We start from the raw sequence: 249955 nt of genomic DNA, 5'->3' as shown, positions 1-249955 counted from the left end.
GTGCTTCTGGAGCATTTGTGGGAAGTGTAGATACCCAGCTGGCATGTCTGTCTAGACACAACATGTAGGCATTTCAGTCCTATTGCGTTTTCACCCATCGGGGTTCTCCATGAAGCTTGTGGCTTTCATTCTACACCCAGAAATTAAGGCTTTGGTTCCCTCTGCTTTCACGTTCCCTGACCTCATGAAGTGTATCATCCTTTATCCCTCTGGCAGGGCCAGTGTGAGGAAAAGGATCTGTGATGCCTTCCTAATGACATACCGAAAGCTCAGCTCTCCAGTTTGCCTTTTAGCTTGTTTTCTCTTTTGTTTGTTAGGTTAGGAGTGTTTTGTTTGTTAGGTTTTGGGTTTTTTCCAGAGGCAGGAAAAACAGATTCTAACTGATCTTATAATCTTCTAAAACTCTGATTTATGACAAAAATTATGTGAACTGAGTTATTTAGACCTCAGAATTTTTTATACTCAAAATTTGAAAATTAAAGTTTTTCTCTTAGAATATTATCTTTGCCATGAGTTCAAAAACCTTATTTGGGAATCATAAGCCAAGATTAACTGTCTTCTTTCTCTCTGATTCTGCTATGACAATCATCCCTTTGCAATGGGTATAGAATTTCAATAAGAGGATATTGAGATAAAGATAAATGATTGAAAATAAAAACTATTGAAAAATTACTGAGACTATTTTGATTAATATATCAAAATAGTATCCAGTTACCTGTATATAAAAGATATATAAGTATTAGTTGGTCATAATATCTTTATTTAGCATTGTTTCACCAAAAGCTTTAAAATCAATGCTCTTAACCTTTAATCTGCACATGGTATAAATATTTAAAAGTCTCTCTTTGTTTCCTTGTTTTTAAAAAACGCTTATTCTCTATTTTTAGCAAGATCATTGCTTCTGTTTGCTTTGCTTTGACTGCGATGTCTGCGTCGGATATTAAGCTCCGCTGGAGCAGAAATCGTCTTCTTCCTAGCGTTGTGCCCACATCCTGCTAGATCAGTTCTAATAGTTCTTCTCACTCATGCAAGATATGTGGCTCACTTTCCCCACTATCCTCAAATACAGTCCTACACCCCCGCCAAAATAGTCTATTTGAAATTCACTTATTCCCTACTGTGTACTGAGAATCAGTGATACAACATGTGCTGAGGGGCAGAAAAATACGTAATAATACCAAATGTTTGTTGAGTACTACATACCTCCCACTTCTCTTAATATTTTGTGTTTTGTTGGAGTCCCAGCTCTTTGAGGTACATAGTACATATTGGTATTATCTCCATTTTACAGCTGAGGAATCCCAGTCTTTGGGGGATTGAGCATCTCTCCAAAGTTTTCCCAGCTAGAGCCAGGACGCCGATCACGTAGTTCAGCTCCAAGTTGCACACTCGTAGCCTCCCCCCTGTCTCAGAACCCAGGAAGTTTGCCACATTTCTACCCAAGCCCAGGGATCCTTAGAAATAGGTCAAATATGATTGACGTTAAGAAACCATAGTCCACTTAAGTGTGAGTGCCTTCCCTGTCATAAGGTAATGCTTTGAGCTAGTGAATCAGATAGTGACATCGTTTTTAAGTGGTCTTTCGACTTTACCATAGAAATGCCCTGCCTGGGGGCCAACGTGTCCCCTCCCCGTGGTGGTAACTTTGCAGGGGAGGTGAGTAGAATAAAGCCATAAGAGTTTAAAAGTACTTCTACACAATATTCCACAACTTTTTCTCTGATCTCTGTTATTTCCACCAAGTAACCAACTTGTTATCCCATGTATGGCACTTTACAGTGTACAAACCTTAGGGGTTTGCCCTTTGTTTTCATATGGGAAGCTACTGGACTTTTAGGTCCTTCTGTTATGGGAGTCTTAGTTCTTGCTGACACATTTGTTCTTGCCGACGCAGTGAAGAATCAAAGATCAGCAAGCTGAGTAATATGCAGGCAGGGTTTATTAGTGATACATTCTCAGGGAAGAGAACGGGCCTAGCCAAGGTGGAGAGAGAGAGAAAGAGAGAGAGAGAGAGAAAGAGAGAGAGAGAGAGAGAGAGAGAGAGAGAGAGAGAGAGAATAAGACCTAGGTCCCTGGTATTAGTGATAGGTTGTTCTCAGGGAAGAGAATGGGCCTAGCTGAGGTGGGGGGAGGGCCAAGAAAGCCAGAGGGCAAGAGAGAGAGAATCCTTGTCCTGAGGATTTATAGTTTGCTGGGTGGGGTAAGGGAGTTACATGTTGATTTGGCGGAAAAGTGGTGCATGCTCTTCCAAGGGAGGGCGTGACCTCCTAAGATGGGTGGAGGTCTGTCGACTGAGATCCTTATCTTGCTCCAGACCACCTCTCCTCATCGGTTGTAAAAACAGTTACATGGCTGGAGGCAGTTAATCAAAGCTAGTTATGAACTTTCTCTGTAGTCTCTGTGGATCCTCTCCCACGCCTCCGCCTCCTCCTACATTTTCTAACTTCTTCCTAACACATCCAAGTACATCCCATCGATTTTCTGTCTAAGAGAGTATTGAGTGGCGAGAATCAGGACATCGTGGAGCCATGGCTTCTGCTGTGGTCAGGGAGAGGAAGCAGGGAGTCCAACCAAGGGAAGTCAATGGCCCATCAGACTTGGTGGTTAGAGTGAAAACAAGAGGGAGGTGAAGCTTAACAGACTGAAAAGGTCAAGCTATGGGAAGAAAACTGCATTCAAGAATGAAAAGAGCAAAACCAATGAAGAGTCAAGGCCAGAATCCAATAGAAACAGGCTGAGAGCAGAAAAATGCCAACATCCAGACAGAGGTGACTAGAGTATCCAACTACACGAGGGCATGAGCTTAATCGTTTCAGAAGGCAGGTGGCTCAGCCCAGTCTTAACATTCTCAACTCCTTCTGAACCCCTATCTTTTCTGAAAGTCAGGGTATCATGATGTCATAAGGGTAGAGGGGTGTCTTATGGAACCCAAGGGCAGGATTGAAGCTGGGTCTCAGGCACAGGCAGTCAGGAGCCGTCTGTGTCTGCACTTCTGTCTTATTCTTCACTCTTCATCTTTTGCTTTTTCTAAGACTATAACAGCTTCTTAACTTCTGGGTTAGGGACCCATCCAGACTCTTTCTTTGGCTTCCAATTCCATATTCCGGGAGGAAAAGATTCTGATTGGCCCAACCTGGTCAGTTGCCCACTGTTGGAAAAATCAATTGTACCTACTTTGGGGACCAAGTTGTATTAGCATGGCTGGTGAGAACCCACCTTAGGGGTCAAGGCCCATCCTTGAGTCTCACCATCTCCCAGGCCAGTCGGTGTTGCAGGAAGGATCAAATTAGGGGACATATACGAAAGGGTGCCATGCAATATAAAGTACATATGACTCTTGAACAAGGTGGAGGTTAGGAGTGCCGACCTCTCATACAGTCGAAAATCCACGTGACTACAGTTACTATTACAATTCTCATGGCTGAAATTTGTAACCATGAGAAAGTGTTTGAAACCCAAGTTGCTTTTGTGGTAATAATATTAATTGTCATGCATTACAAAGATACCCTGGGTATAGGAAGAGTCCTGTAAACTGGAATTGATTTGCTTCATTTGACGTTTGATTCTAAACCCTTTTGCCCACAAAGGATGCAGTGAGGGAAGGGCAGGTTTTCAAGACCAGGTCTCCTGGTCTATAAAGAAGAGTCTCAGAATTAGAAAGGGCGAGTCATTATTTGGTATTCAAAAAGTTAAAACGGAAAATTGGTAAGCACCAATCAAGGATGTCTGACGGGGAAAGTGGCTGGATTTTAAGATTCTTCTACAGAATATGCCTTCTGGGAAAGAAGCCAGTTGCACACCCTGGAGAGGATGCTTTGTGTTTCTAGTGATAATTGTTCCTAATTAACTTTTCCACAAAGGAGCCTTGCTGTGCTGCGCATAGAGGTGGATGGGGCCACTGTCTTCTAATAAAATTCAAACTACTTCAGACCCTATGGTTCCTATGTTGTACATTTTATTAAATTTACTGGATCCTCCTCCACTGTAAAAACAAACAAAAGTAACTTAAGAGAAAAATATGATAAGCTTTCATTTAAAAATTTGTTTCAGAGATTCTTATGCTTCAGATTACAGCATTATTTTTAGATGATAAAGCCTGAAATGCCATTCTATGTCACACCCGAAATTCAAAAGGCAAAGCAGATTGATTGTTTTACTTGTAACTTATTGTGTTAGTTGGAGTAAATAATTTAACTTATTTGTGCTTTTTGGTTTTTTGTTGTTGTTGTTGTTTTTTTTGAGGAGGATGAGGAGAGGTAATATTATTCTGCCTCTTAAGCGTTTCGGAGACACGTAAGCATAAAAACTCTCCTGGAGCACAAAGGAACTCACGGCAGAGTGTTTTTCTCTGCCTTGATAAGAATGCATTGTGGAGTTTTAATTACTAGTGTATTGTTCAGATGTGTCCAAATGCTTCTATGTTTTTAAACGAGGGGTCATGAAAAACGGAGTAACTGGGATAACATTAGAGGGACAGAAATTAAATATTTAAATATTTAAGTTAATATTGAATTTAAATTAAATATTGGGTCATCTTACTGAGATCCATAAGTAGTTTAGAATAGAGATGGTGAGGACTAAGGGAGAGAGAACCAAGTAGAAATAATAAAGTTAAACACTAAGAAGATCAAGAGTAAGTAAAGTGTGTTGAGAGAACACACACACACACACACACACACACACACACACACCAAAGAACAAAGACAAAATAACCTATTTGAACCTAAGAATTAAAAGGAGATTTCCATGTGGACCTATTGATACTTTCTACAGAAAAGAAAAAAATTCTTTGCACCAGAGCTGTGCTTTTCAGGGAAGGTTATGGGAGTGGGTATTCTTGAGCTTACAGCTGGTCAGTTGGTCGACAAACATGGATAACTGAGTAGGAGGCAGGCAGTGGCAGAGGAAACACAACATGGGGAACAAGAAAACATGATCCCAATCCTTGAGGGGCTTCCTGTCTGGAGGGGAGAGATACATAAATAAAAATTCCCGGTGCCAGTCGCACTACAGACAGCTAATCCAGGGAGCTTCCAGGAACATTCTAGAAATGCTCCTAGCTTGGAGGGTGAGGGAAGCCTGGGAAGGCAGAGAAAATCGCAAGTCCAACAGCCCTGGGTGAGGACAGAAAGCATGGCACATCTGCGTTCCTGAGCTCCCCTACTGTCCACTCAGAGCTGAGATGGAAGTCCCCATCTTAAAGAAAAATGCTTTGAACTTAAATTCAGACCAGTTCTAGGTCCACCATTGCAAGTTGAGTTTCCTCATCTCAGTTTCCTTGTCTGTAAGATGGAAATAATAAAATATTTCCATGATTTTCAGTGATTGTAAGATGCACCACCTATTTAATAAGAAATTTTCAAGGTAGGGATGGGGGGAAGGAGAAGTATGTGTCAATCACTGTATGTGTAACGTACATACTTTCACTTTTTAATGTTAGTTCCTGACTTCAGTGACACTAAAAAGTGAAAACATGTACATTATAAAGCTGCGGAAATGTGGTGATGTGCACTTTCCAGGGTTAAATGTAGTTAGGATTATATGAGAACGTAATTTTACAGTGCGCTGTGGACTGAATGTTGTGTCCCCCAAAAGTCACGTATTAAAACTCTAACTCTCAATGTGGCAGTATTAGGAGGGGGCCTTTGGGACATATTTGGGTAATGAGGATGGAGACCTCCCGAGTGGAATCAGTGCCCTTACAAGCAGCCACATGCTGACCCCCTAAGGATTCAGTGAGAAGGCGTGAGAAGGTGGCTGACCACAAACGGGGACGGACATTCTCACCAACCACAGGATCTACCTTGCCTTGACATCACGTTTCCCAGCCTCTAGAACTGTGAGAAGTAAGTGCTGTTGTTAAGCCACCCAGTCTATTATATGTTTGTTACAGCAGCCTGAACAGACCAGGACACACTGTCAAGTGCTGCAGCGCAAATATTACTTGCCTCGCTCTCTGCGCGGCCCAGCTTTTAATAATACACTAGGGACTTGAAACAAATGGATGTCATTCAATCTTGACATCAATTTTTTTGATTAAGTGGGATATTCTCAGATCATTCTTAAAAACTATTATAACATACAGAGACTTTTAGAGTGAAAACGAAATTTAAAGTTCAATGAATTCTATCCTTAAATTTTGTGATAGAAAAAAACCAAGGATCAGAGAAATAAAATGACTGTGCTGTATACATAGTTCACAGTGGCGGCAGAAGGAGGCCTTTTCCTGACGACGTTGACAATTGTTATTGATGGCTATGTACAGCTCAGTACTGGACGGGCTGTGAAACCTCAGCTCGCACAAAGCAGTAGGAGGCCAATCCCCCAAGGGAGCAACATCTTAGCAGCAGTGCAGTCCAAAGCTAAGCTGCTGCTGGTCATGGAATTGGGAGGTGGGGATGGAGCGCCTGTGAGAACTGCAAAGGTGGAGAGCTGTGCGGTATCAGATGTGCTGCATCTGCACAGGAAACAGTCATGCTCAGCCTGAGCCTCACAGTTGCTGGAATTGTAGGTCGTCCTGTGCAGGGAAAGATTTATTCTTCTCGGAGGTCTCCCCACCCCCACCCCCAAGCAGTTTCCCTTGGTCTGAAAATGACAAAGCAGAGTGGGTCTCAGGCACGTGACTAGTCCGGGCAGGCCCGTGCACAGTAGAACCGGAAGCGGTAGTTACTTCCTTGTAGTCCCCAGGTGGCTGGGCTGGGCTGGGGTGAGGGATGATACTGTCAGAATCACAAGATGCCCAGCATCTCTGATAGGACACGGTAGCAAAACAGCCGCCACTTTCCTGAAGGCTTCTCACAGCGTTGCAAGCAGGGTCCTGCTCCTGCTCCTGATCCTGCCTTTATCTATAGAAGGCCAGTTAGGACAAGATTGTCACCATCTCCCACCTGGAGATATTGACCCCTGGTGGAAGTATTGCTCTAAGCTCCCTGCAGCTGAAGGGGACTCTGAACTCTTGGGGCTCTGTTGGTCTGCTCTCCAACTTTAAGACAAACTGCTCATCAGTGGGCAAATTGAACTGAAGAGATAGGATTATAAAGCAGGAAGTCTGATATGCAATCTGTGTTTGCTTCATTTACTTCTCACACTTGAATATCATAATACTCCTTTAACAGATGCACGATGGGGAGTAGGGAAGCTTAAGGAAGCTCCTGGGATGGGGCGAGATTCCCACCCGGAGTCCTGACTCCCACCTTTCTGGGCCATTCTGGCTGCAGTCTGGAGCGCAGCCCACGCCCCTCCCCCGGGGGTCTACCTGCGGGAGGTCCCTGTCCCCGGGGCTGCGGCTTTCCCCCGCAGAGACCCATCAGCCGGCGCGGCTCCCTCCCTCCGCGCCCGGCAGACGCTGAGCGCGCTCGCCGTGCGGGTCGTGCCTTTGTTCGGAGCAGTGGGGAGCCGGAGAGCGGGCTGGGGTGGGGGAGGCGCGACTTCAGTGTTCATTTCGTGTTTAAACAAACAGTTTCCTGATGTGTGTCTGTTTCACGCCCGCCTGATACTCCGCCTTCTGCCGGTCTCTCCCGCGACGCCCTCGTCTCGCCCACGCGTGCTCGTGGCGGCGGCGGAGGGAGAAGGGCGGCGCAGACAAGGCAGCCGGGGCCGCGCGCGGGCGGGACGCTGTTCCCTGGCGCCCGGCTGGCGTCGCGCAGCGTGGAGATTTCCCCCACTCAGAAAACGAACCTCTCGGCTCTCCGACTTCCCACCGGGCGGGGAGGGCTGGTGCCGGGCGCGCGGGGCCGAGGGCCAAGGGGCCTAGCGTGGCGCGTCCTCGCGTTCCGCCGGGGACTCGCGTTTTGAATGTCCCTCCCGGGGTCCTCGCTCAGTCTGTACAGACGAGTGACACCGGCCGCGGATGGGCACTCCTGTGACACGAAGAGACAAAATGGCTTGTGGCTCAATCCGTAGTAAAACCTCACCCTTTGACTCTGGGTGTCCGACATTTTGTGACTTGCGTTTTCTGCTCTCTCACAGATTTAGGAAGCGACTCTGAACGCGTGCTCCCTACCCATGTGGAAACAACTGGCTTTTCAAGTCCCTGTTTTTTCCCGTTCGTGGCGGTCGGCGGGGGCCCGGGAGTGGGCCGGGGAGGTGATGGCACACGTGGGCGGGGCAGGGCGGGGTACTACCTCAACGTGCACTCCATCCCAGTAATGGGTCGTGGTCAACGGCGGTCCTGTCCGCGAAATCCTTAAGCTTGCCCCTGGATTTCCCCGGCAGCAAGAGGCGAGCCCGCATTTGCTGAGCTGACGCCTCCTCCCGCCGCCCCGCCCCCCGCCCCCCCCCCCCTCTGCTCTGGAAATGACAACTCGGCGCCGGCGGCGGGAGGAGGGCGGGGAGGGGACCCCACAGCCAGCCCGGCGCCCGCCCTCCGCCCGCCGGCGGCAGCGTCGCGCGGCCAAGGTCAGAGGCGCCGCAGGAGCAGCGGCAGCGAACTAGAGAAGCGGGGCGATCCTGGGCGCGCGGAGAAAGCCCGGGGCGCGTTCGGCGCCTCCGCAGCCGCCGCCGGGGAGGCGAAGGTCTCCCGGCCGCCGGCCGCGCCCAGCCGAGACCGTGACGGGGCCGCGACCCGGCAGGTGGCCGCCCCCGGGGCCGCGGGCCAGGAGCTCGCGCTCCGCCTCCCGCTCCCGGGCGCTGTCCGCCGCCCCCCGGTGCTGAACCCAGCCCCCCCGCCACGCGGCCGGCTCGCCCGCCTTCTCACCTACAGGCCGCCCCGACTGGGGCGGGGCAGCGGTCAAAGGGGGCTCCTGGGCGACGGCTCACTGGAGCCGAGAGGCTGAAGCAGGAGAGCCCGCGATCGGGTCCTGATGTGCAGACGGCGTGCGCGCTGCAGCCGCGGGCGGCGCTAGTGCTGATTCATCACCGGCAGCGCCTCTCCGGCCACCACCAGGGCAGCCGACGGTTCGGGACTGGCCGCAGGTGGCAGCCGCCGGTGCAGGAGCCTGGCGGGCAGGAGGTGAGCAGCCCCCCCTTTCCTGCCCCGGTTGTCTTAGGGCGGTGGCCCCAGGACACAGAAGAGGGGCGTGCCCCTGGGCTGTGCGGCAGTCATGCCTGAGTGCTGTCCCCGCCTCCAGTTTCACCGGTGCTAACCACGCTTGTTCCCCGCCGCCCGTCTCCGGAGCTTGGGCCATTCCACCCCGGGACCTGAGCAGCTTGCCCTGCCGGCGCAGCCATGGAGGAGGAGCTGAAGTGCCCTGTGTGCGGCTCCCTGTTTCGGGAGCCCATCATCTTGCCCTGTTCCCACAACGTTTGCCTGCCTTGCGCTCGTACCATCGCAGTGCAGACCCCGGACGGTGAGCAGCACCTGCCCCAGCCGCTCCTGCACCCCCGGGGCTCCGGGCTGCCCGCCGGCGCCGCCACCGCGCCCCCTCCGGACCACGACGCAGCAGCTGGCCCGGCCTGCAGCGGCGGGAGCGCAGCTGGCGGCCTGGGCGGCGGTGCGGGAGGTGGCGGGGACCACGCGGACAAGCTGAGCTTGTACAGTGAGACAGACAGCGGTTATGGCTCCTACACCCCGAGCCTCAAGTCCCCCAACGGGGTTCGCGTGCTGCCCATGGTGCCCGCGCCGCCCGGCTCCTCGGCTGCCGCGGCCCGGGGTGCCGCCTGCTCTCCGCTGTCCTCTTCTTCCAGCTCCATCACGTGCCCGCAGTGCCACCGCAGCGCCTCCCTTGACCACCGCGGCTTGCGCGGCTTCCAGCGCAACCGGCTGCTGGAGGCCATCGTGCAGCGGTACCAGCTTGGCCGCGGAGCGGTGCAGGGGGCGTCCGCAGCCCCTGCCGTGGCCATCTGCCAGTTGTGCGACCGCACCCCGCCGGAGCCGGCCGCCACGCTCTGCGAGCAGTGCGATGTGCTCTACTGCACTGCCTGCCAGCTCAAGTGCCATCCATCCCGGGGACCCTTCGCTAAGCATCGCCTGGTGCAGCCGCCCCCGCCGCCGGCTCCCGCCGAGGCCACCTCTGCGTCTCCAGGTGCGGCCCAGGGCGCCCCCAGTGGAGGAGGCGGCTGCAAGAGTCCTGGGGGCGCCGCAGCCGCAGCGCCAGGGGGCGGCGCCGCCCGCAAGTTCCCCACGTGCCCCGAGCACGAAATGGAGAACTACAGTATGTACTGCGTGAGCTGCCGGACCCCGGTGTGCTACCTGTGCCTGGAGGAGGGCCGGCACGGCAAGCACGAGGTGAAGCCGCTGGGAGCCGTGTGGAAACAGCACAAGGTGAGCGCGCGCGGGGAGCTTGGGTGTGAGGGGAAGTGTTCTTGGTCTCTTCAGGGAGAGTTGGCACAGGGCGGGCCACAGGGTCAAGCAGCAATCACTTCATTCATTCATTCATTCATTCATTCATTCATTCACCAGTCACTCACTCATTCCCTCATCAGTCATTCGACAAACACTGAAATGAACTCCAGGTACTCTGAACAGGATATTGGGGTTGGGAAGGGCATGGAAAGATGACATACTAGGTCCCCTCGCTGCAGAGCTTTTATGACTCCATCGCCTGGTGCGACCCCCACCCAGAACGCAGGAGCAGGGCTCTTGCACTCCTAAAGTTGGCTAACTTACCTTGATGGCCCCCTCCAGATTTTTCTCTGTAAAAAGATTTTTTTAAGTTCAAGTGTTACCGTCTGCCTGCCGGGAAGTGTCGCCGGGAAGTGTCGGGTGCCTTTGGCCTTTGGTTGGTCCTCTGACTGCAAAAGGATTAGGTCTCAGCCCTCAGTGAAGGGACGCCTATTGCCTCCTCCGGAGCAGGACTCCTAGCAGCTTCCAGAGCAGACATTTTCCTCCTCTTTCAACTAGTCTCCCGCACTTTCTACCCCCAGAATGCCTCCCAGCCTCAGGGAAGATACAATTCCTCAGGCACCCTGTTTGACAATTTGGATGTGTGCCCTTTGAAAACGGGAGCCTCGTTTTCCCTAGAGACCTTCTCTTACCGGGACTCTGCCACAGCAGCTGTGGGAGTGTGGTAGAGTCGCAGAGTTAGCTCTCAGGGAGCCAGACAGCACGCTTTCATCTGCAGGCTGCCACAGACTTGCCTGGGGTGCCACCTCCCAAATGGGAGTGGAACAGCTTCTAAAGGCAACTCGCTATAACTCTGGCTGCCAATCAAGTCAGGCCCTTGATATGGCCCCAAAGCAAGAGTGGGGGCAGTTCTAACGAATATTCACCTTAACTGCCCATCCAAACGTTAAGCTGAGCAACTGGACTCATGGCGCCTGAGGTCGGCAGGTCAGGCCTGACAGAGTTAGACTCCCTTTTCCTAGTTCCCCAGTTAGCATCGGCAAGTTTGGACATTTATCATTCAGTGTCCTCTTTCCAGTAAATTTCTCACACATCAAAGAAATAGGAAGTCTCCAAATCACCCAACAGGAAATATGTATTCTAGTTGAGGAGGGAAAACACAGGAAATTAAAGCGATTTGCCGTGACTGTCTCATATTATCCAATTGGAAATAGACAAGGAGCTGGGGCATAGATGAGAGGAGAAGGGACTAACTATTCCTATTGTAGATTTATTATGTACTGTTACTATATAATTTCATCTGGTACAATGTGCACATTATTATTATTATTTAACATTTTTCAAATGAAGAAACAGAAAACAGAAGAGGAACCCTTTAGTAATCCCCCTTGGAGAGGGAAATGTGCATAGTAGGTCAGAAGGGCAATCTGGAGTTAAATCTCTAACTCTTGAGCAGTGGTTCTCATTTGGGGACAATTTCACTGCCCTTCCGGCATATATGGCAATGTCTGGAAACATTCTGGGCTGTCATACCTAGGGGGTATTACTAGTATTTAGTGGGTAGAGGCCCGAGAGGCTGCTAAACATCCTAGCACTAACATTCCTGTGCACTAGGAGGTTTTCTAGTGCACAGGAAACCTCCCCCAAAACAATTATCTTCTGCTGAGGAAGGCTGCTGTGCAGTCACCAGACCTGGACCAAATCTCAGCACTTGTCAATCACTCACTGTAAGCCTTAGGCACAATTTGAAACCCTCTGAATAATAATATCTAACTCAGATAACTGTTGTAAGGAGTGAATATAATACTGTATGTTTCTCCTCCAGCACAGTAACCAATAGATGTTATTATCATTTTTAGAGTTCTTATACTTAAAACCACTAGACCTGAAGAAAGCTACAGGGCAAAGTGCTTATTTGACTTCAGTGACTTGGTTCCCTAGAGAAAACACGAGCTGGTAACTTCTGGTATTGTTTATATTGAGTCCTAATATAGCTTTGAAAAAATAGGAAAGCCTGCCTTGAGTTAGTTATCATTCATATGACGTTTTGTTGCATATTGCTTCACAGTAATTGTAGTTGCCTTGCTTATTTCGTCTTTCAAGTGAAAAGACCTCATTTTACAAATAAAGACATCTTTTGCAAAGAGGCTGTGATCAATTAGCAAAACAAGAAGTATAGGTTCACATTCAGATTTCATCAGCTGCTAAATTTGCACAGCCTAGGAGGCTAGAACTAATTCTGGATGTTGTCACCTAAATCTTTAGACTTCGTGAAGAGTGACAACCAAAATAAGTTGAGTTTGCAATCTCCAAAGAGATCAAGCCTCTTACAAGGAAAAGTGAGTTGGATAACGAGTTATCACGCAGGGAAAATCATTGCTCATCCTTGACTTGGTGTTAACAGCTGTTTTATAAAATATCTATCCTCGACCAACAATGTAAAGTTATGAGGAAATATGAAAAGCACATGTGATATTTGCTCAATAGAATGGGACAGTAATCTGGGAAACATGAACACAGAAGTCCCCCTTATCCGTGGTTTCACTTTCCACAGTTTCAGTGACCCACAGTCAACTGCGGTCTGAAAACATTAAATGGAAAATTCCAGAAATAAACAATTCATAAGTTTGGCATTTCTCGCCATTCTGAGTAGCGTCCTACCCAGGGCGTGGGTCACCCCTTCGTCCAGCGTCTCCACACTGTACATGCTGCCCAGCCATTAATCACTTAGTAGCCGTCTCGGTGATCAGATCCACTGAGGGGTGTCACAGTGCTTGTGTTCCAGTCACTCTGATTTTTCTTACTAATGCCACATTCACATAACTTTTATTACAGCACATTGTTATAATTGTGCTATTTTACTGTTAGTTATTGTCTTAGTCTCTTGCTGTGCTTAATTTATAAATCAAACTTTACTATAGGTGTGCGTATGTACAGGGGAAAACAGTCTATCCAGGGTTCGGTAATGTGTGCGGTTTCAGGCATCCACTGGGGGTCTTGGAACGTATCCACGGGGGGCGACTGCATACAGAGTCTAGTGTCTTAATTTTATATTTTGTGCCACTGCTTCAGAAAACTAAGACATCTTCCTAAATCCAGAAGGAATGCTTTGAGAGAATTTTTGAAAACCAGTTTTCAAGAATGAATAGAAGTTCTGCTGTTCTCTTTCAGCAGGTGCTGTTTTTCTACAGAAAGGGAAATTATTGAGTGCTTGTTCTGAGGCCAGCGATCAAAGGAGCTAAAGCAGGGAGCCCTCCCTGGTGGGTGTTTGGTGTTGCTTGGTGGGCAGGCCTGTAGGCTGGCACTGTGAGCTGGGAGGGGCTACTTTTCACAGATGAGCTACAATACTCAATTACACACTCTCATCCCACCGTGGCAGCATCTGGTTAGTAAAACTTAAAGTCTCTGGACTGTTGTTGTTGCCTAAACATCCTAGGAGCCATGGCAAAGCATGTCACACAACCAGAACTAGAACATTCCCCAGCATCCCTTCCCCCAGAAATCTTTATCACAGCCCTGCTTTACTTCCTTTCTAGCCTGACTGGACCTTGCCATCTAATTAGTGACTCTTAGGTAAAGAGACACACAAGTCACACTGAGATCTATTTTAAAACAAGATTCATTACCACCTATTTAAAAGAGCATAAAAACTTTAGGTCTTGGCTAAACACATTTTTAGGTGATTCTCCTGGGAGAGGACTGATTGTTTCACAGAGCTGATGTGAAGAAACTATGCTGTGGAAGGGGTAGGACAGGGAAGAGACGCTTTCTGTGAGAGCCTTTCCTTCCTGCCTATTGATTATGGAATTCTAATTTTTTTTTTTTCATAAATTTATTTATTTATTAGTTTCAGGTGTACAAAACAAGGTAATACTTAGACGTTCATCATCCATATCCCTCACACTGTGAACCCCCCTCCCCCCTGGAATTCTAATTTTCCTGAAACCAGAGGGAAAGGGTCGCTGTGGGCCATATCTCTTCCCTAGTGTGACATGTCACAGAATGTCGACAAAGTCCGTGACTCCTGCTGGGTGCAGAGAGCTGACCCTGAATTAAAATCGGCAGAACCTGATTCCAGCACTGAGGTGTACAGTGCTTCTTCAGAAGTCTTTGAGCACCTTAAAGCGTAGATGAGTATTAACGCCAAACCTCACTGATACACCAGAATTACTGTTCCCAATGAGTCAGCATGTCACAGAGCAAAGGAGATGGCGGGCCTAGAGATCTGGGGTCACCGGGACTGCAGGTTACTCCCATGTGGTGAGCCACTGCCAGGGGCCCCTGGTGCTACCTTATTTCATAACAGAGATAAGGAAAGGTTTTAAGCCTGTAAAGCCTCCAACGAAAGACTTCCTTCATTAAGAGAGATGACACATAAATGACAAAGATTAAACATGTAATCATAGCTGAGCCATGTCATAGTACACTTATTTGAAAATGTATACTACTTTACAACACAATTAACAGATGTTCATTGTTAAGAATCAGATTTATATGTGTAGGAATGTAGAAAAGAAATATCATCCCCAAATTCCAATTTGCAGAGAAACACATTTCTAACATTTTAGAGTTTTTTTCCCTCTAGAATTCTATTGTATATTTATTTGCAGCTATCTTTTTTGCTTTTTTTTATTTTTAACTTTTACTTATTTTAAGTGTGTTTTTCCAGGACCCATCAGCTCCAAGTGAAGTAGTTGTTTCAATCTAGTTGTGGAGGGCGCAGCTCACACTGGCCCATGTGGGGATCGAACCGGCCACCTTGTTAGGAGCACTGCGCTCTAACCAACTGAGCTAACCGGCCGCCCCTTTGCTTTAATAATACAGTATGTCTTTCCTGTCAATTAATGTACATCATTTTTGATGGCTGCATGCCATTCCATTATAAGGATTTATTATTTTATTTGATCAACACCCTCGTGCTGGACTTTAGGGTGTTTTCAGTCTTTTGCTCTTATAACCATTTTTTTCTAGTTAAATCTAAACCTGTACTCTTAATTCTTTCCTTACCTTAAATTTCTGAATATGGATTTGCTATATCAAAGGATATCTGGCTTTAGGACCTTTGATTAATGTTGCCAAATTGCCTTCCATAATGTTTATACCAATTTTTTCTCCCAACAGCAAAATTATGTAAATAATAAAAAATTCATGTAGACAGGGACTGTGGGGGAAACACTATGTATATTGTCCTGTTTTTAGTAATTGTTGTTTGCTGTTTTCCTTACATTATTATTAGAACTACTTTTTAGAGGATGACCACAAGTATCTAAGTTTTATATTATGTTGGCGCAAAAGTGATTGTGGTTTTTGCATTTATTTAACCTTTTAAACTGCAGTTACTTTTGCACCAACCTAATATTTTTAACTACTAGGGATCTGCCTTCCCTCAAAACTTGGTTTGATGTGCACAGCTCTTGACCAAGTAGCCCCTCTATATTTTAAAGCCAATGAGGAGACTGAGCCTTCAGGGCCCACCTAAGGCGCTTTGGGGTGGGGTGAGGTGGGGAAAGAGAGAGTTATGTAGAAAGAAGGGCTTGGCACACATCTCCCAGGGCTCTGAGGTCTGCAGCTTCCGACTGACTGCTGCTCACCAGCTGCTGATTCAAAGCCCCGTGGTACTGAGTGGAAACCCAAGGGCCCTCAGACTATGTGGCTGGAACTATGCACAACCCTAGTGAAAGCCTGGAGGTTTGAAAGTGGAATCTTTCAACCTTTTGCTTTTATCTTCTTTTTGAAGACTATTGATAGATAGATATTGGGGTTTTGAATCGGGCAGGACTTTACAAATTGTGAAATGACACTCACTCCTTCCAACCACGTATTCATACTGTACAGTGTGGTGGCCTCTCCTTGGCTGAGGTGTTCTATTATTAGCCTGCAGGGTATGGTCCTTTGTGGGTAGACATTCACGGTGATGGGACCTTCCCTGTGGCTGTCAACAGCATGGAGTGTTCCAGCAGGGATCCATCTCTTAATCTCTGAGACAGACTAGGGAGAGGATGGACAAACTGTCGCCCACTGCCTGTTTTGTCAATAAAGTTTTACTGGGAGACAGCCATGCTAGTCTGCTTACAAGTTACCTATTGCTACTTGTGGCTACAGTTGCTTTTGGAAGAGTTCAGTAGTGGCAACAGAGATCTGTGGCCTGCAAAACCGAAAACTTTTACTATCTGGTCCTTTACAGAAAATGAAATGTGCTGACCTCTAGACTAGGACCTTGTGACTCAACGTGTCGTCTGCTGAGCGGCAGCAGCGTCACCCAGGAGCTTGCTGGAAATGCAAACTCTTGAGACCTGCCAGTCCTGTTCACGCAGGATTTGAATTTTAGCAAGCTCTCTAGTTGATCTATATGCACAATCGTCCTGTTACCTGTGGGGGATACTGCTTATCATCATCTGCCTGGTTAGGAATTTATGTCCACATTTGAAATTGTCCCTTAGTTCTTAGCTGCTCTGTTCTTTTTTCTTTATTCTTTTTCTCTGTGTGTTGCAGTTTCCATAATTTCTATTGACCCTCTTCAAGTTCACTGATTCTTTCCTTGGTTGCATCAAATCAACTGATTAGCCCCTCTCCAGCTTTCCGCTGCATCTTCTCAGCTGTCCTGCCCCTTCCCCAGTAGGAAGCTTCAAATGGTCTGGGCCCTTGACTGTTTTCTGCAACTCCCCCAGAAAGACAGGGTATCTTTCTCTTTTTTACTCCCTCTAGCCACAGGCAGTCTTCACCTTGTTTGGGATGGTGATAAGGAAGGACAGGATTTGCTGTTTGTCCCAGTGGTTTAAGGTTTTTGTTCTGGAGGGGAGAAGGGTCCTGGTGGGACTTTGTACTCTCCTGTGGTGGCTATCACTGCCCTCCTTCACCCCAACTTCTGTGGTGCAAATGTTTCCATCTTTTAATCTAATGGACACCTTAAATTATTGTGTAAAAACTGATCAGGTTTTACTTTTCTCTTTGGCTGCAAAAATGCTTAGAGACAAATATTTGGTGCAAACATAATAGATGTAATTATGTCATAGATTTTGAGCCTTATTTCTGTTTCCATTTTATGTCCCCACTCTTGTTTTTCTTTTTAAGTTATGCACTGTTGAATTTTATAGACCCTTACAAGCTGCTTTAAATCCGTTTTGAAATAAATAGATTAATCAATAAACAAACAAGTAGCCTACTTAAATTTGAAAAGAATAAAAAAATCTCTGGAAAATCTTATTAAAATAGTCTCCTCCTCTTGAGCATGCTCAATCACTATTACACTATGGCATGAAAATGTTCAGATCAAGGAATGAGGACCTTCCCTGTCACTGGAATGTAGGACGGCTCCCTTTCCATGCCATACAATAAAGAGACTCAAAATTGACCATGCCTAGTCTAGACAGCTGAATCATATTAATCCTATTTCACATCCTTCATGGAAACATCACCACAGACCACCAGCTTTGGAGGGTGATGATTGCCTTTCAAAGTGGTTTCCTTTCCAAGTCTTTGCAGCTTCTCACTGATGATTGTTCATCCCGACACAGCCCTGCCTACCCACAGGGCGCCACACCTGCAGCTTGTGGGGAGTAAGAAGATGCACAGGGGCGAAGTCAGGTTACACTAAAAGCACGGAGACCCTGATGGGATGTGTCAGGAACCAGGAGGCTGGAGATTTTAGCCTATATACATGCTAACAAATTCACCTGCCACAGCTTCCTGGATGTGGGAGAAGATGTGAAACTCCTGGGTCAGAGATGAAGAGCAGTTTATTACTCACAGCAATAGCCATAGTCAGAGTATCAGCAGGTTTGTGCCAGTTCCCTGAGCCTCAGTCCCACAGGGCAACATGATGAGGGCCAGATGACAACAGCACACACAGTGGGTTACATTCCAGAAGAGGAATCCTAACCTTGGGGCGCCTGAAGCTTTTATGGAGGGCAGTAAGCATGGGCACTTGGCCCACAGGAAGGCAGCATCTCTGGTTTCCCGGGTCGCTGTCTACACAAACATCTGTGAAAGGTAATCCAGAAAAAGAGCAGTCGGTGCCTCATTGGCAAGACTTGCAGCAATTTGAGAGACCCAGAAAATTATCTTCCAACAGGAGGATTAAATCAAAGTTCAAATAGTTCCTCGAGTGATTTCTGCCTCGTGTACGTCACGGCTAACCTCCTCAAGACTTCTGGTTTCCATCAGGGTACACAGGCCTCAGGGCCACCTGCGTAAAACAGGCGGGATCCGTGCTGCCTGTCTGTCAGGACTCTTGCTCTTCTGAGGATTCCTGGGTGTCGTAGTGATGATGGTGGTGGTGGAATGTCTGTGGTGGGGCCCACGGAGAGTATGAATTAAAGCCATGAGGTTCAGGTGGTTTTCATTCCTGAGTCCATTTGTGTGCCCTCTAGTACATGAAGGATACACCTCCCATAGCTCGCTATAGTATTTGTTAAAACATTCTACTGGATTAGAATTTGTTGGGTTCCTACTGTAACCACAGGCTGTGGGTACATATAAAACAAACCACAGGTGACTGGAGGAAAGAGACAATTTTATAACCAGCCTAATGTATGTTCACCTCATATAAAAAAGTGGAATAAGTACTATGTTTTACTATAAATAAATTGATGAGGGAATAGAAAGGCAAAGACTGTTAATTCTGCCTTGGGATTTGGAAGGGGAAATGGGAAAAGAGAATAGAGGAGCAGAATGGGGAAAAGATGATGTTTGAGCTGGGGTCATGAGTGATGAATAGGAGTTTCATTAGTAAGGAAAGAAAGAAGAAACAAATGTACAGCATTATTTGAGGTGTTAAAAAAACTTATTTAAAATCTAGTTCCTGCTTTCAAAGGGCTTATTATTTGCTGGCAAAATGCCAGGGATTAGCATATTCACATGAAGCACAGGGACATTGAGAAAAATGATGCTATTTCTGATAAAAGTGAGGGAACTTGAATTATACATCCTTTAGCATCTGAAACTTACAGAAAACATATTGGATCTGGAGACAGTGGTGAAAGAATGATGATAAAAGAGATTCCAGAAGCCACATTTAAGGAGACATCTAGCTTGAGAGACTAAGGAAGATTAAATGTTAGCTTCATTTAAATTTCAATGCAGAACAGGAATAGCCTGGCTATAATCCTTTTGAAGATTCTTGTAAATTTTCATCATTTTCCCACATTGTTATATTTACCCAGTCTTCCAGTAAAACCTGGCAGCAGAAACCTTTTAAACATCTCAGTTTGCTTGGCTAAGTTGAAAGGGGGTGGAGCAAAAAAGAAATCAGGAAACTGGATGAGAAAAAAGACTCAGAGGCCACAGATGGCAGTGAAAGGGACTTGAAAAAAGATTAAGAAGTCAGTTGGAAGATCCAAGATGGCGGAGTAGATTAATTCTCTGCTTGCCTCCTCTCATGACCACATTAAATTTACAACTAAATTATAGAACAATCAACCTGGAGAACCATCTGAAGTCTAGCTGAACAGAAGTCCTATAACTAAGGATATAAACATGAGGCCACATCAAGACTGGTAGGAGGGATGGAGACGTGAAACAGGCTGGCCCCACAGCTCTGTGTGGTGGTTGAGAATCGCGAGGGTTATCTTGCCATGGAGGTCCTCCTGAGGAGTGAGGGGTCCCAGCCCCACACCAGGCTCCCCAGTCTGGAGCACCAGTACCAGGAAGAGGAACCCCCACCACATCTGGCTGTGAAAATCAGCTAGGATTCTGACTGTCCAGGTGAGACAGAAGGTGGCGGGAAACCCTGACATCCTCTTAAAGGGCCTGCACACAGACTCACTCACTCGCAGACACTCACCCTGGGCTCCGGCGGAGGGATGGTGACTCAGGAGAAATAAGAAACATACAGGGAGAGGCTGAGTTGTGTGGCTTCAGGGCAAGGACTGGAGGGACAGTCACCATTTTCCCTGTGTAGAATCCTTCTCCTGTGTAGCTGGCGGGTGGGCACTATCTTTCCTGTGTTGAACCCTCCCCCATAGGCCAAATCTGAATCTGATTGGCCTGGTGACCTCCACTTACTCTACCCTGTTGACTCAGCTGGGATCCCACCCCACCCAACTTGTACACTGCTGGAAGCACTTTCTCAGAGACCAGCAAGCACCCCTATGTTGCACTCTTTCTTGAAAAACTGTCAGGGTCCATGGGCCCCAAGCAAACAGTGTCTGGCCTCGGTATGCTCTGAGACTTTTGCTGAATAGCTCCAGGCTCAGCAGTGGCAACAAACCAGAATCTACATTAACTTGGTACCACCACTTGTCCCACGCCGGTGACTCCATGAAACCCTGCATCATCCAATCGTGTACCGCCCAAGGCTCTATCAGTGTCTGAGTCTTGCAGGAGCCAGCAAGTAGCATCAGGCCTTGGGGTGTGCTGGGCTTTTTATGGAGTTACCCCAGGCCCGGTCATAGTGGCAGCCAACCTTGGTTTGCAGTGTGGCATCTTCCACACACCTCCAGGTCCAGCACAGGCAAGACTATCGTTTAAAATCGAAGGAAAGATAAAGTGCTTCCCAGACAAGAAAAAGCTAAAGGAGTTCATCACTACCAAAGCAGTGTTACAAAGAATGTTAGAGGGACTTCTTTAAGAAAAACAGAAGGGGAAAAAAGATAAAAAATATGAATAATAAAATGGCAATAACTACATATCTATCAACAATTACTTTAAATGTAAATGGATTAAATGCTCTAATCAAAAGACATAGATTGGCTGAATAGATAAGAAAACAAGACCCTTACATATGCTGCCTATAAGAGACTCACTTCAGGTGGAAATACACACACAGACTCAAAGTAAAGGAATGGAAAAAGATATTTCATGAAAATGGGAAAAAAAAATCTGGGGTAGCAATACTTATGCCAGACAAGATAGACTTTAAAACAAAGGCTATAACAAGAGACAAAAAAGGACCCAGTAATCCCACTTCTGAGCATTTAGCCAAAGAAACCCAAAACACTACTTCAAAGGAACATGTGCACCCATATGTTCATTGCAGCATTATTTACAATAGCCAAGATATGGAGGCAGCCTTGGTGTCCATCAATGGATGAGTAGATAAAGAGGAGGTGGTGGTACATGTATACAAATGGAATATTGCTTGGCCAGGGAAGGGAATGGGCTCTTGCCGTCTGTGGCAGCATGGATGGACCTGGAGGGTGTTGTGCTGAGTAGAGTATATAGATAGATGCAGTGTGATTTCACTTATATGTGGAGTCTAAAAAGCAAAATAAACAAACAATTGAAATAGAAACAAACTCATAGATACAGAGAACATTTTGATGGTTACCAGATGGCACAGGGGTTGGGAGGGTGAGTGGAAAAGGGTAAGGTATTAAGAAGTACAAATTGGTAGTTACAAAATAGTCACAGGATTGTGAAGTACAACATGGTGAATACAGTCAGTAATACGGTAATAACTGTGTATAATGCCAGGTGGGAACTAGACTAATAGGGGGATCACTTCTCAAATTATGTAAATGTCTAACCACTATGCTGTATACCTGAAATTAATATAAAATAATATTGAATGTCAACTGTAATTGGAAAATTAAAATGGAGGGGGAAAGAAGTCAGTTTTGGATTGGTCATCAGCTCTAGCTATTTTTAGATGGACAAGAGGGCTCATCTACTTATGCAAAAGGAATGAGGAACAAAACTAGATGCAAATGGCTGGTGCTAATGGTGTCTGAAACCAACCTGGAGTGTAAATGAGGAGAACAGAGGCCATACCCACCACACGCAGGAGGGAAAGCAGCAGAGGAGATGGGAGCTGAGTTGGGTCTCAAAGGATTGGAAGGATTTGGAGAGTGCAAAGGAAGGAGTCCAAACATAAAAGGCAAATGGTCTTCTTTGTAATGTGACCATGGAGAGAAAACTCTAACAGCAAGTCTCATGAAACATGAATGTCACAAAAACATTCTATTATGGTTAGCAATGGCTGGAGGTGGCCTGATCTTCATGAAGAAGCAGCTGTAGTTGCCGGGTGATAGAGAATGAACAGCTATTGTGCATTGGAAAAGTCAGGGTTCATGCAGCTGAGATCCAACCCCAAGCTGCCAATCGGAGCACCATCTGAGTTACTCTGTGATCTCTGGCTGTTTCTCAGGCCAGCCTGATCTTGCTGTGCTCAGTTTTACTTTTCTGCCAATTGAGTCTTCTCAGAGTCTCCATGGATATTCACTCTAATACTCCAGGCAGCCTTAAACATAAAATCCCACTTTACTACACTCTTCTTATTTATACCTACCAATGGTGTCTTGTAGCTAACAGATTTACAGTGTCTGGTTTCTTAATTCAAGCAACTGTATGCATCACATGCATAAATAAGACTGTACTTTGGATGTCTTGACAGCAAAGACTGTGTCTTTTTTTTTATCTTTGCACTCCTGGTATCCAGCAGAGCAGCTGGCACCCAGTAGGCCACAAGGAACATTTATTTGATAAATGAATGGTGTGTTAACACAAAAATGTATTCTGATAACAATGCCACAAGTAACTATTCCAGTGCAGTCCCTCTTAACTTCATGGGGAACTGGGAGCCAGCGATTCACGCAGGAAGGGATAGCCCAGGGAACTATAGAAAATGAGGGGAGAAGGAGTTATGGATTGTTCTGGGCCCCTTACTGAAGAGCTATCCACACTCACTAGCATGGCACTTCCTTTCTCCTTATATGCGATAGTGAATCAAACACATCGCGGACTTCATGGGATGACAGAAGCTAGCTGCACATATTGGCGTGAGTGTTCCCAGATGTTAGCGCTGCTCTGTCTTGTCCAATAGACTGACTGTAAGTTTACCAGACTGCCATCACTGAAATCTTTAGTGCTACCGAGGCAATAGAATATAGGGAAAAGGGAAATTTAGTTTAGAGGTGAAATCCTAAAACTCTACCATTCGTCATGGATTGACCTGCTATTAAATGAGATAATGCATTCTAAGCGCTTAAGGCGGTGCCTATCACATAATAAGTGCTCAGTAAAGGAAAGCCGCTTTCATCATCATCAATCATCGTGAGTGTCCAGGCCAAGCATGTGTCAAAAAAGAGACTGTTTCAGGGGCTGAAGTTGTGTGGAGCCCTCTTGTAGGATGGCTGAGAAGCAGCGTCTGCCCTACTAATGTACCTGTCACTCGGGGGGACACTTTATCATGTCGCATTGAGTGGGTGCTGGAGACCTTTATCCCAGCATTGCCTGGCCCAACCTTCTGATCGGCCATTGGCTGATATAATAGAAGGATCTGAACTGAAATCAAAAGGTCTAGGTTTGGTTCAGAGCTATATTTTTGGATAAGTTTCTTCAAAGTCCTCACACTTGAAAGGGGAGGGTGCCTGTTGTACCCACGACGTGCTCAGGTTACTGTGGTCCCCGAGGAACTCTCCCACTTCCCCTGTCCTCCAGAGAACCCAATGCTATATGAGTGACATGGACAAACAGCACTTGTAATGCGATTCCATTTAGTGAGTACATATGAAAGAACGTATGAGAATAGGGAAAAAAATTAAAAACTACACATAATGTATTAGTTTGCTAGGGCTGCTGCCACAAATTAACACAAACTGGGTGGCTTAAAATCACCAAAATGTAATGTTTCACGGCTCTGGAAGTCAGAAGTCAGAGATCAAGGTGGTGTCAGGGCCATGGCCCCCCTGCTTCATGGTTCCTTGGGAGGCCTTCTCCTGGTGTGTGTGTCTCTGTGTCCAAATTCCTCCCTGTTTATAGGGACCCCAGTTGTACTGGATAAGGGACCATGCTACTCCATCATGACCACCTCTTAACTAATTACATCTGAAAGGACCTTACCTCCTAATAGGTCACATTCTGAAGAATTGAGGATTAGGATGCCGGCATATGGATTTTTGTGGGACACAATTCAACCCACAGCATGTGACAACATTAATAACTAACCTAGGTGGGGAAATGAAACTAGGAAAGAGCTAACAATTGAAGGAAAATTAAATTACTAACCCACGCAAGTTAAGCCAGTTGTTTCTTTGAACCCTGAGAAAATACTTAGCCAGATCGAATTGCCTTCCCCCTGGCACTAGCAGACCCCAGACATACTAGGGTGTGGGGTTCAGATTCCGGTCATGGGTCGGGGAGAATGAAGACTTTGAGGTGGGGGGTTATGGGGTGTCAGGTGGGCAGCTCTGGACCACTGCGGGCACTGAAAACTCTGGGCAAACAGCAGGAGGACGGAGGGAGGAGAGACAGGTGGCTTCAAAGGGAGGCTCTTCATCCTTGTCACATCCCCTGAGGCCTGGTGACAATCACCAAAAATAATTATGTTAAAATATTTGCCATCCAGTGTTACAATAAGTAAGATTGGTGCTGCATTCGGGATGATTCTGATGGTTGAAAGTTCCGAATCAGAGGGAGTTTGGGGAAAGAGCAATGTGGCTGTTAGTTTTCAGTTGTAAAATTTCTTAGGTGCTCAAGGATGGAAATATGAAATGAGAGCTCAGTAACATATGAATTTTTTAAATGAAAATAGCTTCATTGTTTTTTCTGGTTGTAAAAGAATAATACTCATTGTTTAAAAATTCAGACAATACGGACAATATTTTGCAAAGAAAAATATGAAAAATCATCTGTACTCTTATAACATATATAATTACATTAATGGTATATATATATCAGGGGTGCCAAAAAATGTATATACATGACTTGTATTCATGTTTTATTATCAGTATATATTATTACAATTTTTTCCTTTCTTAAAATGTGTATACATTCTTTGGCACTCCCTGTGTATGCCATTTATTTATATATATAATTTTTAAATAAAAAATTTTAATGGGGCATTCTTATATGTGTTTGGTATAATATTTTTCTTTCCACTGAACAATCTATAGTGGAGATTGTCCTGTGTCAATAAATATAGAAATACATTGCCATTTGAATGCATGTGTGTTTTCAGTTATGTGAATAAAGCATAATTTGTTTAATCACTATTCCTGAACATTTAGACAGCTTACAAAGGTTTACCATTTTTAAAACTGCAATGACTATTCTTGCATATACATCTTTGCATGCTTATCCTATTATTCCCTTTAGGATAAAGTCCAATACAAACATTAAAATACGTTAGAGTCTACGGCCATACCACCCTGCACGCGCCCGATCTCGTCTAAAATACGTTAGAGATTTCTTTCTTACCTCTCCCTGAGTATATGAAGCCAGGATCTTGTCTCTAAGAAGCAAGTCTGAGGGTGCCCGTCTTCCCTCTCTGCCCGCCCCCACTGAAGCTGCACTGGGGGCTCTGGTCAAGGGTATTACATTGAAGTTCACAGCATGGAAGGTGGTGGAAGACGCAGTGAGAGACTGAGGGGTTGGATGACGCAGGGGGAGGAGGAAAAAAGTCACATGCTGTAATATAGTTAATTTTAGTTGTCACAGTGAAGAAGCCGGCACTATATCCCTCAACATAGATCCTGTAGGGGAGGAAGAGATCACCCAGGAGCATGTGGCTAGTAAAGGAAAGCCAAGTTGGCTGACTCGGGAGAACATCTCACCACATACTATTTGCTCACAATATTTTCTGCTCCCCTCGTGGAAGAGTTGCACTTCTTGCCCCATCTATACAAGGCTGGGCCATGTGACTTGCTTGGGTCACTGCAATGAGAGTGGAAGTGATATTGCCACCAGCCAGGAGAAGCTTGAAGGGCCAGTGTGTTTCTGCTGTAGGTCCTTGTCCTCTGCTATGAGGCTAGGACATCTCACATGTGTGGGATCCTTCAGCCTGGATCCTGAAATGCAGACGGCATGAAGTGAGGCACAGAGCACAGGTCACCTGCAATACGCATTCAGCTGAGCAAGGAGTAAATCTTTGTTGTTGGGAGCTTCTGAGTTGTGAGGGTGTGTTGCTGCAGCATAACTACTGTGTTTCCCAGAAAATAAGACCTAACTGGAAAATAAGCCCTAGTTAGGACCATCAGCCAGACGGACACATTTAGAACGTTATGACAATGTTCCAGAAAAAGATGACATGACTGTATTTGAATAAATGTAGATTGTTGTACATGAAAAAATAAGACACCCCCTGAACATAAGCCTTAATCCATCTTTTGGAGCAAAACTTAGTATAAGACCCACTCTTATTTTGGGGGAAACATGATAGTGTAAGCTGTGGGATATAGGTGCACTCTTTCCATCTCACTAACTTGCCTGTCTTCTCTAAGCCTTGCCCTGGTTGTTGGTCAGAATAGTTCTGTCTTTTCCTTTGGCTGCAGAAGAATGCAGACACACTTTTTCAACTTATAAGTGTCTTAGACCCATAGTTAGATTGCTCTTTAACTTGACTTTTAAAAATCTTGGGGGCTTTTTTCCATGATCTCCTGAGCTATAGAGAGATAAATGTTCCCTGTCACTCATACAACTTCTGGAGTGCCTATCCTGCAATGTGCAGTCAGCTGAGCAAGGAGTAAATCTTTGATTTACAAGGAGTAAATAAAAAAAAAACCAGACTGTCTTTTTGATTCCTTGGGTTTCCTTTGAACTTTTCTCTGTTCTGAATCTTTTCCTGGTAGTTTCATTTTGCTTAAAATCTATTTATTCTGCTATGGTAGAAATAAATTCAGCACTTTCTGAGCAAGTTTAAAAGTGATAGTTTGAGATATTTAGTATACACACAAGCATATTCTCCTTATAATATCTCTATGTGGCTAGTGACAAATGAGATCCATATAATCCTATTTTATAATAAGTTACCCCAAAGTGTAGAAGTGAAATTGCATGACCATTCTGATGTTGTATTGCATGCCAGAGGCAAAGAGAAAATAGGGCCCTGGTCCTTGCTTCTGATCCTTGGTTCATTTTATAAACTTTCCTATCATATCGTCCAAGAAAAAAAAATAATTTATTTATTCAACCAATACTTATTGGCTCTGCACTAGAAGCTCATACAAAAATGAAGCAAACGGGGTCTCCAGCCTCTAACAACGCACAATTTAGCAGAAGAAAGAGTAAACACACGATGACAGCGATGAGGTGTGGGGTGACGGGGGAGGGAGGCGCATAAAAGAAGCATCTCCTCTGGACTCGGGAGAGGCGGGCAGGCCAGACAGCGTGAGGGAACGACACTACAGCTGAGTTTTGAATGGTGACTATGGGCACTGGCAAAACCAGGGAAGGGCACATCTGGCAGCTGAACGGCCATGTAAAGGTGTAGAGGTGTGGCACAGCCTGACAGGTAGCACAAAGGTGATTTGTGTCAGAAGAATGGTACCTGCTGGCCCCCCTGCCTGTTAACTTCAAGAGGAACTGACAAGTCCATGTCCCAGGGGGGCAGGAATTTTCCAATTATTCTCAGTCTGGCTCCTGCACTTAGGAGCTCTTGAGAGTCATTTGGCAGTAACTGGCCCCCTTGGAATGAGAAGCAGCCATGCACCTGCAGGCATAATGGAGACTTGAGCCAATGCCTGGCGATATCACCCATCAGCTGTGCCTCTTCTTGTTTTGACCTCAGCACCAAGTCCCAGCCAAAGAAGTTGGGTTGGTGGCTCTGACATATCAATCTTGGCAGCTTGAGGATCCCTGTTGACAAGCTGGATGGCTCCCCCTGCATGCCCGGGGGCAGGAGTCACTCAGAACTCCTGAACTGTCAGAATCTGGGGAGTCGGAGTCTGAAGCCGAGTCGTGGTTGAGAAGACGCCTCTCACCACCAGCATCTCCACAGAGACTGTGTTTATCCATGTGCAGCGCGAATCACTAATTATAACGGCTGTCCTTGTGTCTTTTTAGCCTTCTAACCACTACACGTTAGACTTCTTTGTTGGGAGCAAAAAGACCCCAACTCTGGCTAACTTGAATAAAAGAGTGTTTATTGGAAAAATAACATTTTTTCCTCGTACTCACAGAATTAGAGGGTGCTTTGAGAGTTCAGGTTTGAACACACAGCGTCGTGTGTGTGGGTACCATCCAGAGCACTTCACACATATTAACTCACTTAACTCCACAATGACACTCTAAGTTTCCTCCTGCCATTATTCCCTCTCATATGGTTGAGGAAAACAGGGGAAAGGGGAGATTAAATATTTGCCCGAGGTCACAGAGAGTGTGAGCCGGATTTGGACCAGGCATTCTGGTCCCAAAGACTTTCACACATGCTACAGTTTGACAATTAAGTTCATGAACTCATCCTAGAAAAAGTGCTACATGCCTCACTGCTGAACATCATTATGGTCACCGTCAAAGTACTCCCCTTGGGAAGTTATGCACTGACGCCAGTGCCTAGTCCACCCTTCAAAGCAATTTTGGAACTCTTTCTGGAATGGCCATCAGAGCTGTAGTCGCATTACGCTTGATGTCCTGAATGTCATCAAAATGTCTTCCTTTCAACATTTCCTTTATCTTCAGGTAAAGAAAGAAGTCATTGGGGGCCGGATCAGGTGAGTAAGGAGGGTGTTCCAATACAGTTATTTGTTTCCTGGCTAAAAACTCCCTCACAGACAGTGCCGTGTGAGCTGGTGCATGGTCGTGATACAAGAGCTATGAATTGTTGGCGAAAAGTTCAGGTCATCTAACTTTTTCACGCAGCCTTTCCAGCACTTCCAAATAGTAAACTTGGTTAACTGTTTGTCCAGTTGGTACAAATTCATAATGAACAATCCCTCTGATACCAAAAAAGGTTAGCAGCATCGTTGCAACAAGTTCGCGAACTTATTTGTCCAACCTTGTAGAGCAGGATCAGCGAGGATGGTCTAGCGGCATGAGTCCTGTCAGGGCTTGTTAGGAACAAATGCCCGTCTCCCTAGATCCCTTGGTCCCTTGGTTCAATTTTGAATTCCAGGGAACTGGCATCCTACGTAGATCAGGGCCTGCCCCTGGTTGGGGTGAAGGCAGTGGTATTAGGGCCCTGATTCCAGTTCCACTAGACTGTACCCAGTGGGGAAAGACAATCTCTCAAAGCAAAACTGGGGTACTGTTACGAAGCATAACTCGGAAGCCAGCAGCAGGAGAGCAGTGGTTCCTTGCCTGGAGAAGCCCTCTCTGGGGTCTTGTTAACTCAGACGCACCATCAGTAAGTACAGTGCCAGCTCCAGACCCAGGGCTTTCCATGCACATGCTCACTGAAACCTAGAACCCCTTTGGGGCATGTGTCATGACCCCATTTCACAGGTGAGGACACAAAGCTTCAGAGAGAGTAGCAACTTGGTCACATAAAATTAGGGTTTGAATTCAGGCCCTGACTCCAAAGCCCAGTGCCAGGGATCATTGGATAGTCACCTGGCAAGGCATCCAAGCATGGGGCGGTCAGGTCAGGGAGGGTCAGCTTACTCTGCTCTTGGGGCCTGAGCTCGGGCAGCCGAGCTGTGGCCTGGGCTTCCAGGGAGCAGACTACGTCACTCACCATCTCCCTGAGTGGCTGGCTCAGAGGACAATGTTCATCTGCAAGAAGCTCTGAGTCAAGCCAGCCAAAGTGTGGTTATACTGCAGCTATTCCTGCCACCTGTCCCTGTTGACAGGATCACATGGCCTTTACCTGAACCTCTCTGTGAGCAAGGAGCCTCCCCTTCCCATGGGCCACCCTGCACCCCACCCACCTACATTGGAAGGGTCAGAGGAAAGAAGAGGGTCTGTCTCTGTTTTCTCTCTTCTGAGGTGGGAGGGAATCTAAAATTGCCCAAAGGGGTGGAGCTCAGGAGCTCCCTCCAGGTGGGACCCGTAGAGGCCACTGAGTGAGCTGGGAGAGCCAGACAGGGCAGGCGGGAGGTAAGGCCAGACAGGAGCCAGGTTCAGAGCCCTTGGAAATAGAACTAGAGGCCAACCACAGCTACACCGGGGACCTCCACCCAAGGGAGCCAAGCCTCTTCCCTGCCTTTCTGCTGCACCAGAGCCCATGGCATTGTATTCAGTGAGCTGAGAAAACACTGCTAAGTCTGTTCCATGAGGACAGTGCTGGGACACAAGGATGGGTTAACCTCACTACCAGTCCCGGTCCAGGGAGAGATGCAGGGAAGTGGACAAGTAACTACATCACAGGACCACGGTGATCAGGGCTGTAACTGCGGGTGAGCAAGTGCCTGGGAGAACAGAGAACGGGTCCCACACACTCATGGAGTCTGGGAAGACTTCTTGGAGAGGGACTGTAGCTGCTTACATGTCCCCCACTTCAGTTCTCGCCTCGCATACCCTTCCAGTGTAATAGTGTGAAGTGGTGACTTCTACTCAGAAATATATATTTGGTCTTTGTCCAGGTTCCTGGGACGGAATCCATGGACTATCCTTAGTGATGAGAGTAGTAAAGCTGTCATGTTATGTTAATGAGGTGACTTTGGGACAGCCCCCATGTCACCTAAAGATAGGGGTTGGTTACCTGGAGCACCAACCTTGTGATCAGAGCATTAGACCTTTCAGACCCACCCCCCAACCTCTGGAGAGGGGAGAAGGGTGGGAAGTTGAATCAATCACCAATGGCCAATGACTTCATCACTCCTGCCTCTGTAATGAGGTCTCCATAAAACCCCAAAGGCATGGGTTGGGAGAGCTTCCGGGTCAGTGGACACGTGGACATTCAGGGAGAGTGACCTGCCCAGAGAGGTCATGGGAGCTCTGCACCCCTTCCCACACCTTGCTCTGTGCATCTCGCCCATCTGCTATTCCTGAGTTCTGTCCTCTTACAATAAACCCGGGACCTGGTTGGTAAATAAACTGTTCCGAGTTCTGTGAGCCACTGTAGGAAATCAATCCAGCACAAGGAGGAGGTCGTGGGAACCTCCAATCTATAGCCATCGATAGCTGGTAGGTCAGAGGCACAGGTGACAACCTGGATTGTGATTGGCGTCTGAAGGGATGCAGCTAATCTCGTAGGACTGAGCCCTTACCCTGTGGGGTCTGACACTATCTCCAGGTAGTGTCAGAGTTGAGCTGAATCGTAGGACACCCAGGTGGTATTGGAGAATTGCTTGGAGTGGGGAAAACCTCACAATTAGAATTGGAGTCAGAATCATGAACAGAAAGGTCTTTTTGAGAGCTGAGTTCTGTGACTGTGTCACTAATCCCTTGCACTCCTCACTTGCATTAGGACTAGGTTCAATGGGGGTGGAGTTGACATACAGCCTCTATCTTATTCCCGTTGGATGCACTCTCAGCTCTCCCGTGGGGCCGTTAGGCCTCACTGCTGTGCAGGCAGAGAGCCCAGGCTGAAGGGAATGTCACTTTGACACATACTGGAAGTTGCTATGGCAGTTCCCTAGGCAGCTGCACATTTGAAACTTTAATGGAGTGGAGAATGAAGCTCAGGTCTGACAGCATCACTACTGGTAAACATTCAGCTGCCGGGGACAGAGAGCTGCTGGACAGCAAGATGTGGCCAGGAGCTGAGGGACTGTCCCCGCCCACCAGCTCTGCCTGTGAGGGATTTGGGTGGAAAATCAGGTTTTCTCCTTCCTCCATCTAGGGTGAGTATCTGAAAGGCAGCACAATGCTAAGAGCATGGCTTTGAGTTGAGTCCTGGCTCCACCTCTTGTAGCTATGTGATCTGGATCAAACTGCTTCAACTCTCTGAGCCGCAGTCTTGTATTCTGTATAATGGGGATAATAATAGCACTTCCCTAATAGGTTGTGAGGAATCAACTAAATTGCGTGTGTAAAGGCTCAGCGCTTAGTGAACACTGTCTGTTATTACAGCTCTGGCTAGCCCTCCGATGTCCCCTGAGTCAGACAGCTGTGCCACTGCAGAACAGGGCAGGCAGCTGGTTTTCCTCTGTAGCGCCAGAACTACACCTTTCTCAGCAAGACCTGCCCTTCTGGCCTCAGGGGTGGATCTCTGTGGAGTAGATGTCAGTTCCATGGGCGGGTCTTGTCCTGATCCCTGCCTCGTGCCCTCAGAAAGCAGAAGAGGATCCAGGTGAGAACTTCCATCAGACATAGTTTCTGGTCACTGCTGTGTGCCAGGCACCCGGCTCCGGGCTGGGAACGTGACACTGAACACACCCACCAGGACCTCATCAAGCACATTAGGTGTCTAAGGTAGCAGATGTTGACACTTCAGTGACCACATGTGAAATGAGGTTACAAAGGATGAATTCAATCGCCAGGTGTGGCAACCTGACTAGTGACCTCCAAGGATGTCCATGTCCCAACCCCTGGATCTGGGACTAGGTCACAGTGCATGGCCCAAGGGACTTTGCAGATGTGATTAAATTAAGGATCTTGAGAGGAGGAGATAATCCTGGATTATTACTCAGTTGAATCCAATGTCATCTCAAGGGGCCTTCTAAGAGGGAGTCAGGAAGGCCAAGGTCAGTAGTAGGAGATGAAAAGACAGAAACAAGAGGTTGAGTGATGCAAGGAGCCAAGGAATGTGGCGCCTTTCGAAGCTGGAAGAGACAGGACACGGATTCTGCCTCAGATCCCCCGGAAGGAATCAGCCCTGCTGACACCTGGCTTTTAGCCAGTAGGCTCCTTTGGGACTTCTGGCCTCCAGATCGCTAGGAAAATAAGCCCGCGTTGTTTTAGGTCACTAAGTTCGCGGTAACTTGTTAGAGCAGCCACTGGACAAATACACCATAGAACTCACAGCAGGGGGACTCAATGAGTGTGAGGGACCAAGGAAAGGTACATCCTCTCAGTATTCTCTTGTTTTGCACCAGCCCTGGGTGGCGGCAGTAAAGGTGGGGGGTCCTCACAGATAACAGTTCTGCAGGGTCCACAGAATGATGGCCACAGCCTCCATCTGGAGGTTCTGGGGTCGGAGGCAGCGTCCATGCACTGCACGGGCGTCTGGGAGCCCCATTCAAGTCCCCCATCTCCTCCTTACTGGCTCAGGTTGCAGATCCTCTGAGCTGTTTTGCCTCAGGACCCCCCCAAATCTGGGCCACATCCACTGGACAAAGAAGCTGCCACCATCATAGTTCTTCCACCAAAGGCCCTTTCTCCTTCTGGGAGGTGGTCCCCTCAACCTAGGACCACAGTCTAATGTGGAAGAGACTTGCCACCCAAAAATGTCCCCCTCACAGCAAATACTGACCTGCTCTTTGCCCAAGTGACTTCTACCCAAGGGGCCGCCCCATCCTTCATACCCAGGGTGCAATCTCCATGACCTGGCTCCTTGGGGGTGGGGGCTAGATTCTGGGAACTGAACTGGGAGGGGGGATTTTGTGGGACTGTGGGATCCAGAAGGTCTGGCTGCTGCTCCCTCTGGGAGGGTCTGTCCCAGTCCCCATTTCAGGACCCTGTGTGGACCCAATCCCCTCCCCATCCAGGGCCTCCCTGTGCCCCTCGCCCTGCTCCCATCCCGTGGGTTGTCCCAGGGAGGGGACTGCTTCTGTGTTCTCCATTCTCCAGCTCTATCATGGCACATGCTTCCTTAGTAAGAACAACCGAGGCCCACCACCACATCTCTGCTGACGAGGGCAGATCTACTCAGTATGGTTACTGGGCTCTAGGAGCCTGTGGCTGGCAGTTCAGAGACTGGAACACAAAGCCGGCTGCTCTGGGGCGGGGTTTCCCAGCGCTGGGCAGGTTGCTCAGGAAGGGAGAGGGCAGGACCAGATGGAGGATCCTTCTGGATTTCAAGCAGAGGCAGTGAGTGGAAGCACATCAGAAATCCCGTCGAGGATGAACAAATTGGGCTGGATCAGTGGAGGCAGTTAACTAGAAATAGTTAATGCCCAGAAGTCGTGAAAAGCATCTCAATCAACAAGGTAGGGCCAGACTGCCAGAGCCTGGGACCATGTAGGGCTCTGTGCCCCCGAAGCGGTGGGTTCAGAGTGGCCACATGGCCATTTTAATTATGCCCAGCATGCGAGAGGATTGAGACCTGAGTCGCTTGGGGGAGTGAGTCAGACAAAATCGGGAACAAAATGGCTGCACCAGCTCAGACATCTGTGGAGTACTTTCCACATATAAGGCCCTGTTGCCGTCCCAGACGCACCACACAGGCTTGCAGGGCACTGGGGGTGTGAAACTGGCCAACAGGACCGGAGAGCTGAGGCACCTCCCCAGGCAGTGTGGTATGTCCTAGGAGGGTTCAAAGTACACGCTCCATTCGGTGAGGGGAGCAAACGCGTCAGGAGGAGGTGGAGTTTGGAAGGGTCTTTGTAGATGGATTGAAAGTTCACAGGCGACAGTCAGAGCAGGAGAGGGAGAGCATATGAGGTCGAGGGGACTGCAGGGGCCAAGGCAGGGGGGAGGAAAGCCAGGGATGGCCGCGTCCAGTTTGACCAAAGGGTAGAAACCACAAGGACAGCACTGGGAGGTAAGGCTGGCGAGGGCCTTGGACACTGAGCTAAGGGGAACGGTGCACATTGGTGAGTGGGGAGACGACATGGTCGGAGCCGTCTCTGGGAGACAGTGGTCAGGGGGTTATTTGGCTGTGCAGGACTCAATTTTCTGGAGTGACTTTTAGTGGTGATCTTCATTAAGTAATAGGACATTTCCTCTGCCAATGCACGTGGACAGCACTGAACCCCAAATTCTGCCAGTTGATGGAGCTGATAGTTCTACTGGGGGCTTTGCCTGTTTTTCACTTGGCAGTGTGTTCCCCAAACATTAGTAGATGGTGTTAGCTGCATTCAGACAGACATTAGAATTACCTGGTCTCATTCCTCCACATCCTACAAGCCTATGGATAGTAGTTTCCTTGAGAGGGGCCCCTAGTTTCTAGGCTTTTTATAGTCAAATAAGAATGGCCTCTAATTAGCTCTATGATCTTAGGTAACATCACAGAAAGAAGCATCTAACGAATGTCTACTCTGCATCAGGCATGGTGCCCATACTTGGTCACAGACCATTTAATAGGAAAATACTAATATATTTGTGTATTCCTTTATAGTTAAATTTTACTAGAATCTCAGTTTTTTCGTGTGTAAAGGGAGAGGTTGGGCTGAACCATGTCTAGTCCCTTCGTGTCTCTCTGTATGCATGTCTGTTGGGTAATCCTGATGTTAGAGGACAAGGACCAAGGTTAGAAGGAGGCAACTTAGGGGCTTCTCCACAAAGACCATGGAAAACATAAGAATTCTCTCTGAAGCTGTGTGAACTGAAAATATAAGTAGGCCCTAGTTAGGTAACTTAGAAAAGTTCATGTCTCAGTTTATTTGGGCTGCTGTAGCAAAATACCGTAGACTGAGTGGCTTAAAACACAGAGATTTATTTCTCACAGTTCTGGAGGCTGGAAGACCAAGATCAAGGTGCCAGCCAACTCTGCTCCTCATGAGGGCTCTTTTCCTGCCTTGCAGACGGCCGCCTTCTCTCTGTACCCTCACATGGCCTTTCCTCCTTGTGTGACCACTCTGTGCCTCTCGTAAGGGCACCTAGGGGGCTCCACGCTCATGACCAAATTACCTCCCAAAGGGCCAACCTCCAACTATCATTGAATTGGGAGTTAAGGCTTCAACATACAGATTTGGGGGGACACAAACATTGTCTATAACATTTCACATATGATGGACCCAGATTGAGCAATTACAGAGGATTTGAGAAATGCCTGACTTATCTTACTAAGCATAATTGTAAGAACTCTTATGAGGTAGGGACTATTATTGCCATTCCCATCTTACAGGTGAGGACACTACAGAACAGAGATGAAGTATTTTCCTAAGACACACAGCTCACAAGTGACAGAGCCAGGACTCGCACCCTAGTAGCCCAGGGCCCTCGTGGTTAATGTATCGTAACACATTGTCAGGCCACCTGGAATGGACGGAGAAGGCAGGAAACTGCCCTGTGCCACTAAAGCTACTCCTTGGGGCTGCGGGTGAAGACGTGACACTGGGCAGGCGGGGAGACGGTTTGACCCAGTATGGACATACTTGTATTTTTCAGCTGTCCATCTAAACTCAGAAAACATAGGAATGTAATTCTAACCTTAAAGAAACAGGAAGACTAAAATGCAACTTTTTGATTCAGGTTAAAGTCCACTCAATCATAATTTTTTTTTCATGTTCTGCCTGAATATTTCCTTTCTTTCCAAAAGTTTGGTGTAAACAACATCCACAGAAACGAAACAATCCATTCACATTTCTCAGACTGCAGGCTCTTCTCTCAGACTAGAGCAGGATGATTTTCAGTGTCCTCTGCTAGCATTCTATTAGTCCCTGTGAGAAAGAAGTGCATGTCTCAAAAAACTGAAGCCAAATAAGCATGCCATACTTGCCGATGAGTACCACTGGGTCCTGGGCGTGGGGGCGGGGTATGCTGGATGGGGGGGCGGGAGCCTCTCTAGACAGCATTCAGAAGCAGACGGAAAGGTCCGACAGCAAATCTGGTGAGCCTGGGAGCAGTGTCTACTGAGCTGTGAAATAATTCCCCTTTCAGCCGGCATTTGCCTGAGGTCTCTGATCTCCTTCAAAATCACTCTGTTCTGGGCTCCTTGCCAAGCTCCTCGGTCTACTTACCAAGCAGGAAGCAGGTCAGCAAACCTGGGATGGGTTGGGCGCTGGGAGGCTGGTGCTGGCTCCCAGGACCAGCAGAGGGGATAGGACCCTTCCTAATGTGACCTCTCGGGGCTTCTGGCCAGCAAAGGCCACTAATAGTGGTGGTGGGTGTGCTGGGGTCTGTCCCACTTCAGCACGCATCTCACATAAGCAACCACTCTGCTTTCTAGTTAGCCAGCGAGCAGTGTTGGAGCCCCGGTTTACGCCAGCACCACTGGCTAGAAATGAAAATAGAAGACCAAGTCCCCACCATCGAGGACTGAACAGGTCCTCAGGGAGGGAACTGGTGCAGCCTCAGCGGGAAGTGTGCTGGGGAGGGAGATGCAACTCTTTTCTGGACGCTGACAAACTTCTATTGATGACCCCCGTTGTTAATGACTCACTTGGGGCCTGTGAACGGAGCGAACATGTCAGTCTCCTTCCGAGGCAGGTATCTGGGGACAGATGAGTTGTCCTAGGAGGTGCAGCCCTGGAAGGACAGGTGCAAAGATCTGGGCTGTGGTGGTTGAAACTTAACCTATTAAATGAAATAAAACTCCCAGCCCCCCAGGCTGCATTAGTCACCCTTCAAGTGTTCAGTCGCCTCCTATGGCTGGTGGCTGCCACGCTGGACAGAGCAGACATAGAACATTTGTCATTCCCATAAGTCCTACTGGGTATTTTTTCCGTATCGATAATGGCAGTAGAGAGTGTGACACGCTGGGTGAGCTCTGGAGGGATGTGCCCACGTCAGTTGAGGTGGGGGTAGGGATGGTGACGCCAGTGGAGAAAGGAAAACTTCTCCAAGGAGCTACATGTAAGCTGAACCCATCTGACGTTCACAGCTTTCTCCCAGCAGGACAGACCCCAAACCTCACCTGGTCTCGCCTTGAATGTAAGTGTTCCCCGAGCCTGAGGCCCCTTCCTGCTCGTTGCACGTGTCTCCCTGTGTCTCACCCTTCCCATGGCTTCACGTGCCTTCTTCTTCAGAGATGTTCAGCTGAGGCTGTTTGTACGAAACCCTCCAGCAGGTCTCGAGCTGCGTCGGAGCTTGCCGGAGGGCTTGTTAAAAGGCAGATCCCTGGCTGTCACCCTGTGTCTGAGCAGTAGGCCAGAGAACTTGCATTTAATACAAGGTCCAGGGACCACACTTTGAGAACCACCGATATGGTTCACAGAGTCACACTCGCTGATTCACTCATTCACCAAGCACTCGTTTAATGCACGGTTACCCAATGCCCTTCCTGCAGTCCAGGCAAGGTCCCGGTTCTGGGGAGTCTACATTTCAGGGAGGGGAGACAGACTGAAAAAGAACCTATGTGGGGTGGTGATGGAAGTTATGAAAATGGATAAAGCAGGGCGAGAGGAGAGGTGTCACGACAACGTGACATTTGAGCAGAGACCTAAAGAAAATGAGGGGCAGGAGAGGGCAGGATATGACCTTGGCCTTTCTGGCCCTGTTTTTCTCCTTCCTCAGCGTTTTAATGTGAAAAATGAGGTCATGTTAAAAAGCAAGGTCATCAGTCTATAAATAGCTAAGTTTTGAAGACAGATTTGATCGTGTGTGTATGTGTTTTGTTAAAAAGAAACATGATGCTGAAAGTCATAGATTTGGCCCCAGCTCGCAGTTCCACCTTTGGGTCCCAGCTGCCTTTGTCTGAACCCCACTCTGAAGGGTGGAGAGTCCCTAGGGCTAAGGAGCCTATATCTCCTTCTAGATGATGCCTCAGGATTCCCAGCCTTTTCCAGGGCCCGTGAGCCTCTCTCCCAGCCACGTCCCTCAGGCCAAAAGGCTATGAGCAGGGATGTGGTGGGTGGACTTGGAATAAGACCTGGGCTGTATAGGCAAAAGGGTCTGCAAATCCTGCTGATGACGGATAGAGCTGCTGGGGGGAGGGGCTCGGACCAGGCCGAGGGCTCTGATGCCTTCTTGTCCTGGGTTCTTCCAACATCACCAGCAGCCTGTGGGCTCGAACCAATCAGCTGAGCGCTCCGTATTCTCGCAGTTTGGGGGTCCAGACAGCAGACTGGGGGTCAGTCAACATTATCAACCATTGCTGGGAAGATGAGCATGTGCTGTGGGTGCCATGAGTCTGTCCATCAGGGTCCCTTCATAAAGGACAGCTTGTGGGCGGGGTTAGCTCTCCCCCCTCTTAGAAGCACAAGTCTTTATGATGACGTGCAAACTGTGTGCCTTTAACATCTTGTTTTCCTTTTCAACCTGTGCGTTTCAGGCCCAACTGTCTCAGGCCTTAAATGGAGTTTCCGATAAGGCAAAAGAAGCGAAAGAGTTCCTGGTTCAGCTGAAGAACATTCTGCAGCAGGTCCAGGTGAGTGAAGCCTGGCGGTGGGAGGGCAGTGGGTGCAGAACGCTCACCAGACATTCCCAGAAGAAAGGAAGGTGTGCTCAGCATGGTAGGTCTGCTTGTCCTACCGCACAGCCTCAGGCAGCAACACACTCAGGCCACCGACACCCAGGTGACGCTGACACGGGCTCAGTTAGAGGGGGTTGCAGAAAGAGCTGGAAAGAAGCCATGCGGCACGCTGCATAGGTAGGTCATCCTATGTGGTATCTGTCTACGGTGCTTTTGTACCCATGTCATCAGTGCATCAGAATATAAATGCGTCATTTACTACGTGTGTGTACTTATGAAAACCCATGCTGTCCACATCCTGAGCCTGACATGCATCAATAAGGCACCATCTGTGGCCTCGGGAGCTCTGTCTGTAGGGGAGAATGCATACGCGTGTGCTCCATACGAACGTGTACGTGGAGGAACTGTTCACACATGTGATGACCAGGTAAAGCGTCCCAGTGTCAGGATGGAGGAAAGGAACTGAGGGCACCGAATCCTTAACCAGCCAATAGAACCGTCCTTCCTAACGAGCTCAAGTGCAGACTCAGCCACAAGGCATTTTCAGTCATGTTTCTCATGTTTCAGAGACACGAGATATATGAGTTTGGTGGGGCTGCTGCAACAAAGTACCACAGACAGAGTGTTTTAAACAACAGGAATGTATTGTCTCACAGTTCTGGAAGCTAGAAGTTCAAGTTCAAGGTGTGGGCAGGGTTGGTGTCTCTTGAGGCCTCTCTCCTGGGTGTGCAGACGGCCGCCTTCTCTGTGTCTTCACATGGTCGTCCTGTGTGTGTCTGTGTCCTAATCGCCTCTTGTTATATGGACCTCAGTCCTAATGGATGGGGGGGCCACCTTAGTTACCTCTTTAAGGGCCTGTCTCCAAAGACAGTCATTTTCTGGGGTACTGGGCTTAGGGCTTCAACACAGCAAATTGGGCGGGGGAGGCAGGCACAATTCAGTCCATAACATGAGGCCAAATTCATGCTGATCTTAGAGACCTAGAAGGATTTTTTTTTTAACTGAGAAAGACAGACCCTACAGCATGAGCACGGGATTTTTTGAGGTTGTTTTACTGGTTTTTTATTATTAAAAGCAAAAGAATGTGTTACACAAATTTTGGAAAGTAGAGAATAATAGCTAGAACTAAGAAAAATTTCACCAATATCTGACCACCTGACGTGACCACCTCCCCATTTTGACACCATGTTCCATTATTTCAGACACATGCATGCACGTACACACACGCTCGTGTACACACATATGGGATTTTGCTATACACAACTTGTAACCTGCTTTTTTCCTTCTTAATAGTCTCTCTTGAGCATTTCCCATGGCATTAAAAACTCTCTCTGAACAGGCTTTGTATGACTACAGAATACATCACCACAGAGATGAGCCAAGATCCATGGTACCCCTCTCCTAACTCATAGCTACATGTTTCCAATTGAATCGCATCACAGATGCTTCCAGGACGAGCTACTCTAAACTACGTTTGTCTAGCACTCACCAGATTTCAGCATGCCTTCTCCCTAAAGTTCTCTGCTTCCCCCAGGAAAATGGACTGGACTACGAAGCCTGCCTAGTCGCTCAGTGTGACGCACTGGTCGATGCTTTAACTCGGCAAAAAGCCAAGCTGCTCACCAAGGTCACGAAAGAGAGGGAGCACAAGTTGAAGGTAGGTCCCTGGGGTACTGGCGCCCTCAGTCCCATCACAGCCTCTGCACCCAGCATGCGGTGTTGGAGGGAGGGAGCGGGGAGAGAGGGACAGAGAAAGGGAGGGAGGAAAGAGGAAATGGACAGATGAGCAGGCTGCCCCTGGGCCTACATACACTCATGTGACTTTCCCTAAAGCCAGTCAACACCCATGTTCTCCCTCCAAAGCCAGAGTCAGACACCAGAATCCTGCTGATTTCAAGCCAGAGGTCCATCCTCTCCCCTCTTCTCTAGTTTCCTGTTTTCTGCCAAAGGGATCCCTCCTGCTCTCATCTTACAGAGCATAAGTAGCCCGACAGTGACGAGGCCTCCAGCTCTGCCCCCTCCTCAGGCTCTCTGATGTCCCACACACTCAGTAAAGAGCAATACTAACACGCACTACCCACCAATGGGAGGGCAGGGTCTCCCCTCGCAGGTGTGGGGCTCCTGGCCCAGGCAGGCACCCCGTGAGCATGCTGCATGGACAGAGGGCTGCTTCACTGTCCAGGGGCTCCATCTATTGTATACACATTTCCCACCAAATCAGAAAATATTACTTTCCAGGAAAGAAGGAATGAGTGTTGGGCATGGTCCATGGTTTACAAGCAACCTAAGACCACCCAACAAGTGAGAAGGGAGACAAGGAGTTGGGGAGTTTCAGATTATGTGCTTTCTCTGCTTTCTGTCCAGAGTTTAGAACATAGGTGTTGTGGCTGCACTTACTGGAAAGTGGGTCCGTTTATTACCCGTAAAGAGGATGCCTGGAACTCAGCCGCAGAGCGCATCAGGAGGGGGTGCGAGACGCGAGAGCAGAGCCGCCCTTCCGGCCTTTCTCTGCGCTATTTCTGAGACTCTCACTGCAGCCTGGCTGCACTTCCTCTGATGAGATAGATGGTCACTAGGGATTCTTTCACTGCAGATGGTTTGGGACCAGATCAATCACTGCGCACTGAAGCTGCGCCAGTCGACGGGGCTGATGGAGTACTGCCTGGAGGCGATCAAGGAGAACGACCCCGCTGGGTTCCTGCAGGTGAGCGGCTCCCGAAGACACCAGGCGGGCTCAGCTTTGTCCCTCCACCTCCACTGCCACCCTCCAAACTAGCTGAAGTTTTAAGGAGGTGCCCTCCACTGGACTGGAGTTGAGTAAATTCTGCTTTGCTCAGTGATTCCAGGAGACGCAGGTTCTCAACTGGGCTCTGCCTCTCCCTAGCTGTGACCCTGGTTCTGGGCAGGGTCAGATGTCATAATTTCTAGGGCCAAAATGCCATGCATTTACACTTTGACTTCCAGACACCCAATTCAACATTTTCCTCACGAATAGAAAAGGACAGTCTTTGCCCAACAAGCTGGAAAGATTTCACAGGAAGCAGTCAGCTAGCAGGAGCGACACGGCCCATGACCTCCCTGTGGAGAGCCCTGCGGCCCTGGACAGATGACCACTGCTGGCAGGGCACACCCCAGCAGCCAGACTGGCTCAGGGTCACGGTCATCTCTCGGGAACATGGCCATGATTCAAACTGGAGCTCAGTCCTCGGTCTGTGGGGAAAATGGTGAAGCCCCTGGGTACACGGGGTGGCGGCTCTGCAGGACATGTGCAAGGCTCTGCATGGGCAGGACTTTCCAGCAGAGGAAGCAGAGCTGTGGGTGAGAAGCCCTGGACAGTTTGGAGCAGAAGAAGCTGTACAATTCGGAGGACATACCAGGGGGAGAGAGCTTCCAAATTCTGGGGATATGGGAAAGGGGTTCTTCAGACCTTGCAACAAACTACCAGTTTGTTTCACTTTGCAAAGTACTAGGTCTAGCAATGGAGGTTTTATGAAGAATGCTTTTGTATACTTAGAAAAGCATCATGTTTCACAGAAGGACTTTCTAATTTCTTTAAAACAGGCGCTCCTTTACATTTAACACAAGGCGCTTTCACAGTATGACTTGAACAACTCCCTGCATTTTCACTTGCCCAGTGTCACGCTGGTGGGTCATTGCCTCCCTGCCACGGCTTGAGCTCGCACCCACTGAGCACAGCCCCTCCCATCCCTGAGCACTGAGAGGGAGCCCCCACCCCCACGCCTCTCCCACCATGTGCTGCATGATTAGTATTCCTTTGCAAACCGACACCCTAAACTCTGTGCTCCCTTTAAGATCTCAGATGCTCTGATCAAGCGTGTCCAGGTGTCTCAGGAGCAGTGGGTGAAAGGTGCCCTGGAACCGAAAGTGTCTGCAGAGTTTGACCTGACTTTGGACAGTGAGCCGCTGCTGCAAGCCATCCACCAGCTGGACTTCATTCAGATGAAATGTAGGGGTGAGCTGGGACTGGCCCAGTTCAGTCAATGCTTCTTTCAGAAGAGGCGTCCTCCCTGAGGGAGCAACTTAGTGCCCCTGGAAGACCTGTGATACGTGGAGGGCGGCAAAGTAGGAGGGGAGGGACGCCCATGCCATGTACCTGGCTCAAGTCCCAGCTCAGCCGCCCACTAGCCAGGTGACCTAGGCCAAGTAGCAGCCTGAGCCTGAGCTTTTTCATTTGAAAAAGAGGATCATTTGTTGATTCAGAGACAATTACAGGGCAGGCACTATGCCACGTAGGTGCCCAAGACACAGCCCAGAGCAAGTCTATAAATTCCCTCATAAAACTCAGCTGGTATTCTAGGGAAAACAGTAAACGAGACACAAACAAATCTAATAGAGTGTCTGATAATGGCAGGTGCCACAAGAAGGTGCTTTTTGGGCAGGGGGCTTAAAGGGTCTGTTGAGGTGAGGAGGAGGACACAGAGGCCACATAAGGGAAGGACATTCCAAGTGGCAGAGGGCTGGCAAGTGCAAAGGTCCTGAGGCAGAAATAAGTGTTCTGCTCTGAGAAGAGCAAGGTCAGAGGTGAGAACAGAGTGAATCTGGGGGAGGGTGGTAAGAGGGGAATTCAGAGAGCCATGGCAGACACAGGCAAAGGGTTAAGTAAACTTTGCAAAACTTGCCCAAGTTACAAAATTAGCCAGACCCAGAGTCCTGTTCTAAAGTCTGCCTCCCCAGTGGCGTCAGGGTACATTCAGGAGAGAGAATAAGGCCATTTGGTTTTTTTTTAAAACAAACTATCAAAGGACTGAGCAGCATACCTACAGAATCTATGAATTCAAGAAAATCCTGACCTGTAAAATATATGGCCATTTTTAAACTAAAGAAAAACACACATCTCTTGCACACCCCCTCACACAGCTTGCACCTGGGGGGAGGTTTAGAAGCGCCACCTGCCCCAGGTGTAGATGGGACACAATGCCGAGGGAGGAGCCTGGTGGAGGAGGAAGGAGGGGTGCCTCTGGAAAGTGGGGGTGTGCAAGGAGGGGGCTTGGAACAGTTCCAGATGGGGGATGAGGCAGTGGGATGGGCCCACAGAGGAAGGGGGAGAGCGAGCGCAGGGCCGGGGGTGAAGAGAGGGCTCCTCCTCGCTCCTAACCCGGCTGGGCGACAGCCTGGGGACCAAGTGTGTGATCAGCCGGGGCTGCACCAGCCAAACCATCAGTTGAAACTCGGAAGACAGTGAATGCCCTAGTATTTGGCGCCAAATAGAAATCTGTAGCCTTTACAAAAGTCAGGTTGCGATTTTCCCTTTAAAAATGTCAGTGTGGACTACACTGATTTCTGAGATGTCCTGAGCCTGAACACAGCTGAGAACAACCCCCCATCTCACCTCCGTGGGACGCATGGCCCCCTGGTTCAAAGCCCTGTTCCACGGGCTCGCTGCTCCACGCTCCAGGATTGCCCCTCCTTCCCGGACTTGACGACGCTCCTGGCCAAGGGTTAAGCGTGTCTTTGCCTTTCAACCCGCCCCCGCCCGCCCCGTGTAAGCTGCTCGACCAGCCAGCCCGCCTGGGGACTGGACTCCCCATCGGGGTGCGCTGGGCAGGCCGGAATGACCACAGGGTGGCCAGTGAGGGAACTCAGCCAGTTTCCCTCTGGGGCCGGGCCCTGGGGAGGCGGAGGGCCCCCTCCCGCGCGGGGGTCTGCGCTCTAAATCTCGGGTCTGTGTCACAGTGCCACCCGCCCCGCTGCTGCAGCTGGAGAAGTGCTGCACCCGCAACAACAGTGCCACGCTGGCCTGGAGGACGCCGCCCCTCGCCCACAGCCCCGCGGACGGCTACATCCTGGAGCTGGACGACGGCGACGGGGGGCAGTTCCGGGTGAGCCTGCGGCCGCGGGGCCAGCAGAGGGGTTACTGGCCGCACGGGTACAGGGCGGGAAGGCGCTGGGCTGTGGGAGAAGGGCTAGGTGGGGGCGGCAGAGGTGGCGGTCACAGAGGAAAGCAGGATGATTTCTCTGTGAAGACACACAGGGGAGCTGAGGCAAAGCTCAGAAAAAGTGTCGCCTTGCACCACGGCACTCCACCCACATTTATTCTTCAACACCCTCCCACAGGCCACCCCCCCACACTTCCCAGCTCCCCAACGCTGGCTCACAGCTTGCCTGCCTGGTTCACTAATTATTTCACCTGGCAAGGCGCTCCACATGTGGAAGACCCTTGATAAATGGCTCTTGGAATGGGGTGACCTTCTACATTCCTGACCCCAGTGATGAGATATCAGGGGGACAGTAAGGGCTCTGACTGATCCAGAAATGTGTCTTCTACTCCCGCATCTGGTGGAAACCTTGGGACAGCCCCCCCCCCCCCCCCCCCCCCGCCCCCAAAGCAGAACCCCTAAGAGAACTTACCTTGAGATTTCACACAGAGAACTTCAGGTTAGTGTCAGTTTGTTTCGTTGACATGAACACCAGGAAGCACACACTCTATGAGTCTTCTTAAGAACACCTCCTTTCTGTCCCCAAAAAAGACAAAATAAAGGTTCATTCTAACAAACCACTTCAACTATAACAATTCTTCTATTTCTTCTCCTGGGGAGTTAACCCACTGAACAAATCTTGCCGAAGGTCAATATTCCTTTTGTTTCTCTCAAAGGAACTTAGGAACTGTCCTTTCATTTGGGTTGTACGAATCCCTCCAAGAACGTGAAACTTTGGGAACTAGGGCAGCACTCCCTTGCGAGATGTGAGTGTGGGCAACCTAGGGAAGTGAGATGAGGCAGCTTGAGACAGGAATGGTGGTCATTCACTGGGTCTAGAACCTCAGTCATGCTGGTTGTGCAAATGAGCTAAGAATTGACATAGTTCCTCCACCAGGAACAGGAAGAGAGTCCATGTTTTTGAAGTGGGAAGGAAGAGAAGACTGTTTGGAGATGTCAAGAGAAGCAGCCACAGAGCTCAAATAAAGATAAGGCGTGACCACTAACAAAAACTCAATCCGATGGCTAGGATTTATGAGGACTAGGATTTATGAGCCCAGTGTGTGATATTGGGCTCTAAATGCAGACAGACCTGCATTTGAACGCTGGCTTCTAAGTGGGTTAGCTGTGATCTCAGCCTAAATCCACTGTCTTTTCCAAGTCTCCTTATGAGTAAAATACAGAAAATAACAACGATATTGCAGGGTTGTGTGAGGACTAAAATAGCTATTATTGTTAATAACTTAGAAAAACGAATGAAGAGTAAGCCCCCTACACAACCAGGCAGGAAAAGTGTTTTAGAAAAACTAAGAGAGTGTAGTGACATAGGATAAGTGTAAGGCTAAGCATTGAGGGAAGTGAATAGGACAGGGTAAGTTGAGGTGAATGGGGAACATATATATACATATATATATATATATATATTATTTTGTTTATTTAGATGCTTAGCTCACTTTTCTATCTTGAATTCCCATTGAAAACCAACAGTCCTTTCTTGCTCCAAAGGCGGAGGAAGTGGGGATTTCTCCACCCTGTCCCCCTGGAGGTGTGGGTGCCCCTGGGCTCCCGAGTCCTGCCTGACAGGGCTGACAGAAGCAGAGGCAGGGCGTTGTCAGGCTGTTTCCTGACTAGCTGCAGACCTGCGGTCCCTCCCTGTCTCCTGGGACCCGTCACGCCTCACAGCCTCCATGAGCCAATAGTGAGGGTTCGTGCCCAACCTGGATGTGGCCTACGCCCCTGCCACCTCTCATCCAAATTTCCTTACTCCGTGACTCTTGCACTTTTAACGGCAGCATGTTGCTAAGAGAAATTTTCCACATAACAGGAGTCTAATGAGCAGTTCTGGCTGTCTTTTAGGAGGTGTACGTCGGCAAGGAGACCCTGTGCACCATCGACGGTCTCCATTTCAACAGCACGTACAACGCCAGGGTCAAGGCTTTCAACTCCTCTGGTGTCGGCCCTTACAGTAAAACTGTGGTCCTGCAGACGTCTGATGGTGAGCACTGGCATCTCTCAGGGGCAGAGGCAGATTCAGGCACTATGGGTGAGCTTCTAAAGGAGGAGCCCACATTTTATCCCAGGGCCCGGGGGGGAAAACTACCCGCTGCTTAAGATGGAGCAGTGGGGGAGTAGGGGAAATGAGGCGGCGGGGAAGTTGCCCACCCCCGCCTGCTCTGTCCCTGCTCTGCTCACCTGGGCTCCTTGCCTGTACCTCCCTCGCCACAAACCAAAAAAAGACAGACATTCTTCACGCCATTTGCTGGACCTGGGAAAGGACACTCGTAGATGAGAGGCTTAGGAAAACTAAACTCCCACTTTGAGGGCCGAGAGCGTACAGGACAGTTCCAGAGAAGAGAAGGCCACACTGACGCCTGGGTGCGACTCCTCGCAGCGGGAACCTGTCCCCCGGATACGCAGCACAGTAGCTCAGGGCTGATGGCTTCCACACCTAGCTGTGTCCCAGGCTACGCCATCACATCAATGTTCCATTGGATTTTGACCCTCTGAGTCAAAATAAAGAACAGTCCCCAAGAGAGTCTGTCCTGCTGCACGGAGCCCCCCCCGCCCGGGCCCCAGGGGTCTGTGTGTTGTCGTCATGTATCCCAGCATGTTCTCGGATTGCCCTGAGGGAAACATGAGCCACTTCTGGATCATCTCCCAGGGATGACAGGAGCATTTGCTGTTCTCAAGGGCGCAGCTGCAATGCTTTCCTAAAAATGCTGTGACCTGAGGGGTCATTTTATATACCATGAAGTTCACTCGCTTTCTGCCCCTAGGAGCCCACGGCCTGGAGCCAGGCATCCTTGCCCTGTGCTCAGTGGACACAATTTTAGAGAAAGGGCCTCACGTCCCACACCAGAGGGCTTGGGACAGCAGACAGGGGCATCACCCAATGGGCTGTGAACCAGGAGAATGGAGCTTTGTGACTTTAGTCACATCACTTCCCCGGTGTCACAAACCTCCCACCCACAAGGGGGTGTGAGTACCTACTTCCTCTTTAACTCACAGCGGTACGTGAAGCCAAGACTCCCTGAAATGCATTTAGATGTGGGGGTCTGAGGCCAGGACGTCTGTGTTTCTTGGCAAGCTGGGTTCATGAGATTGGGAAAGTGGATGAATTCAGATAAGGGAGTGCGTGTGCATGTGCGTGAATCACACACACAAGAACACGTGATGCTGGGTGCCAACTTCCTGGCGGAGAAGAGTGAGCCTGTGTCTCAGCCCAGGTTGGAGACTGCCGGCAAATGCCATCCCCTGACCTGTTCTTCCTCCCTCCTTCCTTTCCAGTGGCCTGGTTCACCTTTGACCCCAACTCGGGGCACCGGGATATCATTTTATCCAATGACAACCAGACGGCCACCTGCAGCAGTTATGACGACCGGGTGGTGCTGGGCACGGCGGCATTCTCCAAGGGCGTGCACTACTGGGAGCTGCATGTGGACCGCTATGACAACCACCCGGACCCCGCCTTCGGGGTGGCCAGGGCCAGCGTGGTCAAGGACATGATGCTGGGGAAGGATGACAAGGCCTGGGCCATGTACGTGGATAACAACCGCAGCTGGTTCATGCACTGCAACTCCCACACCAACAGGTGCGCTGCGGGCCCTGCCCACCCTCCTCACACCTGGGCTGTTTGGGGACGAGGGTCCCACGGGACCAGTGTCCCTTCTGCCATTAACAAGTTCGGGCATCAGGCATGCAGGGGAGGTGTGTTTGGCTACCTTGGTGTCGTGTCCGGGTAGGAGCGATCGGTGCCTGCAGCCCCAGTGACAGTGAGCAGCAGAGACTAGAATGGCAGCAAATAGGTTTCCAGGTCACTCAGCACGCCGAGGTTCCACTGGGTCCTCGGCTGTGCTTCCTGGTTCTTCTCCACTTTCCTTCACATACCATCAGCCTGAGCTTCAGTCACTGCACAGCCGGTGGCCTCATGGCCATGACCAGGTCCCACAGAGGGAGTGGGTGCCATTGCCATGGCCAGTCATTTGCCTGGAGTGACCCCCTCCCACGGCCCTGCCTGGCATGGCCTTCACACCTGGGCAGCATCCTCCCGCAGGGCAGACCTAGGGGCGCTCACAGAGGATGGCTCTGTAAGGGCACCCCCGACGCTAGCCCTGGGCCTGGTGTTACCAGCGTGGGAACAGGAAATTCAGATCCCAGGGAGATGGGCCCCCTGGGGTTGCCCTGGGAAGGTGTCCCAATGTCTGGGCTCCTCCAGGGACTTCAGCCATGTGGACGGGGTCTTCATGCAGCCCTCGGCCTCAACTGCAATGTGCAGGGACAGGGCGCCTGGGTCTCTCTCCTGGGACACAGAGAAGGCAGGGGCCCCACCCCCACCACAGCTCTCATTCTCTTTCTCCTTTCCTCCCACCCCAGGGGTTCTGTGCTTACATCTGGCATGTGGGAAGAGGTGGGGGGATGGAAAATCCTCTAAGCCAGCACTGGCCAAGGAATCCAGAAATGAAGAGCTATGGCCACCTGTAGCCACATCCTTGCCACGTCTCCCTCCTGGTCTGCTAAGGGCTGTCACCCCAGCCAGGAGAGCCCAGGAGCCTCAAACAGCCAACCTCTGGGCAGAGTGGGCCCTGGAAGCTCTCTGTGCTCTGAGTCTACCTGCAGCACAGAGGCAGTGACCCCAGTCTCCAGAGGCCTGGGGGGAGGAGAGGCAGCTCTCCCTCTGCATTGTCTGCCTGGCCCTGCAGGCTGAGCGGGAGCTGGGCTTACCCCGCCCCTGTTCATAGACCCAAAGAGGCTGAGTCCAGACCCACCAGCTCCATGTCTGCTTAAGCCAACCAGCACCCAAACTGAGGTCTGCTGGTGGGAGTAACAGCCCAGTGCATTCATTGAGCGCTTACTTTGTGCCCTTGTGCCCGTAGGTGTAGGAAGTACCTGACCTACATGTTCTATTGCTAAATCCATTTGCAGATGATGAGACCTAGGCTTTGAAAGGTTTAACAGGCCTAATTAGTGGTGCTGCAGGGTTTCACTGGGAATCCCGGGCGGGCGGCATGTGTGAGCCGGGAGGCAAAAGGCATGTGCTGGGTAGCAGAAGGCCTGGGGCGGAGCCTGCGCCGAGGTGGGAATCCCATTGTGCGCCTCAGACTGGTCACTACCGCCCCCCGGTGGTCAGCGTCCAAATAGCCAAGGCCCCTGGAGAGCGCTGTTCAAGATCGCTCCGCTCAGGGGATGTAAATTCCCGCCACCACGAAATGCAGTGTCACCACCATTTATCAAGAGCCTCACAATTTCATTCCCACCGTGGATGGCGACCCAGCAGGGGACTTGATTCCAGATTCAGCGCCCACCCCCTGCCATGTGCTGCCTTTCCAGATTCCAGAGATCCTTCTGGGAAGACGCCAAGCTGAAGTGGGTGGGTCTTTGCAAAGTCTCCCAATGGCCTGCTGTCGGCCTCTTCCACGGACTCAATAGTCGCTTGGCTAAAGCTGCAAAGGGCACCAAGTTAGTTCTTGTCCTTGACAGGAAGGAGCCTTCCCCTGCCCACGTTTCCCATTGGGACCCGCTCATCAAAACCCCAACCCTGGTTGGTATCCAGGTCCCAGATACTGTCGGGAAAGAAGGGGCTGAATAACCTGGTCCCGCTAGGGTAAGGCACCTCCCCCGTGTGCCCCTGACCAGGTGAGGGCACTTTGAGAGAAGGCTCGTAGGCCCCAAAGAGCTGCCTGCACCCCCCAGGGGCTGCGTCTTCCAGGTGAGGCTGTTCCTAGCCCCCTACGCCATTCTCCTCACCCATCACCTACCTCCCCGCCCTGGTGTGGTAAGGGGCTCACGCGGGCTTCTCCCCCCAGGACGGAAGGCGGCGTGTGCAAGGGGGCCACGGTCGGCGTGCTGCTGGACCTGAATAAACACACTCTCACCTTCTTCATCAACGGGCAGCAGCAGGGCCCCACCGCCTTCAGCCACGTGGACGGCGTCTTCATGCCCGCGCTCAGCCTCAACCGCAACGTGCAGGTACCCTGCGGGCGCCCCTGCAGGCCGGAGCCCGTCTGGCTGCTCCCGCCTGATGCCCCCAGAGGGCCGCCGTATTGAGGCAGCCTGAAATGCAGGGTATTATTGCGCAGGGTTAATAGAATCGATGTAGGAAAGGAGAGAGGGCCTGGGAAGAAAGCAGAAGCAAATCTCCGCCCAGGAGGACCTGAGGCTGGGGCCCCAGGCTGCAGGGGGGTCGGGGGTTCTGATTCTGAGGAGAGGTGCAGACCCGCTGCGGGGGCAAACTCCTCAGGCTAGTGATGTGAGCAGCATCATAAACAGCAGGCCCCACAACACAGACAAGCTGCTGCCCTGGTGACCCCCAGCGAGCAGCGGGTCACGTGTGGCCGCCGTGTTGTCTGGCACTCAGGGCATGGTGGCAGCCTCTCTGCCTTCACTCATCTTGTCTTCTTTTCCAGGTCACCCTGCACACAGGACTGGAAGTGCCAACAAACCTGGGGCAGCCGAAGCTGTCAGTCAACTAGCGCCCCGCTCAGTTCTGCACGGCCTCTGGGAGAAGCCCACCACCCCTGATGACGCTCAGTAAGCACGAGGGCAAGACGACCACTTCACGGTGAGACCCAGGAGCCACTGAGTATCTTAAAGACATGTTTTCTTTGGGGGACAGACAATGGGTCCACCAGCCAGGCCTGCTGAGGCCACTGTCGGCAGTGAACATGGGTGTGTGTTTTCCTTTTTTCCCACCAGACGGCTCACATACTCGCGAAGAAAGACCTTTCTCAAGGGAGTGAGAAAGCTTCGGGGTTTGTGGTGTTGTTTCCTGCCATCTGTTTTCAAAGCTTGTCTTTCGGGGAGGAGGGTGAGAGGAGGGCAGACTCTGTGACTGGCATCCCGAGAACAGAAGGCAGGAGACTCTTAGAACCCCATGTCCCGAGGGTCCACCCTTGCAGGTTCCCATTTTTATCAGAAGTTCTCCTTTAGCTCTTTGGTCCTGGAGGCTTCAGTGTGGTCTGCTGCTTGCAGCCCTAACCCAGGATCCACAAAAGGGGTGCTAATCATTCATCTTTGCTTCTCTCTGAACTGTCGAAAACCTTTTAAATGGTTTCTTCAGGTCATTTCTCTCTCTCTCTCTCTCTCTCTCTCTCTCTCTCTCTCTCTCTCTCTCTCTGTCTCTCCCTCTCTCTCTGTCTCTCTCTCTCTCTCTCAATTGTCTGCTAAAATTAATTCACTCAGTTCTCAGTTCTTAAACACAAAAGAAAGCCCTGGAATTGGAATTGGAATGATTATATGAGAAGGCCCCACCTGCTGGTGGCTTTTTTTTCTGGAACTCGCTCCCCAAAAGGTCACCTGCAGACCTGTCTGAGTTGTTCTTCTGAGCTGTGCCATGCTCAGACTCAGAGCATACAAGACGGGGGACCCTGGGAGTCTCTTAGGGACAGTGCACCTTTGCTTTGAGACCCACCCTACTGTCATCATGAGAGCATCATGAAAGCAAGTCGGACCCCGAAGGCGGCAGGACGTCTGAAGGGACAGGAAGTAGATAGCAATATTATGTTCCTTGTCACCCAGCTTCCCAGCTCAGGCCTGGGGTGAGCCCTCGCCTCCTTGCTGGGAATGCTAACCTTCTCCTCTGAGATCCACGCTGAGTCATGTCCATCTCTTGGAAAGACAGCTCGTCCGCAGGTCTGAGCCTGGAGCCGGCTGTGGTCCTGTCCCCAGAGCACCTTTCTCCTCCTGCGCCCCCTTTCTTCCTTGTTACCTGCCACTTCCATCTGCATCTGGTAGCAAACGTTTCTCTCCTTTTTACAAGAATATATTTTATCAAGCATTTTATTTGTGAGGTTGAGGAGTACCTTATAAAACTGAGCCCGTAAACCGGCACCAACTGTGTTTACTTGCTTCTAGCTGCTTGTTCAGACACTGCACTTGCTTTCTGAGCGACCCTCCAGTGCTGTGCAGGTCCTACCCTCTATTCAGCAGATCCGACAATCCTACCTCGAAGCCTGGGCCGCAAGGCTGCCTTGTCTGGCTGTGTCCACAGGAGTGGCCAGCTGGGCCAGCTGCCCGGTGGCTTCAGGAGCTGTCTGGTGCTGTGTTTAAGCCTTGCCCACTGAGGTCCTGGCACCCAGGGCCGCCCTGGGCTGCCACATGTCCTCATTTGTGCGGCTGCCTCTCTCTTCTCTGTTTCCACGTCCCTTAGTTTCACGCCCTAGCCAACGCTCTGGGTGGACTCAGCTTGGAGGGTGGGGGAGATTCCTGACAATCGGAGGACACAGAGGAACGATGGCTTTCTGGGGCCGAGGAAGCCGTGACTGGCAGGTCCAGGTGCATCAGCTTTGGGAAATATCTTGTCTTTTGGAAAAGATGAGGCCACAACCCAGGCAGTCACATAGCTGCTGGGAAGGCGGGCTAGACAGGGCTGCCTGGCAGAAGAGACTTCTCAGAGTAGGATCCGGATGAAAGTGTGGGGAGCTCCCAGAATCCTCGCAGCCAGGGTCACCAGGCCTGCGCCTTTGGACAGGAGCTGCTTGAGCTCAGCCTGAACTTGGTGTCACCCTCAGGATCTAGGTCAGATGGAGAAGTGGAAAAGGGAGAAGGGAAATTCCCACAATTTCAGGTGGCCTCTTTAGGGAGAAAATTACCTAGAGATAGAGAGAAGCCACCAAAACTCCCTGTTGTCCCCCCACCAAGCGATAGGCAGTCCCAGGAGGTCCTGTGGGTGCCAGAGTGGGCATGATTCTACCTTCTCTGAAGCCTCCAGGAGCCCAGAAGCAATACGGCTGATGCCAGGGACCATGGCAGGCCGTCCTACAGCCATCTCTCCTGTCTTCAGCACAAACACTTTTCAGGTACAAGAATGGACCTAAGAGAGAAGGCAGGTCCATCCACACACTTGTGTTTTGAAGGATCAGTGACACAGAGCAGGAATGCACGTTGTGGCCTTATGTCACCCTCCCAGGAAGCCCCGGGCCATGGTGTCTCATCTGCCATCGAATTTCCTGTTCCTTTATAACATGGTGACATTTTCGTACATGAAAGTTATATCAAGGTGATGCTTTTGTTGGGCTGACTGAGGAATAACTTGGTGTTCACCTATTAAGCAGTTTCAGTGAGAAGGGAATTCAGTGACTGGAAATGTCCGTTTCCACTGCCTTGTAAATAACGCCTCTGTGACGTGGTTCTGCAGTTTGTTCTTTGCTGGTGAGCAAGTTTGGTCAGTCTGGCTTTCCTTTTAGAATTAATCTCTTAAAATTTTCCTAAAGCATCTCATTGCATAGCCTCCTAGCACCCAATTCAAAGCAAGGCATTCCACACAGTCCTGCTTTCCCCCTTTCTGCCCAGCTTAATGATCCCAATTCAAGCGACATCAGTAGTTGTGTCCCACAAAGGAACTGACCTATACAACTGCATGTAGTTGGAGGCTGACTCCTTCGCCCTGTGTGAGGTTTGTAGTTGTGACAGTGCCCCCCAGCGCCCATGGCACACCACGGTGGGGAGGGCCATCTTTCCAGAGTGAGCCTGGGCCAAAACGGTGCTTACTAAGGCCCTGGGCACAGGCCGTGTGTTCTCCTTGTTCTTTGTGGCCCTGCCGTCTACCGTTACAATGCAGGACCTAGGTGTACTTTCTCCAGGTGTATTTGCATTTCAGCCTTAATTCTAATTGCAAGTGAAAGGCTTGGACCCCTGTGAAGGCCTGTTTCAGGCTCCTAGATGAAGCTGCTGCTGGTACCGTGGCCACCAGCTGGCTGTGAGCTGTTGAGGGCGGGGCAAGTCCTTGGGGGACTCTACGTGTGTTTACAAGGACCGTGGAGGACGCCAGGCTTTGTCACCCTCTGCACTATTGATATTTTGGGGTTGGTGATTCTCTGCGGTGGGGGCCGTCCTGTGCACTCTAGGATGTTTGGCAGATCTCTGGCTCCACCCACTAGTTGCCGGTATCAACCCCCAAGTTCCCAGGCGAGAGGTGATGGGGGGGCCAGGCACACCAGCCAACCTGTCAGGCCTCACTTTGTATTCACTGGAGGTGCCCCCAGCCCCCACCCCATTCCTAGAAACAAGACTCCATCTTCCTTTGGCACTTTTGACTGAAAGCAGCAGAAATTTCTTAATGGGCCTGTGGTCTTTCACTGGTTAAAATCTAATCAGACGTCGTTAGTAGATATTTAAGGTCTGTGCTGGCCCTGGGAAATCTCAGGACTCCTGCAAGTGGACTAAGCCTGTGGCTCTTTTCATTAGTCACATTCCTGGGCAGTTCCTCCTTGAGGAGAAAGGGATCCTGGCAGCTTTAATGTTAAATGGGCAGGAAAATAGATAAGAGTAGGGTTGGCAGGATACATGGATTAGACTCCACATTCAGCCCTCGGAAACTCACCTTTAACCTGCTTTGATACTGGTTTGGGTACGGGTGGGGGCAGATCTCTCAAATCTTTCTGTGCCTCAGTATCCCCGCTTGAAAATGGGCCTACTCATATGAACCTACCTCCTCTGCTGTAGTGTGAGGATTATAGAATAACACTTTTTAAAGAAAATCGTGTAGTCTTTCATCGCTGGAGTCTAGGCTAACGGTTCACTTTCAATGGACCAAGCCTGTGTGGTGACTTTCCAGCATGTTCTCTGACCACAGTGTCTTCCATCCAAGCCTGTTATGACCATATTGATTACACAGCTGCCTGGCCTAGAGGGGGCACAATTGGCTTTCTATGGCCATAGAAAGCAACCCCAAAAGTCCCCATTCCCATGAGGCCTGTTCAAATGGCCTCTTTGCACAAAGTGCTGCACGCAGGCCACGTGTCAGAATTCCTGTTATTAGTCCCAAAGGTGTCTGTGTTTTAAATATGGAAAGAGATGGACCCCACTTTCTGACTCCTTGGTTACCTTAAGTTCCAGAATCTAAGGGGCCCCGCCACCCATAGTGTCTCCTTTGTTTCCAACAATCTCGGCAGAGGGAGCGGCTTTGAAAACCAGTGCCTGACAGTAGGTGATGAGAGACTGAACCGCAGTTAAGGAGGCTCGCTGGGCAAGAAGGGGCTGATGGCTGTCTGCGCAAGTAGGTCCCGGCTTCTCCCCGGATGGTGGGGACTCCAGTCAGAAACAGGAGTCGGGGGTTGAGCACTACATGGGGGGCTCGTCTGGAGCACTGGCTTCTCTCGGAGGGTGTCGCTCTCTGTGGGCCAGTCCTGGGCAAGACCCGGGGCCCCTGGGTGCACGAGGTGGGTCCCGCTCACCAGGCCAGGAGCTCAGGATGGCTCTGAGGATCCCAAACCAGCTCTGGGTTAGGAACAGTGATGGCTGTGGCCATGGAAGCAGGAACACGGCAGGTGCTTCCTGGGTGAGACTCCAACCTGGGGAAGACCTTCCAAGCTGCCACTGCTGGGGGTGGGGAGGGGGGGGCGGTACTGGACACCCCAGCCCCAGACTTCCTGCACCAAAAGCAAGTGCAGAGTGAGCAAAGCAGAAAATGTTAGATGCATGGTGTAGAATTTCTGATTTCGCACTGAACTGTTGTATTAAGCATGAGAGGTATTTGTTTAACGTTGGCAAAGGAATTTAAAAAGTAACAAAAAGCTTCGTGTCCTTGTTTTGGCTGTCGACAGAGCTTCCATTTACCTGCCTTTCTTTACCTGTTTTCTCCCTCCCCCAACCCCTCCTCCATCACATCCACTTTCTGTCACTCATTGTTGGTATTTGGTGGCAGCTCTTGGTCCTGTTGGTGTTCATGTTCCACTGGAAACACGGAGGGGGTATAGGGGCAGGCAAGAAGTTTTTTCTAATTTTTGTATTGGTATCCACAAGCCTTTGTATTTTTTGGATTGCAAACACTGTGTTTTCTGGTCTATGGGGTTGGTTGAACTTTGTGTATTGCCTTTTGGAAAACCTGAGTTTTACCAGTCTTAAGCAGATTTGAAATAAATTCTTTTGACACTGCCAACAACTGAAAGACAAGGCATGGTCTGTAATCACTGCTCAGCGGCCAGGTCTGCCTTTTCCAAACCGGCCGCAACTCCAACTGGACGGGGCACAGGCTGCTTGAGTGGGAGGCCACCCTGCCTCTCGCCCAGAGGGCCTGCGTGTGGTCAGGTGCCAGGGTGTGTGGTTGTGTGACGTGTGCCAGGAAACCTTGAGGGGATTACACGACTCTAAATTATAAAGTGCCATCTCAGACAGTGGGAGCTCATGGATTCCTTTTTGCAAGAGATGGTAAGGCTGGAAATTGACAACAGTGGACATATGGTTATGATAAACTCAGGAATAGAAATGGATCATGGGTTATAAGAGGAAGCTGAGATTTGGGGAAAACGTCTTAACTAACCCAGGAGCATCAGGGAGCCTCAGCCGCTCCTCCAGCCAGACTGAGCCTGCGTGTCTGACCTGAAAACCGTCCTGGTTGCAGTCCTCAAACTGTGACCCACAGGAGCAGCCATCTCTGAGTCCCAGCAGTCCGGGGACTGGCCTCACGGCAGTTCCCTGCATTCACTGAGTGGGTTACTGATGGTGGGGTGGGACACGTCGCAGGCCTGAGGTTAGAGCACAGGCGTCTGAGGTTAGCAGGTGCGCTTGGGGGCCACACAGAAGGAAGCAGAATTGGGCCGAAGGAGAGGTGATGCAGCCCCAGTGTCACCACCTCAGCGCTGGAGTTGTCCCAAACTGGCATGTACGCACTGGACTTTCATGTCCCCATGTCATTCACCCATCTTCGGTGGGCTACCCTGAGCAGGGGGCGGCAGTCTCTGAAGGGGGCTAATGGCTGAAGGCTGTGTCCTCAGCACTCTCAGCACTGACAGAGGAAGTCCTTATTCCTGAATGGGGAACCTGAGGGGGACATCACAGTCCACCACAGGCCACCCGGGTGGCAGATCAGCTTTGCAGAGCAGCTGTTCCAGAATTCCCATGGGCACACACTGCATTCCTTCTGCTGTAGCTGGTGTGGAGTTGTCACTGACAGGACACTCACTGCCTCCTCTCCTAGTCCCTCTGGCTGGACCCCTTATCCTCACCTTGCGCCTCTGCTAATCGTGACCCAGACCTCCAGGTGGGGGTCTGAGCCTCAGCTCCCCAGGCCCTGCTCATTCCCAGGCTGCTGCATGTCTGTTTACCATCAAAACCGGGCAAAGGGAGTATCAGGTGCCTGTGTGGCTGCCTGGCGCAGGTTCCTCCCTGCCCCCCGGCACGACAGCAGCCCTACCTTGTCCTGAGGTCAGGGTCCATCACACCAGCAAGGTGGTGGCTCTTCGTGCCCAGATGACGTCTTTGGTTCAGTGGGACACATGCTGGGTTCTCTGCTTCTCACTTCGGGAAGCAGGGTCTCTGGGGCCACAAGGCCAAACTGTGGGGACAGCATCACAAGCTCCCTAAGAGGTTCATAGGGTAATGGTAGGTGGCCGTGTTGTGTGGGATGAGGACTGATCCACACGGGTGACCAAGCCCGGGAAGAAAGCCCTGCAAAGGGGTTTGACCAGTACATGGAAGTCCCTGCTCCTCCCTTGGTGGCTTGTGCAGGAATCTTAGTCAAAACACCCTCCTTTGGTGACTGTTTTTCACTGTGGCTTCTCGCTGCTGCTAACCTTGCTGGAGGAAACTATCAATGGGGAAATTAAAAGCATGGTCTTAAGCCTGCTCTTCAGTCCTGAGAGTACAGCTCGCTTTGTGAGCACCCAGTGCTCTTTCAACATTCCTCAGCAACTACAGGTGAAACAGAATTTTCCAAGCATTTGTGCTGGGAATGTGCATGCTCTTCCAGAATTGAGTAGCCTGGGGCTCTGGTCCAGTTTGGCCCACGTGCTCAGCTGACTGAGCTGTGATGACTCCCAGCAGGCGGGGTGAGGCAGGGCACCTGTCTCCCGGCCTCTGTTGAAAAAAGGGAGTTCACCGTACCCATCCTAACCCACTCTAACGGCAGAGGCCCTCCTAGCTCCTGAGAATTTTCCCAGTGCTTTGTCATGTTTGCGATCTTCTACACCGTTTTAAAAAATTATGCTTAAAAACTGCCAAAATACATATCCGAATGAATATTGCCTTCCAAGATAAACCTCAGAAGTTAAACACCAATCCCAGTTTTGCTTCAATTCAAAAACAGTTTTTGAGCTCCTCATTTGGCAGTCTGCTGAGTCAACTTATGTCCTAACAAAGTCAAAAGTAGCCATGGGGATGTAGGGTACAACATAAAGAATATAGTCAATAATATTGTAATAACTATATAGTATCAGATGCGTGATAGATGGGAGGGGGTTGGGGGCAGGGTGGAAAAGGTGAAGGGATTAAGAAGTACAAATTGGTAATCACAAAATAGTCATGGGGATTAAAGCATAGGGAACACAGTCAATGACATGGTAATAACTATGTATGGTGCCAGGTGGGCACTAGTCAGGGAATCACTTGTTAAATTATATCAATGTCTAACCACTATGCTGTACACCTGCAATTAATATAAAATAATGTTGAATGTCAACTGTAATTGAAAAATTTTAAAAGGGGGAAAAAGTTGAAGGGGAGTAAGAGGTCCAAATTTCCAGGTATAAAACAAGTCATGGGGATGTACCACACAGCACAGGGAATATAGTCAATAATACTGTGATAGCTGGTACGGTGTCAGATGGTGGCTGGACTTATCATGGTGATCTCTTCTTTAGGTACATAAATGTTGAATAACTATTATGCATACCTGAAACTAATATAACATTGTATGTTAGCTTTATTTTAATAAAAATCTTTAAAAAAAAAAAAAAAAGTCAACCATTTACACTCGTTTTGACCAAAATTTTATCAGTTACTAGTTTGGATCTGAATTTTTTGGCAATAAAAAAAAAAAAAGCAAAAATGGATTGCTGTTATTGAAGACTTTTTTTAATGTGGCACAAGCTTTGAGAAGTTCCAAACACTTTCAGCAAAGGTGTTATCATTAAAAATTTTGTTTAGCTGCCCAAGGTAATTACTTTGAAGGAGGTAACATTTGCTTAAATGTAGGCACCAGAGTATGAGCTGAAGTGATCTGTTGTGTTAGTTAACAGTCACACATATCACAAAAGTTGTATTTCATTTACATAATTTCTTATGAAGTAGATTTTATACACTGGGTACGCTGAAAATTGAAACTGCTTTCCCACAAAATAACTGACAAATTATCACATTCTTAGTTCTTTCATGATATAGAAACATTAAATCATTTTTAGAAAATTAAATGGCAATTTAAAGCTAATTATTACTTACAAATCAGTAAATCTATGAAAAATCGTAGTACGAGCAAATGCACAAAACACCAGTGAAAGTGAAACTAGAAGTAAACCCTGCTGGAGGATATTAAACATACTTTTCTGTAGGTTTACTTGTCATACTGCAGTTGACCCAACACGGTTATCACCATTAAACAGATGCTTCAGCAACCAGAAATTTTATCATTTCTATTTGATTTTTCCCCTAAAATAAAAAAGCAGTCTATAAAATATGAAATAAGTTAAGAATAATCTGGATGTCATGCAGGGGTCCAGCTTCGGTAATGGCACTTTCCCATTCCTCTCTTTACTTTACAAAGCACTTCATTTAGCCACTCGGGAAGAATTTATTTTCTTGATATCAACTTGGCTCAGAATCAATGTACCATTTTTGAATTTTCCAACCTGTCCAACCCGTCCACTTGACAAAATACTCGGAGCCGATTTCTTCTTTTTGGATTTCCTACATTTAAAGTGAGAGAAAGGTACTAGAGTTAAGATGATGAGGATCGCAGTACCACCAGCCAGGCCACCAAGGTCTGCTTCTGCAAACCCCGCCTCCTCCCAGGCACAGCCTTGCAAACCCTGCCCCTCCCATGCATAGCCCCTGCCCAAACTGCAGTACCACTGGCCTTCCCATGCTCCCTGAAGCATGCCGAATGCCTTCCTGCCTTTACTGGTTTCTTTCACATGGAATGTCCTGCTACCGAATCTTTTCAGGCTGTCCCCTCTTCTTCACTCAGTTCTCATCTCAGATATCACCTCCTTAGAATGACTTCCCAGCCTACCCCCAGTGATTTTCCTTCACAATACTTTATTTCAACTCCTTCACAGAATTTGCCAGTACCTGACTTATGTGTTTGTATGTTTTGGTGTGTTTCCCTCACTACAATGTGAGGTCCTTGAGGGCAGGGGTACCCTCAGTGTGGTCATGGCTGTACCCCCAAACCCTAAGACCCCTATGTGCCTGGCATACAGGGGGCTCCCAATAGATTTGACACATATGGCCAGAACAAACGACCACTTGACAGCATGTGCAAGCTGGAGTCCAAGAAAGAGGTTAAAACAAAAGGAGTCAATTCTGAAATAGTAACTGGGAGAGAAACAAGGTACTTGAACAAAAGCTAAGAAACAAGCATAAAGCAAAAAAATCAACATTCCATTACTCAAATTATGGTGCTCGATGTCATGTGACGTGTCAGAGGACAGGCCACACAGACCCAGACCGTGCCATCACATCAGCAGGCTCTCTGGGGAGCGACAGAAGTCTTTTGTTGGAAATGTCCATCTCAGCTTTCCCACTGGTCACTTGTGGGGTCTGGTCTTCGAGAACGGGAGACTGGAGCAGTTTCCTAATTCAGTTCTGAGGTCGTTGCTAGGCAACTTACTAAATCCTGTCTTCTCTCAAAGGGTCCGATCAGGACACACGAGAGAGTGGGGCAGTCTAACTGGCCAGAGACACCACATAAATTCAAGGCATTACGTTCAGAAGTAACCAGGTTTATCCAGATCATTCCACCCTAGTAACTCATGGTACCCCTCACCTGTCTTCCTGCCCCTTCCTCTTCTTTTTCTTGAAAATATCTGTGTCCTGGGCCTGATTTCAGAATTTAAGACAACATATAAGTCAGTAATGGATAACCAAGATGAAATTCGAAACAAGGCAAAAGGTTTGTAATAAAAAGCCACTGAGATACTATTCATTTTTAATATTTTTGCCTAGTAGGCATATTAAAATAACACTCAAAGTTTCATCCTAAAACCCTTCCAAGAGAAGACTAATAATAGAATCATCCACTCTTTCATTTTAGCTGAAAAGAAGGGAGTCTAACACCTCCTCCCCTGTGGTTTTCCATAAGCCACTGTGTACCATACAACGTAAAATACACAGAGGACTGAGGATAGGAAGACAACCAAAGTACCTGACGTTATCTGAACAGGCGTTTGCTACTTCAAGCAAACCTTTCACATAAACATGCCAGATCCCTCAGCTTGCATTACAAAATGTAGCTGACCTGAATAAATGGAGAGAATTTGGTCATTGAACTCTAGACCTTGTTGTCCAGACTGCTTTCTAAGCAGCCGACTCTACTGTGACAAACTGCAACCATCTTTCTGTTCAGTTTAATAAAGAAAAGGCCATTACACCTACCATTCTCTTTTCTTCTTCCTTCGCTGCCTTTCTTTCTTTAATTTGTTCCTGCAAAACCTTGTAATTCACATAACTCTTTTTGGGAGGCTGAAATGAAAGGAAAATGATACATGATGTCATTTTTTTATTCCACACAAACTTCCCAGTGCCTTGCGCTCTCACTCGCCCTGGGCCCTTCCTGATTTCTGTGTCCCATCTGCTGATGGGAGGCTGCGCAGCCCCTCACCTGAGCACCCAGCATGATGGCGCGCTCCCTTTCCAGGACTCGCTCCTTTCCTTTTCCATAACCCGTGATCCCAAACCGGTGGACTTCCAGCCGAGCCTGCGGACACAGACACAATGAAACCCCAGTGCGTTTCCAACCCCACGGAAGAACATGTACTTGGGAGAGACACTGAGGTATGGCATGCTGGGCACCAAATCCTGTGTAGCTGTCACCTGCAGTGACTGCGGCCAGTCCAAGCTCCGGGCCGGTGAGCTTCCAGGAGTAGTGGGGCCTCTTACGTGTTAACGTGACCTCACCACACCGCGGCGCCCCGTGTTTAATGTGGACAGTTGAAGCAAAGCGCTCTTGGCACAAATTAGTGACAGGACTCTCTGCAGCATTTGGGATATTCGCTAAGACAAGCGACAACCCACAAAGGCAGTGATTTCAACTAAAACGTCCTCTCCAAACATACCTACTCATATTTAGATACCGTTTATCATAGCTTTAAATACAGATCCGTTTTTTCTTTAAAAAGATATTGTGGAAAGAAGAGACAAAGTCAAAACCAATACCTATTCTTAGCAGTTGAATTTTTTCTCGTGCCTTTTAAAAACCTAGTTACAATCACACCTCTGCTTTTCCTACTTACCATTATATCACTGGGGTTGTAGTCATGAAGCCATCATGTTTTAAATGATTCATAATATTCAACCAAGTGAATGTAGCGTGATATGCTTAGCCATGTTCCAAACCACTGGACACGGAAACATATTCATTTTTTTGATATTATAAAGCTGAAAAAATTAAGAATTTCAAAACACATACCTTTTCTAAGTTAAATTCTTGCGTATCCACATCTTTCTCAAGGATACTACTTTTGGTCTGAAAAGAAAAACAATTCTTATTAAGATCACCTGTTACTATATTATTACATTGTCACCAACAGAGTGGCCATGTTTACAAAAGCCTTGAAACTGGCCCAGATGCCTAAATGCCAAACGATAATACCAGCCTGCTGCACAAAATCCCAGTTAATAGCTAATGGAAGGCAAATGGAGAAAAATATTTTAAGGTCTCAAGGCTTAAGAAGGGACAGATAGAAACTAAGAAATAAGATGATGATGAGAGACCAATGTTTTTATCTCACGTACCACATGTAAGAATTGTCTAGTGGGGGTGGGGGATTCAGAAAAGGGCAACTGTGAGAACAGGGATGTCAGAGGGTAAAGACACGACAGTAAAATTATTCTCTCTCTTCCCTCCCATCCAACCATTAGCATATGGCTAACAAAACTCAATCTTGAGTTGAACATTTCTCTTAGAAACATCATATTTCTAGAAATGGTGGGTGGAAATTTGGTTTATAATTCCCAATAGAAAATAAAGATACTACAAAAGCCTTTAACATATGGGACTCTACATCAGTCTATCCTCTGACTGTGGTTACCAACCACAGAATTGACCCAGAAACTGTATTGTCAAATCTGGCCGCCGACAGAGGCCCTGACTCCACCCCAGCCCCCAAACCTGGATGGACAGGAAGTAGGCTGTAAAGGCTGCGCAGCAACTAGAACAGGCTGTCCGGTCGGTCGGCCCTGCCCAGTGCCCTGCCCTCCACCACGTGGAGGTGGCCTGCACTCTGCAGTCCACGTGTCTCCTGGTTTCTCCTCTCCAAAGGGAGCTGTGCCTCAGCTGGTCCTGTTGGTTCCCCACCATGGATGTGGGTGTGTGGGCCAGTCACCGAATGTTTCCACAGACGCTGGCTTCTGCCTCCACGAGGACCCCTGTACTAACTTCACGGGGTAGGGAGATGCATTACAATGGAACAGGATAAAGTATGGTTAGTGTGCAGCACAGGTCCATGAACAGGAAGGTGTGACCAGCGTTCTCATCACAAACTAACCCTCCGACGAGGAATCAACAGGCTGCCATCGGCTCTGAGCAAGCGCTGCCCACTGCCGTCACGTGGACACTGGCTCTGGATGGGCCTGGGTGCTGGGGTGACAGGATCACACTGCAGAGGACGCCTGTCATGCTCTAGGCACATGGCCTCTCTGTGTGCTGTTAGTCCCAATAAATGCATCTTCCACATTATTACAGCGAGATTCCTGGCTTTTATTATGCTTATGATTTTCTTCACTCACATTTCCCAGAATCAAGTGCCTTAATTGAGACCATGGCTGAAAGAACAGAAGATGCTGTGTGCCACTTTCATTTATCTACCTCAGGAAGTCTTACTTCCACTTCCATGACTGAAAACATTCTATATTTACTCGGAAGTTAGGATATCTTTTCCACTGGCATGCTTATACAGTCAACTTAGTATGATAAACAGTACTTCTGAAAAACAAATGGATTAAATCTTAATGATCTCAGGATCTTATCTAAATCCTCAAAAACAAATTTTATATGTTAAAAACAAAAGCATACTATTCACAGATCTCCAAAATCCCATGAAACATTTATCTCCTTTGTACATGTTCAAAAACTTCTTTCTCTCTTTTCTTCCCTCCTACCCATTCAACGAAACAATGGCTAACTAAACTCTTCGGAGGTGAGAGTTCCTTTTCGGAACATCAGATTTCTCGCAATACTTGGAGCTGTCACAGATGCCCCCGGCTGACTGTCATTAGATCAGCATGAAAACACCCCATCTAACTCTGAGGACCTAAGGAAGTGCTGTAACACAATTCTTGGCCAACTGTGCGCTAGTTACTGTGAGGCCGAACCGCTGGGGGCTGGGGAGAAGCAGGCCCGCAGAGGAGAGGGGCTGAGCCTGCGAAGCCGTGCTCTCCTCTCCGCCGGCCCATGGCACACCCTGTCCTCATACTGCAGGCCTCAGTCTCCTGGGCTGCTGGGCTGTGGAGCCCACGGGTGGACCTGCGTGGCAGGGCTGGCCAGACATGGCTAGACATCTGGGTGTTGCCAAGCCTGCTGTCAACATTTCACCAGAAACATCTTAGCTCTGTGGCTATGGATGTGTTTCTGAGGAAGAGTCTGGATCCTCGTTTGTAATAAAAGCAAACATTTGGGGAAAAGATATTGGCTAATTATTTCATGATGCTGAATTGGCATGATCCCAACACCAGCGAACGCCCGTTTTCATCCATAGCTTTAAAATCACTCCAGTATAGTATTCCCAGTGCATTCCCTGATTTGAACAGTCGGTGGTTTCCTGGTTTTCTCCCCCTATCCCCACGGTGGGACGAGGCGCCACTCACTGCCTACTTCCAGGCACACAGAAGGCCTGGCATTGTGCCCGCGCGGTAGCAGGACTGTGTGGCTTTCTTTGGCCAAAGGAATGAGAGCAGAGGGCAAGAATGCCCCTTCCACATGGGGCATTTTAAGAGCCATTCATCAACTCCCCTTGTTCACTATAGCAACCACTAAGAACCTTCCAGACGACAGCACCCCTGTTGTCCTGGTCCCCAGATAAGGATGGTGTGGAGCAGAGCATATGCCCCTGCCAGTCCGGATGGACATGTGACATGAGAAAAAAAACGAACTTTTGCCTTTCACCACTGAGATGTAGGGACTGTATGTTTTTGCACCAACGCCTAACCCATCCTGCCGCACACAGCCTCCTGTCCTACACACGGGAGACACACACCTTTGGAGATTTTGAGAGCTTGAACGTTAGGTAGTGAAGAAGGAAGAAAGCTATAAAAAGAAGGAAGAGTTTGGGAGAAGTGTGTGGTGGTGAGGGGTGAAGGCAGGCAGCACACCAGGTTCGAGAGCTGGTGGAAGGGACTACCTGCTACCCAGAGTGTCTTCTCCTGCACTGGTTACATTGTTTATTCCATTAGTTATACATTCAACCTTTGTCCAATTAGAGGAACTGGGTGGGTGAACACTCTTTTTAGAACACAAGTAGTTCTAGGAATACATTCGTATCTGTTCAAATGCAACACATACCAGTCGGACTTGACTCCCTGAGCAAACAAAACCAGTTCAGTCACACAAGCAAAGCTTCACTTAGCTTATTTTGTAAGACAAGCAAGGCTAATGTGACCTGGATCACTTCTTGCTTTTGCCTCTGAAAATTATTAAGTGAAACTTAAAATGTCCCCCCCCCCCCCAATTGATATGAAATTGTCTCATCCAGTGCAACATAGCAGTGAGAGAACGGGAAGGGGCGGTGAAGGGTTAAGAAAGAAACAGAAATCAAGAAAGTTTTGGAACAGGGCCAAGGGTGTCACAGCCTCAAATGACTGAGAGCCCCGAATCGGGCCACCTGTGGCTTTTATTGGTGCACATACAAGAAAGTAGCATTGTTTTCTCCAAGGTCTGTGAGTCTCATACACCACACCAGAAAACTGGTGCAAACCAATCACCCTTGCCTGCCGGAAGTCCCATGATGTATAAATAATTATTGTTTGTACCTCCCCAGGGGACAAAACCTTTATGCTGAGACTTGCTGAGGTGGAGAACTGATGTTATCACATCTAGAATCACTTCCCAAGCAGGTTGTGGGAAGGAACACAGCCACATAGGCAGACACTCTCCTTTACTAGGGGAAGGTGAGGGGCTGTGCCCACCTCTATCGACCCCGTGAATTCTTCTGGTGATCCTTATATGGCTGCACCTGGCTTGGGTTGTTCCTTCCATGGGGAATCTTACCCGTCATTGACTGACCAGCCATTTTTGGGGGGCCAAACAGAGAGACATGAGGTGTAAGCACAAAGGTGAAGCAAAGTCCCTAAAAGGATCAGTCTCACAGACTCTTCTTTCTTTTTAGGGGTAGGCACGAGGGGACAGATGGGTAGGCTGCTGCGTGACAACATGAAATAACCACTAACCAATTCCGTTTTATGTAAGAAAATTCTAAGAATGTAAGCAATCACTGCCTCCACACTCCATGAGTGGCTTTAGAACAATGAGACAGAGTCTCATTCTATGTTTTAGCTTGAGTGCTCCCAGTTTGCAAACTGCCATTTTGGTGAATGCACAATAAACTTTTCCTACTTACCACTTCAGAGAGTCATTGGTTCTACTTCTGTTTTGATAAACTTTTGACGTATCTTATTGAGTGTAAATTACTTCGACTCCATGACTTTCTTCCTAACATGCATATAACACTGGGTCCACTGAAGAACAGGTGTGGAACAGAGTTAACAGGTGACAGTGGAGCAAGGAGTCTCCCAGGGAGAGTCCTGGAGGGATCGAGGTGACGCAGAGATTAAGAGGCAGTGAGACCCTGGGGAGATCATTTGGGGAAATGTCTTCATGCCAATGAGTTCTGGGTCAGTGCCCCTGGGTTACTCACAGGGCAGAGCCCAGCCTAACCCGTGTTGTGTCTCCAGTGCAGTCGTGAGGGGCACAGCTTTTAAGGTGGGGCCTGAACCTGAGCTCTGGCACGCACCTCACATCCACACCCTTCACCTAGAAACCCCAGGCAATTCAGAAGTTTTTATGTTTTCTAAAGGTAATACTGTGAATAGTCTGAATGTTATATACCACTTCCAGTGGGGTCCAAGACAACAACCTATAATTAAGCACACTCATATTTCTGCAACAACATCTATGCATATTCATGCCAAGTGGAACAAACAAAATAATTCTTAAGCCTCATATCAGTTCAAGTCAGGTTTTACTGCCAAGTAAATTTGCACCAAACTTAAAAAAAAACACAAACTAACTTGTGATTTCCAAAGCTCTGAGCTTTTGGAACTATAGATGTGGGACTGTAGGGTAGTTACTGTTTAAATGCAGGCAGACAACTGAACATGAAGACAGGTCACATGGATTGTGAGATAATGAATTAGTTAATGAATCCACAGTAAGCACAGTAAATAGCTAGGATTTGCAATCTGTTATATGCTCAGAAGTAGCCTACGTGTCGAGTCCCTTCTGACCTACTGCGCACAGTTCTATCATTTGTTACATCCTTCTTATCCTGTTTCTATGTGGGCCACCAAAGAGGCTAAGGTTCATGAACAGGGGAGTGAAAGACTTGTGTCAAGAAGGACCAAGTTAGTTCCAACTCTCTAAGCACTTGGTTGGTTCCCCAGGCAATCAACCTCAATTCTTTCCAAAAGTCATTTCATTCATATAATAAGATGCCTTTTCCTCTCTCATCACTTAGGAAATTAAGAGGGTTTTAGGAGCTCATGCCAGAATGGGGACAAAAACCAAATATACCATATAACTTACTATAAGCCACATCACACCCATGCAAACCTGTCCCCACACACAGCACAGTCTACGAGCCGAGCCTTGAGACAAGGTCATTTCCTGGGTTCAGGCAGGGCCAGTTCCAAAGTTGACCAGCTGATGCCACTACTGATCCATGAGGCTATCACTTTTTCATTATATTCTTTTGCTGATCCCTTGTCTGTTTGGACTGTCCTATGGTAACTCGTAAGCTTTTAGAGAGCCGGGGCACAACTCAGTTTTACCATGTTTGACAAACACTTCGCGGAACATTATGTATCACAATTAGCCCAACTGATTATTCTTTACCTGGCATTCCCTGTGCCCGGGAGGCGACATAATGACTAGCACTGTACTCATCTGTATTCAGTTACATGTTGTAATGTCAACATTCTGAAGATTTCATGAGTGTGGATGTTTTTACTGTGTCCACATTCTATCTCCTTAGACACAGTCACATTTTCAAAGTTTAAATTTTAAAAACCAGGAAAGGGCTGCGCGCTGAGGACAACTGAAAAATTCCATTATGGTCAGGAAGTCCAAAATGTGGAAGGAGCTGAGGTTCCTGAGAAAAGCCAACCACAGTGGAAAAGGACTGGCTCCCCTGGGGCAGGAAGAAGACAACTGGAAGCTCCTGCAGATGTTGTGTTGCTAAGAGGCCCAGAAAAGCAGACTCATTCGATGCCAACGTTTTTGTCCTTTGTATCAGAAAGGAAACTCCATTCCAGAAAGAGCAACACAAGCGAATGTAAGGACCTGAAGACCTGGACTTTGAGAACCCAGAGGGTGCCGAGATGCTTCACGTGAGTGAAATTCCCCAAACGCAGAATTACTTTGCAAAGCAGTGCTTTCCACCCTTTTCACATCACGGCACACAGGACTTCCTAATATTCGTGCGGTACACTGGGGTGATGTTAATCATTGGGAGCGCCCCTGGCGGCCAGCTGGGGGCTCTGGCTGCTCCAGGGACCGAGGGAATTGTTTCTGGGCCTGCCTGTAATAGTTCCCAGCGCCTCAGTATTTGGAGTCTAAGAGTTGGAAAGTTGACCTGGAATCCTAAAATAAAGGTAGATATGACTACAGAACACACTAATAAATCTTTGAGGAGATGCTGGTGAGCTTGACAGGAAGTGCTACCTGAACTGTGGAGAAGGTCACACAGATGGTTCTTTAAACTGTAAAAAAGACATGGTAAACACGGGCACCAACACGTGTTTATACATTCATAAAGAACAATGGAGCCTAATTATTTTTGTAGTGGGTTGAACTGTGGTACCCAAAAAGGTAAGTCCACGTTCTAACCCCCGGAACCTATGAATGTGACCTTATTTGGAAAAAGGATATTTGTGGGCGGATGGGTGGTTCAGTTGTTTAGAGCGTGAGCTCTGGGCAACAGGGTTACTGGTTCGATTCCCACATGGGCCAGCAAGCTGTGCCCTCCACAACTAGAATGAAGACAACGAGCTGCCAGATGGCTCAGTTGGTTGGAGTACGTCCTCTCAACCACAAGGTTGCTGGTTCAACTCCCACAAGGGATGGTGGGCTGCGCCCCCTGCAACTAAGATTGAAAATGGCAACTGGACTTGGAGCTGAGCTGCACCCTCCACAACTAAGATTGAAAGGACAACGACTTGACTCGGAGCTGATGGGTCCTGGGAAAAACACACTGTTCCCCAATAAAGTCCTTTTCCCTTCCCCAATAAAAATCTTTAAAAAAAAAGAGACTACTTTTTTTTTTTTTTAAAGGGTATTTGTAGTTTAATTAAGGATCTCATGATGAAAGCCATCCTAGATTTAGGATGGGCCCTGAATCCAATGGCAGGTGTCTTTTTGGGAGAAAGGCAGAGGGAGATCTGAGGCCCAGACACACAGGGGAGAAGGCCTGGTGAAGACAGAGGCGGAGTTTAGAGTTATGCAGCCACAAGCCAAGAATGCCTGGAGCCACCAGAAGCTGGAAGAAAAGAAGGGTTCTTCCTTTTAGAGGATTATGGCCCAGCCAACACCTTCATTTGGAACTTATGGCGTCCAGAACTATGAGAGAATAAGTGTCTGCTTTTGCTTTTGTGATAGACAACAGTGTCCAGCACGTGGGATTGCCACAGAAATGGAGTATCTGGATTTTAGCAATGAACTTGACAAAACCATGATATCCTTATGGGAAAAGTTTGGATGAGCAACCACATCTCTCTCATGGACTGAATTTTGAGTCTGACTTACAAATTCAGTCTGAGAGACACTGCTGCTCAGTAAAATCAAAGTGCTTTTCCATCAGAATGTAAGCTCCTGGAGAGCAAGGAGTTTTGTCTGTTTTGTTCCAGGCTATATCCCGGTGACGGGAACAGTGGCCAAAAGTACTGATGAATGGCTGTATTCTCTGAGCACGATCAAGCAGGAAGCTAATGAGCAGGAAAGGGTTGACCCAACAGCCTTGCACATTCCCAACAAAGCCCTGTTTTCATGATCGGCCCTTGCTGGCTCCTGGGAACTGAGCAATTAGAATATTCTGTCTGATGAGAGTGTTTTTACACACCTGAGGCCTGGACCCATGCTGTGCCAAGTCAGCCCAGACAGGTTATACACTAGTCCCCACCTATCCATGGGGGGCAGGTGTTCCAAGTCCCCCAGTGGATGCCTGAAACCAAGGATAGCATTGAACTCTATACTGTTTTTTCCTACACATACATACCTATGATGAAGTTTAACTGATAAATTAGGCACAGTAAGAGATTAACAACCAATAATAAAGCAGAACAATTATAACAATGTACTGTAATAAAAGTTATGTGGCCTCTCTCTCTCTCTGATCACCGCGACGGCTACTGAGTGACTAACGTGCAGGGAGCGTGGGCAGCGCAGAGACTCTGGACAGAGGGGTGATTCATGTCCTGGGCAGGACAGAGCGGGACAGTGTGAGATTTCCTCACGCTACTCAGAACGGTGCGCAATGTAAACTTATGAACCGTTTATTTCTGGAAGTTTCCATTTAGTATTTTCACATGGACCGTGGGTGACTGAAACCGTGAAAAGTGAAACCACAGACAAGGAGGGAAGACCGCACTACCCATGTGACCTGCGGTGAAGACCTGCTTTTTCTCTGGGGGGTCTAGAGCTTGGATAACTAAGTCAGTCTGCATGTCTGCAGGACTGAGCCCCTCAAAAACCCTGGACATCCAGGTGGGGGTGAGCTCTCCTGATTGGCAACACTTCACACACGCTGTCAGACATCACATCAGGGGAAAGGAAGCCGCGCCACTGGGAGAGGACGCCTGGACACTGCACCTGGTTTCCTCCAGACTTCGCCCAGGCACCTTTCCCTTTTGCTGTAATAAATCGTAACCATGCTCATGACTGTAGGCCGAGTCCTGAGTCCTGAATGTTTGCAGCAAATCCTGAGCCTGAGGGTGGTCTTGGGGACCTGTGACACAGCCCCTAATGATATTCACCTACAATATCAGGGTCTTCACCCCATCCACATAAACCAACTCATTACCTCTGTGTTCTCGTTTTCACCTGGCTTCTGTTTCCGGTTCTTATTTCTGCTGTGGAATTCCACCACTTCTACTGGCTCCCTGTTGGGAGATGCTGCAGCACGAGGGACCTGTGGTCCTGGAGGGGCACTGGTGGGGGTCACAGCAGCGGCACACCGCAACTCTTTGCTGAGCTCCATGAAGAAGCTCAAAGCGCCCTTCCTCTGGCCTCTTATGAGAGAACCAGGCGGGGATGCTGGCTCTGCTCCCAGGGCCGCTGGAGGCCCCACGTCTCTCTTCTTGCTTTCCGTCTTCTTTCTGTTCCTTTTCTGTTCTGCTTCATCTTCTGTCTCTCCTGTTTGCGCAAACACAGTAAGGAATAGAACTGTTTTTGGTTTCAGCTACCACCAATGTAACATCATGTCATGCACGAGTACATGTGTCACAGTTATGAGCACCACCCAGGTATACACACAAAGAAAAAACGATTTGTTTTTCTTCAAATAGGGCTGTATTTGCACAATTTATGGAATCCAAAATGCACAGTATGTTTTCCTCGGTAACAGTACTTAATGCCTTTACTCTTCCTGCCACTTAGTCCTTACTAAGTGTGCTCATGGCAATAGTCCCACAGGCTGGTAATCCCAGTTGGCTCACACTTTGTACTACAAATGTCTGCCCCCGGAGCCAGTGTTTCTTTTTAACCCTTTCTAAGGTTACAGTTAGGTTATTAGTTTTCCTGTTTTCTTTCACAGTTATAAATTAAGATGAAGCTAAAACAATGGCTTAATTTGAATGCCTTTATTTTCTACTAAATCCCCATAGCTGCTCTGGTCACCTGTTCCAACTCTGACAGTCACCTGAAGGTTCTGGCAACAATTCTACGCCTCATTAATCACCTAACAGTACAAATACCAGAATTCTGTAAATATCAGCTGATCGTTTGTTTGCTTCTATTTGCTTACTTATTCAATAAACACATATTAAAAGTCAACTGAACTTCAATGTTAGCGATATAAAAATGAGTAGCTGCAGTCCATGCCTTCGGAGCTCTTAGCATAATTTCCAGCCTGTGTTGACATAAACTATACTTAGGATTTTGCAGGTTAGTCTTTTCCTCAGATTTTTAACTCTGCAACGTGAGACACTTAAGTCTTCTCTGTCCTCCAATATTCCCAAGGACACAGAAATGGTTTGTCCACGGTAAAAGTCTAAGTGCGGGGACTGGAACCCAGGCTCTGCAAATTATTAGCTATGTAAACTTCAGCACGTTTTTTAACCTTCAGTGCTGGTTTCTACGTTTGTAATAATGGCATTAATGACAGCATCTACTTCATTGGGTTGTTGTGAGAATTAAATTAGTAAATACATGAAAAGCATTGAGTAGTACACGGTAAAGTGTCAATACTTTTTAGCTATTATTCTTACTGTTTAACTGAGCTCGGGATTTTGAGAAATGGCTCCAAAATAAAATAGCTTTTGCAACATCATGCTACGAATTTAAGAAATATGTTTGGTCTTACAGGCACTATTGCCTGATGATTACGTTTGTTGCACGAACAGGGATGTCACCTTCCCTGCAGCAAGTTCTTCAGTGTGTGTGGAACTGTCTTTGCAATGAAGCGTCAGGGAGTTGCCATTCTAAGCTTTATTTTCCTTCTCCCCCATCAGGACACGGAAGAGCACAGGTCGGCCGGCTTCTGTAATAGGTTGTGCAAAGCTCTCTGTGAGAACGTCCTAAAGTCCTTGGCGGGGATGCACTGAGGATGAGGCCCCACGATTAGGTGGTAGCACCGCGCGGGGGTCAGCAGGGGCGCGGCGCGGGGCGAGGGGCGCGGGGCTCCCAGGGACACGCAAAAAGGGAAGCGTTGAGCTGCTCGGCGAGCTCAGGTCCTGCGTGCAGCTCCCGTTAAGTCTGGAAGCCTTGGCACTTCTGGCAAAGCCACCAGGTTGGTCCCCACACTCAGAGACGACTTGGGAGGGCTGATTCACGAAGAATAAAGAACTCGACAGCGTCCGACCGTGGGAGTGGGAGAAAGGTGACAGCGGTGTGCGCGACCCGACCCAGGACGGAACCGGGCGGACGAAGCGAGGGTGCTGGACTCGCAAGAACTCCGAGCCTGGAAGCGCCGGCAGGCCCGGCTGGGAGCGCTCGGGGCTCCCTGGGCGCCCCACGTCCGCTCCCCACGGGGCGCAGAGGCCCGCACTCACCCAAGTCGTAGAGGTTCTGGAGCACAGCGTCCAGAAGCGTGTGAGGCCGCGACGAGCAGCAGCGCGGCGCCGGCTCCCGCGCCATCGCGGGGTCAGCCCTGCCGCGCGCCCCGAGCCGCCCGCCGCGGGCCGGCGTGAGCCGCTCACTTCCGGGTTCCGACGGGCTGCGCGCGCGCGGCAGGTCCCCGCGCGGCCTCCGTCCGGGTTAAGATGGCGGCGCCCGGGGTCCCGCGGAGCGGTCGCAGAGGGTGCCGCCGCCTTAGGCGAGGTCGGGCCGCCCTGCGCGGAAGAACCGCCCCCAGCTGCCACACCACCACCGCCTAGCGAGGCGTCCCAGGCCCCGCCCGGGACTGCGGCCGCGCCATGGCGTCTTCCGGGTCATCTAAGTCTTGTTTCTCCGTCGGCTCCAGCAGCCCCGGCGCCGCGGTGCTCCTGTACTCGGTAGGCGCCGGGGGACGAGGCCCGGGGCGAGCCCGAGCGAGGACCCCTTCTCCCATCCTGGTTTTCTCCGGGGCGCGGCCGCTGGCCCGAAAGAGGGGGTCGCGACCTCCCCTGGAGGGCTTGGGCGAGTGACTTGGTTTCCAAGGCAACGGTGCCCCGCCGAGTGGAAACGGCGTCCGCTCGCACAGGTTTCTGCGCGGTGGTTCCCCGCTTCCTTCCCACGCGATGCCCCCCGTCCTCCACCTGGCGCCGGGCCTGCGGAAGCGCGCGGTACCAGCCGGAGCGTGGGAGCGCGGGGCCGGGGCGTCGGGCGAGCGCCGGCGGCGAAGCCGAGGAACCTGCGGGGCTTCCCGCCCGAGCGGCCGCCCGGCGGTCCCGGCGGGGAGGTGTTCGGCCTGCGTGTGCACCTAGAGATTTTACAACCGACATCTTTTTTTATTCTGGGAACAATTGGAACGTCTGGACGTTTTTACTGGCTGTTTTGTCTTCCGCGTGTCACTGTGCTTCTCCCACGAGTCGTTTCGGAAGACACTGAATGGCGCAGCCTGCCCCCTCTGGCCTCTGCACCCCCAGCTGCCTCTCTCCCTCTGTCCTTCACTCTGTCTCCTTCCTGCTTGTAGCCGGGCTAAGTCTTTGCCAACAAAATGTTTGTCGGTCACTCAGAATTTTCATGAAGAGATTGTGAGGTGAAAGCATTGTAGCGCTCAGGATTCCTTTCTAAAACCACTAGATTACTTTTTATCTACTTTAGCAGGAAAGAGAAGACCTCGTAAAGGTATGTGACGTGTCCTAGCGGTTAGTGTCGGTGTCTGACTCTAATGTTAACTTGTGGAGGAAGGTCAAAACAAGGAGGACAGAAAAAGCAAGATAAAACCAAAACATCCAGTTTCAAAAGAGAAAATGCGTATCTATACATATGTGGCTGGGCACATGACTGCCAGTAGCTGTCCGCCCAGGTCCGGCCCAGCTCGGGTGCAAACACTGGCCTCCACCTGGACTCCAGAGGCAGCCGAGTGTAGGGAACGGGTTGCTGGGAGTGGTGCCTCACCGGAGGGAGCTTTTTCAGTCCTAAACTGCTTTGTGAATTGACTGCAATGTTCTGCGTGTGTATTAAAAGAAACAATTGATTTGTTACTTCCCCCATCGACCAATCATAAGTCTTTTGTCAGCTTTTCACGTGAAAGACGAAGGTAATTTTACACATCAGCTTTTTCTGCTTCTGAAGCTGGACAGCAACCCTCTTGTGACTGCACAGTTTTTACTCTCATAGCAACCGGAGTTGCTTACGATTTCAGGCTGCCCTTATTAATTTCCTCAGCCACACTGTGATTGTGCAACACTCTAGCTAATCTGAGAGTGGTATTTGAGATATTTAAGATACTGCTGATTGTAGCAAACATTGCAGCAATGGGTACCTTACTCATTATCCTCAGTGTCCAAGATACAGAAGTTAAACATCCAGCCCGTGCTTGTAAGGACTTCAAAGGAGGCCACACAAGTCACCAGCTGAGTACAGTGGAGTGGAGTAAGGGCAGTGGTGGGAGCACACTCAGTAGGTGGTGCGAGTTCCCAGTTCCTGGCTGGGGGACTCTAAGAAGGCTTCCAAGAGAAGGTGACACCTGAGCTGAGTGTGTGAGGTGCGAATGGGACATGAGGGAGAGGAAGACGTCCTAGGAGAAAACCATCCCCTTGCAGGTGTGGGAGAACCAAGTGGGGGAAATGAGAAACGAAACTGAGAAAGTTGGCAGAGATTATTTCCTAAAGGAATTTTCTATATCACATTTACCCACTCTTAATGATAGAATCTTAACTTTATGGGAAACCATTTACTGGTGACGGCATTTGTATGTTTGAAAGTCTAAGAGGACTGCTAGCTTTCTGCATGTCCGTTGTGTGTGTGACCTCTCTTACTTCACTTAGGTAGAGACTGTAGAAAGAGAATGCAGTTGGGGAAGGAAGCTGATGCCGTGATCATGGAGCTCAGTTAGGACGCAGTGGCAGTCATCCAGAGAAGGGAGGAGAGCCTGAGGTCAGGCAGTGGCAGTGTCTGGGGAGGAGGGAGCTCTGGGAGTCTCTGTGATATTTGGGACAGTTGAATGTGGTGGCTAAGGAAAAGGAATCTGAAGTTGACCCCTGGCGTCTGATTTAGCAGCTGGGTGGGTTCTGATGCCTTTTGCTGACAAACAGTGGGAGACAAGCAGGTTTCGTCAGGGTGATAAAATAATAATTTCAATTTGGGATGTGTTCAGTTGGAGATGTGAGAGGCAGAATTCATGATTTTTAATTTGTGGATTAGCATTGATGGACCATATACATCACAAGGGGCTCGGGAAACATCCACACAGTTAGAAATATGCTGACAGAGCAAAGGAGGAAGGTCTGGTCTAAATATACAGATTTAGCAACCCTAGCAAGGAACGTGTCTCTGAAGCCATAGGTCTGCTTGACATCTTTCGGAAGACCACAGGATAAAAAGGAGACGGGATGGGTCATCACCAGCATATCCGTAACCCAAACTGTGGCTTCCTGTTAGAGTCCAAATGAAAAGTCTGGACTCCTTACAGTGTGCTACAAGAATACATAATCGGGCGACTGCTGCCTCTGATTTTGTGGTCTTGCTCCCTGGGCCTCAGCCACACTGGCCTGTGTTTCTCCGACAGCGAGCACACTCTTGCCTTACCTGCTTGTGGTCCCCTCTGTGTGGCACACTGCGTTACCCCAGCTTTGCCGGCTTTTCTTATTGAGGTCCCCACACAAATACCTCCTCAGGGAGGCCTTACCCAGCCGCTGGATCTGAAGCAGCGCTCCACTCACTCACTCTTGTCAGTTGCTGTTTTATTTTTCTTACAGTCTCTTTCCAGTGTTGTGCTGCAGTGTCTGGTACTGGCTCTCAAAGCTGATTGTTAAATTTTCATGAAATTTGAGAGCCCTTGTTAAAACACAGCCATGATTAAAAATTAAAGATTAAGTTATAAATTTACAATTAAATAAAATTCTGTTAAAATCAAAACTCAGCACTTCCTAAGTATTTTACTAAATTCCACTATTGTCTATGCTTTTGAGGTTATTTATGTCTGTTTATCATACTGGAAGGTAGAAATCCTCCACGATGGTGTCCTCTGTCCCCAACTCCATGTTCAGTGAGGTTGTACTTGTGCTTGACGTCTGCCCTGGAGGGACTGCGTGTCCCACAGGAAGCGGCAAGTGCTGTGAATCGGGCTCTGCCAAGGTACACGCTTGCCAGCACGCCACCACTGGTGGTGGCACCCCAGGGGAACCTCCCTGTGTACTTGTCTGTCTTTCTTTGGGGCATCTGAGCTCCCGTGGGGCATGTTTCTTGTCTGCCTGCTCCTGCTGTGTTCTCAGCCCGTGTACAGAGCCTGGCACGTTGTGGACTCTCAGCCACTATCTGCTGAATGAGTGGAACCTCGGGGGCACTGGAACGGGAGGGCCAAGGAGAGGCCTGCTGTGCAGATCAGGAGAGAAAGCAAAGGGTGGGGAAGACGTTACCTAAATCTTCTCACGTGTGCTCCATTGTATTGTGCCCCTGGGTGCGAAGCCATGTAAATATATTTATTTTATGATGGTAACTGCATCTCCAGCACGATGTAGGGAAGGACGATTAATAATGAACCCTGGCTGCATGTAGGAACCACTTGGAATACTTTCAAAAATAATTCTGATGCCCAGGTACCCCTCACAGGCCAAATTAATCAAGAATCTCTAGGGAGCCTGAACATCAGTGTTTTTTAAGTGGCGCAGGTCCTTTTAATGTGCAACCTGAGTTAAAAGCTGCTGGAGTAGACATGGGGCGAGGGCCCGATTGGGAAACGTGTGAGCGTTAGCCTGTGAGTATTGGAGAGTCGTCATCAACAGGGCTGAAGAAGTGGCTTCGCTCAGGAATTTTTCTTTCATTGTGCAGTGATTGAGTTCTTGCTGAGAACTAGGAATACAAAATGTGTAAGACATTTTCTCCCCAGACAAGGTCACAATCTTGTAGGGGAGACACCAAGTACAAGCTTAAAGAAGTATTTTAGGTGCCATCATGAAAGTATTGAAGGTTCGGTAAAAACTCAAAGAGGAAGGTGACTGGTTGAGTCCAGGTTTAGGGGAGAACTGGGAAATGGTACAAGTGGAGGTGAACGGGGCCATGGTGGGTGATGGCCGAGTGCTTTCCAGAGGGACAGCAGGCAGGGCCATTTGTAAGGGCCCTGTCTCATAACAGGTGCCACCATGAATGAGGGACAGAGTCTGTCTGCGTCACCACTGTATCCCCAGCGCTTAGCACAAGGCCAAGCATGTAACCGGTGCTCAAACACTTGACAATGAGTGTTACTCTGAGAGGTAGCAACTTGAACAAAGATGTGCGGAGCCAGGAGATAGCATAGCTGGTTTGGGGAAGTCCAGGTCTTTGTGTGGTCGGAACGAACGGATGGTGAGGGAAGGGCTGGCGTCAGATGCTGAGAAGTGTGGACTTGATCCTACAGGGAACAGAGATGCATGGAAAGATGGTAGATGGTCGTATTTGGCAAGCTTTTCAAAGTAGACGTGCCATCTGCTCTCCCTTCCAGGTCCTCGTCCTCAGGAGTCTCTCCTTCCCTCCCTCTCCTGTCTTTCTCTCTCTACATAGAAATAGGTAGCTAGGTGGGTGGGTGGGTGGGTGGAGATGGATAGGTAGATAGATAATACATGATGGATAGGTGGATGGATAGATTTCCCCAGCTGATTCTGATTCTTTTCCCACCCCCAGAATCACTAAATGGGAAGTCTCTAAGATCCCTTTTATCCCTAAAATTATACACCGTGTTTCCCCGAAAATAAGACCTAGCTGGACCATCAGCTCTAATGCGTCTTTTGGAGCAAAAATTAATATTAGACCTGGACTTAATTTACTACAAGACCGGGCATAATATAATATAATATAATATAATACCGGGTTTAATATTATTTTTTGCTCCAAAAGATGCATTAGAGCTGATGGTCCAGCTAGGTCTTATTTTCGGGGAAACATGGTAATTTATAATGGTAGTTGCATTCTACCAAGTCAGAGCCTACATAACTGTATATTACTTTATTAATGAGAAATGTGAAATTTGAGAAGGTTCTCCAGACCTATAAGCCAGAGTATGTGACATGTGACGACAGCAGTTTTACACCCAAACCCCAACAGGTAGGTTTTTCTCTCATATATTCTCTATACTCTGCATATGTGGGCATTAAGATGTTCATGTTTGCATATTGCACATGTTCTACATGCTGCTCTTTTATAAACAGTCGTAAGTGCTCTTTGTTTCTGTTTATACTCATTACGCCTACTCCTATTCTCAGTTTAACATTCTGTAGTTTTTTTCTATTACCTCAACATTTAGTCACTCAATTATTGGTCAGTTATACATATTCCAAACATGGCTCGACGTGGGAAATGCAAAGAGGACACGCACTGTCCTGTCCTCGAGGGATGTGTAGCAGAGTAGATACGTTGGGTAGTAGTATGTGCTCCGTGTAGTGCGTGAGTAAAGATGTCCTAGTGAGGAAGACAGAGGAATTCCCTCGGGCAACTCAGGAAGGGTGGTGCCTATTCAAGGCCAGCAGAGGAACAGAAGGGCCTTCCAGGCAGGGGGGCCATGTGCAAAGGCCCTGAGGGTGGGGATGATGAACTGTGTCAGTCACTCGCTGCTGAGAGGACCTGAGCATGGGGGGCATGAGTCTGGAGAGCAAAGGAAAGGCCAGGCCACAGAGGTTCTCGGATGACACCACAAGTGGTTAGCTCTTATTCTGAAGGAGATGGGGGTGGGGTCATTTAAGTATTTTACACAGGAACAATTTGGTCAGAATTGTGTGTTCAGAAGAGTACCTGGCAGCATGGAGGATTGATTCCAAGGGGGCGAAACAGTCAAGGAGACGAGTGCGGAGCTGCCGTGGTAAAGAGCACAGGCTAGACGCGTGATCCAGGAGTGGCCATGCCCGTCGCAGGAGGCGTGCACTGCGTTTGTAAAGGTAAAGGGGGGACGGCTAGACCGATGCAGAGGAATTACGTGGCCTGGCGGTTGTTGGTTAGGATGTCAAGGAGATAATCGTGTTGCAGGATTGTGCAAAAGAGGAATGAGTTCCATTTTAGAAAGGCCAAGTGTGAAGTGTTGGGGACTAAGTACGTGCATGTACAATGCACACTTTTTGGCCTGAATTTGTGAGGGAAAAATAAGGATGTGCATTATATTATACAGGGGTAGTACTAATTCCATATCTTTGTAAACGTTTTTAATTATTTTATTTATGCATGTGAGTTAAAAGGGTAACTCTAGAAATCAATAGTGATATCCGTATGCAAAACAACACTCTGGAATACGATAAGTGGTTTTGCTGAACTTTCGAAGAGTTCTTGGCCTTCTGTGATGTAAATACCGTAAATCTGTTACCGGTACATGACATTTCTTGTACCTTGTATCTGTTCTTGTGTTTTGTAATTATTTGTTACATAAACTTTCTTGTACCGTAATCTGTTAAAAAATAAATGCTAAAATTCCTTTATAATACAAAAAACAAGTAACTAAATGGAAACAAATACAAAATTTGAATTAAAAAATTAAAACGAAAGATTTTTTCCCCCAGAAAGTTTGGGCCAAAAACATGGGTGTGCATTATACAGGAAAGCACGTTATACCTGACAAAAGAACGGTAGTTAATTATAGTAGGTGAGAACACTCACCCCAGGTGTGGAGTGAAGAAAGGGGTTGGAGATGCCGACGCATTAAAGGAAGTGGGAGGAAAGAAGACATATTTGCAGTCTGGGGAGGAAAATTTCCTGCGGGTTGAGAATCACTGGATTAGAGAAACGAGATGGATTTCTTGCTGCGACAAGAGAGTCATGCACAAAAACCCAAAGTAGGAAAATTTCAGGATGGTTGGAGGTAGGAAAAGGACGGTATCACGCCCTGGAGAGGTCTGGGAGGATAAAAACTAAAAGAGGCTAGGGTTTAATGACTACATTCAAGAGCAATAATGTTATTATAGCAATGAATGAACAATAATCCAAATGTCTGACGTTACAATAATGTTGTGGAGGAAACTTACATGACATGGAGGAGTGTTTATGACAGTCAGTGAAAAACCCAGGTGGCAAATCAAAATGTGTGTGTGGTGGGGAGAGAACACGTCCACATGCATAGAAAACGCACCGAAGCGGTCCCTGGGTCACAGGAGGACACGTGATGGTAATTTGCTTCTTTGTGTCTTACTCTGTTCTCCACATTTTTACAATGAACATGTCACTTTGGTAATTAGAAAAAATTAGGGAGCATAAGGTGATTATGCAGCCACTGCAATGTTTTAAAACAATATTTAATATAGGGAAATACTAATAATATAACTGAAAAGCCAAGATAAACTATGGTGTGGTCCATGTTTTAAATTTTAAAAATAAGTATTTCTATAGCTATGAATGAAAGAAAACAAGAAAACTAATAAATGTTAAGCGTAGTTATTCCTGGGGTATAAAATTGTGGACAGTTTTTATTTGCTTATGTTTCCATGTTTCCAAATTTTCCATAATTAAACGTGATGGGTGGTGTAGAGTAGAGGGTTGGAGCGAGGTCTGTGAAGCCATAAGGCTGGATGGAGTTTGAATCGTGTCTCTGCCCTTGTGAGTTGTGGGACCTCACCTGGGTGAGTTATTTCACTTCTCTGTGCCTTGGTTTCCCCATTGTAAAACGGGCCATGACAAAAACTACTTCATACTTGTCAGAGGTTTGCTCCAAGGATTGTTCCTTTTATATACACAGGGTGCCAAAAAAAATGTATCACATTTTAATAAAGGAAAAAACTATTAAAATTGTAATACTTAATATATACCAATAATAAAAGATAAGTACAAGTCATGTGCATACATGTTTTGGGCATCCCCGGTATATAAGCATTAAAAACAGGATTGTTCCTTAATGTATATAAAGTTCTTAGATAGTGCCTGATACTTAGTAAACAACTGTGCACGTTGGCTGTAATTATTATTATTACTACTCTGACTTTTATAATCAGAAAACAAACTTCAGAGTTAGCATTGCCTGATGAACAAATGTGGGACAAGTTGGGTTGCAGCTGGTGGAGAGCAGAGAGTAGGCACAATAAACAGACCGCTTGATTGTAGCTTATGTGGGAGCACGCTTTTTTTTAAATATTTTATTGGGGAAGGAGAAAACGACTTTATTGGGGAACAGTGTGTTTCTCCAGGACCCATCAGCTCCAAGTCAAGTTGTTGTCCTTTCAATCTTAGTTGTGGAGGGCACAGCTCAGCTCCGAGTCCAGTTGCCGTTGTTCAATCTTAGTTGCAGGGGGCGCAGCCCACCATCCCTTGCGGGAGTCGAACCGGCAACCTTGTAGTTGAGAGTATGCGCTCCAACCAACTGAGCCATTCGGCTGCCCAGGAGCTCAACGGCAGCTCAGCCACAGCTCGTTGTCTTCATTCTAGTTGCGGAGGGCACAACTCCCTGGCCCATGTGGGAATTGAACCTGCAACTCTGCTACCCAGAGCTCACACTGTAACCAACTGAGCTACCCATATGCTCAGAGCACACTTTTCTTGAGTGAATTTTCCTTTTGTTTGCACCCATGTACTTTGATTTGATTTAACGTTATTTTGAATTTCTTATAGATGCTTTGATTTAATTTTTAAAGCTAAGTAGAAGAAACAGCAAACTTATCAATGTGATTGATGAAACCTTATACAATTGGTCAGATTACAGCTTAACGTCTCATCTTTGCTCTTTGTTACCTCTCCCAAAGGGGTACTGGCTTTACAACGATAGCAGTCAGAAATATAAAAATAAAATATTATAATTCAATATCAATGTGTTGATCCTAATTATCATTAAATTTTTTTTTCTTGGTGAGTGAAAATCTAACATTAGAACAGTCTGCCCTTGTTCATATGTCACATAATAAAAATGTTGGCAAAAAGCGAACCTTCCCAGGTAGTCCCTGATCTGTCCTAACTTATGTTACAGTATGTGCATTACTTTCTTTCATTTGCCTTATCCACAGAAGGAGCTCAAAAAGTGGGATGAGTTTGAAGATATTTTAGAGGAGAGGAGGCATGTCAGTGACTTGAAATTTGCAATGAAATGTTACACACCTCTTGTCTATAAGGGAATTACTCCGTGCAAGCCGAGTGACATTAAAAACAGTGTTCTCAGTTCTGAAGAGGTTCACTATGTCATTAAACAGGTAAGTGGTTCCCTCTTCAACCACAGCCAGGTTTGCTCATTGTCACCAAGTTCTTTCTCTTTTTGAATCTGAATTCATTTTGCTGTCTTTCATGTGTCTTTTTAGGTTTAGCTGTATTCACATGTTCATCAAATGTTGTAGCCACAATGTGTGGTAACCTCTCCACGAGAGGCTGGGGGTCTGGCAGAGCGAGTTGCACAGGGTTCCCGGCCACTAAGTGTATAGTCTGGTGGGGAATGATAACAGCCATGCTGTCAATTGGGATACGTACAAGACACGTGAGTGTGAGCCCACCGTGCCTGGGCTCTAACTAGTTAGAGGGGCAGCTGAGTGTGTGTCAGGACTTAGAGGCCTGAAACACAGATGAGGGGTTTTTCCAGGTGAAGTGGGTGAAAAACAGTGTTCCTGGCAGAGCTAATAACTTTTCCTCGTGGTTTTCAAACCTCACTACACATTAAAATTAGTTGGGGAGCTTTTAAAAAATCCCTGTGCATTGATCTCACCCCATGCCAATTAAATCCCAAAGTCGGGGGAGGAGCCAGCGTCCAGGAGAAACCCAGTGAGTTCCAAAGAACAACTAACTCTGAGGACCGCCGGCTTATGTTAAGGACCAGAGAATAAGCGTGTTCACAGACTGACAGTCGTCCAGCACGACCAGACCAAAGAAGCAAAGAAGGGGTAATAGTAAGAAGTGAGGCCTGTGTAATCACATGGAGGAATTAGATCTCACCCTGAATCAGTGCAAAGCCGCCAAGCGCTCTCAACTTGGAGTGTGGTGTGAGCCGTTTTAGAAACAATGTTTGGTGAAAATGCAGGCAGGAAGTCTGCTAATGCTGCTTCTGCAATAATCCCTCTGTGGGGTCATAGTTCCAGGACTGGTGAATGGTGTAGAAACAGAGAAAGGAACAGAGTTGAGAAATGCGAGGAGTGGATAGTCCTTATTGACGACCAGCTGGATGAATGAAGTGGAGGAAAGGAAAGAAGCGAGATGATACTGCCATTCCCTGAAATAGGCAGCTTGGGAGCGGGAGGGGAGGGCTCGGGGGAGGCGCCGAGCTCATGTAGGACAGACCTCTGGCAGGCGCCCTCTCCCTTTCCTCTGTCTCCAGCTTGTTTTTCTCAGTTGACTTCTTCCCTTTAGTCTGTAAATAGATCCAAGGCCACTGAAGTGTACATTTTAAAGTGATTAAAAAGGCAAACTTTATGTTATGTGTATTTAATCATAATTTTTTTTTATTATTGGGGAAGGGTACAGGAATTTATTGGGGAACAGTGTGTACTTCCAGGACTTTTTTCCAAGTCAAGTTGTCCTTTCAGTCTTAGTTGTGGAGTGCGCCGTTCAGCTTCAAGTTGTTGTCCTTTCAGTCTTAATTGTGGAGGGCGCAGCTCAGCTCCAGGTCCAGTTGCCGTTGCTAGTTCCAGGGGGCGCAGCCCACCATCCCTTGTGGGAGTCGAACTGGCAACCTTGTGGTTGAGAGGATGCGCTCCAGCCAACTGAGCCATCCGTGAGCTCAAGGTGCCGTGTTCAATCTTAGTTGCAGGGGGTGGAGCCCACCATCCCTTGCGGGATTCGAGGAATTGAACTGGCAGCCTTGTGGTTGAGAGCCCACTGGCCCATGTGGGAATCGAACACGGCAGCCTTCGGAGTTAGGAGCATGGAGTTCCAACCGCCTGAGCCACCGGGTCGGCCCCTGATCATAATTTTTCAAAACTAGAGACGCAGGTCCAAGTTGGGAAAACAGTTTTGCTTCAACTGTGATCCTCCCTCTTCTCCTTCTCACTCAGACTTTCAACTCTTCATTCTCTGGCCACTATCTTTGCTCCCCAAGCTGCTGTTCGTTCAGTCTGCAGGCCATCGATACTCAGTGTGGTTTCTTTTTGACTGTGAGACCAAACCTTTCTTGCTGCATCAATCTTTCAGAAAACCTCTGAGTGAAATAAAGGAACACAGGTTAAGAGGAAACAGTTTATCCTGGTCTCACAGTCTTGGGCCTGTTGAATTGAGCCCTCAGAAAGATAAGCTGTGAAGCGAGACCACATTTGTGAATGTGCTAAATGCCACTGGACCGCTGACTTCAAAATGGCTATTTTCTGTTCTGCTAATTGCACTCCAATACTGAAAAACAAAATACTTCCTCACTGTGTATAATGGGCAGTTGGGAATCCAGTGTGCCATCCTCTGACCTTCTGTGCCTCATCCTAAAGCAGAGCATTCTGGTTAAGTGCTCTGTCACACATAGTTTGCTCCTCCTTAGATGCTTGTTTAGTGGAAGTTAAAGGGATTAAATTCGGCTCCCTTGAGAACAGAAACTGTGACTTGTTCATGTCCAGGCCCTGGGCAGCCCAGCACATGCCAACATTTTGTTCTTTACCCAAAGATGTGCTAGGCCATATGGACAAAGAAAGTTCCATTGTGAGATCGCTGATGTCACTCATTCTCCTTGGATAGTTTGGGGACATTTGCACCAGTGTCCTATCTATCTGATGCATTCTGAGTGGTATTTTCATGTTTTTCCTTTGTATATCCCTTGTAGTAGCATTGAACAAACATATTAATCTCCTGAAAGGACACTGGCTTATGGGGGATAAGCTTATTAACAAACCAAAGGGGAAGGTGAGATGTTCTCCTCCTCTAAAATGCTGTCCTAGAAAGCCGCCTCTCTGAACTTCTAGTCTTTAAACGTGTCTATTTTTGTGATGTTGGGAAATAAACTATGTCTCTTTAAATTAAGGAGAAGACATGCCACTTTCGAGTTCTACCATTGTGGCCCATTTGGAACTTGTCGTGCTGGTTTGAGGGAAAGAGCGCGAGCTTCTTTCCGCAGACCATGGCCCTGCTTTCTCTCCCCTAGCTCTCCAAGGACTCCCCGCAGTCCGCAGCTGCCCTCCAAGAGGAAGCCTGTGAGATCCTGGATGAAATGAGCCACAATCTGCGCCTGGGAGCCATCCGGTTTTTTGCCTTCGCCCTGAGCAAAATATTTAAACAAATTTTCTCGAAAGTGTGTGTAAATGAAGAAGGTATTCAGAAAGTGAGTATTGCTTGTTGAAAACAGTCTCTTCTTCAACCCCTGACTCTTTAGTGAGCTCCAAGACTTCTCAGCCTGCCCTCAGTAGGCAGGCCCAGTCATCAGGCATCCGTCTGGCAGAAGAGTCTCTGCCTGTCTGATGGGTGCTGTTTGCTCCTTGACCTTCAGACCTACAGACTTCAGACTGACTTAGGTGGTCAGGTGGGCTTTACAGACCACCTGATGTCAGATGTTCACGTAGCCATGCAGAAGTCACGCACACCATTTCAGTAGATGCTTCACCTACACGCCCCTGCAGTCCTTTAGCCTTTCCTGCATACTCTGGTGTGTCTCCTGTCAATAAGTCCTTCTGGGGTGCAGTTATCAAAATACGCAAACGGACTGATACAGTGCTGATAGACATACCTTCCTCATATCTCACCAGCTGTCCCAGTTAAGTCTTGGCTAGCAAAAGGAAATCCTGCATCCTGTGTTCATGTCTTCGTAGACTCTTACTCTGGAACATTCCTTAGTCTTTGTGTTTCATGATATTTCTGAAGAGAGCAGAAATAATGTCTTATGTCCCACGTTTGGGTTTGAGTGATGTCTTCTCATCGTTAGACGCAGGCTGTGTCCTTTGGGCAGGTACACCTCAGAAACCACATGTATCCCTCTCAGTGCATCCAGTCAGGAGACCTGGGGTCAGTAGTGGCCAGATTTCTGCACGGGAGGTTGTTACCATGCTGAGGTCCGGTGCTTGCTGCCTGAAAAACTTAAAAATCGAGAGACGAGGTTGGTGGGAAGAAAAGCAGGTTTACTCCGAATGTCGGCATTCTGGGAGGATGGCGGACCCCTGTCCAAAGGCCATCTCCCCGTTCCCAGACCTGGCAGAATGTTTTATAGGTACAGAAGAAGAAGAACAAAGGGAAGGGGGACTCGGTGAGGCAGGGACATCCTTCCTGGGGTCTGGTCTGTTTTAAAATAATGTTATCTCCGGACTCGGACTCGGCCATCGCAGCCTGGGGCTTTATGCGCCACCAGTAAAAACTGCAAGGGAGCTGCAAATGGATTCCGGTGTCCAGGCACCTGAGGAAGAAGAAATTGCCCTTTGCAGGTTAGGATTCTGCTGATTAAATAGATTAACAAGGTATGTGTAGACTTAGGAAAGGGAACAAAACAGAGTTTTTAAGTTATGAGAGAGGGGAGAAACAAAACAGCTGAATATCAGGGTTGATCAAACTGCAAACTAGCTAAGTCTAACTACGTTATTGAGTCCCCGAGTTTCACCCTTACTAAGTTACTGTTCCTCCCTTTGTAATTAACAATGGTCTCGTGGAGAAATACTTGGAGGATGGTTGAGTGTCCTGCTTTTCATCATACTTTCCTTCAGTACTTTTTACATCCACTGATGATTTTTGCACAAATCAGTTATTGCTCTAATGATTGTCAAATGGTGATTTTTGTAATTCCATCACTTCTATTATTTTAGTTTTCTTTTTTCTATAAGGAGGAGCTTTCTCTGTGGAGATTATTTTATTCATATATGCTTTTAATGTTTTCTCTTGCTAGGAAATAGGAAGCTCTCACCTCCTTTGGCCTTCCTCCTCTTGCCCCTGAATCTTTTTTTTACATTCAGTCATATATTTTTAAGTCCTTCTTTTTCCTGCTTTGACGTTTTAGATTGGATCTGTCAGAGACTGTGGGGTGCAGTGTTTGTGGCCAGGGGGTGTTCGCTGGCCGTGTCTTAGCTGATCCTGCCTCAGTTCATTGTACTTAGATTTCAGGAAAACACATAACACCTTGATTCCAGTGGATGCTTTCTGAGGTTGAATCTGGAAGCTCAAATGCACCCTCCCAACTGCATGGCTCTCATTCTCCCTGGCAGTGAGTCCAGTGTTTACATAGAGAAGCTCCATTCTTCTCCTTTGTCCTGATAATTCACAGATTTTGTTCGTAATGTCCCCGCGAGGAGTTGTGTTCCCTCTTTCAGCAGACAAGCAGTCTGGTGCCACAGTTCACAGTCGACTACCATTCAGACTGACTTCAGCCCCATTCCCAGTTCCGCCCGCCATTTTTTCGCTGTATGACCATGTCACAAGCAAGGCAGCCAACGCGTGGTATTAACAGTGCGTGTGAAATGCTGGGTATGGTGTCAGCTAACGTATGTTAGTGATCACCACTATTCTTAAGAGCCATAAAAATGTACGTTTTTAATGTTCTTGCATTATGGAGATTGTTTACTGGAACTCAAGTTTTGTGTGTGTGGTAGGGGCGGCAGAAAAACATTAGTATTCCCTCTATACAGACACACATCTTCCGTGTTCTGCATTGAGAGGTGACTTTAATAACGCGAAAACTGAAATGACTGAGAATGTGCTATCTCTTTACGTCAAAGCTACAACGAGCCATCCAGGAGCATCCGGTGGTCCTGCTGCCTAGTCATCGGAGTTACATCGACTTTCTGTTGTTGTCTTTTATTTTCTACAACTACGATTTACCTGTGCCAGTCATCGCAGCGGGGATGGGTACGTGCTGTGGCTCTACTGTTTTAAATTATAAAAGTGAAAATGTTCACCGGAATGACTAACAATCCCAAGGGGTTTGACGCAGATGATGACGACAAGCTGCCCCTTCTTCCTTCCAGCTGCAGCCTGTGACGGTTTGGGCTACGCCCTGTGCTGCGCTTTATTGTGCCCACCGGGTTTGGGGCTTAGGTTTGAACAATGAGATGGTACTACTTTATGTGTCACGTGCCTTTTGCGTTTTTTATTTGATAATAGTAACTGTAGGTCAATAAATAGATCTACCTTTTTTGTGTATTTTCAAGTTCTAGTAAAATGCACCTAAAATTTACCATCTGCACCATCTTTAAGCGTACAGTTCAGTGGCATTACATTCACAGGGTTGAACTAGCATCAGCACCGTCCATCCACAGAAGTCTTTTCCTCTTGCAAAACTGAAATTCTGCCCCTCGTAACCACTAGCTCCCATTCCCTCTGTCCCCAGCCCCTGGCACCCACCTTCTCCTCTCTGTCTCTCTGTCTCTGTGACTGTGACTCCTCTAGGGACCTCATATGAGTGGAATCACACGGTAGTGGTCCTTCTGTCACTGGCGTATTTCATTCAGCATCAGGTCCTCTGGGTTCACCCCTGGGGTAGCCGGTGTCAGCATGTCCTTCCTCTTTAAGGCTCATATTGCAGTGTGTGGATGGACCACATGTGTGTCTCCATTCATCTGTCAGGGGACACTTGGCTGGCTGCCACTTTTTGGCCATTGTGCTGCTGTGAACACAGGTGTACAAGTACCTATTCACGTCTCTGTCTTTAATTCTTCCGGTCTGTACCCCAAAGTATAATTGCTGGGTTCTATGGTAATTTTATTTTTAATTTTTTGAGGAACCTTCATACTGTTTTCCATAGTAGCTGCACCATTTTATGTTCCCACCAACAGTGCACGAGGGTTTCAGTCTCTACATCTTCGCCAGCACTTGTCATTTTCTGGTTTGTTCTTTCCTATATATACTAGCCATGCTAATTGGTATGACGTGGTGTCTCAGCTTAGTGCTGCCACTTTGATGTGCATTTCCCTAATGACTAGTGGTTTTGAGCACTGATTCAGTACTTTTTGGCTTTTGTATATCTTCTTAAGAGAAATATCTATGCAAGCAAGTCCTTTGCCCCTTTTTAAATCGGGTTGTTTGTTTTTTCATGCTGAGTTGTAGGGGTTCTTTGTATATCTGGATATTAACCCCTCAGCAGATAAATGCTTTCCAAACATGTTCTCCTATCCCCCACCCCGTGGGCTGACTTCACTCTGCCAATTTGTCCTATGTGCACGGAAGTTTTTAATCCTGACACAGTCCAATGTATCCATTTTTTTTCTTTTGTTTTCTGTGCATTTGGTATCATATCCAAGAAAACATTGCCAAATCCAATGTCATGAAACTTTTCCCCTGTTTTCTTCTAAGAGTTTTATAGTTTTAGGTCTTAGATCCATTTTGACTGAATTTTTGTACATAGTGTAAGTGAGGTAAGGGTCCCACTTCATCTCTCACATTTTGGATAGCTACTCGTATGTAATATTCAGCAGTTTAGCTGTATCATAATTTAGTAGGTTTGTTGTTACAAACAATTTTACAGCATTTTTATATCGATGCTTTTATTTCTGTAGGATTGATTCCCCAAAGTAAGATTGCTAAGGCAAAGAAATTATTCATCACCTTTCAAGGCAGCCAGCGAGGCTGGCCTTCAGGTGTATACCTTTGTCAGTAATGCAGTGAACAGGGAGGCCAAAGTCCCAGGGACTTGAGCACTTTCAAAGCGGTTTCATCTGCATAGACATGTGAGGAGCTATTTGGAAATCAGGGAAAATGATAAGAACTCCTCCTCTTATTCTGGGTTTGGTCTGTTTACTCTGTGCCACTAAAAGAAAGTAGATTATTTTTACCTGGTGGGTGAAAAGGAAAGGTGAGCACTTGTTTGGCCTGGCTGTTCAGAGCATGCAGGACACAGGTTGGTCTGCCGTCAGTTTAGCAGCGGTGCTGACTAAAGAAATGGGCGTGACGTTGGTTCAGTTGTCACATTACCTGCTGTTGCCCTGTCTCTAGCTGCTCTGGTTATAAACACCGAGGTGCATGGAGGGGAACAAAGTGACTTCCCAGCAAGCACCTGCCCCAGGTCCCTTTTTTCCATACTGCTATCAGGTGTCTCTTCTTCGGGATTTATTCTCAGAAAGTATAGTTGCTATTATCACGGGTGTACCTTACATGCACGAAATCCTTCTTAATGGAGTTTGAGTTTAGATCTGTATAGACAGTTTCAGAATCTGCAAATAAACGTTAACCCTCCTTTATTTTTAGACTTCCTGGGAATGAAAATGATCGGGGGGCTGCTGCGGATGTCAGGTGCCTTCTTCATGCGACGCACCTTTGGTGGCAATAAGCTCTACTGGGCCGTGTTCTCTGAATATGTCAAAACCATGCTGCGGGTAAATGCACATAATTACTGAGTGCTTTCAAGCTATGTTTTCTTTTCCCCGATGTTTGCTATCAGATCTTATTTAAATTCTTAACTTCTGAATGGATAGCTTAGCTGTATTTTTCCTCTGAAGGAATGTGTATCCCCTCAGCCATCTGTTTCCTCTGTGTGACTCTGGTGTGAGTGTCACTGTAAGCTGTGTTTGTTCACAGGGCTGGGCGGGAGCTCGGGGGGCGGACTCAGAAGAAACATTGCTCACTTTGAGCGTAGGCAATGGGTTTTGTGTTGTGTTTTGTTTGTTTGTGTTTTCTCTTTAAAGAATGGTTATGCTCCTGTTGAATTTTTCCTCGAAGGGACAAGAAGCCGCTCTGCCAAGACATTGACCCCTAAATTTGGTATGTCACTTACAGACTGCAGGAAAAATACAAACCCAAAGGCTTTAGGTGCAGTGTCATCAAAACTGCTAATAGAACTTGACATTTTTGGCACGGTATTCTTTTCTCTGTAAGGTAACTGTTTCTTTAATTTTAACTGTTTCTATTTCTGGGCTTAGTATATAACATACACTTTTAGTATCTTCCCGTTTATGTGCCTTGTTTTCTGTACTCTTCAGTATTTATGAAAAACCATTTCTCCCTGTGTTTACAGGTCTTCTGAATATTGTGATGGAACCATTTTTCAAAAGAGAAGTTTTTGACACCTACCTTGTCCCAATTAGCATCAGTTATGATAAGATATTGGAAGAAACTCTTTATGTATATGAGCTTCTAGGGGTTCCCAAGCCAAAAGAATCTACAACTGTACGTAAAGGACGCCAGACCCAACCTTCTTGGAATTTAGAGGAAACTAGTTTGCACGTCCATGATTTCTGAATTTCCTCCTTGTTTCCTTTTCTTCTGTCGTGACACTGTTAGGGATTGCTGAAAGCCAGGAAGATTCTCTCTGAAAACTTTGGCAACATACATGTGTACATTGGTGACCCCGTGTCACTTCGCTCTCTGGCAGCCGGAAGGATGAGCCGCAGCCCGTACAACCTGGTCCCAAGGTGCGGGGAGGTGTTTATGAAACCCTGAGGGAAACCTGAGGGTGCATCATGGGGCTTGACCACCTCTAGGGTGAATCTTGGTCACCTGAGATCACACATCGGGGATGGGGAAGGCCCCAGGTACAGAAGGACACTCGTGTGTCCAGAAGCGCTCCCTGCGGGGCAGTGTTCATTCTGCTTGGGCATCCGTGTCCAATAGACTTACAGGTGGGGAAAATGCAGCGTTGTGAACAAGTGCCTGCATGCAAATAGTTGCGCACTCTTGGTAGCCCCCCCCAAAGTGTGTACGAAGTATTATTTTTGATCCTAGAAAGGATTGTCTACTGATAATGAATGGGAGTGGGTCCCTGCTCTCAGAAAGGGTATAATTTTATGAGCAAGGAGATGAATTGGGTCCCTTCAGGATGCAGGTACGATATGCTTCTAGGTTTTCTTAATTGAGGGGAAGCATGGAAGAAAAACCAGGCCCAGCCAGGCGACAGGTGCCGGCAGTGTTGCCCCTGATTTACCTGTAGCACCAACGGGCCCATTGCAGCCAGGGCACCTGCGGGCAACTGCGTTAGGTCAGAAGCAGGTATCAGCTTTGTGCTGCCACACGCTTTCTCGCTGTGGATCTCAGATGGGCTTGGCCAATTGTTACCTAGTACAGGGCACCCTCGCTGGCTGCAGCTTTCACATTAAGCCACCTTACTGCTTTTAGGTCAGATGTGTACCTCTGCTCCAGCCAGCTCTGTGGGTTCCCAGTGTTGTCCCATTCAGAGTTGGTGATCTTTCAGGCAAGGGTTGTGGCAGTGCTTGGCAGGCGCCCTGACACTTCTCAGGCCAGCCTCCCATGCATATATGTGCAGTTATCCTATTAACACGTTACGTGTGTTCCGCACAAGACATCCTAAGTGCTGTGGATTTGGAGAAGAGAGTAGCGTTCTGCTCGGGAGGCATCACTTTTCACAGACGTGACATGTCCTATTTGTAACGCAAGAAAAGTGTTTTGCCCAGAACCAGGAATAATAGGACCCTGTTCCCTTGAATATTTTTATCACCTCTCAAGAACCTGCCCTAGAGACGTGTGGATAGTGTTAGGCAAGGGTAGACTTCCCAGTGGGACCCGAGGGAACTGGCAGAAAGTCCAGGAGCCTTCCAAGAGGCCCGCCTTCTGCCACCCCTCCGTGCGCATGTGTCATAGTGGCAGAGCTACCACTGGTGGTTCTGTGTACTCCGTCCAGGTACATCCCTCAGAAGCAGTCGGAGGACATGCACACCTTCGTCACCGAGGTCGCCCACAGAATGCAGCTTCTGCAGATTCAGAACCTGGCGTTGAGTCCCTGGGCCCTGGTTGTCGCTGTTTTGCTCCAGAACCGGCCGTCCATGCACTTTGATGCGCTGGTGGAGAAGGCTACGTGGCTAAGAAGCTTAGCCCGCACCTTCGGGGGGCTCCTCACGTGGCCAGGTACGTGTGCGGGACACCTGGGACAGGGATGCTGGCTTTCCTCACCTCTAACTTCAGAAAAGCTGTAGCCTGGACACAAAAAACCTGTAGAGGACTTTGAGCAAAGCATGGCTCAGAGAGAGAAAGAAACCCAGAGTTATCGTGGTAGGACGTTGGACCCCGCATGGTAGATGGTAGAGAATCATGGTCAGCGTGCCATTTCTCCCGGGTGCCCTGCCGAGTGAAGAGTAAACGTTACATCTTTTTGTGGTCTGGTAGCCGTCCCTCTAGCCCACCTCTAAACCACGTCGTGTCTGCACCCACCTGTCTTACTGTATTGGGGGTTGAAGGGCTTGTCTCACGTAACGTTGGGGAAATGTCGCTGGAGGTATGAGCACTGTGCTGGGACATGGGGGGACATTGATTAGCTTACATTGTTTTCGGGCTCTTGGACTGAAAGTCGTTTAGGCTGCACTTGGAGCCGTGGTCGTTTTCAGACCAGGTGACAGGTGCCTGCTGTTCACTGTGCACCTGTGTGAGCACCTGGTCGGTGCTGGTCCTGCTGGGCTGCGGATGAGCAAGAGGTTCTAGAGGTTCTGGGTAGGAGCGGCTAACGTGGGGGCTGTAAGAACGGCCCAGTGAGGTAAGGATGGGGAGCACTGCATGGGGGGCTCCCACGCGCGGGGAAGGCTCCATGGAAGGGTGTCAATGGGAAGAGGGCTCTGCAGGGACACAGGCAGGAGGAGTGGCTGGCACGGGGATGAGGACGTGTGAGGTGGCGTCGAGTACCAGCTGCCTCACCTGCGAGCGTTGGCTGTTGCAGGGACGTTGGCTGTGCGACAGGGACGTCACACAGGTTCACATACCTGGGGCGTCTGGGCTGGACTTTAGGTAACGGGAGGCGGGGCCGTATGACTGACTGGCCTTTAGAAAACAGGCTGGTGTCAGTTTTACGGTGGGTCCCAGTGGGAAGAGGGTGTAGGAAGGGAAGCAAGCTGGCAGGCTACTGTGCCAGCTGAGAAATGGGGACGCACGAACCGGGCGCTGGCAGAGCTGGGCACAGCTCAGAGATGCTGGGGGGATTTCTGACCGAGTGGCAGCCGGCTGAGTGTTGGTCAGCAAGAGGGCCATAAAGATGAATCAGACATCTGGTCTGCATTTTAGAGTCTAACAGGAGACCGGGGACATGCTGATGTAATACAGGTAGGAGGTCACGAAAGAGGAGAAAAGTGCTAAACAAATTCATAACCCCTTGGCCCTGGAGCATATGAAAGTAGGCGCCTGTCTCTGTACGGTGTGTCACTATCTCCAGACGGGATAAATGTGTGGCCAGTCCGGAGATAAGAGTATCTGTTCGGCCCCTAAATCACTCCAGTTATTATAAGGTGACAGTCCGTAAGTACATGATTAAGTTTCATTCCTAAGTTAGAATGAGTGCTGTATATTCAGTTCTTTTTACTCAGATTATCCCACAGTCCTAAGCTCTCACGTAGGTTTTTATGATATATATCATTATATGACATATGTAAAGTATACCATATCATATTATGTACATAACATTACCACGTACTATCCTGTTACCTTGAGCAAGCTCAGGAAGGCACGAACGAATGTGATGAAGTCCGAAAGAAAGACCACTCCTGTCACTTGTCTTTTCCATGTCACATTAACACAGCGTGTGCCCGCTGACCTGCCTGTCGAGCAACTCGTTGGCTCGGGTAAAATGATTATCCTTGCCAAGAATGTTTGTTAAATGTCCCCATCTCTTCTTCATGTTTCTGTAACCCTAGCTCCTTGGGTATCTCCAGGCCAGTGCAGTGCCCGCTGATGGGGTACCAGGAGCCTCTTCTGTAAGTTATCATTGATGCAGGAAAACCCCAGAATCTCCTGGCACCGCTCTGTGCTCAGGGAGGCCTGGTGCTAGGAGATGCCTCTCCAGGTTGTCCTTGGGTTCACCTCGAAGTGACAGAGTGATCGTCTTGCCATCTTGGGATTGGTCTGGGCAAGGGTGTGTGTGTGTGTGTGTGTGTGTGTGCGCGCTCACGTGTGTGTGTGCATGTGGGTGTGGGTGTGTGTGGGTGCGTGTGCATGATAATATATACTTATCAGGGGCCTTCCTGTCTTAGTGTTGTTAAATTCATGTAGATGTAATTTTCTAGTCATGTAAGTTGCTCTTACACAACTTGGGGCACCGTTGGTTCCTGAGAAAATGCTCAATTCCAGAGTTGGAATTGAGGGGCATTTCAGAATGGCTGACAACTTTGGGCTAGATAAGAAAGTATGTTGCGTATCCTTAGAGCGAGTTTAGTTGATTTGAAAACAGTACTTGTAAAATGCCCTTCTCATGTGATGCCGTTGGCTGCACTGGAAGAACGTAAAGCTGGTACCTGGCGCTTGTTATCAGTAGGCCGTCACTGGCGCTGATGGGTGCTGGGCCTGGACGCCCGGCAGTGCCGTCCGCTGTCTGTGCCGTCGGCCTGAACGAACGGTCTTGTGTGCAGACAGTGAGCCTCCGGGAGACGTGGTCCAGGCCAGCGTCCTCCTGCACGCCAACCTTGCCGGCCTGGTCAAGGACCGGGTGTTCCTGCGAGTGGACTCCGGGGGCGCAGACACAGACATGGTCGACGGCCTCGTCCTCCAGCACGTCACGCTCCTCATGTGCTCCACCTACAGGAACCAGCTGCTCAACGTTTTTGTCCGGCCCTCCTTGGTGGCTCTGGCGTTGCAGATGACACCTGGCTGCAGGAAAGGTAACTTTGGCGGCTGTGGGTCTGAGTTTTGGAAGAGGCCTGGCTATTAGTTCCGTGTAGGGAGCAACACTGGAGGCCTTTCGATGCTCAGCGCGTGTGTGCAGCCCGCACGCCAGCCTGGACACTCACAAGTGTAAAAGCTTTTCCCCTAAACAGGTGGCCATCTGCTTGGAGTGTGAGAGCTGAAAGGGACCTAAGATGTCATGTGATCGACACCTCTCCTTTTATGAATAAGGAAGATTAGGCCGAGAAAGCTGCAGGACTGCAGTGGGCGGGGGCTAAAGCACAGTTCATCTCTGGTCTGCGGCTGTTTTGCTGCTGTGACAGTTCCCTCGTGTGACAGAAGCAGACGGGACGCACAGTGGCATTTTACACTCCTCACTGGAGTGTGAAAATGAGGAAAGCCCAGTTTCTGTTCACAGGAGCTGTAGTCAGGGCCAGGGGTTTTCTACCCAGACTGCACGTTAGCGCACCCGGAGGGCGAGCCCCAGGCCCATAGGTTCTGGTTCAGGGGCTCTGGAGTGTGGGTCGGACATTGGTATTTTTGTTTTTGTTTTCCAAAGCTCCATAGGAATTCTAAGGAAAAGCCGTGGGAGGCACGGGGCTCACGCACAAACTTAGCCCTGAAAGGGGCCTCCGAAGGCCCGTGTGCGAGCCATCATTTTGTGGATAAGGACACAGAGCTTAGGTGACTTAGTTCAGAGCACGGAAAACTCAGATTTTGATTGCAGCTCCAGCCGAGGTTTTGTATGTTGGAATTCATCTCCGACTAAGGGGCACGCACGTGGTCTCTGAGGGTGTGGTAGGCACCCTGAGACTGGAGGCAGCCTTTGATGTGTGTGTGTGTGTGTGTGTGTGTGTGTGTGTGTTTCCTAGTGAGAAAGTTCGCAACACCTGTCAGGAAGGTGAGGAGCCTGTGTGGTTGGTGGGCAAGGTGACCCTACATGTCTGGAGAACAAGAGAGCTTTTTCTGTCACTGTGCTGCTTTGTCCCTGTGCTGGAGATGTGGTCAGGAAGTCAGGAAATAGGAATGGAGAAGAGAGTGAAGAAATGGGGCCCGTCTGTCTGTCTCTGCTGGGGAGCCTGGCTTGGGGGTGAGGCTCCTGTCTTCTAAGGAACATGGTGTCTTGCTTGTTCCAGACTGGTTAGAAGCTGGAACAAGTCATTTGTATTTAACCATTACAAGTGCTAGACTAGTTTACTCTGTAGGTAAAATTTGGATTCATTATAACTTCGTTAGGCCTTACTTCTCGTCCCTGATACATGAATGACATGCTTTTGAAATATGGCCTTTGGACTCCTTGGCACTCCCTGAACGTTTGAAAAACAATGTGGTAATTAATTCTATGTAATAAATTTGTTTCCAGAGGATATCTACGGGTGCTTTCACTTCCTACGCAATGTTTTTTCAGATGAGTTCATCTTCTTCCCAGGAAATGCAGTAAAGGTAAATCTTCGTAGCCAGAGAGCAAGTGTGTGTGCAGTGTGAGTTCTGGAAACGTTGGGCGAGGATTCATGGATGTGTCTCCCTTTCTTCAGGCTCCATGCAGCAAACAGAAAGAGGGACTGGGACACTCACAATTCACCAAAGTCTAATTTGATTCTTGATCAAGTTTAATCAATAACTTAGGGAGTGTTTGGTGAGAGGAGGGCATTCCTTGGACCATTCATGCAGCCACTGTAATAAACCAAGTCTATTTCATTAAAAATTGATCAGCCAGGTAACATTTTCCTGTTACCCACTTGTTGGAAGGAGTCGGGCCTTTTGCCTGGTGATATAGACAGCTGGTGAGGTCAGGTCCCAGAGCTGGGCTCCTGCTGTGCTGGTGCAGGGAGAGCCAGGATGGACAGCGGCCGGTCCCATTCCGATACTGGCCTGAGGAGAGAATGCGGGCATCGTGCCAGCTGTTCAGAGCCTAAGCATGATGCTAAGTATTTAAGGACTCACTGTGTGCACTGCCTACTTCAATTTAAGGAGTGTGGCTGTGCAAAGTGAAAGAAATCCCATCACCCAGGCTGTGATTCCCAAGGCTCCTGAGTTGTCTGTGTGTTTGAGGGTTCGAACAAATGCTGTCTGGCTACTGTCTGGCAACCAGAACCGTCGGGAGGCCTGTGGCATTTGCCGGTGTTGTCTTGTTTTGCGGGCCCCAGGCTGCATACCCACTAACCTCACGAGTGGATGCATTCCGTCTTCTCCGCTCCCCTTCCAGGACTTTGAAGAAGGCTGTTACCTGCTTTGTAAAAGTGAAACCATTCAAGTCATGACGAGGGACATCCTAGTTACAGAGAAAGGAAATACCGTGCTAGAATTTTTAATAGGACTCTTTAAACCTTTCATGGAATGTTATCAGGTATGTAAGTCACGTGCAAGTTCTCCTTTGTATCTGAGGTAACTAAGGTTCTCCCATACTGGACTTACTTCTGGCCTGAAGGGCAGTATCTTCCCCTGGTGAATGGTAGCACCAGAGAGACAGGGGTGAGTGACTGCACCACTCAGGTGAGGGAGAAATGCATCCTGCGTGCAGGAGGAGGCTTAGTCCATTACCGACCCGAGGATGGCACCTTCCTGACATGTGAGCAGTGTTCCTGTCACCCCAGTTACACCCAAGCATTGTCATACTGTACCTCACATCATCACGCTATACCTCACGTTGTCACGCTGTACCTAACGTCACGCTCTACCTCACATCACGCTGTACCTCACGTCACGCTGTACCTCACGTCACGCTGTACCTCACGTTGTCATGCTGTACCTCACGTTGTCACACTACCTCATGTTGTCATGCTGTACCTCACATCACACTCTACCTCACGTCACACTCTACCTCATGTTGTCATGCTGTGCCTCATGTTGTCATGCTGTACCTCACGTTGTCATGCTGTACCTCACGTTGTCACACTACCTCATGTTGTCATGCTGTACGTCACGCTGTACCTCACGTTGTCATGCTGTACCTCACGTTGTCATGTTGTACCTCACATTGTCACACTACTTCACATTGTCATGCTGTACCTCACATTGTCACACTCTACTTCACGTTGTCACGCTGTACCTCATGTCACACTCTACCCCACGTCGTGCTGTGCCTCACGTTGTCATGCTGTACCTCACATCGTGCTGTGCCTCACGTTGTCACACTCTACCTCATGTTGTCATGCTGTACCTCATGTCTCCTGGTTGGAGTATGGAACCTGGTGTTTGATGCATAGTAGCACTTAGTAAATGCAAGATTTGAATGATACGTGAAGTCACTTGTTTATATTCCTGAATGCTAATGTCGCAAGGGAAGGAAAAGTTCAAGTGCAAGTATCCGAGTTTGTCAGAGCTCGGGGTGATTCAAGAGAGAGGATTATGCATATGTCCAGCAGGAAGGGAGCCAGCGTAGAGTGAGACGGGGCTTGAGACGGAAACTGCCAGGGGCCCTCCTGAGGCCTGCATGGCTGTTAGCTCGGCACTGTCTGCGGGGCCCCAGGACCCACTTCCTGGCAGAGCGATGCTGTGGTCAATGAAATCACCATGTCAGCCTTCTTGCACAAAGTCCAGCTCTTAGGAGGTGTTGGATGAGTGCTAGTTCTACCTCTCAGCACCTTTGTAAGTAGAAATCATCAAGTATTTTACGGTCTAGCATGTTGTTAGATGTTTTTGGGGAAAAAATAGTTACAAAATGTCTGGGCTTTGTCTTCGTAAGCAGCATAAGATAGAGTGAGCTGATAGTAATTTTCTTAACTTGCAACCCATTAGAGTGCGAAATTATTTTTATAAATGTCAGTGCTATTTGGGACACTTTTCTCCTAATTGTAAACAGTGATATGAGCTTCAGAGACCTGCTGACAATCCTGCAGCTTCCCTGTGATCAGTCCTTGACGGGTTTTTTTCTCTAACACAACGTGTCATTCTGTTACGAGGGGCTGTGCGAAATTGTCACCATTCTGTCTGACTGCCTGTTTTCTCTTCCTGTTCCTCTCTTCCTCTGAAAATCAGATAATTTGCAAATACCTCTTGAAGGAACAAGAAGACTACTTCACTGAGAAGCAGTACTTGGCTAGAGTTAGAGTGTTCACAAGCCAGCTTCTCGATCAAGGTCAGTCACTCCTCTGTGGGCGGTGATGTCCCTTAGTTGAAAAGGAAAAGTAGTTCACTGACTCTTCTCCGCTGTGTTTAGGTGCCTCACAGTGTTACGATGTGTTATCTTCTGACGTACAGAAAAATGCCTTAGCAGCTTTGGTGAGGCTAGGTGTGGTAGAGAAGAAGAAGGTGTAAGTATTGCACGAGACCGCATGGGGTGACAGGGCCGGGACAGCCAGCAGCAGCTGACACGAAGTCAGGGACATGGGAGTGTGTGATCCAGTCAGTGTTACGTTGTTCTGTGTGTGTCCATCTCCTAATAGTTAGGTCCCTTTGAGTTACCCTGCACATTCTACATGGTTGTGAATAAAAGTGATGCTGAAGCCAAGAAAGAAAGTGCTTTCGGCTGGCATTTTGGCTTTGACCTAATCCTGAACTTTATAGATGAATTACAAGACAGAATTTTGGGGAGTGCAGTGTGTGTGTGTGTGTGTGTGTGTGGACACTTAGCTCTACATACAGGTATATTACATAAATACGCACATGAGTATGTGGACATAGATATTCACTCTTCTGAGTGAACGAATGTGAGAATGATAAAGCTTCATGGGTAAACGCCCGTGTGTTTTCTGTGTGGTCTGAGGAAGGAAGCTCAAAGCCCGAGAGCCGGGCAGTTAGGAGCCAGGGCCTCCCGGCGGCTGAGACTGGCCCTGAGGACACCATTTAAAAGTGCTCCTGCTGTGTAAATAACAGAAGTTGTTTTTTTCTCTAGTTTAGGGAGTAAGAAAGCTTGTTACTTTTTCTCCTAGAAATAATGACCATCTATTTAATGTGAATGAACCTGCCACAGCAAAATTAGAGGAAATGCTTGGTAAGTACAGCTTACTAAAGTACGGTGGGTTTTCACATTGTATTTGTCAACATGTAAAACAAGAAAGTATGTTAGGGGCCGGCCCCGGGGCTCAGGCGGTTGGAGCTCCGTGCTCCTAACACTGAAGGCCGCTGGTTCGATTCCCACATGGGCCAGTGGAGCTGCGCCCTCTACAGCTGAGATTGTGAACAACAGCTCTCCCTGGAGCCGAGCTGCTGTGGGCTGCCACGGGCTACCGTGTGCTGCCATGAGTAGCCAGCAGCCAGCATGAGCAGCGGACCGACAACCGGTTACAGACTGCCTCAGCCGGGGGTGTGCAAGGCTCATAATACCCGCATGGGCCAGGGAGCTGTGTCCTACACAACTAGACTGAGAAACAACGGTTTGAATCGGAGTGAAGGGGGAGGCGGAAGAAAGGGGAAGGAAAAAAAAAGGAAAGTATGTTATAGCACAAAGTACTTTATCAAAATGAACAATAGTAGAGGTTTAATAGACACAGAGAACTATTGTGTCATCTAGAATTTTCCCAAGGAAACTAAGGAGGACATGCAAGGAAAATTGCCAGAGAAAACACACAGCATTAACTAGGCAGCCTCATACAGCAGCTTGTTGGCTCCCGCCTGACTACATGGCGTCCGAGGTCTACACCTTCTCCCAGGTGTTGATGGATGCTGAGCTCATGCCTCTCATTTTAGTCCTCGGGCTCATTCTGTCCTCTACTGTCGGATCCCTTCTTTCCCAGGTGAGGAATTGGGGTCAGTGTCCACATGCAGACTTTCTGTACCCACCAAAGCACATCCTTGGGAGAATAAGCCAAGCCTCACTCTTCTCCAGCTCCCATCAGCTTGTAAAGAAATAGTGCAGCCCAGGAAGGCAGGGGCGTTGTTTGTAGGACCCAGGAAGAGTCGAGAGCATTGATATAAACAGATATAAAAGGTCCCGGGAAGTGGCGAACACTGCTTATAGGAATGACGGGGTAATTGGAGAAGGGAGGGTGTTGCATTGGGAAAAAAAAAGATCTGCCGCTCACACTGAATAGAGCACTAGATCACTGAGTGGGTGGTCCTGCCAGGAGCATTTTGGTACCCAATCCTAATTCAGTGCATTTGCCAAACCTGTGTGGAGGAGCTTAGGTAGTTGTCTGTTGGGATAAAGGACCAGGACGGGGCATGTGCTTAAAGGAAAGTGGGTGGAGGAAAGGAGTAGTTGCCGGATCGGGACACTGAAACAGAAGTCTCGGGATGTGTAACCTTGAAACTCAGTTTTGAATTTGGTAAGAGTTTCATATAGCTAAAACAAGCCCCAACCCGCTCGTTTTGTGAGGACGGTGGATTGATTTCTCAATCACAGAAAGCAAATTCGGTAATGGGCGTAAACTCATGAGAACACACTGGACTTGAAGCTTCCGGTCCTGCCTGTGCCCTGGCTCAGGGTCGCTGGCCTGACCCATCGCCTCCAAGATGCACTTCTCCTGCAAAGGGGCTGCCGCCTCCACTGGCACCTGGTCAGCCCATCACACTGCACAAGCGTTCACTGTTCCTCGCCTGCCAGTGGCTGACACACTTGTTGAAAAAGGGTGGCTGGTCATATCATGAGCGCTTTCTCTTTTATCTCAGGTGGGAAGACACCAGTAGGAAAACCAGCAACTGCAAAACTTTAATAATTGCGAAACAGTTATGGAAAGTTTGGTCATATAATTACTGTCATCCAAGGACACTTACTACAGCAAACAGGGACGTAAAGGAAGAGACCCATCTTTCTTCTCATGCTCCCCAAGACGTGGAAGCGGTGGGCTCAGGAGATGAAGCGGTGACCGACGTAAGGAACCGGTGTACTCATCCCCACCACAGCGGTTAAAAGGCCTTTGTATCTGACTCTGTTTTAAAATAAAACAGTCTTTTGGAAACATGTTTGGAAAAACAAAGCCCAGCTCCTGCTTCGCTAACACTTTGCAGCTTACTTCATGTATTAAATTTTTACACTGACGTCTGAATTAAAGTGCGACATCAACACCAAAGGCTGCGAAAGAAACCATTGGAAAGGGCGTGTCTCACACACTTGCTCACTCAGGTGGGCTAGTGCTGACACGCCGTTCACCTCGCTCTTGTCTTTGAGACATAGGAGGGAGCCCAAATATCCAGAGAAAACCCACGCAGACATGGGAACTACATGCGTACTGCATACAATGGCCCTGGCTGGGAATCGATTCTTTTTTCTCCCCAACATTATAACAATGATATTGAACGAAACGACATCATGCGAGCCTGCTGTAAACAATAAATTAGCTTACATTAAATTTTGCCACCCAAGGGCCTAATCAACAGAACTGAATTAGAGAAAATATGTGACGTGCAACAAAGAGAAGTTATGTGATGTATCATAAGTAGCCTTAAGGATTTAATAAGATGGGTGAACACCAAAATCCTTGGCAGGCAGCCCCCTATGGAAGTGATATTTAAGCTGAGAATTAGGGTGAGCAGGAGGCAGCCCTCAAAGTGTGGGGTTGGGGTGATGAAATGGGAGCCAGGGGTGGGGTGTGCAGAGAGAATAATAATCAGATGTCCTGGTCTTGGTTGTGGGGACCTGAGAGACCAGTGTGGCTGAAATGGGTAGTGGAATTAAAAAGAAACAGGTGTGTTGGTCTCCGGCTGCCATAACGAAATACCACAGATTGGGTGGTTTGAACAGCAGAAATAACGTCTCTCAGTTCTGGCAGCTGGAAATCCAAGATCAAGGTGCCCACAAGGTAAGTCTCATTCTGAGGCCTCTCCTGGGCTGGTGGGAGGCCACCATCTTGCTATGTACACAGGGAGGGGGAGAGTGAGCGCTCTGGTGTCTTCTCATAAGGGCACTAATCCTATCAGACCAAGGCCCCATCATCGTGACCCCACTTAGCCCTAATTACTTCCCAAGGGCTACCTCCCTAGATACAGTCACAATGGGGTCAGGCTTTCATCATCTGAATTTGGGGGCCACAGTGGCAGGGGTCAACATACACAGTGGCTGAGATTTGTGAAACAATTGAATTAGAATGTAAGCACCATAGGAAATAGAAACTTTCCCAGCCTGTGGTCCCAGGACTACCTGTATGCAAATTCCTGGAATGCACTTGCTCCCCAGCAGCTGGCTGTGTGATTGAAGAGCCGTTACACTGGTCCCTGCATTGGTGGCAGAGGGGTCCTCTGTGTGGCTCTGCCTTTTAGATGGACCAAATGTTGAGTGAGTTAAACAATGTTCCTGGCTAAGGATTTTATGGCATGCCAGTTAAACCAGGGCACTAAGCTGCTGCCCCCCAGGGAGAGACGGGGTGAGTCTAAAGCAGTTGGGAGCCTGGGGCCCTGGCCAATTCTTGCTGAGTATGTGTGCCTTAGAAAGGGTCCCCATACACCCAGTTTGCTTGTTTGCGCTTCTCCTCCATGACATACTGCAGGGAAATGTGGAAGACTGAGTAAGATGACTTGGATTTCCTTTTAGTCCTGTTTGTAACATTGCAGGTTTGGGGACTAAGACTTTGGAGTTTTGGGTGCAAGTGGCCAGCCTCTGACATTAGAACCAGGAAAGTAAGTAGATGGTGGGGGGACAGGGAAACGAGGTGCAGCCAAAAGCAAATGAGGCTATGTGGCTGTAAGAGGTGGCACGGGGGTTGTGTCACCTGTCTCTTCACACCCTCACAAGTCACTAAGTGAACCCAAAGCCTTAGAGCAGCATGGTGACGCCCACCCCACCCTCCTGCACCCAGTCGTGTAAACCACACTGGTGCCCTCAGCTTTCCCCTGACCCCATCTGTATATTGTGGAGCTAACCACTGCTTTGACGTAAGTAAAAAGAAAAGCACATCACATCTGGTTTTCCAAGGTAGCCTCCTATCCAAAGAATATGTAGCAGCTACAAATGGGCCCCTGGTCCCTGTTTACACTGCTCTGCAAAGAGCTGGTGAACAGCCGTGTCCCTGAGACCAAATCTCACATTCACATACAGGGGAGGTTCAGGGAGCTGGAAATAGCATCTTCTGCAGTTGTCTGGAACAAAACCAGATGGAAGACAGTTGGGAACCAGGAAATGAAGGACGTACTAGAATTTCTTGACCATGAAACAGGAAGCAGCTGAGAGAAAAGATTACAAGGGAAAACGTGGATTTGTATCCAGTAGTCTTTCCTGTTTCTATGTAGACTGGGAGTTTGAAATCTATGCTTTCTTTAGAAACGGGGCCATAAAGTGCTGAGAACAAAAAAAGAAACAATTCCACAAATGGCTGTTACATACAAATTAGCTTTTCTTAGAAAATGTGAGCCTGCCTCAGCTGTGTAAACTAGAAATGAAAAACGGGTTTTCTGACTGCTATGTCACAAAGCAAAGGGACAAAGCAAGTCCCCTTTCTGGTCCCACGGGGACTCTCAGAGGTAGGATGAGGTATCAGTTTCTGAAGTCCAGCTTGGAGGTCAAAGCCGACCACATCTGTAGAGTTGTAATTAGCTGTGTTTTATGCTTGGTTACTGCTTTGCCAACAGTGCCTAGGAGTCTCCTGGAGAGCGGCTTTCATGTGCAGGGCCCCACGTTTAAGGTGCAGTTGTCCTTCCCGGACGGGTTTTCCAGGTCTAGGATCCATGCCCACAAGGAAGGAGGCGTCCATCTCAGGACACTGGGCGGACGCCAGGCGAGGTCACTCAGCCAGCTGAGCCTCACCTGGTGACGAGCATCCCCACGCAGTCTGAGGCCGGCGGGAGGCCTCGGCCAGCCGAGGGGGTCAGCACCCCTTCCAGCGTGCGCTCTGCTCTGGCAGCAACAAAAGCCGATTTCCTGTTAATGAAAATGACGCTGGGAAACAGGAGCGCGGACGAGTTCACATTCACTGGCCAAGGCAGCACGATGTCTTCACATTTTTTTCAATGCCATTGGCCCTTTTCTTTCCTTTCCTATTTTCTTTCCTGATATTTCTGTTGTGGGTTGGGACTAGACTCCAGAAGTGTATCCAAGCGCTTCGAATCAGGAAAGCTCGGTCGGCTTGGGGCCAGGGGTGCGGTGCCCTGCGTTTCCCAGGAGCGGATTCTCAGCGGCCGGTCCCCAGCCGCACAGAAGGACGCTGCTCTGTGACCCACTTCTGCCGCGTGGGAGCAGGGCCCGCTGGCACTGGACTCGTCACGCCCTGTGCGCTCTGGGCCACCGCGGCCTGCCCCTGCTGAACACAGTGAGCATAACAGCTGACATACACTAAGCACCTACTGTGTGCCAGGCGCGGTCTAAATCCTATACACGGATTATTTCATCCTCCAGAGAACCCCGTGAACCATCACTCCATTGTCCAGCTGACTGAGAGACTCAGTTAATTTTTCCCCAATTCACGCAGCTAACAAGTCAAGGAACCAGAAGTCAAACAGGCATTTTATCGGGGAGCTGCCCCTTGCGAGAGATGTGTGCAGCCTTGATGACCCAAGGCTAGGGGCAGAAGGCACCGCTTCTGAGGAAAATGGAGGGAAACAGCTACTCCCCTGGACAGAAAAGGGCCCATGTCCCCTCCAGTTTCCTGGGTCTCCAGGTGAGGCCTGCAGGTGAGGCCGCAGCTGGGAAGTGACCGTGAGTCCTTGGCCGTTCTCCCTCTAGGACTAGGGGGCGGGGCGGGCAAAGAACCACCTGGTGGGGGCCCGAGCAGGGCCACGGCTGACTGGTGTCCCCCGCCCCTGGTGTCCCGAAGCTGCAGGGAGAAGAGCTGTGCCCTGGGGCTGCGTCCCCGCCCCGAGGCCTGTGTGACGCCCAGCTCCACGCTCTGCCCTTGTGTCAAAGGCTCGGAACGGTGGGAGCAGCAGAGCGTGGGCTGTGGTTCAGAAAGCCAGGCCCGAGCCTGCCACGCAGGAGCTGCGTGGCCTCGGACAGGCCCACAGCCTCCGGTTCCTTAACTGTTAAGTGAGGACACCGAGTGCCTGTTTCCTTAGGTGCAGAGAAGCTGAAGTGCCTTAACCCACAAGCAGCATTCAACAAAGGGCAGAAACGTCACAAGCAAATAGTGGCACCTGCCTGTCCTCACATCCCTGGGCACTGCCGGGATGGCAGGGCTGGGGGTGAGGGGCGCTCCCCCCTCGCCTCACCCCCACCTTGTGACGTGCAGGGTCCCACCCCCCGCAGTTAGCGTGGCCTGCAGGCAGTTAAAACATGTTCCCGTTTCTTAGGAAACTACTGCAGCCTCTGCAGACTCACCTGTCCTTAGCTTCAAAGAAGGAAATCACCCTCTTGATATGTAAAATTCAGGAATCAAAACGGAAGGTATGTGTGGCCCACAGAACTGAGCCTTACGGTAACTGTAACGCAGTGGACTGGCTGAGAGGCAGTGGCCTCTGACCCAGGGCTTAATGTGGGGGCTGGCTGGGGCCTCGCCGTGGGGCTGAGGGCGTGGCTGGAGCCTCGCCGTGGGGCTGGGGGCGTGGCTGGGGCCTCCCCGTGGGGCTGAGGGGGCGTGGCTGGGGCCTCGCCGTGGGGCTGGGGGCGTGGCTGGGGCCTCCCCGTGGGGCTGGGGGCGTGGCTGGGGCCTCGCCCTGGGGCTGGGGGCGTGGCCGGGGCCTCGCCGTGGGGCTGGGGGCGTGGCTGGGGCCTCCCCGTGGGGCTGAGGGGGCGTGGCTGGGGCCTCGCCGTGGGGCTGGGGGCGTGGCTGGGGCCTCCCCGTGGGGCTGAGGGGGCGTGGCTGGGGCCTCGCCGTGGGGCTGGGGGCGTGGCTGGGGCCTCCCCGTGGGGCTGGGGGCGTGGCTGGGGCCTCGCCGTGGGGCTGGGGGCGTGGCTGGGGCCTCCCCGTGGGGCTGAGGGGGCGTCGCCGGGGCCTCCCCGTGGGGCTGAGGGGGCGTGGCTGGGGCCTCCCCGTGGGGCTGGGGGCGTGGCTGGGGCCTCGCCGTGGGGCTGGGGGCGTGGCTGGGGCCTCGCCGTGGGGCTGGGGGCGTGGCTGGGGCCTCCCGTGGGTCTGGGAGCGTGGCTGGGGCCTCCCGGTGGGGTTGGGGGCGTGGCTGGGGCCTCCCCGTGGGGCTGAGGGGGCGTGGTTGGGGCCTCCCCGTGGGGCTGGGGGCGTGGCTGGGGCCTCCCGGTGGGGTTGGGGGCGTGGCTGGGGCCTCCCCGTGGGGCTGAGGGAGCGTGGCTGGGGCCTCCCGGTAGGGTTGGGGGGGGTCGCTGGGGCCTCCCGTGGGGCTGAGGGGGCGTCGCCGGGGCCTCGCCGTGGGGCTGGGGGCGTGGCTGGGGCCTCTACGTGGGGCTGAGGGGGCGTCGCCGGGGCCTCGCCGTGGGGCTGGGGGCGTGGCTGGGGCCTCTACGTGGGGCTGAGGGGGGTCGCTGGCGCCTCCCGTGGGGCTGAGGGGGCGTCGCTGGGGCCTCCCGTGGGGCTGAGGGGGCGTCGCTGGGGCCCAGGGCCTCCCACGTGGGTCTGCTGCCTGTCGGAGGTCCCTGGCAGAGGGAAAACTCTCCTCCTTCTATTTGACTAACATTCAGGGGGCACTGACTGCGCCAGGCACTTTCCTAAGTGCTTTACAAATATTAGCTCCTTTCATCCTCCACCGACTGTGAGGTGGAGACTGTTAAGAGGAAAGTGGGCTGCAGAGTTAGTGACCGGAGGAAGTAAACTGTTTTCCGTTTCACAAACGATTTGGGGGAAAGAATCAGAGACTAACGAGACTATAAAGTCCAATTCTTGTTTCCTTAAAACAACAAAACAAAAACAAAAATCTCAGACCAGGGGGCTAAAGGCTGGAGTTGCACGGGCCCAGGTTATGGCCCAGAGCTGCACACGGCAGAGCTAGGGGCAGCAAACCCGCGGGACCACGGGGGCAGGAAGGTCACTGGAGCTGCCCTGGGACCCAGTAGGGACTGAAAAGCCCTGGATGGGGCACTGAGGCTGCCATGCTGAGGCTGCCAGCGCTTCAAGCTGAAAGTACTGTTTTATTATTGTCACTGGACCCACCGTCTCCTTCCTCTCTGTTTTTCCCTCTGTGTCTTTATTTAAAATCACCATCCTGGCAAGACCCAGTGTATACATCTAGTACATATAGACAAATAATACTGATGTGTTTGTTATCTTCCCCTTTTATTTTATTTTCTTTAGCTTCTTCACAATTCAAACAAATAATTGAGCTTCGTTTTCCTTGTCTTGGAGGAAGTTAGCAGGAGGGTGGAAGGCAAAAAACTGCTAGTAAAATGCTACCCTCTTTGGCTTTTGTTTCCAACGATTGAAACCTAAGGCAGAAAACAGGACTTGAAGGAAGAAGCAGAATGTCATGAGAGGAGCAGGAGGGAGCCCCCCTCCAGAAGTTCCACAGGCTTGAGGAGAAGAGAGCGTTGTTTTTGTCCTGCAAGCGCTCTCCCAGGCCTCACTCAGGAGACAGAAAGACCCTGGAGAGGGGGATCTCAGAAAAGTTCCCCGAGTTGCAAATGTAACACAGACGCCACAGAGTTGCCGAGTCTGAAGGAGCCACTGGAACTGGTGGTTCAAAAGGACAACCAGCAGTAACACACTTGGACCCATTGACTGGCGACCGGCAGGAGCCCTCACCCCCTTGACACTTTAATCCGGCCCCTGAGTACGTTCTGGAGGCAGCATCCCCAAGGACAGGTTAAGGACGCGTTGACGGTGATCATGAACTGCACGCTTCCTCATGCCTGGAGCTAACTGAGAAAGAGACGGGAGAGTCAGGTAGGTGGGGGTGCACATGGTCTCACTCTGCGAAAACGGGATTCCAGTCTGTGCCTAGCCCAGGTGTCTCCTTCCCCAGGGCAAGCCCAGGCCTCCAGCAGGAGCAGAGAAACGCCCACTTCCCGCATGCAGCTAGCCTGGGATGGCATGATCTTTAGGATTTTTTTAGCATAAGTATTTGGTATGCTTTTATTTGTCCCAAGTATCGCAACATTTAGGGCATACAAATACCAAAAATTATTCATCATTTATCTGAAATTCAAATTTAACTGTGCCTCGAATTTCACCTGGTAGGCCTGCTTTGCTGGGGAGGTAGAGGGAGCAGGAGGTGTGGAGGACCCAGGAAATCAATAGGAGCTGGGTGAACACAGACCCCACAGTGAGCCTGAGGGGCACATTCCTAGTAACAAGTCACACTGGGCCCGCAGGCCAGGACACAGGATCAGAGGGCAGCTGACTACCTGGTCATGAGATGTGGGCAGAATCAGAAGGAACCATCAGAGGGTACAGGTGACAGACCAGATGGCTGCTGGGAAGCCACGGCTCCTACGCACTGCCCCTCGATGGCCCCCAGCAGGGTCCCCCTGCCCAGCTCTGCACTGTTGGCATGGGCTCCGGGCTTTACAGTGAAGGCCCTTCTCCTCTTTGCAAACTCTGTTTTCACCCTTCCAAACTCTGTTTATTTTTATTGTTTTCCTCTGGAACCTTCCTCCTTATTCTGCAGCTGTCAGTTAGCTTTTTCTGGGCTTCGATATCATTTTAAATATCTATGACATGTCCTTACAATCATTTATTTACATTTCTGTCCCCTCTCCCCATTCAACTCTTAAGTCCTCTCAGGAAATTAGGATAAAAGCTGCCTATGAAGCAGTTAGATTCCTTCTCCTCCTGTGACTACCTGTGACGCATCTCAGTGACAACTGGAGATTCTTTTCTCTGATGAGGGTAAAACAGAACGTCTCTGGGCTGGGGGACGCCAGGCAGCATTGAGGACACAGTACTGAGAACAAAGGTGAGGTTTTCATCTCAGCCGTCTTTCCTCAGATCCCCCACCTCTGTGGGCCACACCTTATTGCCCAAACAAGGCGAGACTGGAAAAGTCCGCATGCAATCCAACCAGCTAAACGGGGTGCAAATAGAAGTGCTAATGTCAGGGCTCCCAGATCATGTCACACTAACGCCCAGAGTTGGCAAAAACCCATCCATGTGCTCGGAGTTTCTTGTCAGCTTTCGATTCAACTTATATATATGAGCAGGCGACTAAGTCTTACTTCTGTCATAAAAGATTTTTAAAAAGCAGAAAAATGCAACTAGGAGGAACAAAGCTTGGAGAGAAGAAAACTTCAATATGACAACAACAATAAAACAAGAGAATGATGGTCCCCAACTTATGATGGTTCCACTTTTGGTTTTTCGACTTTACGATGGAGGGAAAGCAATCAGCATAATAAATGACAAGATATTTGACACTTTTATTATAAAATAGTCTTTGTGTTAGATGATTTTGCCCAACTGTAGGCCAATGTAAGTGTTCTGAGCACGTTTACGGTGGGCGAGGCTAAGCTAGGATGATTGGTAGGTTAAGCGTGTTCAAGGCATTTTTGATAATGATATTTACAACTTATGATGGATTTATCAGGACATAATCCCATCATAAGTCGATGAGCATCTGCATTATTAATATCCTCAATGAGATCAAAGATGCTGTGTGAAAAGGGACAGTCAGACACAAAGAGAGCTCTTAGAAATTAACATAAAAGCAGAAATGAAATGAAAAATTCAATAGAAGTTGGAAGATAAAGAAATTTCTCAAAAATTAGGGCAAAAAAGATGAAAGTAGGAAAACATGTTCTTTCCTTCTGAGGTTCTGACTACATGTATATGGTAGCTTTTTAATGTAGTCCATATGTCTTTTATGCCCCCTTTTAAAAGTTTCTCTGTGTTGCAGTCTGGATATTATCTTCTAACATATCTTCCAAGTCACTAATGCTTTCTTCAGCTGGGTCTGATCTACTCTTAAACCAATCTACTGAGTTCTCAATTTCAATTGCTGAATTTTACAACTGTAGGCTCTCCATTTCATTATTTTGTTTGTTTGTTTTTAGTTTCAATTTTTCTGAGAAACTCAATTTTTTCACTTATTCCTGTGAACATATTAAAATCTGGGCCTGACAACCCTTCTATCTGGGTCTTCTGTTAGTTTGTTTCTCCTGTCTGTTGTTTCTCTTGGGTTTTAATCAAATGGGCCCTCTTCCTCATAGATCTCATTATTTTTATTTGAGTGCTAAACATTGTACATGTTAAGTTGGTGCAAAAGTAACTGCGGTTTAAAAGGTTAAAAATAATTGCAAAAACTGCTATTACTTTTGCACCAACCTAATAAAAAATTACAGAGACTATTTGAGGCCTAGGAGAATTTTATTATCCTCCATAAAAGACTTGCTTCTCGCAGACCACTAGAGGCGCTAGCAATCTCAGATCCCCTTAATCCAATTAGGGTTTGATGGCCTGTTTATTTCTGGTTCATCTTTATTCATAGGGTGTAGTCGCACAACAGCCTAGCCAAATATCCCTTCATATCTTTCCTTAAGGAAAGAAGAGTTTGTGAGATTGTGCCTTTCTGGGACTCTGTTCCATCCTTTGTTTACACTTTATATCTCTCTGTCTGGTCCCCAAAAGATGGTTTGCAGCCAAAGACGGGGTAAGATATCTCACGGGAGATACAACCTAAGCCAGGTGGAACCGAGTGGGGACCCCAAACGAGCTGCCTTGGACAGGTATGGGAAGGGGCCTTGCCTCCCCTTCCCCTGCTTGGGAAAGTGTGTTGCCAGCTCTGGCTTTCCCCTTGCACCTGTTTCCACTTCTCTCAACAGAGTTGTTACAATGTGAAAGACTTGATCCTGAAAAGGTACATACTTTAGGTACAAAACATCCTGGGACCTTGTGCTTCAGCTGTTTACAGAAAAAGTGTGATTGGAATAAACATTTTCTGTTATGAAGTCTGAGCCTCACAGACCGTGTAAGAAACAATGTTGCTTTCTTATAGTTGCTTTCTTATAGTTGTAGACCTATCAATAAAAACCTCCAGCCAACTTTATTCTGGGCTCCAGCCCTCTGAGACTGAGAGACCCCTGGCCTTGGGAGAGATTTAATGCCTTAAGTCTCTGTTTGTTTCTTGCTTAAAAACTTAACCCAAACCGCCCCTTCTCGCACCCTCACTGCCCTTGTTGCGCGGGACGCGACAATAGGGTATAGACTTTTAGGGTTCCAAGCCAAAGCTTAGATGGGATTTTACCAGGGTCACCCTTTCTTGGTATACCCTAAAGTCCAATTTTTGTCTCCCTAGCTTTATGTATCTGTTGACGGCCTGTTTTAACTTCTTGGCCACTTGTGAAGTGGCAGACGGCCCTAGGGGAAAAATACTTTCAGATGCTGGGCTCATCTCCTTGGGTTTCTTCCTCCTGGACTTGCAGCCCATCATTTTTCACTCCCTTGTTAGCTGTGCGATACCTTTGTGTTCCCACACCAGTTCTCTGACACCACCTGAGCATCCCACATTCAGGGTAATTCTGATACTATCTGGAGTCAGTGTTGCCCCCATAGGACTGCCCTGATTTTGGAAGCTAGCTGCAAGTCCTGGGTGCTCCCAAGCCACTCGCTCTTCTGCCCATCTGGCTATAAGTGTGGGGCTTCCCATGACACCCCGCTGGCCCAGGTTTGATAATTGGCTAGAATGACTCATAGAACTCAGGAAAGTACTATATTTATGATTACAGTTTTATTATAAAGGATACAACTTAGGAACAGCCAAATGTAGGAGAGACACAAAGGACAAAGTCTGGAGGGGGATAGAGGGACATAAGACCCTTTCGCTGTGGGGTCTGGGTGCACTGTCTCCCAGTATATCCATATGGTCACCAACCAGGAAGCTCCAGAGCCTTGCTATGCAGTGTTAGCCAGGTTCCATCACAAAGGCATGCCTGATTAAATCATTTGCTACATGACTGAACTCAATCTCCCGCCTCCCCCACCGCCCCCACCTCCCCAAAGGTTGGGGATGGGGTGGAGGCTGAAAGTTCCAGTCTTCTGACCTTGTGGTTGGTTTTTCTGGTGACCAGTCCCCATTCTGAAGCTCTCTAGAGGCTTCACCAGAACTCCTTCTTAGCATAACAAAGAACTCCTGTCACTCAGGAAATACCAAGGGTTTTGAAGTTCTGTGCCAAGAACCAGGAAAAAACACCAGATGTATATTCTAATTATACCACAGCCTTCAATTATGTTCTTTGCATATATATTTTTTGGAAAGTAGTTCTAATTGTTCTCAGGAAAGGATTGCTCAGAAATACCTAGTCCACTATAACTGGAACCAAATTTTCTTGAGAGTCAATAAATAGTATTTCATTTCAGAGAAAAAGAAAGGAGAGAGTGAGGGCACGGAAGACTGGAACAATAATAAGTGAGTAAAACAGTAGGTAAAAAGAAAATAAAGCATGAAGAAGGAAATGACTCTTTAAAAGAAGAAAACGACAATGGCAGGGCTGTATATTTGCAGCAAAGATACAACTTTCACCATTTTTTTTTCAGTTCTGCGTCTTGCAAACTTCACCTCTTTGCGTCTCCCTTTCCAGCCCCTTAATCAACACCCCAGCCAAGAGAACTTCCTGTGATGAATGTTCTACATCTGCATGGTCCAGTATGGTACCCACTAGCCATCTGTGGCGATTTGCACTTGAATTGTGGCCAGTAGAACTGGGAACCTGAATATTTTATTTTAATTAATCATTAGTTTACATTGAAACAGACGGAGTGGCTGAGTGACCACCATACTGGACAGCCCAGGCTTCCACCTCTCAGCTCTTGGAGAAGGACTGGAATCACCGATCCCCACTCCATCAGCCGCACCCCACCCCCGGCCCGGCTTCCCTGCCAGCCTTCCCAGCTGGCCAAACACCCGCTTTGATGCAGCTCAAAACGAATAACTGAGGCCTGCAAGCTCCAGGCAGCAGGGGCTATGTCTGACTGTTACAACTCTCGATTATGTATGAAAACATGATTTTCTTTCAAAAAAAAGAAGCTGTGGTAAGGGAACAAATGGGAAGCAAGGTGACACCATCACCACGTGAAGACATGACAACGTCCTATATATTTGCTGGCGGGTTGTTAACATGAGCAGATCCAGTTTTTCAAAGTTAGAGTTAAGGTGCCTGTTTTTCAATGCATGTAAAGTTTGTCTCCAGAAAAACTGTAAAAAAATAAAAATAAAAATAACCCTGTAGGGGTGGGGTGGGGACTTGTTGGGCATAGTTGAAACAATAATGACAGAACATTGACAATTGTTGAAGCTTGATAGTGAGTATACAGGCATTTATTGTATTATTTTGTTGCTTTGAATGTGTCAAAAATTTTCAAAATAAAGTCTTAAAAATAAGTATCCTTAGACTTTACACATACGTATAGAAAAAAAAGTGCTGGAAAGACATAGTACAGAATGGAAAGAGTGGATCTTATTTTTAAGATCACACACATAAAATTGTTTTTTCTTATTTAATATTTTGGAATTTTCTTATTTAATAAATTCAAATATTAAAGAAAAATGTGAAACTCTGAGTGGCCCCACCTGTTTTGCCAGCCTTCACCCCTTCAGACTTCCTAAGCAAACAGAAGCAAATATAACACCATCAATCATATTTTCTCCTAAAGTGGCACTATTGTGCACCTTGCTTTATCTTAAAAATGTATTTTAGACATCTTTCCACACCACTTTTAAGCTGCATAGGATTCCATTGTGTGTGTGCATTGAAGTTTATTAAACTAGTCCCCCACTGATGGGTAGTTACCAGTCTTTGGGTAGTTATCAATCTTTTGCTATTATAAAAAAAAAATGCTGCAATAAAAACGTGTTCAAATATTTCTTCTGTTCTTTTCTCTCTTTCCTCTCTTTCTGATATTTCCTTACGGGTATGTAACACTTTTTTTTTTTTTGTAGTTGTTCCTCATTCCTTGCATATTCTGTTTTTTTCAGAACAGAATATGTTTCTTTGTTCTCTTCGCTTTTCTCTTTTCAAGGATTTTATTGATACATCCTTCAGCTCAGAGATTCTTTCCTCAGTGGGGTCTAGTCTACTAGTAAGCCTATAAAAGCGTTCTTCATTTCTATTACTTTTTTTAAATTTATCTCTAGCATTTCTTTTTGGTACTTTCTTAGCATTTCCGTCTACTTTATCAATCAGGGTCCTTAGCACCTTAATCACTGTTGTTTTAATTCCTGGTCTGGTCATTCCAACACCCCGCCACATCTGGTCCTGATGTTGCTCCGTTTGTTCAAATTATATTTTTGGTCTTTTGGCAAATTGCCAGTGAACCAGTTTACAGTAATTCCCACCAGCAATGTGCGAGACTACACACACACATATTTCAGAGTATTATCAATATCAGTATTTTAAAGGGACTTATCAACTTGGCTTATATAACTTTGTTTAATGTGTTTACCTAGGTCAATAATAAATCTGAAAATAAGTCAGCTTATTAGGCAAAAATAGTTAAGTATGACATGAGAAAAACAAACTTTTCTCCTGCTACTTTCCTATTTAAATGACCCCACCCCCGTCCCCGTCTAGGAGCGCCCCACCTATTCCAGGGAGCTAAGTTATACCTGTCTTAATGCACAGTGAAGTATCTGCACGTTTCAGACTCTTTACTCCTGGCAATTACTCAGAATTCATGATACACAAATTGATATTAATGGAGCCAATCTGGTTTTAACTATCTCATTAACTCAAATCTGCTACTTTATGTTCTTCAAAAAGAAGTTATAAATAATAACATTCTCTGACACAGTACCTTTAATTTTAACAGAGTACCTAAATTGTGGATGGATAAGCCTGTGCAATAAAGCCAATCTGTACGAGTAAGACACAGCCCAGTAATATAGCTCAATGGCTTAGGATGCCAGCCCCAGAAAAGGGCCATCTGGGCTCAGGTCCCACCTGGGCCACTTACTTAGGAACCCTTCGTAAGATGGATTACTTGCAAATTATTTAACTTCACAAAACCTCAATTCCTTCACAGACTGATGTGAAGATTAAATAAAATAACCTGACGGTTACCACACTGCTCAGAACATAGTAATCATTGATCAATGGTCCCCAAGGGTAGGTTCACACGTTGCTTGTCATACTTGAATTTTTTACATGACAAATATTCTGATTCTTGATGGAGATGCGTATCAACAAAATTTTGTCTTCAGGAAATTCATTTAGAAACACCAGTTTGAACCGATTCTATGTATAAGTCATGGTATGGTTAAAGACGGAGTGAAAAGAGCATGGGTTCTGGAGGTGAGAAGACCTGCTCTTGAAGACCAGCTCTGCCACTTAGTGGGAAGACACCGTGGCCAAGTGGCAGGCACCAAGTCTCTCTCCTTACCTAATTCCCAGGGCTACTGTGAGAATCAAATGAGATAATGTGTGTAAAGGGCCTGGTGCAAAGCAGACACCTCTCACATGGGAGCTGCCACTAGTTACTGAAGGAACACAGTCAGTAGCGTTCACTTCATGAGCTTTGTAATTGTCTGTTATGGCAACACTGCTCTGGGGAAACTGATGGGGAAAAATGAAATGTGGACACTGTGTGTGTTAATAAAGCATACACGTGTTTTCTCAATACACACTGCACGTTTATCATACAAACAGCTTACATGTCCGATACAACTCTGATTAAGTTTGAAATGTGGACGTGAGTCAACGGAAGGCCTCCTTACCTCTTTTTGGAGCACTAACCATCCTATCAGTGTATTTAAAGTAGCTAATTATGATTCGAAGTCACCTGTGTCACACTGTATGATTTTTTTCATTCTCATTGTCCAGCAATTAAAAGAAATGGGGACGGGTCTTCTCATTTCACCACCATCATTATCATGCTCCACTCACTCACCTTATGAATGACAGAAGCATGACAAGAACAGCACACACACAACTATAGGCCCGAATCACTAATGGGTACCAGTGCAAAAACTCCAATGACATTTTCACTAGAATCAGGAATTATAGTAAAAAGAATCGTATATCACAAACAAATAGAATTGATTCATAGAGTGTAAGTATGGTTCAGTGTTAGGAAATCTATTTTAAAAACTTACCAAATTAACATGACAAAAAAGAAAAGTCATGTTAGGTCAATAGATGCTGAGATTCATCTGATAATTCAACATGCATTCCTGACCTAAAAAAATAAAACCCACAACTTTTAGTTAGCTGGACTAGATAATTGCTTCCTTAATGTAATGACCAAAAGCCAACATCAGGTTTCAAAGAAAAAATAGGAAAAACATTCCTACTAGATACACATCTTGCATAATTTTTAATTCCTTGATATTAATATCAAGCAAAAACTACGTTTAACATAGTTTTGGAGGCTCAACTTAATATAATTAAGAGAACTGCATAAAATGTATAAAAACCACAAAGAGGCAGAACATTTGCAGGTGGTATGATTATATACTTGAAAATTCCAAAGAAACCACCAGAAAACTATTAAAACCCATAAAATAAATAAGGCACTGGTTGTAGTATCTATAATTAAAAATCAGGACATTCCCTGCAAACAATCAGAAAACAACGGAGGTAAAGATTTCATTCACAACAGCAGTAACTGATGAAATACCTAGAAATCAACTCACCAAGAAATGTGTTGGATCTACCAGAAGAAAAATTAAAAATGTTACTGAGATACAAAAGAACAGTTGCATAAATTAATAGGAAGATCAAAATTATAAAGATGTCAGTTCTTCCAAAATTAATCTACAGACTCAATACGAATTCAATCAGAATGCCAACTCTTTTGGGAGACGGTAGAGAACATCATAAAATTACTCAAAATGCAACTTGAATATTTATTACATGTGAGAATAGTTAGGAAAACCTAAAATGGCATAAGACTGAAACCAGTTATTAAATTACAAATCTACAGTTAATTAAAACAGCTTGATAATGGCACAGAAATAGAAACATCAGTGAAATGGAATATAGAGCCTAAAAATGTACCTAGGTACACATCTATATAAATGTAACGTATTAAAATGGCATTTCAAGTCAGTGGGGGAAAAAGGATGATTCAAAATTGTTGCAACAAGTTGATCATTATTTGTGGGGAAATGAGATTCTTACATCAGTTTTTACTCTAAAATGAATTACAATTTGAGCAAGAATTCAAATATCAAAATATAACACATTACTAAGAAAAAACATGAAAGTTTTAGAAACTGAGAGTGGGTGAGACCTTTCTAAGCCTTATGAGAAACTCAGAAATCCCAAAGAAAAAACCCAGGTAAATCTGGCTTCATAACAGGCTAAAATTTACTGTAATACAAAAATAGTAAATACTGACAAACTGGGGAAAATCTACAACACTCAGTACACATGAAGAATTAATTTCCTAAATCTACAATGAACTAGAAAATCATGATACAAAGATACTCTAACAAGAATGGAGAGGGCATAAACAGTAGCTTCAGAAATAAAAGTTGCTCGACTTCACTCATAAAAGTTACACACAAAACTAGATACTATTTTTTCAGGTTAGTAAAAATGAATAAATCTTACTACTACTAAGAATCATTGTATTATTAAAAGAATGAATAAATGTGGGTGAACATATAACATGTATCCTTCTACACTGTTGGGGAGAAGGTGAGATGGTACAATCTGCCTGACCAGCAATTTGACGATGTTCACCTAAATTTACAATGCAGCTTGGCAGAGCAATTTCTAGAAGTGTCCTGTAGATATAGTCACACATATAAGTAAAGATGTATGTACAACAATTGAATATTATTCATTGACAGAAAAAAAACCCCAGTGAGGTGTACAGCCACAGATACTGATGTAAGAAGAGTCTTTAAAATACTCAGTTGGTCAGTGGATACAAGCCGGTGCTGTAACCATGTGGACAGCACCACCCAGTTCCCGGGGAAACAATGTGCAGGAAATTTACCAGCGGTTACCACCGGGGACTTGGGTGGGACGAAGGGCTTTTTCCTCCATACCCTTCCATATGGATTGAAGCTTGGTAATCATCATGGATTACTTACATTACTTTTCTTGCTGCTAACATTTAAACATTGCAATGGCTCTGCGACAGTGACTTGACTTCACAAACTGTCCCCCACCGTCCGCAATCGACCCGCACAGGTCTCCGCATAGGCCTCACGCACTCCGCCTGCGTCTTTGCGTGCCCTTCCCTTTACTTGGTGCGTCTAAATCTTGTCGGTCCATCAAAGACCAGCTCAAATACCAATACTTCCGTGAAGATTTTCCAAACTCCTCATAATAACACTGCTCTCTCCCTTCTCACTGTTTCCACAGTACTTTTTTTTTTTGCAACTTTTTTTTGCTATAACTTTTTTTTTTTGCAACTGTATGCATTCAATTATTTAATTTCGTTTAATTGGCATTTATTCTCCAATTTATTTTTTCCAATTTGTATTTTTTCAATTTTTCATTTTATTAGTGTCTAGTTTATACTTTCACAAGCTAAACCATTTATGAATATTAAACCTATTTCAATAAAACTTCTCTTGATTAAGAATGATATTTGGTGAGCATATCCCTTTTGTTGACCCCTTTGTTATTTTTCCAATTTTTAATCTCTATTATGTCCAATTTTAAAGCATCTCGAGAAAGCATGCTTAAATTAATTTCGTCCTCCCCACTCTTTATAGTCAACGTTAGACATAGCATTCAATAAATATTTTAACATCAATTATATGCTCCCTCAGTATTTACGTATTCCTTAAGAAAACATATCTTTGTCATTTATGATCCCAGTTCCTAGGTCATTTGGCCTACATTGTGTTTTCTTCATTTAGGGACGCACAGATGGTATAAAATCCACTTTTCAGAGTAAATTCACATTTTGTATATCTGAAATTTCCCTTTCAAGGGAGTTTTAAAACTGAGATCTGATTTATTCACAATTTTGATAGTAGGGAGACACGTACAGCTTCTTACCATATAGAAAAAAAACCCCATAAAAACAACCTAGGCTCTTAACACTCTACTATAGTAACAAGAATATCAGAATATTAAATTTTGTTTAAAGAAGAGAAATAGTGTAACATGGTAATATCAATAAATTTATCCAGGGTAAGAAGAATTTTAAGCTTTATTTTGATAAGACCTTTCAGATTTCCTCACATCACAGCATATGAATAGGCAAAATGTACACACATCGATTTTATACATGTCAAGCGCCAAATCCCCAACCCCAGGGAAGCAAGCTGCAAAGCACAGTGCTGGTCATTTAATTATAGGTAGTACCTTAAACAAAAATAAGTGCGTTTTCAGCACTTCAGTGAAATGAGGCTTTAATCAAAAAGAGACTTAATTCCATAGAGTGTCCTTTTTCAACAGTAATGAATTCAGTCAAGTCTGTGATTCCAAGCTCAAGAGACAACGTTAAGTGTGAGGCCAGCAAGAAAGGGCAACCAACCCTTGGGTGGTGGATTACAGTATGTGCTACATTCTGGACAATCTCTAAGTGCATTCATTTTTAGGACTTGCTTTGAGTCTAATGAAACAAGCATTAGAGAAGAGCTCTGACCCCACTGGGAGGAAGCCAGTCAATTGCTCTGTCCTGGCACAAAGGCACATTCTAATATGGTGGTTTTTAATCATCTCCCATACTACGTGGTTCACCAAAGCAATTTCTGCAGCTACAGCTCTGATTAAGGAACACACAAATTTTAACGGAAGAAAATTCTGTACTTCCAGTTTTAAAAAGCAGACAGTTCTAAGGAGAAGCAACCATTTAAACATTTGGGTATACGCATGTTAAGTTTTTACTTCATGCCATAAGAGAAGGTTCTGATTTCAGAAGTTATCATTTTATGGACTCAGCATCAACTATTTACACCATACGTGTTTCATACAATTTTAGAAAGTGTAAGTGGCACAAGATAATCACAAACTTTTTATCAAATTCAAGGTTCCAGGGATCTTTAAAAAGACAAATTATAACTTTTTTGTTCAGCTAAGCTATCCAGTATGGTTATTGTCTAGAAAATCCTAAAGTTTTATTTAAAAAATTAGTCAAATAAAATCTATAACTTTGATAATTTTCAACTTTTAAATAGTCATCGCTCAAAATAAAATAAAAGGGCTCCTCTAGCATGAATAAAAATAAGTAATGGAGCTTACAGCCCTAAGCCACTATTTGGAAGCTATTTTAGGTTTTACATAATTTACAGACTTAATAGGACTGTTTGTATTCAGATGAAAGCAATGACCTTTTGAAGTAATTGGCACCAGAAATGGCACTTATGGACAAGAATCACAACTAGAGGCCACTGGAAAAATGGATGTGAGTTAGCACTTCTGTCCAAGTCTGGGGAATGTCACCTAATCGTTATACAATAGAAGCAACAGTTAGAAACCTTGGGAAGCTCAAATTTCTTTAGTTATTTTTGTTTTACTAAACAATCTGAATTAAGCAGTATGTTTACCTTTCAAAACAAGGAAGGAAAAAATAAAACAAGAAAAAACGCGGCCTGGAGCATTTTATTTTGGCAGGAGTCACCAAAAGCCTTTTCCTCCCTTCACTTTGGGTACATTGTCTCACCTGTTTCCCACTGTTACAAAAACAAAACAGAAACAAATCTCTGCTCAAAGCAGTCATACTTGAGAACATTATAGGGTTTATATATGATTTTTTTCTAACTTCCCATCCACCTAGACATTGAACTCTAAATCAGTATCTCAATGAAAACTTCTTTCATTTGCATGAAGTCTGAACCACTAAATAACCTACACTGGAAGGGACCTACCAGGTTCCTCAACATGACCTGCTTTTTTTTTTCTAAATTATTTTGATTTTTTTAAATGCTAAAAACAAAAGCTCCTGGTGGAAATTCACATAATTCAGGAATATGTTGAAAAAATTATCATAGTCCTTAAGATTTTCAAGTAAATGCTCCCAAAACGGATGTTATAAAGCTGATTAGCAACTGAAAAAAATGAGCCATTCAGATCACCCTGGGAATGTCTGCTGTTTTATGAAAGCTTCCTCTTGTATTTCATAGGATCTGAGTATTGAGGCCACATGCTAGCTACTACCAGGAAGTAATTCTTCTGACCAAAATTTACCCTAACACCAATTTTCTCAACTCCTTTCTTTTCCCCAAATTGTTCAATCACATTTTAAGGTGGGGAAGTATTCGAAGCAGGGTGTTTTATGCGGCACTGTACCCTTTAACGAAACCTCACATTTTAATGAACTGGGAAACTTTTCACAACATAGATTCCATGTATTTCTAGAGATTATTTCTCTGTGCTGCTTAACATATACTGTGATAAAGTGTATTTTGACTCAAAGAATAAGCTGAAATGCTATACTGTGACAATATATTCATTAGTTAGATAATTTAAAAGGAAAGCTTATTATATATTTTATTAATTGCAGTGCTTTGGTTATTTGGGCTTAATGTAACATTCTTCTTCTGATTTTAAATTTCTATCTGTGAGGGCATCTTTTATTAAGCTGTGTTTGAGACTACAGAGAAAATGCTAATGCAACTTAATATAAATATAAATAACATAGAAGCGAAATATACTCCTACACATGACAGGCCCAGCGTCAGACCACTGATGTTGTGCTCTCGGGGTTCACACGAATGAGTCTAGAAGCATTCCTCAGGTCCTGGAGCTGCTTGGCGGGTTTCCCCACCCCTTCCTCGAACCTTTTCTCCACCACAGGGAGGACTGTTTCGTACAGGAAGGACGCGTTCTGCCTGATGAAAGCCTTCTTCTCTGGGTCCTGCTCACACCGGAGACTGTAATCCACATGCTGAACGGCCACCAAGATGATTTCTACCAGGCTCTCCAAAAGCACCATGTGCAACTCGGGGAAGTACAGCTTCAGCGCCTCCTCCAGGAAGCCCATGGTCTGCTTGGCGAAGGCGACCACCGTGTAGCTGAGGTTCACCCAGCAGCCGTCCCCCGTGTACTGCTCAAAGTTGCCCACCCCGCAGCTCTTCATCTCCTCTTTGAGTTTGCCCAGGGCCTCCGGGGTCATCAAGTTCATCCTCCTCCACAACTCCTCCGAGTTGCGATGTTTCGTGGCTTCGATTATGATCTCTTTGTAACTGTGCAAGGCCCCCTGGATGTCCTTCACCAGAAGGGCGTGGATGATGAAGGTGAGGTCTAGTCCGATGTCACCCAGTTGCTGGCAGTGCTCCTTCGCCACCTTCACACACTCGGCCGCGGTGGAAAGGCTCTCCTTGCTATCAAACACCTGCTTGCTGAAAGCGTCCACAAACATGCCCATGGCTGACCTCGCCCAGACCACAAAGGCAGAGTAGCAGCCGCTGTCAGTGCCCGCAAAGTCCGTCTCAAATTCCCGCGCAGTCTCGAGGAGGCTGGTAAAGAAGACGTGGCACAGCTTGTGGATGTAGAGCAGCGTGGCGCCTTCTATGCGAAGCTGCCGTATGGCCGTGTGCACCGCCGCAGCCCTGTTTCTCAGAAACAGCTCACAGGCCTTCGTGCACTGGCCCAGCCGGATGAGCTGGCACACCGCCCTGCGAGTGGCCTTGGGACCCCCCCGCAGGGACCGGTCCGGGGACAGTTCAAACACCAGCACGTCGGTGAGCTGGCGCACTCGCTCATCCACTCTGGCCCTCAGCTCTTTCACGGGAGGGGGGCTGGGCTTATCTTCCAGGTAATGGTTCAGTTTATCTAGCAAGTCCACGGCGCCTTCAAAGTCCCTCTGGGCAATGCAGACATCCAAGTCCTCCGGCAACTCCTGGATCCATTCCATCGAGAGGTCCACCTTCTCCTCCTCCGCCTCCGCAGCGGCCGGCTCATCTTCCTCTTCGTCGTCAAACGGGTTAGTGGCCTTGGCGGTCACCTGGGGCGGCGCTCGAGGGGCAGCCGCCTCCTCCTGTTCCCTTCGTCTTTTGTCACTGAGGGCCCTCTTGGTCTCCTCCAGCACTTCCAGCCACTCTCGTTTGATTTTAGCATTTTCCGCCTGAAAAATTCGGCTCTCGGGAAACATTAGCAGCTTGAACATGTCCTTCATGGGCGGGTTGTCCTTCACATTGACCACGGCCAAACCGTCCAGGGGATAGAGGGCGTTGTAGCGATACATGCCCCGCCGCTGCGGCAGCCAGGTGGCCACCAGCAAGCAGTCGTTCATGAGAAAGCCGTGCACGCGCTGCAGCTGGGCCATGTGGTCCGCCTCGTATTCCACCAGGTCCCCGTTGTACACCAGGTACTGCCCCGGCGTCTCCAGCAGGTGCCTGCAGCCCTCCACCTTCTCCAGCAGCGTGGTGAGGGTGCGCTGCTTCCCCTCCTCGCCCGGCCCCGCGCAGTCGCGGGAGGCACCCCCGGGCGCGGGGAAAAGCCCAGCCGGGCCCCGCAGGTGGTCGCGGCCCCCCGTGCCGCCTCCGCCCTCCTCCCCTCCCGAGGCCGCGGCGGCCCCGGCGGCGGCGGCGGCCGGCAGCAGGGTGAGCGGGATGCTCTCCAGGCTGCTCTTCTGCTCGGTCAGCAGATGGCTCAGCTGATACATCTCGCTCTCCAGGTAGGAGATCTCGCGGGCCGTCTCTATGAACTGCCGGTAGTTTTGGTACACGTTGCGCTTCAGGTTCTGCGCCGTCTCCTCCGCCAGCGCCTGGATGCGCTGCCGGTGCTCCTGCAGGTCCCGGTCCCCGTCCGACTGCTGCGAGAGCTGCTTCACGTACAACCGCGCCTCAAAGCCCGCTGATTCCAGCTGCCGCCGCAGGCGGCTCGCCCCACTGTCCGATATTGCCATCGCCATTTCCGTCTGAGTCTCACGCAGTCACTGTCACTCTGCCGCCGCCGGTGCCGCCGCCGGTGCTGCCGCGGTCCCGGCCCACCCAGGCCCCGCGGAGCTCCAGGGCTGAGGAAGCAGGATTGAAGACGGACCAGTACGCCTGCGCCCGGCTCTGAGCTTCAGATTGTGCGCGTGCGCAAGGGGCCAAGTGCACGCAGTGCGCCTGCGCGGGAGCGCCCCCGGCAATGAGCGCTTGCGCCACAAGAGCGGTGGCGGAAGTTAGTGGAGGGCGAGGCAGCGAGAAGTAAGCATTGCGCATGCGCCGAGCCTGACTGTACGTTGGAAGTTAAGGTCCTATCGTAAGGGCAATCACCAGCTTCCTGAAACCTTCCTCGGCCCCACGCCCTGGGAACCCGAGTTTTGAGCCCGCTAGGAGATGTCGTGCTGAGTTCTTTTTATTAAACCCTCGAATCTTGGCTTCCGGGTTTGGGGCAAGCTCAGCTCTCACTGTCGCGGCAGTTTTCCCGGATTTCTCGCGAGATCGTCGGGCTGAAGCGAGAGCAGCTGGAGAACCGGTTATTTCCTAGGAGTTCCACGGGGCCCTCGGAACCTCCCGGCCGGGCGGCGAGCCTGACGCCTGCGGACCCCGCCTGGGATCTTGGCAGCGATGGATGAGGACCTGGTGTTGGCGTTACGGCTTCACGAGGAGTGGAACTTGCAGGTCGCGGAACACGGCCTGGTCCAGGAGCCTCTGTCCCTGGTGGACGCGTCCTGGGAGTTGGTGGACCCCACCCCGAACTTACAGGCCCTGTTTCTGCAGTTCAACGACCAGTACTTCTGGGGGCAGCTGGAGGCCGTTGAAGTGAAGTGGAGCGTGCGCATGACGATGTGAGTCCCGAGCCGCGCGCGGGGGCGGCCGGTTTCCCCGCGGCCCCCGCCTGGGGTGCTTTTGTGTCTCCGCCCCACGGTTCCAGGGCCCGTTAAACGCGGGGCCTGGTTTGGGACCCCCAGCCCCTCTGGTGTGTTTCTCCCTGCCCCCCCCCCCCCCGACAACTTTAAGCTGTGTGGCCCACCCCGCTACCGTTTGACTTGGAACGCACACAGTGAGAAACAGCGTTTCTTTGACGCTGACCTGATTTGAAAGTAAATTAACGCAATCTGCCTCGTCACTCGGGCGTGCGTTAGGGCCCAGGAAGGGGCGCCGAGGCCGGGGGCGGCCCCCCGCCGTGCTCCCCCCCCCCAGGCCGGGGGCACCCCCGCGGTGTCGTGGGCGGGGGCCGTGCCCGCCTTTCCGGACCCCAGGGATCTTCCGGGACGCCAATAAAAGGATCCCTTTCCTACACACTGAGGCTGAGAAATTCCAATTTGAAATAACCTACTTTGTACACGAACGCGGTGACAAGTTTAAGATGCGCTTGTGTGCCACCCTGCTTGGTTTTGTCACAAAAGAAAATAAGACAGATTAAGAGAGGACACAGAACTGTGTTTCACGTCCAGGTCTCCATATAGGCTTCTGTTACCGTTTTGGAGAGGTGTTAATGGAGATCTGGCTGAGTGGCGACAGCTTGTCGGAGGCAAACCGGATTGCCTTCCAGCTGTTGCCTCCTGGCTGGGGTGAACTATTGTTCACACGCTCCCAACTGGGCGAAGATGCACATCTCCAAACAAAGAGGCTATGCTTTCAAGAAAGCCGTCTGCGGTAGAGTTCTCAGTGTGAACTGCCCAAGAAACGTGTAAAGATGTGCCTTTTCATCTGTTTCCCTTTTGTGTATATTTGGCAAATAACACTTTTGTGGTGGTTGTTTTTCAGGTGTGCTGGGATATGCAGCTATGAAGGGAAGGGTGGAATGTGTTCCATCCGTCTCAGTGAACCGCTTTTAAAGTTGAGACCACGAAAGGATCTTGTAGAGGTATTCTTTGCATAAATATGATTCTTAGCTCAGTACTTTAGAAATGCTTATTATTGATTTAGATTGCTCTCATTGCAAATTTTAATAGTGAGGCTAATGATTACCATATATTTTTATAGTGCTTCAAAGTTAAAGGTTTTCAGGTATATTAACTAATTTGATCTTTACAACAGCCCTGCTGTTCAATGCGTGTGTGATCCTCATTTTTATAAATTTTGATTCTCCTGTTCAACTACCGTGGTGCTACCCTCCCAGCGGAACAAACCAGCATGAGGACCCTTCATATCTAGACCTGGCGGTTGCTCCTGCTAGCAAAATGGAGCAGTAGAAACTCCTAGATTTCTAGCAAATGCCTGAAATTCCCCACGGTGCTCACAGTGTGACTTGTCTTGCCCCACTTACACAAAAGAGCATAGGGTGGTACAGATAGTATGGGCAATATGTAAAAACATGCTTGGAAATATGAGGGATGTTGTTTTTAAGGGTAATGAAAGGTAATGGGTTTCCCAACAATGTGAATATACTTAACACTACTGAACAGTATATTTAAAAATGGTTAAGATGGCAAGTTTTATGTTACTCGTTTTGTTCCTGCATTCATGTACACAATTTTTTAAAAAAAGTAAATAGTTACTAAGTGTAAAATGGTACAACAGAAATACTTCATTAATAAAAAGAAGGGAGGAATAAAGGAACAAAGTCTAGATAAATAAAGAGAAAGGTGAGTCTAAACATTATCAGTAGGTATATTAAATATAAATGGACTAAACACTCCAATTAAAGGCATGGAATGGCATGCTAGATTAAAAGGCACATGCTTAAAATAAAGATACATGTTAAATGTAAAAGAATGGAAAAAAGAAATTATCCAAACACTTAACAGAAAGCTATTGTGGCTGTATTACTAGTATCAGACTAAAGATTTTAAGGGAAAAAGTTTTACTAGAAGAAAAGGGACATTTTGTAATAAACACCCTATTAAATAAAAATAGCCTAACAACCCTAAATAATAATCACCCTAAAAGTAGTAATATTAGCTTTAAACTACATGAAGTATAAGTTAACAGAATCAAAAAGAGGAATAATCCACAATCGTAGTTGTTAATACAATTCTCTTGGTAACTCATTGAATAAGCAGAAAAAAATAGTAAACATAAAACACAAAAACACTGAAACGGTGAACCACATCAACCTTACAAGGAGCCCTAATTAGAACAGTAGTTGCTTAGTGAATATCTAGTGCATAAATGATTAAACACATGAAAAAAAAATTAAGGTAATGGGTGAGAAGAGAATGGGAAATGTGTGGTAATGCTAGCACATGAGCATTTGCTATGGTGAAAAGTTTACACTATGAAATCAGAGATAAGAAGGAGAAAGGAATGGATTTAAAATAACTGCCTAAATTATAATGAATGGAATTCAGGAAAGGGAAAGATCAAAAAGGTCAAGGGACGCTTCATTCATGTGGGTTTTGTTACTACGGATGTCACCACTCCTACTGCTCACTCTTTACTGAGCAAACTTCGGATGGGACTAAGTGGTGTTAACCTTGACCACAGCCCTGCCAGATTCGGATGTCCCCATTTTAGGGATGAGTAGCATGTTGTAACTTGTCCAAGGTCTCATGCGAAATGAATGACAGATCCTTGTTAGGCTCCGGTCTCCTTGCTCTAAAGTTCTTCTCCTGTCCCCTGTTGCACTTAATGTCCTCAGTGCTGCTGATTAAACATGGAGGCAAGCCTTCCAAAACAGATGGGGTTCTGACAAGTGAGGGTAGTAGAGACTGTTGTCGACAGAAGGAAGGGGAATGCCGTAAACAAAAGTGAGGCCATAAAACGTACAGCTTGTTTAGGACCAGAAGCAGTTGCTTTGGCCAGATAGAGAACAGTGGAAAGAGAGGTGTTTTGGGACCATGTTGTGTAGAGCTTTGAGTCTAACCTAAATGTGGAAAACGGTAGATACATAAAATAGAAATGTTCACTGTGGTACCATGTACCATTTTCAAAATGTTTAAATTGAACCAAAAATCAGGAACCTAAATTTGTTTCTCTGTTATAAGAAGTTACTTATCATTATTTTAGAATGGCCTTTGAATTTGAATCTCTATGGAGTGGCATTTACTTGGAATGATAAAATTCATTTTCAGAGTTGATCATTTTAAAAGGAATATTTCATAATGAGCAAGGTAAAATGTTTGAGTCTCCCATTTTTCTGTTCAGCATAATTTTATAAGACTAAACTTCATTAATGCCAATCAGTTCTGATGGAAATTCTTTTAAAAAATTACAGAGGATTATAAAAAAGGTATGCTTTTGAAGACCTTTTTAAAAGATATGTTCATATTTTTTAGAACAAACTATGAAACAGCAGCATTAATGCTTTTGTTACTTTTGCACTTAAATTTCTCCATCCTCGGTGTGGAATGCAGTAACTCTTGTTTATTTTAAAATTTTCCATGAATCAAAATCCCAAAACTATAGGAAGCTGTACAGAGAAATCTTGTTCTCCTCCAGCCCTCTCCATGATGGACTCACCACCTACGAGAGGATTTCGTTATTACTTAGTTTTTTTTTTCTTTCATTGTTCTGTTTTGCAAATATTTACATCCACTCATATTCCTCCTCCCTACCATTTAACATACTTCTTACACAAAATACTATATCTACTCTTCTGTACTTTGCCTTTTTTATTAAAAGAGCACACTGTAGGTTTCTCCAAATAATTTCCTAGACATCTTTTTCATCCTTTTTTATGGCTGCATAGAATTCCATTCTGTGGATGTACCATAGTTCATTCAGCTAGGCCCCTATTGCTAAACACTTATTTCCAATCTTTTGCCACAATGAAAATACTTTGGACGTGTGACCATTCATATGAGCCTAGGTGTTGCTGGGTCAAAGGCTAAATGCATTTGTGATTTTGTTAGATGTTACCAAATTCTTCATGGTACTATTTTGCATTCCTGTCAGCGACATACGGGAATGTTTATTTTCCTTAGCTTTACTAGCAATGTCAAACTTTACTAATTTTTTATTATTTTTAAATAACTTATCAAGGGTTTTCCTAATCTTGATAAACAAGTGGCATACTAGTGAAATATTTACATTTATTTTTAGAAATGAAGTTGAACATTTTTTCATATGTTTATGGGTCATATTTCTTTTTCTGTGAATTCTCCGCAACTTTTGCCTATTTTATGATTGGGTTGTTGGCCGTTTCCCTGTTGACTTGAGGAGCTCTTTATATTTAAGAATTAATAGCCTGTGAATGAGTTGCGCATATATTTTTCTGAGTTTGTTCACTTCACTTATGGTGTTTTTCCCCCATAAAGAATTTAAAAAATTTTATGTAGTGAATTAATTGATCCTGTCTTCTGGATTTTGATTAATAAGGAGGCTTTCCTGGAACAGGGAGTTCCTAACCTGGCTGGGATCTATAGACCTTTGGATATTCTATGCAAAGTTTTGTGCATGTGTGCTTATATAACTTTTCTAGAAAGATGTTTCACGACTTTTATCAGCTTCTGAAAGGAGCCTGTGGTCCAAAACAGGTGAGGACCACAGGTGAATAGAGTAAGAAAATGCATTTCTATTTTAAAAGCACCATAACAAATTCATTTGGCTTTTCTGTTTCAGACCCTCTTGCATGAAATGATACACGCCTACTTATTTGTCACTAATAATGACAAGGACTGGGAAGGGCACGGCCCCGAGTTCTGTAAGCACATGCGTCGCATCAATCATCTGACTGGAGCCAACATAACGGTATCGGAAGCATTTGTGGTACTTCGTAGCTGTTCATCCAGTAATTCCCGGGGTTTGGTTAAAACAGCTGTGTAGAAACAAATTCTGTCTGAGGATTCCCCCAGCAGGCGAGAGGCCGAGAGAAGCCGACTGGCTGGGCTGGACCCGGGTAGAGGAGCCGCAGAGCCGGTGGCGCACGGCCTCTGACCACGTAGGGCGACAGGTCAGGCTTGCGACCTCTGTCTTCTGGGCTATTACAGTTGTCTCTGAATGTGTTTCCGTATTGTAGTCCCCTTCTTCAGTCCACCCTATGTTCTGCTGCCGTTTCCTGTGTCATTCCCGTCCTCAGAAGTCGTCTTTGGTTCCCATTTGTGCATAATATTGTAGGAGATGGCAGAGCGTGGGGTTGAAAACGCATGAGGAGTCAGACTGCTGGCTCCACTGCTTATTAACTGGGGTCTACGCAGCTCTCCCAGCCTCAGTTTACTCACTTATAAAATGAGAATAATGGATACTGTCTATTGGATCCTTGTGAGGATTAAAGGAGAAAATACATGCAAACCATAACGTTTATTATTTTTTTAAAAACTTTTATTGGGGAGCAGTGTGTTTTTCTAGGACCCAACAGCTCCAAGTTGAGTCGTTTTTAATCTAGTTGTGGAGGGCGCAGCTCAGTGCCCCATGTGGGAATCGAACCGGTGACCTTGGTGTTATGAGCACTGCGCTCTAACCACTGCGCAAACCGGCTGCTCCCATGCAAAACAGTTTAGCACAGTTTGAGCACTAATTAAATATTAGTTTTAATTGTTATCAATTCATTTTATCAAATCACCTCTCTATTCCTTTTTTTTTTTACCTCAATTCCCGGCTTAGGTGTTTCCAACTGAACTTATCACCTGTCCTCATAGGTCCTCTCCCTGAAATGTGCTACCTCCTGTTTTCCATCAAAATGCTCTTCTTCTTTCCAACTGTGAATCTGCTGGGCGGACATGGAACGTTTCACAGTGTTTTATTCTTCTGTTCTCCCTCTGAACACAGGCGGCTCTTACTCCTTCTAGACCTCTGTTTCCCACGGATCGTGGAGCACCCCTGCAAGGGTTAACCGACCCGGAACCTAGTAGAACAGTAATTCCTACAGAGATCAAATTCCTTGGTGTTTTGAGTATTCCCTTGTAAAAGGCGGTGACGGAAAAATGGAAAGAGCTCACCTCGGGGTATTTTTCTAGCTGTCAGTAACTTTCTAGAGAGCGCATTTAATTAGTGGACAGAGTCACTTCAATATCAGGAAAGTGGCTTGCATGAAAAACAATTACATAAAATCCAGATTAGCGAAAGAATTCTGGAGTTGTCAATAGAAAAGGCTCTTAGTTTCTTCCTTAGAATTTGCACTTCACACCCAGTCCTGGCAAAATCCTGTTCAGCGGGAGGAGACTCGATTCTCTTATTGGGGGAGTCTGTTTATTTAGGGAATATTTCGCTTTTTTCAGGTTACATTCTTTTATAACGAACGCCACAGGGCATCCATCCTCACAATGCAGAACATTTTTACTTTAGTGACTACATTGTTAAAAAGTCACATCCCCAGGCTATAGGAGTTATAGGATCTGGGAGCAAAACAGACCCAATTCCCAGACTTTTTGGTTATTGAATTTGTAAGCAGAGTTCTCAGCATAAGACCGAAGGCCTGGAGCTGGGCTGCGCCCTCCATGCTAGGATTGAGGGGACAACAACTTGGGGAAAGTCCTGGATGTACACGCTGTTCCCCAGTAAAGTCCTGGTCCCCTTCCCCAATAAAATCTTTAAAAAAAGAAAAAAAGGCAGGGTCTCAACATACCTTTGCCCACAAGCCTTTGTCCTGTAGTCTTTCTGTACCTAATAGAATATGCATTGTTTGAATGCTTATAAGTAATAGAATTTTTTTGCTTATGATGGAGATAGTGCGTATAAAAGTATCTGTAGAGTTAATAGAAAGTTTAGCATTCTTTCCCACAAGGGGAATTTATTACAAAGTTAAATGTCTTTGGTAAAAAAAATCTCATATACAGCTGCTGTTGATCATATCAATAGTAGTGTCCCACTGAGAAGACAGAAGAAAAGGCACTCATAGTCATTTAGGAGAATCTGTCAGTGGTGCCCTGTCACCCTCAGTGCCACCACAGTGGGAGGGCTCACCTCCCTCTCAGTCAGAACTCTCCTGTATCTGTCTTCTGCTTCCGTTCTAAGACTTCACTGAGAGGGAGAAACAGAAGGGTCCTGTTGAAGGAGGGAAGGCACATTTACAGAGAACTAATTGGACTCAATGAACGAAGCTTCAGTTCTGTTAGCACATGCTCACGGAGCATCTTCACTATGCCAAGCCTGCATGAGGCACTAGGGGTGCAAAGATGGAAATACTGGAATTCTGGAGAGCGTTTCATCTATAAACAGATGAAATGATACTCCATAGACTTATTACAGAGAGCTGAGATGGGGAGCGGGCCTCGCAGAGGCCGCACGAGGCAGGTGCTTGTGCGGTTCCGGCCCAGCATTGAAGGAAATAGTCCTTCAGAACCTTCGGTTTTGTTATTTTAGGGGAAAGTTCCAGCCGACCATGGGAACAAGCCTGTTAGGGCAGTACACAAAGTATCCTAATTTCCGATCATTGAAAAATTTTTTTTAAAAAACTTTTAGTGTACATAGCTTTTGGTATTTTAAAATTTGTGTTCTAATCTCACATTTTTCTATTTTTATAGTTTATGAAGTATTACATTATCTGCTGTTCCTTATTAAAGTGAACTTTTGAACAGAAGCTAAATATAGTTGTCTTCCCCAAAATAAAACTGCAGAAGGCTCTGGGAAACTGGAAAGTTTTTAAAAAAGCTGCTAAAAGTGTAAAACAAAACAAAACACAAAAGACAAAAAATTTTAAAAAGCTGCTTATATAATTTCTTAAGGTGGTTAACTTGCCTGCTCAGTGCTAAACTCTCTCCTGACCAGGTGTACCACAATTTCCACGACGAGGTAGAAGAGTACCGGCGACACTGGTGGCGCTGTGACGGGCCGTGTCAGTTCAGAAAGCCCTATTACGGCTACGTCAAGCGCTCTACCAACAGGGCCCCTTCTGCTCACGACTACTGGTGGGCCACGCACCAGAAGACCTGCGGAGGCACTTATGTCAAAGTCAAGGAGCCAGAGAACTACTCAAAGAAAGGCAAAGAGAAGACAAAGCCAAGAAAGCAGCCGGCGGCAGCCAAGAAAGGTAACCCATGACCGCGGCTGCCGTGTATACACACAGCTCTGCTCTTTGGAGAAGTGGTATTCAAAGAGGTGCGGGGAGGATTTCTAGTGCAGGTGCTCACGTGTGGCCTTCAGAGAGCAATCCCAATGTCCGTAAAATGGTGGCGGAAAAATAGACTTTGCTCTATGTAGATGGGAGTAAAAGTAGAATTGTTCCCACTGATGTTGGAGGGTAAAGTCGCTGTCCCTGTCTTGACTTAGTGAGTCATTAGGAAACAGAAGGCAAAAAGATTGTCAAAATAAAAATAATTCAAATAACAATGCCCGGAACGTAAGTCCTCACTACACCCCTTCCTATCAGTTGGACTCTAGCCAAGGGACTTCTCCTATTGATGTATTTTCATTGGGAGATGAATGGGAAAAGGATGTGACACGTATATGCTCGTACTTCATCTTTGAGATTTATCCCTTTCCTGTGAAGTTCAGAGTCCCTGCCTTTTGAAGAGGTATCCAGGTTGCCAAAGGTAATGCTTCTTTCCTTGGCAAGTTGTTGGTGTGCTGGAACTCTGTTTCCCAAATCTCAAGTGTTCAGCTGAGGAGCTAGAGAAGAATTTAGTGGAGGGATTCTGTCCTCATTGTCGTGAGGTGGGTGAGAATGCGTAGCAGACTTACCTCCTGGAACTAAATGTGACCATTCAGCGAGTTTCAAGGTTAAGTTACTTTGTGGTTGGTCTTTGCGTGGTAGAATACGTTACGTAAACAGAGGGCTGCTTTTTGTCCTCGATGTTCCCAGTACAGAGCACTCTGACTGGAAAGATGGCCTTTCATTAATAGGTAGTTAACATGACTCAAAGTCAGAATAAAATAGTATTTCTTCATTTTGAAAAACTATCGTTTGGCTTAATATTATCCTTTGGCTTAATATTAATATTATTTGGCTTAAAATTTTGAGTCAAGGAAAAATCTTACTTGCCTCTTTTGCAGGTAAACCCAACAGAGGTGAGACACAGCTGTTAATCCCTTTCAGTGGGAAAGGATATGTTCTAGGAGAAACAAACAATTCATCCGGGAACTTGATCACTTCACACGCTGCTAATAAAACTCCAGATCTTTTAAGTCAAGACCATTCAGCCAATGCTGTGAGACCTAATGCTAAAACTCAAGTGAAATTTGAACAGAATGGTTCAAGTAAAAAAACTTCTGTAGTCTCACCTGTCCTTAACACTGGTCACCAAAATGTTTTAAGCAACTATTTTCCTAGAGTATCAGATCTCAATCAGAAAGCTTCGAGAAGGGTGAATGAATCTCCAACACAAAGCCTAACTGTGGGCGACATCAGTGAAAAGCCCGTCTCTTCTCGCGCTCAAAGGGCTTCATCTTCCAAGGTGTCGCTAAGAAATTCTTTGAAAGGAGTGGGCTCCACCTCTGTGACTGCATCCCAGCGTACGAGTGGGCCCGAACGTGAATCCCCAAGCAAACGACGCAAGCTGGAAGACAGGACTATTTTGGATGATTTTTTTATCAAGAAAGAGCAAGTACAGGTTGGTGGTGATGAGCCACAGGGTACTTCTCCTCCCGCAGCTGCGACTCAGAATCCCAGCAGCTCATCCCTTCAGAGCCAAATGGTCAGCTGTCCGGTCTGTCAGAAGGACGTGGTGGGGTCTCAGATTAACGAGCATCTAGACCGGTGCCTTGAACGCGATGTCCACAGTGTCCAAGTCAGAGCAAATCTTTGAAACAAACTGGGTCTCACATGTCCCCGTCTTACCTCAGCAGCATGGCCTCACTCAGGAAGCTGTGGTTCATACTCAGATTGGTGGGTTATCATCTAGTTCCTGTCACCGATACCGATTCTAGTTTACACATCCAGGAGATTGGAATGGACAGTATTGTCAGGGGTGCCGTGTTTACACTCACTCTTGCCTTGCATAGACTAGCCCAGAGTCCATGCTGCACGTTTACATGTATAATTTTTAGACACTTTTGGTCTTTCTTGCTCTTAAAGGTATGTAAATCTGTTAATCTTTTGTTTGTATGCTTCAAGATATTTAGTGAGGATTTAAATAGTTGGTTAAATTGCATATTTATTAATATTAAAACTAATTCCCAGTACTGTTAATATTCATGGTGTGAGGCATAGTAACCAAAAACACCATCTAGAGTACAAAGTATATAGTTGTGTAGGGTTCTCAGGTATTTTAAAAAATGTTTAAGTTCCCCAAAATCTTAACAGGAAATACATTTTATATATTTTAAAGACTATTCTGTTTTACTTTGGTGGCAGATTTTAGGTTAAAATAAAGAGTAGAATAAAACAAATTTATTTTGTAATATTACTGGTAATAAATAGCCACTATAATCCTGTAGGCCAGGGTTTAGCTGTTTCCTTAAAATTTAGCAAAACAAGTGACTAAAGCGTGGTGCTAAGTGACGTATCTGTGACAACACGGTTACTAGTTTATCTCACAGGAACGTTATCTAGAATTACTACTAGGAGCCTAAGCCAAAGCTGAAACTGTTATAATAGAAGAAATAACATTTGTGCATTTAAAAATATTTTTTAAAAATTCTGTGTTACAGCAAAGGGCCCATATTTTATCCGTTTACTTTGTCTTGTGGCTGTATCTCTAGCATATTGCCGTGTCCCAAGACCTTAGTTCATTTTTTAACTTTGGTGCCACATGACTTGTACGTAAGGTGCAGAGATCTGAAGCGTGCGGTGTTATCCTGTACGACTGCTTCCCAGATGAGTCAGCACGCGATGGTGACACAGGAGGTGCCCTCAGGGCTGCCCTCCTAGTCAGCACCCACCACCCCTAAAGGGAACTGCGCATCTGTCACCCCAGGTTAGCTTAGCTTGTTTTTGGACATCATAAAGTAGTAACTGGTTATGTGTAGCAGAAGTTTCTTCTTTTCATTGTTCTGTAGTATTTGTGAATTTGCCAAAGTGTATACATCCGTTCTAAAATTAATAGACATTTGAATTATTTCCAGTTGGGGCTGGCTGTTAAGGACAATGCTGCTAACCCCTTCTTGTCTTTTCTCCTGGGCACATACCCAGATGGGGTCGCAGGGTCACAGGGTGTGTTTATAGTTAGCTTAGGACGTGGGACCAGTTTACGCTCCTACCAGCAACGGAGGCGAGTCTTAGTTGTTCAATTGTCAGTACTGTCATCAATCCTTGTTGTTTTAGCCTGTCTGGTTGAATGTTCACAAGTTTTAATATTTCTTAAGTATAGTGTTTAATAAATGTAAATGACTTAAAATGTGTCTTATATTGAACAGATGCAGTTTCTCTAATTCATTTCAACACACTGTGTAGTTGAACCTTTTTTGAGCCCAAACTGTACAAGGTTCTATGACTAAGACAGGCCGTGTCCCCAGGAGCTTACAGCCTGGGTGGGAGATAAACGCAGATGGATTTCAGTACAGTAACCACTGTGACGGGTTTCTGCTCAGTGGGAAAAGTCAGCACAGCTCGAGGCTTCAGGGATGTTTCTCGGAGATGACGTCTGAGGTGCTCTAGGGCGAGTCAAGTTAGCCTGGTGGAGGATGGAAAAGGCCTTGGAAGAGAAGGAACACAGAAAAGGCATGGAATAGACGGCCCCGTTCTCCTGGGAGAACTAAGCTGTTTCAAATGAACAGGGTATAGACCATCGGGGGTAAAAGGCAGGAGAAAGACTGCAGACAGATGAAGCTAAGTGGAATTCTGAGGGCAGAGATTCTGTCCAGCTTGTGGTCCCTGGTAATACACGTTTTCAGATGGGGCGATGCGGCGGGGGGTGGCCAGGTCTGTAAGCCAGTCAGGAACATCTGAGAAGGGTTTGGATGGATTCTCGGGGCAACATGGCTGGGAGGGAGGGAGGAGGGCCGTGAGAAATATTTACGTGTGAAATCAAGAGTTGGCCAGTGTTAAACGATGATGGAAACATGTTAGCTGGCAAGAAAATTGAAGTTAAACTTAGAATTAAATAAACCTTCACTTCAATCCGTGTTGAAGAGTTTTGAAAAATCTTGCACCATAGTTAGTCCCAAATCTAGTCATTTACATAGTCATTTATTATGTCAAAGAAATAGTTTTGTGTTGATTTACAGTTTTTCCCTTTTAAAGCAAATTTCCTACTCTTACTAACAGCTGGTGATTCTGGGCCAGCCTGTAGATACCAGCACCATTTGGGGGAAGTGAGGAGTGGACTTTATTTCCGTATTTTAAAGTCAAGGTTAGACATTATCTAGCAAAACTAACTCTAAATTTAGAAGTTTCGTCTTGCTTTTGTAGACTATAAATGCGTGTTCTACCTAGAAATTCTAAGGTGGGTGGGAAAATATGACAAAAACCTCACACGTCCGGTTGTCCCTAAGCTGAGACTATTTTTTTTCAGAGCTGATAGGATTTTTAAGTAACTTAGTGTCGAACAGCTGCTGTATGTACCCGCCAACGTGGTGCCAGCTGTGACGCTGTCTGGGCACGTGCGGTGCCTCACCCCACTGGGTGGCTGGAGAACAGAGCTGAGCTCTCAGGAGTTTGTTCTTTATCGAGAGGCGACGGTTCCCTGTTACTCAGTCTCCTGTTTCATCCTTGAGGCTACTGTTGCCTTTTTGGCAATTTGTTGTAGTTGTTGTTAATTACAGCATATTCACCAAATGGAGTGAAATACACAATTATTATTACAGATTGAATTGCCGAGGGGGTTGAAATGAACAAAAAAGGATGTGGAGATTAGCTCAGGCTTTATTTTGTTCTAACATTCCACTAGAATATTAGAAGTTATATGATTACATACTTCATCATCACATAACTTTTGAAATATCAAGGAGCCATCTTTTTTTTTTTTTTTTAAATTGGGGAATATTGGGGAACTGTGTTTTTCCAGGACCCATCAGCTCCACGTCAAGTTGTTTTCAATCTAGTTGGGGTTGGGGGGAGTGCAGCTCACTAGCCCATGTGAGAATCAAACCAGCGACCTTGGTGTATGAGCACTGCGCTCTAACCACTGAACCAACCAGCCACCTGAGGAGCCGTCTTCTCAAGTGGCTCTGGAACCATATTCAAGTTTACAATGTAGAATATTGTGAACAGAAACTAGGTGCTGTTTGCTTGCTTCACTGCTGGTGCTGAACCTATCAGAAGTTACCCTCTTGGTCACTGAACACCAGGTGGCACTCGTGGTAAGATAAATGTCTCTGAAAAACCCGAAGGCAACGTAAAACCAAATGGACAAGACAGAAACTTGCCAAGAACTGTAGCGGTAATTGCCAGTTCTGATTCATAGAAAGAAAAGGATCGGTTATGATCCCAAGTCCTGTGAGAGGTAACCCAGCAAGCCAGGAATGTGCTTGTTCAAACAAGAACTGATGTACAGGGCACCCTCATCTCCCTAAACTCGCACTTACTTTCCCTTTCACTCTGAACATTAACATAATAGTTTTATGCAAGAAAGAAACCAGTACCCACATAGAGCAAAACATGGTCATTCCCAACAGGAAGTCTTCCAGACAAGGCCAGACCTACGCTTTTCCACTGTTTCTGAAATTACAGTGCTCTTTATGTCTAATGCTGCTCTGGATAGTCCAGCTTAGTCTGGAAGCTTCCTAGGACATACGCAACCTTTGCCCCGGACATCAGAGGCTAACAGAACAGGAGCCGCTCAGATTCTTGTGCTCAGGGAGGGGAACAGACATTTCTCAAGTTCGTGTTACCTGCTTTTGCAAACACGCCTTAATGATCACTGTCTCCATGCTTCTCTGAAGAATCCAAGTTTGTGTATTTCCAAACTAGATTCCTCTTAACACACAAATCATTGCAGGTTACGAGCATTCCTTGCAAACTAAACATAGCTGGCCCCTGAACACCGTGGCTTTGAACAGGTTGACTTACACGTGGACTGTTTTCAGTAAGTACCATAAATGTATTTTATGGTTTTCTGAATGTTTCAAATAGAATACATATAACACACAAGATACGTTAACTGGTTGTTATCGGTTAAGGCTTCCAGTGAACAGGCTCTATTGGTAGTTAAGTTTGGGGGAGTCCAAGTTACCTGTTATTTTTGACTGTGCCGGGTGGGGACATGGGAGGGAGGGGGCACGGGTGGGGTTCCCTAACCGATAATATATGAAAATCTGCATCAAAGAAACGGGGAGGGTACTTGTTGTTTTACAAGATTCCTCACGGGAGTCTTTTGTGTATTTGTGTACATTTAGAGTAATTCACGAGATAAATGTGTGTATGTGTACATATAAATGGTTTCCAGGGACTCATTTATAAAGATGCACCCACTTCTTGTTCAATTGCATTCGTAACACCAGATATTCCAATGGCCACGTCCATAGGCTCCACAGGATGGAGTGGAGCTCACCATGACGTCTGAGTCACCGTACTGTGTTCAGTTGTTCATTGCTGTGTGACACTTAGTTGTGTCAGCATGCCAGAATGCACACGTGTGTGTGTGTGCGTGTGTGTGTCCATTCTAACTGTTTTGAACTCTTGGCTGCTTTCCTACCTTTTCTCAACACCCTTCATTATATTTTTCAGTTGCCTCTATTCTCCCTTGTGCACCTTATAATTTAATCTGAGATAATTTTGTCTTTTTCAACTTCCTTGCCAAGTTACATTAACTCTTGTTTCACAGCTTCCTAAGGGTTCCCCCTCCCCTTTTGGTCCATTTTTTTGTTCTGAGATTTTGAATTATTTTCAGGTGTTCATTTTCATTTCTGCAAAGTCCCATTTCGGGGCATTACTTCAGACTGGATCTTGTTCCGGATGTCTTCTGCCTTATGGTTGAAAAGAGAATTTTCCTGAGCTGTAAGTGACTGTTTTCTTCCCAGCCTGGTGTTTATACAGGTCTTCCTTTTTCTGCTCATTTGAAAGGTGTCATTTTCTGACTTGCAAATAAGTTGGTTCTGTGGCGGCGGAGACAGGGTTTCTGATTTGTGTTGTCTTCTGTTTGGCAGTGCAATGCAGTATGTCTCAGAGACGATACTTTTCTTTGTGCGGTGGGGGGGGATGCCGGAGTCTCTTCTGAGTCTGTCGTGTTTTCCTGTAAGACCTCTGCGTCCTTCCTCCACTTTACCATCAAGCCTCCACGAGACAGCTTCCCCTCTCCCAGAAACGGCACCCTCCCCAAAGGGCTACCTGCAATCTCGGAACTTTCAAACTTCCTCTGATGCCCAGGTGGCCAGGGCTCGGACGCACTGGTGTCAGATTTATCAGTATTTCCACCACTCGTGCTGGGGTCCCTGCCCTCCCGTGTACTGCCGCCGCTTGGCCCCCATTACCCTCCTCCCTCCCAGACTCCACCCGACTGACTCTCTGCCTTCACGGGTTCTGATGCTGGCTCTTTCAGACACACTGAACTATTCTGTCTCATCGTTATGTTGCAGGTGAGGGCGACAGGTGACTGTTCTCCTTGTCTGTATGGTATTGGGAAGAGAAGGAAAGAGATTAGATTTAGGCAGCTGCCAATATTTATTGGAAAACCAGAAGCCCAAATACCTCCCTTTAAATATGAACACTCGAGCAAGAACTGCCAGACATGTGAGGAAAACTTCTAACATAAAGACAAACATTAAACAAAACAGGTTAAATACTGTATCCATTAAATGGAACAGGTTGTTTTACATATTTTCAAAAAAATTAGAGAAGAAAGAGCTCTTGAAAATTAAAAACCTGAAACCCTTTCTGGGAGAACTGGAAACGGCTCTCCACCATCAAGGACAGAGATACAGCAACTAGGAGAGAAGCAACGCCTCCCACCAGCACATGCACTGTCTGGACAACAGTAGTTCCAGAAAGAGCAGAGAGAATGGGGGGCAGAAATAATGTCGTAATTTAAGAAAATGTCCCCATAGGTAGGGCACGGCCAGTTGGCATGCCTGGCAAGCTGGCTGTGAGGAAAGGCACACACTGGAGCCCCCTAAGACTACAGAGGCCGAGGACAGAGAATAACCCCACGAGCTTCCAGAGAAAAAGCGGCTTCCAGGTGAAGAATTAGGAGCAGGAATGGCTTCCGATTTCTCAGCACCTACACTGGAACCCAGAACCTGGGAGGCAATGCCTTCAAAATTCTGAAGGAAAATCCTTTCCAAATTAGAATCCCAAACTCAGGCAAGTTACCAATTAAGTGCAAAGGTAAGACAAAGACATTGGTCTCAGAAAATGTGCCACCCACGTACGTACTCTTCCACAGGAAGCATCAAAGGACATGCGCCACCAGACTGAGGAAGTAAACCAAGAAAGAGGAAGTACGGGTCCAGGAAACAAGACCCAACAGCGAGTGGTGCAGGGCTCTCCAGAACAATGGTGAGGGGGGTCTAAGGAAGACAGCTGTGCAGTCGGCACAAAGGGTTAGAAGCCAGAGGGGAAAGAGGAAAACTCAAGGCACTAAGGAAAAAGCAGATTGTGGAAGGAAAGTCATGGTTTCGTGCCGTCCTGGCCCAGCCTTGAACTGCACAAAAACTCTATTAACCTGATCTAAGTCACAGGATGATGTGTGAGGAGGAGCAGGGGCGTGGAATATGCTTGTGCGTATCTGGCAGGGATGGTGGAGGGCTGGAGAGACACAACATTCTCGTCTCCCATGTTGGGAAGATAGAGATACTGCCCAACACTGAAACACCAAGACGTAGCCATGTAATTATGTTCTTTACCGTAGAACTAACTAGGCAAATACCCAAAGAATCACAAGAGTTAAAACTTGTTCTTGGGAAGCAGGTTAGGGGCTCTTTCCCTAACAAGCCTACAGAACTCCGCCCCACATGCACGTCTAACTTTTGACTTCACAAAATTAACGAAAGGAAAGAGTGTTCAAGTCCTGGCTCCCAACCACTCTCTAGCACGAGTGTGAACAAGCCATTTCTCCGATCCTGGTTCAGTTATAAATGTGGGTGACATTTGCTCTGCCTACTTTGTGTGTTCTGAGACAAAGTATAAAGGTGTTTTATAGAACACCGTAGAAATATAGTACTTTTGGCAGAAAAAGTCTTAATGAAAAGGTGACGTAATCCAATAGCCTTTATGCCACCTTGTTCAAAGTTGAAATATCACCCATTCAATAACTTCAGCTGCCTGCAGCTGTGTAGGCTCTCCTGTTTTGGGCAGTGGCTTATATTTGTGTGTTCTCATAAAAGTCTTTCCAGCTCGTAAGGCCAGCCCTTTATACAATGAACAATGAATATTATTAAATAAGTGGTGTAAACGTGTAGCAGGGCAGTCCATGGCCAACACCACACTCTTCCTCAGACCAGGTGCACCTTGGGAAATCTGGACTTCATTTAGGTCCCGCACAACTCTATGTCTGGAGCCACTGTGCTCATTTTCAGATGAAAAAGGCTGTGAAGGCCACACAATTAGGTGGTTGAACCAGAACTAGATCTGTCAATTCTGTCTGTGCTCTTTTTACTACACTATTTAATTTAGTCTTCATCTCTAACTCGTCTGTCCTCTCCTTCAGTTCACCCCACTATATATTTCAGTACAATTTTCCAAATGCCCTAAGATAGGCCGGAAAATAACAAAACCACCACACTATAAAAATATATTTAAATAAGAGACGAACAAACATCTCGATTATAAGAGCTCTTATATAGTTTAGTCTATGATGACACAAATGATAACTTTCTGTGTACACAATAGGACACCTGTGACAACTAAGTGTCTAATGCACTTTCCTTTTTTGCAGCCGAGGGGAGATACAGACACGCTCAAGACCATATGTTAGGCAGTTTTTAAAATCCTGGGAAAAGGTACACAATACAAATGGTGAGAACACAAACACTGAGCTCCTGGGCCCCGGGGACAGCCCACTTACACCAGGACGTCTCGAGAGCGGCCGGACTCCCTTGTTTCCTGTTCTCTCTTTCCCTCGTTATCATTTATGAAAAGTAACACCAAACGTCCTGGACTACGCCAGAGATGTGTGAGATAAAAGCACATTATCTGATGGAAGGGCCCATTAAAAAAGTCAGGATGCGATAAAGCATTCAGAAACAAAAAAGACAGCTGGAAATAACCACCATCGTTTTTTTCAAGAACATTTATACATCGTTTTAATTAGATTAGCTTTACAAGCGACTTGAGAGCTCTTTCATAATGAAACACTGCTTTTCAAATTACATAACCTTATGGTCTGTCTGTATATGAATCCTGAAATTCTTTGCCTGCTGTTGAGAGAGGTCTGTGTTTCACAGCTGGTTAATGTGTTGAATAAAAACAACATTAGAAGCTTTACCTTTAGGATTAAACACATAGAGGCCATAAATAATTTTAATTTTGTTTTAAATAGAGTCCTGCTTGGTGACAAGTTAACGGTCCCACTAACATGAAATGAACAGATTTTAAGTGGATATTAAAGAAATGGCTACCCTGATTTCTTGATCCTTTCACAATGATCTCCAAGAGATTATATAAACTTTTCCAAAAGTACACACTGAGATGTGTGGGGTGCAATCTGACACCTGGCACAGCTGTAGACGCGCACCCGAGCGACACGGGCTTCCCGATTACGAGGCTGCGGCCGTCTCCCAACCATCAGACAAACCTCCCACCAGCATGATACAATTTCTCCCGGACTGGAAAGTGACAGCGCTTCTGAGTGTGGCCGAACGCAGCGCAGTGCACTGCAGACAGCTGGCAAGGCCAGCTCGCACTGCTCGTCAGGCCGCAGAAGCCTTAGACGTGTTCTGCTGGACTGTCTGGGACAAGGACAGGAGGCGGGACAGAACTGAACACGGGCAAGGAAAATGACGACAAACTGTACTTTTTCTCCTGCAAGTTCTCCTAATTGAGATGGCAATACTGAATATTTCACCCCACCTTAAGTCCACAGTCAGTTTCACTAAACATTTTTTTTCATGTTTTACATGAACAATTGCAATCTTTTAATAAAAATTACTGAGCTTTCCATAGAAAAGGTCTCTAGTTGAATACAAACTATACAAATGCTAAAAGTGTCGTAAGATGAAATATACAGAAATATTTCTGTACGCTCACATTATTTTGGCAAAAACCAAGGACAGAGACAGAAAGTGCAGTGGGAAGGTCTTCCACCCACAGCGCACGCGGGATGCGACCCCGCCCTTTGCTTTGCCAGGGGACTGGAGCCGACAACACCCATATCCCAATTCATACATGACGTAACGGAAGTCTGGGAGGCCTTGTGTGATTTTGTAATATTCTCTCTTTTTCTGAGAAGTAAAAAAGAAAACTCATAAAACATAAAAATAAAATTATCTTATTTTTTGCTTCTTTTGTTTTGTCAGCTAAACATAAACCTTTCAGAATGACAGGCCCGCGTCGTGTGGGCAATGCGTCCGCTACGGTCTGGGCGTCGCTGACAGTCCTTGTGGACGCACAGGCCCCCTCGGTCCTGTCCCACAGAAACAAGGTTGTGGCCTGCGGATCACGTGGGTCCCACGAGGAGGAAAACATTACAGCAAAATTGGAAGTGCCACGAACTTGACGGGAAGCAAAAGGAAAAGTCTTAGGGATGGGACATTCTCTTCTACTCCATAGCGTGCACCTGAAAACTCAAGAAAGCCCCTTATCGCGGGAACTTGACGCTGAGGAGAACCCCAAGTTCATTTAGTGCCAGTCACTGTGGTTTTTAAAAAATTTCACTTAAAAGATAAAACCTTCTTACTCTGCATTTTTTCTTATAAAACATGGACTAAAAGTTATTGATAGTAAATGGTGATGGTTTTACTGTTATGTTTCATTATTAACAACGTCAAAAAAACAACAGCAGCAATCTGTAAGAGTTCAAATTAGTGTAACATAGGACTACAAAACAGTCTGATTTTTCAGTTGGTAATTAAAGTGCTCCTTATTTTAAGTAAAAAGAAAATTAATCATCAGTCACTGGCAACAATCATTAGAAGAGGTCTTTTAGGGCAAAATTTAATAGTACGAAGAGGTTTACAAAAATAGATTGGTGCTATTTTGGGGAATAATACTGTAATTTTTTTCTTAATTCAGTTTTGACAAATTGTACCTGATCATACAAAAATTACTTCAAATTCAAACTTGACTATATAAAAAAGGGAGAGATGAAATGAACTTGGTTAGATGACAGATCTGGCAAAATATAAGAGTGAAAAACATTCTATCTAGGGCACTTTTTTCATGTCCAGATGTAAATACCATTTTTCAGTTGATAGTTTATATTCTTCCCGTAAGCATTCAGGGTCTGGAGTCAGCCATGCAGTATAAAGCCATACAGTCAAAAGCTTCTTTCTGGTGCAACACAAAAAAGTTGTTTCTGTTTCCTTATTAAAATGCCAAATGGTTGTCTATTTTTCTTTATCCCATTTATTTGTAGTCACAAGTTAACAAACAGCATCAACAATTATTGTAGGTGAAGTGGGGTATTGCTGGATCAAAGTCTCTATAAGACGTCTTTACTGATTGAATCAGAAGGTTTATTTAGTTCAACCCTCACACCTTTTTCACCTGCAAGGTAAAACAAAAAAACAACAAAAATAATTCACTCATTCATTCAGCACCAGAGAGCTCGTCACTGCTTCCCACTGAGTCCCCAACAGTAAGTAGCACAAGGTTTCAACTCGCAAACGTACAGGTCTGGAAACTACCCCACCTACGCCTCCACAGGCCAACTCAGCGCCGTGAGGACGGTGTGTTTTCTGCACTAGGAAACCTTCGAAGGGAAAACCCACTCTCTACACAGACATAATGACTCTAGACATAATGACTGTCTTTTTATTTGAAAAGCAACTGGAATTGGTATAAAATAGTGTGTTCAGTGTCACTACAAGCACACTGCGAGGCTTCTGCTACAAATGACTTTAAAAATACATAGAAAATATCTGAGCATCCCATTTGGATTGTTTTATAAAAGGCTGATGTGAGGTTACCAAGGCTTGTGCGAGTGCAGCTAGCAGATCAGTGAGGTGAGCACTGAGCGCGTGGGGAACTACGAGGCAGCGTGAAAAGACAGGGACATGGCCACCAGAGGGAGACAGCCCGAGGGGGGGCGGGCAGGGGCTGGCACGCTGCAGGGTCTGACCCCAGGTTTCGGGCAAGTGTGCTGCCCTATGCAGACACCGCTGGCACACAGGGACTCTCCAGGCCTGGCTCATCTGCCCATTGCGGCATTTCATCTGATGCTTTGTATCAATTTCTTTCATGTCCACATTCAACGTGGGTGACTTGGCCTATTCTTTAGGGCATGTGCTTTTAAAAAGGAAAGATATTAACTTCCTTCTCAGGGGGATGAGAGGAAGCCAGATGGCGGTTACCACGAGTTCAGCAGCCGGTGCTTGGAAAGGATAATCACAGGAAAGAAAACTCAACTTGTCTCTAAAGAATTTTCTCAGCCTCCTTTGCCTCAGACTTTCCTAATCTTTGGACAACTTTGTTGGGTGAAACTAACAATGAAGATGACTTCAGAGAAGTCCTCTGTTAAATAAGGGAGTTAAGGAATCCGGCAAAAGCAAGGAGCAAGCCTCACGGCTCAGCCCCAGGCTGCGGCGCTGCCTGCTGGTGTACCGTGGCCCCGAATGTTTACCTGTTAGGTATTTTACTTTAGCTCGTGCTCTCTCATCTGCATCAAAATACCAAACAGTTATTGCGTACCTAAAAGAAAATTTAGAATAGGGTAAGAATGATCACACTGGGGAAACGTGGTATGCTGTTGCAATGGTCTATCAAACGGGTCATGTTAAAATAATGTCTCAGTCGGAATGTTAGCGGAGGCTGGACGGGCCGGGACCAAGCCGCGAGCCAGTAACCTCCGTGCTCAGGAGCAGAGCAGAGAACCAGGAGTAGCTACAACTGGTATCGCCAAGTTGATGAGTTTTTATGACTTTCTTAATACCTACTTAACCTACTTGATTATCTGTTCCGCAAGCCCACAGCAGATCAGAAACAGACATTAAGAAGGTAAAAGAATGGCTGTTACAGAAAAAGCACACTATCAACAGCTTAACTTCTAAAAGAAGAGAAGAGAAACAGAGCCTCAAGGCCTGGGGCCCTTTAGTGAGAGGAAGCACTGAAATCCCAGCTGCGGGGGACTTCGCTACATCACAGCAAAGAATCACGGTGGATGTTTACAATGCTATAACCTCGAGTCATCAAGGAAGGTTTAAATTATGCTAAGAATTTTTAGGATTTTTACCAAAATAATTACACTATGTTTTGACATAAAGTTTAGCTAAACTTCATTTTTCTGAAAATTTCACTTATCTGGAATATCTCATTCCACAAATAAATGAGGACTCTGGCTTACTAAACACTATGAAGCACATCGTTACACCTTTTGGTACCAACAGTGGGGAAAGTGCACACACACCACAGGCACTGAAAGCTACTGACGCTCCCTCCCTCCCCGGGACACAGAGGTTAGGGCACCTGGCAGGTTCTGGCCAGTGTGCACTGGGGAAAAGCAACACTAATCACACGAAGAGCCAGCAACGATAGCACTAACTCATGTCGCCACTTGAAGTAAAGAGTCAAAGGCAGTGAGAGTCAGAGTCGGGGGGTTTGCACAACTGGGGAATCCCAGGCCCACAGACCACCCAGCTGGTGAGTGACAGCTGAGGTCACCGTCCAGCCTCCTGACTTCCGGATTCTGCTCTTTCTAGAGCTCCGGCCCCTTTCTCACCCTCTGGACTCGCCTATTTTTCCAGGTGGTGTGGTAGCAGGAAACGTGCACAGACATGTAATGTTGTATCTCTTTTGCCCCAAACTTTTAGTTACTTAGCCATCAGAGTTCCAGGTATCTGGGCCAACTCCCCTCTGAGCCCTAAGGCCTTACCAGGAAACAACAGTCAATGACCATGTGTCGCTGTTTTTCCCTCTTGTCTCCCCTGATCTACTCAAGAGCTTCCACGTGACTCCACGCTGATCTGGGACAGACTGGCCCTTCCTCCCAGGGCCTCACAGACACGACCGCACTCCTGCTGCCTGCGTCACTGTGACCCTTTCCCACCTATGCCCACTGAACAGCCCTGTCTCCCCCCTCCAGGTCCAACAGCACTCATCTTCCGTGATCACTGGGCACGCACTCTACCCAAAAAGTCTGTCACCTCTTTATCTAGAAAGGCTACAACCAGTATTTCATAAAAAAGGTCTTAGAAGCGGTGTGGAGGTCAGAAAAGGTTCTAAAGAAGCAGCGGGGCAGAGACGGCCCTGGCGTGCGGACAGGAGAGCCGGGGACTCGGGCCGGCGTGTGGTGCCTGGACCCCCGGTCTCCGTGCTTGGCGTCCTATGATCTCTCGCCCCAGACCGCTCAGCTGCTTCCTCACTGCGTGACTGGGGCTGGCGGCTACAGGGCTCAGAAAGAAGCAAGAGAAAGGGAGGGAGGACAACCAAGTCTCTAGCTCTGGAACTTCACCGAAGGCTGGCGTCTTAACATGATAAAAAGCCCACTCTTCTCCTGTGTGTCCGCGGGATGCCCTCTCTCACCAGCTCTAAGCAACTGCATGCCAGTAACTGACTACTGTAATGTTCCAAGTCCTTTCTATAATGAAAAATAGGTACTTAAAAAATAGTGCTATTTTTCTACAAATATTTATTTTTATAACAATGTCTGCAACATCTTCTATTTTAATAGTCTTAACATTTTGAGTCATGGTAAATGGTAAAAAAAAATTTTAAGTATACATTAAACATAATAGGTTTAGAATATTAACCTTGTAGAAAAAGGGTGTAATATAGGAAAAGAGATGTTTATTACTAAAACTAAAGGGTTGTTTTTCTAACACTAACTCCCACACATGGCAACCTTGACTCTACTTTTCTTTCCTCTATTCTTTCTTCTCTTCATGTCTACTCTCTGGTTATCTCTTAGGTTTCTATTCTGTATCATTGTTCTACATCGATCTTCTCCTTTTCCCCCTTACCACCTTTTAAAAAGCTGCCCCTTTCCTTCTCTACCGAAGCTTTCTATTCCAAGTCAATACAGCTGACCCTTGAACAACAACGGGGCTTTGAACTGAGTGGGTCCACGCATATGCAAGGTTTTTTCAATAAATACTGTAAATGTATTTTCTCTTCCTTATGACTTTCTTAATAACATTTTCTTTTCTCCGGCTTACTTTATTATAAGAAAACACTATAAATACATATAATGAACAAAATACGTGTTAATTGACTATATTATTGGTAAGGCTCTGGTCAATTGCAGGCTCTTAGTAGGTCAGTCTTTGGGGAGTCAGAAGTTATCCTCGGGTTTCATTGTGCGGAGGGCTGCTGCCCGTGACCCCCACACTGGTTAAAGGTCAACTGTACTGTCACAAAATCATAGAATGGATAGTAGTTAACAGACACAAAAACAAGGAGGCAGGGCTGGTAAGATGATGGGGACTATGCTTCCATTTCTTACCCCAAACAAGGAGTGGCCGTGCAAAGAAAGTCACACGTGGTACTGAATGGGAATAAATCTTATAAAATTACTCAAGCTAAAGTTGATACTGAAGCATTATTATAAAGGTAACTGAAGAATAGCAAGATACTCATTAGCAAACTTTCAAGTTTCTCCTATCTAGCCCCTCTGTCCTACCATACTTTTTACCAATTGTGTCTTAAAGGAATACTACCTTGTAGCATATGCTGGTTGTACTTCATGAGGGTTGCGACGATCAGACCAGAAAAACAGCAGTCTATCAAATTTGGGTTCAATGTCAGCAAACTGGGCTTTGCCTTCTGGAAAAATTCGAAGTATACCTCCACTTACCTAGGAAAGAGCCAAATACGTAGTATGAGTAACCAAGAATGCTACAAAATTAAATTTAGTGGGGAAGACCATTTCAGTGAATCAAAATTCTTAATTGGATTATTCACAAATATACCTCAATTAAAAAGGTCTGAAGGTGAGGTGGTATTCCAAGTATATGCACTGACACAAGGAAAAATTCATTTCTTTCAGAATTTTTGTAACTACTTGATGAAACAGATGAATATTATCTAAATGCAAGTCTTAAAATGACATTTGGAAGTTTTAAAAATTAGTAAGCATTTCTTATTTATGTATGCTAATGATCTGCTTAACCTACTCTTAAATGTACACATTTCAAATCCCCTTGACTAAATTACAGGCATGCCATGCTTTACTGCGCTGCATAGATGTGTTTCTTACAAATTGGAGGCGAGCCCGTCCAGCAGCAAACAGGCCGCAACTCACTTTCCTGCGATGTCTGGACTGAACCCGCAGTCTCTCTGAAGTGTGCCTGTACCACAAGTGGTTAAGTATGTCCAGTAAGCAGTTGATCACATCTTAAAGTGCTACAGGTACTTAGTAGGACAGTCACAAATGGAATGCAACGCCTCCTATTTAAAGAGGCGTTAGCGAATCAGTAGAAAGTGCTGTCGTCGTCATCGTGGTCGTTACTGTGGCCCTTATTAGAGACAACAGCTCTCCCTTTCCAGACTGGGCCTGACACACTGGTGACCACCTATCTGCTTTTACAACTGGATTCCATCCAAAAAGGATTACTACTATTTACCCAAATATATATCCTCCATTTGGGATTAGATGGACCCATCTATTCCTTCCAATACTGACTCTGGGCCCTGGATACAGGGGAGGGAATAATGCAGACAGATGTTGGCTTTGTGATATTTATAATCTAGGGGGAATTAAAGTGAGGAGGCAAAACCCACCCAACTGAGTAGCTCTTTACCCTTCAAAAACTAAACTCCCAAGCAGACAGACTCTTAAATTGAAAAGAACAGTAATACGAGATTCGATCAGGCCACCCTGAGGTCGAGCCTATTCCCAGATGCTACAGTTAGAGAAGCTGTCGACCAGGTTTACCCACAGAAGGTAAATCAAGCTACGTGGTTCCCTTGCTCGCCTTCCTCAGGTTCCCGTGTCGTTCAGAGTGTCCTCACCCACGGCACTCATGCAAACATCTGAAGAACCTCTGGACTGGGATCAAGAACATGTCTTCTTTTCTTTCCCCCGCCCCCTGCCCTTTGACTGGAGTCATTGGGAATATCACAGGCAGCTTGCTGAAAATGTTTAAAGAGATAGATAGCTGAAGCTTCCAATCTCCTTCCAGGAAACATTCCATGACGTCTGACTTAGGTGGGTGCCCTGTGTGCTCCCCCAGTGATCGGTCCTGCTTGCAGCATAACAAGGTGTCATTGTCAGCCTGCTAACCTGGGTCCTCCCCCAGATCCCAAGCTCTAGGAGGCTATTTCTGTTTCTGCTCTGTCTCCAGCACCCAGAACCATGTCTGGCTCATACCATATTCCGTGCACTCTTGTAATGGGCGCTTTCAGTTCTACATGTAAAAATACTGAAGACTTTTCTGCTTAGCTACTAATCCAAAAACTATCAATTAATGACTTTGGTTTGGTCATATCAAAATGAAAAGATCAGCCTAGAAAGACCTAACAAAATACAGAAGTTAGGAGTTGATCGATGTATTTCTAGCTTTCTAGATATTCAAAAACTCTTGGGAAAAAAAATTTGTTTTTTTAAAGTCTTAAGTGAAGTTAAATCAATTGTTTTGTGTGTTGGGCTCAGAAATAAATCACCAAACTTATTTTTCTACTTCAAAGTTTGAAAACTCACGGAAAAACCCTGCTTGTTGGCATAATGCCTCAAACTCTACTTAGCAATAAAACTTACCTCCATTTTGAACTTGGACTAGGACAGAGAAAATGCCTTAAATAGGGATGGTACAGAAAGATCACTGGAGCATGTCCTAAATTTTAGGATATACTTTTAGGACAGAACTAGGTTTTGTACATTTAAGACTTGGTGGAGTGTGTGTGTGTGTGTGTGTGTGTGTGTGTGTGTGGTGTTTTAAATATTTAATTTTTAAAAATCACCCTGGCTACATAGGTGTGCCGACTCTGCGGAAATCCACTGGGCTATATATACATTGTGTTCACTTTTCTATTTGAGTATTTTGCTTCAAAAAAAGTAAATAGAGAGATTTTAACAAATTAATTTATATCACCTCCAAAGTAATACATAACATACTTCTAAAGTTTAAATCATTTAAATGTAACTGAAACTTAGGCTAATATTAAGGGAACATGTACTTAAAAAAAGAGATTGTATTGTACATTCTAATTGGTTTATAGGATTTGTCACTGTTGATAAACTTCTAGTTTTTCCATGATCAGGGAAAGAAGGGATTCTGCCTCCACGAGTCCATCTAACAGCCCAAGGTAAGAAAACACCTCTACAAGAACGCAAAGAATAAAATGGAGGAGTAAGCGGCAAATAAACCACAATAATTATTTATATAGAACCTCCCTCAAAAGCCATTATAAAACAATCGTTTGCAGAAGTATTTTTAATAAAAATTAGTAAAAATAAATGCTCAGTGAAGTTGCATACCTTGGCATCCCAGTCTTTATTAAGGTAATATATACAAGTCACACATCTTCCGTCTCCATTTGGATTATCAACATGACGTACATAGCCCGTTCCATTGCCTGGATAACAAGCAACCATGGCCTGTAATAATAATAATGATGATGATTTTAAAAGTCCATGTGTGAATAAAACGAAAAAAATAGCTTATAAAAGAGATCTGATTTTTGACTACTTTGATGTACACTTATAAACTTTTCTAATAAAAATCATATTTTATAGATAAGAAGAGGCAAGGTACTCTATGTCGAACTTATTTTAAGAACACAAAGTAGACTGGTGAACAACCCACGGGCTGGGGATTCTGCTTCTCAGCGACGGGGAGAGCCGACCCCGATGGATCAGGCAGCGAGCGACCCTGCTATGAACACTGGGGTCACAAGCCAGGTGCCCCTGTTGGAAACCCCAAAGGGCAGAAGGATGGCAGGACCCACTTTCCCGATCCTTATTCATACTGACAATCACGATCCAGGGAGTTGTGTCCTGCTCCAAGGGAGATGTCTATCCCCCGAGCTCGCCACAGACCACCTCCATTCCTACCAGTCCCACGGTCAAACACCCATCTGACAGTGTCTCCCAGTGGTGCCAATGTGGACAGGCATAACTTAGAAGGTCAGCTCAAAACATTAACTCATTTAATGTCAGTGATTTAAAAAAAAGGTAAATGACAATTTAGCATATAACTAACCTCTCTTCAAATCAGTCATTTTTTTTGCTCAGATTAAACAAGATGTAGTTCAGAAGACTGTTGGATGTTAAACATGAAAGCAGAAGAGAGGCCCAAAACAAAAAATAAATTGCATGTTCTAGGAAAGTAGGACACAACAATCAACTGAAATTATGAAATTAGTAAGGGTGGTGTTTAAAGAAAATCTCAAAATTACAAAGAAAACAAAAACAAAGATGCTGAAGGTTACCAGTTAAGTATTACTGTCAAATAATTAGTACAAAGTCCCCAAACAGTAATTAAATTATATAATTATTTAAGCTAAATGGAAGATGCTAATTTTAAAAATTCATATTCACTGGATTAGTGAATAAGTCATTCCGTGTTCCATCTCTGAGAGACTCGGAAACATTTTAAACCTGAATGCTTAAAAAAACAAAATCATATTTTCATAGACACCCTGGACCTACTGCTCTTAATCAGAAGCAGAATTTTTGATGAATATTATGTATGTCTGTCTCTATTTTTCCTGATTCCAGACAGACTTAAGGTTGGTAATACAAGGAGACTGGCATGGGTTTAAGGATGCTCAATAAACCCAGTTTCCTTGTCATTTCGCTGCTAAGAAAAGCCACATATAACCTTTGAGTAGTAACTGTAAGGAGGTACTTTTAACAATGCAATTAATCCATTTGTGATGAGAGAATTATGAGTGAAGTACATGATACATTCTTATCTATGGAAAAGAATGAAAAACAAAACAAAACAATCTGAACTCTTCCCTAAAGCAATCTTATCTCAAACAAGCTCACCCAGGCCTCTCCAACTACCTGGTAACTTTAGCCTGTCTCCTGTGAGAACAAAGGGAAAAAATATTTCTCCGCCTACTCCCTCCCAAGCAGCCATTTAACAAACACCTCTTGCGCACCTGCTATGTATATGAAGGCCCTGGGGCTGCACTGATGACTAAAATAGACCAAGTCCCTCGCTTTCATTTATTATGGAACCTAGTGTAGGAGGGTAAATAACCAATAAACGAATAGATACCCGTATATACTAATGTTAGGTAGTGAAAACTTATCTTTTCATAAGTTATGAAAAAAATTAAGTCGAAGGACACAGAAAATGACAGGATGATATGCTAGAGCTGTGCTCAGAGCCTCCGAGGAACCGACATCTGAGCTGAGATTTAAAAGACAGGTGTGGCAAGTCATGCAGGGTGAGCACGTTGCAGGGAGGGAAACTGAGTGCAAAGACAGAAATGGCTGGGCAGGGTGGGAAACCACGGCAAGCCAGCTGGACCAGCAGAGCAAGGGCACAGAATGATCAGAGCGGGTCCGTCCAGCCATGGTGAGGACTGCAGATATTGTTCTAAAAGTGACAGGATGCCCACGGAGAAGCCACCTGATTGTTTTGGAGTTCAGTTGTCATTTTGGATGAATAAAACAAATAACAATGGCAGTCACCTCAATACCGCCTACTACTGAGCATTTATCGGGTGCTGACTCTGTATTTGCCAAGCACGTTCTAAGGACTTTCTGTGTAATAACTCATCTGATATGACGTCAACAGTATCTTCTCCCTCACCTTCATTTCACTGTTAAGGAAACCGAGGACCAGAAAGGTTAATTAATGTGCTCAATGTCACACCACGGTAGAACCAGGTGTGAATATAGGAAATCTGCTTGAGGAATCCACGTTATTAACAACTATTCTAGATTGCAGGGGGAGAAAGAATGAAAACCAGAGGCCAGGTAGGTGGCTATCGCAGTTTCTAGGGCAGAAACAAAGAGGCTGACCAGGTAGGCAAAGTGGGATGGACTTGCAAGGCCGAAAACCAACTTGCTGATGGATGGGAAATGCAGAGTAGAAGAGTGAAAGATAATTCGGAGGTTTTCAGCCTATGCAAGTGAATGGATGCAGTGAACTGTTTACTAAAATGGAAACGCCAGGTAAAGAATGGTTTTAATAACATTCACAGGGTAGGAAAGGAGCGTCCCAGCAATTGTCATGATGAGCCAAACATCCGAGAACAGAACAACATCAAAGATACCAAGACGACGCTTCAATGTGGGATTTGTTTCTATCAGTCACTTCGGAACTGATTTCCTGAGAGCCTTAGGTTTACGCGGAGGTACGCGGGGTGCTGACTGGGGAGGAAAATGGGGGGATGCAGGAAAATGAGAAGAGGCCAAACCAGCAGGTTTTGCCCCAGCCTTCAACTAGGGGCTGCATTTATCTGTTTCCTTTATGTGAATTCCAAGCAAGCTTTTCCAAAAAATAAAAAGATGCTATGAAAGAAGTTTTAAACAATTGTGTTAATTAAATTTTACAATCCGTTATAGCTCAATTACCTGCATCTAAACGTATTATTGGAGGTGGCTATTACCATTTTAGCCTTATCTGGTGTTCCCTGGGTCCCTAGCTCTGCTCTGGTGAGAGGGACACCACCAAATGAAGAGAAAGGAAGGTATGAGGGGTAAGCGCTCAGCAGGGCCTGCATTTAATTTGCCATCTCAGCTTGTCAATATCGGCCCTAGAAAAGGCAGTAGCACATTGTAAGAAGGGTAAAAAGAACACAATGCAAAACATCACTGTGACCCAGCAAACTAGAAAGCCTGCAGGTAAGTACGACTCAGTGCTGATGCCTATAAACTGAAGGGTGAGCCTCAGTGAGAAGGAAACAGACAAGACAAGCAGGCCCGCCATCCCTGGAACTGGACTTTATAGGAGAAGGGGTAGCCCAAGCACCCCCAGGAGAAACACTGTCACGGCAAATCGGAGACCCGAATTCCTAGAGGTTCTGGGGGAAGAGAAATTCTGAAGGAAACTTGGAAAAAATGTAGAAGGGTCATGAATTCATTCAAATAACCATGTGACCTAATAATGATACAGTGACATATGGTAATTCATGTATCTCCTCCCCTTGGGGATTTTAGAAACATGAAAAGCTACTTCTACAAGTCTCACCAAATCTGGCAGCTCCTATGTTTAAAACTAGTATTCATACTTCAAGTTCTTCTTAGCTATGGCCTGGATTATAAAAATTTTAAGTTCCTTAAATATAACATAGCTTTTCCAGTTTTGAAATAATATTCATGGTCTATTGCTTAATTGGTAAGTTTGTTGTTATGATGTATTTTACATGTACCTGTGTAAAAAAGACTCTGACATTGCTGTTTTTGCTTAGTTTGTTTTTAATGCACAGAAGACTCTAACATACTCTTATTCACAATATTTTTAATAAATTCAATTATTTTCTCTTCATCTCTTCGTAAAGCAACTAATAGCAACACATTCTACATGTGATTTTACCTGCTAGTGCACCTTATTAGTCAAGAAGTTGGCCACATTAAAAAAATATTTATGGACTACCTACCAGCACTACAAAAAGGGTCAGTATGGTGTCTGTCTGAATGGACTAAACTGGAAAGAAAGATAAAACCGGGCACATACAAAACAAATGATAAACTGAGTAGTGCAAACAATACATAGGAAAGAATTGTGAAAAAGAAGGAACTACCTATGTAGGATTAAAAAAAAAAAGGGACAAACAAGAAAAATCCCAAATAAATAACCTCATGTTACACCTTAAAGAACTAGAAAAAGAAGAACAAGTGAAACCCAAGGTCAGCAGAAGAAAGGAAATAACAAAAGTCAGAGCAGAACTAAATGAAATAGAGAACAAAAAGACAATAGAAAACATTAATGTGACAAAGAGCTGGTTCTTTGAAAAGATTAACAAAATCGACAAACCCTTGGCTAGATTCACTAAGATAAAAAGAGAGAAGACAAAAAAAAAAAAAAAGAGAGAAGACACTAATTAAAATCAGAAATGAAAAAGGGGAAGTTATCAGGGACACCACAGAAATACAAAGAATCATGCAAGAATACTATGAAGGACTATATGCCACCAAATTCAATAACCTAGAAGAAATGGACACGTTCTTAGAAACATAGAGCCTTCCAAGGCTGAACCATGAAGAACTGGAAAATCTAAACAGACTGATCACCAGTAACGAAACTGAATCAGTCATCCAAAACCTTCCCAAAAGCAAAAGTCCGGGACCAGATGGCTTCACTAGTAAATTCTACCAAACCTTCAAAGAGGATCTAATACCAATCCTGCTCAGACTCTTCCAAAAAATTGAAGAAGAGACAGTACTCCCTAACTCGTTTTATAAGGCCAACATTACACTGATACTAAAACCTGGTAAGGACAACACAAAAAAAGAAAACTACAGACCTATATCTCTGATGAATACAGATGCAAAAATCCTAAACAAATTCTAGCAAATCGAATACAACAATGCATTAAAAAGATTATTCATCACGACCAAGTGGGGTTCATCCCTGGGGCACAAGGATGGTTCAACATCCGCAAATCCATCAATGTGATACATCACATAAACAAAATAAAGGACAAAAATCATATGATTATATCAATTGATGCAGAAAAAGCATTTGACAAAAGATACAACATCCGTTTATGATTAAAACACTTAATAAAATAGGTATAAAAGGAAAACACCTTAACATAATAAAGGACATATATGACAAGCCCTCAGCTAATCTCATAATTAATGGTGATAAACTGAAGCCCTTTGCTCTACGTTCAGGAACACGACAGAACTGTCCCCTATCACCTCTGCTTTTCAACATAGTGTTGGAAGTCCTTGCCAGAGCAATCAGGCAAGAGAAAAAAATAAAAGGCATCCAAATTGGGAATGAAGAAGTTAAATTGTCACTCTTTGCAGATGACATGATGCTATCTATAGAAAACCCTAAAGACTCCACCAAAAAGCTATTAGAAGGAATCAACGAATACAGTAAAGTTGCTGGCTACAAAAGCAACGTACAAAAGTCCATTGCATTCTTATATACTAACAATGAAATCTCAGAAAAAGAAATACAAAAAAACAATTCCCTTTGCAATTGCAGCAAAAAGAATAAAATATCTAGGAATAAACTTAACCAAGGATGTGAAGGACCTATGTGCTGAAAACTGTAAGACATTTTTGAAAGAAACTGAAGACGACACAAAGAAATGGAAAGACATTCTGTGCTCATAGATTGGAAGAATCAACATAGTTAAAATGGCCATATTACCCAAAGCAATATACAGATTTAATGCAATCCCCATCAAAATCCCAATGGCATTTTTTAAAGAAATAGAACAAAAAAATCATCAGATTTGTTTGGAACCACAAAAGACCCCGAATAGCCAAAGCAATCTTAAGAAAAAAGAACAATGCTGGAGGTATCACACTGCCTGACTTTAGCTTGTAGTACAGGGCTACAATAATCAGAACAGCATAGTATTGGCAGAAAAACAGACACACAGACCAATGGAATAGAACTGAGAACCCAGAAATAAAACCACATTAAATATGGACAGATGATTTTTGACAAAGAAACTAAAAACATACAATGGAGGAAAGACAGCCTCTTCAATAAATGGTGCTGGCAGAATTGGATAGTCACGTGCAAAAGAATGAAACTGGACTGCTATCTGTCACCATGTACCAAAATTAATTCAAAATGGATCAAAGACTTAAGCATAAGACCTGACACAATAAACTGCAGAGAAGAAAACATAGGTACTAAACTTATGTACCTTGGGTTCAAAGAGCATTTTATGAATTTGACTCCAAAGGCAATGGAAGTAAAAGCTAAAATAAACAAATGGGACTATATGAAACTTAAAAGCTTCTGCACAGCAAAAAAAACCATCGACAAAATAAAGAGGCTAATATCCAAAATATACAAGGAACTCATGAAACTCAACAACAAAAAACAAACAACCCAATTGAAAAATGGGCAGAGGACCTGAAGAGACATTTCTCCAAAGAGGACTTACAAATGGCAAATAGACATATGAAAAAATGCTCAACATCACTAATCATGAGAGAAATGAAAACAAAAACCACAATGAGATATCACCTCACCCCAGTCAGAATGGCTATCATCAACAAGACAAATAGTAATACGTGTTGGAGAGGCTGTGGAGAAAAAGGAACCCTCATACACTGTTGGTGGGAATGCAGACTGGTGCAGCCGCTATGGAAGGCAGTGTGGAGGTTTCTCAAAAAATTACAAATAGAATTACCATACGACCCAGCAATTGCTCTCCTGGGTATCTACCCAAAAATCTGATAACATTTATCCATAAAGACACGTGTGCTCCAATGTTCATTGCAGCTTTGTTTACGATCGCCAAGACATGGAAACAACCAAAATGTCCTTCGATAGATGAATGGATAAAGAAGTTGTGGTACATATACACAATGGAATACTATTCCGCGTTAAGAAAAGATGATATAGGAACATTTGTGACAACATGGATGGAGCTTGAGAGTATAATGCTAAGTGAAATAAGTCAGACAGAAAAAGCAGAGAACCATATGATTTCACTGATATGTGGTATATAAACCAAAAACAACAAAAGAACAAGACAAACAAATGAGAAACAAAAACTCATAGACACAGACAATAGCTTAGTGGTTACCAGAGGGTAAGGGGGGTGGGGGGAGGGAGATGAGGGTAAGGGGGATCAAATATATGGTGATGGAAGGAGAACTGACTCTGGGTGGTGAACACACAATGGGATTTATAGATGATGTAATACAGAATTGTACATCTGAAATCTATGTAATTTCACTAACAGCTGTCACCCCAATAAATTTTTAAAAAAATTTTTTTGATGTAAACAGATAAAAATTTGAATTAAAAATTTTTTTTTTAAAAAAGGACAGGCTTTGAGACACACAGACAAACTGAGCTTATCCTTAAAAGACAGATGTGATTCAGAAAGGTGAAGGGAAGACAAGCAGAGTCTGAGCAAAACAAACATAGGAAACAGTGAAGTAACAGTGCGCAGTTATAGTAAAGTGAATTTGGTAGAAATAGGATGTGAAAGGGAAGCAGCCAACCCCTGTGGTCCTGGGTGGGGAAGGCCATGGTGACATCTTTTAAGAAGGCAGCTTCCTTATTGTAGGACTACATGAAAGATCATTGCAAGATCAAGCACCCCGCTATGGTCTGAATGTGTGTGTCCTCCCCAGACTTGTCTGTGGAAATCCTTACCTACAAAGGGCAGGTATTGAAGGTGGGAGCTGTGGGAAGTGCTCAGGCCATGAAGGTGGGATTCGTGCCCTATGACAGGAGGGGTCCCTGCTCAGCCACCAGGAGAGGGCACAGCCAGAAGTCCCTGGCCCTCACCGCAGACCAGACGGCCAGCATGGAGCCTCGGTCTTGGGCGTCCAGCCTCCAGGACTGCGAGCAGTAAACCCCTCCCTCCCTGCTGTTTCTCAGCCCCAGTCTGGTGTCGTGTCTTGGCAGCTGAGCGGACTGAGACACAGCTACGAAGGATGGCCTTGCTCCGAGATTTCCGCTGGATGTACGACTTCTAGGATAAGGAAGTATATTAAAATCCATCAAGAGAAATGCAAGTATCTCCGAGTCCAGATACTTGCTCGGGGCGGCCTGAGCCTCCCTGCTTGTCCTCGTGTTGTCCTGAGAGGAGCGGACAAAACCGACCACATACTCCTGAGGAGTCCAGGCGTGCGCCTGACAAAGTAAAGTAATTCCTTGACGTGTTCCTAATCTGCCCCCTCTGTGAGACTCAACTTTAAATATTTCAGTTCCCATTGGGAAAGGCCCATTTAAACATAAGCAAAACAATTAAATACTACTTTTTCCTTTTTGATATGAAAATATACATGATTGAGGGTGTTCTTAAAATAAGAAACACCATAATTTTGTTTTTTACTCTGAGGAGAAAAGGAAGGAAGAGGTTTGCAATACTTCTTTGGAATCTGAAGACACTTATTTCTGGCATTGAAAGGTTTGTATTCAATATGAAGTTGACCAGGAAACTTAAATTGCTTTTCCTTTTTGAACTGATTTTTAAAAGGCTGATTGAAAGCTAAAAGAACTAAAATTTTATGAGCTATCAAAGTACTTTTTTACTCTGAATGAGGAGAAAAGGTTTCCGATCTGAAACCGTATCCGAGTAAATACATGCGTATTGCTTTGGGTTTAGAGCCCACGGGCCTGGAGGTTCTGACGCTATTAGTGAGTATCCACAATGTGCCGGGCATGGACCATCTCACCGAATGTTCACAACTTTATGGGTTAGACACAATCTGCCCATGGTAGGTATCAGGAAACTAAACTACAAGGAGAATAAAAGACTCGTCAGAGGCCCCAGAGGAAGTGGCAGAGGTGGGATATGAACGGAGGCAGTCTAGTGGGGAAAATAAGCCCCTATATTCTTGCTCAGTCTCAGCTCAGGAAGGCTCATCTGTAGTCTGAGAGCTCAGATGACATTGGTAGCAGGCCCCGAAGCGACTACCCACCTGCCCGAGTGACACACACTTCGTACCTATGCTGACTTCTCCCACGTACAGAGGTACCGCGGAAGGTTTTCCAACTCTACAGTCAAACCCTTAAGTCTCTTCCCCCACCCCACTCCCAGAGCACAGCTGCCAGTACCCTCCAGGATGGTTACCTGAATCTAGACCAAAGGGGGGAAAACAGGTCATGAAAAAGAACTGGACTAAGAGCAAACTGGTATTTATTATAAGAATAATCTGATTTTTAAAACTGCAGATTTCAGTTATACTTGCTTAGTTTATGCAAATCTCGTTTCCTAGAAGACACAATTATAAACTTTATGAAAAGTTACACATTTTGTTCAATGCATGAGTTAGTATAGTGAATGTGGGAAATGGGGAAGGGCGATCTGTATGCATTTAAAAACGTAAATCTTTTAACTTTTCCAAACTTCAATGTTATAAATAACAAATCTCACCACAAACAAACTCAGGACTTCATGTTTTGGGGTCAAATTTTCAAGTCTGCATCACGGCACAAATGACCTAGCCCTGAAAACAAGGGCGTGGCGCTAAGGACACAGGCCGTGTCGCTGGGCACACGCCTCCGTCCGCACAGGGCAGGACACGAGACCACTCAGAAGAGCAGCAACCCATCAGAGTACGGATTCCAGGTAGAACGCCAAGACGGGACAAGCAGGCATAGTACGACAGCATTATGACAGATCTTGGCCGACTTAGGGGAAAACTGTCCGAGCTCCGCATACAGGAAATATAGAAGTTGGAAAGCGGGAATTTCGAACAGAGTGAATTACGTAAGGGACGTTTTTAAACACAAAGTCCAGGTCATACCTGGTAAAAAGGAATATTCGGATTGACTCACACGGAGTTGCTGAGAGGGGAGGAGACAGACAGCGGATAACGGCCTTTATTCTACAGGCGGGAAGCCATCATTTGGCTGGGAGCAGCCTGATCACAGGTGCTTCAGAAACACGACAAGTAGAACGCACCAGATTTGCGCACGTGGGCAGGAAAAACAATGACCCTGTGAAGAGCAGAACATAACTGCAACAAAGACAAAGACAGTCTGATACAGAGAAGGGGTTTTGGAAAGGGGGGGGCAAGGGGGCGCAGGGGGCAGGAGATTGGGGAGGGGCATGAACATGTGAAAAGCAAAAGGACTTGAAAGTGCTCTCACAGATATTCAAGGGACAGGGCTGAATCCAAGATGGTTTAGGAGGGTTTGAGTCTGAGCATAACAGACCATTAATGGAAGTCGGGAACACGGGTTTGGGAGAGATGGGTTCATTTTTTTTTGGACATACTGAGTTTGCCATGCTGGTAGGCCATCCGGGTGGAGATGTTCAAAAGGCAGTTGGAAAAGCGAGTCTGGAACTCCAAAAAGAGGTCATGACTGCAGCTGCAGATTTACGTGCCATCTTCATAGGGGACAGCTGAAGCCAAGTGGCTGCCAGAGATTGCCAAGGAAGAGAGTGTAGGGAGAAAGAAGAGAACAAAGGACAGATTCTTATGGAATAAACTCATTTAGAATAAGAACTCATTAAACTTTTGTTGATTTCCTGATCACAGGAAAATGGTTAAACAACTGGTCAAAAGTTGACTCATTATAAATGATTTTTGATTAATTTTTTTTACTAATTGTCTTGTCTGGCTAATTGTAAATGATTAAACACATTATAAAACAGAACTTAAAAAGGCATTTAGGTTTTTTCCTTAAAATGTTTTTAAAAACTTGCTATTAGGTTGGTGCAAAAATAATTGCAGTTTTTGCAATTATTTTTAACCTTTCAAACTGCAATTACTTTTGCACCGACCTAATATTATAATATTATGATTACAGTTTTGAAGCTTTATCACTGTAAATTTCCTTGATACTTTACTAAAATTAAATTCCTAGAAGTGAAATGATAAGGCTTAAAATTTTTTTATGGCCAAAATGTTCTCCAGAATGGTTACATTAGCTTATACTGCCACCAGCATCGTAACAGCACACACATCTTCCCACCCATTCACTATTAAACTTTATTCTTTTAAAAGCTGATCAATTTGATTGGTAAACATTTAGACAGTAGTACCTTGGTTTTCGAACATCTCCGTTGATGAACATTTCAGTTTACAAACGCCGTAAACCCCAGAAGTAAATGCTTCGTGGAACCTGTCACGCGGCTTCCGCTGAGTGCAAGATCCCGAGGCCCAGTTGTCGGCTGTTTTCCAACGTTTCAGAACTACGACTTCCGGAACGGATTATGTTCGAAAACCGAGGTACCACCGTATTAATGTTTATTACATCTCAACTTGTGAAAGTAAACATTTTTCATATTTTTATTGGCCATTTAATCTTCTTTTGTTAAATGCTGAGTCACAGCCTTTGTTCACTTTCCTACTGGGTTGTTCATCCTTTCTCTACAGACTTTTAAGAGCTCTTTGGCTATTAATTTTCTGTCATATGGCATAACAATTTCTGTATTTTTACTATGTTCCTATAGAATGTTTTCGAACAAGGTAGTGGTTATTTGTGTAGGAAGGCAGAGTATAACCATATTAATTATTAATACAACTTTGAAGTTTTAAAAAGTCCAAGAGATTCTTTTGACCATATTCATAGGAATGTGAAAAACACAGGAAAAAAGAAAAGATAATAAATAGCATTGCTCTAAATGACTCCCCAGGTAGCCCAAGGCTGCTGGGCTGTTTAGAAACGTAACTCCAGACACACTACTTTCCTTATTGGGCCCTAACTCTAGCCCAAGAGAAAACAATATACACTTCAAAGTCAACCTGGTGAAGGGCAGTGCTCCCAAGGCGGTGTAATCTAACTGTGCCCACGGCTCTCCACTTCCCTTTGAGCTCAGAATCGGGGAAGTCAGTCCTTACAAATCAGGAACCGGCTGGTAAAGCAGTTTGTATTCGAGCTGTCCAGGTCTATTGTCAAAACAGAGACCTGTAATTTGTCAGCCTCGGCTGCACTCTCGCCAGCCACACAAGCCTTCCTCAGGTTGCTGGCTAAGCAGCCACACACCCACAAAACCCGAAGGGCACAGTGGAGGGAGAGAACAGAGCCACATGGCGGCAGGGAGGTCGGGGACCCCGGGGCAGGCCTCAGCTTGCTCCCCACCCAGGGAGTTACACGATTTCATTCCAGCCCAGGCAAGGATATGCCACCGCTAAGACGGGCTCAGACAGCTATGGCAAACTTGTTATTATTAAACGCCCCGGCAGAGCTTGCACATTAGCATCAAAAATAAAAAAAGAACACACAAAACCCCCAGCTGATTGATTAAGGCTACAAACAATTACTTCGGCACTTCTGGGCGCCCGTGGGCAGGCACCACACCAGGCATGAGGGTACAGAGATGAGAAGTTCGACACCTGTTCCAGTGCCGAGTCTGGAAGCGAGGTGTGACGTAAACCATTATGCAATTACTTCCGCAGAGAGAGTGCACCGCGCATCTACTTGCTGAATAGACTGGGGGCTGGATGAGAGTTCCCGACATTCATCCTGGAGCAGTTGTAAAAGCACTGCTGGGCCTACACATTCACTGGTTCATGCTGAAAGCTTCTGACCAAAACCCTCAGTGGCGGGAGGTAGTCGAGGATGCTCTTCTCCTCAAATCCACCGAGTCTGGGAACGGGCAGAGTAGATCCTAGAAATGACTACAGTCTCAGAAGAGTGGCGTTCCAGATCCGTGCTTTGGCTGGAGACGCCGCACAGGGACGCTGCTTCCACACGAGGACACACGTGCCACTGAGGAAAGCCAGCGGCCCTGTGCTCTCCGGGACTGTACCCCAAGCCTCGGGGCTCCTGCTGGTTCTGTGATTCGTTCCCACGAAGGGAATTCTGTTGTTCTGATCCCAACTAGGTCAAACGGAATCCTAAAACCAAAGTAGCGCTTCTGTCAGAATACACCTTTCAGAAATGGTGCTTAGCACTGTTCACAAAAGGACGGAGCACGACATCACCCAGTTAGAAGAGTTGGTACGACCATGTTTGTACTCACTTGCTAACACATTTTTGTATGTGTGTGGGGCAGAACTCAGGCTGAGTTTTGCTGTCATAGCACCATGCCTTTTGGAAGCTAGGTTTTGGGGGCCTGAAACGTGGGTAGTACCTCTCAAAAGAAACCTCCCTAACATCTAGACAACTGAATTCACTCAGGTAGGGTCACAACAGGTAGGCAGTTATGCGAAGCCATCCAAGAGTGTAACGGACCGCCAGCCTCAGACAAGGTACCCAGATAACAAAGATGGTAGCGCTCATGGGAATGGGGTGTCACAGAAGACTATACGAAGACAGCGACACATGCACAGAAGGGTGGGGGATAAAAAGTTTTCCAGAGTTACGGGGCGAGTCCAAGTAGAGGGAACAGCGTATCTGCAAAAAACAAGAATATGGCACCATGGGAGAAACTCCAATGGTAAACACTATTGTGCACAGGAGACGGCGCAGGAAAGACAGGCTCTTCCTGACGTGCTGAGGACTGTTTTACAAGCCAGGGTAGTCGAAAGTGTTCGTAAGAATTCACGGGTGTCCATAGAACACAGTGATTCCCACCCCCTTCCCCACTGGAAACCATGACTTAGTGGGGACGGGATGCAGCCCGGGACCTCGGAATTTCAACAAGTACCCTCAGGACTCTGATTAGCAAAGGGCCACATTTTGAGTAACGGTAGCAAAATAATCGTATTTCAATCTACAAGTATTACCCAACTACCTGTAGGGGACGGACTGAGTGACACGGGATAAGGGGTCACTGACACACAGATGACAAGAGGGCCTGGATGAAGGGGAGGAGAACTGGAGAGAACAGAACAGCTAAAGCAAAATTAAGAATGTGAAATGGGGTTTGGCAGTGGTAAGAGAGAAGGAAGAATTCACTAAAAAAAACACCCAAATAAACAAACAAACAAAAAACCCACCTTAAAAATGTCCACTATTTATTCATCCAACAAGCATTTTCTGAGACCTACTACATGTTGGGCACTGTTGTAGATCTTGGGGATATTCGGGAATGATATACTATTAGCAGGTGTATATAATAATGAGCAGAACAGACAAAAGAGTGACTGCCTTTAGGGAACATATATTCTAGAAGGAGAAAGGACAAATGAAATAATTAAGTCAACATAGAGAGTAACAGCCGTCAGAAGATAAATATTGTGGGGAAAACTAGGAATGGAGAATAAAATGCTGGTTGTAAGTATTAACGGGACAGTCAGGCCGACCTCTGAGAAGCGGACACCTGAGCAAATTTGAAAGAGATGAGGGAGTGAGTGTTCCAGGCACAGCACCTGGTATGTGTGAGGGAAGGGAGGGGCAGTGGGGTAGCAGAAGATGCGACGGGAGAGTGAAGGCTGCGGGCACAGATCATGTGGGCTGTGCAGAGCACGGCACAGGCTGAGTGAGAAGGGAAGTCGCCCGAGGGTTCGGAAGGGCCTGCAGTGGAGAGCCTGGGCTGGCGATTCCAGCCACTGCCTGGCCTGTACGCCCAGTTTCCCGCCACACTCCCTTGTTTCTATACCCTCTGTGGCTGTTTTCATGTCACAATGAAGAGATGGCAGCTCCGATAGAAAGTGTGTGGTCCACGAAGACCAGCATTTGAACCATCTGGGCCTCTGTAGAAAGGCAGCTGCCCCTCGAGGAAATAGACGGATGGCTGGCAGGAGCAGACGGCAGAAGATGAATCAGAAGTTACTGCAAGGACTCAGGTGAGCTATGGTGACTGCTCGGACCACATGTGAGACGTGGCTGGGTGCGTATTCTATTCTGAAGGCAGAAAAGGCAGATTTCCAGAAGGATGGTATGGGCTATGAGAGAGAGAGGAGGACAGTAAGGTGGTGAGTTGAGAAGCTAGAAACACGTAATCACCATGGACTGGTGAAGACAACAGGTGGCAGAGCCTGAGCGTGGGGAGGGGGAAGAGCAGGAGGGCAGCTCCGCACGTGTTCAGTTAGGTCCATGGGAGCAGTGCCGGCAAGCCAGTCCCTGCTCTGGAAGGACTTACGTTCAGACCACTGCACAGGCTAAGTAAAAGGGCACCCTGGATTTCAACGCAACCAACAGTTAAAATGACACCGGAGCAAGTTGGGGTCAAGGAAAGCTTCCTGAAAACTGGGTCTTGAAAATTATGAATCAGCCAGGCAAAGGAGAAAAGGAAGACTGTTCCAGGAAGAGGGTCACAATGGAAGACAAGACATAGCACGGTGTGTGCACAGCGTGTGCGGTGCAAGCGGACGGGAGTGAGAGGCGATGGGTGGCGCAGGCGAGGCTGGCCACATCCAAGCCCTTCCTGAAGGAAGGTGAGCGAGCCTTCCTTGCTAACTAACTGGGACTCTACCTTGTGGATCAGGGAGCCACTGAAGAGTTAGTTGTGAGCCAGGGAGGGGTCCAATCAGTTCTGTAGTTTGTTCACTTGAGTAGGTGTCTGAGCGGCACCGTGACTGAAGCACAGCTGTAAGATCCACTTTTCTTACTGCAGGTGGTCAACAGCCAGCTAGTTACTTCCTCTTTTGAGTTACTCTACAGAGGGATAAATTTTTGTTTTTAATTTTCTTGATGCAGAATCAATGCAACAATAACAAAAGGCCGCTTTCTCTATCTCTAAAACAAGGAACCTGCACTCCACACTTCCAATCTAGTTCAAGACTGTATGTTCCATCCAGCAGCACTGCTGACTGAAAATAAAAATTCTAGAGTTTTAAAACTGGAAGAGACCATAAAGCCTGGCCCAAACTCTTCAGTTACAAATGGAATCCCAAAGGGCAAAAACTGGTGGGGCCACCTTGCTGTTACATGAAGAGAGCATACAAGAGAATAACTAATGTGGAGAAGAGCTGAGAGATCAAGTTTTGATGCCATTGTTTGAGCCCTCGGTTCCAACTGTGATCCAGAAGATGGATCATTAGACCTCTGGTTATGGGGACCACTAAATTTTTTGGTTTGCTTAAGCCTATTTAAGGGAGTTTTCATTTTGTTTTTGGGATGGGCATCTGAGAAGATCTAACACACCTGGTACCAATCACCTCCCAGAGGCTGGTGACCCAGGAAGTAGCAGCTTAGCAGTAGAGGGCACAGATTTGGCAATTAGAGAGATCTGGTTGCTACTACGTACTGGCTATGTGACCAGGCGATTTCTTTCATCCTGCTTCCTCATCTATAAGTGGTTTGATACCTGCCTCAAAGGGTTGATGCGAGGATGAATGTGGTAACGCATAGAAACCGCTCAGCCTTCTAACAATGAGAAAACACTCAATTAGCAGAAGCTATTATTACATAACTGACCCCCAAATCGATCTTCGTATCTGATCTCTCGAGTTTCAAGTCTCTATGTCCAGTGGTCCAGCCATTGTTAATAACTGATGAGTAAGAGTGTGTCCTAAGCGTGTCTAATACCTCAATCCCAGAAGCGATCCGAGGCTGACACTTCCTGTCTGTTAGCAACCAGTCCAGTGCTGGTAAAGCTCTTCAGCTTGACAGGAACATTTCCTCTTCCTGGTGGATAAAAACTCCTCTAACTCTAGGACTTGAGACCTTTTCATTGGCTTTCAGGAGACTACCAATCCTTATACTCTGCCTTTTCCTCACCCTTCTCCTGTGGCTTCATTTCTTTCCATATCCAGGATAGGATTTTTTGCTAGCCATCTTATTTTTTCCTTAACGTCACCCAGCAAGCTAATAAATTTAGATTAATCCAATCTTTGCAGCTCCTACACCCCAGCTACTTAGCACCACTGGAAAGAGTCACAACCATGCAGACTAGCACCACCAAAAGTTGTCTCTGACCTCAGCTGGATCTTCAGAATTGCTTAGCAATGTCTATATTGCCGGTCAAATTTGTTTGCATTCCTCAAAATGGCTATTCCAATCCTCCACCACCCTCCTCTCTCAGCCACTATTTTCGCCCCTACTTTTTAATTCACTAGATGGAGGTGTCTCCTACCCGGCTTCCCCAAAAATCAGACCTAGCCGGACTTCTAATACGTCTTTTGGAACAAAAGTTAATACAAGACCCCGTCTTATATCATTATATTATTATACCCGATCTTATAGTAAAATAAGACCAGGTTTTACACTAAAATAAGACCAGGTCTTATATTAATTTTTGCTCCAAAAGACGCATTAGAGCTGTCTGGCTGGCTAGGTCTTATTTTCGGGGAAACACGGTACTTACCTGAGGTACTTAAGGCAACTCGGGGCAACTTGCTCACCTTCTTATTCCCAGATTTCTGTGTCTCTCAACCTAGGAGCCCCACCACGTCACTTCCCTCAGTACAGCTGGTGTGTACAAGACCTACAATACTGCGACTGAATAAATAAAAGGTGTTCCATGTAGTGCTAATCCTGCCTCCTTGAACATGCACACAAATCACCTGGGGAATCTTACGAAAAATCCATCTTCTGACTCGTGAGGTCTGGACAGGGCCACGAGATTCAGTAATGCCGCTGATTTGGGGCGACGTCTAGAAAAGTAGGGTCTCATCTCCTCAGACACGCTTTACTCCAAGTCAGCATCTGTGTCTTACATTTTCACGTCTGCTTCTCCCTCATCTGCTGCCTCCCTGTGCATAGAACACACCTGTCTCTTCTATTTTACAAGAAACCTTCCCCGTTCCTCTTTCAGTTACCATCCGACCTTTGCACTGCTTGGCGCCACAGGGAAGTTTCCATGCAGAACGGTCTATGTCAATGGTTCCTAAACTTTCTTGGTTCACAGAGCCATTGGTGTCTGTGGGGACAGAGCCAGGAGAGCAGTTTCCAGGCTCTCAGTGTCACGTGGAAAGGTGCTGGCTTGGGTAGTAGATGGCCGTCGGCTGTAGCGGTTAGCCAATTGGCCACTGATATAACTGCCACGGCTGCGCTGGGGAGTGGGAGTTGGTCTGCTGGCAGCAAAGCGGACAGCAGGTCGCACGCAGTGTCACCCCAGCCTCCAGTGAGACCATAGTGGTCTGACTCCCCTACCTATGGCTCCGTGGGTGTTCCTTTCTGGCCTCACCACGTCCTGCGTTCCTATGTGGGGAGCGAGAGCAGAGACCCCGTAGACAGCCCTGCACGACAAATGGCGCAGCAAACAGGGTGTGGTGTCGGCAGAAACTCTCTGGAATGTACTGGAGCAGTTTACACGTATAAAAGCTCAGTGTCGTAAGCAGGGTACGGTGCCGGCCAAAACCTACCAAAGCATGGTGGAGCGGTTTGTGCATGTGAGAGCCCAGCTTCGGGAGGCCCGCGAGAAGCGACACCGGGAACGGGAGGCGAGGTCTGCCTGGGAGACTCAAGCCTCCGGCTGGCACATCACCCTCTTGGCCATGGATGGCATTGCCTTCATTTTGGTGATCTGCTGAGGCCTTAGGCTCCGAGGCTTGTGCACATCTTACACGGAGGCCTCCACCCACTCAGACACCTGGCACGCGAGCAGGATTCCGACCAGGTAGGAATGGAGTCTGACTCTGGGCAGGAGGATGTGTGGCCCCCACACAGTGTGTGGTGCCCGGTGGCCACTGTTCTCAGGAGTTGGACCCCCAAGGAGGGGTGGGAGGACATGGACAGCTCTCCGGCCAGTGTGGAGAGGGCCCTGCAGGCTCTGACTGAGCGGTTGCCGGAGGAGGAGAAGGGGACAGCCGGCCGCGTGGGCTGGATGTTCCTCACGGCCTTGAGTCTCAACATGGAAAATGCGCCTAATGAAACAGCCCAGGTGACGGACCAGGTGTCCCGGTTGGAAGCGCTGGAAGCTCGGGTCCGCCTGTTAGAAGAGCGGCCCCACAGTGGAGACTCTGAGGCAGAGGCAGAGGAAGCCAGTGGAGACAGTGTAGCTCCCAACCCTCACTCCTGGCCCATCTTGAAGCAAAGGGTAAAACGAGAGCAACCTTCGGCCCCGGGGGCGTTGCTGCCGGCAACCCAGCAGTGACTGAGTTCACGACCTACACTCCTTACACTCCCACTGAGTTGCAGGAGCTGGGGGGGCGGTGCCGACAGCGCCCTGGACAGCCAGTCTCGGCTTGGCTACTACGTTTATGGAATGAGGGGGAAGACAACATTCTCTGCTCCCCAGGCAAGATGGAAAAGCTAGCCTTCGTGACAGTGCATCCGTCCCTGCGACAAAGGTTACAGAACTGCCATAGGTTGGCCCAAAACCAGGGCAACCACACTCTAATGGAGTGGCTCATTGCTGCGGTACGCACACTATGGGGACAGGCTGGCGAGCTGCCAGACACTGTGAGTCAACGGCAGTCATATATGGAACTTACTCAAATCATCTGTGAAATGGGTATGAGACATGCTATTTTGAACCCTAACATGCAGGGGCCGGATGACGAGCTTTTTACAGCCAGCATGAGAGATCTGGTTTTGGATACTGCACCTGCGAGTGCTTTTGGATCCTTGATTGCTCTTCTTACGCCCTATGTGGGGCGACGGATCCATGAAGTTACAACTGCCATGGCCATCCTAGGGGATGTTGAAAGCCGGAGGTGAAGGAAGTTAAGACAGGAGGTCCGAGCAGTTGAGACCTGGAAGCCCAAACCAAAGGTAAAGGGGCGAGGTCGCGGGCCTCAGAGAGTAACATGAGCACAGATGTGGCATGGTCTCGTGGCAGCAGGGGTCGATTGGGAGAAAATAGACCGACAACCCAATGCACTCTTGCTGGAACTTTGGAAACAGTTGTGTCCGGAACAGCAATTCCAGGGAAGCTTAAAGAAGTCTGGGAAAGCATGACCAGTGTCCCTCCAGGACTTCATGCAGCCGCTTGAGGCCGACTCCTTTCAGCTTGATTAGGGATGGGGCCAAGGTACCCGGTCAGAGGGGACAGCAGGGACCGGAGGCCCCACGTGGAACTGTCCATACATTGGTCCCCTTCGAATGTGCAGAGGGTTTTGGCCCTAGTTGACACTGGCGCAGACTGCAGTCTTGTCTATGGGAACCCAGAACTGTTCCCTGGACCAGCAATCTGCATTGATGGTTACGGGGAAAGACTGACTGTGAAAGCTGTTTCCTTACCACTGGGTATAGGAAGGCTTCCCCCTCGTACCTACAAGGTGTGTGTCTCCCCTGTTCTGGAGTATATTCTAAGGGTGGACGTGCTACGTGGCCTCAGCTTACAGACGTTGGTAAGAGAGTTCCGTCTCTGGATCCAGGTGGTGAAAGCGGTGACACGCGGGCATGCTCACCACCCTCCTCAAGTGTTGCCACAGCCCTGGGGTGTGGTTACAGTGCGACAGTACAGCCTGCCAGGAGGACAGGAGGAGATTGGTCGTACAATATTGGAGTTGGAGAAGGCACATGTTGTGAGGCCAATGCACAGTCCCTTTAACTCCCCAGTATGGCCTGTCAGGAAGCCAGATGGGACCTGGCGAATGACTGTGGACTATAGGGAGTTAAATAAGGTGACACCACCCTTGCACGCTGCAGTGCCTTCAATACACGATTTAATGGATCGTCTGACTGTCCGCCTGGGGACATATCACTATGTAGTGAACTTGGCCATTGCTTTTTTCTCCATTGACATTGCACCCGAGTGTCAAGAGCAGTTGGCTTTTACTTGGGAAGGGCGGCAGTGGACTTTTCAAGTCCTTCCGCAAGGATTCTTGCACAGCCCCTCTATCTGCCACGGGCTCGTGGCCCAGGACTTGGCTCAGTGGGATCGTCCGTCCTCTGTGGCCTTGTTTCATTATGTCGATGATATTTTATTAACATCAGATTCTCTTCCTGATTTAGGGAAAGCAGCTCCCTCTCTTCTCCGCCACCTGAAGTCACGCGGCTGGGCGGTGAATGAGGAAAAGGTCCAAGGCCCTGGCTTACCCGTCAAGTTTTTGGGTGTTGTGTGGTCGGGTAAGACAAAGGTCCTACCTGAGGCGATTATTGATAAGATACAAGCCTTTCCCCTGCCGACCAACGTCTCCCAACTGCAGACATATTTGGGTCTGCTAGGATATTGGCGTGCGTTTGTACCCCATTTAGCACAAATGGCAAGGCCCTTGTACAATATGATAAAAAAGGGGGCCTCATGGGATTGGACAGAGGCTACAGAGCAAGCCTTCCTTGCCACGAAACGGGCAGTGCAGCAGGCACAGGCTCTGCAAGTAGTGGACCCTGGCCGCCCATTTGAACTTGATGTTCACGTAACCCAAGAGGGGTACAGAGGGGGCCTCGGCAACGGCAGGAGCGTCTCCGATTGCCAGTGGGATTTTGGTCCCAATTGTGAAAGGAGCGGAAGTCCGCTACTCTCTAATAGAGAAACAGCTGGCCGCTGTGTACGCAGCCCTAGTGGCCACAGAAGCCATCACAGGAACGACATGGGTGTTGGTTCCAACAACCTATCCCGTCCAGGGGTGGGTCCATATGTGGACCCAGGGACCCAAAACGGGGGTGACACAGACCACCACCCTCGCCAAGTGGTGTGCCTACTTGGAGAAACACAGCACCCTTAGCTCAAGCCCTTTGAGCACAGAGCTACAGCAGGTCCTGGGGCCTTGGAGCTTGTGGCCCAGGCTGAGCCAAGCGCTCTGCCTAGAGGGGAGGACTTGGAGCCCTCGTCCTACAGAGGAGGACAGTCCCCAGTACCTGAGGATGCCTGGTTTACTGATGATTCTAGTTGATGAGCTGCAGCTGTTTGGACGGCTATTGGTGTGCAGCCCAAAGCAGACACCATTTGGTTTGATACTGGGACGGCCCAGAGTAGCCAGTGGGCTGAGCTACGGGCTGTGTGGATGGTAATCAGCACGAGCCGGGGTCCCTAATTATTTGTACTGACAGCTGGGCAGTGTTCCGGGGCCTAACGCTGTGGCTCCCTACGTGGAAACACCAAAACTGGTTGGTAGGACACCGTCCACTGTGGGTTCAAGACATGTGGCAGGACCTCTGGGACCTAGGGCAGAGAAAGGAGGTGACCCTAATACATGTCACAGGTCACTCCCCCTTAGTTTCCCCAGGTAATGATGAAGCAGATGCCCTAGCACGGGTCCGATGGTTAGAACGGGCCCCTGCCACTGACGTGTCCCATTGGCTGCACAGGAAATTGCAGCACGCTGGAAGCCGAACCATGTGGCAGGTGAGCAGACGCTGGGGTCTGCCTTTGAAATGGCAGGAGATAGCAGATGCCTGCTATGACTGTGCCGTCTGTGCCCAGGACAGTCCCCAAAGGCGAAGGCTCCCCTGGGAGACACAGCAGATTACGCGAGGGAGGGTGCCCCTCACTCGCTGGAAAGTGGATTACATTGGACCCCTGCCTAAAGCCCACAATGCGATATACGCATTCACAGCAGTGGACACTGCTACGGGGTTGATGTTTGCTTGGCCGTGTCCGGCCGCGGATCAGCGGCATACAGTCGTCGCTCTTACACGGCTGTGCGCCCTCTATGGGCGCCCCCAAGTCATTGAAAGTGACGGGGGTACCCATTTTACGGGGCAAGAGGTGCAACGCTGGGCTGCCAGGATGGATGTGCAATGGTTGTTTCATGCTCCGTATAACCCACAAGCAGCTGGCATGATTGAACGTTATAATGGCCTTTTGAAGCAAGGTCTCCGGGTGTCAAAACACCCTCCCACGATGCGTGACTGGGCCTCGCGTCTATGGGACGTCCTGAGAGTCCTGAATGAGAGACCACGGAAGGGAGGACCGACACCAGTAGAAGCTCTGCTACATCGGACGGCTGCTCCCATTCAATTACAAGTCACCACCAGTGAGACTCTGTTAGAGCCAGGCTATGGCAGAAATGGAAACATTTTGCTGCCAGCACCCACATGCTTGCAAGCAGGGGAACGGCAGCAATGGACTTGGCCCTGGGGGGTCAAAAGCCCCCACTGTGGATGGTTGGGCCTGAGAGCCCCATGGTGGGCCGGTTTGTCTCATGATTTGCAAGTGACACCAGGGGTGGTGGCTGAGTGGCCACTGCAAGTGACTGTAGTATACAGAGGTCCCGATACCAGGATGATTTTGCAGGGAAACTATGTGCTCTCACTATGGCCTATTATGGGGTCCCCTGTCCTGTTACATGTTGAAACTTCGCAAGGGACCCCAAGCACTGCCATAAAGGTCTGGTACCACAAACCAGGAAAGGTGCCAGTGGCAGCGACCCTCCTTTCCCAGGACAAAAAGCTAGCGTGTATCCTCCCAGATGGAAGGGATGTGCCATTGTTGGTTCCTAAGACTACCGTTTCTTTTCGTCCATAAGTGTCAATAGTCTAATGTGGCACAGGGACCCTCATGGAAGACGCTTATCATGCAGATTGTGAGGCGAGACCCTGGAGGGGTGGAGGGTGGGGACAGAGCCCCAGAGAGCAGTTTCTAGGCTCTCGGCCTCACGTGGAAGGGAGCTGGCTCGGGTAGTAGATGGCCGTCGGCTGTGGCTAGTCGATCGTCAGCTGTAGCCGGTTAGCCAATTGGCCACTGATGTAACTGCCGGGGTTGTGATGGAGAGAGAGAGTCGGTCGGTTAGCAGCAAAGCGGACAGCAGGTCACACGTCGTGTGACTCCAGCCTCCAGTGAGACCATAGTCGTATGACTCCCCTACCTATGGCTCCGTGGGTGTTCCTTTTTGGCCTCACCACGTCCTGCGTTCCTATGTGGGGAGCGGGACCAGAGACGCCGCAGGCCGACCCTCACGACAGTGTCTCAGCCACTTTTTCGTGACACTCCGAGGCCAAAAGCAGTATGTTTCGTTCTCTTTACTAAGTAGTATAGGCCAGAGCGCTTAGCAAGTATTTAAGTCCCAGCAATTTAGCATGTGTTGGACACTGCGTAACTTTTCAAACCTTGGAATCTGATTGGACATGTCAGCCTCATTTGCTGTTTCACACTGACGTTTAGGCAGCTTTATGAAGGCATGACATCAGCAAAAGAAATACAGTAAGACCTCACTTACGTCGTCAATAGGTTCTGAGACTAAGCGAAACCATGTGTATGAAAACCAATGTTCCCACAGGCTAAGTGCTATGAACAGGAGTGAAGTTCCTGCAGCATCTCAGCAATGTTACAAAGAAACAACGTTGAAAACAATGACATTCGAGGACCTGCTGTACGACGACCTAATGCTGTGGTGTCCAAGAGATGCGGCTGTTTCCCCTGACATTTCAAAATGTTCCCTCACCCGTTGGGAATTTGCGAATGGCGGGGCTGCCTCAGGGCACAGTTCGAGAACTGTGGGTCCAGGCAGTCCTCAGAAGAGTAGCACCCACTGACTGGGAGGCTGATGGCAACGCAGACTCCCAGGAGTCAGCCCAAGTCATGGTTCAGAATCTCCAGTCACAGGATGTGATGACTCAGACACCATTCCGCCTTGAGAAGGTCCCGAGCGCTTGGCCACATCTTCTCACCATTCATACAACTCACTGCTCCCTGACTTTCGCTCTCCTAACTCCAACAGCATTACCACGGCAAGGTCCCAAACAAGGCCTCCCCCGCTTTTAATAAAAGCCGCACGTGTCCTCCATTCCCCATCCAGCTTAGCCCTCTCTGCTGTGTGTGATCCATCGCTCTTCATCTTGCATCTCTATTCCTCCTCGGTTTCTAAAACAGCAGACTGCTGGTTTCCCTCCTTTTCTTTCAACATAACTTTCCTCCTTTCCCCTTCTCCACCAATGAAAGGTTTTACCGCCCCCAAGGTCTCCATGCTTAGCACTGCTCACGCTCCCAGAACTCTCCCTCTGACTGCATCCAGTCCTGTGGTTCGGCGGCTCCTGTGTGCTGACCACAGCCCATCAGATGGCTCTCCGGAGCCTTGACCCGTAAAACCAATTTCCAATTGTATGTACACAGGCAAATGAAACTCAACTATCTCCAAACAACTTACTTACCTGTCTTTCCTAGCTTTCAAGTTGCTCTTCTTCATGTTCTTTCCTTTACTAAATGGCATCCTTTCAACCAATCTCCCGAGAGACACATAGAAACCATCCTGACTCGTCCTTCTTCACTTCCCCTGCGGCGCGCCATGCAATGTTCTCGTATGTCCTGTCAGAATCTCTCCATTACTTCCACGTAAAAAGGGTCCTTATCTTTTGCCTGGGGTCCTATACCAGGCTCCTAACGCGTCTCCCAGCCCCCAGGACTGCCATGCGCTGCTCCAAACCATTCTCCACACTCAAGTTAGCTTTCCAAAATGAAAATCTGATGCCATTGCCTTCCCCTAATCCTTCGATGGCTCCAATGCCTCGCAGTGCTTTTTAAACTTTTCCAGCAAACGGGAGAGTTTGAAGATACAGACCTAAGCAGCTCACTACAAACAAGGCATTTCTTGAACGGCTCAGATTTGTCTTAGTCATTGTAATTTTATAGTCTATTCCATGAATAGCCACTTACGTATTAAAATGTTCTGAATTACTTACCAATTAAACTACTCAACTTTTCTCACATGTTAACTGAGTACAACAGACACTCAAGGAAGATACACTCATTACCTGGGGCTTCAAATATCACTTGGCACGATGCCACTAGCCAGGGTGGCAAACTACAGCCTGCGGCCCAAATCTGGCCCACCACCTGTTTTTGCAAATAAAAATCTACTGAAATCCAGCCAAATTAAATCATTTATGTATTGTCTATGGTTCTTTCAAATTACAATGGCACAGATGAATAGGTAGTTGCAACAGAGGCCAGGGAGTCCACAAAGCCTAGAATATTTACTGTCTGGCCTTAGAGAAGTGTGCTGACGTCTGCACGAGACCACGAGGGAAGGCTAGGACTTAGGACTGTTTCACTGTCTAGGCAGGCTGGGAAGAAACCGGCACGCCATCAGACCTAACGCTGCTTTCCCAAAGAACTTCCAGGTAGCACTGGATCACTAAGAGATGCGGCTCGTCCGTCGCACCTAAGAGTTAGCAACTACCATTCAGGTTAATTGCTACGAGCATTAATATTTCTGTAACATTTGTAACTGCACATTTTTCTTCTCCAAATGATGAGAAGCAAACCACTTAAAACTAAAATATTTAGATTAAGAGTAGGAAAGTGGGGTTAGGAAGACGTCCTACCTTGCAGTCGATAAAAAAATTTCAAGAAACACTGTAAGAGTGGTAATTTCAAAGTATGTAAGGAAGAAAGGAAGGGAGGGAGGGAGGAAAGAATGAATGAAGGGAGGGAAGAAAATTAAAACGTATGCAGAGTACTTACTCTAGGAATCTTATCCAATCAAAGGCACATAGGAGTCCTAATAAAACATGGCATGCCCTGGGAACAGGAGGTAGCTGCCTTTGCTAAAACAAAGAATGCATGATGAGCAAAGAGAAATAAAGCTATATCAAGGCCACATAATAGCAGATCTCAAATGCTATGCTAAGGAATTCAGACTTGATTTTTCAAGCTATAGAAAGCCTGAAGTAATGTAAACAAGCGCTGATAACCATCTGAGCTGTCATTTAGGACAACAGGAGCTAGCACACTCTGGCCTGTAGGCGAAACCTAGCCCACCACCACTTCTTGTAAATAAAGTTTTACTGGAATAAGCCACACTCATTCATTTACATATTGTCCCCTGATGCTTTCCGGTGGCCACAGCAGAGTAGCTACAACAAAGATGACATGGCCCACAAAGCCTACGAGATTTACTATTTATTTAGCTCTTTGAGAAAAACCCGCTGACTCCCCACTTTAGGAAGATGAAATCTGGTAAGAGAAAGATGAATATAAAGGAGAGATGAGGGAGGATGAGGAATAATGGAGGCAGGGAGATGACATCCCTGTCTACCGGGAAAAAGCATACAAGTTAGTGAGGGTCTAGATTGAAGTACTGTAAGTGAAAGCCAAACACGGGTGTCTGAGCCTCTGCACACCGGAAGCCACACCGAGAGGAAGCACAGGCAAGAGCATCAAGCTCCGAATGCTACGCATGACTCAGAGGACGTCAAGATGAACTGCACAAAGGAACACATGACGCAGGGCAAGTTTCAGAGGGAAGATGATAGAGGATTAGTTCGGTATCAGATATGAAAACTCTAAAACACCAACAAGACACAGAAAGTCGACTTTAACATTGCAAGAATGAAATCCAACTAGAGAAAGAGAATGAAGAATCAACAGTTCAGTAACAGTACGTGAAGATACAACATTGGAGGAGATCCAGTGGATGCGAGAAGCCAGACATGGCAGCAGAGCCGCAGATCCCATTCTCTCAGCATCCCCGCTGTGTCAGACCCTGTACTGGCACTGGGTTATCTGCCATCCTGCCAACAAGCCGACAATCAGGGCATTAGCCCTATTTACAGATCAGAAACCTGAGCCTGAAAGGATTCGGGCTAACCTCCGAGGTCACACAGCTCGGATGTGTCAGAGGTAGAACTGAAACCCAGGTCTGCTTGGTATTAAAGCCAGTGGCCGAGCTCCATATGGCTAGAGAAGAATGCTGACACCAAATCAGAGGGAAATACCTACATTTAGTGAGAAGAGGAAGAGAAGCCAGCAGAGAAGGAATGGCTCAAGAGAGTACAGAAAGCCAGGGCAAGGCAGTCACCTGAGGAGAAAAGGAAAAGGGGAGGGGTGGCAAGTCTAATAGCTCACTGTGTGACATGTGCAATGCTTTCCAGACATTCAAGCTCATTTAGTCTTCTCCACAATCGCGACAGAAGTACTACTGTTATCCACGAAACAATGAGAAAACAAGGCAGAGAACTGCTAGCATCACACAACTAGCCAGGGGCTCTGCAATAGCTCTGCAATTTTTTGAATCTGGGCATTCTGACTCAGAATCTTAACGAACATACCATATCAGCTCTGGGTCATATGCTGCAGAGTGGCTAAGGAGAGAAAAGGTGGGAGAGAGAATAGGACTGGTCCTCTTGTAAGATGAATAGCTTTCAGAACAGCGCTTGACGGTACATGTCCTATTATAAGAACATTAAGGACTACGTCACTGATGACCAAGTAAATGCATATGGTATCACCTACTTGTAGAAACCCTAGTGGAAAAGGTGAGTGTTAATTTATGGGATTAAGACAATCAAGAAAATGTAAACCAGTTGTTTTAGTTAGTAAGAGGTCCTTTTTCTTTGCCAATTTATTGGTTGTTAAGGTGTTTAGTTACTCAATGTCCTTTGGGTATCTGAGGTATCAGATATCACATTTTTTATATCTCTTACCGATTAAGAGTATGCCCTATACCAGTTTTCTCAGACTCAAATGTAAATTAAGTTTTAAGACTTCATGTCTGCCCTTCACCCTGGATTCAAAATCTGATTCAGAAGCTCTCCTGGGCTCCTGCTGTGCACGTGATTCTGATGCAGCTTTCACACCTGAAGGGTGGTGATACCCTCTGCATACACTGCCCACCTGCAAACCGTAGGGTTTAACAGGAGCTTTACTACTTGGTTCACCTGAAAAAACTAACCTGCTCAAAGAACTGTATACTACATTTGTAAACTATCCAAAGAATGTCCCGTTAAGTAAATGGTTGGTATTTTTCTTGAGTGTGAGTTTGTCCATGATGAAATTAAACAACATTCCAATGGTGCCTTTCTGAAATGATTTCAGTAAGGAGACTCATTTGATAAATATTTGGCTCATCCTCAACTTTTTAAAATTAAGAAATTTCTGTAATGCATAGAGCAAGCAAGTTGGGAGACCTGAAAACACAACACCCTGAAAACATGCATGACGAAAACATGTATACTTCACATCTTAGAGAAGAGGTCAAGAGCTGGAATCAGACTATCCTGGTCTGGGCCCTGCCTCTGCAATTTCCTAGTGTGTAACCTGGAATTTAAAAAAAAAAAATTTCTGGCGCCTCAGTTTCTTCAACTGTAAAATGAAGAAAATAATAGTAACTATAGCTCACATGGCTGCTGGGAGAGTTAAACAAGAAGGTCTGGGTAGAAGGCATGTTTGGTACATAATAAGTTTTCAACAAATGTTGGCAATATCAGATAAGATTTTTATCGTCTTCTGTAACCCAGCAATTCTACTTCTAGAAAATTTTCTTATAAAACTTTGTAAAAATGCACAAAGATATTATCTTCAAGAAGATTTAATGCAGAATTGTCATAGAAAAAAATTAGAAAGCACCCAAACTTCTACCACAAGGAGTCAATGCAATAATTTATGGTACAAACGTTCACTTGGCACAGTGTTTCTGAGATTCACCCGGTTGTTGCACAAGAGGAGTTAGTTCACTTCACTTCACTGCCGAGTAGTATCATCCCTTTGTGTGATGCACCACATTTTATCTATCTAGTTCCCAGACGATAGACACTTGGATTGTTGTCTGTTTTTGATGATTATGAATAATTATACTCAAGTCTTTGTGTGGACATGTTTTTACTTCTCTTGGTAGATATATCAGAGTGGAAAACTTAGATACTGAGAGTCACGTGCTGAGTCTATAATTTCACTTTTTGAAAAATGGCTGACCTGTTACCTGTTTTCCAAAGTGGCTACACCATTTTGCATTCCCACAAGTAATGAATTATCAGTGTATGAGGATTCTGATCCCTCTCCACCTCCTTGGCAAAGCTTGATATTGTCAATATTTTAAATTTTAGCCATTTTAGTATATGTATAGGGGTACCTCAGTGAGTTTTTGATTTTCATTTCTCTAGTAAGCAATGATGTTAAGAATCTTTTCATGTACTTCGTCATTCACATATCTTCTTTTGTGAAATTTCTATTCAAATTTGTTGCCTATTTTTCTGTTGGGTTGTTTCTTTTCTTAAGTTATAAGAAATCTTTATACATTCCAGATACAAGCTTTTTTTGTCAGGTATATGTTTTGCAAGTATTTTCACGCAAAGGGTTTGTCTTTTTTAAAAAATGGTGTTTTTCAATAAGCAAAAGGCTTTAACGTTTGAAGTCCAATTTGTCAATTATTTTCTTTTATAGTTCATCTTTTTTTTGTCTGAAGAAATCTTTACCTATCTCAAAGTTACAAAGATTTCCTCTTATGTTTTCCTTTAAATTTATATGTCTATATCTATTTCTTCTTTGACTCAGTTATTTAGTAATATGCTGTTTAATTTCCACATATATGGGATTTGTATGATTTTTTCCTATCATTTATTTCTAATTGAATTCCACTGTGGTCCTAGAACATACTCTGATGTTTGTCAGTCCTTTCAAGTTTGCTCAGACTAGTTTTACAACTCAGCATAGGGTCTACTCTGGTGACTATACCATGTGTGCTTGCAAAGAATGTGTGTAATTCCGTTATTTCAAGGAGTGTTCAACACATGTCAATTAGGTCAAATTGGCGGATAATGCTCAAGTCCTCTATTGTTCCCTTGTTGATTTTTTTGTCTCCTTGGTCCTAAGATTTACTAGAACAAATCTCCACGTATAATTTTTAATCTGGCAATTGCCCTTTTCTATTCTGTCAATTTTTTCTTCATGTATTTGGAAGCACTGCATTCATTTTATAATCAGAAAACATGTAAAGTCACAAGCAAAGCAACAATCTCTTTTCTATAAGATTTTTACAGTTAAGATATATATGCAATTCCCAAACTGAAAAGACAGTAAGCACTAAAATGACCAAGTATTTAAACTATATTAAATTATTCAAAGTTTTATATACTTGAAAGCAATTACTCTTCTATGATATGTAGACAGCATGGATTTCTCTATAAGACAAATACAGGTATGGACACATGTAGTTTAAATTCACTTTCCCTTTATTCCTTATTTTCAAATAAGGTTTATTTTCTTTGTGAATGACTAAAATAACTGTCTAGTGTCAACATAAAAAAGCTATTTCCTATAATATATTTAGTAAGATGGTTCACATCTAAATGGTTTCATGTTTCAACTATTAAAAATATTAAGAATGATCAATTTTAGAAAAAAGGGTGAACTCTACAAGCAATTTCTTAAAACAAGGGCAACACGAGCACCTTAAAAATGCATTTTTCACTATGAGCACAATTATTACAGGAGTCAAATTCAACAACACAGACACCAAAATACTTCTAGGAATTGATAATATCCTCAAGATGAGAGCATTAAGGGTAAAGAAGCCATAAAGCATGAGTGAAAAATAGCTAAGGAAGAATTACCTTTTAGGATTTTGTTTTAAAAGACTCCTGTTAAATTATACACTATATGGTAAATAAAAAATAAATAATATCAGCAATTTACAAAACAATCTAATCTAATCTAATCTATGACCAGTTTCTCTCTTCACAGTGCCAAGGCTGTGCCAACTGCCCAAGCAGCAACAGAGCAGATTAGATTAAAAATAAGGTTGACTGAATGCAAGCCAAGAACTCTGAATCTAACACTGAACTTGAACTTGTGATGCCAATGTTAACGAATACAGTGAATGAGAGCAAAGGTTTAGCGTTAAGGGCAGGCGGCCAAGGCTTAATTAATACTTTGAAAAGGCGCTGCTGAGAGCTAAAAATATAATCACTTTTTATAAAGATTTTACAATAGTCAATCACTCAACATTTCTTCTGTTAGTTAGGTCAGTGTTATTCCCATTTCATAGACGAAGACACTGGAGGGAAGCTGAGTGACTTGCTCAGAGCTGAGAGCCTGGTGACAAGAATCCAGAGCAGTGCTAGCAGGTCCTGCTCCCGTTCCTGCTGGGTCAACAATCACTCAGCCCCGCCACACACACGATTCACCCTTCCCTCAGACAATTCTAAGATGAAGCAACACCTGCGAGAATCTTTAAAGTATACCTTAGAGAAAAATCTCCCATTACTATGCAACATCAAAGCATAGTTCCTGAAACCAGCAATATAAACAGTTTTACATATTTTAAAAATACTTTCCATCAAAACTACCAAGAGATACTTCAGCTCCAACAATTATAGGAATTATTTTTAATATAAACAAAACCAACGGATATGAATTTGTTTCATTTTTGTTAGTAAAAGCACACTCCCCGCCTCCCCGCCCTGGTGCACTATTACTAAGGTTTTTATTTTTTTTTAAATTTAGATTAATCTCACTGAAATGCCAGTTACAAGTAAAACCAAACAAAAGCAAAATACACGTGAACATACACAATGAGAACAGGACAGTGTAAAAGGAAGAGGAAAGTGAGAAGCAAAATCCTGCGCCAACCATTAGGGGTAAGTCTGTCTTTTTATGCAAAACCTCACACCCAGAATCCCACTGCGAGGATGTCCCCCGGTCCCCCCTCGCACACAACAGCATATGAAATATTTCTCATCTTGTTAAATATGTTAAATACAACTCTTAAACCTCCTTAAATGGTATTTGAGATTTTGAATAAATTAGAGTTCTAAAACCAAATCAAAACTATACCTTTAGAGATTAACATTTTTGCTCTAAAACATTTGTCTTTTGCGCACCAGTTTTGTGGTAGGAACGTTAAGCTCCACACCAGCTCGTAGCCACAGCTCACAGCTCGTCTCTCCTAGGTCACACAAGAGCATTCAGTGGGTCTGGTCGCTTTCTTTCAACATCTCCTCTATTATGTTGCTTTGTTTTGAAGTGACACGTGTTCCCTGGGGATTCCCGTGCCAAGGGTGGGGGTGAGGGAGATCAGATACTTGCCCTGGCGGCTCCTGGAGGTGCAGGAGCCTACCACCATCTGTAACCTGATCAACTGACTTTGGGCCTAGGCAACAGCACAGAACTCCATTTTACCTTCAGTGTTGAGTCAGAAATAGTTTAGGCCACGTGCGCCTGGGTTATTTTTATCTGGAAAATGGGGACTAGAAACAGCATAGTAAGCACAGAACAGGGAACTGACCACAATTGGACCAAAACCCTCCCACACGTTCAAAGTCTTACCGGAGTTGTAGAAAACGACAGAAAAAAGGGGAAGCAGAGGTGAGGTACCGACAGGGCCGGTAGGCTGAGGGCAATTCACAAGTGTTACCGTGAATAATGACTGACAGTGACTGAGGAGAGCGGCAAGCGTGCTTCCCCGAAGACAGAACTATGTAAATTAAAGCAGCCTCCCGCCCTTGTAACTTTCTGAAGGAGATACTTCAGGAATAAAAGGTACATAAAGCTTTTGAGAAAAGAGCTCAATGGAGGTTCAGAGTCAGGGAGCTATTTGGGAATGGGACTTATGCTAGACCCGAGGTTTGAATTGTGGGGGGAGGGGTGTGGGTCGTGAACCAAAGAATTCACGGACGTGGTGGGAGTGAGCTGTGCAGGAATAAGAGGAAAACAGTCTGGCTGAACGAGTGGTTGTATTTAGAAGAGGAGCAACAGAGAAACAGAGAAGAGTGGACAGATGGTGTGGGTTTAAGCAGTCTGCTAGTATTAGATGCAAGAAATCAAGCTGTATCTTTTCACTAAATCTGGAATATTTTTGAGTATGATTTTTATAAGTGTTGGTAAAACTATGTAAGATGGATATAGGTGATACATTGAGAAGAATGAATTAAGGGAAACAACAATGCCATGTAACAATCCAGGTATAAAGCTATGAAAATCTCAGGTGGTGCTGTGGAAATTCAAATTACAGTATGTACTGTGCCGGACGCAGAAGCTGAGGACACCAATGTGAACAGAACAAGGGTCCCACTGGCTGTTCCCCCTCCTCAAGGGGCTCACAATCAGCAGAGGAAAGCACCATTGTAGGTGTTCTATCAGTGGTAAGTGCCACATCTACAGACAGGAGAGAGTAGAGTGGTAGTTCTGCTTAGAGAAACCCAGGCAAGAAGCAAATCAGAGAAACCTCTGATTCCACAGGGAAAGAGCCAGGGAAATGCACAGGGGTAGAAAACAGAACCTCCTCCTAGGCTCTGGTGGCTGGACTACAAAGCATGACAGGAAATGAAATGTTCTTCTAAAAAAGCTGCACAGCGCATCAAGACTTTGGGGGAAAGAAATATTTTCAAGCAGGAGAATGATAGGATCTGTGTTTTGGAAAGATAAAACCAAGGGCAATGGGTAGAATGCACTAGAAAGATATACTGTGTTTCCCCGAAAATAAGACATAACAGGAAAATAAGCCCTAGCATGATTTTTCAGGATGACATCCCCTGAACATAAGCCCTAATGCATTTTTTGCAGCAAAAATATAAGACCTGGTCTTATTTTCGGGGAAACAACAAAATTAGGCTTTTACAGTAATCTAGGACAGAGATGAAGGTGGGTTTCAATAGGAAAGTATAAAGGGGAATGAGGAATGAGACAGAGGAAACAATTTTTAAATGAGTAAAATTTATATACTGATAAAGGAAGGAATGGTCCTCTACAACATCATGCTCTGTTCAACTCAGAGACTTTCACTCTCCTGAAATGGACTCACCCTCCAGAAACCTCAGTCTAATCACCGCTTCTTCAGGGACCCTGGTTCTGGCGGGCAGCCCGCTGGGTGTCCTGTGCCGCGCTCCCCCAGGATGCTGTACATCTCACGAGCTGCATCCCACATGGGACTCGCTGCAGGCTCAGGGCTGTGTCCCTTCCCACAGTAACACTCCGGAGGGCAGACAGAGTCCCCCCGACTGCGTTACTCGCAGTGCCCAGCACTCGTCTTGCATTTCAGGCACTATGTAAATCGTTGTTGAAAGAATAGTGGGGTTCATAGATAGGACCAATTTCAAAACCTGTTCCCCCACTTCCCCCGCCAGACACCCCCTCCCACCCTCATGCTCTCCAAGAGGAAACTTCGGTCTTAATCATACTGAGTTTTTCCTGTAGTAGTTTTATTTTTTTCAAGAGCATGTTTAAATGGAATGTTTTACTTCTATTTTCACATTGAATCTAAATCTATGCTTGCCCCTCATGTTGAACGAGTTTTCTCCAGTTTCCCTAAATTTCAGGATCGGTGTGATTCTTGTTACACAGATGTGCACCCTCAAGCCATCGTAAGTGAGTAGTTCAGGCAAGAAAGCAGAAACACATGTGAGCAGCACACGTGCGCCAGGGTCCCCTGCAGCTCCCACCCCGGCCGGCGGCCCCAGTGGCAGAACTGACTGTGCAAAGAAACCCGAAGGCCTTTGGAGAAGGAAAGATGGGGCTGTAAGCTCAATAGCAGTGGCAGCAAGCACAGCCAATTTGAAGGGATGTGGAAAAATAGAGCATAGAACCTTGCTCTTCGGGCTTTGGCTGCAAAAAGTGTCGGCAACCTGCTATAAATGGAAACTGAAAAAGTGGGGCAAGAGAAGAAAAGCAGAAGAGTTAGGCAAGATAAAATAATAACTGTTCCCTCCAACTGCTCAAGCCAAAAAACTCGGCGTCATTCTCGACTCCTTTCTCTCACACCTCACATTTAATCCATAAGCAAATCTCACTGACTCGACTTTCAAACTATGTCCAGATCCAACTATTTCCCAGCATGTCTGCAGGTACTACTCAGAGTCCCCCGGCCACACTGTCCTTGTTTACTTTTTGTCCTAACATTTACCACCTAACATGTTGTGTATTTAATTGCACATGTTTACTGCCTGTCTGCCCACCCCTCACCTCCCATGAGAAGAGGAGCTTTTTTGTTCCGGTTGCTCAGGTATTCCTAGCTCCCCAAACAGTACCTATACATAGAAGGTATTTACTTCATACTTGTTGAATGAACAAATGAAAAGATTATCAAAACTGGACTCAGAAAATACAATAAGGAGAAGAGTAATTGTATTTTGCTTTGGTAAAGAAAAGGAATTTGGAAAAAAAAAAGAAAAACAAATAGGATTTGGGACAATGAATAAGGAAAGGAATTCCAAACTCATGAAAATTTCATGGTGATTTCAATAAGCAAACAGAGATATAGATACTATCCAACGTCTTCAGAAATACAACAGTGACTTGGTTCTGGAAAAATGTGATAATGAAGTACAAAGCATTCCAATACAGGTGACACAACAGTTCAGAGTTTGGACTGGGAAATACAGGTCTGAAATAAAAGAAAAACAGGTTAGCCATTTATCAGTTTTCTGTTTGTTTCTTTCATTTTGTTTTTTTGGAACAGAAAGTATTTAGCTGGAATAAGAAACAAAGACAAGCTATATCTGAATGTCATCCTGTGGTTACAATGTTTCAAGTGCAGAAACAAGGGCATAGTGGAAAATGAGAGGGAATGCCAGCACAGTGGTAAACTGCATCCGTGAAAACTGTTCACGAATGTGCAAAAATGAAAGGGAGACTGAAACATTTGGTGGCGTGTGAAAGGCCTAAAGCAATGAATTAAAACAACTAAGCTGATAACATCAATCTGAAGCCATACCAGAGAGGCAGAGGTGTCAAAAAACATGGGAGGAGATGAACAAAGATTTCAGGGCTGATAGAGCAAAATAAGGGAAAGGAAAACAGGATAAACATGTAAATCAGACATGGCACACAAAAGACAGTTCCTACTAAATGCAGGCAGATGAGACCTGTTTCAGGGAAAGTGGCTTTAATAACCGAGGAAGAGAAAGAAGGTGAATATAGAATACCTAGGGAAATTACGGAGGAATTATCTAAAGGAGGAAAATTTAAACTAGAATGTCAGATAAGCCAAAGTACAGAATGATAGTTAATGGGAGAAGGAAAAGAAGTCATAAATGTTCAAGCAATCCTCAAAAATGTTATAAAATAGACCGAAATTAGTTAAATAGGAATATGCAATTTTTACATGACATGCAGCATAAAGTTGCAGATACGAGAATGAACTAATTCAAATGTCAGTCAGTCAGGTTTGTCACCAACCAGCTCTGATCTTGAACAAGTCACTTAACCTCTCTGGAACTTATTTCCTGTTTAAAGAAAGTGTGTATGGGGGTGGGGGGCAGCTGTTAGGTCAAAAATGGGTGATCACTATGCCTTTTTTCCTCCTGCTTATAACAGGGGGAAAGACAGGAAAAGCACAGAACTCTTAAAGAATCAGAAAAATAGAAAAAAATTTAAATGGGAAGAGTAGTAGTTACTGTGTTTCCCCGAAAATAAGACCGAACCGGACCATCAGCTCTAATGTGCCTTTTGGAATAAAAATTAATATAAGACCTGGCATTATATTATATTACATTATATTACATAAGACCCAGTCTTATATTATAGTAAAATAAGACTGGGTCTTATATTAATTTTTGCTCCAAAAGCCGCATTAGAGTTGATGGTCTGGCTAGGTCTTATTTTCGGGGAAACACAATTAACAACAGTTTTGGGGCCGGCCCGGTGGCTCAGGGGGTTGGAGTTCCATGCTCCTAACTCCGAAGGCTGCCGTGTTCAATTCCCACATGGGCCAGTGGGCTCTGAACCACAAGGTTGCCAGTTCAATTCCTGGAGTCTCACAAGGGATGGTGGGCTCCGCCACCTGCAACTAGCAACTGCAAGTGGACCTGGAGCTGAGCTGCGCCCTCACAACTAAGACTGAAAGGACAACTTGAAGCTGAACGACACCCTCCACAACTAAGATTGAAAGAAAGGACAGACAACTTGACTTGGAAAATAAAAGTCCTGGAAGTACACACTGTTCCCCAATAAAATCCTGTTCTCCTTCCCCAATGAAATCTTTAAAAAAAAAAACAAAGTTTTGCACAGCGCTCTACAATTTAAAAAGTTTTTGCATGCATGTCTTCACAGCAAGGTGAGAGGCAGGAAAGACAGATTTCATTTAACACTATTTTACAAATGGAGTAACTGAGGCTCAGAGACTAAGCAACTGGCTCAAGGACACAGAAACGCGCAGATCCAGGATCCAACCCAGATCCAACAGCGGCACAAAGTCCACTATCCTCCTACGTTTAGATGCTCTCCTGTGTGATTAAGGTTTTGCAGGGTATTTTTGTGGCTTATTAGGCCGTAGATAAGTGAAGAGTTATAAACATGTCAAAAAAATATTTTAATTTCAAATAAAATTCCTTTAGAAGTAAAGGAGATACCTTCTATGTAAACTGCATGTAAACTAATTCACTATACATACAACATGTCTTCCTACAAAGTTGAACTTGGTTCAGTCATAATCTATTAAGACTACTCTTTCAGTCCACATGCGGCTCTTAACTTTTAAAGCACGATGTAAAAATTACTGCAGTGGCAATATTTCCAGCCTTTCTGCATACAGAATGACTTTGATCTTGAATTCTCATATAGCTTTCAAAACATTAAACAAGCTGCTTCAATTTATACGTCCTGGATGCCAAGAGTAGAGAGAGTGAGTTTTGTTTGGTTTTGTTTATAACATTGAAGAGGACTGTCACCACCACCTCTAAGGCAGTGATAATAAAGTGACAGAACTTCCCTCCTCCTAGTCTTTGTTGTAAAAGCCTTAATCAGGGGTGGCCGGATGGCTCAGTTGGTTAGAGTGCGAGCTCTCAACAACAGGGTTGCCGGTTCCATTCCCACGTGGGCCAGTGAGCTGGGCCCTCCACAACTAGATTGAAGACAACGAGCTGCTGCTGAACTTCAGAGGGGCAGCCGGATGGCTCAGGTGGTTAGAGTGCAATCTCTCAACCACAATTCCCACCTGGGATGGTGGGCTGCGCCCCCTGCAACTAAAGATTGAAACAGCAACTGGACTTGGAGCTGAGCTGCGCCCTCCACAACTAGATTGAAGGACAATGACTTGGAGCTGATGGGCCCTGGAGAAACACACTGTTTCCCAATATTCCCCAATAAAATTTATATATACATATATATTTTTAAAAACCGTAATCAGCCAGAGCTGAGTAATTAACTGCAGTACTAAGTGAAAAGGAATATTATCTGCTGCTTATTGGTCTCAACCTATTTTATCACTCCTTTTCTTTATGTACATTTTAACTGAACAGAGTTAAATTTGGGATAAAATTCCAGAAGTATGTATATGATTCTAGTATTTTAATTTTAGCAGGCAAACTTTTTCCTTTACAGTGGCTAAGAAACTCCAACTGAACAGTTCGGCACTTTCCCATGGTCCTTAGTCCTCTGCATTCCTTCTTCCTCTGCCCCCAAGTGAAGACTCCTGTGATTTCTTACAGCCCACACAACACTACTCTTCACAAACCAGCAGACCAGGATTCCTCCTTACTGGACATCACTTTAAGTTTTCTTGATGGAAGAAAGGGTGTGAGAAAGGAAGGATCAAAGGCCAATTTAAGAGCAAAAGGGGTTAAAACTCCCCCCAAAAAGGACCAGTAAAGGTGGGAAGAGGGGATCAGCTACACCAGTGGGTACAACCATGTTCCCATTTTTGTCCCGCGTTATGCCATCCTTCCCTGCAGTTCTTTTAAAGTAGTTGGACAAACTATGGCCAGATAGGCGAGGGAAATCAGAGCCTGCACTGAAGGAGCCATAGCCCATTACATATCACCTGACTATCAGGCCCTGACATACACGAAGACCTCAGAGAGTACTGTCAGTGAAGAAGAACATCAGAACCTCGGTCAGGAAGCCTGAATTTAAGTCCCAGTGTGCTGCATGTTTTCCAATAAGTGAGCTAACTATCCAGGGGCTCACTTTTCTAATCTATAAACAGAGAGACTACAGCAACAATCTACCTGTTTTACAGAGCTGCTGTGAAAATCTAAGTGAGAAAAATACTACACATCAAGGCAAGTAATGTTTCAAATCTCTGTAATGTTGTAAACGGTTATAAAATTCTTAACTGAAGCCCATCTCGGCAATCACATATATACCCATGTTCTGCCTCTCTTAAGAGCCACTGCAATGGGCACGGTTCAGGTGGATAGCTAGAGAGTGGTTTTTTGGCCAAGATCTGAAATAAACATTGTATGGTCACCTGATAAAGTTTGTATAGCCCATCTATAAAATACAACGATTCATATACAAGGCTAGTGAGATTCACTATCAACAAAATATGTATATCAAATTTTCATTCCAGTAGTATGCTAAGTAGTCCACATCTTCTCATCTAATATGTAGGGCAGTAGAAAAAGCATGGAGCTTGCTACTAGCTAAATGACCAAAGTTTGAATCCCAGCTAGGTTATCCTAAGTGGTAGGCCTTCGCCAAGTCTGAGCTGAAATAGACTCAAATGGAAATTGGGAATGATACTACCTGCTTTATAGGATTAAGATTATCATCATCATGTCTGTACTGAGACAAATCTGGTGCGTAGCACAGCACACGCTGTTTCTGCAAAGGTGGTGGCTGGTAATTTGACTGCCTTCTCCTTCCCCCAAAGCAAGCTTGCTTACTTATTTATTCATTCATTCATACATACATACATACATACTTAAATTACATGATTAAACATGATTAGTATAACTCTCTCAGCCAATGAAAGGGATTCCCTAAAATCATTCATAAATCCTGAGATTGAGTCCCTAAAATTCCTGGAAGCAGAAATAAACTCTAGAGTTAAAAATCAATCCTTCCTTCAGCTAGTCCCTTACCACAAAATGATATGTAGTCAAGTAATTTAAAACCTGAACTACTGTTTCCTTCAGCCACTGGGGCTTCTTAGGAAGGAGATGGCTCTTTTCTAACAGCCTCCTCCTGAGCAGCAACTAGTCTAAGAACAGGGCTGACTGCAGTCCCTTCCCTAAGGATAGGTGAAAACTGGAAGCTAGGAGAGAAGAGGGCTGAGCTTAACAGGGAGCGCTAAACTAATGCAAGCAGATCAAGGAAGATTTTGCCATTATCTTCATGACTTCCCCTGAAGCTTATGCCCCAACAACATACTTAGGTCTGTCTTTGCAGAGCTATAAACTCAAGCTAGTTCCTTTCTTGCTCTCGAGTTCATGACTACATTCAGATTTGGTCCATGACAAAGTGACTTAAAAATATAAACATGAAAATCTCATTAAAGACAGGTTGATTAAGCAACTGTTTATTTTTTGAGACTACAGGATATTTAAGACATGTGCCTTCATGTAGCAATGGCAAGGAAGTGGTCACACATAAATCAGACTTCACACCGTATTTCCCCCACAAAATTTTCATGTTTAGACCTTTCCTCATTGCCTATGCTCAGCCTTTCTGGCCGCCTCAGAGTCAACACTAAACGGTTAACAAAATAGATGGCCTGACTCACACAAAGAATTACTGGGAAGAGTCAGTGTGTATGCAAACATGCACGTGTGATGGTCTCCTAAAACAAGCTCTCCACTCACAAAATCAGAGATTGATGGTGGAGGGTGGAGCAGGGTGGCTTGGAGTGGAGCTGGACACAAAGAAAAGATTTCCTACCATCCGGGAAGGAAAATGAAAAAGAACTGCAAGAGAGTATTAAGGAGGAAAGAGTACCATTCACCACACCGGGGGAGAGGGATTCCACTAGGTGGGAACTGCAGAATCTGTTAGGGAGAAACTACACTCGTAAAGAGAAAACAAAGAGATTTCACCAAATGGAGATGTTAGAACGAGCCCTCCCTCCCTTTCCAATTCCACGCTTTTTTCCAGGAAGCTACAAAACACAGGGATTTCATTAACAAAGCAAAGAAAGAAAACCTATGCTAAAAATGTAACCTGCCTAAACTGAGAGGTCTGAAAACGGAAATACTTCTTTCCCAGTTTTGTAATGGGCTTCAAAACAGCAGGGCGGGGGGAGGGGAGCGGCCACGGTCTTCCTGCTATGAAGGCTCTTCTTTTAGATTTACCTTTCTGTGGTCGGCGGGGAGACTGTTAACCAAACACGGCGTCCGCCTCTGTAGGTTAGAATGTGACGAGTGGTTCAAAGATCAACGAGAATGGAGGAACTAGAGCAAACACCGGGCAGACGCGGAACCGGCACTTGCTGTGGGTAGTACTGTAATACCCCCCGCTGGGCGGCTCACGCTCCACCTGGGTTTGAAGCACGAGCGCAAGGGAAGAGAGACGGCGGCCGAGTTGCAGGGCGAGCCCCGCAAAGACACGGAGAAGTTCGTAAACGCGCGGCACGTGGAAAACAGCGGACGAGAGAAGCCGGCTACGCACCGGCTGGCGGGCCACGTCCGTCCTCTCTTAGGGGCGCCACACCAGGGGACCCCCGACAGGGACGCGGGCTCCTCGCCCCGCGCGGCACCTGTCGCGCGCAGGGGGCCGCCGCCCAGGGAGGGCGGTGCCGCGCGACCCTGAGCAACACTTACTTTCGTCCGGCCGTTGATCTTGTAGTTGCCCAGCTTCCCGTTACAGTGGCGGATCAGGTCGTCCATGCTGCTCATGAGCAGCCCGATGGTTTCGCAGCCGGGCTCCTTGCCCTCGATCCAGGTGATCTTGTCGCCCCGGATGTCCTTGGACGAGTCGCTCTTCTGGCTGACCAGCTGGCCGTCCGTGAACTTGCCGGTGTCGTGCAGGGCGCGCACCTCCTCGCCGATCTGCTGGCCGGTCTCCTTGCCCAGAAAGTCGTCCACCACGCAGATGCCGTGCTTGTTCATGCAGGGCACGATGTACTCCAGCGCCAGCTTCAGCGCGGGCAGCGGCTTCGTCTGCCCGTTGGGCCGCGGGCCGCCGCCAGGGCTCAGGCCGTCGGCCGGCGTGCCGCTCGGAGGGTAGAGGTTCGCCTTGTCTGGGAACAGCGACGCGCGGCCCAGCGGCTCCTCCTTGGCGGGCTCCGCCTCGGCCGCCGCGGGGCCTGGGCCGCCCGGCGCCGCGCGCGGCGGGGACGCGGCGGCCGCGGGCTTGGCCTTCGCACTGGCTGCGTCCCCGGCGGCGGCGCTGTCCCGGCGCGGCGCCGCCGTCCTGGCCTCCTTGGCCCCGGCGGCCCTGGGCGGGGGCGCGGCGGCGGGCGGCGCGGGGCCGGGCTGCGGGTGCGGGCTCGCCCCGGGGCCGGGGGCGCCGTCGCCGCGCTGGCACACGAGCTTATGCTTCTTCCAGTCCTGGCGCTGGTGCTCCTTGCTGCAGTAGAAGGAGCTGCGGCAGCGGCTGCAGCGCAGCAGGTTCTCCATCTTCCCGCACAGCTCGCAGTACTGCCGGTCTCGCTCGCTCGGGCTCGGCCCGCCGGGCCCGCCGCTGTCGTTGGCCATGGCGGCGGCCGAGCGGGCGGGGTGGCGGCCGGACGGCCTGGCTCCGGGCCGTCACTGCGCCATGCACCCGCCGCCCCTCGCCTCCGGGAGGCCGACCCTGCGCCCTCGGCCCGACCGCTTCCTAGTCCTTCGGGGCCGGTCGCGCAGCGCCAGCTGCCGCCTCAGCGCCTCATCGCCGCTGCAGCTGAGGGAGCGCGGCCTCCGCAACGGACGGCGACCTCCGGTCGGGCGCGCGGGCCTGGGCGCGCGAGACCGGCCTCCTTGGCCGCCTCAGCGTCCCGGGCGCCGGGCCGGCCTGAGGAGGAGCGCAGGGCGTGCGGGCGCCACTCGCTCTGCGCGCTCGGCACGTACACCACGGCCCCGCCGCGACCCGGGCGGGCGGTGCGCGGGGGCAGGAGAGGGGCGGGGCGGGGCGGCCGGGGGCGGGGCGGGGCGGCCGGGGCGGGGCGCTGGCGGGCGGGGGCGGGGCGCGGGCGGGCCGGGGGCGGGGCGCGGGCGGCCGGGGGCGGGGCGGGGCGGCCGGGGGCGGGGCGGGGCGGCCGGGGGCGGGGCGCGGGCGCGCACGGGCGGCGCCGCGGCCTGCCCCCTTGCGCGCGCTCTGCGGGGTGGCGCGGGGCTCCGCACACCCCCCGCCCTACGGCCGGCTCCGCCGGGGGCGGGTCCGGGACGCCGCCGCCGCCTGCGGGGCCTGCGCGGGGAGCCCGAGGGGTCTGGCCGCGAGCCACGGAAGGGCGCCGGGACTGCGGTACACCTGCTGGGACCGCGCCGGCCGCGAGGTGGTCTCGGAGCCGGGATCAGAACATGGCTGCTGTTTGTTGAATTGGCGCTCTGGACTCGGGGCAAGGTGGCTCCCGCGGCCCTCGTTTTCCACAGGAGGAAACGGAAATTCAGAGAAGTCAAGTAACTTGGCCGGTGTCACGCAGATCTGGGACTGACTCCAGGCCTCAGACTATCAGATTCCAAGGCTGCTTTTTCCATTACACCCATACAGCCTGTGTTTCAATTAGGCTTGAAATGGTTAAAAACAAAAATGAGTGTCGCTGCGGTGTTAATCCAATCCCCTGAACTGTTTTGGGGCCAAATTTAAAAGTGCTGAAATTTGATGTGCTTGTACCATTTTCAAACCCTGTGATATCTTGCCGAGTTTAAAACCTCGGGAAGAGGTCTTTGGCTACCGAGTTAAATGAAGCCATCAGCGCTCATTCCAGTATCCGCGTTCAGGCACTTCAAATTGATGGAACCACTCCTGAGAATTGGATTGAGTTATAAATGAGCATTACGACATTAACGACTTTTTAAAGTAAAGAAAAAAAAAAAAAGACTTACGAATAGAATCTGTGCTACGCTGATGAATGCAATTCTTTGTTTTGTAGAACATAAAAACCTTACCAGAAATAAGCCAAGGGTGTTTCTTTCCGCCTGCCATTTATTTTAAGAATAAAAAGGGCTGTGATTTAGATTTTTGCAATCTGTATTGCACACCTGCTAATGTGAAAAGGCTGTGCCTGGCCGGTGTGTCATCTGAATAGGCTGCAAGTAACTTCAGCAATCCTATTATATATGAAATGACAGCGTTTTAGACTTAACAATACAAGAGCTGAAATGTGTAGCTCTTCTTCAACTACACAGAACTGCAAAGTGTCATTAAATAATCCTGTATAAATAAACAGTATCCTGGGGATCCAACATGGTGAAAGAAGACAGTAATTCCAATTAGCTTGGCCTTGGGGAGACTGCAGTAAGTATTATACTCACAGCTTTCAATTCCAGACCAAATGAAATCCAACTTTCTGTCAAAAGTCAATACCTGGAACTATGTCAGGTACGTATCCAACTTTCCCAGAGCTTTACTTAATACAGTAATATGTCATTGTTTCAGATATTACTAGTTAGGGTGTTCAACAAATGTTATTGGAGCATGCAATCTGCCAGACTGTCCTTGGCACACCAAGGAAGTAGTTACACTACATAGGTGTGCAGTCTGGTGCAGGGGGCAGACATGTAAACCAGTAATGACAGTCTCGAGTTCCGAGTTAAGTGCCCTAAATGGATGCATAGGAATGGATGGGGACAAAGGTAAAGGACTTGCTAGCTCTGCCCTTTGCACCAATCAGGATTCCAAGGAAATTAATCTAGAAATTCTTAAAAGGGGTTTAAGAGCGTAAACTGTTAAAACATCTTTGATATACATATATGAAGTATAATTTCAATACGAGTAAAATCTAATACTCTTTTTGCTGTAGTAATTCTAAATGGTCCTTCATTATTCTCAAGGACAGGAACTTTACTAGGGAACACTCATTTTACAAACACTTGATTCTTCTAAGTTTAGTTATTTGTGGGTTGTAAAGGTAGTCCAATAATTTCTTTAGAAATTAATGTTTAGGGCTATGCTGTGCAAACAAGTGTATTTATGTCTCTGTATGCTCTTTTCAGGTATTTTCATTGATATCTACTCATAAGAATAAATGTTCATATCAAAACTTTTATTAGCTTTTATTCCAATTAACTGCAAAATCAAAAGTTGAACATGGGTATCTTGAAGATTCTTAATCAGTCAAATATGACACAGTTTCCATGAATAGAACAGTCCAAAATAAAATACTACCTCAAATATTTCCAAAGACCCAGGATTTCAGAATTTTCACTTAGTCATGCTTAATCTGTGAACTAATTCCAGATTAGCGAGGTTTCACCAAACCATCTGCTGGCATTGCAGTAGCCAATGAAACGGTCACCAACAAGAGTCTGAAACTCCACCAGCATTGTAGCAGTCATCAACGAATTCAAATGTTATAAAAAGATTCATATTGTCACTCAGATTTAGAAACACTTATGTGGTGCTTACTATTATGTTCCAATCTCTGTCCTAAGCATTTTACAAGTGTTAACTCATTTAATTCTCATAACAACACTATGAGGTGGGTATTATTATTATGCCCATCTACAGGTAGTGAAAGGAGTCAGACGATGAGTGTCCCTCCCATTGATTAAGTTAACAGGATTAGTAGCACTAGGTGTGTTACCTAATACTCTGGGAAGAACAAAGGCTTGTGTCTCCCAACGCCAGGAATCATTATAAATTTTTCTCTGCCCCCAACCTAATCAAGATCAATTGTTCTAGAAATTGAAGGATGAATTACAGTAAAAGTAGTATCTCCATATCACACCAACTGGAACCAAAGCTAACTGAGTACCTATTTGGCTTCCCTTTGCTCTTCTGGCAGGCAATGTGTACTTAAGCTGTAAAGCAGTGACCATTACAGATTGACAAAAAATTTACTGAAAGAGGCAAAGCTGAGGCTGAATGCAAAGGACAGTTAAATCAGGAAACAAATGTAGACATGACTGTTGAGTCTTGAGGAAAGCCCAGCGAACAGAATTTACCTTCAAGGGACTAACCCTATTTCTCCTTTAAAAATGTTAAAAAAGCATGAGAGTTCTTTTCTGCTCAGGAAATCAAACATCTGATTGTTAACTAGTGACCTCTTGTTCCCCATCTGTGACAATCTTGTTTTAATACATACAGAGGACAGAGAAATCACAAGTATAGGCATACCACCAAGATAAACAGGAAGACGATCTTCGAGTTCTGGGAAAAGCAGCTAAATCGGAGCCATTTTCTAACTATAGTTTTGGGACACGCACAAGTAGGTGTCGTCGGAAACAGCACCTGCTCTTCTCCGTACTGGGGGTTCTGCCAGATGCACACAGGAGCTGTGTGCTTCCCACGGACACGGAGAAAGCTTTACTGTCTACTAAGAAAATAAAATGTGTAAATAGACTTTCTCCATATTCAGGGAAATGTATCTATTACCCAACTTTATCAGTTTAGGATTTAAAATTTAGCCACCAATTCAGTTGAAAATAGATAATCTCATCTCAAGAAATGTAAAACTGTACAACCATTTCTCATTATAGAGATTTTTTCCTAGTACTCATAAACAATAGATACTGTATATTACCATGTGTTAATGTAATTACACTGTGAGGTTTTTTTTCCTAGCACTGAACCGACTTTTAGTGTAGTTCAGTTAGTAACTTACACCAATCCAGGTTAGAGACAACTAAACAATTTTTTCTCTAACTTTTTTTGTGTGAAAAAATGTAAAGATACACAAAAACAGATATAATATTATACTCAACCTCAACCCGAATTAATTCAACAATTATCAACATTTTTACATTTTTATCCCATTTTGCCTTTTTTAAATCTAATTTTTATTGAGATATAATTGACATATAACGTATTAGTTTTAGGTGTGTAACAATGATTTGATATATGTAAGTACTGCAAAATAAGTTAACATCTATTATATCAAATATTACAACTTTTTTGCCTTATGATGAGAACTTTTAAGATTTATCTCTTAGCAACTTTCAAATATACAACACAAGATTGTTAACTATAGTCACCATGCTGTACATGAGATCCCCAAGTTATAACTGGAAGTTTGACCTTTTGACCCCCTTCACCCATTTCACCCCTCCCCCCAACCCCTACCTCTGGCAGCTACCAATCTGTTCTCTCCATATGAATTGTTTCTTTTTTATTTAGATTGCACATATAAGTGAGATCACACAGTATTTGTCTTTCTCTGACTTATTCACTTAGCATGATGCCCTCAAGTTATATCCATGTTGTTTCAAATGGCAGGATTTCGTTTTTCATGGCTGAATAGTATTCCACTATATACTCGTATATGTACAATATTTTCTGTTATCCATTCATTTGTTGACAGACACTTAGGATGTTTCCATATCTTGGCTATTAAGAATAATGCTCCAGTAAACATGGGGGTGCAGATATCTCTTCAAGATACTGATTTCAATTCCTCTGGATATAAACCCAGAAGTGGGTTTGAGGAACCATCACAGTATTTTCCATAATGGCTGTACCAGTTTATGTTCCAACCAATAATTGTATCAGGTTCCCTTTCCACCATATCTTCACCAACATTTGTTATCTCATGTCTTTTTGATAAATGCCATCCTAACAGGTGGGAGATAATATCTCATTGAGGTTTTGACTTGCATTTCCCTGATGATTAATGATGCTGAGCACCTTTTCATGTACCTGTTGGCCATTTGTGTATCTTCTTTGGAAAAATGCCTGTTCAGGTCCTTTGCCCATTTTCAAATTGGATTAATTGCTTTTTTGCTATTGAGTTGTGTGAGTTCTTTATATACTTTGGATGTTAGTCCTTTATCATAAATATAGTTTGCAAATATTGTCTTCCATTCTGTAGGTTGCCTTTTCAATTTTATTATTGTTTCCTTTGCTATGCAGAAGCTCTCTAGTTTAATGTAGTCCAGTCGTTTATTTTAGGTTTTGTTGTCTGTCTTTTGGTGATTTATCAAAGAAATTATTGCCTAGACCCATGTCAAGGATCTTTTCCCCTGTTTTTTCTTCATGGAGTTTTATGGTTTCATGTCTTACATTTAAATCTTTGATCCATTTCAAGTTAATTATTGTGAGTGGTGAAAAAAGATAGGGGTCCAGCTTCATATTTTTTACATGTGGATATTCAGTATTCACAGCACCATTTATTGAAGAGACGGATCTTTACCCACTGTGTGTTCTTAGCACCCTTGTCAAAAATTAGTTGACCATATATGGGGGGGGGGTATTTCTAGACTCTTTTATTTGGTTTCAACAATCTCTGTGCCTGTTTTTATTCCAGTACCATACTGTTTTGATTACTGCAGATTTGTAATATAGCTTGAAATCGGTATGTGATGTCTCCAGGTTTGTTCTTCTTTCTCAAGACTTTTTTTTGGCTATTCAGGGTCTTTTGTAGTTCCATGCTAATGTTAGGATCTTTTTTCTATTACTGTGAAAAATGTCATTGGAATTTTGATCAGGATTACATTGTATCTATAGATAACTTTGGCTTGTAATTCTTCCAGTTATTCCAAGAACACAAAATACCTTTCCACGTATTCATGTCTTTTTCAATCTGTTTCATCAATGTCTTAGAATTTTCAGTGTACAGGTCTTTCACCTCCTTGGTTAGTAGTATTCCATTGTGTAAATACACCATAGTTTATTCAACCAGTCTCCTATGTTTGAACATTTAGGTAGTTTTCTGATATTGATAATTTGTATTTTCTCTTTTTTCCCCTGATCCATCTAGCTAAGGATTGATCAGTTTTGTTGATCTTAAAAAAACAATTTCAGTTTCATTGATTTTTCTCTATTGTTTGTCTTTTTCTATTTCATTGATTTCTGCTATTACCTGAACAATTTCCTTTTTGAATTCATTCTGGATTTTATTTGCTGTCTTTTTCTGGTCTGTTAAGGTAGAAACTTGGGTCAATGATTTTAAACCTTCTTTTCTAACACAAGCACTTAATGGTATAATTTCCTTTCTAAATATTACATTAGTTGTAATCCATACATGTTGATATTATCTGTTTTCATTTTTATTCAGTAAAATATGTTTTGAACTCGTGTACCTATGGTTTGTTCTTTGATCCATGGCTTATTTAGAATTGTGTTATTTAATTTTAAAATATTTGGGGTTTCCAGATAGCTTTCTCCCATTGATTTCTAATTTAATTCCATTTTGGTCGGAGAACGTATTCTATGATTTCAATCTTCTTTCAATTTTTTGAGACTTGTTTTATGACCTAGCAGATGGTCTCTTGTGAGGAACCATGTGTGCTTCAAAGATTGTATTTTCTGCTGTTGCTGAGAGGACTGTTCTGTGATGTCAGTTAGGTCAAGTTGGTTGATAGTGCTCAAGTCTTCCGAATTCTTTCTTATTTTCTGTGTACTATCAGTTGAGAAAAGGAGGGTTGAAATCTGCTATAGTTATGGATTTTCCTTGTTCTTTCTGTTCTGAGAGTTTGGGCTTTGTGTGTTTTGATGTTCTGTTATTCAATACTTCCACAATTGAAATTGTTATGTCTTATAATTGAATTGATCCTTTTATCTTTAGGAAATACCCTTCTTTATTCCTGTTAATTTTACCTATCCCAAAATTTACTTTGATTTAGTATAGCCACTTTAACTATCTTCTAATTAGTGCTTGCATGGTGTGTCATCTTCATCCTTTTCGTATATCATCTTCATGCTTTTACTTACGCCTCTGTATTTTAAACATGTTTCTTAGAGGTGGTGTATAGTTGGAGCTTGCTTTTATATCCAGTCTGATAATCACTGGCATTTTACCGAAATATGTAGACTAGGGGTTGGCAAACTTTTTCTGTAAAGAGCCAGGTTCTTTCTGTTTTTGAGAGTTTGGGCTTTGTGACCCAAGTGATTATGGTCTTTGTCATAATCACTCAACTTTGCTATTGGAGTGTGAAAACAGCTGTAAAAAGTACATATGCACATGGCCTATTTATTTACAAAAACAGGAGACTCCTGCTTCTGCTTTTTCTGCTTCTCCTCCTACTTGTTTGGTCTTGCTCATGCTTCTCCCCCCTACCCCCCTTCTCCTTTTTCCTTTCTTCCTCTCCCTTCCTCCACCCCTTCATTTCCTCGTTCTCCTTGTTCTTCTCCTTTGGTAGAGTATGTTTTTCTGATACAATTTTCCTTAAGCATAATGGACTTCCATATATACTTGTTTAGTGTAAGTCTGGTTTGCAAAAAAAAATTCTCATAGCATTTTTTGTCTGAAAAGTATTTATTTTGCCTTTTTTACAAAACATATTTTTGCTGGATCTAGAACTGTAGGTTGAGAGTTTTCCTTTTAGCAAAATAAAGATGTCATTCCATTGTCTGGTGCCCCCATCGTTTCTGATAATAGTCTTCAATTATTTGTACGTTTGGTCTACTGCTGATGTTTTGTTTTACAAATGCTTTTAAAAAGTATACTCCTATCACTATTTTCACCAATTTTATGATGACAAGACTTGGTGTTGTTTTCTTTTGTTTTAATTCTGATTAAGCTTCACTGAGCTTTGTTAATAGGAATGTTTATAGTTCCATCAAATTAGAAGACATTTTGGCTATTATTTCTTAAAATATTTTTCTGCCCCCACTTTTCTGAGATCCAAATTATGAATAAACTAGGCAACTTAATATTGTCCCACAGATCACGAAAGTAAAGTTTTTCTTTTTAAACACTACTTTTATTCCGCTGTTTCATTTCTCTTCTTCAGGGATTCCAATTATGTGTATATTTAATTTTTGCGTATCTGTTTTCCATTCCCATCACATTCTCTCCGATCCCCTTTTAAATGCCTTTATCTCGGTTTCATCACGTGTTTTACTCACTTTCTTCAACGTTTTGTAGTAGATTTTTATTTGAATTCCTTCTTCTTGGGCATCTTGTAGCTTATCCTTCATTTCTGAGACTTATGTTTTTTTAAACAATTTTTTAAATTGGGGAATATTGGGAAACAGTGTGTTTTTCTAGGACCCCTCAGCTCCAAGTCAAGTCGTTCTGCTTCAATCCAGTTGTGGAGGGCGCAGCTCACTGGTCCATGTGGGGATCGAACTGTCAACCTTGTGGTTAAGAGCTGGCGCTCTAACAAATTGAGCTAACCGGCTGCCCTAGACACTTATGTCTCGTTCTTCAATTACTTTCCTGAGTTTGATTAATTCTTGTTGCACTTCTTCCTGGGTTTTTAATTTTATTTTACTTGGTCTACATCCAGTCTCAGTCTTTGAATTTATGATTCTAAATGGATTTTTTTTAAAAAAATAAATGATCTTTATGTGCTTGTTTGTGACATATAATTCAGTGTAGAGTTTTGTGTTATAGTGTAGTATTTTGTGGTTGGTTTTGGGGAAAATTTTTTGTCAGCTAAAAGTATGATTCATTTTTTTGTGTGTGTTTGTGTTCTTATAGTTGCTCTGTATACAGTTGGTTTAATTTTTTGCTATTCCTAGGTACTTTATGGACAATATAAATGCCTAATTCAACCAAAATATATAATTAAGTATAGTTTAAAAATAAATAAATGAGTCTGTGATATTGTAGGAGGGTAAAATTGTTGGTGTGTCTTATTTTGTAGGTTCCTTCACTTTCTTCTTCCCTTCTCCGTTTTGTCTCCAAGGGGCATCACCCCTTCTCTATTCATCTGACTCCCTCAGAAATGCTGTTTTTGAGGCTGGTGCCTCGAATCCCAGTCACCTTCAAGCCTCTTCTGCGTATCTAGTACTATGAATGATCACCTCCCAGACCTGAATTTTAACATTTTCTTGCTAGGGTGATTTTTAGTATATGTGCTGCCGAAGCGAGCACGTTGCTAGGGTGATTTTTGTCTGTGCTTTCCTTAAGTCCTTTGCTCCCCTCTTTTATTTATTATAGGGAGCTTTTTAAGCCACTTCCCCTGCTCTTAGCACCCACAGGTTGTAGGAGCACTAGTTCTGCTGGAATGTTTATTTCTCTACTTATAGGTAGTTTGAAGTTTGAGTTGTTCCCTGTCTCCTATTAATGCTGAAGGTTGCACACTACTTGTTGATTTTAAGGATTTTGGGGAAGCTATATAGACATATTCTGATTCAGGCAACCAACATTATGTTCCATACCTGGAAGTTCTATTTGGAATTACCTCTCTAGTACCAAAATATGGTAATTTGCGAGCATATGGGCCAGAGAAGCTTCAGAGCAGAAATCAACATTGTAGTATGTACCAAGGGTCAGCAACCCTTTTCTGTAAAGGCCCAATATTAAATATGTTGGATTTGGGGGGTCATACTATTGCTGTGGGCCATCACTTCTGCTGTTATAGCACAAAAACAGCCAAAGACAAGTAACCAAATGAGTGTGGCTGTGGTCCTATAAATTCTACAGCAAAACAGACAGTGGATCAGATTTGGCCCACTTGCTATAGTTTGCCAACCCCTGGCATATACCAGTCCCTAAGAAATGGTTTCAAAGTAGATAAAACAAATTACAAAATACTATGACAGGTGGTTTTGCTGAAAACTCAGAGACTATTAATAAAATAGCAATTTGATTTATTTGGAGTTTCACATTAAATACAAAAAAAACAGCTTGTATCCTTCATTAAGTAAGCAAAAGACTAGAGGTCTATCTTAAAATTTTGTAATGTAACAAGTATGACCATAGAAGATACTTAGTGATGGAAAATGTTCACCACATATTGTTATGTAACACATTTCAGCATTCAATTGATTATTGTTGAATGAGTCTTATGAGCTGATTACAGAACAGTATTAAAATGTGATTTTTTTATTTTTTAACAGGACTTTATAGGGAAACGGTGTACTTCCAGGATTCTTTTTCCAAGTCAAGTTGTTGTCCTTTCAATTGTAGTTGTGGAGTTGCGTAGTTGCGCAGTTCAGCTCCAGGTCCAGTTGCCGTTGTGAGTTGCAGGGGTTGCAGCCCACCATCCCTTGTAGGAGTCGAACTGGCAACCTTGTGGTTGAGCGCCAGCGTGCTGTGTTCAATCTTAGTTGCAGGGGGCACAGGCCACCATTCCTTGCAGGAGTCGAGAAGTCAAAACGGCCACCTTGTGGTTGAGAGCCCACTGGCCCATGTGGGAATTGAACCAGCAGCCTTCGGAGTTAGGAGCACCGAGCTCCAACGGCCTGAGCCACCCGGCCGGCTCCTAAAATGTGATCTTGAAGAGATGCAGGGATGTTTATCAGAATGTTAACAGTGATTGTGTTTAAATGGTATAGGCATGTACAGTTTTTGTTTCTACTTCAATATTTTCTTACTCTGCAAACATCCCATAATATGTAGAACATTTGTTAAATATATTTTTGATCTAAAAAACAAACAATAATAGAATTATTTGTTTGTAATAGAATAATAGTGTTAAAAGACTTAAAAGTAAAAGATGTTTTAGTAGGTGGTCACAGAAGAAAACTGACAAACTTACTAGAGGCAATATCATCCAGTGTAAAGAGGATGGATTTTGGGGTAAGAACTGAGTTCAAATTCAAACTTTCTTAATATTTATGTGATATTTGAAAGTCACACCTCCCTGAGTCTTACCCATCTGTCTCAATCTTGTGGTAAGAGTTAAAAGAAACCATTTACATGACTCATTCAAAGTACTCTGTAAAGCACATTTACACTCCACTAGCTTTCCAAACTAATTTCTTAGACTCACTTTCAAAAATTTGTTTTAAGCTGAATTTTTTACCCATTTTGCCTTTTCTTCTATAATCACATGAAAAGTCTTTCTCTAAATCTCTTTATTCCGTGAATGCTCATATGTAATCTCAAGGTCATACAACATACAATCAATGAATACAAAGTGAAATCCAGTGCCCTTCTGGAAAATACTCCCCATGCACTTGACAATTACCATTACCATTTTATGTGTACATAAGAGAGGGTATAATTTTGTGTATTTGAATTTTTTCACGCAAATAGTATTGTACTCCATGTATCAATATGTAAATTGCTTTTCCACTAGACCCTTGCTCTTCTTTCTCACTGGCAGAATCATTTGGACCCTTCAGATCCTTGCAAAGCACCTATCACAACCTTTATCCTTTGTTAAATTTTGCTAACGCATGGCAGTCCTAGAAACTGTAAGAAGGCATTTTTTGCAGACAATGGCCTCTAAAAATATTTCTCAGCTCTTGACTCCTGATGAGTCAATGGTATTATATATAGAAAGCTTTCATCATAGTAATGCCAATGTTAGTATTATATTTTAGGAATATTTCACCAGCAGTGAAATAGGAAGGATTGAGAAAATGATTAGTAGCATTGAATGCTTTCTTCTTCAAGTTTCTAACAACAATCCTTTTGCAGTTACTGGAGCTCTGGATCATTTTTTTGATATTTTTGCAGATGTACAGCGTCTCAAAGAGCCTTAATGAAAATTAAGTTGTTTTCTGTACTTAACGAATTACTACCAGATTTCAAAATGAACGTGAAAAAGTAGGAAAAGGTAAGTTAATACCCATCATCTGAACATACTAAACAATATGAAGATGATGAGAAATTCATTGCTGTAGAGAAGAAGACTTACTTCCTGAACAAGTGTTTAGAATGAAATTTCTAAAGAGTTTCCTTTGCCATTTACGTTGCATACATTTTGGAAAATCAATTTTTTTATTAGATTTGGAAAATTGTTTTCAAAATAATCAGAATATTTCAAACTCTTCAGGAATGTTTATGTCACTGAGAACTGTTATTATGCTTTCTGATTTCCCATGTTCTCTGATAAGTTTTATGAATACTTTAAATATTTCATAGGGAAGTGGAAATATAAAGCTTCCTTAAGCAGATGATAACTAATCCACGAGTAACACTGTAACAATGGAATGACTGTGTTTTAGAAATATTTTACAAAACTAATTTGTTTAATATTTAAATAATTTATAAAGTGATTTTATATTAAGTGAATCTAAAACTGAAACAAAATTGCTTTCTGATCTGCTAAGCATTCTAATCATATTTAATTGATATGAATAAGGAAATAAGATATCATTTTACTGTTTGGGTATATGTAGTTTAGAAAATATAGCATTGATATCCTAATGCTATAATTTTGAGAATTTTCTAGGCAAAATATAAAGCAATTAATTATAATTTAACTTTACTCCTTAAGTATAACTAAATCTGGAATCAGTGGTATGGCTAGTCATTGGTTTGATAAATATATGCACAAATATCTTACAGTAAGTTTCATAATTCCAATCTCGTATGCCCACTTGGTAGTGGATGTAAGTTTTGAATAAACATGACATGTTTTTTAAAAAGTTATTTACTCTTTCTTTCATTTATTCAACAGATATTTTTTATTTTCTATTAAAGTATGGTTGTTATATCATACTACATACTACATTAGTTCATCATGTTATCATACTACATTAGCTCCAGCTGTACAACATAGTTGTACATTCAACATTTATATGTCTTACGATGTGCTCACTGCACTAAGCCTCGTACCCTTGGGTCACTGTGCAAAGTTGTCACGCTGTTATTGACTATATTTCCGTTCACCTTCTTCACCCATCTCTCCATGTCCTCTCCCCTCTGGCAACCATGTTTGTTCTATGATTCTGTTTCTGTTTTGTTTTTTCATTTCTTTTGATTTTTAAAGAAATTCCACATATAAGTGAAATCATGTGCTTTTGTCTTTGTCTGGCTTATTTCACTTAGCATAATACCCTGTAGGTCCATCCATGTTGTCATAAATGGCAGGATTTCATTCTTTTTTTATGGCTGAGTAAAATTTTTATTTATTTATTTATGTATTTATTTATGTATGTGAACATTCATTTACATCTTTACCCCCTCACCTATGATGGACACCGAGGTTTCTTCCATATCTTGGCTGTTGTAAATAATGCTGCAGTGAACATAGGGGTGCATATGTCTTTTTGAATTAGTGTTTTCATTCCTTGGATTTCTTTACATTTCTTGTAAAGCCAGTTTAGTGGTGGTGAGCTCCTTTAGCTTTTGCGTGTCTGGGAAACTCTTTATCTCTTCTTCAATTCTGAATGATAAGCTTGCCAAGTATGGTATTCTAGGTTGTAGTTTCCTTTCTTTAGCACTTTAAGTATTTCCTGCCAGTCCCTTTTGGCCTGTGAAGTTGCTGCTGAGAACGATACCCTAATGCGGTTTTCCTTGTACGTGACTTGTTTCTTTCTCGCCGTCTCTTCATTCTTAACTTTGCCATTTTAATTACCTTGGTGTAATTAATGCCTTGGTGTGGGCCTCTTTCAGTTCTTGTTGGTAATTCTTTATGCTTCCTGAACCTGGGTGTGTATCTTTCCCCAGGTTAGGAAAGTTTTCAGCCATTATTTCTTCAAACAGACTTTCTGCCCCTTTCTCTCTGTCTTCTCCTTCCCGAATCCCTATAATGTGAATGTTAGAGTGCTTGATGTTGTCCCAGAGGTACCTTATATTGTCCTCGTTCTTAAAAATTATTTTTCGTTTTGCTGTTCTGATTGGCTGATTGCCACTATTCTGCCTTCCGGGTCACTAATGCATTCTTCTGTATTAACTAATCTGCTGTCTATTCCTTCTAAAGTGCTCTTCGTTTCAGTTGTCATATTTGTAGTCTCTGATTAGTTCTTCATTGTATTTTCTCTTTGTTGAAGTTCTCCCTGAATTCCTCTACTCTACTCTCCAGTTTTTATTGCGCATCCTTATGACTGTTTCTGTGAATTCTTTATTAGGCCAATTACTTATCTCTGTGTCATTAGAGTTTATGTCCTGTTTTTTTTCCTCTTGTTCCTTGATGTAGGGCATATTCTTCTGTCTCTTCATTTCGTTTGACTTTCTGTGTTTGTGCCTATGAGTTAGATGAAATAGCTATCTCTCCCAATATTGAAAAAGTGGCTTCTGTGTAGACTGTGTGCCAGATGGTTTTGGCAGGCCAGTTATAGTTGTGTGTGCTGCCTGACCGGAAGGCGTGGGCTCTCAGTGGGGCAGCCGGTACGTGTATGCTCCCTCACCCTTCTGATCCGGGCAGTGCTGCCTGGGTGTGTGCGTTATGAAGTGCCCGGTTGCTTTAATTGTTCAACAGATCTTTTTCTGAGTGCCTAGCATGTGTGAGATGCTGTTCTAGTCACTAGGAATACAAAAATGAATAAAACAAAAATAATCCTTACTTGAATTAGCATGTAGTGAGAACGACAATCAAAATGATAAATATAATTACAGTGCATTAAAAAATGATAGTGCTAAGCAGGAAAAATAAAGCAATGAGGCAGGATAATAGGGGAGATTGAACTGTTAAGTAGAGTGACCTCTTCACATTCAGGAAGGTGACATCTGAATCGGGATGGAAGGCAGTGAGGAGCTTGCCATACAGATACGTGGTCAGGAGCAGCCTGGGTAGAGGGAGGAGCAGGTAAAGCCTGCTCTTTGGTGAATCGTGTTTGGTGTTTCAAGGGACAGCAAGGAAGCCTGCGTAGCTGGGGTAGAGAAAACAAGGCATAGACTAGCTGGAGCTCAGCTCTCAGAAGTAACTGGCAGCCAAATTATGTAGGGCTTCGGGGCTGTTTTAAAGAACTTCGGCTTTTATTCTGAATGTGTTGAGAGATCACTGGAGGGTTTTCAATGGAGGAGTGACATAGTCAGACTTACATTTTAACAGGAAAAGCCTGTTGGAGGCAAGGACAGATGTGTGGAAAACATCTAGAAGGCTATTGCAATCTTCTGGGCAAGAGATGGTGGTGGTCTTGGTCATGGTGATGACACTGGGTTTGGCAAAAAATAACCCAATTATTTTGAAGGTGGAACTGACAGGATTTACTAACAGATCAGCTGGAGAGAGAGGGAGAGGTGAGAGAGATGAGTTCAAGTCAAATGACACCAACATTTTTTTCTTTTTCTTTTTTTACCTGAGCAATTAGTAGAATGGAATTGCCTTTACTGGAGATGAGGAGGACTGCTGGGATGGTGTTTGGGGATGGCAGCCATTAAGAGATAAGCTTTAGGCCGGCCCAGTGGCTCAGGTGGTTGGAGCTCCATGCTCCTAACTCCGAAGGCTGCCGGTTCGATTCCCACATGGGCCAGTGGGCTCTCAACCACAAGGTGGCCAGTTCAATTCCTCGAGTCCCGCAAGGGATGGCGGGCAGCATCCCCTGCAACTAAGATTGAACACGGCACCTTGAGCTGAGCTGCCGCTGAGCTCCTGGATGGCCCGGTTGGAGCGCATCCTCTCAACCACAAGGTTGCCGGTTTGACTCCTGCAAGAGATAGTGGGCTGCGTCCCCTGCAACTAGCAACGGCACCTGGACCTGGAGCTGAGCTGTGCCCTCCATGACAAAGACTGAAAGGACAACAACTTAAAGCTGAATGGCGCACTCCACAACTAAGATTGAAAGGACAACAACTTGACTTGGAAAAAAGTCCTGGAAGTACACACTGTTCCCCTATAAAGTCCTGTTCCCCTTCCCCAATTAAAAAAAGAATCTTAAAAAAAGAGATAAGCTTTAGACTTGTACGATTTGAAATGTGTATCACTGGACTAAATGATGATGTCAGCAGACAGTTGCATATACAGGTCTGTAATCTGAGGGAGAGATCCAGCTGGAGACATACATTTGGGAGTCACCTGCAGATAGATGGCATATAAAGCCACAAAACTGAACAAGGATCACCAAGTGAATGAGGATAGATAAGAAAGACAGGAAGACCAAGGGCTGTGTTAGGGGAACTGTAACACTGCCACGTCAGAGATGAGGAAGAACATGAAAGAGACTGAGGAAGAGTAGGCAGAAAAGTAGGAGAGAGTGGTGTCCTGCAAGTGATTCAGGAGGAGAAAATCAACAGCTATGACAAATGCTGCTGATAAGGTGAGTAAGATACGGACTGAGAAGTGATGAGTGGCTTTGAAAAAGGGGAGATTATTGATGACATAAGGCGAGCACTCGAGCACTTTAGAAGGGGTGGGGTGGGTGCGTGCATGCCTGACTGTAGTTGGTTCAAGAGAAAGTGGGATGAGAGAATTGGAGACAGTGAGTATAGAATTTTTACTTTAAAGAGGATAGAAATAGGGCAGTGATTAAGGGAAAGTGGAGTCAAGCAAGAAAGTTTTTGAAAGATGTGAGAAAAAACGTTTGCTGATAGGAATCATCTAGGCAATCCTTATAAAAAGAATGTCTAACAGTGACCTGTTAGAAATGTTCTTTGAAATATTAGGATGACAATAGAGGCAGGGGAAGGGAGTTAAAGTGCAAATAATCTCCTGGGGGTAGCCACAGTTTTTCCTACAAAGAAGCCGTGGTTTTGGTTGTGCTAGGTGATTAAAATTTCCCACACAATCATGATGCATTTGTTAAAGAGCCTCAGTACACTGTGTAATGCTTGTCTTCAGTTATTACGTCTATAGCTATGAAGAAGACAAAGCAGACACGCTTGAATTTCATCCACAGTGGAGGTCATTATACATTACTATAGTGGGTGATCTATGTGTATAAACAGATAGCTATATAATATTGTACATCTCTACATGTACAATGTATTATAGCTGTATATACAGAGGGTGCCAAAAATGTGTACACATTTTAAGAAAGGAAAAAACTGTATTAAAATTGTAATAATATATACCAATAACAAAAGATGAATACAAGTCACGTCTGACTTCTGCAATTATAAGAGGTGCTCAAAGTGGTTCCCATCAGCGTCCAGACACTTCTGATTACGGCGAACTACTGCTTGAGCAACGCTGACCAAAGTGTCCACTTGTATCACCTGCCAAGTACTCAGTGTGCATGCCGTTTCAATTTCTTCACACAGTACCATGCGTCTCAAACTTACCACGAATGCGTGCACTTGTTAGGTGTGATGGAGGTTCTGCTGCACACTCACGCCTCCATTGTCGTACTTCCACAACGTTGTCGAATTTCAAATACCGCTTCAAAACGGTCTTGTGCTCCTCGAGCGACAACCATGCTTCTGCCATTTCCTTTGACTGTCCTGCCTGTCGCAAGGTGATGCTAGCATCCGTTTGATTAACGCCATCTTTTGAGCGAACGTCACACTACACATTGCTACTGTAATTCAATTCAACTTTGAAAAGTAAAACGTAGATAACCTCTCTTAAAATGTGTATACTTTTTTTGGTACCCCGGTGTATATATACACACACACTACATATATAGCACCCATTATAGCAATGTATAATGACTTCCAATTATTATACACACACACACGCGCACACACACACACACACACACTACATATACACACATATAATTGGTGCTATATTGTACATCTCTATATAGGACATAAATAGTTGAAAATCCCAAATTCCTTTCTAGTTCTAATAGTTTTTGAGCTTATCACACTACATAAAGCATATAGGTTGCTTATTAAAATAACAAATTGAATATATACAATCATATTGTATATATCTTGAAATGGGATCAAGAAGTAGGTGAGGGTGAGAGCATGTATGGCCAACAAGTGGTCACAGTACAGGTAAGGAGTACTAAAACAAAATGCAGTAGGAACTTGTAGAAGAGACACAGCCAATCTACTTTGCTATTACTGGGGAAGGTTTTCTGGAAGAGATGACACCAGAGCGTGGGATGGCACACGCTGTCCTCTCAGAATGACTTTTCCTCAGTGAGTTTCAGTTCTATTTTTCACATCGAGGCCCTCTACTCATATTCTTTGTTGACTTTCAGCATGACTTTAAAGGATTCATGCTGGCCTTGACACTATGAATTCATGGAGCCATATTTCAATTATTGAGTGTGATTAGAAATAAATATAAATAAAATATACAGCACTTTATTTACATAGTATTATACACGAACACAATAATTATGCCAAAGGCATTATAACTTGAGATAATCACCAACCTATATAAAAGAATTCATAAAATTATACATGGGAAACACAATTAAGACCATTTTTATCTACTTATGTCGGGTAATTTTCACAACTCCTTTGAAGTAAGTAGTGCAGGCATAATTGAATTATCACCATTTTTAGGGACAGATGATGATAATCAACCTATATGCTTTATGCAGTGTGATTAAGCATGGTGGTCTGTAAATCAGAGAAGGGGGTACCAAGTGGCTGACAAAGGAGTACCAACAGCCGGGCCTGAAGCTGAAGGGTTAAAGTATTGGAAAGACCATAACAGAAAAACCAAAGGTGTAACACACTCTTGTATTTTCACCAGGAAGCTTCGAGCTAGGCTTTCACATAGTGTTTGACATGGCCTAAGGACATTTGGCTCTGGATAAAGAGTTCAGGAGAGGACACCAGCAGCAGTTCCAGCTCGCTGCCAGAGATCTGGACCTTGATGTCCTGCAGGCTCTTCAAACTCAAAAAATTGAAAATGGCTCATCCCGTCAAGCCTTTCCTTTCATTTCAAGTCTTTGCTAATGTGCAGTTGTGTGAGGTGGACACATCAGAGTCACCTTTGGCTGTTTCTTCTTATCTCCCATATCTTCTTAGTTGGCAAATGAGCCACAGAAGTTGTAGTCATGAAAGGATTGTCAAGTCAATCTTCCTCAGTGTCCCCATTACTTTTTGTACCTGGTACCATGTAGGGGCTGCAGAGACAGAAATCGGGAAGGCATTTGAAGGCTGATGCTCATGGGGGGAATGGATGTAACTGATTTATCAAACAGTACCTGGATGCGGCGCGGGTAACGGACGGGTAACGGATGGTAACGAGATCAAAGCGGGCTCCAGCTCAGTCAGGAAGGTCAGAAACATCCGATCCAGTTTGGAGAGTGTCTTCCAGAATAATCAGGCCCTAGTTAGGCTACCAAGAGTTCAATCCACTTCCATTCTTTCCAATGCCTTCCTTTCCCTCTTCTTAGCACTCTAGTTCGGGCCACTCATATGTGCCTCATGAGAACTTTCCTCTTTGGTGTTTCAAAGATGCTGCTGGAGCTGGGACACAACTGACCTTCCCCAGCTCGCTCTGGACTATGGTAGCTATCCCCTGATTATCAATTCACCTTCCCAAACTACTAGTTCAGAATTATCTTTCTCAACGCAGAAATTACATAGTGCTCAGGTGCTAAAACAAACACATTTAAATGGTACCCATTCAGCAGGATAAGTCAGACTCCTTCAGGTACTATAATGGACTCTTCCCACACTGCTCTACTTTGCCTTCCCAACCTTGGCTCCCGCCACCTCTCCCATTGTAACCACATGAGGTTTTCACAAATAAATGAAGTTCCCTCATGCTTGTGTCTCTGGTTACATTCTTTCTTCTGCCTGGGATTACTTATACTTTTTTTTTTCTACTTGGAAGAAACAGAGAGAGAGAGAGAGAGAGAGAGAGAGAGAGAGAGAGAGAGAGAGAGAGATTCAGTAGAGTAAAAAATTAAGACTCAAAAAGCAAAAATATTCAGGCTTTTTGAGAAGCCTAACATAGAATTCTACTAAACATGTGTGACTAGCAAGAAGGATTATATCAGCCAAGAAAGACTCCTAATGGTTAACTAGGCCCAAATCCATAACCAGAGTTTAGCAGCCATTGCTGCCAGGATCCTCTCATGCATACTGCATTTCAGGGAAAAGCACAGACTGAGCTGCCTGGCTCTTGTACTGTTTTCCTGTCGTCTGAGCTGACCCTTGTAAAGGAGCTCCTGGTATTGTCTTTCGACTATTCTCATTTGCATTTTTACCAACCAATCAGAGCGACTCCATAATGACCAATCAGGCCATGTGATTCTGACAAATCAAGACAATGCTATTTGGACCAATCAAACTGTGCACATTTGGATTCCTCATTTGCACAAGAATGTATTAATCAGGAACTGGGAGGCATTTTCTCTATATATCAGGCCTCTCCTTCATCTAGGAGGGGCGCACTTTTTGGTTTCCACCTGAGGCTGCATTTCCCTGGTTTGCAAACTGTTCACGTGAATACAGTTTCTCCTTTTACCATACCCCAGACTGGGGACTCCTGTTGACGTTGGATTGGTGGCAGTGACTTTTGTTGATACATGTCGTGAGGACTTGAAGAAATTCATATAGAGAAAATCAATCAACTTGAAGGAACTTAACTATAACTTGATTATTCTGCCTCTACAGGGATAAAGAAAAAGTAGTCTTGTGAAAATATTGCTTACAAAGACGTGTTGACAAATGGACTGTAGGACAGTTCAGAAGTATACTGCTTCTCAACCTTCCTCCTGATTAAAGTCATGCTACATACAATAGAGCCAAAGTTAAATCTGGTCCAGAGAGAAAGGTTAGCCACTTATGTGGGAAATAATCTGGACAAGAACTTCAGTTCTTTAAAGACGTACATACTGAATGTAGTAAAGGAAACTTGAAACTCCAGAAGATTTCAAAGTCAAGACCTGGGGGTTTGATTAATATTCTGGGGACAAACAAATAAAAAATGAAATATTAAGGATCAATAGCTGAAGAAACCAATAAACAAACATACAAATATCTGTGACAGAAGGACTTGGATTAGAGGTACAACCCATGTGCTTGAAGCAGACAGCCAAAACCTGTTGAAATACATACTTGTCGTGTTGAAACCAAGAAAGAATATAATGTAATGAAAGGGATAAAATATCGAAAAGACAGAAATCTACACAGAAGCTATAAGTCATGATAAGGAATCCTGCAAAACTTTCAGAAATATAAAAATATTCCTAATGAAGTAGAGGCAATAAGCGTGGGTAAAGTTAAAATGCTTTTCCCTGCTGAAATATGTGGGAGCATGTGGGAAGAAGCAGCGGCCTGGAACTGGAACTCACTGAGAAGACAAACCCAACTAATTCAGAAGTCTCAGAAAGACACCGAAAAACTCTTGTTTACAAGGAAAAGGAAGCTAAACATTTAAATCATGCATTGTGCAACTGAAATAGCCAGATTTTCATTCTGAATTGGATGGCAAATACAATATAACAAAGGAGAAAATGTCAGATGTAAATTAGTGACTACTGATAGAACATTGTAATGAAACACTAAAAGGTCAGAAAAGAGAGGTGGTTTATGTCCCATGTGTGGAAACTATATCAGTATTATTTGAAAATGACAGATACCGTCTACAGTCCCAAATGATGGGGTATGAGGTAGGTATGAATGGGGAGAACAACAAAAAGTTGTAACTTGAATTTTGATCACTGCAATTGACCAAAGCACAACTGGAAAACAAAATGTATTGAAAACAGAGGCTCATAAAGTACTCCCTGAGCAAATAAATGGACATGTAAGGACTGGACAGAACTGGTCAATGGAGAAAAAATAAAAATTTGTAGGCAGAATTCAAGAGATGGCAGGTACTTTTTCAGAAAACCCAGCTTCTATGAATAGCAATTTGCTATTATTAAGAGAGAGCCCGTGACAATTGACTTATGCTTGTGCTACTGAAAGAGCCCTTACTAAAGAGAAGAAAAAAGTAGCCTAAGTTAGAAAGAAAAACACAATAGAGCTTTGCTTCAGAGAACAGTGATCGGGAGGCCTGCTCAGCCAGTCCCTCCACAGAGCAGTCTTCTGAAGAGATTCTTTTGACTCATTCCTGTGTCAGCCCCATTAAAGATGTTTCATTGACTCATCTACTTAGTTAAATATGACAAGAAGTGATCTGGAGACTATGGTTAGGATTCCACTTAATCTGAGATCTTCTTAAGAAATAGCTTCACAAACATCAACCTGTGATTCATGGTCTGCTTACCTTCATCAATGAACTTGGAGGCCAGGAAGTCCAATATCCTCCCATCTCTAAGTGGTAGAGCACCCTACCAACCCCTCTCCCAGTGCACCTTAAACTGAAGGATGCTGGGAAAATCTATGTGATCCTGAGGTCCTTAGACAGGGAAAGTACTCTCACCTGTTCCTATGACGAAACATGAGCCATCTATCTCACAGTTCAGCAAACTTTTTCTATAAAGGGCCATCTAGAAAATATTGTACTCTTTGCGGGCCATATATTCTCTGTTGCAACTACTCCACTCTGCCATTGTAGTGTGAAAACCACCACTGACAGTATGTAAATGAATGGATGCAACTGTGTCTCGATAAAACTTTATTTATAAAAACGTGGTGGGCTGGATTTGGCCCTCATGTAATAGTTTGCCAAGGCCTTATCTATGTATCTGACAAAAACATTAAGCTTTGGTGCTACTTCATTCAGGAAGCATGATCAAAACTCCCTTTTAGCCCATCCCCTATGAATGTTATAGAATCCTACCCACCACTGATCGGGAGATGGCTGTGACCTTCTGGCCTACTTGTAATTAAAGGTTCCTCTGGCCTGGAATCTGAAAACTGACCAACCCACCACCTCAAATGGGACTTGTGGTACCTTTTCCAGAAATGACTGCAACAATATTTCCAGTCTTACATGCTCTTCCAGAAACTTGACTCTCCCCCAGTCAAGAGAGGGAAAGTGTTTCACCTTTTAAAAAAATTATTATTCACTAATAAATTTTATTTGGTTTCTCTGATTGGTTTAAAATCTTTCCATCTTGTTTGATTTTTCCCCCCGCAGCTAAACTAGAAATTTATAGTTTTTTCTCCTAAAAAAATACAATGATGTTCTTATAAATTGCTCTCTCTAATTTTCTTGTTAGCCTGCTTCAAGGAAATTCATGTGTTGAACATACTTGCTTTGCAGTTTGGCCCATACCAAATGGTTGTTTAATCCAAATATCTGAGCAGCAAACTGAGCTGATCCTTCTGGAGAAAGTATAGTTGAACAGCCAATAGCATTGGGAAGTTGAAGAGAAGACCACATCTTGAGCTCCCCAGTCTGGAGTGAGGGGAGAAGAGCTGGTGCAGCGTTACCAGACATCACTGGTCCTAAATCACTGCTTCTGCCTGCCATTGCCACAAATTCAGTAGGAATGCCATCCCCTTCACACTCAGCTTGAATCCTCAGAGTTTTACCTGGTCCTTTACAGGCAGATGTTACCTGAAGTTCACATGGAATGCCAAAATTTCCACAATTCTTGACATTTTCACAGTGACTGTGATCGGAAGCTGAGCCCATCCATACTACAACCCTGCACTGACTTTCTGGTTTCAGAAGCATCTGCTCTTTCTGCAACCCACTCAAAAGTTTTCTTTGCCATCGAGCCTTTCAGGAGTTACTTTGTTGAGGTCATGATATGACTGTTTGTCTTACTGTTGGCTTCGATCTCCTCGTGGCCAGAGTCTTCAGAAATCATTATCAGTAACATCAGCAAGAACAATCTCTTTGGCGGTGACATCAACACCAAATTCAATCTTCATATCAAGCAGCATAGAGTCCTGGGGCAAGTAGGATGCGTCCAGTATTTCAAAAATAGCCTGTGTAGTGTGACTCAGGATATCCACTTCAGTTTGGCCTATACCAAGTCCAGCAAAGCAAACATCTGCAGCAGCGAGCTGTTCCTCAAACCACTGGATCATTAGTGGCCTCATCCTTGAAAAACCTCCACTTTAGGTGGATAAAACTTACTCGTGTATCCTTCCTTGACTCCAGGATTTCTCTTGAGAGAAGAACCCGTTGGGATTCTTCTACAAACCCATACAATTGGAATCATTTCACATTTAGGTGCAATGAAAGCTGTCTCCCCACATTTTTTTGTGAAAGCAGTTTTCATACCAGCTTCCTCTAACAACTGTAAAATACAACTGGTGATTTTATATGAGATAGCGGCCTTTCCTTCCAGGTGATTCTTTCTGGTTGTATTTCCTGCTGGAATCTGGTCCCTGGACTGCAGGGGGATTTTCTTGGACTATGTAACAATTGATAGGCTTCTTTTGTTTTGCCCTCATAGAGCTTTTTACCTATGTTCCATACCTCAGTTGTCACCATTATCCTCGGGGGGCCGGGGGTAGTGCAGAAAACTTTTACTTTTGAATGTGTTAATTCTTTGTGATGACCCCAGAAGTAAGACTTCCAAGGTCAAGTCATAAAAGGCAATACAGCTGCCACTGGGCTCTCTCTTTCTGTTTGGGGTGTGCACCCTTGAATTTCAGCGCTATGAGTAAGGAACCACAGGCCACATAGAAAGGCCACATGAAGTGTCCCAGGTGACATAGACAACCAGGAAAGAGAATGAGGAAGGCTTTGAGATGACTCAAGCTATTGTCTCTCTGCTAGACACTGCAACTTGCTGATAAATTCCTACTTAACGTGGGAGATTCCAAGTAAGAACCACCTGAGCTCATCCGACCTCTGATCCATGAGAAATAACAATAAAACGATAATTATTTTAAGCCACTGACAATGTGGTGATTCATCATGCAGGATATGTAACTGGACCAGATTTTGGTAACTATGAGTGGGGTGCTGCCATACAAAGGTACACTTTGGCAGCAGGCAGTGGGAGGGATATAGGAGGGCCTGAGTAGACTGAGAACTAAAGCCTGGCACCCTCAACGATGCTATTGGCAAGGGCTTACAGGAATATAAGAAAAATGCTATTGGAAGCTGGATGGAAGGAGATATTTGTTATGCAGCAATAGAAAGCCTTTCATATTGTTACTCATAGTAACGTGGAAAATAGACAATGTACCTAATGAACTGATGGATCCAGCCAAGGAGATTTTTAGACAGATGTCAAGAGTGTCACTTAGTTCCTTTAAGCTGTGTATCATAATAGATAGACAGAGACAAGCAAAAGACAGAATTGTTAAATATTAATGATCCAACAAAATTAAAAATAGAACTACCATATGATCCAGCGTCCCCACTCTGGGTATACACCCAAAAGAACTGAAAACAGACTCTCAAAGAGGTGTTTGCACAGCCATGCCCATTGCAGAATTCTTCACAATAGTGAAAAGGTGGAAGTAACCTAAATGTCCATTAACAGTTGCGTGGATATAGGAAATGTGACGCAGGCACGCTCGCAGGCACGCACGCATGCAGGAGGTTTGAAACTTGTTGCAACAATGTTGCTAACCTTTTTGATCTCAGAGGGATTATTCATTATGAATTTGTACCAACTGGACAAACAGTTAATGAAGTTTACTATTTGGAAGTGCTGAAAATGCTGCGTGAAAAAATTTTCACCAACAATTCATGGCTCTTGCATCACAACCATGCACCAGCTCACACGGCACTGTCTGTGAGGGGATTTTTAGCCAGTAAACAAATTACTGTATTGAAACACCCTCCCTACTCACCTGATCTGGCCCCCAATGACTTCTTTCTTTACCCGAAGATAAAGGAAATTTTAAAAAGAGGACATTTTGATGACATTCAGGACATAAAGGGTAATATGATGACAGCTCTGATGGCCATTCCAGAAAAAGAGTTCCAAAATGGCTTTGATGGGTGGACTAAGCACTGGCATCGGTGCATAGCTTCCCAAGGGGAGGACTTGGAAGGTGACCATAGTGATATTCAGCAATGAGGTATTTAGCATTTTTTCTAGGATGAGTTCGCGAACTTAAGTGTCTGAACTTGTGTGTGTGTGTGTGTGTGTGTGTGTGTGTGTGTGTATGTATAGTTATTATTCTGCCATAAAAGAAGGAAATCCGGGCATTAACAACAACATGGATGAAGTTGGAGGACATATGCTCAATGAAATAAGTCGGACAAAGACAAATACTATATGATATTCTTATGAGTGGAATCTATAAAGTCAAACCCATAGAATCAGAAATTAGAACGGTGGCTGCCAGGAGTGCAGGGGTGAGGAAAATGGGGAAATATTGTTCAAAGGTTACAGACTTTCAGTTATATGATGAATAAGCTTTGGCGATCTAACGTACAGCGTGGTGACTATAGTTAACACAATATCGCATATTTGAAATTTGCTAAGAGAGTAGATCTTAAGTGTTCTTACCACACACACAGAAAAGGTAACTGTGGGAGGTAATGGATGTGGGAACGAACTTGACAGGTAATCATTTCACAATATCACACTGTACAGCTAAATATATGCATTTTTTATTTGTCAATTGTACCTCAATGGATCTGGGAAAAAGGTGGTATATGCACACAATGGATTATTATTCCACCTTAAAAAGGAAGGAAATTTTGTCATATGCTACAAAATGGACGAACCTTGAGGACATTATGCTCAGTGAAGTAAGCCAGGCACAAAAGGACAGATACTGCATGATTCCACTTATGTGAGATACCTAAAGTAGTCAAACACATACAAACAGAAAGTAGAATGGTGATTGTCAGGTACTAGGGGCAGAGGGAGGTAGTGAATTATTTTTCAGTGGGTGTGGAGATTCAGTCATGCAGTACTGGGATCCTCTTCAGAGCGGCTACACAACAATGAGCATGTGGTTGACAGTATTGTACTGTACTCTTCAAAATTGTTGGTAGAGTAAATTTTATGTTATGTGGTTATTTTTGCCATAATAAAAAAAAAAATAAGGATCTAGGACTTGGGTTCAAAAACAAAACACTGTTTCTTATTTTCTGACTCTCCAAGTGAAAAACAATGTTAAAATTTAGAAATGACTTTTAGGCAGAGATCAAATAAAGTACACTGTCGAGAAAACATTCTAGAGATGAAGTCAATGGTGTGACTGTAAAACTCTTTGTTAAGATCTCAGAAAGATTTAAGGGGTGCATACCAAACCCTTTCAAATAGACAAAAGTCTCTAAGAATCTTAAAAGCATTCTTTGGGGATCTTCTGTATTAAACAGTAGGATTTCCAAGAATCTTAATGTCGCAGTCCCACTGCAATCTTACAGGGACCCCAAGGTAAAAAGGGTTTATCTTTGTGATATTTGTGGGTGTGGCTTGTGTTGAATGTAATCAACACCATTAAGAATCTTAGGAAATCCATCACGTTTTTAAGGGAATTACATTGGTGAAAATATCCCCAGCTTGGTGTAACTCTTTCACTACGTTCATTGATTTCAATTTTTTTCCCCAAAATGTGTCAAAAACCCACCAAAAAAAGTTGATATTTTGACTGTTTTATGCATTTAATAACATTTTGAGCTGCTTGTGCATAAATGACATTATTTTTATTTTAAACCGTTGTTATATGGTAATAAATTTACCATTATATTGAATTTTAGCAAAAAGTACTGAAAACATACTAAGTGTCATCAATTAGATTCAAGTATAGATAAATTAGAATCTAATGGCATTGATGACATCAAAAATTTATTACAAAATGTTACACAATATGGCATACAAAACATCTTTGTTGTTGATAGTGCAAGCCACTCGAAAACATATCCAAATGTTGCAGCAAAAGAGTTAAGAGGGACAGAGATATTACAAAATGAAAGAAGGCCTTTGTATTTCTGAACTACTACAAGTAGGAAGCAATCTAAAAAACGAATAAAAATAAAGTAAAACAAAAACTACTCAGCTGGAAAGACCAGCTATTTTTCATAGCCAAGAAAGGATGACTCACATAGAACTTACAAAAATAGTACAAAGAATTGCCATGTACCCTTCACCTAGCTCTCCCCAATGATAACATATCACATAAAAAGAAGCAAAATGATCAAATTCAGAAAATTTACATTGGCACAGTACTATTAACTAAACTATAAACCTTAGTTGGAGTTCACCAGCTTTTACATTTTGCATGACGTATTTTCAATCTCTCTGTAACTTTGTACTTGAAGTGTATTTCTTATAAACAGCATATAGTTAAGTCTTGCTTTTTTTCCATCTGTTTCCTGTACTTAATATGCTTTTTTTTCTCTAACTGCTTTTTATATTTTCTCTTTATCTTTCAGCTGTTCGATTATGATATACCTAGATTTTTTCTTAGGGGTTTATATTTATGAGTTGATGTCCTTCATCAGATTTTAGAGCATTCTCAGTCATTATCTCTTCACATTTTTTTTCTCCATTCTCTCTCCTCCTTCTCCCGAGACTTTAATCACCCATATATTAACAATTTGAGATGTTCCACAGATCTTGGACACTCTGTTCTGTTTTTATTTTCTTTTTTCCAACTATTTTTTCTCAGCTTGGGCACTTTCTATTGTCCTGTAGTCAAGTTCATTGATCCTATTTTATTTTTTGCTATGTCTGGTTTGCTGTTATTCTAGTAAGTTTTTCTTTTTGATATCAAAATTTTCATTTCCAACTTTTCCATTTGGTTCTCTTTGTAATATATCCTATGTCTCTGCTAAATTTCTCTACCTTTGCATGCATGCTGTCCACCTTTTCTACTAGATCCTTTAGCATTTTAACATAGTTATTTTAAAGTTTTTGTCTAATCATTCCAACATCAGGGTTATCTCTGGGTCTTTTTCTATTGATGATTTCCTTCCTTTTATTTCCAGGTGTCACATTTTCTTGCCTCTTCATATTTTGTAAGTTTTAATTGCATACTGGGTAATATGTATTATAAAATACCAAAAAAATGAAGTAAATAACATTTTCTTCTAGAAAAGTGCATGCCCATTTTGTGTCAAGCCACTAGAGTTGGGAGCTGAGTCCATTTGTTCAGTAGTTGGCCTTTGTATGGGCTTTGTTGCATCTTTAGCTGAATTTAGTTCACCATTGTCTCTAACTGTTTTGATGATGGAATCAAGACTTTCTATTCTGCAGGACTTAAGATCTGAGCAATGGCAAGTTTCCAGAGATCTCTTTGTACTTTCCAGCTAGACTATTAGTTCTTTAAACCATGGGTGATCTCTTTCACTTTATAGCTTGGTTACCAACTTTGGGGGTTATTGAGGAGTCCTCTTTGCTCTCCAGTGCTGGCCCCATCTTTCTGTACCTTAGGAGATCTCTGTCTGTCCTGCTGTACCACTACCACTCTTTGGAGGACTGTTGCTTTCCATTCTGTGGAAACCCAGATTGCTTGAACAGGATTTCTCTCAGTTCTTTTCTTTTCCCCAGCATTTGGAACTGAAAGTCATAGGCATTAGGTTGCACTTCTGTCTGTTCTCCTGCCCTGCCCCCTTATTCCAAGGGCAGATGTCTGGTACTTAAGAGAGGCCCATCACACCCAAAAAGGCCACAGCCATTGCCATACTATTCTGTGAGGACTTACTGGAAGTTGATGAGTGGGTACAAAGTTACTGTGTGGCTGGAGCGCCTTTAAATTCTAATCTGTCATGTGTAACCACAGATGCTGTCAAATTTGATTATTTTCTCCTTGCCCACCAAGTACAGCAGAATCCTCTTCTCATCAATTTCATCAAGAATAAGAGAAGCGGCAACCTTTTCTCTTCTATGAAAGACTCATTAGTTTCTGAAATTTAGTTCATTTAGGTTTCTTCAGTTCTCTGATGAGTTTTAAATGTATATTTTATAGCTTATCTGTCTTGTTTTAGTTGTTAAGGTGAGAATGATGGTCTCTCGTGACTTTCTACATCCTAACAGAAGAGGAAATCTGTAGTCACCTTTTTTCATTTATCAAAATATAAACACTTTTCCATGTTGTTATAAATTCTTGCTGATCATCACTTTTAATGGTTGTAACATATTTAATTGAATAGATTAATCATTCTTTCATTGTTAGACATTTGGTTAGATTCAAATTTATCTCTCTTATAAATGATATTTCTGTGAACAACCAAAAATCCATTTTTAGTCCCTATTTATGCATGGTTGTACATTATGAGAACGACATCCTACTTAAAATTCAGTCACATACATTGAGATGGTAGAAACTAGGTGCTTAATAAAAGCATTTTATAAAAGTCTCCCTGAACAAAAATATTCATGACGCTGCTGATACAATATGCTGTAGATTTTATCAATTTTAAATATGTGCACCTTTTAAAACTGTAAAGCACTACATAAATATACTACAAGAAGGGAGGGGCAATGCTTGGTGGACAAATACTACAGATGCTCCACTTGCAAAAATAGGTTAAAATTGAGTCGCCAAGGAATAAATAAGTAACAGAAAATGGAATTTCACCTGGGACCCATGAGTGGATTTCAGAGAGTCCATAAATTACCTAGAAGAGTAAACATAATGTAGTATGTTTGCATTTTGGGGGGAGATCCTCCACAATAGTCACCAATTATCATAAAGGTCCATGACCCTAATGTGATAAAGAAGTCTTACCGTAGAGTTTCCGTGCTTAAATGGTATGTAAGACCTTGTAGGAATCTTAACAGAATAGTAGTTTCACATGTTTGAAAACAATGAAAGTACATTTCAACACTGACATTTAGAACACACAATATCTCATTAAGGAGATAGCATGAATTAGCAGTTAGGCTAGGTTGGAATACTACACTCTTCAATAGTTTTACAAGTCTGTACAATCAAGGCAAAACTATCTGTCGTCTTAAGTCTTCTTCCTTCTTCTCCCTGCTGCCCATATGCTTAGTCTCCAAGGTCCATTGGTTCTTCCTAAGACTATATTAAGACATGTGAGGTCTCAATCTAATAATTTGCTGTTTAATGGGAAGTTAAGTATTATTGTTTTTATTTTAATTTTATTTTTATTGGAGAATGTTGGGGAACAGTGTGTTTTTCCAGGACCCATCAACTCCAAGTCAAGTCGTTGTTTGTTTTTTTCAATCTAGTTGTGGAGGGCACAGCTCACTGGCCCACGTGGGAATTGAACCGGCGATGTTGGTGTTGTGAGCACAGCACTCTAACCAACTGAGCCAATTGGCCGCCCAAGTATTATTGTGTAAGAAATATTCAACATTTGTTAGGAGTGATGGGAAGAAACTATTTATATGCATTTTACGTACAACTTTCAGAAACCAAATAACATCTTGGGAAGCATCTGAAAACATTTCAAACTTAGATGAAATAAATCTCTTATTCTTAATAAGCAGGATTACTTTATGCATTATTTGACTCTCGAGTTTCCTTTTGTTTTCCTCTTGGAACCTCAAAATGTGACATTATTTGGAAGTAGAATCTTGGCAGATGTAATTAGTTAAAATGAAGTGATACTGGATTCAGATGGGCTCTAAACCCAACGACTAATGTCTTTCTACAGATGACATGAAGACATGCAGAGAAGAAGGCCAGGTGACAATGGCGGCAGAGGATGGAGCGATGCAGCCTCAAGGCAAGGAACACAAAGGAGCGCCGGCAGCACCAAAAGCGGGCAAAGAGGCCGGGAAGGAGTCTTCCCTTAAGCCTTCGGCGGGAGTATGATCCTGCTGACACCTTGATTTCAGACTTCTGCTCTCCAAAACGGTAAGAGCACACAACTACCTGTCACCTTAAGTCTAAATTCCATTGTTTTCAGCTGCTGTGTTTATGGTACTTCGTTACAAGAGCTCTAGGAAGGGACTACACCAGCTATATGTCAATTTGTTCCTGAGTGGGCAGGAGGCTGAGTTGGGAGTTATGGGCCTGAACGTGTGAACACCGGTCCTTGCTGAGTGGTGGGCCACCTGGGCCAGAACACCAAGGCAGTCAGCAGTCAAATTGTAGAAGGATCCTTCGCGTCAGCAAGGCCCAGCTACATAGGGAGCGCCACTAGCCTCCCACAGCTGACAGCCCCAACCACCAATCCCACTGACTGCACAGCTCACCCCAGGGTGCTGCGGAGAACAAATGTGACCAAGAGGATGTGGTCGTCACTGCACAGGCCCTGAGGAAGGAGCACATTTCCGAGGAAGCTTTTCCCTGTGGCCATGGGGCCTCAGCAAGCCACACCTTTTCCTTTCTTGGAGAGAAGCAAGGAAAGGGTAGAGAGGAAATCTGAGACCGGTGATTTTTATCTTAAAGAGATGAAGATTTACGAAAAGGGACTCTTTATAAATGACTGCATCAGGCACAGATGACCATATTAGGCAAACACTGAATTTTATTTCATACTACTTAAACAATAGGGGCTTGTCAGGAAGACCAAATCAGTTAGAGAGAAAAAGCAACATATTTTCTGTCCATGTGAGTTCCAGTGTTAATAAAATTTACAGATCCCACTACACATGTATAGTAATACTTTCGAAGTTTTACAATATGTTTGTCGCCTAAGTGAATAAGGAAACTCTGAAAATAAACAGACTTAAACTCATTTTTAACATGACTTACAGAATACAAGGCTCTGAGGCAGTACTTAATACTTGTAGTAGATGATAATATATCATGTTTGAAGGATTTCAAACTGGCCACTATGAAGGCAAGGAGAGACTTTTTCACCCTAAAGAATGTACTGTTCAGGGCGACTGGTTAGTTCAGTTGGTTAGAGCGCGGTGCTCTTAAGATTGTGGGTTCGACCACTGCGAGCTGCGCCCTCCTTAAAAAAAAATGTCCTGTTCATTTTGGGAAAAGAGCAGATATCAGACACTGCCATTCACATTACAAATGATCTTTCTTGAGTTGTCAAAACAAGACAGAGGTGTATCATAATTCTCTTTAATTTGGGAGGTTTCACTACTTCATTAAATCTTTAATGTGTTTATAGGTATGCATCGGGTGAGGACAAGATTAAATAGAACCAGCATTTCTATTTTACATTAAGTCAATAATTATTTAAGAATTTATAACATGTAAGTCATGTTTCCAGGTTCTGTACAGGATCCAATAATAAAGACTTGATTTCTATTTTTAAAATAAAGCAATAAAATAGATGTTATAGGGCAGCAGAGAAATACTGTTAAAAAACAGGATGGAGGAAAAAAAGGTTTTAAAAAAAATAAATGTGCAGAGGATGGAATGCGCTGAGCCCAGTTCTTCATACCCAGTAAAGATTCAGTTAATACGCGTTGTTGAATGAATGAATGAATACATGAATGAGCCTTATTTATGACGTGAAGACAAGATCTATGGATAAGGTTAATTTGAACAGGAATTTGAAAGGCAGAAAGAATTTGGATATGAAAGACTGAAGGGGAAGCATATAGGGGAAGAGGTGTATTTTAAAAGTGTAGAAGAAGCAAGGCATGTTTAATGAACGATAAAATTAGTTTGGATGGAATAGGGACTTCATGAAGCAGAGTCCTAGGGAATACCAAGGAGCTTCAAGGAAAATTCAGCCTGGAGTCGTCTGCGGAGTTTAAGCTGTGTGTTGCTAACACAGGAGCACCCCTCAGGAGATGGCAGGGGTTCCTAATAAATTCATGAGTGTAGATCCTGGGGATTTCCAGTAAGTTGGTGAAAAACACTGTTTCATCTGATGAGTAAACACAGTATTCTAAACTTCTGAAATTGTAGACATGCTGAGGTGAGAATTAACTCAAACTTTACTATCAATTCCCTCCGATTGGACTATATGAAAGAATGCATCCAAAGACAAGACGAAGGGAGAGACAAAAATCCAGCTGTAACTATGAAGCTGGTGGGTTGCCCACAGCCGCTGCGAGGGCCACTGATTAGAGTACTGTATCATCTTGCTTGTGCAAACGACATGCATAATTTATTATTTTTTATTTCCAGTTTTAATTCTTTAAACAATAGCAAGAGACAAAAGATACCGTGATGGGAAGCATTTTGAATTCAGAATTTATCATCCAGATTTTCATTTTTTCCTAATTTCTTGCAGTTGCCTTACTCATACTTAATTTTTATTTATTTATTTAGCAATTTGCCATTCTTGAGTGTATCTAAAACCTTTAAAGAAATAGGCCTTATTTTAGATGAATATTAATTAGTTTTCCTAATGTTCACCTAAAGGTTATAATTATGGAAATAAATCAACTGGCACAATAGGTTTGAGAATAATTTCAACTAAATGATTTATAAGTCTTGGTATATTACAAGATTTACAAGAATATTTCTGCTCTGTTGGGAGCAGAAATTTGTGGGTATAACAGAAAGTGGCCTCCTAGTCCAGCAGTAATCACCCAGCCTGCCTTTCCCCTCCCCTCCCCTCCCCTCCCTTCCCCTCCCCTCCCCTCTCTTCCCCTCCTTTCCCAGCCTGCCTTTCCCCTCCCCTCTCCTCCCCTCCTTTCCCAGCCTGCCTTTCCCCTCCCCTCTTCTCCCCTCCCTTCTTCTCCCCTCCCCTCCCTTCCTCTCCCCTCCCCTCCCCTCCCTTTTCTTCCCTTCCCCTCCTCTCTCTTCCCCTCCTCTCCCAGCCTGCCTTTCCCCTCTCTTCTCCTCTCCTCTCCTGTCCTCTCCCCTCCCCACCCCTCCCCTTCCCTATGGACATTCATTGCCGTGATGATCTCGTCTAGTCCCACGGCTTTAAATGCCATTTGTACACTGACACCTCCCAGAATTGTACCTTTAGCCTGGATCTCTCCCCTGAGCTTCAGCCTGAGTCTCCTGTATCTGACGTCTCACTCCCCTTTTCCATTTAGATATCTTGTAGGAACATCAAACTGAACCTGTTCAAAATAAACTTCTTCGCTCCACCTCTCTCAAACTTGCCTCTCTACTTCTTTCCCATCTTGTAAAACGTAACTCCATTCTTCTAGTTGCTTAGGCTAACAACCTGCGTGTCACACCTTACTCTCAATCTACACATATATTCCGTCAACTTTTGGATTACATCTCAAACATGTCTCTCCACTGCTAAGAGAATAGTGCAAGACACTTTTACCTGTTGCTGAAACCATTACAATAGCATCCTAATTGGTCTTCCTACTTCTACCCTAACCCCCTATCGTCTATGATCCATAGAGCAGCCAGAAAGGTCCATGCTAAAATGCCTTATTGCTTGAAACCCTTTGCTTGAAACCCTTCCATGGACTCCCTTGTCATTCAGAATCTGAACACTCACCATGGTCTCTAAGGCTCACTGTGACTTAATTCTCAAAGCACCTCTAGTGGATTTCATTTCCTAATGGTCTTACTCTCCCCCGTGTCACTGGGTCCTTGAACACACTAAGCATGTCCGCCCAAGGGGAGCACCTACTCTAGGGTCTGCCAGGAATGCTCTCTCCCCAATACCTCTTGGCTTCCACCTTCATCCCCTCTAGGTCTCTGCTCAAGTATCACCGTCTCAGTAGCCTTCTTTCACCAACCTTTCAGGTTAACTGATATAATATTGATATAACTGTGTATGTTTGCTGACTCACTAGCCCCTACCTGTGGCGGCTGAGTCCCCAGGTATGTCTGACATGTTCAGAGACAAGCTTTGCTGTGCCTCTGTGTTCAGATGCCTCTTGGAGGCCGGACTTCAGCAATGTCCTTGAGACACAGCTCAGCCCTGCCCAGCCCTGCCATCTGTCCATCTGTCCGCTCTCTGCTGTACACTCTCAGGGTGCCTGAGTCAGCCTCTCCCACACCCTTTCTTTGTTTTTTGCTTCCATTCAGGTGCCCACGTACAAAACATTCTTCCTACTTCCATCAGTACAAAAGGAAAAGCCCATCTGCATAGCAATTTTCAACACTGTCAGGCTGGGGGCTGGGGAGTGGCATGGACACGACACAAGCATTCATCAATTACTTTCATTGTAAGAGGGCCACATAATTATTGAATTTTGAGCTGGAAAAGAAACTAAAGATGATCAAAAAGTAGAAGAAAACCATCATTGTGAAAATTTTTAATGAACTTGTGTCACATTGACAAAGAAGTTACTCTAGAATACCTAATCACTTGTCTGCACAATAAATTCCAATGTCCCTCTGCTGGGACTGGGACAAATTTAAAGTCCTCAGCTAATCAGTAAAGCCATCCATCCAGGGCCCTCTCTATAAGCAGCTGCACCTGTCACTATGTGTTTCTCAAAGTCCCTTTTCTCATCTTGGGTTTCAAGTGCTTCTCCTGCATTTCTCAGCCTTGGGTAAAGTTTAGGCAAATTCATTTTTGAAGAATTTCTTGCCCATTGTCTTTTTTTACTTAACATGTTTTTAAGGATGTGGACCATGTTTATTTCTTCTGTTGGTTCTCCTACAGTTCTACATTCACAGATCATTTAGATCAATTATTAACATGAATACACTTATCACCACAAAGTATCAATCATATTTCACCATTAAACCCTCCTACAAAGTGTGTTTCTTTGCAATTAATCATTCACTAGTTCATTTCATTCGTTTGTCAGAGAAAGATTTGTCGTTGTGGGAGATGGAATAAGGGGTGAAAAGAAGATGTGGTCAACAGTAAAACACACAGCCAGCCAACTGCGTCCCTGGCTTTGTCTGAGCAGTTGGGTGGATGTTTGTGCCGTTTATTGAGAAGATGATGACTAAGAGAAAGAGAGGCTTGAGGGCGCTTGGGAATTCAGATTCCTAAGAGGTAGGACAAGCATCCGTGGTCCACATTCCCCGGTCTTCCTCTGGACCTCTGTACATGCGCGGAGCTCAGAAGACACATTCAATCCAGACAGTTTTGAGCACTGTCAGGAGATAGATGGCTTCAAAGAAAATGCGCGTAAGGGACACCATCATTAGACTTTTGGTATTAAGGAACAAAGACAAAAGCAGGATCGATAAAAGGGAATGGAGGAAGGGAAAAGGATACAAACAGAATGTAGACAGTCTGAATACGGTGAATCTTGTTTGCTTTTTTTTTTTTTTCGTAAAATGGTTATGTGGCCACTGGAAAAGAGTTGTTCTGAGCATTCTGTCATAGAGCATCCTAGGGGGCTCAGAGAAAACAATTTCAGTTGTCTATGGGTTCTCCAGCACCCCTCCAGAGCTTAGCCATAGAGCACACCTGACATGCTTTCTGAGTAACGTCCACCAATATCCTCCATTCGCACCATTTCCCTCTCAGGATTTCTCAGTGGAATTTAAAGCCATGGGAAGGATGCAATGACTCACAGAGGGAATACAGAGAGTACAGAGTCTAAACGAATGGCAGAGTCTAAATGAAATAGTTAGAGGTCAAGTAGAGGAGGAAGCCCAACGAGGAAGATTGAAGAATAATTGTCAGTAATGTAGAAGGAAAACGAAGAGCGTCGTACTCTCGGAAGTTGAGAGTGGAGAGTTTTTCCAGAAGGGAGAGATCTGCTACATATAAAGTTGCTGAGACATCTATACTTAATTAATTCTCTCATGCATTGTCATAAGTAGAACTGAGAGCTTCAACCCTAGGCAACAATACACAGAGGAAGAAACAGAGGACTGTTTTCAAAAGGGTTTAGGTTAATTGGATATTCAGTTCATTGCAATAAACATACATAAGCTGCTTTAATAAGAGTCATATATTCTTTTATTTTTTTAATTGTGGTAAAATACACATAATCTTTACCATCTTAACCATTTTTCAGTGTACAATTTAGTGACATTGAGTACACTCATATTGTCTGCAACCATCACCATCAATCCCCAGAACCCTTTTTATTTTGCAAAACTGAAACTCTGTTCCCATTAACCAAGAACTCTCCTTGAGCCCCAGCTTTACTCTAGGTACCTCTTTATATGAAAATGGTACACGGCTCTAGCTGTAAGGCTAATTAGCCTAAGTGAATTGGTAAACAAGGAAATGCTGCGCGGGGTGCAGAAGCAGCACCGATCCACCCACGATTTAACAGTGGGCCGCTGTGTGACTGTTGCTGAACGTGAAGTCCACAAACACAGCTGGATAAGCCCTGCGCCTTCTCCCTAGCTGCCTCCTCTGGGCCACCACACCCCTTGCTCGGTCTTGGAATTACTTAGTGCAGAGTTTCCCCTGATTTCTGTGTATTTTCACGTTGTCTCTCTAAATCAGCAAACGCAACTTTTCTTTACATCCCCTTCCATAAATCTGTCTGCATGCTTCTGATTTAAATTAGCAGTTTAAAAGCCTAGAAAAAGAAGAACAGTAAAAATAAAATGAAACACAAGGAAGAAAATATTAAAGTTAAAAGCAGAAACTAATGAAATAGAGAACAGAAAAAGACTAGTCCTAATTAATAAATCAAAACCCTGTTGAGATTTTTTGTGGGGGTTTTTGGTGGAAAAAAATTAATGAAACAGACAAACAACTAACTAGGTTGATTAAGAAAAAAGAAAGTATCAATACAAATATATAGAATGAGAAATGACAAGGGGGAAATAACCTTTTAAACAGAAGAAATTTAAACAGAAGAAATTTAAAAAGTCGTAAGAGATTATTTTACTGACCTCTAGGTAATAGATTGGAAAACCTAGAAGAAATGGATAATTTCCCAGGGAAATATATGTTACCTAAAGTGGCCCCCTTACAGTTAGAAAACTTAACCAATTTCCACAGAAAAAAATGGAGACAGTTATTAAGAATCCACCCAACAAAGATGCACCTGGTCATTCCACAGGTGAATTCTACCAAGTCTTCCAAGACCAGACAGTCTTAATACTCTATAAATTATTCCAGAGCCTTGAAAATGAATGAAAACTTCCAAGTTCTTTTTGCAAAGCAGGTATAATACTGACACCTCAACCAGATGAAGAAAGTACAAAGAAAAAAACTCATGAATATCAATGGAAAATTCTAAACAAATTATTAGCAAAAAGAATCTAACACCACACTAAGAAAATAATACACCATGGCCAAGTGGAATCTATTCCAGGAACACAGTTTGGCTCAGTGTTAGGAAATGCATCAATACCACACATAACATTACTAAATCTAAGGGGGAAAAAAAACCATAATTATCTCTATCAATGCCAAAAAAGACTTTGACAAAAGTCAACGCCGATTCATGATAACAACACTGAAGAAAAGAGGAATTGAGGAGTACTTTCTTAACAAGATGTAATATATATGGCCTATTTCTTTAGCCAGTATCTCATTTCATAGGGGAAACACCAGAGATGTTTTCACTAAGATCAGTTACAAAGCCAGGATGCCCTCTATCTCCACTACTATTCAACGTATGACTCAGGGCTTTAGCCAACGCCATTAGACGAGCGAAATCAATTGTAGATATGTCCTTTACATTCCACTCAACCTGACCCTATGCCTTGGCTAGAATGAAACTCAGTATGATAGTACTGTCACTTCTCTGTCCCCTTTAGCTGCTATCCTTGTGACTTGATTTGTTCCTATTCAATTCCTCAGAGAGAAAGCCTTCTGTGTTCCTCCTAGAGATTCTACAGAGTTGTACATATGTCGAGCATGGGGGGGATGCAAAATTGACTGACCTCTCATACACACTTTCAAGCTTTCCATGTGTTCCTCAGGGACCCCACTCTTGACCATGTCATGGCTCCCACCCTTATCTAGCTCCCTGGCGTTCTCTCCATTCAGCGAGTGGGTTACAAAAGAGAGTATGTGGCTACTGTGGAGCAGTGTTTCATGGGCCAATCTTTCCCTTTTCAGCCCCTCACCTCACTCTTACTTTTGCCTTCAAGAGCCTCTCCATAGATTTGCAGAATGGCTCGGCACTCACTCAGCTGGTGCACACCTTGCACACATTGTAAGTTGGGTCTTTCTTTACCATGCTAAATCAGTTACACTCTGACATTCACTTTGCAGATTCCAAAAATTCGTTGTAATCTCTTATCTGCTACCATCTCCTTTCCTATTCTCTTCCTATTCCTATAAGCTTATGGGTTGTAAAAATTCCTTTGCTAGTATTTTATTACATTTACTTTAGTGGCGACTAGGAGGAAGAAAAAATGTGTAGTCATTCTTAACAGCTGATAATTATTATTAGAGTAAAAGTGGTAGATGTTAAGAGGAAAGAATTCCATGTTTCATCCAAGGAATTTAAATAACAAGAACTCTCTAGTTATGGCTCTGAGGTTAGAAAAGAACAACCATCATTCCTGTGTTTAAAAAAATTACCAGAACATTTAGGTGATTTCCTCAAAGCCAAATTGATCTGCAAGACTTTTGTCTAAGTACAAAGAGTTTCTTTGTATCACTAAATCTACTGGGGGGGAAAATCCCACAATTTTCTGTGGAATTATATCATTTTTGAATTTTACATAAGTCAATTGATGTGCTTATTTTCTATTACAGATCAAATGAGTAAAGTCCCACTGAGACAACTGCTAGGAGGTCATTCACTATTGTGTGTTACAATGGAAAATTTGGAGAAAGTGTATATGCCCTGACCTTTCTAAGAGGAACTAAGATTTGTCACTTATAAGTCACCTCCGTCCATTCTAACCACTTGACTATTTCTTTTTCAAAATTTTTATTGAAGTTTAATTGACATATAACTTAAGGTTTTTTTTGTGAGTATAATTGACCATTACTTTTCATCCAAGTCCTATCACTGTGACCCTCCCACCTAGATATGTTCATTAGTTCTCATCTTCCACCACTTACTTCCCCCTGTATGTTCAGGGCATATGAAGTGTCTTCAGATCGATGAAATTACTAAGTTTCTTCTCACCTCTGGGACTTCCATCTGCCTGAAATGTTTATCCCTCTTCATTTGGTTTCCCCCCACACTGCAGTGAGAATGTTATTCCCCCGGGATTTTCCCCTCAGATTGTTAAAAAGAGAGTTAAGTGTTCCTTCTATGTGTTTTCATAGCTTTTCATATTTTTCTCATTATATTGCTTATCATGCTGTATTGGGCTAGTATTTGCCTATATCCTCCCGTAAAATGTAAGCTCCAGAGGGTCAAAATCATGTCCGTTTTGCTCACCGCATTATTCTAACAGCTACTTTGAATATATAAACTTTGTAAAATGGTCCTTTCTATCTAGAGAACAAATATTTCCCTGTAGTCATTATTCAGTCATCTATTCATTCCACTACCGGCAGTTGTCACTTTGCACAATTTTCAGTTACTGAAGTTTAGTCCTCCAACGCTCCGGTTCAAATTTCAGTTACGATAGTATATTAACTGTGAACTCACATAAAATACAAACGGTGCTGCTAGTCTTCAGTCCTCAGAGCCCTAAAGAAGTAACAGATGCACATCATTAGTGGCCAATCGCGTCCTTTCTTTTAAAGTCTGTTGAGGACTGTTCAGATTGGTCACTGCGCATCTGTTATTCAGTTCATGCACGAACGGCAAAGTGTGTAGGTGTGTTGCCTCCTGCCTCCCACTGATAAAGCCACGTGATATTGTACAAAAATGGATAATTGAAAGAGGAAGATTGCCACTAAAGATAAAGTGCAGCAAAGGAAGAAAAGTGATAACATTGGAAATGAAATTTGAATGGCATTAAATGAAGCTATGAGAATTAGCGCACCAAGGAAATGCTGAGCTTATGCCATTGGAGACATTCTGGATAGACAGCCATAGCTACTTAGTGAGGGCAATCTTATCAAAATAAATGAGGAAAGTGGTTGTGACCAAAGGACGAAATGTCTAAGACGAGGGAACGCTGGCAAAAAACTTCACAAATAAAGGAACTCTCCAAGATATTTCCACCATATTGAAAGTTGAAAGCATAAAATGTTGAAAGCTGACCCAAACTTAGAAGGATGGCAGTTTACCAAGGCTCAGAAACTTCCAGCTTAAAGTTCAACAAGGAGAAGGCAAGCACTCTTCAGACCACCTGATACATATTTTGTAAAGAAATAAAACACTATTTTTCCATATTTTCAATTTTTAAATTACAGTGTACTGAATATATTATATTGGTTTTACTATTTTTCATTTTGCTCTGTACTTATAACTAACATTAGAGAGATTTTAATGTTTTGATGAACTGTGCTAATGATCATGGAACAATTGTAACTTTTCCCATTGGTTATAAATGATACTTTGCCTGGTTTTTGCACAGTCGTTTTACGGTCCTACATGACTGTGCAAAGCAAGGACCGCTTGTAATTTGTTGAAGGCTGAGTACATGCCTGGCCCTGTTCTAGGCCCTGGTTACAACGGTGACTAAAACAGACAAGGCCTCTCATTTACCATATTCCAATGGATGTGACAGATAAAAAAAAATGTGCAACACATGCGTGCGCACATACACACACATACACACACACACACAAATATCTAAGAATTAAAAGAACATAATAAATTGAGAGAAAATAAAATAATTTGCATTTGTATTTGTAGTGGTTTGAGGCAGCAACCCAGGATACAGACTTAGAATACTTCCGCTGATGCATTTAGAACAACCATGTACTGGAAGTTGGGGAAACACAAAATATGAATGACGAAGGCATAAAATGTGACAAGAAATATGAAATATGCCCATGAAAGGCCCAGAATGTGGTGGTTCCTTAGTGAACTCATTATATTCTGTGGTGTGATTGGTCCTCGGAAATGCAAGCACAGACACAAGATTTTGTCAACACTTCAAGAATGGTTCAGTCCTGAGGAGATCTTGAGAGGTAATGGGATAAATCAGATGCCAATATATTAACTTATGAAAAGTGTAACTGGCAAAGCGATCCGACCTTTATACCCTATGGACAGTGAGTTTTAAAGGCAGACTTCTGGTCAGAAGGTTGCTTACTGAGTATATGTGGTACAACCCACTAGCTGTCCACTGGCATTCTTTCCCCACCTAGCCCCCATTGTATGCTTCCTAATTGAGCTCTATGATTGCAGCTTCTATGACTAAGGGGGCTCTGACTCCATCCACAAAATGGGAGATAGGCTTTATCTGGTCTAAGCCAATAACATCACAGGCATATCTCGTTCTGCTGCACTTCGCTTTATTGTACTTCACAGGTGTTGCTTTTTTGTACAGTTTGAAGGCAAGACCCTCCACCAGCAAAAAGATTAGGTGTTACTTTATTGCCATTCTCGCTTTATGGTGGTGGTCTGGGACCCAACCCACAATATTTCTGAGGTCTGCCTGTAATTCTATCTTCTTATCAAGTAAATGACTCAGGGATGAAGTTTAAGCCAATCAGCACATATTTCTGTGGCAATAATAATAGATGTAATGGTGGGCACCTGACCTCTCCTAGCTTCATCAGACCAATGGGAGGTTTCTCTCTCCACTCCTCCCCTGCCATCCTTCTCCTGTCACTTCCCCTGCTATTGTGATAATAGTGGCAGACAGCCAGAGGACAAAGCTGGCACACACAGGGCAAAGCAACAACAATGAAGCAGAGCCTAATTTAGGCTGCCTCTGGAGATCGTATTACATTTAGACTTCCTGTTCCATGAAATAATGCCTTTCCTCCGTATTTAGGACAGTTTGAGATTTCTGTTACTTGCAGCCAAGAGCATCTTGCAGACATAGCCTATGGTCAGTATAAAAGACACTGGTGGCTCACTCACGTTCCCTAGATAATGCTGGCTGTGCTCTTCCAACCTCTCTCCGATGCTCACCACCCCTTCTGACTCCCACCTTTCCTGTTTAGGTAGGTTAATACCAATGACTCAAGAGCAGTTTTTGGTTTATTAACTCAGCAATAATTAACTTTCTCTTTCTGCTTGAGGCTGTGGTTAAGATGACTTCATATGATGAACACAATACACGTTTATAATTTAGCTCTCAGTCTCCCTTATAATAGGATATGCCCATGTATCAGTGGACATGGACACAGTCCAGGGATAGGCAGCACTTTATGTTCAACCATGTGGTTTTTTTCCCGGGTCACTCCAATCTCCACTCTCTATACCTGGCTCTAGGATACCAAGTTCTCTTATTTCAAAGTAAGGTACGACTATATTTTTGTAGAAATAAAGATTTCACTGTTGAACACAGGAAAGATGGCACCCACCTGCTGGCTGCACAGAAGAACCCACAGAGGGAAAATGGTGACTGCCTCTCCAGTCCTTGTCCTGCAGCCACACAACTCAGTCTCTCCCTGTGTGTCTTTGACGCCTCCCAAATCACTGTCCCTCTGCCAGGGCCCAGGAAGAAGAAAAAAAGATAAAAAATATGAATAATAAAATGGCAATAACTACATACCTATCAACAATTACCTTCAATGTCAATGGGTTAAATGCTCCAATCAAAAAACATAGGAAGGCTGAATGGATAAAAAAACAAGACCTTTACATATGCTGCCTACAAGAGACTCACTTCAGATTGAAAGACACATACAGGCTGAAAATAAAGGGATGGAAAAAGATATTTCATGAAAATGGAAACAAACAGACAAAAAAGCTGGGGTAGCAATACTTATACCAGACGAAATAGACTTTCAGACAAAGACTAGAACAAGAGACAAAGAAGGATACAGTAATCCCACTTCAGGGTATTTATTGGAAGAAACCCAAAGCTCTACTTCAAGGGGCCATGTGCATCCATTTGTTTATTGCAGCATTATTTACAATGGCCAACATGTGGAGGCAGCCTGGTGTCTGTCAATGGATGAATGGATAAAAAGGAGGTGGTACATATATTCAATGGAATATTACTCAGCCATGAAAAAATGAAATCTTGCCATCAGCAACAACGTGGATGGACATAGAGGCAATGTGCTGAGTGAAATAAGTCAGACAGAGAAAGGCAAAACCATAACATGGAATCTAAAGAACAAAATAAATGAACAAAAAAGTATAAACAGACTCATAGATACAGAGAACATTTTGATTGTTGCCAGGTGGGAGGGAGGCTCGAGGTTCTGGGTGAAAAAGGTAAAGAAATTAAGAAGTACAAATTGGCAGTTACAAAATAGTCACAGGGATGTAAAGTATAGCACAGGGAATACAGTCAATAATTATTGTAATAACTATGTATGGTGTCAGACGGGTGCTAGATTTAACAGGGTGATCACTTCACAAGTTATATCAATGTCTAATCACTAGGTTGTATACCTGAAACTAATATAATATTGTGTGTCAACTGTTATTGAAAAACAAAATTCAATTGTGTTTGAAGAGAGCAGTTTCCAGGCTCTCTTAAGAGTTATTTGCAGATTTCCTTTGCATTCTGAAATCGTTTTAAAAAATGATTTCACGGTAGTTGATTTTGACTGGGAGTTTTTCAATTTCAAAAGAACAGCAAGTGATTTTTCCTCAGATAATCCCCCAAACACAAATATAATGTCACTCATGGAACTGCTATGAATACATGCCATTAGAGTTCCCTACAGATTCCAACACCAGCAAACTGTGACATTCTTTGGGATTAGCTGTCCTTTCTGTCAACCATCATGAAATGCGGTATATTTTTGCACATGGTAGTGCTGACCTAAGGTCATTGTAAAACAAGAGAGAGGCCTGGAACAGTACTTGAGTGTTGGCTGAAGATATGAGGTAAGAACTTTACGGCAAAAAGTAAAACAAGACAGGGGCGGCCGGTTAGCTCAGTTGGTTAGAGCGCGGTGCCCTTAACACCAAGTTTGCCGGTTCGATCCCTCACATGGCCCACTGTGAGCTGCGCCCTCCACAACTAGATTGAAACAGCTTCTTGACTTGGAGCTGATCGGTCCTGGAAAAACACACTTAAAATAAATAAAAGATAAAAAAAAAAGAAGAAGTGAAATCAAACAACACACAGCACATGGATGTCCACAACAAGAAAAGCTCCCCCGGTGAAGTACTGCATCAAATAGCTTCATTTTCTCCGGAACCCTATTCAATTAAGCACAAGACAGCATTTTTAAATGGGTCAATAGCCAAGATTGTGAGTTGACAATAAAATAATAATAGTCTTTATTGAGTATATACTATGTGTCAGGTAACACCATGGAAGTTTTATGTATGTTATCTCATTCTGTCCTTGCCACAGTTCTGTGAAGTGCAAATTGTTCTACCTATTTTACAAGTCGTAATGAAAATGTCTTCCCCAAGTCCATTGCGAGGAAGAGAAAGGTGCTCCCAGGTCTGCCGGGGTCCAAGCTCTGTGGCGTCTCCATATTTCCAAGCAGCACTTAACATGCATTTTTCTCAGGACTGGCAGAACCATGTAAGTACGTGAATGGACTTTAAAGAGAACCCTGAAGTATGTAGATTTAGGGCTACCTGTAACCCAACTTTTTTCCTTCTCTGCATCAAACCCTAAAGCACAGACTTTACCTAGACTAGTTTAATTACAAAAGCACATGATCAATAAATTTGAGAGTCCCAGTGCTCTATTTTAGAGGACTTTACAAATCACTGACATTAATTAATTATAGAGCCAAGAACACACTTTAAAATTTGATGTATCACGACAAGATGTCTCAAAAAAGGACGTGCCATTTATACTTCCACCAATATTAATATACAAACATCTTTGCTTTTCCTTACTCTTAGCAACACAAAGATTTTTTTTTGCCAAATTATACAAATGATGCATTTTCTGAGTACTTGTATATATAAGAATCTTTTTCCATTCCTTTATCTCAATGTCTTATGGGATTATTGGGTCATAAACTTTCCCAGATAATTCTATTCATATTGTTCTTTTTTTTCCCTAGTTTTTGTTGTTGTTGTTGCTGTTGTTGTTGTTATAGAACTCTAAGGCTAATGTGATTCTTATTCTTACGTAGGTTATAGTTTTTGTTCGTGGATGCAATTAGGAAATCTTTAGCCTATAATTTTTTTGGCTAGGTGTGGTTGTATTTTGCACTGAATTTTGACTTCGACACTTTGACCATTTTCAACATGTACACAAATTTTTTCTCATTCTGGAAGAACATTCTTCCATTATAAATTTGGTATTTGATTCTGTTTCAATTGTTCTTTTTTTCCTTCCTCAGGAATACAAACAATTTATTATTTGAGTGCCCATTTTCTGCCCTCCATATCAAGGATTATCTCTACTTCCAGATCAGGTCCCTTTCCTCTGTATTTTATCAAATCTACACTCCTGAAAACCACTGACCTCCATTGTCTGGTGTCTCTTTTTCTCTTTGCTTCTTCTATGTGGATTTTATATCTGCTATGACATTTTGTGGGTTTTTTAAATTTTTTTTTATTTAATATTTTTATTTTTTATTTTTTATTTAATAACAGAGAACTCTTTTATTATGTGTACTCTTATCACAGTGTATTTTTGCCCTATGGTTATCCGCTTTTGTTATAGCGGATAGTTTATTTAATAACTCTTTTATTTAATAACAGAGAACTCTTTTATTATGTGTACTCTTATCACAATGTATTTTTTTTTTTTACCGTGAAATTCCAATAATTTCCATTTTATTATGCATAATTAGATCTTTAAAATTGTGGCCATTCCCCAAAGACACCAACCTATATTATGATAAACTCAGGAGAGAACTCATCTCTTTCACAGGACTTTTTTTGGTTTTTTTTTTGCAGCTAAAAATTTCCAATATCCTAAACTCAATCACTCTCAGTAAATGTTTTGGTGACTCACATTAACTGAAAATAATGTGAAGCTGGGAGAGCCGAAAAGAATGGAAATGACCTCACCCAAAGGTGACCACACACATTCTTGCACCTGCTTAAACACTTAGAAAAGTCAAAGGGTACTGTCTTGAACAAACATAGAGTCAAGGTTACGGTACAATTCTGATTGTATTAAGGCTTTCACTATCATGATCTCTTAAAGTCTCTCTACTTTAGTGTTCTCATTTTGATTCTTACGGTGAACTTAAAATGGTTATTAAGAGACTTGTTTTCGCTTTTCAGTGGGCGACCACTTTATCATCTCTGAATGTTAAAGGTGATCCCACAGAGCTTAGAGAACAGGCAATATGGTAAGGACCAACTTTAAAGTTTGCAATATCAAGACAACAATGATCAACACTGAAGCAAGATGAATAAATTAAAATTCTTGGTTAGAATTCTTGCCAAGAATAAGTGTACACTGTTTGGAGGGTATTTAATTCCTACACACGAGTCCCAGTATGCCAATTACATTTGCTTATGGGAGACACTGCAAGTTTAAGGTAATTTATATTCCTTGGCAATCAAGTTATTCTGTTATAGGCAATGTCTTTTATTGTTCCACCTGGCACTTGCTAACACTTGCTAATTCTTGAAGAACCTAGAAATAAAGGTCAGTCACTCTGTTTATCAGGAACAGAACCAAATAAAAACAAATTTTTGGAAAAATGACCAAGAAATTCTGGTTCATCACTATTTTCCATATCTAATGGTTCCTTCAAGATCAAACATAACTCTTCCTTCCATGATAGCTTTCCAACAAAGGGAGATTAAAGAAAAAAAGAAAAGAAAGTTCCCCACCCTATCCCCCTAAATTGTCATTCATACTGGTGAAAGAGCCAGTCTTGTTAGCAGCTAAATATTGCACTGCCTTTCATTCTGTGTAGTCAGGGTCCAATGAAAGTGGCACACTCATGGTATAAGTGACGTATGATGACACTGTGGCTCAAGAGTGAAGACTCAGTATATGGAGGGACAAGAAACACGTCAGCACTAGCCACACATCCAGTTGTAAAAGTCTGATTTCCAGAAGTTAAAATTCATCACTTTCAGCTGCATGAAGTTGTGTATCGTCCGCATCTGTCATGCTGCTCTCCTGGGATTCATCTGTTCCCATGATCTGTTCTTCTTGGGTTATTGGCTCCTCATCATCTGGAAGGTAGCGCTTATCAATTGCCTCTTTAATCTGGTTATTGGCTCCTTTAGGATCTAAATCCATAGCCCAAGAGAAATTCATCAGGGCGAGGTGCGTCTGACCTAACTTCTTGTAAACCTTTCCTATTAGGAAGTACACGAGGGATTCTTTGGGAACAATTTGTTTCAATTCTTCAAGTTCTTGTAATGCAGACTTATATTTTTCATTTGCAAATAAAACTGAGGCTCTGTGAAATTTGCATAGAGGGTTTTTGGGATCAATAACAATGGCTTTGTTTAGAGTATCCAAAGCCTTCTCAGATTTTTTCAGTGCATGCTGAACTACTCCAATGTGGCAAAGTAAAACTGAACTCTGAGGGTTGATATCAAGTGCTTTCTGGAAATGCATTTCTGCAAGGCTGAATTTTTCTTGCTTGTAATAAATCATTCCTAAACCATACCATGCATTATAATGTCTAGGATTGACTCTGATAGCATTTCGAAAACAAGCTAATGCTTTGTCTAATTCTTCAGTTAACACAAACTCATGCCCTAATAGAGTATAGGCATAAGCATAATTTGGATCAACCTGGATAGCTCTCTGGAAGAATTTAATTGCAATATCATGTTCCCGTTGCAAACTGAAACAGTTCCCTGCAGCACACCAGGCCTCTGGTGAATTTTTATCCATGTCTGATAAATCTTTTGAAAGAACTGAAAGAGCAACATCCTTTTGAAGATGCCAAAGTGTTGTAGAGTAGATTTCCATGCCTTCAACTCTATAATTCTCAATTCTTCTAACCTCTGAGAATATTCTTTCAGCTTGCATGTACTCTGAAAGTTCAAAATAGGCCCTTCCAATTTGGCACAGTACCCAACCAGTATTGTAGTGATGAGAAGGTAGGTGGCTCAAGATATTTATAGCTTCTTTACAGTTGTATGAACACAAAGCTAAATAACCTTTCCCCATTTCACGAAGAAGGCTCATCAAACCTGCTGCTGCTTTCTGTAGATTAAATGCCTGGATCTGGGGTGTGATAGTGGAGATTTTTCCTTCTGAAATGATGGAAGAGTCCAATTTTGTAATTTCCAGGCTATCATTTATGTTTGGTTGAGTTATTCCTCCTTTATTAGTTTTACTTTTTGTTTTTCTGTTTGGGATTTTAGGTGGAAACTTCATTTTCAATTTTTTGCTATTCTCCTTGGTTGTAGAGCTGTCACTAGTAAAAAGTCGTGAACTTCTTCGAGGCAGTGCATTTGGGGGAGATGTGATAGTGGGGCTCAATACCTGAGGTGTTGTACTTGTTTGTGGGCCAGAACTTTGTGTTTGTGCAACAAGAACTGGAGTTACCTCTCGACTATTTCCACTCTGTGAGAAGACAGACTTTGTTCCAGTTTGGCCGATTCTGGCAACAGACTTTTTTGAAGGGGCTCCGGTGGGTGGCACGTCAATTACAGAAGATGTATTAGTGTAGTTTTGTAAATAGGATCCATCTCCAGGACTTGGGGTTTCTAATGGCAAAATCCCAAAACTGGGGGTTAATGGGCTAAGAGCAGCTGGTCCTCCTAATAAGCTTCGACCAGTTTTTGGTTTATTTTGAACCTGTTTAGATAATATGGAAGTTCCTGTTCCAAGAGGGACAGTATCTGGTGAAATTACAGCTGAATCAATATAAGACACTGAGGAATCTGTATTCAAGGAATACTTTGAATTGGAAGATTCTAAATTCAGTCTGTTTAATTCAATTGTGTCCTGGGGTGTTTCCGTAAGAACTGTCTCAGGCTGTCTGTGAGATAAATTATGATTAGATAGTACTGTTGTGCAAGAGTTGGGCAGACAGTTGCTAAAGTTCTGTAAAGATGTTAATTTAAACGTTTGGTCAGGATCTGGCTTTTCACCTATTTCACATAACGATTCAAAGGGGGACCAGAGGAAAGGATTTAAACTAAGGCTCTTTTGGTAACATTCTGATCCTTTGGCAAGCCGATCTGTCTTGCAATATACATGTCCCAACAATGAAAGAGTAAAGCAAGCTGAATCACCAAACTCAGTGACAATATCATCATGGCTTTTCTGCTTATTAAATACTCCACCAGATAAGATCTGTTCCCCTTCTGCAAGCTTGCTGAGATCTACACAACATTTTGCAAGCAGGTATTTACATTGTGGTGTTGTACAACTGTGTCCTTTCAAGAGTCTATACGCTTTATATGCCTTTCCTGAGCGGTAATAACAGGTTGCCAATAAAAACAAGGCTTCTTCTGAGTGTACTTCTGCATACAGTCGTTCTGCGAGGAAAACTGCATCTCGGTAAGCATAGTGGTTTAGTGCTTGCCATATAGCAGCCTGGACGGGTTCCTGCAGCACCGTCATCCTTGAGGCTCAAACCCACTTTCTGTAGTGCCTCAGGCCCCCCCCCCGTAGCGGCTCCGGCCCGGCCAGCCCCGGCTCATTTTTCTCACAGTGTATTTTTGCCCTATGGTTATCCGCTTTTGTTATAGCAAGGTCATGTTTTCTGGCATATCTTGCTGATAAGAAGCACATGTGGCCTAAAATGTTTTTGTAGAAAATAACTTTCAGAGATATGTCTGTCTTCTGAGGTTACACATCATCTGATTTGGGTGGTCCTAACCATGCTGTGTAGTCAGATGTAGGCTTAAGTCCTGATCTTATAAGCAGAATATATGAAAACTACATCGGCTGCCCGCTAGGTAGCACTACGCCAGTGCCCTTTCTGTCTCTGTTCAAATTGCTTCTCATGAGGTGCCTTTGTCCTTTCGTGGTGCTCTGCCCAAATACCATGGACCAGGTGGCTTACCTACAGCAGAAATATATTGCTCCCAGTTCTGGAGGCTGGACGATCAGGGCGCCAGCACGGTTGAGTGAGGCCCTCTTCTGACTTGGAGACTCCTTGCATCATCGCATAGTGGAAGGTCAGATGCACATCTTTGTGACATTTGAAAACCTCTGAAATCAGATTATGTCTTCAAGTGGATAGCATTTACTACTGATGTCAGTCAGGTGGACGAGTTGGCATTGCTCGTGTATGCAGAAATTGTTCAGAGTTGTTAGTCCTTTCCTCCTGTCAGCCGACTTATTCTATAATGAAGGGAAAGAAATTCCATGGAACTGGGTTCAGCCTAGCCAAGTGGACACATTACAAACGACCCGAAGCTCATACACGTTCTACATCCGAAAACCGTGAGCTACATTCATAGAATTTTTAATATTGCACCATTTTTATGCTCCTACAATGAACTCCACCTGCAAGTTAAGAGTTATTTGACGACTGTATTACTGGGTTCCACTGAACATAATTTTATTCACAATTTTTGTAGTGGCATTTGTTAGCGAGATCAGTTGCAAGATTCTTTTCTTTTTGTTGCAATCCTTGTCAAGTTTTGATATGACATAGCAACATTATGCTAATTTTCTTAAAATATTGAAAGTTTTCATATGTAGAAATTTTAAAAACAGGTCTAAAATAATTTATTTTATACATCTCTAAAATTTGTAATAAAAATGCTCAAGCCAAGGGCATAAATAAAAGAGATGAACGAAGTTGTCACACCTTTTATTGCATTTCTGAACAAGTGAATGTGATAAGTCAGTACTGTGTGAGTATATAATACTTCAATTTATATTCAGTTAATATTATGGTCATTCATTCCAAGGATATGGGACAATTTAAACTCTGATAAAACAGAAATGGAATCCCATTCCATTGACTTTCCCAATTTCTAATTTTCAGAGCTATTTGGGAGGTGTGTGACATATTTATTCATATAGATTAATCCAATATGTGTAGATGTAACAAAGTTCCTATATACGAGTATGGAGATATACCTGTTTAAGAGACAGAGAAAACATTTGTGTTTTATCCTTTTCTGGAAATCAGCACACAATATTAATAAATAAATGTTTATTAAGTGACTGTTAGAACTTTAGTGGCTCATTGCAACTATCTTTTAAACATCTCTTAGTATCAGACATTTTGCGCACGTCATCTCACTTAATTACCGTCATATTACATGAGGAAACTGAGGCGAGAGAAATGAAGTTACATGCCTGAAAGCATGAAGCTTTAACCTGGTGGCAGAGCCAGTGCTCAAACCCAGGCCCATTTAACTCCCCAAACTCATTTTGCGCCACATAGTCCTACTCTAACCTGAGAATATACTTTGGCTGCCAGTGACCATATCAAATATCAATAACTGGGTGTCGGATTTCTGAGGCTGGATGGGAACCATCAAGAGCCACCATATGCTTGTCATA

At 45.0% G+C, this 249955-nt stretch overlaps 7 protein-coding genes, 1 long non-coding RNA gene and 1 pseudogene across 24 annotated transcripts; 3 read left to right on the top strand and 6 right to left on the bottom strand.

The window, feature by feature from the left end:
- Positions 1–8404: 8404 nt before the first annotated feature.
- On the top strand, positions 8405–55779 carry TRIM67 (tripartite motif containing 67). 3 transcript variants are annotated; one of them, XR_013992618.1, is made up of 11 exons: positions 8405–10201; positions 38793–38888; positions 40468–40590; positions 41527–41637; positions 42747–42906; positions 44628–44773; positions 46727–46865; positions 48158–48461; positions 50674–50836; positions 51274–51428; positions 55759–55779. XR_013992618.1 is itself a non-coding variant. In XM_081038881.1 (11 exons), the coding sequence occupies exons 2-11, from the start codon at positions 9167–9169 to the stop codon at positions 51337–51339; spliced, it is 2343 nt and encodes a 780-aa protein (XP_080895007.1). In that variant the 5' UTR covers positions 8405–8950; positions 9116–9166; the 3' UTR covers positions 51340–51412. The 3 variants fall into 3 exon arrangements, 2 of the variants coding, with proteins under 2 accessions (XP_080895007.1, XP_080895008.1); XM_081038881.1 differs by lacking the exon at positions 55759–55779 and having other exon boundaries at positions 8405–8950; positions 9116–10201; positions 51274–51412; XM_081038882.1 differs by lacking the exon at positions 55759–55779 and having other exon boundaries at positions 42747–42900; positions 51274–51412.
- Positions 35209–37659, bottom strand: LOC308493122. The gene is made up of 3 exons (XR_013992624.1): positions 37437–37659; positions 36963–37048; positions 35209–36240 (listed from the first exon to the last, which is right to left on the bottom strand). It is a non-coding gene; the product is annotated as an uncharacterized lncRNA (long non-coding RNA).
- A 3230-nt stretch (positions 55780–59009) lies between the features above and the next one.
- FSAF1 (40S small subunit processome assembly factor 1) lies at positions 59010–74534 on the bottom strand. The gene is made up of 7 exons (XM_081038888.1): positions 74213–74534; positions 72025–72356; positions 63207–63263; positions 62400–62495; positions 62174–62260; positions 61566–61618; positions 59010–60484 (listed from the first exon to the last, which is right to left on the bottom strand). The coding sequence occupies exons 1-7, from the start codon at positions 74295–74297 to the stop codon at positions 60346–60348; spliced, it is 849 nt and encodes a 282-aa protein (XP_080895014.1). The 5' UTR covers positions 74298–74534; the 3' UTR covers positions 59010–60345.
- On the top strand, positions 74364–116982 carry GNPAT (glyceronephosphate O-acyltransferase). Of its 8 annotated transcripts, none has more exons than XR_013992619.1 (18): positions 74364–74653; positions 83687–83869; positions 86722–86898; positions 89270–89399; positions 91734–91861; positions 92171–92246; positions 92500–92651; positions 92766–92896; positions 94120–94343; positions 96824–97072; positions 98440–98519; positions 99283–99423; positions 101055–101154; positions 101236–101329; positions 101948–102009; positions 103626–107555; positions 108171–108264; positions 110078–116982. XR_013992619.1 is itself a non-coding variant. In XM_081038884.1 (16 exons), the coding sequence occupies exons 1-16, from the start codon at positions 74576–74578 to the stop codon at positions 103667–103669; spliced, it is 2049 nt and encodes a 682-aa protein (XP_080895010.1). In that variant the 5' UTR covers positions 74364–74575; the 3' UTR covers positions 103670–108283. The 8 variants fall into 8 exon arrangements, 3 of the variants coding, with proteins under 3 accessions (XP_080895010.1, XP_080895009.1, XP_080895011.1); XR_013992621.1 differs by having other exon boundaries at positions 74404–75428; XR_013992620.1 differs by lacking the exons at positions 103626–107555; positions 108171–108264 and having other exon boundaries at positions 74404–74653; positions 110078–110665; positions 111497–116982.
- Positions 116983–121807: 4825 nt separating this feature from the next.
- Positions 121808–126604, bottom strand: EXOC8 (exocyst complex component 8). Its single transcript, XM_081038876.1, has one exon. It carries the CDS (start codon positions 126470–126472, stop codon positions 124295–124297), a length of 2178 nt encoding a protein of 725 aa, XP_080895002.1. The 5' UTR covers positions 126473–126604; the 3' UTR covers positions 121808–124294.
- A 125-nt stretch (positions 126605–126729) lies between these two features.
- Positions 126730–139312, top strand: SPRTN (SprT-like N-terminal domain). The gene is made up of 5 exons (XM_081038877.1): positions 126730–127336; positions 128259–128358; positions 131997–132125; positions 135081–135342; positions 136305–139312. Exons 1-5 carry the CDS (start codon positions 127116–127118, stop codon positions 137054–137056), a joined length of 1464 nt encoding a protein of 487 aa, XP_080895003.1. The 5' UTR covers positions 126730–127115; the 3' UTR covers positions 137057–139312.
- Positions 139313–142767: 3455 nt separating this feature from the next.
- Positions 142768–197527, bottom strand: EGLN1 (egl-9 family hypoxia inducible factor 1). 3 transcript variants are annotated; one of them, XM_081038878.1, is made up of 5 exons: positions 196512–197527; positions 154634–154753; positions 151875–152011; positions 148844–148911; positions 142768–147768 (listed from the first exon to the last, which is right to left on the bottom strand). In XM_081038878.1, the coding sequence occupies exons 1-5, from the start codon at positions 197385–197387 to the stop codon at positions 147704–147706; spliced, it is 1266 nt and encodes a 421-aa protein (XP_080895004.1). In that variant the 5' UTR covers positions 197388–197527; the 3' UTR covers positions 142768–147703. The 3 variants fall into 3 exon arrangements, with proteins under 3 accessions (XP_080895004.1, XP_080895005.1, XP_080895006.1); XM_081038879.1 differs by lacking the exon at positions 148844–148911 and having other exon boundaries at positions 145347–147768; XM_081038880.1 differs by lacking the exon at positions 151875–152011 and having other exon boundaries at positions 145347–147768.
- Positions 197528–220270: 22743 nt separating this feature from the next.
- On the bottom strand, positions 220271–221531 carry LOC308493367 (bifunctional phosphoribosylaminoimidazole carboxylase/phosphoribosylaminoimidazole succinocarboxamide synthetase-like; annotated as a pseudogene). Its single transcript has one exon. The product of its transcript is annotated as a bifunctional phosphoribosylaminoimidazole carboxylase/phosphoribosylaminoimidazole succinocarboxamide synthetase-like (transcript).
- Positions 221532–244305: 22774 nt separating this feature from the next.
- On the bottom strand, positions 244306–248119 carry LOC308493364 (cell division cycle protein 27 homolog). Of its 5 annotated transcripts, XM_081039411.1 has the most exons (3): positions 247952–248119; positions 245819–247812; positions 244306–245754 (listed from the first exon to the last, which is right to left on the bottom strand). In XM_081039411.1, exons 1-3 carry the CDS (start codon positions 248016–248018, stop codon positions 245680–245682), a joined length of 2136 nt encoding a protein of 711 aa, XP_080895537.1. In that variant the 5' UTR covers positions 248019–248119; the 3' UTR covers positions 244306–245679. The 5 variants fall into 5 exon arrangements, with proteins under 5 accessions (XP_080895537.1, XP_080895535.1, XP_080895536.1 ...); XM_081039409.1 differs by having other exon boundaries at positions 245819–248119; XM_081039410.1 differs by having other exon boundaries at positions 244306–247812.
- Between the last annotated feature and the right edge of the window lie 1836 nt (positions 248120–249955).

This window comes from Rhinolophus hipposideros (genome assembly GCF_964194185.1).
Source record: "Rhinolophus hipposideros genome assembly, chromosome: 26".
Lineage (NCBI taxonomy): Eukaryota > Metazoa > Chordata > Mammalia > Chiroptera > Rhinolophidae > Rhinolophus > Rhinolophus hipposideros.
The sequence above is the reverse complement of the archived record's forward strand: the minus strand, read 5'-3'. Positions and strand labels throughout refer to the sequence as shown.

Bases quoted from the DNA above. Each gene is read 5' to 3' on its own strand.
- TRIM67 (XM_081038881.1), top strand. From the start codon at position 9,167: ATGGAGGAGGAGCTGAAGTGCCCTGTGTGCGGCTCCCTGTTTCGGGAG. The intron at 10,202-38,792 runs GTGAGCGCGCGC...TGTGCGTTTCAG, and splicing joins CCGTGTGGAAACAGCACAAG to GCCCAACTGTCTCAGGCCTT. The intron at 50,837-51,273 runs GTACCCTGCGGG...CTTCTTTTCCAG, and splicing joins GCCTCAACCGCAACGTGCAG to GTCACCCTGCACACAGGACT.
- FSAF1 (XM_081038888.1), bottom strand. From the start codon at position 74,297: ATGGCGCGGGAGCCGGCGCCGCGCTGCTGCTCGTCGCGGCCTCACACG. The intron at 62,496-63,206 runs GTATGTGTTTTG...CTGTGTCCGCAG, and splicing joins AAGAATTTAACTTAGAAAAG to GCTCGGCTGGAAGTCCACCG. The intron at 62,261-62,399 runs GTGAGGGGCTGC...CTTTCATTTCAG, and splicing joins CCATCATGCTGGGTGCTCAG to CCTCCCAAAAAGAGTTATGT.
- GNPAT (XM_081038883.1), top strand. From the start codon at position 74,576: ATGGCGTCTTCCGGGTCATCTAAGTCTTGTTTCTCCGTCGGCTCCAGC. The intron at 92,247-92,499 runs GTATGTCACTTA...CTGTGTTTACAG, and splicing joins GACATTGACCCCTAAATTTG to GTCTTCTGAATATTGTGATG. The intron at 92,897-94,119 runs GTGCGGGGAGGT...TACTCCGTCCAG, and splicing joins CCGTACAACCTGGTCCCAAG to GTACATCCCTCAGAAGCAGT.
- EXOC8 (XM_081038876.1), bottom strand. From the start codon at position 126,472: ATGGCGATGGCAATATCGGACAGTGGGGCGAGCCGCCTGCGGCGGCAG.
- SPRTN (XM_081038877.1), top strand. From the start codon at position 127,116: ATGGATGAGGACCTGGTGTTGGCGTTACGGCTTCACGAGGAGTGGAAC. The intron at 127,337-128,258 runs GTGAGTCCCGAG...GTTGTTTTTCAG, and splicing joins TGGAGCGTGCGCATGACGAT to GTGTGCTGGGATATGCAGCT. The intron at 128,359-131,996 runs GTATTCTTTGCA...TTTCTGTTTCAG, and splicing joins CACGAAAGGATCTTGTAGAG to ACCCTCTTGCATGAAATGAT.
- EGLN1 (XM_081038878.1), bottom strand. From the start codon at position 197,387: ATGGCCAACGACAGCGGCGGGCCCGGCGGGCCGAGCCCGAGCGAGCGA. The intron at 148,912-151,874 runs GTAGTATTCCTT...ATTTTCTTTTAG, and splicing joins CAACCAGCATATGCTACAAG to GTACGCAATAACTGTTTGGT. The intron at 147,769-148,843 runs GTAAACATTCGG...TTTACCTTGCAG, and splicing joins TAAAGTAAAATACCTAACAG to GTGAAAAAGGTGTGAGGGTT.
- LOC308493364 (XM_081039408.1), bottom strand. From the start codon at position 248,053: ATGACGGTGCTGCAGGAACCCGTCCAGGCTGCTATATGGCAAGCACTA.